General features: G+C 38.0%; 2 protein-coding genes across 13 annotated transcripts; both read left to right on the plus strand.

Annotated features, from left to right (window-relative positions):
* The first annotated feature begins 44,489 nt into the window (after positions 1-44,489).
* TFPI (tissue factor pathway inhibitor) lies at positions 44,490-129,830 on the plus strand. Of its 12 annotated transcripts, none has more exons than XM_075093981.1 (11): positions 44,518-44,623; positions 59,261-59,334; positions 99,328-99,447; positions 106,436-106,636; positions 114,440-114,499; positions 115,500-115,538; positions 118,703-118,879; positions 120,949-121,044; positions 121,522-121,614; positions 128,994-129,176; positions 129,543-129,830. In XM_075093981.1, the coding sequence occupies exons 3-11, from the start codon at positions 99,333-99,335 to the stop codon at positions 129,653-129,655; spliced, it is 1,077 nt and encodes a 358-aa protein (XP_074950082.1). In that variant the 5' UTR covers positions 44,518-44,623; positions 59,261-59,334; positions 99,328-99,332; the 3' UTR covers positions 129,656-129,830. The 12 variants fall into 12 exon arrangements, with proteins under 12 accessions (XP_074950087.1, XP_074950082.1, XP_074950086.1 ...); XM_075093980.1 differs by lacking the exons at positions 44,518-44,623; positions 59,261-59,334 and adding exons at positions 84,582-84,620; positions 87,288-87,340; XM_075093986.1 differs by lacking the exon at positions 114,440-114,499 and having other exon boundaries at positions 44,490-44,623.
* Positions 129,831-137,723: 7,893 nt separating this feature from the next.
* CALCRL (calcitonin receptor like receptor) lies at positions 137,724-205,855 on the plus strand. The gene is made up of 13 exons (XM_075093972.1): positions 137,724-137,994; positions 173,045-173,144; positions 174,187-174,331; positions 175,802-175,912; positions 176,854-176,966; positions 180,709-180,800; positions 186,013-186,139; positions 187,730-187,883; positions 189,135-189,195; positions 189,314-189,380; positions 195,197-195,415; positions 195,779-195,820; positions 202,047-205,855. Exons 2-13 carry the CDS (start codon positions 173,094-173,096, stop codon positions 202,266-202,268), a joined length of 1,404 nt encoding a protein of 467 aa, XP_074950073.1. The 5' UTR covers positions 137,724-137,994; positions 173,045-173,093; the 3' UTR covers positions 202,269-205,855.
* Positions 205,856-239,221: the final 33,366 nt, after the last annotated feature.

Raw genomic sequence — 239,221 nt, forward strand, 5'->3', positions numbered from 1 at the left:
TTCAAGTACATGTTTTTCATTTCTTTAGAAGTTATGATTAATAGAGTTGGCCCATAGAATCTTTTATATTTGTTCCTGGCCTGCAAAAAGCACAAGGCATCAGCATTGTCTGAAGCCATTTGAATTATAAGAACTGAACTTTGCATTTTATAAGGCAAATGAAGTTTACTTTTTAAACTGTTTTCAGTCTGATTTTGTCCCTGTGTTTAGCCACTGAATGCAGTGTCAGGGAAACTGGATATAGCGTTTGCTTCTAGGGCGACACAATCATTTAGTAGAATTAGGTAGAAATTTGATTGGATATTTCAGTATTAATCACAAACTTACAACTCTTGGTGGTTTTCTCCACTTTTTTTTCCCCTTGTTCGGTATGCTTAGCAGTTCCCATTGACACCAGCCAGAAACTTGAGTTTCAGTTGCTTTTTCTTTTCCCTTTAATGATTTGCTATTGATAGTTAAAAAGATGGTTCTTTCATTTTTATCCTTTTTTTAAAAAAATTATTTTAGCTATTCCATAATGGCTCAAGGGATTTGATTTAAACTCTGAAAGTGACACTAAACCAAAAATTTTCATGTTCAACCATGAAGTATAGTTTAGAGAAAGTCAGTCTACAGTATAAGCTTGCCCACAAGCTGAGATGGAATTTATTTTTCTTCATTAAAATCAAGATGCTCTGTTTACAGTCTGGGATTTGGCAACTATTTGCAATTTCTTATCCAGCTCTGTAATATTCAGAGCTGAATCAAAGTAATTAAAAATAAATATGTAGCTGAGGCTTAAGTGCTGGTATGAATACCTCAGTGCATGCACCCATTCAAAGAAGGTGGAGCATTCCACTACCAGAATGTATTAATTGCTTTTTTTATACACAGATGTTTTCCTCATCACTCAAAAGAAAAACAATCCTAATAACTGGTGGCCCTTTATTTTCAGCTGCAGAAAACCTCAAATATTGTAAGCTGGATACTTGATTGATTTCATTCTATAGTTTGTAATATTTTTTAAATAAATATGCCCTTTGGGAAATGTACTGTCTGCTTAATGCATTTGGAAATAATTACGAATTGCAGCTTATTTTCCTACAAGAAATAAACTTCTGTAAGTGTGTTCAGGCTAGAGTGGTCCTATACCCAGCAGTTTCCAGTTTAAAGAGTTTACAGGAATCTTTTCTCAGTTTTAGTTTCCAAGCATTTTCTCTTTATATCATTCCCTCAAAACCCATGGGCGTTATGAATTATGAAAAGCAAACTAATTACTAAAAATGGGTAAAAAACATAAATTCCATTCCAAAGCTCATAAATTCTGTTCTGCCCCATCTTCCTTCAGGATCAACTCTCTCATAAGTTTGATTTTCTGTTTTCATTTTAGCGAATTTTTTTCATTTTGGCTGATTCATTCCTTGTGCTCTAGTTCATGTGGTTTGCTGACCAAACTGATCCCCAGCCTGTTCTGGATGGCATTGCCCAACTCAGACAAAAATGTTGGACCTGATTACCTCAAAGGGGTCAGCATTCCTCCTTAGTTGATAGAGAGCCCACATGGCTGAGCAGGGATGTCCTGTGGCTGTGCAAATACAGACAGGAAAAGCAGCTGTGAAAGTTGGGGGAGTAGGACACTGAGCCTCTGTCCTCTTCTATGTCCTCAGAAAAAACAAAACAGTTACCGTCTTTGGTAGTGCCCTACTGGTCACACCTCTTGTTCCCTCTACACGAGGACTTCCCACAATTTCTGAAGGTCCAAACCTTAGTTTACCCATCTTCCTGCAGTATTTAGAGTCAAGACACCATGTTTTAGCATAGCAGAATCAAAACCAGGTGTAATTTCTGGATACCACAATACATACTTGGTTGCCTGACCTAGAAAAAACATATAGAAAATTACCAGCAGGTAAAAGAAATCAGAAACTCCTGGCTTCAAGAGAAATCCACAACTGAGAAACTGCAACACTCTTCACTCTTCAACCCCTTGCCCTAGTCCAGGGGAGCTAAGCCACTGCTTTCAATTTTTTCTACTTTTTATTTACATTTTTTTTTACTTATATTCTTTCTAATCCTTCACAATGCCATTTCAGTTCTTCTCTACTCCCTAAGGGGGTTTGAGACCCAGTTTGAAAAATACTGCTTACCCCAACTGTTTGGCACTGTGGGAGCAGAGTATCTACCCTAGGGCTATCTATGTTCATCTGTCACAGACCTCCAAGATCATGAAACTGAAAATGTCCTTGAACAGACTCTATGTAGGGGAATACCCACATCAAGAACAGGAAAGAAATCTGGAGAAAAAAAATCAATTTATCCTGATGGTCACTGTTGTTTATGTCAAAGGAAGGGAAAGACCAATATTTGTTAAGGACACAAGCTCACAGATGTTGTTGCATGTGAATGGCAAACCAGTTTCTTCAGTTTCTTGATTCAATTCTTTCTCCACTTAGTAGGCTATATTTAGGGTATTTCTACTTGTCTGGACCTTAACCTTAATTCAGTATTCTTTAAGTTAGGGAAAAAAACTCCTGAAAAAGCTTGTAAGATTCAGAAAGTCATGACCTCTTTTTTTTATTTTTAATAATTCAAGAAGTCTCAGTCTTCCCCCTCCCCCCCCAAAAAAGAGCTTATTTTAAAGAGAAACATCTCCCTTTTCAGTATATTCCTCCTCATGTTGATCATGCATGCAAAACTCTCATAAAAGTTGTATGAATGAATCTCCACTATTGAGTATTCAACATTTCTCTGATTAAATAAAATGCATGAATCTGTGAGCTGTTTAACTGTGTCCACTGTATGCTAAGTGTGTGTTTTAAGAGTTTCCTTTTCACTGTCTTGATCTTTGGAGCAGATAACACTTTCTTTGTTCCCCCTGTAAAATAGTCTTAATTATATGGCATATGTGTAAGTCATCCTGTAACATGTATTTTAGGTTTTTCATTATATAGCATTCTTAATACAAACCAAAGACAGGTAAGACATCAGTAGATTAATTTCCTTTTTTTTTTTTTTCTTAAATAGGGCTTGCTGTGCTTCATAGTCCTTTTGATTTGGAGAATATTAGCATTTGTAACTGGTTTTTTTCCTGATGTATCTGAAGTAAGCATTGATTTTGCAGGAAGCTCTCTTCTAAGCTAGCAGTCCCATATTGCCCCATCTCTTCAAAAAGGCAAAGATGTTCTAGTATGTTCTACTTTGTCATGAGGAAAATTAAATGCAATTGCCCACTTTGAGGCTTAAGAAATGTTACAAGTGAGGTTCGACATATACGGTGGCAGAGGTATCTAGAGGTAGTACTTGGAACAGATGCACTTTCAAAGAAAAGGAAACCTATGATTTTATCAAGAGTTGGATCAAACTCCACTGGACTCAACAAAATATTTTTATGTAACATATTGGGACAGCAGGGTCAGGCTTTCACAGAAGCATTGCAATTTCTTGCATGCCACAAAAAGCTCAGAGGGACCTCCTGCTCAGTTGGACTTAACGGGTAATGACTAGCTCTTTTGTTTTGCAGCTAGATATTTGCAGGGGGCATGTATTGCAGAAATTTAGTGTTGTAGTGAGGTATAAAACTTGCTAATTAGCACATGGTCCATTCCAGGATGATCAGTGCTTTCCACAATAGGCATAGATACAATTGATAGTTTTGTACAGATCTGGTATAAGTGACATGGTAGGTTAGAGATTGAATATGTGTTTACTTCTGGCCTCGCAGAATATGCCACAATAAAGGGAGGGAAACAAGCAGGTCAGAGCCCTGGGGCATCCTACATAGAAGAGTTGCTGAGAAGCTGATTTGTTAGCTAGGAGAGAGAAAGCAATGGAGCAGCAAGCGCTAGAAGCAAAGCAAAAGCACTGGAGATTATAGTATTGAAATCTTTCACTACTGCTTGAAAGCATCTTTACAAACCTAATACTTATGACAGAAAATACTTCCAAGGATAGTTTCATCAGAAAAGAAGATTTGGTATCAGTATGGATAATTTAGACTGAGATCAGTTCGGACGTCAATTGGAGTTGGTTTTCCACTCTCCATACAAGCAGTTTTTCTTTTTTCTGTTGTCGAAAAGCAAAATGCTGGTTTGGGGGAGTCGGTTAATGCTGGCACTAAAAGCTTTCCATATGGCAGATCTGTCCACTGAATCACAGTTTACATTCCCTGCTACAGTACTCTCACAATAGGTATTTTAAAAATTAAGGATTATGCTGTTATTTGTCCTGAACAGCATTTTATCATATTGTCATGGCATTTTAAAAGAAGAGCTGTGCTGTGGATATGTCTTATAATTAATGAAAAGCCTAATTCATTTTTTAGCAGCACAGTAGTAAGAATCCTCCCACAAGCTGCAAAGCAGTCTTGAGCCTTGATCCTTTCAGTACTAGTTAATGGTATTAGTTTTGCAGTACTAAACCTAATGACTAATAAGCAGCAAGGAATTGAGACTTTTATAAATAAGTAGATCTAAGCCATCTGGTTCCTCAGCCTGGAAGAATATGAGCATAGAAGACTCCTGAAAATTACTTCTCCCTGAAGAACAGGTTTCTCACAGGTGGCAGGGAGTTTTCATGCTCTAGAGGCATGAAAGAGAATTTAGAGGTTTTATTATGAAAAGTTTTGCACTAAATAAGGCCATTTTCTCTGATTTTAATGTCTTCAATACCTCCTTGTTTGCAAAAATAAGTACTCATTCTTCAATCAAATTCTGATACTGAAAACAATCTATCTGTAAAGTCTTGGACAGCAGAACTGCATGGTCTATGTAAACTGGCACGGGAGGAAAGAGGGAGGAGTTGGAATTTATTTGCTTAAATTATGTTCAGGTTTGAGTCCTGGGCTGGTGATGTTATGACCTTGCCTTATATCACTGTCTTTGAATACGCTATCAGTTATCAAAGACAAAACATAGCTTTAGAATAAGCTACACTTTACAAATCATTATACTCTACAGGGAGAAGAAAGCCCAAAGCATAATCTGCTGTTATTCAATGGTTTTCAATTAAACTTCCACTTACAGGGTTAATTCATCATTGCAGACTGGATCCCTACATTTGTAATGCACTGGGGAGACAGAACTGGATGATAAACAGAACTGGGGGTTGTTCCTTTCGGTACCTGCCTATTTTCATCTTGTAGTGTTCTTAAGTGAGTGTTAGATTGTTCTGCTTCTGATCTTGAATCTCAATCCAAGTAATACAGTAGTAATACATAACATTTGCAATAGTTGTGTCCAAACATTTTTACAACAAATAACATTCATGTTAATATTGTTAATTTATACATCTGCCATTGAGGCTTCATTATGAGCAGTCTGTATGAATCAATGAAGCAATTCCTGCCAAAACATTTTTCAGATTAATGTTGAAGAGATGTGCATCTTATTTCATAGGTTTCAAACAGCAGAAAAGAAAGGATTACACAGAATAGGTGAAAGGTTCAAAATTTGGTAACGGCTGAAACCCCTTTGTTTCCACAGAAACGTGTTAGTTGTTCAAATACAGCAATCTAGAAAGTAAGGACTGTTAGACTATAAGAAACAAATGAAGAGAAGAAAACCCACAGAATGTAGAACTAATAGTGAAATCATTATGTAGATCTTATGTGAAAATTTAGCATACAAGATTGTCGAACATTTAGCAATGTAATGTGTGCTTAAACAGGAAAAAATACAGACAGCAGCACAATAATAAACCAACACACTGATTCATGTTATGCTTGTAAGCACTAATTAAATTTGTGTGAACAGCCTACTTGGGTATCGTTATGTATGAAATCATGAATTTGTCTTGTTGAGATAACGTGATGATTTCTAGATACAACAGAATCTAAATAAAGGCTGTGATTCTTCTGTTTGGGGAAAATAAAATCCTCAAGGAGCCTTAGATCCAAACGAGCACTCTTAATTGGGTGAGTCTGAAACCAAATAGAAGTGACAGACTATCATTGAACAATTTAAGGTTTGCCTAGAAGTGTAAGGATAGAATTAATGAAAACAAATTGTATTTCTTTGTTTTAGAAGTGACTTGAGCAGGAATGCTATAGAATAAGGGATAGATAAAGGAATGAGATGAGTAGAGGTTATCTGAAATAACCAACAGATTTTAGTACAGCTCTCAGAGGACAGTACCAACCCTTTTCCTTTAGATTAGCAGAAGTTGCCTAAACATTCAATACACCATGCTGGGTTTTAAATTCTCCAGCTGAGAGCATCACCTTTATCCAAGGCCAGGAGGAACTCTGAGGTCTTGGTTCCAACCTCCTAATTTGGGTAATTTAAGATAGGTGTCTAAATTGAATTATGTGATTACCCAGTTTTGTTTCACTTTCTGTTTCCCAGAATCTTCTTCAAATAATAGCTACATACCTAGCAGTGGGTCAGGAATTTTGTAATAATCTCGGTATTTTTTTTTGTGATCTGCTTACGACTTTGTGCAAGGACACATAAGTAGGTAGGGAATTGTTTTTATTTTCCAAGTTGTTTATTTTTTTTAACGAGAGATCTGTTTGGATATTTGAGGACCTCTGCGATGTCAGTAGGATTATGACACTGAGACAAGATCCAAGTTAAATGAAAAGGAAGATAAATAATTTCATTTAAGTAGACTTTTGAAATTGGATAGATCTGATTTCCTTTTTTTAGCTGTTGAAAAGCACCAGTTTGATCAGTGCTTTGCCTATCATATTTGATATGAAAATAGTAAGATACGCTGCCGGAAAAGATGTATGTGGTTAGCACGGCTTCCTCAATTTGAAAGACAGTTATAGGAACCACTTGTATGTGTCTTGGAACATCTCTCCTGATGAACTTCAGGGCAAGCATGACATTATGAGAGTGGCAATGTTGCATGCGAGCTGTTATGTACAACACATATCTGAGAGCTCTACCTTAAAACATTCAGGAGTAAATTTACTCATGTAAAAGCTAATGAAAATCATATGCATGAGGATTGGGTATGACTTGGCAAACTGCTCATGTACCCATCCATCAAGGTTCTTTAATAGAATTTTGATCACTTTCAGTGGAAAATAACAAAGCCAGAGGGTACACTTTCTTGCTTTTCCTGGTTTTTCTCAAGATTTGTAATGTGGCAAGGTAACATATTGTGGAGACAGCCTACGGATGCATAGCTCCTGAACTCTGGCGATGCACCCAGAAAGCAGAAGGTGGAAATATCAGGCATACACAGCTCAAGAGAAATAAAATTTTGCATCTCCCCAGCCTGTAGTGAGAAAAAAAACCAAACCCAAACCAAACAAAAATCTGGAGGTAAACCTCAACATGTACCTCAAAAAATTAAATTATTCAGTCAACCAGTGAGCCAAAATCAAGAAACAGGTAATTAGATATCCTTTTAAATTGGGAATGCTAGAGGAGAAACTCCCCCAAAATAAAATTGTATGCTTTCCCAATAGAATAGACTAACTGGCTGTCATTAATCACTAAAATTCTGTTAGGAAGGGAGTTTTACTGACCAATTTAACACAAAGAAAATAAAACGCCATAGTGGCAGAGTGCACTAATCCCTTATTCAGGCGCTAATTCAAAAACCACAAGACCAGGTCCTTTCAGTACATACCAAAACTTTGAGCTTGAATATCCCTGTATGGTTTATACTTCCTTCCTATAGAAGCAATAAATGCATTCAGTTTTTTCATTATTGTGTTGCTTCTTAGCATAATCCTGCAAGAAAACAGAATTCAAAATTTGCTTTGAATGAAATTTAAGCCTAAATATTTATTGAGTTTTTCTGTCCTGCATTTATTCAGTGTGAATCCTAGAGAAGTTTTAGAGCACAGATATTTAAACTGAAGAGAATTCCAACTTTCAGACATTCTCCTATGGAAAGGTGGTATGTGTTCATGCTGCTGCCCTCTTGATTAGACATGGTTTCAGAAAGATGAAAAAATTACCCAAAATATCCGATAAAAGAGTATTTCAGTAGAACTGTTGCCAAAAGCAGACACTAAGGCTATCAAGTGTGAAATGAAAATTAGTAAGTCATTGGACATTGATTTGAATTAATTCATAATGACCTGGTTTATGTTTCCGGTCTCTGGAAAGATGATTAGAACATAAAACCAACTCTCTGTGAAGGACATAGGACTATTAATGAGCTAGTCATCCGAACCTGAGCAGTAAACGTCTTTAGCTAAGGCCCTTGGAAAACATCCTGCTAAGATGCTGCAGTAGGCAGTGGAATAGGACGAAAAGACCAGAAGCATTTAAGAAGGAAATGCCTCCATTTCAGAAGCAAGCACAGTGGCATAACTAAATCAAAAAGCTTTTGAAGCTTTTAAAAGTGTAACTTAATTATAAACACAAGTGAGAAAGCAGCATATGGTATTGTGGATTATACGGTCTTGGCACCTCTGCGAACTAACTGAAGGTCAGGTTGGAGGAGAAATGCAAGGAAATTCAGTGTTTTTCCGTTTGAAGTGTCTTGGGTGTCCCATATAAACAGTTGTGTCGTTAGTGGAGCTCTAACAGTTAGAATGTACTGAAGATCTGTTATGTGATTCTGGTTGACAGAACATTATTCTTTGAAAATGCATGTAGGAAATTAAATGTAAAACCTGAGAATGGTTCTATGCTCCTGGAAATACCCTCATGATTTAAAAAGGAAACTGATGCTTATTTATGGGCTGCCCCAGTGCATTTCTTTAGTTTCATTATCTCTGCATTTTTTTTAAAGTATGGTGAAGAAGAAAAAAAAACAAAACAACCAAAACAACAAAACTAAATGTAACTCCACAATTTAACTCCAAGGACAAAATGTCTAAACTGGATTCCCCGTTTTCGATACTATCCTTGCTTTGAGATAATGGTCTTATGTAGCTGTATGCTTCTACGGGAGGACTTATCTTGGACTGCATATCTCCGGGACACAGGGCTCTACCCACCCTGGGGACAGTGATGCACAGACATCAATATGATGGATACAAAATGTCCGTTAATTTAGCTGCGTCACACGCTGATATAGCTCTTGCGCTTCCTGTTCCTGCCACTCCTATGGGGAGGAGTCTATCTTTCTGTCACACCCCGTGATCTTCCGGTCGTCGATCCCTGTCTATTCCCCTACAGTCTTAAGAAATGCAAATGCAACAGTAGAGAATTCAAAAGTTCAGATAAATATGTAATACTGATAATTTCGCTATTTTCAGGGTTAGTTGCTTGGAAACGTTATCAGCTGTATTTGTAGCCTCTACATGGGGGATGTTATCCTAATCATTCTTCAAAAGATTTATTAAATCAGATTTTATATAGAGCATATATAAGCATTTTAGAATTCTATAGGACTGCTTCTGGGTTAATTCAGTGGATTTTAACGTATATTTTACAGTTTTTTGATAAAATCTATACATTCCACAAAAAACAAAACAAGCAAACAAAAAAATCCCCAAACAAACAATAAATGTTAAAAAAACTGTTAAAAGGCTTTTTTTTTTTAAAAAAAAACCATAATACTGTGAAGACAAGGTGTTACGGTATCTGAGCTGTAGTATATTGTAAAGACAAAAATAATAGCTTTTAAAAGCAAGGCAAACTTTCTTTTATAGGATTTTTGGATTTAGGTATTTGGTATTGAATGGGCTGTCACTAGGAGGGTCTTTATTTGGTAGAAGAAATGTTTGAAACTGATAGCAAAAAAACTCTCTAATTGACCCTGCTGATTATATTATTGATTTAACACCTTTGGCATTCTACTCTTGTTTTATTCATGAGTTTAATGGCGGAAACAAATCTTCAGTGTAAATCTCTCCTTGACCGACAGCCCTTCATCATCTGTTCTCTGGGTCTGATTATTGGAGCAGAATAAGCCATATGAATAGTAAATGATACAGATTTTACTTTTTCTATGATATGGCCTTGTCTATCCAATAGGCTGTCATCAGGTAGTTTTGTTTGACTTTATATCAACCTCTTATTAAAAGGACGTCTTTTCAGAATGTGGGATCTGATAAAAGCCCTAGCCACAACAACTGGAGATTCAATTCCTGTGCACTGTAACCCTGCCAACCTCCTGAAAAATTGCCTCTAGCTTGCAATTCCCCATCAGAGCCTCTAGTTAAGGAGGTGTGAAAATACAGGAGTATTATTGCAGCTTCATTCTACAGTGATTCATTAAATCACCCCTTCCTGTGATCGTGGTGTCTTTGATGGTCTAATTAATGTTTTGGGGTTTAGTTGTTATAAAAAATACCAGGTTTAAACTCACAGAGAAGTTCTGGTAGTGGGGAAGCTGTAATCTCCAATTTAGTGAGGTCTGTGTACCCAATATGCCTTTAGCACTTGGGGGTAGAAGGGAGTGGAATAGGTAATTTTTAAGTGAAAAGGTCGTATGTAACAAACATTCAAAATCTGGACTTAGAATGTTTCTATTGAGGGGTCATTTCTCACGCTTTTCTCCTCTGCGTTCAGATTATGGCTCAGGATGTTTAGCAGAGGTTGACAAATTCATCTTACAGAAGGTAGACATGACCCTGCTCTATGTAAGGTCACTTAGCTTAACTTAAACTGCTGACATGCATTAAACTAAACCAGAAGGTTTTTTGCATTATTGTGGTGCTCTTGTGTTTTCCACTGCATGCCTCATCTGTGGATGTTGTCAGACTGATGAGCAGGTAAATGATGTGCAAGTAAATTTTGTGTTTTTTTCCCCTAAATAGTGCATAAAGTGTCTAGAGAGGCTAAGATATCTGAGAATGCTTTGGGAATATCTGTTCTAAGAAGCAAGCATCCTTTGAAAGAAGACTTCTGTTTTCAAAGATTTTTTCAGTTGTGTCAACCTCCTGGAAAAGCATGCTCCTCTCCAAATAAATGCAAAAATTATAAATATATATACACATTATAAATATTAGAAAATACATGGAGATATAGACATATACATTTGTACCAACACAATGTGAGGATGATTTTATATGGTGGGGCATGGGATTCTCAGCATGTCATTCTAAAAATAAATTTTATAAAAGTGTTATTGGAAAAAAGAGTTCTCAAAATACAAAAAATTCTTAATGAGACTGTACAAAAATAAAAAGTTTTGAAAGGAAATCTCCCTCTTACCTACTGTGGCTTTTCAGGGCATTTCCCTTCCTACAGGTTTGCTCTCTGTTTAGCAACCTTTTAATTTCTTCCCAGATTACAGCAAAACTTTGAATCCCTAGGAAGAAAATCTCTGCTTCTTATTCTTCTCAGAATCTCTGCAATCAGCCTGTGTTGCTGTAGGGACCTTGAACTTTGCTCTTAGCCCCCCCCCCGGGTAGTTTTCCCTGTTATAGTATTCTCAGGGATGGATGTGACTGAGCAGAGTGCAGTAACTATCGGTTACCCAACCCAGACTGTACTGAAACAAAAAAAAGTAATATATAACACAGGGAGAAAAACTGATATTCTGTAACCAAACCGAATATCTTTATAAAGTCATTATCAGTTTGGGCCATAATCTCTAGTTCAGAAATAGTATGCTATGTATTCTTTAAACAGCCTGCATGAAGTCAGCACTGATGTGCATTGAATGCAGCATCTGGAATCTCGTGGGATATCTCTCATGGACTTTAATGCACAGGAATTTAATGTATCTCCATAGATTTTTGATAAATCCTATGCATTTAATTGTAAGATTCTCTAAAGAATAGAAGCTAAATGAAAATGCAAGGCTATTGTAGAAAGTCTAAGAAGAACAATAAATTCTGGAATTTTTTATCACGGACATCCTGGATGGTATTTCCATATACATGCATTACTGCAAAGTTCTGCAGAGTTTTTCTGTTCTGAGGATTACTGGATCATTTACTGGGTTCTGAGGCTTCTTTAAATTGTGTAAGATTTTTTAAATTAAATCTTGTGTTCAAGACCAGGCAACAGTGCATTTGTTTCTGATAAACAGGAAAAGAACACACTGGAATTTTCTTGCTAAAGCAATTTCTAAATGTGTTCTGGCTGAAACTAGCAAGTCAGTTGCAAAGGTGGGCTGAACAGGTGCAGGGTATTTAATAGCTGGGAGGAGGTAGGCAGGAAGCCTGCCAACGTTGCAAGTATTTTGCCTACTTGATGTCCTTTTCTTAATAATGACCAAAAGCTTAGAGAGATTCTGATTTCTCGAAGTTGAAACTTGAAACAGTTTAAAAATCTGTGCTGTATAATTCCCCACTTCTCTTTTTGTTGATCTTTTTCTCTCTTGAAAGATAATAGAATAATAGCAAGTTTAACTCTGTTTCTAATTAGTTTTGCTTTCAGATGTTCATTTCATAATACAAGATTGCAAAGTATAAGAAAAAAACTCTATCATAGCTGCATCTTTGGTTGTTCATTTACATCTTATTTCCCATGGTATTAACTCCTCAGTAAAGGCATCTCTACTTGCACCTGAAGTTATGAAGTTTTATTATGGCAAAAATCTATATAGGAGACAAAACCGTAACTATGTACCTTGAAGAGAAGTACTTCAGAAAGGAATATTCTCAAAACCAGGTTTCTGTACTAGTACAGTGACAGCGGTGGCAGGGGAGAGGAGGGAGGAGGCAGTATTGCACTTTGGTTTGAGGCCAGTAGGACTGGCAATTCCAAGGGGGTCATTGTGCAACATGATGGACCTTTAAAGAAATTCATAGAATCCTCCTGCATTTACTCATATGAGAGTTATTTATTTGTTTGTTTGCTTACAAAAACCTCTTTGGGTAATCTCCTTAGATGTATTTTTTTAAAAAAAATGTATTGGCAATATTTTCTTTGTTTATTGCAGGAGAATTGTATTTAAGTCACAACCATAATATTAAAAATAACAATAAAAAGAAAAAAACCCAAGCTTTTCCCCTGTCATGCTAGTCAATATTTTTTATTTGGACAAAACTGGAATAAATACTGAAGGCTGTCTTATGAAATGAGATCTAGGACCTAAAGGTCTTTGCAGTAAAGTCTAAATTATGCTCATAAAAACTTCTCTTACTTCCAGAGCTTCTCACAGTGAAATATCTTGTGTATCCTAACTGATTTTGTCTTGGGAATCTAATCAAGCAACAAACCCATTAAAAACACCATCAGTTCAAATTGAAAAATAACCTTCTATGGAGAAGCTAAGGATGGTTTAATTCTAAGAAAAACTGCCTGTTACAGTGAAAGAGCTGCAAGATATTTGGAAGGAGCGAAATACAGGACTTCAGCCAGAAAACTGGTTGGCTGCAGCAGCAGCGAGTGCATGATATTTCAGTGTTATTGGCCCCTCATAGGAAGGGGAGAAGCATTACTTCAATATGAAATAAAGAAGCTGTAGCTACGAAGATGTAGTTTTGGAGAATGATTATGACTGATAATACTCTTGATCTGGTCAGTTGACTATTCCATTATAGAACATGATAAAAAGTAGATTTTTCTCATTTTACATGCAAATAGATGCATTGCCTCAACGTCTTTATTATCTTCAAAGTGTCAGGAGATGCCGTTTTTGTTCCTTAAAGGAGACCTTAGCTACACAGCTCCTGCGCAAGGATTCCTGTTTTGTAAAAGAGAATTTTTCTATTTAGTGTAATAAAAGATAGCAATTCCTTTGGAAGATTAGGAAAAGTTTCTTTCTTCTTAGATTGGTGCAATACGCTGACTTTATTCTGATGCAGGGGGAAAAAGGGAATTTAGTCTGAAGATGTTATTTGAGCATGCACAGTGTGGAAAAAAATGGTATACAAACATTTGTCCTTATGTCTTGCTAAATTCTTGTCCATGCAAGTTGCTATTCTCATAAGTCAGATAACAATGTGTAGAACAAGAGTTGCAAAACTGCTTTATTTTGGAGCAAAATATAAAGTCCTAAATCAAAACTCTGTATTTATTTTTATAAGTATTGTTGTTATTATTTTAATAACTGCCTACTTAGCAATGTTATTTTCTGCTGCCTTATGTCTAAAGGAAATAGAAGCAACAAAGAAAGAAGATATATTACAATGTTGGTTCCTGTAGTGGTTTGGTTTGGGGAGGGGGAGTGTCACTCCAGTTCAGAGAAAATAGTTTCTAAGTGTTTCTTACAGCAACTTTAATATGAGTAGTGTTTTGCTACAAAGTGAAAAAATTGAGAGGAATCATGGCTGTAAATCTGGAAAACAATAATTAATAAAAGCAGCACTTCAACTTAAAATAATTTTCGTTTCTGAACCTGCCAAAGGTAGCCCAGAATCGTTAACTGAGCTTTGGGTGTTTTATACCTCTGTATTCATTTAAAAATATATAATCTGAATGACCATATTTTTTTTGTGATGGACAATATGATGGTATAATTCTTTTATTTTTGTTTTCCTATTATTTCAGGGAGTGCATTTTACATATTTCTATCTCCTCTGTTTTAAATTAATTCAATTGTTTGGTCAAGAAACTTACGTTGGCAACTGTTATGAGTGACACATACCAAATATTGGTGTGGGAGCATAACATTGATAATAACACATTTTGCGTTGTAGTCAAGGAGGGGGTGGGAAGGGACCCTTGGAGGGAAATGCTGCAATGCTAAATGGAAGAATTACCATCCCAGAAAAGATAGTAGGTAAAAAACCAAGCACCTTACAAAGAAAGGTATATCCCAGAAAGCTATCTCCTAAAGGTGTGAGGCTATCAGACTTAAGCAATAACTGTCAAAAGACAAACACAGTTACATTTTAGGAGGGAAATTAAAACTGATAAAAATGGTCTTTTAGTTATACGATAAAATGGTGTGTCCACACTTTGACAATGAGGATGAGATTAGAGCTGATCAAGATATTGCTCCTGAACTAAAGGAATACATTAACTCAGTTTTCAGTAAGGGTGATAACATGGAGCACAAGGATGGAGACAGGATAACTAGTGGAAATGGAAATAACTGTACCTGAAGAAAACGGAAATTAATTCAGTCATAATAAGGATGAAGGGGAGATAGACAATTTCCATGCTAGAATACTGAAATTGCAATGAAACTGCTCTTTGAAAAAAATATATTAATAGATCTATCAAACTGGATGTATTATTAGATAAGAGGTAGCTAGCAAATATACTGAGGTAGGAAGTTATTGGTCTATTGTTTTGACTTAGAAACCTCTAAGACTACAACAAATAGTCCAAGAAAAAAAATTTAAAGGCTTTGAGGCAGGGGATGAAAAGAGGATTACTCAAGGCTGATCATGCAAGGCTATATTTATTGTAGATTGGATAGAAAAATACAAATATGAAACTCATGCCAAGAAAGTTGACCTGCATTTTCCAGCTGAGATTGATTCTTATATCTAATATCAGCATACAAATCTGTAGAAGAAAAATCATTACTTAAGTAATGTATTCTTTCATGCATACATTCTCCTTAAGACAATTACTTCTAGGTCTTTTAAACTATTTTAGACTAAAAAAAGAAGTAGAGAATTAATATAGGTACACTTCTTAAGTCTTGCAACTGCAGAACGTCACTTAGTTCTACTTCCATTACCACTGTAACTGTTTAATTATTAAAATAACTTTAATTGTTGCAGGCCTAACTCATATGTTTTAACTTAATCTCCACAGAGGGAATTGCAGTTCTGACAGCTGTGCTTGGGTAGAACTGTCTGTAATTATTAACTGCTGTAATATGTATACTTTTTTGGACCCCCATGTCAATTCAGAGTATCAAAAAGAGAAATAGTTTGCTGGGGATTTTTAGAGCAACTGTAGTACAAAACATGCAAAAGCTATTCTACTTTTTTGTCAAAAAAGGCAGTTCCACTTCCAAAGGGAACAGTTAACACACTTGTAATACAGAGCCAAGTGCAAGTTAATCACAGTCCTTTAAAACTGCACGTAGCTGACTTTGCTGTATGCAAAAGTTATTATAACAAATATTTTTCCATTTGTCTCCCTCATTTTACAATCAAATGTCACACTTACTCTGTGCAGGAAACTTTGCTTTTCTTCAGAAAGAGGAAAACAAGGGAATGCCTTTTTCCTGACTATATTGCTCTTTGTATACACTCACAGATTACAAATACTGATTTTCCTTTAGTTACACATTACAGATTTCCTGTTTTAAACAGACTTTTGTGCATTTTCTTTTTCTCAGAAATTAAGAATTTTCTAGTTAGAATAAATCAAATGTGTTTTTTGAGCTGTTTTATCCTATGCAATTCTGTGCTTACAGATTTTGGTGCTACCCAAGTTCTCTGACATGTATGGTATTTTGACATCTCTGTTGTCATACTTTGACATATATAGTTCTAAACACATGAAGAGTGCTATGTCTTCCAGCACATTACTACTTCCCTCAGGTTCTGAAGTGGATCTCATTCCGGAGCTGTTCATTAAACCATAATATTTGCTTTGAGCTGTTGCTTATTTATGTAAGAGGCTCAAACATGTGCCACTGCAGTGGAACATTTTCAGTTGACCTTAAACTGCATCCATCTTTATAATGTGGCTCTCTAAAGATGTCATATTTTATTCCTAATTGTGCACGGGGGTAATACAGTTCAAAGACAACCTAAATCTTGAAACCATAAAACTTCTTCTGTGAGCATTCTGCTGCACAATGCAAAACTCAGATTATGCTGGGGACACCACCTGGCCACAGTAGATTAATGATAGTGTGGTATTGCTTTAGAACTGGCAATTTACTAAAAGGTGGGCTCACAAAGGCCCATACCTCAGATTTGGCAGAACTAAATATTTAATTCCGATGAACAGTTTATGCTAGTTGCAGAGCAACTTTTGTTAGGTAGGCTCATTGCAGAAAAGAACTGCCAGACACTTCCAGTATATTCACAGCATTTGTATTCTTTTCAGCTTTCTACACAATTTTTATTACCCTTCAGCACCTGCTGTTTTTCTTATGCAGATTTGTTGTTAAGTAATTCATGCCCCCCTAAGCACTGTCTTTCTCTCTGTTCTGCCCCATCCACAACTGCACAGCTACTCACTTTTTTTTTAATGTAATGTTTTATGTAATTTAAAAGTTATGAATGTGATCTCACATGCATGTTAGGGAGAGTCAAGCTGAAATGGTTACAAAAAATTGTAGTTGCAGCTGTTTGTTTTGTTGTTTTCCGTTGGGTTTTAATCTGGTGAAGCTTAAGTTAAAAAATCCCCAATTAAACTAAAAACTTCTGACAATGAGTGCTGTATCATCACTTTCCAGTTCAGAGAGGTACATGAATATTCAAACATCCATTTGTGTTCCCTTTAAATTACTCTCGTGCATTACTTTTTCATTAATGACTCTGCAGTTACTTAAATTTGAAAAGGCAGGTTCACGATTGTTTGATAGAAGGATGTTAACTTCAAGAAAAAAAATCAATACATAAACAAGATTATAGAATCCCAGTATACCAGCCTCCTGATGAAAACGAAATGGCAGATGGCAGTTGTGTTGATTAGCAGTGTTCACAAACCGTGACTGCAGAATGTGTGTGAAAAGGATGAAGAAAGAGTCCACAGGGCAGATGACCAAATAATTAAAAAATGTTTGTTTTTTCTTTCATTCTGAAAGAAACCCAAATTAACACTGAACTGCTCTCTGTTCAACAGAGGGGAAGCGAGCGAGAAACAGGAGTTTATCTTTTGTTTGTAACATTTATGTACAGAGGACATCTAACCAGCAACACAATGTGTTCACAATATCTCTATGAAAAGTAGTGCTCCTAAGCCATTTTTCACTCAGTCATTTATACAGGATTAGTATTCCCAGTGTCTAAGCAGCAGGAGTGAATAATGGACACTTCCAAATAATATATAGCAGAATATATACCAACTTACAGATAGCCAAGTTGTAGATGGTGTTACTGATTGAAGAGTTCTAGGAAAATTTCTGTTTTGTATTTCCCTATTTCCATTTCTCACCACCTAAGTGTCAGTCTTTTGCTGTTATACGTCAGCGTAGCTCCACAGATCTTAGTGAATCTAAGCATATTACCACCAGCCTCGTATGGAAAGCAGCATCAGATATTCTCCTGAGTTTTCTCACGCCAAAATTACTTTTAGTGGAAACTGTAGCAAAATAGCTCAAATATCAGTACTGGTTTTCTGCAAACTATGAGAATTAGGAAACATTATTAAATTTATAGATGTGAATATATGTAGCATTGGTATTCTTCCTCTATAATATAATATGAAAATTGAACATACCATGAAACTCCAGTTGCCTGTTCAACTACCATGAAAATGTGTATCAGGTGAAGAGACTTCGCTGCCTCACTTGTCAGGAGCTATTAGCCCTCGCAAAGAGAAAATGGCATCTGCTTAAGCTGTTATGCATCTAGTTTAAAAAAAAATATGCTGAACAGATAAAGATTTACCCACATACTATGGAGAAAAATGGCTGGGGTGTTCTTACAGTATTTATTTTGCTTGTTGCATTTATTACATTGAATATGAAAAAGACAATATGATGAGGGGATGGAATGGGATGTCAGTTACTAGTACACAACATTCAAATTCATCTGTGCCATGGAGAACATGTTAGACTATGTGTAGGCTGAATTTTTTTATTTTGTGGTTTTACAGATTTAAATTCGATTCCATTTCCTAATACTATTTAGATATTGCTTTCTGTGTAGCACAGGCACCCTAAAGAGACTGAGTAAATGAGGAATTGGAGTAGGAGAATCCCAGATTGTTTTGTTATGACATATTAATGAAAACCAGCTCACTTAAGGATTTGCATATTGTTATACTAGCTTCTTCCTCTAGGAAATAGTCTGACTTTGTCATGAATCGATAGCACATGAAGTCTTTGCTATCATATGCATGTTGCAAGCGTGACAAGTTGGATGAAACACGCTCATATGTGAAATTATGGATCAGTCCCCAAACGCCTTCAATTTAAAATGCCTAAGTCAACTTCCAATTCAAACAATACACTATAGTTTTACTAGTTAGAATGTTAATAAGGAAATAACATGATTCAGTCCAACAATGTACTGTGCATCCCCAGTGGAAGTGCATAAAATATAAAAATGTGGTTAAAGCCACTGCAATGAACCGTTTGGGTGCCTGTGTTCCATCTCCCCACAGCTGTGTGGGTTAGATGGCAATTTTTTTCTTCTGATTCAGCTGCTGATTCCTGTGGCTTAAAGTGTGAATTTAGTTACAGTTTTTCTCACATGGATCAGCATGAATCACCAGCATAACTAAATTAACACTTACAGCAGAAACGTGAGCTAAATATTTAATAATATTATCTGTCAGTAAAGGAATGGTATATCCTCATTGTGAATTAGCCAAAGAAAAATTCATATACAGAATGTTGAATTAGTGAGTACATTCACAGATATATCATATATATCATCATGGTATATTGCAGATATATCATAGCATCATATCTGAGAACACTGGGAAAACAATTACTTTTTAAGAAAGTACAACTTATTTTTACTTTAACTTACCTAATGAGTACTAAGCTATTATAGGATTTTTTAATCATGTATTGGGGAACTAGAATGTATCTTATAATGAAAGAAAAATAACTCTGACCTAGTTTAATCATAAATTATACAGTTTTGCAGTTTTCTTGCTATAGCTCAGCCATAAGAGCTTTCCATCTACCGTAGGCTATTAAAAAAGCTACTATCTTCCAGGATTGGCAATCACGTTGAGATTTAATGCGACTTTGGGAGGTATCTTATAAGGTAAAGATTCTATAAAAACTCTTTGGTCATCTCCCACCTGGTATTTTCTAGTTCTCCAATTATTCATTATTGCATAATGAGCAGCACAAGCAGAATGGATACATTCAGTCAGGTAGCACAGAAAGTGTCTCCTGGTTACCTTGCAGGGAACAAGTATTTTTGTTTTGTTTTTAGGAAAAGTTGCCAAATGGTTGGTTTTCTTTTCAGAAGGCTGATTTCCCCCACCCCACCCCAGTTTGTCTAGGAATGTACTGGAGGTTTCCTATTTCAGGTGGGACGAAATCCCCCCCAGTGTCCCTTAGCTGTTATGTAGCACTTGACATGAAAGCGTAGTCCAAGGTTTACCTGAGATTCAAACTCTGAACAAACTGGAGCTGTTGTTTTTGCACTGGACTTGTATCTGGCCCTTGCTCTTGCTTGCTGGATTTATCTGATTGTTGTGTCAGAATGTGGCCATATTGTAGTTTGAGAAATTGAAAGATCTGGAAGTTTAGTTCTGTTTATGGCACAGTAATACTGTGCCATAAAAAGCAGAATCTTGCCCTCGCTATTGCGCTGAGTTCCCAGCAAAGAGCAAGATCTATGATTTTGTAGAAAAGTTGACTGTCTAAACAAAAGTGATAGACTGTATCGACAATCTTTCCAAGGAATATCTCTTCTGCAGTCCAAAGTGGACTGGAAGTACAGATTCAGACACTTTTATTCAGAAGAATTATTAGCTTGTGCCTTGAGTATAGCTATTTATTTGGAACGTGACTGCACATATGTTAAACGTGACACCTAGTAACACATGCCAGTTTCAGGTCTCTGCTGATTTTTAACAGCCATCAGAGAGTCAGAGTTATGGGATAGGTGGTAAAGTGAGAGCTCTGTATTATTCCATTGTGAGGCACTTCTGATTCAATGTGATGGCAAGAACATTAAATTAAATTCTCCTCTCATTTTCAGCTTTCTGAACTGCTTGAGAAACCTCAGATATTATTCAGAAAATTGGGATTCAGCAGATAAGGAACTAGTACAACAGAGTACAACATGGTAGCAGTCATTCAAAAAGAAGGTTGGAACAGAGGGTTTTATTATTATTATTATTATAAGGTATTTGCCTTAAAGATTTTTCTTAGTGCTCAAAGTTGCAGAAAAGGGGCTTATGTTTGAGTTCATCTAAGGTCAAAAACATCATTTTGTGTGCTTTATTTGCAAAGAGTCTCATTTTCCAGCTTGAAGTTTGGTGAATAACTCTCTTATTTTTTTATTGTGCCTACGTCATGCTTTCAATTTTATTTCTGTTAAAAATATTAAGTGGAAACGCTGTTATTTTTCTGGAAGACTGCATGGAACACAAACCTGATATTTCAAATTGAAAGGATATCTTTTAAACTAATGAGTATATTTATTTGTGAATGAGTTCAGATTACTTTACAATATTTGGCAGAGTTAACCACAGAATTTCCAGGAAGCATATTGCACCAGTGTGACAAACTATAGCTGTACACAGGCATCTAAAATTTCTAAAACACACACAAGCTTTTCTGTATGCTTATGCTCTACAGCAAAAACCTTTTACCAACATTACATGCATGTGACTATTACGATTTCTGAGAAAGCTACTAACACATACCTGGGAGAAAAATCTGCTCTTTAAAACTGAAGAAAAAAATGTTGCAAAGGATTTTGGAAGCTTAATTGCAGCACTATATCATGCAACTTGCCTGCATGGTCCTATTTGGTGAGAAAAAAATAGACCAATATAAACAGAAAGATTGGAATTCTCATTTATTTCATGCAGAAAGATTGTAAAATCATTTCCAAAAGCAACGTGAGCATAATCCCGTCTGTCTTTTGCTGCCAAATAAACTGAGACACTTACTTCAGTGAGAGATATGCTTGCACAGAACAGAGAGCTGAATCTGCAATCATGCGATTTTATTATATAAAACAGAGGTTTTAATCTTTGTCTATAAATGGTTTATGTTAAATGTTCTTTCAGAATGCTACCCAGATAAAAAAACGGGTCACTTCCCCAATTAACTTTAAGGGTGAATGGTTAAAATAACCATAAAGTTAATGGGATTGAAAAATCAGTACTGTTGCACGGGGCTAGTTTTGGGGCTCAGAGGGTCATACTCACAGGGGTTCTGGCATTTGAACTGGTAGTTATGTTTTGTTGTTATTGAAATACTTTTAAAACCTATGCTTCCTAAGTACAACTATGTTTTCCAGTTTAGGTGCTTGGAGGTGAATAACTAAGTTTTTTGTTATCATAAACTGTTTTTTAAATAATAAATTGTCTTTTTAAAATCATAAACAGCATTATATGCTTCATCTAGTGTGTTTTCTGTGCATAGGTATTTGCATAAGTTATGCAGGTCAAAATTGCAAATTTTTTTTTTTTTGTCACTTTGTTTAGGTTTGAATTCATGTGCAAATCCTAATCTCAGAAACCTGTATATGATTCTGTGTGCTGAGGCTAGACTTGGACACACACTCTCGCTAGTTTCATGGGAAAAGTTCAGCTTGAAAGTGAGAGCTGGCTCACACGTCAAGCCTTGCCCTTCAGACAGACAGTGTGAACACAACCTTTTGTAACCTCCTGAAAAGGCTGTTTTCACAATCACAGGAAAGAATAAAGACAGGACATTGGAGTATTTTTGTTATATTTTTCTTGTCAAACTCCCACATTAGTCAACAGAAATTTTCCCTTGTGAATTGATGGATTTCCCCTCCCCCCCCCCCCCCCCCCCCCCCACTTCTGGATTTATTTTCTTAACTGTGTGAGTACTGCTCTCTGACTCTGGACCTAAGAGATGTTTCATTTCTTGTTTTAACTCTGGTACCATTTTTGCGTAACTGGAATGACTGCTATATTTGCCTATGTACTTATTTAAACAAACACAGTTAAGAATATCACAGACTGACACATTTTCAGAAATAATATGAATCTATTGGGAAAGCAGTTGCTGTATGGATAAACGGGTGAATTTGCTGTTTTCTTACTGTATTTTCATTATATCTACCAATCTGTCTTGTTCTCTGCCGTTTCTGAACATTTCTCAGGAGTCTGACCCATTCCAGTAATAGAAACTTCTCTGTTGTTGAAGAGTTTTTTGTGACCAGGAAAATGTGGGGGGTTTAATATGTTCTGTCAGCAGTTCAAACTAATGTAATATATTTTTGTAGCAGAAAGCATTTAAATTTTAAAAAGTTTTGCAGCTCTTATCGCAGAGGAGAATCAAGTTTTCCCTGAAATGGCACAGACTATAACAAGCTAGACTTACAGAGTAAACCTCTGGCTGCCTTAAAACAAATAAAGCTGCAAAATGGAGAAGAATTGCATGGTTGCGATGATGAGCCAGTTCAGTGCAGTGTTTCAGTACTTGTAGGCATGTGTGTTGCAGATGAAGCCAACTTCTTAAGCCTTTACTCAGGCTCGTAGTTTTTTAATACTATACCACTTTTCCCAGAAGCCCAGTATAAATGCAAACAGTTTGCGCACACCAATCCATAAAATGCTGGTATAAAATACTTCTCTGAGCCGCCAAAATGGCACATACGTATTTTCACTAGAATCTGTACCAGCTATGCTGTTGTTCTGGGCCTCTGCTGAACAGCAGCTCCTGGCCTTGCTGACTGTGCCAGAAAAAAATATGTTACTGAGTGCTTCCTTTGCAGTGCTAGAATTTAATCTTCATTGTCTGTCAGCAATGTTGTTCAGTCTTGCTGTACAGAGTATATGTCCCTTTTACAAAGAGTCTGTAAATACTTGACTACAGATTCTCATCCCCTGTTGTGAAAACTGGTCTTTCAGGTTTTTAATTATGTTACTTCTATGTCTTTCATTAAAACGGAATAATTGCTGCAATCCATTTTCATAATCTTGTGGTTTTCCCTGGAGTCAAACCCCAGAGTTTTCCTATCTGACCTCTTTGTAGATTGTTCTCTGGGTAGTATAACAGTAGTCAATATTTTTTTGCACAGTTTTTAAAAGGGCACACTTTAGCTTGGTACATCCATTCAGGTTCCTATATGCCTTTGTTTACACAAAATCATTTTTTATCCTTGTTCAGCTTTAAAGTAGGCCAAGTCTACCTTGTTAGAGCAACTGCTAAAAGGTGTCTGTATTTATTCACCATATTGTGTCTGTATTCTTGCTTGTTCTAGAGGGCCCTGTGTGGTGTTAGTAAACAACATATTTTCTTTTTTCAATATGTTTTGATGCCAAGCCCACTGCTGGAGTTATGTGCAGTGGATTCACAAGGAGATATTGGTGTCTCAAACTTTTTTCCATCACTTTCGCATCTCTCACCTTAAAGTCCGAACTGGTGTGAGGATCACCCTAACAGAAGTCTGCTCTAGGAGTGCTATTGCATCTCTGCCTCCAAGCCATCAGCCAATGTATTGCTGTAGGCTCCTTCTATGCTAATGTGGTTACCTAGCCTCATCTCAGGTAGCTCATATGCAACTAATTTTGACATACTTGTAATTCAACATATAGCTGTACCTGCTGAGATCGCTACCCTGAGGCTTTGGGCTACAGTATCAGCTTAAGGCTGTAGGTTACATTTTAGGGTCTGGTGAGGCAATAAAAGGATATTACCTTTTAGGTAACAACCTACAGTTATTATAAAATATAAACCTAAAGGTTTATATAAAATCTTATTATCATAATAGAAAAACTGTTTTTAAAAAAATAATTTTGGGCCATCAGTTTACTGCCTTAGCCTCTGACTTTTTGTTAGTAATCAGGGAAATTTTGTGCTACATTTGTACTTTGTCTGGTTTTAGTGCATATAATGCAGTCATGATTCTGGGTATTGGTTCAATAACATTATTCAAAATCAGAGACTTCAGAAGAAGCTAAAGAAATAAAGTGAAATATAATTACTGTACATCTAATCAGTCGTCCAGTTCTGTATATGCTGTACCAAAACACAGAACAGAGTCGGTATCTCTTTATCTATGGAGGACACTCTGCAGACATTTGCAATCATTCCAAGTATTAGCATGTAAAATTAGCAAAACCAGAAAGACTACAAATAGAGTAAAGGTATTACCCTGCAAGTAAAATGAACTATTACTGTAGTTATTTACAAATATAAGCAAGTAATTACCCTGATCATAATCTTTTAATGATATTTAATAAAATATTTTGCTTTTGCCTTCATACTTACTTTTAAATAGCTGTCTGGTTCTTGGCCTGTGCTCTTAGCTGATGGTACTCTGTTTCTGTTTTTATTTTGTTCTGCATATAGTAAGTGTGTTTGGAGCGGGGTGTGTGTGGAAAGCCATTACTGGAGAATTGCCTTCCTTGGCATGAATAAATCACAACTTGACAGGGATGGCTCTCTTGCTTCTCCACAAACTATGGTGTTGATGCAGGAGAAAAGGTTCTTGAATTTCTACAATTTCTAGAGAGTTTTGTAACTCTTCTTAACAGCTCAAAACTAACTACTAAAGTCTGAACTAGTCTGTGGAGAATATAGAGATCTGGAGAATGTAAAAGTGAAGTACAAGTTTACGTTTTCAGTCCTTCCATTCCCTGCCAAGTGCTCTTCATCAGAATCCAAGGAGAAGATGCCTTCCTAAAGTATCCTAGGCCACAATGCAGGTGGTCCTTAGGGATGGCATCTTTAGGCACATCCATTGTAATAAAGTTCTGAACTGTCATGTGGCTATTGTTATTTATGCTTTATTTTTCTTATGACTTTCACACAGATTATTATTGCCTAATTATATTTGCAGTTCAGTGCTCTCAAGAAATGGTGTGGAGGTAAAAATTAATTTATGTACCTTGATGATTTTCTCAACTCTTTTTAAAAATTTCTTTTCTGTTTTCTTGTTTTGTTTTTATAAACAGCTGTGTGAGTTGAAACAAGAGTATGTGAAGAAAAAGAAAGTTGATACATAAAAGACTTACCATGAAGCTTTCAGAGTCCAACTGGCTGAAGTAGGATGGGAGAAACTGAGAGTTAATTCTCAGGGCTATGCTGACTGTAGTTCTGCTTCTTTATGAGCTGGTCCTCATCAGTCACATTTATTGTTAGCAATCCAAGCTGTGCATGTAGTAAATTAACCTCTTTTCAATCCTCTTTCACTAACCTTTTACCACACTATCTAAATGCATAAAATGGGTATTAAGTAATATATATTAAAATTTTCAAGCAGAATCCTTTTATATTCATATATCCAAAATAAAACTAACTTCTTGGTTATGTTCTGAATAAAGATGCTGATGTCTTAAATCATACTTCTGGCATGGTGCCAGAAAATACATTATTTTTGAAAAGAATTAGAAAACAAGCTTGTTTCCATTTCCCACAGCATATCACAGGGAGAGACAGCTAGCATCTCTCTTTTGAGAGCACTGTCTGATAGCATTGGCACCTGAGCACACCAGATGTCCTTTTGGATACCCAGAGGCAATAAAAATAAGATATTCACCTACTTTGAAAGACAAAACATAAGAAATAGTTCTCTCAAGTAGTCAGTTTCAATATATTTGAAGATATTTCTGTAAATCACAGACCTTTGATTTTTTTTTTCTAGGTAAAAGAGACCCCCTAGAGTACATCTTCCACAAGACTCCTACCACCTCTTCTGTCAGTGAAATATGATTTATGATGAAGATGAATGATTACAACAGCATTTGAAGCCAAGTCAGTTCTCTCTTTCATGGAAAGTCTTCCTATTCAACAAGTATGCAACCATGTGCACAATGCTATCAAAAGATTTAGTGGAGTTTTTTATCTGCCTAGAAGTAGATATAACTCTAAGCGATTAAATGAAGTGGATTTAAGACTCGAAAAACATATATAAGCCAGTCATACATTGAAATGGCAAAACTGTACATGGGCCTGAGCTATACAGATCTCCTAATACTTCCTGAAGCTGCCATTTCACATTGGATCTCTAAAAAGAAATGCCACCGGAACCTTAAATTGGAGACTACTTTCAGCTCCCTTGCAAGCCTCTCTCTCACTCTGTGATTCAGATTTTGCTTGTCTCTCTCCCTTACTTGCATAGATTAACCTCTAACAAAAAGACTGAAAAAGATGAGTAACCTTCCCTCTTACTCTAGTAAATGTGACAAAATCTGCCAAGAACAGCTGAGATTACCTGAAACTGTTGAAGGAGCTTTACCTTTTCTCAATACAGCACTACTCTTGGGAGCTGCTGAAGGAAATGGTATTCCCTAGAAATTGTAAGCTTCTTTTCTCATTATCACAGGCAGCAAAGCTTGGCTTACAGAAATGAGCTATGACATGAAGTAACCTTAGCAATTAATTTCTGTAAGTTTTTCTCATCAATGAATTTCTGTAAGTTTTCCTTTACGTATTTCATGGTCAAGGTCATGCCTGTAGGGGGATGAATAAGCAGAAATACTGTGGAACAGCACCCACAGATTGAAATTAAAATTTAAATTAATTTAATCCATCCTACCAAGATGGATTAGTCTGGATAGCATATGCTCTTTTTTTTTTTTTCCAAGCACTAGAAGGATGAGAAGGTGAATAGGAAGCAATTCTTACTTTCCTTTCAGATGCGAAAAATAAGAGGTATAAAATGAAACTAGCTAATGGTAGATCCGAAAAAAATGAAGTCTGGTGTTCCTTTATAAGACAGATCATTACCTGTGGAGGCCCATCTTTTTTTGGAAGTAGTGTTGAGCTAACAGGACTCCTATTCTAGTATGCCTGTTCTTCTCTGCGCCATAGGAAACCAACCTTTAAAGAAAATTCCATTATTAATTATAAGCCCCTTTGCAGCCCAAAACCTAATGTCAAAGGTGCACTTTCTTCCTATTTTTGTTTTCAAAGTTTAATTATGTATGAGGTTGATCAATTCCAGTTTCTAAGTAACTCAAGTTTCTTTTGTATCTTACGCACAGGGATCAACAGAGCATTCAGCTCTCATAAATGTACCTCTTCAGACACAAGATGTTCTGAAATTTTGAGCTATATGAGGTATTTTAGACAGCTTGATTTTTAATAAGCCTATTTTGCACAGGAGATGTGTAGTTGATTTTAAAAGGATCCATTTTAAAGAAAAACATTAAATAGCTGTAAAGAAAGAAACTGTAGAATGTATGGAAGTAATCATAATTTCATTAATTTGATAATGAGTTCTTTGAAGGGAGGATATTCTGTGATTTTTATATTTTGATTAAAATAACAAGGGAGACCAAGGTCCATCCTTCCTCTTGAGTCTTCTGCCAGCCGTTGAGTTTTGTGGGACCAGCCAAGTTAACCCTTTCCCATATAGTCAATGATAGCCTTTTGTGCCTCTGTGCATTCAGTCTTACTGAGTTACCGAAGTGGACAGCTGCAGGCAACGATTCAGAATTTGCTTGAACTGCAGAGTCTGCAGCTCACATAAGAGGTTTTCTGTAAGTGTCCCTGAAGCTAAGGTATTTGAAAAATCTTCAATCAAGAGAGGCATCAATGCTCCCAAAAGACATCTGCCCTAGTAGTACCTAAACATGTAATGATTCCTATTCAGAAACGTACTACCTGACTCCACTCAAATGCGCTGTGTAGTAGCACTGCTGTAGTAGTACTGCTACTGCCAAACATCATAAATGAACACTATGAAAAATGTCTTAGGTGTGCTACACAGCGCATGTAATCAAACCGTGAAGACCCAGATTTATTCATGGAAGAAAAACATGCATCGCAGGGTGTTAACTGCAAAGATACCACCTCTGGCTGAGAATTAGCCTGAGCCAAAGTTTGTTGAAGACAGGAAATGTGTTTTGATGCCTCTTGTATCAAAAATGTCATTGATGATATCACAGATGGCTATCATATCACAGATGAACAGTATTTCAATAAGCACATTAAATACATTACTGTATTAGGATCAGGTTTGGTTTTCATTTTCCTGCTTTTCATCATAAAGAATATTACATGACAAGTTTTTGTATCATATTTTCATGCCTGAGGCAGGTAGTGATCTTCCTTGCACAAGTCACTACACAAGTCACTAGGGACTCCATTCTTCACCAGTGTAATCTGACTTCTAGAATGAATTCATAGTCACTTTCTCTGCTACATACACTTAACCTGAAAGTTTCATCTCCTTGACAGGTGGCTTCATGTCACTCTTCTTCTAAAATCTGCTAAGTTGAAGAGATACAGTTTGATCGCAATTTTATCACTGCTAATGTCAGCAAATAATATTTCAGCTGATAAGTCTGCTTCAAACAGAGTGAGACCTCTAATATTGTTTGCTAATGCAGTGCTTCACACACACAATCAGTTAAACATCTGTTTTTCCAGTTGATTCATTAGCTATCAAATATAGATGCTCTCATTTTCTCCAAAGCTTGAATCACACTTATTAAAAATCTTCAATTTTCCATAAACAGTTAGAAGGGATAAGTGAATTTGCAACAAGTCTTTACAATAATCCTTCACTTTTATTCATTCAGAGTATGATTTTTTTTTCACCAATCTTTGTTTAGTTGTTTTTTCTCTCACCCAAATTATGGGAATATTTCAATAATGCTTGAGCTAAAAGTAAATGAAAACAAAACATAATAAAGCGTGGCAAAAGTTACACATTCAGCAGAGAAATGAAGGCAGGAGATTTTACAACATATCACTGCAGAACCAGGGTACTCATTAACATGTATAGACTAATAGCCAGGAGATGCCACTAAGATTTTGAGACCATAAACTGTATTGTGGTATTTGTATTATAACTTAAAAACCAGAGAGACTTTCTATATAATGTTGTGCAGATAGTACTGCGAATACCAATAAGGGTTTGGAAAACTAAGTAAGTTTAAAGGCAATGTTGATAAAGTATTTAGTGGGTACAGAACAAATAGCTGCTGCTGAAAGGAGTATTTTTAGTCAAAAGTCTAGATCAGTGGTTTCTGTTTCTTAGGTTCTAACAAACACAAGGAGTTAAAATGATCAAATAGAGGAGGAGATTGCATTTAGTTCAATTATAGGAGATTTCATGCCCTTATTTATAGAAGGCCAGTGTAAGTTAGACATAACCAAATTTAAAAGGGATCCATGAAATACAAAGATTATTTTACAGTACAACTGCATGATTTGAAAGTTGAATTTAAGCCTCAGATTCACTTAGTAGTTCTACATGCATTCCCAAAGCAATACAAAAATTTATGCCAAAGTCCAGAGCTAAATGTTCTTTCCAAGAATCACCTAACATTTAAAGTTCCATGCCCCTGATTAAAACAACAAGACAGCTTCCATCCCACAGGAGTAACGTCTTTCACAGGTACCTTCACATTGAAGCCACTGCTGAAGTAAGCAAAAAAAGTTCTACTGTATACAGTTTAAATGCTTTACAAGCAGTGATCTGAAGACGCTTGTCTCTGAGACTTGTGTGATTTCTTCCATGAATTCCCTTCTATTTCAGGATACTTCTGTGTCTGAGTTCATATGCCTTTACAGAGTTTTCATGGGTTTCGTTGTGGTTTAATTCCACTCCCCAGAAAAATGAAGAGATCAGCGTGAGCTTTTTGCCTCGTTCTTTAGTGATTGATTTTGCTTGATCCTTATGCAAAGTAAAGAAAAAGAAAGTGGTAGATCTTAAATTTGATGCCAGTGATGCTGATGTAAAGTTTAAATACTCAGATTCAGACTTCGGCTGCCACACATTTTCTGTGTGATTTTAGGCAAGAAGTTTATATTATAACTCAACTAACAGTCATAGTGCTGTCTCATTGACTTTGATGGATTTTGGATCAGAATCGCATCCTCAGCTGGTATACTTTACAGCACCTTCACTGGAGTAAAAACAGTCTTCATCATGTGAGCATAAGGCTGGTTCTGAGTTAGCAAACCTCCACTAGGGCAATGATAAAAATACATCTCTTGCTTTGAAGAGGCAGTAAATGTTATCTAGAAACACATAAATGCATTTAAAATAAGAGAGTCTACCTGGATTCAACTTTCCTTTTCCTTTTTACTTCTTTCCATACAAATTTGAGAATGTGCCTGTGAGAAATTATCCATTAAAGTTCCTTTCTACTTCTTTACAGTAAAATTCTAATTAAAAAAAAGTCTTGCCTAAATTAAAGTGTTGTTTTCTGATACCTCTGGTGATGCGGAAATTAGAGCTGGTTTATGCTCTCTCTCATCCCTTCAGTGTTCTAGTTATACAAGAGCTAATTTGTGTCAAAATGAGAGAACTGATATTCTAGCCAGCTCATTAGGTGCAATTAAAAGAAAACTATTCCTCAGGGTCAATGAAAATCACTACCAGAGAAATAATTGTTCATGTTAGAGGACTATCTTCCCTTAAGTATAATAATGTTGTATTGGTGTGTATTCTTCCTACACTTCTCACAGTTCTATTAGAAACAACACACAATGAAAGAACATTCACTTCTTTGAAAGGAACTATACAATCTAGCCTTCTGTCCTTTTTTTTAAGTAGAACCTATCTACCAGAGTGGAAACGTACATTTAGGAAGCCAGTTTTAAAAAATCACTTAAGTAGTTTTGTAATTCAAGATTTTTTTAAAGTGATCAAAAACAGACCATTAAAGAATATAGTACAATGGCTGGCTGAAGTTAACAACTGTGTATACTTATACAGAAAGATAAAATTTTGTGGAATAGACAATATTACAAAATATCTAATATAATGATGCTTGAAATCATTAATCTGAAACGATTCCACCAGACAAAATTATGAAAGTTATGCTGAAATTAATTCTTTTGAGACCTGCAACCCTCTTGCTTTTCTTCAAGCACAGAAGTCTTTCGAAGCCTGCAAGTGCAGAGGAAGAGCTTATGTATTTCTGTGTATGCAGATCAATCTACTCCATCCATCCTTGCAGCTCTGACATGTGCCACAAGAGCCTATTTTTTTTCTCCTTTTTCTCAGATATTTAAAAATGGAATGAACAGATTTTCATCATTACGTTCAATATAGACTTGTTTGTTATGATATACTATCAAGTGTTTTGTCCAGTTTCTATTAAATGGGCTGCAGCTATTTCCTCAGGGAGACTATTTAGAATTCAGCAGACCTCAGTCTTAGTAAAACATTCCTAATGTTCATTCTAAATGTTTCATTTGTTTCACTCTACTGCTTCTAAAATTGTCCTCTTAGACCTTTCTCGATGATGTCCAGTGCTCTTTGGAAAAAAACATTTTGTGCCTCCTTTTTTTTTTCCTTAATCATACAGAGCATGCTTAAAATTTAAAGTTCTTCCTTCCTTCATGTTGTAATCCAGTGTTCCACAGAAGAATGACAGGTAACTTTACAGAACTGAAAATAATTGCTGCGATACATTAAATACTAAAGTGTAATTACTGTCTGAAAGCTACAAGAAAACCTATTTGATCAGTTGCTTCTTTGCAATGAAAGACTCACTCTTTCCAGAACAGCAAGATGACTTAATTTGGTGTATAATAAAGGAAAATATTCGTAAGTGACAGGTTGGGGTTTTTTTCTTATTGATCAAAGTTGCAATTACTAGAGAAAATAACTTTTTGATCTCCATTAGGGTACAAGTGAAATCAACAAAAGTTAAAAATGACATGATGTGTTTTTTTTTTGCAATGAAATGGACTAGCAGTAGCTGTCAAGTTTAGCAGTGAATCATGCTCTGTTACACATACAGAAATCACTCTGTCCTTTAGAAATGTATGCATGACAAGTACAAAACCCAGTAACATAATATCTTGAGAGGTGCTGTTTCTGGTGTTCATCTGTTAAAACTTAACCAAGTGCTCTTCAGATTCTGAACTTTTCTTTAGGTATATCAGTTAACAGATTTTTATGCAACTTGTGTATGGTCGTATTTTACCTCAGTTTGCACTAATCAATATCACTGTGCAAAAGCTAAATTAGATGATTAATATTTTATAAGGCCCAATATGTATCGTACACGTGTCCTACATAAATTTACAATAGGTTAATCTAGATATGTAGCTTTAAAGGAGCAGTGTAATTAAAGAGAGAATGCTTTGCCCTATGTTATCCAAGGCAAAGTTTTTGAAATTTAATGTCTACTTTAGCTAGTGAGCATGAGGTTTAGTTTCATTGGCTCAGGCTATCACACATTTTCTCCTAAATCTAAACCTGGGATAGCCTAGAAACACTCAAAATAAAAAATGATTAAAAAACCAAACCCTCCATGCTCAGGATAAATATGAGTTATGCTCACTCCTCTTTTGTTCCTATCAAAAATGGAAATTCCTTTTTTCAATTCATTGAATATATAATGCTCTAGAGTAATACAGCAATATAGTCCACTGTAGGATCTTGTAGGCTCCTAAATTTTCTCATTCTGGCAGCAAATAAAGTTGTACAAAAACTTATCCTGACTCTTTCCTTAAATCTCAACATATTTCCATATTCCTGGTCTTATGGGAAGGCATTTCTAGGTTATTCTTGCTCTTCTCATTAAACATTTCTTCTAATACTAGATTACTATTTAACCATAGATAATTTATATTCATTTGTTCTTGTGCCAGCGATGTCCAACATCGCTCATATGTTTATCACTGTTTGTATGCCTTATGTATAACTCCAGTGAGTCTCATAGTGAAATTAACAAAAGTTTAGCACTTCATTATAAGGTTATATAGAAGTTCAAGACAAGAAATGAGGATTACAATATTCAGATACAACTATAGAGTGTATTTAGATAGGCAAAATAATTACTGATACTAGAATGCATATTATATACTGGATCACTGAACTGAGTTAGCCTTTAAAGTGTTTCTCTAAAATTTCTTTTTTTGTTGTTTATCAAGTTCAGTTCACATCATAGCTACAAAAACAATATTTTGGCCCCATAAGAGATCAATCAGGAGCAAGAACAGGTGACTCAGATAAATGAGAGGGGGAACCAGAACCCATTGATTTTTTCCCTCTGAAGTAAAATTATTACAGCACTAGAATGTAAGTTGGAGGCTTTATAGCTTTGAGAACTCAGACTACACCACATTAAGAGACCTTATAGTCTTAATTAGACAAGAATGAGAAAGAGGGAAAAAGATGGGTAAACAGCAGCAATAAAAGTGAAAGCAATTCAGCCACAATCACTCAATAAATTAGTGGCAAAATGAGGGATACAGATCTCACAACCACTAATGAGCTATTCATTAAACCAGACTGTGTTTCAATTTATTTGTTTTAAATAAAACTCAAACCTAAGATATTTGTTGCTGTCAAACATGTGCCTGTGTTCATTTCCAACATTATTTTGGTTGAATTGCCTCAGCTTTATCTGTAAGTAGTTTGTGATATTAGCACCATGCGTCCCAAATAGAGATACTCAAAGAAACTAAAATACACGTTCCATGAGCTGCTGCTGTTGGCAGGAAAAGGGGTGGGGGTGGATTAAATAACGTGTAAAGTCTTTGAATTGAAATTACTCCATAATTGCTTAAGCCTTTCTTGAGACAGTTACATGGATGAAAGAAATCACTGGAAAACTAAATTCTGGGAAATGGTTTCAGTAGAAGAAAACAAACTTCAAATATATATATATAAACTAGGATGTTAAACTGTAAAATTCCTTACTGTATACCCAGTTAACCACTTTGCCATCTACATAACTGTTCCTGTACTGCTAAGCTTTGTATATTATAATAAAGCAACAATAAACAAACAGTAGAATAATAGTAGTAAGAAGATTATGTACTTATACAGTGTTCTGTATACTTTCTTTCTGTGATACTCTGTGTGTGCCTGCCTACTATTATGTACCATCAGGATTAGCATTATTAACATTTTATCAAGTCTTCAGTTCTCAAGAGATTAATGAGCTGGTATCTAGGGAAAATGCTGAAACAAACCAAGGAAAATTCATCTGGAAAGTAATACTAAAGAGATTTCTTCAGCAAATAGTGTTTTGATTTGGTATGGTATATGTTATTGCTAGTTAAACAAATTTATTGCTCTCATGTAATGACAGGTCAATGGGAGAACAGGTTTATTAATTGAGGCACAAAAAATTAAAGCAAGAAAAAAAAGGTAACATTTTTGTTTTCTTTGTAACTTCCAAGTGAGTATGTTTCAGTAGTAACTGCTTTTTCATCTCATAATATAAAATAGTTTCACAAAGATAAATCAGATTAAGCTTCATCCAACCATTCAGTGCATCCACTTTCAAACCCAATGAAGATTCTTTGATGCACATCACACTCATGCTTAACTAATGTTTTTGCAAAACATTGGATAATACAAAATATTTGGTGACGTGGAGGGACTTGTAGCTGTGGACGAAGCACAGAGCTAGGGCTTTTAGGTCTATTGCCAAAATGTTTCATGTAAAGCTGGCATTTGTCTATCTGTGAAATAACTGTATGTTGGATATATGCAGTTACAGGGCAAATCATGGTCTATAAATGAATGATTTTCCAGACAGTTTCAACATGAAAAGAGTAGAAGGCTTAGTGACTTGAGAGAGGAGCTCTTTGTGTATGCTCACAATTTTCAACAATGTGGTTTTTGACAAGAAGCTAAAATGGTTTTCCTAAAGATACTCTTTAATTTAGAACTCTGTTTTGATCTGATTCTATTAAAATATGGATACTTGAGAGGAAACTCTTTGAAAAGGAGAAAGGTTGTGGTGGGTTTTTTTATCATCTGATAGTATCACTTGTGTCTTGTTGAAAATAGACTTTGCACGGCAACAAATATTTGGTTAATCTGATTTTTTTCCCCACATTGATCTAAAAAAAGTCTAAAATTTTTCTTCTGACTGCCTATTTTTACTTAGTATGAAGTAATTTTGAGTCAGATCACAAGAAGTGAATCTGTTTATTTTCCTCTCTATCCCATAAGAATAACATTCTGAAGTTTTTATCTCTTTTCTATTCATTGCGGATAGCAAATTTAGAAACAACTAGTTATTTATTATTTATAATTACAGTCAATATTATTTTTGTACCAGAGATTCACTGTGTAGCACATAATTTTGTTTGTTTCTTGCCCTTAATTTGGCTATGTTCTTTGTCTTATTATTAAAACAGTTTTATTGTAAGTGGAGAAGAGTCCCAGAAGTTGCAAGCTCTGTTGGAAAAGAACTTGCTGTGGTTTAATATAGTAGTGCTTGACCTTTCTATACGTAGCACAAGTAGGGGAGCAAAGTGGTAGCAAGAGCCACAAATTACTGACATTTCTCCTTTTAAAAATTTTCTTTCTATTAATGCATCGTTCTCCAGAAAGAGAAATGTTCTGTTAGTGCTGTATTGAAGGCAAATTACTTAAAAACTGAGACTCTTTAGTTTGAGTCACTGTTTTGTTTTTGTTTTTAATTAATCCTTGCCAGGAAAGATAGGGAATAGATGGTTATGTCAATGGAAAACACTACAATGTCTTCTGTTCCTCAGTTCCTGAGCCAGGATCAGTGATTGCTGAAACCATCAAGAAGCCTATGAAAATAATTGCCCTGGAAAGAGGTTAAGAGTGAGAAAATATTAATGTGAACTTTAGGCAGTGAAGAAACTACAGAAAAAATCAAGAGTTAGCCTTAATAGAACTGGAGCATTGTCTAATAATTATTCTGTTTCTGTAGCTTACTTCCACAAACCTTAACCTAATAACATGCCTTACTTCTCTTCCCCTTTGCCCCCAATTTTAGTTCCATTATAGAACACAGATGCATGCTGTAATAAACAGACAGAAAAGTCATACCTGGATATATTTCCTTTCTTATATAGCCTGACTGTCATGCAATGTTTTTTATCACTCACTTGGTCTTTTTAACTCTATCCGCTTTTTGTTTTGTATCACTGTGCTCCCTTCTAGATGCATATAGGCTGGATGAAATTTAATACACAATAAAGTATTTTGTCCTTATTGAAAGCATTTCAATCAATACACGAGTAATTGAAATTCTCAAGGTTATGAACAGTAGGGCAAAAAGTCTTTATGCTACTTATAGGGCTAGGAGTAAGAACTGCCCTGTAGAATTTACAATATGATTTCACAGAAGATTAGAAAATGTCTCTCTCTTAGGGTAGCCATGGTATTGTCTATAAATTTAATGCAGGTATATCAGTCTTTATTATTACCACTTTACAAGTCTAGTTGGGGATGTATTTAATACTATATTAAATTTATTTATCCTAACAATAGAGTAGAAAAATAGGAAAGTTATATTGTCTTCATTTTGCCAGTAGCAAACCAAAATGCAGAGTGTATGTCTTATCCCACACAAAATAATTATGATCTCAGTTAGTAAGTCTGTGGTGTCATCCTAACCACAACAATGACTTATTCACTGCATTATCTATTATCTTGAAAGACAAAGAAAAATAGGACTGAATTTTCTTTGCTTTTTAAAAAATTAAATAATAGCAGTTTTCCATTAGGAAAAAAATGACCTTTCCATTGACGATGAAAGAACTTTGGATGAAACTTTAAAAGTTGATTCTTATCTTCTAATATCTCATGGAAAATGAGGTGGCTACTTCTGTTTTCATGCAGCATAAAGAGAGGTTTACTTTAGCTTCCAGTTAAAGTGTGCATAGTTAAGTATAAAAAATACTTGTTAACAAGCAGTGCTATTAAAGACAGCACGTTTGCCTTATAAATGCTACTATAAATCCCTTGACAAAAGGCAGAATTTCAGCAACAGTGATAGTATCTCTTGTAAGTTCAGAGATAAAATAGATAATGTACTGCAGTCTAGGCAGAATTTGGTTTTACGCTAGATAAGCAATTTTGCACAAACTTGAGCTAGCCATTTGTCCTAGTTTCAAATTATTTGCTTCATTTTGAATGCCTATCAGTAACTGATAATCATTTTCAACAATGAAATTTTCACACAGCATTTTTTCCACCAAATAAATCCAAAGCCGTGATAATTTGTACTCATTATAGTACACTTTTCTGCTAATGTCAGAGAGCTAGTTAAGCATTTGAAATTATACCAGCATTATGGTCCATAAAGAGGTGTACTCTAACAGCCTATCATTCAACCTTTAATTAAAACTCCACAGAGGATATGTTTTTCACCAATATACTGATACACAACCAACATTTTAGCCAAATGTTCCCAACCTGCATAATCATCAACTGCTCTTAGTTCCAGATTATTTCAAAGGGTCTTATATGGAACCAAGAACATCTGAAAATCACCAGTTACTAGCCAGCAGAACAAAAGAGATTATTAAATTGGCACGTGCTATGTTGGACAATAAATAGGTTGCTTTTATTGCAGCAACATGGGCTTAATTTTCACTTGCATTTACCTTACACTCACCTTGACTTAGTAGACACCTCAAAAACCAAGATATTTATTTTACTCCATTTAATGAGGCTTTCATTTCTTACAGAGGAGAGTCAGAGTTTCTTTACTGTGTATATACCCTGTGTGTTCACATGGGGTGTGTAGTACTATCTAATCTGGAATAACTGTGGTATTCGCTTGCTCAGCATCCTACATGCCATCTAAATTGGTAGGTGTACTCTGTATCAGAGATTGCACAATCAAAAGCAGAGCCTTCTCTGGGGGAGGGATTTCAGTAAGAACAAATAAGGACAAGTTGGCTGATGGGATGAACCCTTACAGGGTGGCCTCGTTCAATCTGAGCACTAACTAAGTAAAGCAAAACTGAAGGGCAAAAAATTGAGGACTACATTAATGAAGCAAATGTTCATCTCAAGCACTCGTGCTATGAAAAACTAATTTCTGGAGAGACAACTTCACGGATAAAACTGTAACAACTGTAATTTTATCCTTCATATAGCTAGTCTAAATATGACAGAGACTAACAACGACTAAATAGCTATCAATAGCTCCTGTTAAATGACTTGGGCAAGAATGAAGAGTACTGTGAAAACAGTGTGGTCCTTGCCCCCATCAGCTTCAAAGACAGAGGAGTTCTGTTCCTTAAGACTGCCAATCTACCAGTTTTAGAATAAAATTTTCATTGCTGTTTCAAAACATAATATGAAACTAAAGTTCTATCTCTTTCCTCTTTTAGGTTGTATTTACTACAAAATTAGATGGCATTGTTTCTGTAGCACGTACCAAGTAATTTGATAACATTAACTCATGTTTCCCACAGTGAAATATATGGATGCCACAAGCATTCTCTTCTAACAAAGTAAATTCTCAGGGTAAAAGCAGTAATACTTAAACATGCTGAGAAGCAATATGAAAGACATAATTTGTATTTATTATTCTTCGTGTGAAACCAATCAAAACTAGCAGACACAGCAAAAGTGGCCAATGGTGTCAGTGTCATAATCAGGAAATGTTTGGGGAATGAAGAAAGACACAAACATATTTATTCCCCATTATACTCCAATCAAACTGTTGTGATGATGAGCTCTGCACATACAGAAGAGGATTAATACATTAAAAATGTGTTTTATGCTGGGCCTTTTCCATGTGGCATTATAAGTATTTTATTAGTAAATAGCCCTTCCATTTTAATACGTCTGGGTCCCACAGCAGCATTCTTTTACCTTTATTTCCACAAAGGTATTAACATTAAGGCACATTTTATTAGCATGAAGCTACACAGATTTTCAGCTTTGGAATAATGTGTGTGCTGCTTGCGTTTAGTGGGTTTTTTAACAGCTTGTCACTGCGATACGCGTTGTATCTAATGGAACTGGAACAACTCATGCTTCAGCTCAGAATGCTGGAAACTAACATATATAACTTTGCTGCTTCTAACACTGCTCAGGGATTCATTATATAGCCCTCAAAATACCCACCAGTTCTTAAGAAGTGGAAGTGAACATGTTAAGAATATGGGAATCAAACCCGCAGCTGGAGAAATGAAAATGTTGGCAAGTACCTTGCTACTGGAGAGGTCATTATTAGTCTTCCCTACATTCCTTTGTACTCTATTAAATGTGTCAAAAAATGCAAGAAAACTATCCTCAAACTGACGAGGAGGTTTATACTAGATGTACACCCAGGTTGGCAATACAATTTTCAGTAAAGAGTTGGCCACAGTGAAAATATTTACCTTATGCCACTGGCTAATTGAGCTACAGTGGTAGCTGTCATTTATGCTCTTGTGTCTTGAAGTCAGTGATTCTTCAAGGGCTCACAGATACTGTCAGAAAAAGGGAGTGAGCACACACTGAGTAAGATTATCTAACAAAAATAAATTAATAAAGCTTTTAGGGCTCAAATGTGTATTTTGCATGGAGAAGAGTAACATGGATTTTTTATTTATTCATATGTTTATACAGTATTTAATACTGGGACTAACAAGAATTGATTAATTTTGTCATGCTCTTCACAGCTTGAGTTATGGGAGGTGACATGACTGAGAGTTATATTTGTTTTATGTGGCATACAGGCTTTATGAAAAATGGCATAATATATTTTACTCATATCCCTATAATATGATTGTAAACAAATACTAGTTATGAATGTATTCCCTGTGAGGAAAATGTGCATAGAGTCCATGAGGGGGAGGATTATTGATTATTGCTAGAGCTGGCAGAGAGTAGCAAGTATGTTAAATAAATCGGGAATCCATTATACCAATGCATTACTGCCTCAAATACTTGCTTGAATTTTTTTTTCTGAATAGTATGATTGTTGCCATCAAGATATTTGTCTTATTATTTACATGGTGCTTTCCCCTCCTTTACCCTTAGGAACAGTTGCAGAGCCCTCAGGGAAGTACATTGCCTTCCGACCAGGGAGAAGGCTGAGAGCAGAGGTCTAGGACTGAGCACACTTTCTAGGAGTGGGACGTGGTGGTGCAATGATAGGAAGGTGGTTTTTTTGATCCTCACAGTCTTCTTTCTGTCATGCTCACTAAAGAAGCCAAAAATCAAGGCACAAAGAGAGGACCTCTCTTGCCTTGTTTTACAAAGCTGTCTGCATTGCTCTATCCTTCATAGGGCTCCTCTTGTCCCTCCATAGGGAGGGGAGGGTGTTGGGCCCATGGCATCCACCCTCATTACATGGCTGCTGTGCTGGCTTGCTCTTGAGGTCAGACCTGTGCCCAGGCGGCATGAAGGCCAGGCCACTCACAATGTCTACAGGGAGCTCCACAGGATGCACACTGGCTAATGCTGTGAAACATCCCACTTCTTACAGGGTGCTTACCCTGGCCACACGCCAGCAGGCAGGAAGCCATGGGGGTAAGGGTCTACCCTGTTTACAGGGCAGACAATGGGTTCCAGATTGCTCAGTGTCCCCCTCCAGTGAGGACAAAGTGACATTATAGGGTTGTCTCTCTCTCCAGGCAGCACCAGGAGCAACAAAGCAAAGGGCCAAAACCAGACCAATGCCCCAGCCCTGATTACAGGGTGGGTCACCTGGCTCAAGGGCAGGCATCAGTGGGGCCAGTCATGCTCTCACGTGACCTGTGCCCCGATTACGGGCCAGTCCCTGTGCCTGAGTGCCATTCACCTTTCTTCTTTTTGCTCTGCTTTCTTACAAATTTTCTTTCTGTCTTAGCCCCATATTTTCTTCTTGTGCTGCAAGGAGAGAAAATAATACAAATTTTAAGTTGGGAGTTTAAGCCTTACTTTCTCAATTTTGTACAAATTATTGCTTTCATAAGTATAATTCAAAATTCTTGTCCCCAGCTGGTCTGAAAACTCTGATGAGATAAGTTTCTTTCCTTGATGCAGCATTATTTCTTTCTGAACTGTTTCAAACAATGAGGTATGGCTCTTGATTCAGCTCTAATTTATTTTACCTAGCACCTGGAATTAGAACTGTCAGTAGTAAAGAAAACTGCTTTGGCATTTCCTACCGAAATCTTCATCCTGTCTCCTGCTTTAAACACTTATCAGCCTAGACCTGTCCCCTTACACACTAACTTATATTTCTTTTCCCCTTTCCAGCAAAGATTTTCCTCAGCTTTTTGCTCCTATTCTTACTGTTCTTCCTTCACAGGCTACCTGTTCCATGCTACCCCTTCATCCAGAGGATTCATTAGATTTCTCATATAATTCTTCAGATCTTTTTGCCCACTAAATCGGCTGGTATACTCTTTATATCAATTATGTACTAGCTGTAACCATATGTTAACGGTTTGTATGTTGTTTGTTTATAAAACCTACAAAAAAGAATGCCTTTGCAGCCCTCAGATAACTTGGTATTTCCTGCCTAAACACAGTAACACCAGTTACTCCTGCTCAAAACACTCTGCTTGCTGCACAGAAGTACCTCAGGGATTCATATTCAAACTCCACTGCTGTCCCTGCTGAGGAAACTCAGGGCTATCTGCCCAAACCCTTCAGCTCTCCTCACTGACATACCTCTGAGCCTCGCTCAAACTCTTCTGCTGTCCTTGCTGAGACAAACCATAGCTTCCTGCCCAAAACTTTCTGCTGTCTTTCCAGCAGTACCTCAGGGCTTCTCACTCAATCTCTTTCGCTCTCCTCACTGAGGTACCTCAGAGCTTTATGCCAAACCTTTCTGCGGTCCTGCTGGGGTAACTGAATGCTTCTTTCTCAAACTCCTCTGCTACCCCCGCTGAGATACCTCAGCTCTTCCCAACAAAACACTGGAACTGCTTTCATCAAGCCACCATTTCACCATGGTGTTGTACCCACTCAGACATAGCAGTGTTTCTTACCTAGACACAGGAATTTCCTTGCAAAAGTACCTCTGCTCTCCTTGCTGAGATTCCTCAGGAGTTCCCAAACAACCCTTTCTGCTGTCCCTGTTGAGGTACCTCAGTGCTTCCATGCCAAACCCCTCTGCTCACCTTGCTGAGGTACTTCAGGACTTCCTGATCAAACTGCTCTGCTTTCCTTGCTGAAGTAGTTTCCTACCAAAACACAGAGGAATTGTCCCTGTAAATGTATCTTAAGGCTTCCCACCCAAACCTTTCTGGTCTCCTCCCTGAGGTACCTCAGGGCCTCCCGCTCAAAATCCTCTGTGCTCCTCACTCAGGTACCTGCTGAAACTAAGTCCATATGCTGCCATGGAGGATAGTACAAAAATCTTATTTAGTTTCCTTGTTTCTTGTCATTTTCTTCAATTTTTTCATCACAACAAGCATTATGCTTTTACTTTGATTTTCAGGCACACATGCAAAGGTATTCACTTAATTATTTAAGTATGGAGGATCTCTCCAGACTCAACTCTGGCAAGATAATCACTAAACAGCAATTCACTCCAATGCATGCAAACACAAGTGAGTGTAAAGCATTACAATATCATCAGCACAACTGCAATTGTGTCATTATTTGCTGACCAACAACAAAAAAAGTGAGGTTCCAGACATTATTCCCTCCTTAGTGTGACTTAAATCAGGATTGTTGGGTATTACTGAGCCAGTTTTCGTTTTCAGTAATCTGACCCAGTTTTCCTAAGAGTGTAATTTCCACTCGCCTGGCAGTGTATGCTCTCTGGCACATTCAGCCATTTTAAAGACCTATGCAAAAATATATGTTTTGTTTTCCTACATTGAAAATACTTTTATTTGCAAACATGGAAATACTTCTATTTGCAAACATGGAAAGCAAAGCCCTTGTTCAGAACAAAGAACCCATGAATGTTATCTTGTTTGCAGATTGGACAAGAGGAAGAGAATGTGGAGTGAAACCAGGAAAGGGAGCAAGCAAGGCAGTTGTCTCCCTAATGCCATCTCAAATATTTTGGAGGTCATCCTGAATGGGCAGGAGAAAGAATCAAGCCCACAAACAGTGATAAAAATGGAGGAAAAAAGGAGCGCTAAAGGAAGTTTAATTATGTAGTTCAAGAACTGGCTGAAATTAATTTTACTGAATGGCATTTGACTACCTCTGGAATACTCCTCCACTGAATGGCTTCTAAGCAGAGCTGGCCTGTAACAGAGACCAATCACAGAATGTGCTTTGAGCATTATAAACAACCATAACGCATTATGACAATACCACCTAGGTAGTGGAGCCAAACTGACTGCAGCTATTAATGAGATGTTATTAGCGCTCTAAGATATGTATGAAACCTCAGTCATCAGAGTACTTATAACACTTCAGTTATTCATCAGACATTTGAGTGCTGTACTCCCCTGTGCTAAATGGTGTCACCTGAAATGTGTTTGCAGGAACCAGCTTGCCCCAGTGGCATGGTCAGGATCACACTGCTATGTTGATTGCTGTGTTGATATTCATGTCAGGTGAACTAATTATGGCTCACAGAAACTCAAGAGAACTCAGGTGAAAACAATAACAGGACAAGTCAAACTGAGCCACATAAAGTAATGTAACTGCTACTGTATTCTTTGTTCTGTATAAAACACACCATCTTCCCAGAGGTGTCAAAACATCTAACAGTCTTATTCTGCCATTTGAAACCTTGAGTCGTTGAAAAATAACCCTTAATTCTGTGAGAAAAGGATCTCTGGTTTACCTTTTTGCATATTTCATCATTTGGTCCCTTTAATTGGAAGAGTCTTACAGCCTACACCTAAGGCATTGCTTCTGTGACCAGGAAGGTTTTGCCTATTGAGCTTGAGCCATTCTTGGCTAGGTGTTAGCCCCCTTAGAGGGAGATGCTTCCAGCCTCTGTAGGAGGATCTGTATTTTCAGCCTCCCTGCACCAGACTACACAGGTGGATCCAGCCTATAACACTTCACGCTTTCCTCCTCTCTTGCCAGCTTCAAGTCAGTCATGGTGGCTTGCCTGACTCTCCTGTGTTCATGCTTGTCTACGTACAAATTTTTTTTTTTTTGAACTTTATTGCTTCGTTTATATTGCTCAGCAAGCAATTTGGCCGATACCTTTTTGCCTGTATTGTTCCAAACGAACGGGCCGGTTCGCTCAGAGGCGCCCTGAGCCTGAGTGGCGGGCGGAGGCGCGCGGCGGCCTCGGGCGGTGCCGGGAGGGAGCGAGTTGCGCAACGCGCCCGTACTGGCTCGAAAAGAAGGGCAAGTTTCTCAGCACAGGTGGTTCAGTGTCAGCAGTCGGGGAGCCTCCTAAATACAGCACTTCCCGTCCATGAGTAATTACGGTAACGGGGGAGCGACCGTTGGCCGCGCGAGCTGCAGCGCCGCACCCGGGCGGTGGTCCGGCGCTGAGGTGTGCTTATCCCGACTCTCTGTGAAAATCTTTCGGCGGCCTCAAAAGAGGATGCTTTCGGAAATACTGCATTTAACTTATGAAAAGTGGGTTTGTTTTGTGTTTTCTGTGGGGTTTTGTGTTGTGGGTGTTGTTTTTTTTTTAAAAAAAATTTAACTTTTAATCGTGGATTGCTTTAAGTTCAGTAGTCTTCCTTTCAGGTTAATAGTTTTATGGAAGGAGCAGGGCCAAATAACGAGTGACCTACCAATATTGTGATCGGCCTTTTCCTAAACTGGTGTCTTTGCTATTGCATTACACATATGCTGGTGGAGGAGTGTCTGAAATACTGGCACAGTCACAGCTGATGGGCAGATGGAAACCCCAGGGACTTCATGTGTTGTGTTCATATTCAGGTCAGGTTTGCATGGATATGGGGGCTTTCCAAAATATCGGAAATGCTAGGGTCAACTTAGAGTTGTGACAGACTTTGTTAGCTGTGTTCAGTGACTTAACTGATGAGGATAGTAAATACACAAGTTTTTAAATAATTCAAAGTGCGGCGTATGTTTCATCCCGATAGGAGAGAGTGTAGAATTACATATGGTTGGGAATAAGTTATTAATGAAGTGATTACAAAAACAATGTCTTTGTTCTGCTTTGTACCTCCTGAGAACTATTAGCTTCTTTGTGGCAGGTGGAGAAGGAAAGGGATGTTTTCATTAGTGGGTGTAAACAGTAGCTGCCAGCATTACAAAGTGCTCTTTGGGTATTGTAGCTACAACGTATGTATTGCAGAAGAGATAAGGGATTGTAAAGGTCAAACAAGCCTGCTCTGTGCATCTCTGTATATCATCACAGTATGTTATGAATAAATTAGAGTAGCAGCATCTGTTTGCCATACAGGTAAACTGCTAAATAAACAGCTTGAAGACAAGTAAAAATGCTTCTGCTTCTGCTGGGTCTGCTTTGAGTATGAAACCACCTTTTTGTCTAGGTGTTGATATTAAGAAAAAAACCCAAAACAAACAACTAATAACCCACATGAACATTTGAACAATTTTAAATATGCTGTCAGGAATACTTCCAGTATATAGACTACCTTTGTGTGTCTATAAGTCTGACCTCAGTCTGGGTTCATGGGAAATGATAGAATGAATGAAAATTTCATTCGTACCATCAGATGCAACATAAGAGGCAGTTTTATTCCCTACATAGTTCTGAAAGACTAGGTGTGAATGGTAAGTGCGTTTAACAGAACTGTGCATTGGATATGGTTAACTATTGGAACGGAACAGAGGATTGATTAGTTTCCGAGACTGGTAGTAAAACCATTCATAGAACAATGGCCAGGCAGTGTGTTTAAGGCTCAGGATTTTTTTCCTGTGGCACCTTTAGGTCCCAAGGCAGCCCATGAAAGTTCCTTTCCCTCCAGGCTAGCCTGTGAATGTCACTGCTTCTAAACTTTCTCTTGAACTTTGTGGTTACTGAAGATCAAACTGACTGACAGCAACACTCCTAGGAGCTTCCTCCAAATGCTATGATGGGATTAGATAATGATGCTTAGCAGATTTCTGATGGATCCTGTTGGACAGAGTTGTTAAAGGCTAAGTGTTGCACAGTGGTTGTTCCTTTGTTTTTCCCTATCTCTGCAGGAGTAGAGAAGACTGCATAAGCAACATGTATCTCTTCTCCCCCGTAAAAGTATATAAAAATTGATGAACATTGATTTCATTGCTTCTGACCAACCCTGAGTATATGGTCCAATCCATTCTTTTGCCCTCCCTTCGTGGAATCTTATTCAGTTGTGACTCTAAAGCTTTGCAAATTTAGGTATCATGGCTTATTTTCTCCAAAATGTTAGGCATAGCCAGACTGACCAAAACATGGTATTTGTAGAGTAGAAAGGAAAGAAAGCATGATTTTTCAACAGCTGTTATCACGCTACATTTTTCTCTTGCTCAGATTTGGCTTTCTTTTTGTATCAGTGACCTTTTCAAGGCTTTTCAGAGAAAGGGTCCATGAGCAGTGGAAGGAATTACTTATTCACCAATGGTATCAGCAGTACTTTGTTCAAGGGAAACAACTATGTTACAGTTGGAGAGCAGAATTTTACCAAGATACTGCCTTGATAATTAATATGATGATTTCAATTTTAGCCTCTCTTCTGTACTGTACTGCTTTACCATTAACAGACATGATTGTGGTCAGAAAATTGGTTTCAGAAGAGGCATCAAACTTCAGTCTGACATGAACACATTAGATAGAAGTAAAATCCTCCCAAGTTGTATCTGAATGAATAAATTAAATTTTTACATCTGGTAAAATAATTCTGTATTGAACCGTACCACTTTTGCTCTGTAATTAGTTAATAGAATGGTGAAACTTTGTGGTTGGTTCTGTGGTTGGTTGGTTGGTTCTGTGGTTGGTTGGTTGGTTCTGTGGTTGGTTGGTTGGTTCTTTCTTACAGTCACTTTGAGGTTCCCCTGCCTAAGTAATGAGCTTCCAACTCCAAAATATCTGGTCTTTACATATATCCTTTTATGCATGCTATGAATAACACAATAAGCGAAACTGAACTTGAAAAAAAATGGCACATCACTTGTATCTCTGACTTCATATGCTTTGTTAATAAATACACAATGGTTCTGTCATGTTTTGAGAGCTGCTTGCCATTGCTGATACAGATTTCTTGATTCAGCAGTTGATGTCTATTTAGCATAGGTGTAGGTAGGGTAGCAGGAGGATGGAAGAGAGGAGTGTGACTTATGGTTTTTACTGCTGATCATAGTCATATAGGAACTCTTTAGAACAGGGGTATGCAGAAAAGGTATATGGGAGTTTCAGGATATTTCTGAAAACGGTAAGGAAAAAAACCCCACTGACAGTTACTGTCAGGATGGTGAGAAAGGTATGTTTCTGCTCATTTTTCAGCTGTAATTAGATTTAAAACACCAGTGTTTTCTTTGGGGTGTTGTCTCTCTAGAGATTTTGTAATGGCAGATGAGGACTTGCAAGGTTGAGAATTGAGTCTTGACTGAAGGTAAATAGAGAACAAAGACTGTGAAATAAGGAGAAACTGGGAACCAAGCACAATAAGGTAGGCAGGGGCAGTGACCTCACCAGAACCATCCCACAGTATGAAAGTAAGGCAAGCAGGCAGCCCTGGTGCTGGCAGCCAGGGTCAATGAAGATTCCAGATCATCAGAGAAGTCTGTGTTGATGAGGCAGTTGCTAGGTCAGGCTGGGAAGTCTGGTCAGCAAGATGGGGTTGGGATCAGGTCTGGAGAGACTAACCAGGGTCAGATACAGCCCAGTGATTGCCAGGCAAGTTGCATAGTGCTGAGGTGGGTGTGAGGTCAAGAGAGAAGTCAATATCTGGGGTCAGGGGTCTGGATCAATGTCTGGTCACAGGCATGGCTGCAATACTGCTGTAGTGTAGCTCAGGTGGAGACCAAAGGTAAGAGCTTCAGCTTTAAAGCAGCTCCCAAGGGAGAAGGGCAACCCTCACTGAGGCTTCTATCTCCTATATGAAGAATCAAGAATAAAAAATTATTTTCCAGTACCAATGTGTAGTTGGTCCTGAGAAGATTTGAAACCCTGTGTCAACAGAGCTGTGATCTTGACTTGATTTTTGACAATACAAGTTAGGCAAGACTTAAGCTCTAGATTCTGATCTATGAGTAGCAAACACTAGGAATAATAACTCGCTCTGCAGTACCAAGCAGCTTCAGGGAACATTGAAAAAGAAAGTGGTAAATGAAATATCCTCTCTGAGCTGTCTGCAGTGAGAGTTTGACAAATGAGAACACTAGTTCTTTCACGATTGGAAAAACAGTGGGAGGTTAGATAATTTCAACTTCAGTGCTGATGGCTCAAATCTGCTTGTAGTTACTTTCTTGTTTCTTCTCAGATGAATGGCTACATATGTGCCAGATGTTCTTTTCTACCCTGAATATATAGGGAAGTACACAAAAGTAGCACACAGTGTAAGACGAGTAGGACATGCAGAATGGGCCAATCGAGAAGGAAGAGAAGTTATACATGTAAGATGTGATATTTGGAAGGGAAGTCAAGTCAGAAAAAGGATAATTTATAAACAACCAATTAAACGAGGCAATTAAGACATTAACTTAGCCTCCTCTAGGTCTCTCAAGATGAGTTTATGAACCCTCTGAGGTCTATAGCTATGCCAGATTACCACAAACATTTTAATGCGTGGTGGTTGTCTTGGCTATTTATATAATGCATGAAACCAAATTGGCTTTTTTGCAGATATTATGCTTGAGCAGGGCCAATTTTTACATTTGTCTTTATAGGGTGTATTTGGAACACATAGCTGTCAGTTCAGAGTTGGCTTATGTGCTACACTGATAAAACAGGTTATTGAACGAGGTTTCCAACCTGTTGTAGAACTATAGAATGGTTTGGGTTGGAGGCGACCTTAAAGATCATCCAGTTCCAACCTCCCTGCCATGGGCAGGGACACCTTCCACTAGACCAGGTTGCTCAAAGCCCCATCCAGCCTGGCCTTGAACACTTCCAGGGAGGGGGTATCCGCAACTTCTCCGGGCAGCCTGTTCCAGTGCCTCACCACCCTCACAGTGAAGAATTTCTGCCTTATATCTAATCTAAATCTACCCTCTTTCAGCTGGAAGTTATTACCCCATGTCCTATCACTACACTGCCTGATAAAGAGTCCCTCTCCAGCTTTCCTGTTGGCCCCTTCAGGTACTGGAAGGCTGCTATAAGGTCTCCCTGGTGACTTCTCTTCTCCAGGCTAAACAACCCAAAAATTCTCAGCCTGCCATTATATTGAGGTGCTCCAGCCCTAGCCCTTTGTGGGTCTCCTATATAAATTAACATATATTTCATTAACTTCTGCTTATATCAAAGGAGCCAGACTGATTTATTCTAAAGTGGGTCACATTTTTATACAATTGAATTATGCAGATGGCCTTTTTGTCTACACTAGTTGGTAAAAAGTGCTGTTTAAATATATCCAAAATTGCAGGGGAGAGCTAGTGCCATTATGAAAAACATTATGACCCAAATTCAGGTTCATACAAGTAGAGGTAAAGCAACACCACAGTAAATACCACCTAACAGTTGAGGGAATTCACCATTCAATTTCAAACTTGTTATGTTCTATAGCTCTCAAAAAATTATACATCTAGAGTCTTACCCTATGTAGGTGGGGTATGACCAAAACACACAGCTGGGGAAACCTAGAAAGATACCTAATGTAAAATGAACTGTTCAAGATCAGCCATGTCTTTTTGAGTCAGTAGAGCTTGAAATTTACTTTATTTTGGATTTTTTTTAGTTTCTCTGATTTTAATGAAAATATTGAGCTACAGTTTCAATTAATACGTGTAGATCATTACAAATGTCTGCATTTTGACGTATTGCTGTCTGCCTGTGGAATGATCCATACCACAGCGTTCATGAGCACTATACCTGCACAACCTATGTTTTGAAGTCCTTTCCTAACAACTTTAATTAATCTAGATGTTGCCAAATGATGCTCCTCTATCTAATCTAATGACTCATTCATACAGCCTGACACACTCCCTGTGTAATCAAGTATTTAATACAAGTATAAATAAGTATAATTTTTATACATCAACCACAAGGTGTCTGATTTGTGCCATCTACTCTGTGTTGCTGGGAGAGCAATGCACTTAGAACTGGTTTTGTTCTGAGAAAGTTCCATTTTTGCAGCTTCATTAAGCAATCTAAATAAGTTTTAGGCTCACCTCTAGGTTTACAGAAGTTTGTAAAGATCAGACGGTAGTTAGTAGACTTTACTACTTACCCTTCTCTTCTTTTTCATAAGAATTAGTTTTCTCTACTACTACCAATTTGTAATCCTATTTTTGCCACTAAAATATGTGACACCTAGTTCAGGAAGACATTAGGAAGCAAAAGTGAACACTAAAGACACCCTCTAATCCAAAAAAAGATCTCTGAGGAGAGGTGGGTGAATATAGCTGAAGCTCTGTCAAGGGAAATGACTGATTTGAAAACCTGCACAGGATGAACAACTTTTTTTTCAGTGTGGTGGCATTGCCAAATTTAACAGTATTTGTTTATATTTTCTGAAGGCCTGAAGATAATGTCCTTTCACGTTTAGGGAAGGAGTCTGCTTTAGCTCTGAAGCCACAGCATGGTCTCTATGGAATTTGTATTCCCTTTTAAACCTGTCTTTGTATGCTGCCTTACTGCGTTTTAATCATGTTACATTTTTTTAAAACTTCCAAATTAGCTACAAGGAAGAGGTTAACATTTGGAAGATGGTGGGTAAAAAAAGAAAGAAGCCATGCTTTACGTTTTAATCAAAAGAACATGCTGAGTGAAAGGGTGGTGTACCTCTTTGTGAAGAACTCCAGTGTAAAAAGTCTTCCTCTTTGTGTGAATTCTACTTCCCATGCAACCTACTTCTTTCTGAAAGTAGCTTAACCTTGCAATTAAAGGAGAGACAGAATAAATGTCAGTTTCTGTACTGCTTTTACCACACAAACTTCCTGTTCTTTTAGGAACTTAATGTATCAGTCGTATAATTTCTTTCTTGCTGTTTTCTTGTTAATTGATGGGTAAATGTAGCTAGCTGTGTTTCATTCTGTGGGTTTTATGATGCACTGAGGAAAAGCACATCTGTGGCTTGCAGTTTACATTGCAAGAGGAGGGAGAGGCAATTTGATGTTTTGCATGCTTTGGTCTTTGTTCTGTAATGACTTTTCAAATGGATGGAGCTGGGATTCAGGGGCTAAGGGGTCCTTTCCCCTTCATGTTTTATGTTGTTCAGTTGTTTTACAAGGTATGTATAAAACTTTGTTTACAAACATAAGCATTTAATTATTTATACATGTTTTTTCTGACATAATTTTTTTACTGTGCCTCATTTATCTTTAAAAGAAATTTTTAGAACTATTAAAGTTGTTTATTTTCTTACTGTAACTTGTTTTCTTAAGTTTCATAATTTTGAAAGGCTGTATAGAGCTTGGAAATTAAGTGCAAAGTGTTAGCATTACAGGAAATGGCTCAAGCTATGACTTTTACCAAAAAGTATGTTCATAATTGCAAACACTTTAGAGTTTTTTCTATAAATAATCACTAATGTGGAATTATTACGTATTTTTTGAAACCAGAAAGTATGGATTCATCTGGTATTGATTATCGTGTTACCACATGTTAATTATGCCTGGCAAAGATTTTGTTCTGTTCCATTATATGTTTGTGGAGAAGCTAGTTAGTTCTGCTTCATTTCAGCAAACTGGGCTGATGCCCAGAGAGCTATTAGTAGCTGCACTGTCATAATTTATACTGAATAGTGAAATTTGTGATTATCAGGATGAAATGTGCAACCTGGAAGGGGAATTCTTGGGGAAACATGTTTATGTTTCTTTTTCTTTGTAGTTATGCCATATTCATGACAGCTACATTTTCACAATTTACGTTGTAGTTCCAACAATTAAAAAAATACCCTTATATTTTGCAACTTCAGTCTTGGCTATAGAACATGGCTGTATGAGAAAATATATTTTAATAAGTACCTGAGGAAAACACAAATAATGAACTTCAGTCTGATTTCTGATTCAGCTAGATTTCCCTGAAGTGTGCACAACCAGGAAGGCTACCCATCTTCATGGGTAGCTTTGCTACAAAGTTACTTTTTGTTTATCACTTTTTTAAAGAAACAATTGTATTTCAGCACCACCTACAGTTATTGAAAGGAAATACATTTACATCTTTGACCAGGATAAGCAAATGGATTCCATATTTATGGAAAATGATACTCTGACAATTGCATAGTGACTCCTACATAGATTTTGAATTTTCAATCTCCGGTCAAAAATTGTTATAATACACTCTTTTACTGAGGAAATATTTAGTATGAAACTGAATGATCAGAGGGCATGACAGAAACCTTCATGAGATGCAGTTTTCGAAAATAGTGTAAGTTTTGCAAGGTACACTTTTTCTGTGAACTGAGGGCCTGGGAGAAAAATAGAAAGCTTTTCATAGCGAAAATTTTTCTTTATTCGTAGATGAATGTTATATACTTTAGGAAGTGTGGGGTTTTAAAAACACAGAATCGGTGTTTAGCCTTAAACTTACACAAACGTGCCTGAGAGTTCTTAGTACCTGGTACAAATTTGATCCAGTTTCTCATATGGAACGACTCACATGTTGGCATTGGGCAAGAGTGGTGCAGTTACCGGTCTTTCAAATGAGCAAGATATGAGGACTCAAGGTGCCAAGGTTTCCCAGGGAAAGTATCTCAAAAGTAACAAATGCATGAGTTCTTTGAAAAGAAAATGTACTGGTATGCCAGTGCCGACAGAATTTAATTTTAAAATTTTGTGCAGTACCTGGACCTTACGTATAGCTTAAACAAGGTTTTGTGTTTGGTGTTCTGTCTAGTTGGTTGGTTTGGCTTTTTAAGTGTAAGTCAGACGATCTCAGATAAGCCATACAAAATGTATACCAAAACCTGAATCCTTAAAATACATTACTAGGTCTAATGTAAAAATTATTTAACTGGATTAAATTTTGTATTTTCCTGGAAGAGAAAATATCTGATTAGGGGAAAAAGGGACAACATGTTGTGCTTTGCTTCAGTGAATTTTTAGAAACTAAACTGTGCTGTGGTTTAAATATTGCTCCGGAAAGGTCAACAACATAGTATATGTTATACAGGCTGGCTCTTCAGAGTCATTGTCATACTAAGATGACCCTAGCAGTGGATTTACTTGAGGGGAAGAGAACTTTTTAGGGGTTCTTCTATAACTGCCTAGGTTTTCCAGGCTAGTAATGGTACTAGAGGATTTATGTTCATCCAGTAACCATAGCTGCACTACCAGAGTCCAAATACACCCTAGATATGAGAGATACACTGCATGTCTCCTGCACATCATTCAGAAAACCTGTATGCCAGGCCAATTAAGATAGTTTCTTGTCTACCCTATTCTCTACATAAAGGAAGTAGTGCCACACAGGGTAGGGTGGACAGATACTGTCAATCTGTTAGTATACATAAAGCCCAAGAGCGTGGGTTCTTTTGCTTTATTTTGTCAACAGAGCAAGGAAATAATAAATGAAGAGCAAGTAGTTCTGCCTATATGGAGAGAATACTTAATGCATGGGCTGTAACTTTATTTCTTGCTTTACAAAGCAGAAGCATCTTGCTGTGTCTGTACAGTTTCTGTGTACAACTGGCTAATAACAGTTCCAAATGCAATTTAGTTTATAAAGTGGAGACCTGTGGGTTCTGACTTATTGATAAATGCAGCAGGGCTGACCTTTGTACTTTGGGCTTTCTAGCTTGTATTTCTGAATGTGAAATTATTATTGACCAAATTTTTGTACAGATCTGCACAGTGAATAGAGGCTGAGCCATGTCCTTGTCATCCCTTAATGTCTTCTGTGAGAATCAAGTAAATGATTTCCCCCCACCCCCCTGGCCCTTTCTGGACAGATGGTATTAGTAGCACAGGTTACCTTTAACATGAAGGAAAGAAAGGGGGATGGGGGGGAAGAAAGAAAGGAGGAAAAAAAAAAAAAGGCAAACCCAAAACCAACCCTGAAAACAAACTCAGAAAAACAATTCCCAACCTGCATATGATACTTCTTATCAAAGTGCTTTGAAAATAAAATCACTATTTTTATCCTTATAAGATAATGGTATACATGTATTTATTACTGTGTTTAAAAAACAAACTCACACACCCTCCCCAATCCCAAACACCCTAAAAAAAATACTCAGGTGGACCAGTGCTGTTAAGCAGTACATCACTAGGAGTGTGTGTGTGGAAAACAGAAAGAAAAGGTTCCTGACACACTCAAAATTGCAAGTCCTACTGTCTTCATCTGAACTTTTCTATCTCAACTATCTCACTGAAGAACTTCATTATAGTTTGTATTGAGGTCTCATTAGAGAAGCTACAATACAAAGCTGCTGTTTAATAATTCTCCCTTCCATGTAGTGAGGTCAGACTTCATTGTAAGCAGAGCACAGCAGGGACTGGATAAGGGGACAGGAAAGCAATGGGAATATTAATTAATTTGTAACATAATCTTGTGTCACTGCTAAGTGATCACTGCAAATTGATGTACCTCATCTCTTGGCTTTTCAAAGGCTGCGCTCTTGGCATTTTCAGTTGCTGTTCCAGTCTAGGATTGGAGGAATTGAAAAGGTGGCTTGTCATAATCTTTACAGAAGGCATGAGCTGCAGTTGATGAGGCTTAACTGCTCTGAGTCTGTAAACAGTGCAGCTGGGTAGATTTGACTTGACTTTGGTTCATACTGCACAGCTTCTACTTCCCAACACCGTTCCATGCACTACCTCGCTGAAGTTTTTTTCCCTACTAGCACGGTATGTTATTTCCATGCTCCAGGAGCATGCTTCTGTTCCAGTTTCCACATGAACAATAAAATAAATCTTGTACTACCTCACTTCAAAAATGTAAAACATTATAGCTGTGGTTATTTATCTTTTATAACCTTTCGACGTATTGTTATTCCTTGACTGTTTAATATGTCTTGACAAGATTTTATTTTATAGTCTGTAAAAAGTCATTCTAGTTTTGATCAAGAATGGTGCATCTCAAGCAAGAAAATTAAGAGATAAATTAATTTCTCTTCTCCTGTAAGATAATATTCAAATTTTAAACTGAATACAACAATGAGCTCTGTCAAAGGAAATCAAGCCTTTTCTGGTTTGTTTGGGTTTTTTGTTTCAATTTTTTTTTTAAGTTTGCTACTAAAAAAGCTTAAGGTGAAATGACATTCACCTTATGGGAGTTGCTTTTTACCCAGAAAAAGTCACGAGGCTTCCAGATACCAGTAATGTGTCTGGAAACACATTTTTCACCCAGAAAAATTCAGTGTAACAAGCTGTGTGATTTAAATGAGTAAGCCAGCTAAACAGAGACTAGAACTCAAGGTAGTAAGTGATGTAACTCAAGTGAAACAAACCCACTTTATTTCCTGAAGGAATTCAGTCAAACAATCACATGAAAAACTAGTGTTGTGCATGAGGGTAGATGGGGATAAAGGAAGAATGACCAGTATTCTGGGTGATCACAGTTGGTCATGGGTTTTACATCATATGCTAGTTTGTAAGCTGGTTATTTTCTCACTTTGTGGCATTCCAGTCATGGACACCATTTAGCATACAAAAAGCGGTTGTTGGATCACTAGTAGATTTTAATTTTGGTCTTTGGTAGAAGGGTAAAATTTCATTTTATTTAAGTTGGAAAAAACTTTATGGAAAGGCAGCGCAGGTTATTATTTGTCATTGCCAACTGTTACAAATATGAGCCAATTTATACAGGTAAGTAGATGCAGCAGTCTCCAACTCTTCAAAGAAACCAACCTTCCCGATAGTCTATTTCTTCATGCAGCCTGGAACACATTTCTTTATCCAAAAAATAAGCAAAGAGATCATATTTGGCTTTTGTATCAGCAGATATAAATACCTCAGTCAAATTTGACAGAGTCTTGCTATTTTTTTCGTGCCAGGCAAATGACTGATTTGAAATAATCTATTTTCCTGTGGAACAGGTTTCAGTATAAACAAAACAACTTCCAAAATGAGAAGAGGCTTTAAGTAGCTGTTACCCGGTAGCATTTCTTTTATGAGCAGTTGAAAAATTTCATAGTGCTACAAACAAAGCAGTGCCTGACAGCAGTGGTTTGTTTCTGTGGTATATAGTTCCAAGCTCTGTGGAAAAGTTTCTAAATTCAGGCACTTCCTTTGTCTGTCTCAATATTTAATGGGTGCTGGGGAATCCTTGCTTTTTAAGTCTGCCAAGCTTATATAGGAAAGCAGCTTCTCTGGAGTGAAGAGAGCAAATAGAGTGTGCCTACCTTCTGTGAGAATGAACTCCTCAAAGAGAGAAGGCAGCAAAGGAATTTAGAATAGGAAAGGATATTTTTCTGTAGCGTTCTTCAAGGGGGTGGACGCGGAGGTAGGTCTCCTTTATGCCAAGTACTTGGATTGGTTTCTTTTTTCCTGTCTGAATGTTTTAATCCTTCTTCAGCTGCACTAAGTAGAGAAGAAAAAAGTAGCAATAAATTAAATGAGACAATTCTTCTGCTGGAGTAAATTGGCAGAGAGCTTCTATTAGTGCAAGGTTTTTATTTGAATTAACTGTTCAAAAGCTTTTTCTATTCTTAACAGGCATGATCAGTTTTCATGATAAAATTTCAGTATTATGATTTCAGTAAAATTCTGGATTGCTAATCTGCCCTTCAGCTCTAACCCACAGTGAGCTCTGCTCTGACTGACCACTACACTCACACAAAAGCTCATGGGTCTCAGAGCTCTCCAGAGACAGTCAGATGAGACAAGCTGCACAAAAACCCAGGCAGATTACTTGCTAGAGGGTAGGAGAAAGACAGGATTATCTTGTAGTCACTTTCAAGAATCAAGTTGCATTAATAAACTTTTTTGAATGAACAAGTTTTCTTAATGTATTTTGCTGGTACTGCAAGTCTAATAATGTTGCTACTGCATGTTTAATAGTATCTGTTGCTTCCACCTAAGAAAGCTAAGTTTCAATAGGTGGCCGCTTTATCTATGGATTGCAGTATTGTACTACAATTGATTTGGTTTTTTTTTTTAAATGTGCTTTGAAGATACTTAGTATGTAATTGAGGTACCAAAATCTGGTTGAATTTTCTGGCTTTGTTTGTTGCTCTGCTAAAACAAATTTGATGACAAGTCTAAAGTGTTCATTAAAGCCTCCAAGAAATAATAGGTGATAAATATATTTGGGTTTAGATTAAGGTTTAAAACTGTATCAGCCAATCCCATCAGCAGTAGTTCTCCAGAGTTCCTCTGTAAAGCCATGGTCTTAGTGTACAAATAAGGGAGAAGGAAACAGTACTTGAGGCAAAACACTAATGACAAGTTGTTCTATGAAGGTATTATTAAGAAAATAAGACTGAAAGACTCAATTATTTTAGATTGCAATGATGAAAGAATGGGCAATCAATAAGATTAAACAAGGAAATATTTCCCTAAAAGAAGAGAACAGAAAGATATGTTCATTCAATTTAGATAGAAGAGGAATCGCAAAAAGCATAGCAAAAGCATATTGAATGAGAGTGATTTCGAGGAAGTCACTAGAGGATTTCTATTTACTATTTCACATTGGAGAAGAATGTAAATACAACCTCAGAGTTTCCATTTACCATTTCACATTGGAGAAGAATGTAAATACAACCTCAGAGAAGAAAGGATATCAAATTTTATTTGAAAGTAAAAGACATTTATAAAAGTTATCAAGGTTATTAAAAGCAACCAATTTTTTGTGTGTCAAAGAGGCAGAGAAGTATGTTGCCCACAATCCATTCTGTATCATCTGTATTACATACAGCTGTCACACTTCGGGCAGAGACATTTGTGAGAAGGCAGCAATTTTGGTTGTCTTGACCTACATGTATATCAGAAAAGGAAGGTCAATAGCACAGCTGGCTACAAACTGAGCAGATGCAGTAACAGGATTAGCTTTAGAAACATTCCAAACATTGTCTTGTCCAGCAGGAGAAACTCAGACCACATTAAGCATTTTGGGGATTGTGTTAAGAGAAAAGATACAAAAAGTTACTATGCAAATATAGGATGTGGTGATGGAAACTGCCAGCAGAAACTGCCAAGCTTGAGCTGAAGAGTAGGAAATTGGTGCTGTGAGCCCTCAGGCTGCATAAGGCAGCCATTATCTACTCCATTTTTTGTGTCCCCATTCCATGTTTGCCTTAACTCAACTCCATTCCTGATACCAATGGTTGTCTGTCCGTCCCAGACACCTGCCCAAAGGGGACAGCTTTCCTGTCCTGCATTTTCCATGGCAGACCCTGTTCTTTCCCATTCTTAGAATGTCTCTTGGTTTTTTTTCTTTTCTCACCCTAACATTAGTCCAAGGCAGACAGGATGTAAAAGGACACTTTTTTTTGCAAGGTGGTTATTAATTCTTGAGAGACATGCACTGGCGCTCAGTTTCCATTTCAGCTCCCCTAGGAATTCTGATCACTTCTTTACTATTATCCATCTCCTCATCGTTCTGTCATGCATGAGGTACTCTGTGATACAGTTGCCTGTAACCCGTGCCAGTCTTTCACCAAAAGATGTCTCAAGAGAAATAGTCTTTGATAGTTTCTGTTCTTGCCATCTTTATAGTCACACCTGAATTTCTACATTTCCATTCTCCAATCGTAACAGTAAATTCAGGCAGAGGGAGGCAAAAGGCCACCTCATTTTCACTAGCTTCGTTACAACTTCTGATTACTTTTAAACCTGTTCATCACCTAATGCTAGAAATGTGAATATAAAAAAAAAGAACTGAAGTTGTCTCATATAGTATGTGATGATATTGCTAGAACTGAAGAAAAATAAAGCTTTAAGTATTCAATACTCTCCTGTTACAGCTTTATATGATAAGTTTGACATATACCAGAGAGCAATAAGTTTTGCTGCTGTAGACAAATGATTCCTTTGAAATCATGAAGTACTTAGCTGGAGGAACACGCTTCCTCTTCTAGCTTTGGTTAAGTTATACTTTTCTGGAGCTTAAGTACGAGCTCTAAAGAAGCTTTGAAAGCAGGAAAGAATTTTCTGTGTTGTGTAAGGAATAGCAGCTTACAGATGTTTATCTGATAACTGAGATGAGTTTCCTATTTAATTTTTTTATTTTTTTAAAATTTTTTAAATCAGAATTTTGTTCTGCTGTGACAGGTGCAAGCCCAGACCTTTCGTGTTGCTGCTGCTGTTACATTTCTAAGTCACAGGACAAAATGACAAGTAGACTGGTAAGTAGAGTGCTTGCCTGAGACCATTTTCTCTTTTTCAAGCAAGGCCCTAATTACTGAGATATTGGCACTTCTGGTATCTGTCCTCAGTTTCTTGCTTTCCACATAGATTTGATTGTGGGGTTCTATTGGTATGTTCCCCAAAAAAGTTTGTTTTAATGGATTGGCATTTTCTGATTGAAAGTTGTTTCATGGTAAATCATCTCTATTCATACAGCATATTCACATTTAAAGGATGTTTTCCTTCCCAAATCTGTATGTGTCATTTTAGGTGGTTGTTAATCTGTATGTAGATGTGATTTAATAGCCTTGCAGAGAGATTTTATTTTTTTAAAGAACATCATTAATAAGCTTACAGTGCGGAGCAGCTGTACAAAGCTTTCATCCTGATGCACAAAGAATGTGAAAGTTTATCTTTATTTCCTTTTTGTGGTAAGCTCTTTAACTTGTTTGTGTTAAAACATACTGCAATAGCTGAAATCAAAGTAAATGTTTACAAAACATAGCATCAGTATCCTATAGCAGTCTTAACTTCAGATTTGTACTGGGAAATATATAATTATTATGGAGTTTTAAGTATTATAGCTTGCTTCTTTGGTGGTTCTGTGGAATCTGTACCCAAGTGAAAGTTGCAAAAGGCATTGATATATTTCTGTCTTTCCACAATTGCTTAATGACTCCTTAATGTTTTATTCCAACCAACCCAGGTAAAATGCCTGTTGAAAAGTTAGTGAGCCTGTTTTATTGTGTGGTCTGTCAGCTGCATCTTGCCAGTTAATAACAGGGGGCAAATTCACTCTATCACAGAACAGCCATTCAGTGGACATTATTTTTGACTCTACTGAATTGAATTGGTCCAAAATCCCTACTTCAAGCTGTACTGCTATTTGAGCAGTTGAATTCCAAGGGATTTTTACTCTAGCCTGTATAGAAAATGCAGAAAAAATGACCTAGTAACAACTTTATTGTGTAGCTAGCACATTTGTCTGGCTCTTACCAAAAAGAACCTTGTTATTTTTGGTAAGTTGCTTTGAAAAATTATTAGGCTTTTATTTTATTAGGCACTGGAAGTGCCACTCACAGTACTCCTGGTAACTTTAATTATGAGCTGGTCATTGTTTGGGGTGAAATCAGCTAATAAAGATCAGAAATGAAATAATTTGTGTTCTAATAAAAATCAAAATTGTGTTGTTTTTGTCCACCTATAATAGCTTGGGAAAAAAATTGCAGATAGCTGACTTCATAGCAAAGCTATCTTTTTGGGAGCCAAGAGTAGTGTAAGTAGAAGTAAGGTACATGTGGTGAGGATAATGAGCCACCAGATGTATTTATGAAAGTACACTGGATGCTTTTCATGATTTTGTCTTTAAATCAAGATTAGATATATATTTCAAAAATATCGTATGTCCAGTAATTGAATTTAGTAAAAGAATTGACAAAATGACATGGTCAGAATTACACAAAAGGACGAAGTAGATGGTGAAAATGGTGTTTTGGGTTTTTTCCCTGTTTTTATCTGTTAGTCGATAAAGCAACCCTGCAAGTTTCTTCTTGGAGAACGGAAGAGAGAAGCTGTAGTGCATGTTTCAGTTGCAAAGAAGAGGAAATATGCTTTTCAGAATTTAAACATGTGAGGGTTTTTGAGTATACAACAGAATCAAAGAATTTATGAAACTGTTTAACAGTGGGAGGGAATAGTAGACTCCTTGGCTCAAAGCCCCAAACCAGGGCTCAATCTGTGAAAGGTATACTTTACTGGGGTTTTAGAGGTCAATCTTGCTTTCATTTCAGTAGTTGAGTAGAATCTGACTAGCTTTCTTGTTTCAAAGCCAGTTTTTCAGTCCTGTCACTCAGAAACTGATGGGATTGAAGACTAGCTGAGTTGCTTTAGACAGACCTATCTGCTTGTGACTACAGGGGTCGAGCATTTCAGCAAAAATTATTCATGTGCTTCTGTAATGTTTTTTCACCTCTATGTTTTGGTCATGTTCTTATACCAGGATAGCAAAGACAGACAGTATGGTAGTATTACACACCAGGGTACATACATATCTGCCTTTAGCAAATCATTAAGTGACCTCATCAATGACTGCATTGTTCTAGTGAAAGTAGTGACAGTGGAGTTTAAGTATGAGATTATTACACTGTTAAGGTTAGCCATAAAAAGGAACAATAAAACACCAGGGAGGAAATGCCTTTATACCAACTTTTTTCCCCAATACCTCAACTTTTTTAGTGATGACAGTTGGTATTGTTATCTTCCTTCTGTTAATGTCATCTACCTGCTTAGAATAACTCCTGGGCTTCTGCAGCATGTTTTTTTTATACTTGAATAGCGGGTGTGTTTTGTGTTCCGAGTCCTTCACGTTCTCTGCTGATACTGTTGAATTGGTATTGTGGAAAAGGATGATTTGAAGCAAAAGCCAAAGTGTGGTACAGCTGATAATAAACGAGAAGAAAACATAGAGAGTCAGTGTGAAGCTGGTGCTATTATTTGTATTCCTTTTTCCCATTTTTTTTGAGGTTGGAAATCTGTTCTTCCAGGTTTCTTCATTCAGTCTATGCTAGTGGATTTTGCTCAATACTGTAGCGTTCTAAGAAAAGAAATGTGCTAATCTGCTTTAATTTTAAGCCTTCAGTGCTCTTGGTATGCCATGCTTACAGACAGCTTTCTGGGATTAGGATTGCCTTTCCTTTCTTCTGGTCTGTAAGTGGTGGGTGAGGCACAAAACATTTTCTCCAAGTATCTCAGCTGAAGCTACTTGTCGCAGCGGTTAAAATTATGACTTCTATTGACAAAATTTAAGTAATTGTTACTGTTCTTGTGACATTTATGTCAGTTTGCACCATTGCCAAGTTACAAGAGGTATTTGAATAAAGTAGAATCTTCCTGCTAACTTGTCTGAGCAAAGGTGGGAAGAAATAACTCCAAAATAACTTTTAAAGAAATAACTCTAAAGGATTTTTAAATTCTCTTTTTAATGTAAGAAATAGTGTATACATAGAAATAGCATACAGTAAATATATAGCATTTAGATGGTATGTGATATTCCTGTTAAAGCTTACAGTAGCATTGCAATCAAATAAATGTTCAGAACTCAAAGGTATAGTCTGTAACGTTTTCTCAAACATATTTATGAATCATATGAGGAAATCCACATCCTGTGGAAATGATATAAGTAATTACTTGTGTGTTTGTATGTTGGAAGGCAGAAGGCTTGTGTAAATGCACTTTTCAAAATATGCTTATAACACTTGATCTGCATTTTAATCATTGGTTGGTTTTCTAGAATTAATGGACTTCCCCCCACAAAGAGATGCCATTTAAGACTGAGACTGAAATTGAAGTAACTGATTACTGGTTTTCAATTTACTTCAACACTATCTTCAGCACGTACACTGGCTGCTTAAATACTGAAATATAGAAGTATATGGGGACAGGCATTAAGTTTTGCTTTAAAATTCCAGCTTTCATTCTTGACCTTGTAATTTCTTTTGCTATAAATTAGCATTAGTACATAACTTCTAATGTAATTTAGGTAAATCAAATGCTGAGAGTTAGTTGGAAGTAATCAATGATCTGTGGACAAAAAAAAAGGCCATTTAAAAAATTTGGCCCCAATTAACTGATAGTCTATTGCTTCTCCAAGTATCAAGGTGTTTTATAAGTAATTCAAGTTTTGCATTTTGCTCTGGTGTTAATTTCAAAGTCCAGTGACACTGTAGGTAAACCCTGAAATTAGCAGCATGGATTGCATTTTAATAAGAAAATTACATTCCAGCCACACAAACTGTAACACAGGTTAAAACCCTGCAAGCTGGAACTTTTCAGCTGAACTCTATAAAAATAATGATGATAAAAGACAAGCTACCCCAAAAGTTCGTCCCATGGATGTGAGCTAGAAGAAATTTTCTTTTTCTGACATGCTTTGTGTATCCTGAAGAACTACCCTTATTCCAGTTTCAAATATTCCAGGTTTAATTACAGGCTGCTTGTTATCTGTAAGGCTTAAAAACTCCATATTTGCTCAAACTTGTGTGTGTGTTAATTTCAGTGACTTCTTGGGAGTTTAAGGAAAAATTATTGACTCAATGGTTAGAATTATCATGGTCAAATGTAAAAATAACCTAAAACTCACCTCGAAGAGAGTCCAACTACTGTTGCCCAAGCGTTGTCTTATCCCATTGACCTAAATTTTACTCTTAAACTATAGCGAAATGATACTGTTGCTACTATGTTGTCATTGCATCTTACTAAGTATTGGTGTTATTTGCTATTGAGCTATAGTTTAAACCAGTTAAACATACTATATTATCATTCTGAAATTCCTTCTATAACAAGGATTGGATTTCTACTGGCACCATTTCAAGCATGTGACCTGTTTAAGTGTATTAAATTGGGGGAGGATAAACTAACATTAACAGGCTTTTCCGTCTCTACATGTTTAATGGGTGCAAAGAAGAGGAAAGAAGGATTTGTTCTCCCTAGTCAAATGCTGTAGTCAGTAGTAAGGGGAATTGTTCCTTTTTAGTATCATGAATAAGATGGATGCCAGATGATATGAGGAAACATGACTGCAGAATTTCATGGTTTGTAATAAGTGATATTTAGTTATAATAGCTGTTCCTGCAGCATTATATAACTGTGATATCATTTGTTTTACAGATATTTTATGTGCTGCTGTTATTGTATTGTGCTTTATTTTTTTCTTTGGACAAAAGTTTTTGCTGAAAATATCACTCTTTGATTTTCTGTCAGAAGACGACAGGTTTGGAAAGTTATTGAAGAGACAGTGGAGAAAGGAAGAAACATAAAAACATATAAGCAGTCAAATTATGCCATTAAAAACTAAACGAGAAATTAGCAGCCCTTACTTTTCATAGCTTTTTTTTTTTTCCCTAACAGATGAATACAAATGTCTGACACAGCCAAAATGCTGGTTGAGGCCACAGTGGCAATGTGGAGTTAAATGGTCCCTCTAGCACCAAGAATAAAAAAGATAGCCAGCAAGAATCTACGCCACTTTTCTAACTGAAACCAGAAGTACTCCTTTTCCTCAAACTGTCTGATGCCTCGTTAAGAACAGATGTTGCTGTAAGTGGGGTAGAAAGGGTCCTGCTGGGGAGCCTGTGTAGGATCAGACCTATGTAATAAACCTTGTACTGTAGTCCATGACTGAGGAAGAGAAATGTTGGAGCCTTGGCTGGGAAGTAGCCTGTTCTGCTCCTGGTTTGATCTCAGTATTAATGATGCTTGAAAAATGGTAGTTGTGTTGTAGAACTCATCATGGCTTTTGGCCTTCTAGGAGACATAGAAATATTTAAGATACCACACTCCCTGTCTGTAAGCTTGAACCCTCTATGTCAGCAGGATTTGTCAGGATCTTCCCTTTTCTTAGACCATGGCAAGCAATGATGTTTCTTTATTCATTGTTTGATGATCACTGCGACTTCTTATCTATAATTAAATGCCTAGCAATTAAAACGTATTTCTCTCTGATCATAAAAGTGTGTAAGTTGGTTCTCAGCCAACAAAGCTGCTATTACACTGATTCGAGAAATTTGCTGTCATTAGTGGTGACAAGCTACAACCAGTGAGACTTTGCTTCATAAATGTGATGTTTATTGAAGTTCACGGTATCCTCTACTTAAATTGTGTAAAGGATCCAGCAACGAGTTAAAGGTTACGTTTTAGCTTGGTTGTGTGTCAAGAATGTAGTTCTTCATAACCAGCCCGCAATGTGAGCACATTGTTCAAAACATCATTTGTAAAAATAACCAGTTAGGGCATGTGGGCCTAGTTCTCTGCTCTGCATTGCTGAAATAGGTTGTGTATTTGTACAGCCTTGTGGAATTTGTGGAAATGAACATCATCTCATTCCAATGAAATAGAAGCTTTCCTAAAGTTCTGCTGCAGTTGTCCAGGACTGTGCCATTATAAGCCTCCTTTTTACTTGGCTTGAGAGCTGTGGGACACAGAATTTATTTAATTCCTTGGCCATCAGAGTGGTCTTTCTCATTAAGCACGCAGAAAACAGTGCATGGGCTCACCCTCTGCACAGTGACAGAGTTGACTTGCTTTGCTTAAGGGTAGCTCCGTTTACATCACATTTTGTCTATGAATAAAATTGCTTATTATTGACCATATTCCATGCTGACTGAAAGCCTGTGGTGCAATTCTTACTTGCAAATACTGTTCATGCAAAGCAGGTGTATTCTGTACTTTCACAGCATCAGATAATGCTGAAGGGTTAACTTCTTAATTCCTCAGTGGTTATACCTTATACTTACTGTGATATCCATGGTTATTTTCTTTTCCAACTTTCTCTCTAATTTATTTTGTCTTATAAAAGTTTATACTGTATTACCAGCTAGGATAGCTTGTTCTATAGCTTGTTAAAGAATTGTATCTTGCTGAAGTTGATCTTAAGTTGGTCTGGGTATTCAAAAGTCCTGAACTGATACATAGTTTCTGAAACCCCTTGTAGTATCCCTGGAAGCACTGGACACTTAGAGTTCATTTTGGAAAGAAGCAACATGAAAAAATCAAAATAAGTATATCATTAAATTTGGAGGTTTTTGCTTTTTATGATGCAGCAGCCATGGATAAACAGGGCACCTCATATAAAATAAAAAAGATTCCTTCTTTCATGTATTTATTTCCTCTTTTCCTTCAGATTTAAAACTATGGGCAGGAAGTTAGTCATTCTGCTAAGATAGATGTTTCTCTTCTTATTCAGAACAATAAATCCTCCTTGTCAGCCACGAAATATACAGGCAAATACAGTAGTGACCATTGGATGTATCCTGCAAAACACAAATGGGTTATAACCACATTAGCTGCAGTACTCATTTAGTATTTTCTTTCTGTTGTCTGTGATTTAAATGATCTGAATGTCATCTTAGAAGAGGAATTGCCTAAATGTGTACTGCAGACAAACCCTTTTATTCACTACTATTAGACTAATAAATGATTGTTTCTTCTTTGTGAAACAGTTTTAGTGATTGAACAGAATGGGTAATAGAATATAGTAGTGAACTAGAAAAATAGATCTAGATCATACTGGAAGATAAGTAGTGAAATGCCTTTTTTAGCTAGTTCTGCAACTGGTTCCAGGGTAGGAAAATCTGCAAAATCAATTACATGTTTTCTTTCAATATTATGTCAGAAATGTGGAATCATCTTCATTTCTCTTCTGCCTTTGAATTATCTTAAAGTTTTGCTGGTAAGTTCTCAAAATCATAGAAGCTAGGACCTTGTAAGGGGAACCAGTGTTTTCAGGATTTCTTTTATTCTCCAATAATATCTGTTCTCTAAACAGAGGTTTCTTGGATGCATGTTATTCTGGATGGATTACTTTTGGTGACAACTGTTCCTAATAGTGGAAAAAATAGGAAGAAAGAGGAAATAAGGAAACGATATTTCAGCATTCTGACTGAATGTGACCTTTAAACATTATGACCTCCACTAGCATGGGTCACTAAATACTGGGGGTTTATGTTTAGATTTGTACATAAAGCTCATGGAAAATGATCCTGCAAAAAGTGCTTTGCAGAATGGAAATCATATTAATGCAGAAATCCCTTTTTGTTGGAAGAACTGGTGGATGTTCTGTATGTGGCATTTCTGTTTGTGCTTTTAAGAGCCATGAATTATAATGTGGGGTGGGTTTATAGTCAGTCATTACATCATGCATGTTTCCTGTGGCAGATTCCAAAGTATATATAGTCAGAAGCACATGTTAAGATTTGAGACTGCTTTTTGTAGAAAGCATTAACTATGTTGCAAAGAATTTAATAATAATGTAGAAACAAATTTAGGAGATGAATTTTATATAATTTATATTTATATAATTTATATAATTTTCTGGCGATAGTGACCAAATGAGTAACTGCTTTATTTGTAAAAAGATACCAAATTTCCTCTAGAAAGCTTATAAAGCAGTCAAAATATTTTTGAGTGCTCCAGAATAGAGCATTCTGTGAGTGTAGAGCAAACCTGAGAGTTATTTACTGCTGAGGTCGGCTGAGATACCAAGTCATCAGGTTTTATTTTAGTTTTCTTTTAGTTTTGTTTTCAAAGGCTTAAAGCTTATACCAGTGGCAGTAGTTAAAACATAGTTCCTTATCAGGTTATATTATTTGTGTCATTCCAGAAAAAATGATTGTGCTGTAAGTACTGGCTAGAGATTCTGCATACTTTGGGATTAATAGGAACCTCCATATCTATGGAGAAGTTGTACCTTGCAGGTTTCTGTATGGTCCAATTTACTGAAACACCTCTGTAATTTGATTAATAAGTTTCATTCCAGAAAGATATAGGATATGCAGATGAAAAATTTTAAAGTATTGAGCAAATGCTACAGAACTGTGATGTTAATCATTTGCATAAAATACAGACCATGCACTGGCACAGTCCAACCCTTGGGAATACCTCTCCACCCTCTTGTGGATGAGCTGCTTTTCTGAGCAGTGGACTTGAAAATCTGCCAGAGACGAACACCTGCAGAGATTTGCCTGAGGATGTTGGAGTATCTCCATGCCCATGAGGTGGTAAATATTCAGCATTCCACTTTTTTTAAACTCTACTTGTTTTGGAGGAAGAGAGATGCTCTCACAAGTAGCCACTGTAATACCAGAGTACTAGTGTGGTTCTTTCGTATTATGTATACTTCACAAAAATATATTTGGTGAAGTGACTTTTTTTTGACAGCCATTGCTTAGTACCACACATACAGAATATTTGCTGTGTCGCTTATAGGTGGTCAACCTTTTAAAATAAATCTGAAAAAAAAGCAGTTGGGTTTTTTTATATTTTTGAAAATCATAGTACCTAAATAGAAAATCTGCATATATCAGTGAGTAAACAAATCACAAATCCTATTTTCATCCAGTAACATACTCCACTGTTTAACCTTAGATGTGTATATTCTAGTAGAGCAGGTTTTTTTTTTTGTTTGGGGATTTGTGGTTTCTTTTTTTGTGTGTGTGGTTTTTTTAACCTAATGATAAAGCTACACTGAGAAGACTGTCCATTTTAAAGTCCATTTTGAAATAAAAGGAAAATTAATTCTTTCTAGATGCTTTGCAAACATTAGCATAAAGGTCCATCTGCAAGCTAGGAGGATAGCTCTAGGTCATTTTACTCTGTACAGCCATGCTTGTTACAGAGCTGCAATTACTTTCTTTGATTTCAGAGGCACAAAAAGTAGGCTGGTATGCAACAATGAAGGGAGAAGTATCGTTTTCGCTCTTTAATGGTAGTAAAAGCTACCATCTAAGTCACAAATGTTTCTGCAAAATCATTAGCAAGTAATGAAATTGAATATTGTGAAGTTTAATGCATTTTACCAAAGAGCAGTAATCAATCACCAAGAAACTGTTGTGGTTTGATGTTTTAAGCACACGCCCCTTGATATCCCGTATGCATAGGCAAGGTATTTACTCAATAGATCACTTAATTGATTATCCAGTGCCCCTTTAATTCCATAAGCAGGAAGAAGTGGTAGAGTATTATTCACACAGATACTTCGTTTAATCATTTTTCTGCTGTCTATTGTGAACAAAGGATTGGTAGTGGAGGATGAGATTTTGGTAAGAAAAGTAATTTTTTTTCTGCAAAAATCAAAGGACCTTCTTTTTATCATGTGAATCAGCTACATTTAGCAAAAAAGCAGTTTAGTGTCGGGAAAAAATGCTGTTTACAGAGGGGACACCTAATTTAGCATGAATATTTTTATTTCCAAAAATACTTACAAAACCTCCCTAGGGATTCAACTTTAAACAAACATGTCTATTGCTTTGGGCAATTGTGACTTCTTTCTGGGTTAGTTTTTTTCCTTCTGCTTTCCAGCTGGCCTGTCCACCTGCTTAGAGTTTGTATCCAAAAAGCACAGTTCAAAAACCAGAAAGATTGTTCTTTTTTATATAGAACAAAACAGTCATAATAATGCCTGTGTTCTTCATTATTTTTAAAATTTTGTCATAACCTGCAAAAAAAACCACCCCCAAATCACATCCTGATCAACAGAACTGATTGAACTTATGGTCTTTGTGCTAAGAAACAAAATTGTATAGTAGAATCAAGGATTGAAAATGATTAACTAAATTACTGTATGTTCTTGTGCATATGTTATGACGTGTTTTTTTTCTCCTGAACAGCTGATTACTCTGAAGAACACTGATTCACTTTCTTGTTAAATTTGACCTCATCCTCCGTTCCCTGCACTACACTAACAGAAAGGAAGTAAAAACTTGAATTGTAAAAATGGTTTTTGCCTGTATAGACATCATTTTACATCTCTGGAACAAGGCCTGAAAAACTTCAATTTTCTTCTTCTTGCATTTCAGTGTATGAACAATTCTATCCCTATGCTGTGTCTGTAACCTATTCAAGCCTCTTTTATTTAGAAAGCATATTTGTGTCATTTCAGCAGTAAGTGAACAAAATAAGAGGGAAGTTTGACATCTGTCACTGCTGATTAAATGATCAGAGTCATACTTTGTGGAGCTGGTATGAAATGGTAGAGCAGTGCAGTTAAAAGATTTCTGTACTTAGGTGCACTATTGGCACATGGTTCCCTTCTGCAGGTCACAAAAGGAGAGAAGTTATTTCTTGAAAGTATAACTGAAATATTTACACCAATTTAGTCTGGAAAATTAACCTAAAGAGCTTCTGAGAATGATTCACCCTTAAAACCTGAAGGTCTTCTGTCCTGACAAAGGAGGAAATACACTGCATAGTACTATAGCTCAATCCTTACAATGCTTCATATGTGGCAGACCTGTGACATCTTTCTAAGTACAGAATGATACTGCAATCTCCACAGTGTCTGAGGAGTGTGCATTGAATTCATCATGCTCAATATCTTGCAACAGTGCTCTTCCAAGTACTCACCTGGCACTTCTAGTTTATATAAGAACCCAGAAGCACAGAACTGCATGTACAGAAATGGGCATGTAACAAGAAAAGATACTCAACAAAAGTTTTTCAGACTTGAAAGAACACACATTTTGTCTGATGTGTCCTTTTATTTTGAATGAACGTCAACCCAACTATACATATATGCAAACATTAATGTGCATAAAAAGAATCGTGATAAGAAGCACATGTACTAGTCAATGGCTGTATTTCTGCACAGCAGATCAAGGTTGCATCTCAGTTCATAAAGACAGATGTATTAAAATAAAACCAACCTCTCATTGCTGGAGACGGTAACCTTTACTTTGCAGCAAAAAGTGGTGCCAGTTAGCTTCAAATTTTACACTTGATTTATTTTGCTGCTTTTCTCAATTGACTTGCTCAACTATTCATTATACTTCCTTAGCTGATGTTCCCTTTGCTGAACTGGCCTGCTGAGACAAGTGCCACTCCTCCAGACTCAGTGAGTGTGCCCCATTGAGTTTAATTTTACCACCATGAGTCTGGTTGTGTTGCAAATGGTGGCTAAGAAAGATTAACATAAGATACTCTGCTTTGAAGATCACACAGGCTGGCTGGTTATTTTACTAACCCTGTTTAGATTCTGACCCATGTGCACAAGGAACAAGATCTCACTTCACAACTAGCTTTTGTAAAATCGAACTGGAAGAAACAACAGAATGAGCAGAGCTGCCTTAAAGGAAGTTGGTTCTCAGAATCTGTATCTCTGAATATATAGCTTTTCTCTTAATTTTCATTCCTGGCTGAAATCTATCCATGTCAGTGTATTCCAGAATTGCAGGGCAGGGTGAGGGAGGGAAGTATATAACAAACGCGGCTTTCCATCAAAAAGATCTGAAATGGGCAATCTTTAAATCAGTCTAATAGTAACATACTTGCTTTTGTATGTATCTTACAAGTCAGCTGCATATTCTATTTAAATAATTGTAGCATTTTTGGATAAGTAGCTTTGGTTTCTTTTTATTTTTATAAAATTACAAGGTATTTGAAGGAAAAATTGATTTGGTCAAATTTTATTAGAATTTCTTGATACGATGAAAAGCCATCATAAACAGGTACTTTGTATCTATATATCAGCTATTTTTCCAATGAGCAACGAAATTTACAAAAGGGTATTGAATGAAAAAAGTCTGTTGGGGTGAATATTTAAATATCTTTAAATATGGCCCAATAGAGCGCTCTGGTGATGGTAAAATACCTTTGTTCAGCTTACATTTAGTTATTGAGAGGAACCTATTTCAGCGTTTGAATTATTGCAAGTAGTTTGTATTATGAGCTTCCATGAAACATAGGTGTAAGCAACTGCAACTTGTTTGCATGAGAGTTATTCTGTGAAAGAAATTTATATGCTTCTATTAGAATAGTTATCTGATGTATTAGAGCAGGGTGTGTGTATTAGTGTCTTGGCTCTGGGCAGGTTTTGTTACCCTGTAGTGGTGTAAGGAAGCAAGAAGTATCACCCCTGCTATCCTACCTGCTGTAGAGAAATCAAGCAAGCTGTCAGGTTTCTGCCAGAATCTAGAGGAGATTTGTATGGTGCTAGAAGGAGATGGCAGAGGATCAAAGGAAAATACAGAGTAATTCTTAATCTTCTTTTACCAACAGCACATGAGCTTCATAGAAAATCCTCCTTCTCCACATGTTTTCTTACTCAAATGGGCTAATTCAGGGAAGATGGAGAGAGACTTCAACCATTGATCCAGGTTCACAATGATATCTAATGAAAATGATGCATTATTAAAAAGCCTCACAAAATCACTGTCAGAAGGAAAGGTTATCTGCAAAAAACGTACCTCTGGTAGGTTTGGTTCAGAGAAGCATCCAAAAGTGTGATGGGGGTTTTTGCTTTTATATTGTCTTCCATAGGGATTATGAAAAAGCTCTTTATATGATCAGAATATTGTAGTGGTAGATACTTGCCATTTACAAATTTGTCACTGAGAAAACTAGGATTTTACGGAAATTAAATTGGGATTTTTCCATAGAAGCCACACAAATTTCCAGACATTGTAAATACAGCTTTTGTGAATATTCTGAACAGTTGTGTTGAACTGTGCTGTGCTAAGGATGTACTTACTCCCTGTGGAGCACTTATAAATACTGTTTTTTCTGTGTGAAACAGGATGATTGAGTTGCTGTTCGTCTTCCATAGACTACACTCTCAGTTTCCTCTCTGACTTGTCCCTTGGTAGTATCATTAGTAAATCTTTCACATGAGACATCATTAATTTAATTCATTCCTATTAATAACTATTATGGATACAGTTTCAGTTGATTGATTCATCCAGTTGCTGACCAGACCAATATGTCTGAACTTGCTAGATGAGGCAAGAATGCAGCAGTAAGTACAGTTTTATGTAGCAACCTGTTATGTGTTTTTCTCCTTTTAAAAGTACTTCCTTATTCCAGTGTTATTGCTTATGTGTTTAGAGTTAGGCACATGCTTAAGTGATTTTGCTGGTCAATATCCCAGATGTTTACTCTTCATTTTGAAAAGATCAAGCCCAAATGGAAAACTTTTGTGAAAGGCATTACGTTCCATTTCCTATGTCCTGAGACATTCAGTCTTGCAAAGGATCTGTTTTGGGTTTTTGTTGCTTTGTGTGCGTGCCATGAAACTGTTGCACATAAGAGATGTTTTGAATCCTGTGTATTAGTTGAAGTCATTTTGCTACTAAAGAAAGGAACAAATTATATTACCCAGTAAATAATCTGATACGTAGCAGTCATCTAAGGTAGCTCTTACCTAATGAGTTTGAAAGGGGTCTCCCACCTAGAGTAGTCACAGAGGACCGTGACACGCATCTTGTTAGTATCGCATTGTGAGTTTCAGTATTCCAGTGTACAAAATATTCCCTGTTCTACGGTCTTCTTTTGACTGGTAAGCTTTAAAACAGTATGATACTGGACTTTGAACATGCTTTTTTCTTTTTTTTTTTTTTCCCCCAGTTTGAATCCAGTACTTCCCCCTTTCTTGAAGTACAGACTGATATCTAGACTTCCCACCTGTGTCTAATCTGCTCATTATTTATTACTTATTCTCTATGACTGGAAAAAACAGTAATAATACTGGAAGGCAGCATGAGCTTTGCTGAAGACAGATTATGAAATTGCTGGTTGATCCAAACACCGACCCACTGTCAGTGAAGGAAGAGTTAGTACACAAATTACTACAGGAGCTTGACCCCTAAAAATCGATAGGCCCTGACACCATCCACCTGAGGGTGTTGAGAGAGCTGGCTGACATCATTGCAAGGCCACTCTCCATAATCTTTGAGAAGTCGTGGAGAACAGGAGATGTCCCAGAGGACTGGAGGAAGGCAAATGTTACCCCTATCTACAAGAAAGGCTCAAGGGAGGATCCAGGTAACTATAGGCCCATCAGCCTTACCTCAGTCCCTGGTAAAGTTATGGAACGAATCCTCCTGGGGGCCATCACAAGTCAAATGAAGCACGTGATTGGGAAAAGCCAACATGGCTTCACTAAGGGCAGATCATGCTTGACAAACCTGGTGGCCTTCTATGACAAAGTGACTTGCCTGGTTGACATGGGGCGGGCGGTGGACATTGTCTACCTGGACTTCTCCAAGGCTTTGATATGGTTCCCCACAGTCTCCTCTTGGAGAAATTAATGTGTTATGGCCTAGACAAGTGGTCTGTGCAGTGGGTGGGGAATTGGCTGACAGGCTGCACCCAAAGGGTGGTGGTAAATAGCTCCTTTTCAAACTGGCAACCTGTCACTAGTGGCATCCCCCAGGGATCGATATTGGGCCCAATGTTATTCAACATCTTTATAAGTGATCTCGATAACGGCATCAAGTGTAGCCTGATGAAGTTTGCTGATGACACCAAATTGAGTGGGGAAGTAGACGCTCCAGAAGGGAGAGCTGCTCTGCAGGAAGATCTGGATAGGCTGGAAGAGTGGGCCAGCAAGAACCTTATGAAGTTCAACAAGGAGAAGTGTAAGGTCATGCACCTGGGAAAACATAATCCGGGAGTGCAGCACAGGCTGGGATCCACCTGGCTGGAGAGCAGCTCTGTGGAAAGGCACCTGGGGGTCCTGGTGGACAGGAAGCTCAACATGAGCAAACAGTGTGCTGCTGTGGCCAAGAAGGCCAACAGGATGCTGGGTTGCATCAAAAAGGGCATCGCCAGCAGAGATAAAGAAGAAGTCATTATCCCACTCTACTCAGCGCTTGTCAGGCCACACCTGGAGTACTGTGTACAGTTCTGGTCCCCGCTCTACAAAAAGGATGTGGACAGGCTGGAAGGGGTCCAGAGAAGGGCCACCAAGATGATCAAAGGACTGGGAAGCCTGCCAGACGAGGATAGGCTGGGACTGCTGGGTTTGTTCAGCCTTGAGAAAAGGAGGCTTAGAGGGGAACTCATCACCATGTACCAGTACTTAAGGGGCAGCTACAAAGAAGATGGAGACTCCCTTTTTACGCAGAGTCACATGGAGAGGACAAGGGGGAATGGACACAAGTTGCTCTTGCGGAGATTCCGATTGGACACCAGAATAAAATTTTTCACAGTGAGGACAGTCACCCATTGGAATAATCTCCCCAGGGAAGTGGTTGATTGGGCCACAGTGGACACCTTCAAGAGTCGTCTGGACAGGGTGCTGGGCCATCTTGTCTAGGCTGTGCTCTTCCCAGTAAGGTTGGACTAGATGATCCCTGAGGTCCCTTCCAACCTGTGATTCTGTGATTAGCATTCTGTCATGTTGTAAAGAAACATGAATTGTCCCTAGGTTTTTGGAAAGCAGGAACATGGCAAAGGGCAGACAATTGTTCTGTGCCTTCTAGGAGTTATGAACACTGTGTACATCATTGCCCTTCATTCTCTGGTAAGCACATGCACTGCAATAACTGTCACACAGGAACAACTGGCTGGCTTTAGTTGTCTAATGACTTCTCAGGGGAATACTTTAAGAGCTTGCTGAGCTTAGAGATGTCATCTTAGATACTGGAGAGCAGCTGAAGACAGCCAAAGATTATGTAGCATTTCCCAATTTTCACTGCAAGCCAGTGAGTTGGTGAGGAAGCAGCCAGCCCCAGGGAGTGCAGGTCTTTATCACAATAGTTGCTGGTAATGCTTTGTTTTCTTTCTTAGCAGCCCGGTAGGGCTGGGAAACAGGTTTACTGCTTACATGCTTGGATTGCTTTTCTGTGTCTGGTGTAGACATTAGGAGTCAGCAGGTGATAGAACAGAAATGACAACTGGGGCAAGGACACTGAGAGCTACTCTTGGCAAGGGGGTACAGCGCAGTGTTGAGGTGGGGTGAACAGGAGGAAGCAAGTCTGACACTGCAGCAGCAGGGGCTGAGGGGTGCATACAGGTTTGGCACGTCAGCTGGTAAATGCTTCATTGCTAGCTGCTCAGACTTACCAGAACTGGCAGCGGATGGTGATGTCCTCACTTGCCATCTCCTTCATTTACTCACACCCCCAAAATATTTTTCTGAAAGCATATTGTGAAACTCCTGTTGTTGTTCCTTATGGCATGTTTTGAGTATCTCCTGTACCTCCTTTATTTATTCCCCAGCCATACCATAGAGGAAGATTCAACCTGTGAGAAGTTGGTATATTAAAAACACAAAATAGCACAGAAAGTGACCAGGTTTCTGTTCGTAGGAGCATCTGTAACTAGTGTCTCCCAGTCAAATTTACTACAGAGAAAATAACCTTCACTTCTATTCATTGTTTGTGAAGACTCTGACTTTGTAAGCTACTTATGCACATGCTTAAGTTACTAATTTTCAAAGTTATGAACATACAGACTGGTGTTTCTCTTACTGTTCAGCTTTCCCTCAGCTTGTTAAGGCAAATGGTAGGTGTTTTATTTTTGCAGTGATTAATCCTTGAAATGTATTGCCTATATGAACTTACCAAGAAAACTATTTTGGCATGTTTTTAGAAATTTTATGTTTATGTTATATGTGCATACATGTACATAAATAGGCATATAATTCTGGTACTGGTGTGTGTGTGTATATATGTGTGTTTATATATGTAGTACCAGAATTAGGTACACTGTGATATATAAAAATATATTCAGAAATAAAACTCTTCTCAGAGCAGCAGAAACAAAGAACTAAGGACACATTTTAAAATTAAAATAGAAATGGAGTTTTAAAAATAAAATGAAAAGCCACTGGTAGAAGAGTCTTCCCTGAAAGCATAAATTATCCTCAGGCCTGAACAATTCTAAGTACTCCACCTGTAATAAAACTCTTCAGCCTGAGCAGGAATGCAATCCTTTAATAATGTGAAGGAATAAAATACATACAAGTATACTTGCCTCCTGTTTCCAGATAAAATACTGAAGTTTAGTGCTGCAACAGTGACATCCAGTGACTAAGCCAGTTAGTTTTAGCTGTGTTCTGTATTTGGAATGAATGCTAAAGGACATGGATGGTTAAAGGAGGTTTTTTTACTAAGATCTTTAGTGAAGCACTGGACTCATTGAGAGGATAAACAGATACTGCATGAGAATGCAAAACATGATAAACAGCTAATCTAGAAAAATCATATAAGCGTTTAATTAACCCATATCTGTTTCAGAATTAGACATTTGCTGAGCCAAGTCGGGAATAAATTATTTGAAAGCAAGTACTTTGTCCAGTGAGGCAATTTGTTTAACAAGACTACGCAGCATTTCATACCCTCTTTTATTATAACATGATTCAGTAGGTAGTACTTCTATTATATTTTGCTTCAGATCTGCCTCAGTTCTTTCAGTTTTTATCAAATGAATGAAATAAAAGGACCAAAAAGGATTAAGAAACCTTCCTTGTATAGGGAAGGTAACAAAATGTTTACCACCCTCTTATGTGAGAAGTCCCTATTCTGTTTGGTGGAAGTCAGTATGAGGTTTATAATGAATTCAAACCTCATATAGCTTCTGGCTCTAAAAACGAGTGACATCTGGTACTGACCTGATCCCCTACTTCCTCAGTTACCCAAAAGGTTGGAACTGAGTCTTGAAATCTCCACATTATTCAAAATGTTACATGATATATTCTGTATTTTCTGATTATTGTAATTGTACTGTAGAAGTAGCTTATCGCTGCACTTCTCAAAAGCATGCTCCAAGTCACCCTCTTTTTTTACTGTTAAGAATTTGATGAATGAAGTATATGTAAGCTCATAAGCAAAAAGAAACACACATAAAAATTGATTAAAAACTAAAAGCATGGTTTTAATAACGAGTTTACAAGTTCATGAGATAGAAATCATTATGTGTTCACTTGCTCTAGATGCAATATTTGTTCTAGGCCTCTGCCTCAAATTACGAGGAAGTGGAATATTACATCAAACTTACTCTCAATTTGTTTTTAAAGTGGTAAGGACTGAAAGAATGGGAAAATTGAAAAAAATTATTAAAAGGATATATATGGTAATTTCTAGAGTATTGCAGAAGTAAATTTACTGTGATACACCTTTCAGCTCAAATGAATGGGCCACATACTGCACCAGAAGTGTGGTCCACAAGCAGACCCAGCTCACTGAATAGGCTGAGGGACTAACGCTTGTGAGGCACTGCATTGGATAAGTATAGGTAGTTTATCATAAAATGGATTCTAATGAAGTACTAGTTGAACAAGAGCTCTGATTCAGCTCAAGTTTTCTAGGGAAAAGCTTTTTGTTTCAATATTGCCTTTTTGTTTTAAAGTTGATTTTTTTTCTTGAAAAGCAGCTTTATATTAATAATATTTTCAAAAGACTTGGAAAGGAAACAACTACCCAGCTTACAGCAAGAAATGTTAAAGTGTCACTTGTGTCCTTTGGCAAGTGGTTTGACCAAGAAAAGAACAAAAATTTAAGTCTGAGTCACAGTTGCATTGCTTCTCCCTGCTTGTTTTAAGCAGTTTTCAAATTACTAAAAATATTGTGTATTTAAACCCCTTTAATCTGGTATCTACAAAGTAATGTTGTATTCTGCTAGTATGCCAATACTGGATTTCTGTAGGATAGAAGATAGTGTTCAGCTTAAAGAAAAGAATAATTTTCACAACAAAACAATGACCTTTTTGTTTTAGTCCTGGATTTGATGGAAGGATAACTTAAGAATACAAACTTTTTCCAGGAGCAAGCACAGCAGCATCAGCTGACTGCAGAACCAGTGTAGTTTTGCTGGACAAACAGAAGTTTAATTTCAAGAGAACCAGTTGCTCAATGTAAGACAACTGGGCCTCAAAACCAGAAAGGGAGATGCTGAATATATTCCTTGCTTCTTCTCAAAGGGATTTGGTAGTTCAGCTGGGGAAACTTTTCAACCAGTAAGAAATAGATCTGATAATCAGTTTCCTCTCATCCATCACTGCTTCTTTTCCTCTTCTTGCCCATAAAAGAAAAAACAAATTAGGATAACCCAGTTATCCAACTTACCCTTGTTAGCCTTGCTAAATGTTTGACTTTCAAAGCAGAAAACCCTAAGATGTCTGTGATAAAATAAATTTGGTTGTAAAGCCTGAGAAACTTGGAGATTCTCTCTCCTTTAAAATTGTTCCTAAATTTCCATTAGTCAACTTCAGTAATGACTTCTACCTTTGAAGACAGAAACAAAGCCTGTGTTTTTAGAGTTTCCCCGTTGTACTATCTCAATATTCTGCGACCAGCAACAACAGTCACCCTCTCTGTTCATTCTAATTTCAGTCATTAGAAAACACTTGAGATAGCCAAGAAGAACATTTAAGAACAGGAAGTACAGGAAAGGAGGACAATAAGGGGGAAGAGAGGAGGGTATTATACAGACAGGTTTTCAGGGGCCAGCTTCTGGGTTCTGATCTTCCTTTTACTGGAGAAGATCCTTCACTTTCACTTCCTTTCATGTATTCTTAGGTGGGTTTTAAATATTAAATGCTATAAAGATCACAATAAAAATAATACAACAGATATAAAGCAGTAATAGCAAAATATAATATAATATGGTAATAGCAAAAGCATTTGCAAAACACTTATTAAACGGAACTTATGTTCCTCTTTGAGAACCTGGTTGGGGTTTTGGAGTTGTATGTCATCAACATGTAGATGCCCTCAGCTGGAAAAGCAGGCATATACTTCAGTGGCCTCAAAAAAATCAGATAATTTTAAGACAATGTAACACTTAACTACAAAACTGGCTACTAATAGTGCAAATGTGGAGTCTGTGATAAGTAGCTGACTGTCCCCTCCTGTAAGGGTTTGCTGTGGCATGCCATTGTACATAGGAAATAGCAACTTTCAGTGCTTTCAGAAATTCTGCAAGAGCGGCAACCTTGCACTGTGTAAGATGATTAGTGTCTGTGCTGAGGAGAAGGCTATTGGGAGCCTTTGCTCTGTATGGTGGTAGTGACTGCTACATCTTAGCCCTGACTTTAAACTCACTGGGGCAAGCCAGCTACGCTAGCGGTATTTTTCCCATAAGCCTGCTATCTAGTTCTTTGTGAGGACTGAGAAATGTGCATACATTTTCATCCAGTTCAAGTACTAAGTAGAAGTTCTAAGTTATGATGTAGTTTGTTTAAGGCAGAAGACAGAAACCCCTTGGCTCTATGAAAATTTTTATAGAACTAAGCAGTGGAAAAACGGAGTATCATCACTAGGGGGCAACAAAGCATCATAAACATCTATGTTGTTTAAGACCAAGCAATGTCACACCCTCACTGAGAGAGGCATTTGCATTATGACCTGAAGAACAGCTTATGTAAGCAAATCCTTTTGTGTTTTTTCCAACTGTGTTATGTAGTAGATCTTGCTTCGGGAATGATAGAGCTCAAAAAATTAATATATACATTAATATGCACACAAAACTTTTCATATAGTTTTGTGCTGCTTTATCTCTGTTCTGGTACAATAAAACAATAACAAGATCGGACATTTGCACATCATTTTCATTTCTGAACACCATGTATTTAGGATTGTGATTAAGTATAACATATTCTGCTGAAGCCCATCCACTTTGTACAGATGAAGATGCACAGTATAGGAGAATTTGAATTTGAAGTTCATTGTCTTTCCCTCCATCCATTTTAGTCTCGGCCTGACTGCCAGCTCAAACTGATGACAGACGTTCCACAAGACAGTGACGCTGCCCCAGTCCTCTGAAGTTATTGGGTTAGTATTAGCCCTTGTCTTCCATTTTCTTGATGTCTTGCTGGCACTAACAATACTCCCAGTAAATTTACCTTTTCCACACTGTGGTGGAAACGTAGGCTGTGGTAGTACCATAGCAGATGATGGAGGGAGGAGGATGGAGTATCTGACCTAAAGTCACTGGTGTGAATCAAGTCTGTTGTTTTTGACCTGTAGGTTGTAAGCATTGTTCAAATCCTAAGACTTTTACAGTTAGGATTGTTATTCTTGCCTACCTTCTGCAGACCAGTAGTCAAGACAGAGCTCTAAGCTGGGGGGGTGTCCTAGGATACATAGCACATTCTATTCCGTTTTTCCTGTTTGAAAAATTGAGCTGTCACCAGAAAGAGGTCCATAGTGAGAGCCACACATTGAGAACCTGGAGTTGAGGGATTTTTCCTGTGTTTAGATCATAGCAAGTGTGCCTCTTCAAGCAGTGTGTGTTTGTTCATTAAATTTGTAATGATGTTGACTTCTCACACAAAGCTTCCCCCATTTTTTTTTCCATTCCCTGATCTCGCAATTTGTGGGTAGTAATTCTGTGCACTGTCAGAAGGCTAAACTCTTATCATCTCAGCTTTGAAATCTCCAGAGCCAAACTGCCTTTGAGTATTCCAAGAATTTGTACAAGGCATTTTTTTCTATGGCATCTCTGTTTTAGTTTACTTTAGCTGTACTTCTGCATATATCTGGTTACTGATACATAGTAAGGCATAAAGGTCATGCAAAATGGAGGTGTAAGTAAAATTTTTTTTTTTTTTAATTGAAATGGAGTAAAAATTGTGCTTATGTCAAACTTCTTTGTGGAAGTTCTCAGTGATAGAAATTATCTGGAATTAATTCAGTAGCCCCTGTCTCGTCTACTATCCTTCAGACCTTGCTGCTGGACCTTCTCTGCCCCTCTCCAATCTGTGATGTTCTAGCATTGTAATCCCTGAGTAAAGCTATCCTGGCTATAGGAGAAGGGTCATATAAATGCCCTCTGGACTTTCCTTTGACTGTCGAACCCCAGTAAACTCAAAATAGGCCAGCAGAAAGCAGCTTGTAAAGGGGTCTGGAATATTAGGCTTGTACTGGGCCTGCTGGATGCCAGTGTAATTGGTGAAAAACAAGCAGAATTTGGTAGCTAGCCTGCTGGTGTATGTACTGCAAATAGTCTTTTCTTACACTGATTCAATAACATGTACAGCTCCTACTATTCCATAACTGACCAGAGCTTGACTCTGTGGGTTGACGTCAGAAGTTATGTGAAATGGTCATCTTCTGAATTGTAATCTTCATATCGGCAATTGATTCACGTAGCACATGCTGTACATAAACATGAACAGAGAACATAATGATAATGTTACATACTCTAAGGTTAGAAATTCCCTAAGTGAGGATGCCTGAGTTCTTCAGAACAGCAACAAAGCTTAGTAAAAGTAACCACAGTTAAATGATCTCTTAAGGAGAAGCTAGGTTGGTCAGTTCTGTTTTGAGAGATTTCTAGACTCCCCTAGGACCTTAGAAAAGTGCTTTTCAGGGACTAGTTTTAGAGCTCACAGATTCGTCTTGCTGAGCTCAAAAGCTACTTCTAAAAAGGAACAAAAAATTTTTTTTTAGAATTGTAGGGACTTTTTCTGCTGCGGACCTGTTGACAACTGTCTTAAGCTATCAGGAGGTTTCAGGGCAAGCCAGAGGCTAGTGTGATTATCTAGGCCAGGTCTTAGCTCAATGGAATTCTTTGATCCCACTAAAGGTTCAAAACAGTTTTGTTTCCATCTTCAAAGTCTGAAGGTTTTTGTTTTATAATTACAGTGCAAAGGAGTCCAGAGACCCTCCTGACAGCTAAATTAGGAGGACTGCCTATGGGAACTGGAGAGACATTAACAAGATATAAAGCAAAAATATTAATCTTAAAATGAAATACTATTCCCTTTGAATTTTTCTTTTGGATATGTGCTCTTCATACACATGCTGGTATTTTTACTCTCATCCTGTTTTATTACTTTCCAAAGATTTCTTAATCTAATTTTTAATCAAAGTAAGGGGTTTCATTCTCTTACATGTCCCCCCAAATACTTCTCTTATATGTGATTTTCAACTTATTTGACCATAAGAAGACAAAATGTGTTTTAAGACTGTAGCATTTTCTTGGTTTTCATGTATGTGAGGACTATTTCTTTCAGAATTACTTTATTATGTGACAGGACAGGGGCAATGGGCACAACGCAGAACACAGGAAGTTCCACCTAAACATGAGAAAAAAAGGTCTTTCCTGTGAGGGTGCCAGAGCAGTGGCACAGGCTGCCCAGGGAGGCTGGGGAGTCTCCTTCTCTGGAGACATTAAAACCCTGCCTGGACACGTTCCTGTGCCCCCTGCTCTAGGTGTGCCTGCTCAAGCAGGGGGGTTGGACAAGATGAACTCCAGAGGTCCCTTCCAACCCCTACCAGTCTGTGACTCTGATTTTGCACATCAAATCTGAGTGACTTGAGATTTTGCAAGAAAGAAGGAATGATGCTAACATATTATTATATGAACTTTGAAAATTCTTTTTTGAATATTCATTTTTTTAAAAATATAGATTTCTCATTAAAACAAAAAAAAAGCCCTCTTGAAGTTTCAACCAGGTCAAGTCCCTAGATTATTAATATATTTTCATGTACTGATAAATTCAGACCGTTCAGCATCTGGTATGACTCCTCTGTAAACCTCTTGTACAGTGGAGCAAATGTGAAACTCTCTCTGTTCATCCACACAGATGCATTTTAAGAAAAGCAAAAGGAAGAAGTATTTCATTTTTTTGGAAACCTAGTTGGTTTTGTTTCCATTATAAATATACAAAGTGAGAATTCTTTAAATCGTTTTGTCATTGTAATAAATTTGTTTTGGGCTGTCTTACTTGTGACCCTTTAAGAGACATATGGATAGTACTACCAAATACCGGTTCTTAACACATGGGCCCCAAAATATCTTTTTCAGTGGATTGGTGTCTCACAAATGACAGACTGACCATTTCCAGTTAACCAACTTTTCCTGTGCTGAGTTGCTCCTCGCTTTATCTGAGCTAGCAGTTGGTAGTTAGTAACTGCATGGTAGACACCCACCCCCAGCATTTAAACTGCCCTTTTACTTCGTGAGTGCTTCTAGTCCATTTCAGGTCAGTTAATCCATTTGGTTATTGACCCAGTTGATAGTCAGTAGACTCAGCTGACCACTGAGTTTGCCCTGAAAAGTATTACAGACATTCTTACAGTCAGGAACAACAGGCAGGAGATCCACGAAGGTGCCAGGAGCACTTCTGTTTGTGTCAGAGGTAGTTAACCTGTCAACTGACTTTGAAAAACTTCCAATCTGTTTCAAGATGATGATGAACAGATGAATAGAAATCTGCAATGAAAGTGATTTAACTCACCTCTTTGTCTTTGCCCTGAAATAATTACAATTAGTTAGAGCTACTAACGGTGTAAGTCACTGTTCTTCATCTATTACTTCTGCCTCTGTTGCTGTTTAATTCATTATCTGGGAAATCATCCTGTGTGTCCAGGACTGGGATTCTGGTTGTCAGTAACTACATCCACAAGCTACAAGGTCTCAGTCTTACAACTAGAGTCCCTGTCTTCAGCCATGGTACTCCTAATGATGCTTAATTTTAGCTTTAGCACATACTTGCATGATTTGTAAATAGATGGTTTATTCTAGCTAAAGGCAGAATAGCCTTTGTAGTACAGCTCCAGATACTGTCAGGAATGAAGCCCAGATCTAGAGTGAAGAGCATGGCTTTATTTAAAAAACAGACGGACGAACAAAAACAACAGTAAACTAAAACATATCTCTTTTAAATAGGGTATTAATATGGCTTCTTCATGAGCCATATCAAAGCCTGCAAGGTACAATGAATAGAATATCCTACAGACTGTCATCTTTAAAAGTGCATTTTGTTTTAGCTAGGGCTGTTTAGAAAATAGTTGCTCTAAATTGCAGGCAGAACTGAAAACTTTAAGCAGGAAGCTGCTGCTGCAGATCTCTGACTTCTACCCAGAGTGAACCCTTCTGCTCTACAAAAAGCAAGAACAACGAGTAGCTGATTAATCCACAGGCAGGAGCCTGCTCTAGGCAGATCAGGTTGCAATCCTGCCTTTGTAGCTTTACACCCCACCCCTTCAACGTGAATTAGTAGGGGAGGATCATATTCAGCACTGATTCAAGAATTCTTTCTTTCTTCAAGAACTGTTGCTAGGAGTTGGTGAGTACTTTGTAACAGACTTTCAGTTTTACATGAGATCTCTTTTTTTTTAGCTGGTAGAAAGGAGTATCTACTGTTCTTCCCTTTAGAATGTGATAGATGCAGTAGTCAGATATTTAGATTCAAAGTCCAGCGATGAGTGCTGCAAAAGGGAGACTTTTTTTCTCTGTAAATTTGAAACAGTAGGACAATGAATATGCTTTTATGATTACTACTACAACTAATCTTGGGTTGTCAGAACGTCAGGCTAAGGTATTTTGAGCTCCAAGGCAGTTCTTTGAAAGAAAGGCATCCTAAATGTGAACGTGTTAATTTTGATAAATAGCTGGAGTATGAAAAAAGCTCTTGTTTTTTAAAACAATTTCTCCACTACAGTAGCTCTAAGGGAGTCTTGATTCAGGCAGAATGGTCTTCTAGCCTATTTCAAATCCTTCTAAGCCGTGTAACATTTGAAGCAATTAATATTTTGAGAAGTGAAGAATGATTTAGGAGAAACAAATTAAGCTGATGCTACTATAGATCAATTTCACTTACAATATATATCAAAATTCTCAAGAAACTAAAAACACTTGAACAACGAGGAAGGTAGTGAATGAGGCTTACCGTGTTGCCAATGTAACAAAGAAACATCACCACACCCTTCCCAAAACCCCAGAATATTATTGGTGATTTTTGTAATATTTTACTTGGAAAAATTGACATAAACTTCATTTTCAGTAACTGTGTAATGAAAAACAGTTATACTAGCTTGTATTTTAAAAAAAGTTAGCTAAAATTTAAATGACTTTTAGAAAAATCTAAATACGATTTAAATGAAAAGGCATGTAACAGTGGGAGCAGTGGAGTAGGGAGAACAATAACAATTTGGATGGGGGAGAGTATGTGAAAGGTCAATGTGACTCAGTACTCTAGAAATTAGTCATCAAAGTACTTCATGGAAAACATGTAAAGATATAAACCTTCCTTTCTGAATGTCTTATGGACAGATGCAAAGACAGGAAGTCCAGCTGTCAGTACAGATATGAACTGCAAAGGCATGCTGTAGGAACTGCTAGGCGCCTACTCTGAAAAATTGTCAGCCTTTTCCCTCTGTAATCTTCTGCTCATTCTTTAATCTTACTAGGAGAGAGTTTGTGATTGTCTGTGAAGGCAGCAAGTATCTATATCCACAGTAAATTAACTTGGATTGTTGTTCAAGCTGAATTTGAGAATTGTAATCAAGTTTACTTCGTATGTAATGTACACAATTAGAGCAATATTTAGGGGGTAAAGATGATTAAAACACATTGTTCTGTGGCCTTTTCTCCTGTCAAATATGTCCCACATGAAAGGGTTCATTAAAAAGTAGTCATGTAGGCAATTGGTTGATAAATCCATATCTTTAAAATTTTTAGAACTTTTATGCTGGAGAATCTCCAAGTGTGCTTTAAATTGACTTTCAATAATCTTTATGTTTATCCTTATGTTGTGCACTGCACAGTTTATAATCTGGAGATTTAATGCTTTTCAATTGCCTGGTGTAGTTATATGACCTTTTAAGTGCATTTAGCCTTTTAGTGCAGTGCCCACACTTACTAATATTGCTGCTGAAAAATCATCTAGCTCATATTCTAAATGCAGAATAACGGTAAGCTAAAGGTTTATGATCTTCTTGACTCAGGACAGATAGAATAATTAATGGCATTTAATTTATCTATCCTTAATCTCATTGGAGAGTTAATTTTGAGTCTAATGGTAAAAACTCATAAATTGTTGTCAACTATTTTAGAGCTTAGTGTCGGATCTAAAGGGAAATGAGGGAGAGTGTACGAAGAGGAGGCAGAGTTTCTGTCAGAGAGGAAATTTTAAGAGATTGGGGAAAAGTGGCCCAAGAAATGGTGTGTGTAGGAAACAAAGCAAAGGTGTAAAAGAGCAAGCTTCCTAATAGGCTTCCAGAGGACATGTCATGAGCATTTAGTGAGATTGAAATCTCACCTCTAGCTAGGCCAGACCCATGGTCAGAGAAGGAGAGTTACTGGATTCCAGATCTAGCTTCAAAGACTGTTTATATGTTTCTCCAGTGCCCCTTCCAAGTTAAGTGCATAAACAGGAACAGATACCAGCATTCAGATTGTCTGTTCTCCAGTACAAGGGCACTGATACACTTTATGCTATTTGTCTGACTCTGTGGTCTTGAATTACTTTAGGGCAGAGAACACAGATTTCTCTCACAGATATATCAATGGGATTAGGGTAGTTTCTGGAAACATGAATATTAAATCTCATAGGGAAAAAAAGAGACATTGACACAATCTTTAAAATTCCAGGAAGCTGCTTTAGCATCTGCATTTACTTTGAAAAGATTATTCTGACAATAGCTCTCTTCTACATTTTCAAATAAAATGGTAGCTACTTGAAGTGCTTTGTAACTATAATGATTTTGTTGGTGTGCATTCAGTATGTTCTGAGAATGTCTGCCATAGGGAATCAGAGCAATTGTACAGGAACAGGAAAAGAAATTTTTAAATTAAAAAAATAGAACATCAGCAGAGCTTGGGAGCCCCAAGAATTATGTGACTGTCATATCTCACAATTTTGGAGCAAGCTGTTTAAAATCTATTTAATTCCAGTACTTTCTATTGCTCCTTGTTTGGGCTACATTCTGAAGTGTCGTGTTTTCTCTCGAACAACTAGGAGAAGCTGACAGTTCCTAAAGAAACCAGAAGTGGATAGATGTTTCAGTAAGGATTGAAGAGGAGATCTTGAAATCTAAAGCTGTTCTTCACACTGAAACAAGGGAGAAGTGTCTTAAAAAACAGGGAGAAATTACCTACTTCTGTGTTTCTCTTATGAAACTGTTTTTACTTTACAATAGGGACAGAGTGTCCCTGGGGACAGAATGAAGCAAAACCATATGGGGAATTGTATAATTCCTTTCCTCTCATAGCTATTTTACAGCAAAATAGACTTATTTTTAGTACTTTTAATTTTCTCTCATAACTCCTTTGTTCTGTTTCCTTAATTATTTCCTGTTGCTGTTAATACAGCTGTTCGCTTTCCATCTTTAGTATTGTTGCCATCTCCCCCGATGTGTGCAGTTCATAACTGATTATACCTCTTAAGTTAACTGGTTAATGTGACTTACTGTTTAGTGAACACATAAAACTAGGCATTTGAACATGTTGACCCAGGATATGATCTGAACACAAGAAAGTTCAACCTTCTTCCAGAAAATAGAGCATTCCAAAAGAGCTGACTTTAAAACAATTATATTGAAAATAGCAATTGCAGCAAGTAAATTAGAAATACAAGTATTATATGAAGGAGTTACTTAGCGGGTAGCTTTTATGAAGTCACAGAAAGGCTTGTGGCAGAAGTGTATTAGCATTTTCTGTAAACATTTTTTACTTTGGCCGAGAAGCAGTCTTTTTCCTTTATATTCCTACAATCTTTAACATAATGAGGTCCTGGACAATGACTTATTCTTTCATCAGTCAGAGAAAAGGTAGTGTAGAAAGATAAGGCTGAAGTTCTGTGTTCTCTGAGACTCATCTGATGAATGTTCTCAGTCCGCAGAAGCTGGCACCGCCACCAGAATAAGCAGCACTATCTATACTATGGTGGGAGATGAAGGGAATGTGACCCTTTATTTTCTATGGCAGTGTTATTTTATGTGGTTTTAAATATTTGTAAGGTGATAATTTGAAGCAGTCTGAATCTGGGGATGTTCCCACTGAAGACAATTTACAGCATTTCTGACCTGTGTAATGATCCAAAGCTTGTACATGTATTGCAGTAAAAATACGTCTCCAGCTGGCAAGATGGACAGGGTGAGCTAAACTTGCTTGACAAAGCAAGGAGACTTGTATTTTGATTTTTGGTACGTGTGCAAAATGTTATCTATGTGATGATGAGGTTACAAAAGGTTAATAGTAAGATATGGTCAAAATCAGTCACAAGAGGTTTCAGTGTGGCAGGTAGTTTCCTCCTATGCCTGCCTGTTTCAGTAAGGAAGTGACAGCTTCACTCTAGTGAAATGGAGTACTTGTGTTTCTGTAGTGTGTACAATCTGAAATTATACACAACAGAGTTGATAACAAATATACAGCACTGAAATGACTCTCTCCTTTAGAAAAGAAGGTTGTGGTAAGTTAAATGACTTCTAAATACATGACTATTTATTAATAAACACAGCTGAGATTTGAAAACATACACTACATTTTTCCAGTCCAAACTGCTAGAAAAACAGGCTAGGGCTTTATAATGCTAATGTTGGGACTGCCATGCTGTTTTCCTAAAACCAAAACTAATATTGTTGCTTGCCTGTTTTGCTAGTGGCTTTTGTGTTCTGAGAGTAGCTGTTATTAGGATGCTGAAGGCATTCCCTGTTTGAAAATAGGATTATATGACCTATATTTTTGCCACAGACAGGTAGTTTCTGTCCAGGTAGTACAGGTTTGAGTGTGGTGGATTTAGTGTTTTGTTTTTCAAGATTTATGAAATTATGTAAACTAGTAATTTGGTTTAGTCTACATTTTAAAAATATTTTGGTAGGAGCAAAAGAATATATTTCCTTTCCCTGTTGAAAGCTACATCACAACGAATACAGGCTGCTTATTTGGAGTAGAGATTTACTTCAGACTGAGCCAGGTGAGATGGAGAACTCAGTGGAGGAGGAGGTTAGGATCCAGAGTTGTGTCACAAGAGAAGTTGAGTGGAGACAAGATGGCAAAAATACTCGGTGACAGGTGTGAGCTAACTTGGAGAAGGGAATAATAGGAATAAATAGGTCCTGGAGCTAAGCTGGGAAAATGGAAAACAGATTTAAAGCACAAGTGAAAGGAGTTGACAAAGGAAAGTGAAAAGGCAAGAGAGGTCTATAGTTACGTGAAATAAGAAGGGTGTTCTTGTGGTAGGCTTATTAATTTTGGGGGTTTTGTTCAATTTCAAAACATATCAAGGTTTTAATTTCAGTTAGTTTATCACTTGTGCTTGAAAAGCAGCATTTACAACCTTAATGCAAACAGAACCAAAGTGGGTTTGTTTTTCTACATTTTCACTGCCCAGTTTTCACTTGGGGATTTAAGAGGCTGGAACAGTGCAACAGCAAGTCAGCGTTTATGTTAAATGGTGCAAGGTAGGTTCCAAGGAATTGCAATGAATAGGGATTGCATGGCACAGGAGGGAGATAAACTGAGGGCTGTGGGGGGATGGATTTTCATGGATTGTGCTTTTAATCAGTAATGTTTACGTGCTGATGATCCACAGTAGACTGCCTCCCTTTTTACTGAGTTACTGTGACACTGCAAGTCTTTGCTCTGGCAGAAGTCAGTTTGAATGAGGGGCCAGCACTGACTCTGGGAATTTTAAAAGTGGGGTATGTATCATCATCCTTTGTTCAGTTTACATCAGAGCAGAGGTGATAGAATTCATACTTACTTCATTCTCCATACTTACTCCAAAGTAAATGAGAAAACATGGTGCTTTAAACAGTTGCAAGATAGCACATGTAATAAAATACTTTTTAAGGGAACTCACTGACTTTGCCAGTTGGGAGACAATGCTACAGGTATCTCTGTCATACAGTCCTAGTAAGTAGGACAAAATATTATAGGGCAAATATAATGCCTATGAAGCATAGTGAACTGAAAAAGGTCTGCTTTTATATCAGAGGTGCTATAATCCTGTCTAATTAGTCATTTTTGTCTTTAATTTTAGGCTGTGCTAAATTCAACCTCTGACTATGCACATCCTGTCTCCTGTTCATTCCACTATTTACTTATATCCATTGCCTTTTTTTTTTTTTTTTGTGTGTGTGTGCTCCCATTTCCTGGGCTGTCAGTGTGAATGAGTCACTTTTGCTGCCATTACAATGTCACTCTATGCTGTTTTCTAAAGCGGTCTGGTTTTGGCTGCTACTGGAAATGCTAGCTTTTATTTTGCTTTTTCCAGTTAGCTAGTTAAAGATGAATACCATGCTGAAGAAATGTAGAGATGTTTGCTGCTTCTAAACATTCTGGTAGCTATAGAAATTGGTGTTGATGAGACTGCTAAGTAAATATATATATATGTATACACACAGAGAGAGAGAGATATATACACATGCGCACACATTAAGGATCTGACTCCAGAGGCTGCAAACTGCATGGAGAGCACACAGAGTTTTATACTCGTCTGTAGGAAAAAAATCTTGAGAGCTTTCTCATATTTCTGTGTTTAGGTGGCAGGATTAAAAAGGCCTGGTTATAAGACCAGGTAATAAGGATCTATTAGTGAGAACTTCCTGGATTGCTTGTGGTCTGCTTTGTCTATGTATATTCCAGCTTGAGGGAAGCTAATGGCATTATTCACAAAGGAAACATTTAATTAAACCAGTAAATAAATCAGTGTCAATTATTACCCGTAGACCTTTGGTCCCCTTTGTCAAGTAACTTAGGTGTTGTCTGTTACAGATATAAAAATGTCTCATTCAAAGGTAGGTAGTTTGGGAGCACCAGAGTGCCAGTTCCGAAGGGAATGTCTTAGGAATTGATGAAAATTGCATTAACGACATTTTGATGTAGAGAAAAGCTGGTATTAATGTTGGACTGATCCTTGACTGTCCTAAATTAGAACCCTTCTGGAGTAAGGGGCTAGGTATACTCCCAGAGATTTTCAGAATTTGGCCTTAATTAATCTAACTGTTTAACACTAATTATTTAAACTCAAGACATTTCCTGTCTTTCCCATGAGACAGGTTTTCACACGTGCGCATTTGATATTTTACTGGGCCAAATGTCATAGATGAAGTATTTTGAATTGTGCTTTCCCTATAAATACAATAACAAATAAACAGAATGTATTAATAAAGGAAATAACATCAATGTCATAAGAGGCTTACAGTTTTAAAGTTCTGTTTCTGGGCAGCTGAACATTAAATCGGAAAACTTGGACTTTTCTAGAGGGATTGGGTTTTTTAACTGAAAAAGCCGTGCCAAGTTCACTTTGATCTTGGATTTCACTCTTCCTTTGGGAGTTATAAGAAATAATTAAGCTACAGAAGGATTTAAGCATTTCAGTACTAAAACCTTCACCCTCTTTGTCCCACCTCCACCCGTACCTGACACAATGTTCTGGAAATGTGTGACCTTCGGGGAAGGTTAGCAAGAAGATAGAGGAGATTATGTTTGGTCAGTAGACTTTGCAGTAAGGCAGATACGCAGTTATATAGCGTTAATTTTTCCTCTGGGGAAATTGCCCAAGCATCTGGAAGCCCTACTTTTCTTAAGATAGGCTTTTCAGGGAAATGTAGGAGTTCAGTGGAAGACTAGAAATGCTATACCCTGGTAATATTTTTGTTCTCTGTACAAATGCAGTAATTTATCCACACAGTCACACAGTGACAATTATATACGGTAGCTCACAAAGTACAAAATTCTATTTTAAAGAGTCACCTTTAAATGAAAAATAGAAACTTATTGAGGATTTCCATTTCTGGCTGATTGTTTCCCATATTTTTCTTCTATTTGGGAAGAGGCGTTTGGGAATATTGGGTGGTAAAAATGGATTACTAAATTTTGCAGTCTAAATCTACACTCTGTAGATTCCTGGAAGAAGGAACCAAGACCTCAGCTGGAGTGATCCAAAAGCAAATTCAAATAGAATTTTTCTGAACTAGTGAGAGTTTTGACATCATGTTTGGAAAACTCAAATATAGAAAATGAGAACCCAGGGGCAAACATGGAATTAATCCACGGGCAATTGAGATCAGGGATAATTTGCAAGTTCCTTTATGAAGGGTCACAACTGTGCCAATGATTACATATTAAAACTTCTAACAAAAACAATGTACTTCAGAAGTTGCCCTTTCCCATGTAATTTCAAAAACTAAAATTGAAACTGTGTTTTGTGATTTTTCATTCCTATGAACTCAAAGCAGCAAGGGAAAGTGTGAAAGTTTAGGATCCATTATCACTATCTATGTAAGTATCAGATCTGAATATTTGATGATATTTCTGCTTTTATTCAGCATAGATGACATCAAACTATCACCACGTTTATTTATATTAAAATCCTAAGTACTTATTCTTGTGCAGTAGTTTGGAATATTTTACTTAATATTTCTCCCCATACAATTTTTCTTAATTGTGGTTTTATCTTAATTTTATTTCCTGTCAAACTAACATCATAACTCAGACGTGTCTCAAACCGTAAAGAGATTCTTAGATGACTTCAGGTTACCTTGCACAAAGTTTTTGGGTTTTTTTTCCCCCTCTTTTAATGCCTGACTGGACTTTTTATCAGGGGTGAATAAAAAGATTTGCTGTAACTCTTTCTCTAACCTTTGGATAAAAAAGTAAAATTCTTCCAAGGCCACTTACCACACAGCTTTGCATGGAAGAAAAGCTGGTATTAAGCCAAATGCATCGTAAGAGGCAGTCTGTTTCTGGCAATCATAGAACGGACTATGAAAGTTGAAAAGACATGTTGTTACCTCTATTCACTTCATGCAGATCTATAAGCCATAGGACTCCTTTTAAAGATGTTTTCTTGGTTTATTTTGGATTTGTGTTATACTCTTACATGGTATTATTTTGATATGTTAAAAGCTTTGCTTATTACATATGTGATTTATTTCTAGCATCTGAAGTTTAAGACTATTTTTGCCAGATAGTATGTAAAGAGATCTCTTCCTGTGGATCTTTTGGCATTAAACTTCATCCACTTTCACAGAAGCTGATCAAATTCAGGGCAAACTTCCTGACACTGTGACAATAATGTCAAGGTTGGCCATTGCCCTTGGTCTGGAACAGTTACTTTGCTTTCAATTTAAGTTACAGTATGTACTGTATTCAGGAAAAAATGAAGAGGGAATATCTGTCCTTTGATTGGAGAACTTGAAAATTACCTGATAATGACAAGAAATGCTGAGACTATCCCAAAGAGAGAGCATGCTAATGCTAGTGTCGCATGCTGTAACTCAGAAGTATTCGGTGGATAGCAATGAGCATTTCAGTAAGACTCTTCCTTTCCTCTAAGAGTGTAATATTTTAAAAAGTCAGTGATGAGATAACATTGGGACTACATCTAGGAGGAGGATGGCATTAGAAAATGGAAACAATTAACTGGCACATAATTATCACATATATGCAAGAGACTTTCAAACAGTGACAAAAAAGTAAAGCAAATGACAGCAGACAGGGTACACAAGTAAATGTAGACAGTAGCATTAATTAATGTAATTAAGTCTGAATGTCTGGCATGTTAGAGTTAACCGAAAAATACATAGCACAGTGCCATGGTTTTTTTCCTCTGTGTTTTAGTGATATTGTAGGGATATCCTGCAGTCAGCCAAGCAGCCCATAAGTAATTCCTTCAGTAAAGAAGTGGGGGAAAAACTACTTATGGATTATACACTCTGAATGGAGCAAACAGATTACTAGAAATTTGTAATTGGGAAAGGGGAAAAATTATTCCTTATTAGATTAAGTTTTAATATGTAAAATGTATAGGAATGTAAAACTGGAGTTCCAGTTAGAAAGATGAATAAGGACATGCCTTCTGTTTCTTTGAAAAATCAAGGAATCACAGCCTGGTAGGGGTTGGAAGGGACCTCTGGAGATCATCTTGTCCAATCCCCCTGCCTGAGCAGGCACACCTAGAGCAGGGGCACAGGAACGTGTCCAGGTGGGTTTTGAATGTCTCCAGGGAAGGAGACTCCCCAGCCTCCCTGGGCAGCCTGTGCCACTGCTCTGGCACCCTCACAGGAAATAATTTTTTTTTCTCATGTTTAGGTGGAACTTCCTGTGTTCTGCGTTGTGCCCATTGCCCCTTCTCCTGTTGTTGGGCCCCATTGAAAAGAGCCTAGTCCCATCATCCTGACACCCACCCTTTAGATATTTATAGATATTTGTGAAATCCCCCCTCAGTCTTCTCTTCTCCAGGCTAAACAAACCCAAATCTCTCAGCCTTTCCTCATATGGGAGATGCTCCAGTCCCCTGATCATCTTGGTAGCTCTCTGCTGGACTTGCTCAAGCAGTTCCACATCCTTCTTAAGCTGGGGGAATCCAGAACTGGACACAGTACTCCAGATGTGGTCTCACCAGGGCAGAGTAGAGGGGGAGGATAACCTCTCTCGATCTGCTGGCCACACTCCTTTTAATGCAGCCCAGGAAATTATTGGCCTTCTTGGCCACAAGGGCACAGTGCTGGCTTAGGGTCAACTTGTTGTCCACCAGCACTCCCAGGTCCTTCTCAAAAGAACTATTTTCCAGCAGATCAACCCCTAGCCTGTACTGGTGCATGGGGTTGTTCCTCCCCAGGTGCAGGACCTTGCACTTGCTCTTGTTGAATTTCATGAGGTTCCCCTCAGCCCAGCTCTCCAGCCTGTCCAGATCTCATTGGATGGCAGCACAGCCTTCTGGTGTATCAGCCACTCCTCCCAGCTTGGTATCATCAGTGAACTTGCTGAGGTTACGCTCTATCCCATCACCCAGGTCATTGATGAATACGTTGAACAGGACTGGACCCAGCACAGACCCCTGGGGAACACTGCTAGTGACAGACCTCCATCCAGATTCTGCTCCTTTGATCATGACCCTCTGAGTTCTGTTGTTGAGCCAGTTCTCAATCCACCTCACTGTCCACTCATCTAGCCCACACTTCCTTAGGTTGTCTGTGAGGATGCTATGGGAGACAGTGTCAAATGCTTTACTGAAGTCAAGATAGACAGCATCCACTGCTCTCCCTTCATCAACCCAGCCAGTCACGCCATCATAGGAGGCTATCAGGTTGGTCAAGCATGATCTTCCCTTGGTGAATCCATGTTGACTATTTCTGATAACCTTCTTTTCCTCTACATGCCTGGAGATGACGTCCAGGATGAACTGCTCCATCACCTTTCTGGGGATTGAGGCAATGCTGACTGGCCTATAGTTCCCCAGGTCCTCCTTCTTGCCCTTTTTGAAGACTGGAGTGACATTTCCTTTCCTCCAGTCCTCGGGCACCTCTTCTGTCCTCCACAACCTTTCAAAGATGATGGAGAGTGGCTCAGCAAGAACGTGTGCCAGCTCCCTCAGCGCTTGTGGGTGCACCCCATCAGGGCCCATGGATTTGGGAGGGTCCAGTTTGCTTAGGTGATCTCTGACCCAGCCCTTCTCAACCGATGGTAAGACTTCCTTTCTCCAGCTTTGTCCTCTCTTCTGGGGGCTGGGATGCCTGAGGGCCAGACTTAGCAGTAAAGACTGAGGCAAAGGTGGCATTCAGTAACTCTGCCTTCTCTGCATGCTGCGTTACCAGGGCCTCTTCCTTGTTCAGGACTGGGCCCACTGTGTCCCCAGTTTTCCTTTTACTGCTGATGTATTTAAAGAAGCCCTTCTTGTTATCTTTGACATGCCTTGCCAGACTGAGTTCCAAGTGGGCCTTGGCCTTCCTCATCGCATCTCTGCATACCCTGACAATGTTCGTATATCCCTCCCAAGTGGCCAGTCCCTTTTTCCACATACTGTGAACCTCACTCTTCCATTTGAGTTTCTCTAGAAGCTCTTTGCTCATCCGTGCAGGTCTCCTGGCTCCTCTGCCTGACTTCTTCCTCCTGGGGATGAACCGATCTTGAGCTTGGAGGAAGTTGTCCTTGAATACTGTCCAGCTTTCTTGGGCCTCCCTGCCATCCAGAGCCCTAGCCCATGGGATTCCTCCTAACAGGTGTTTGAAGAAGCCAAAGTTGGCCCTTGTGAAGTCCAAGGTTGTAGCCTGACTCACAGCCCTGCCTCTACCTTGCAGTATCCTAAACACGACCATCTCATCGTCACTGCAGCCAAGGGTACCCCCAAATCTCACATCCTCAGCCAGCCCTTCCTTGTTTGTTAGAATAAGGTCAAGCAGGACATCTCGCCTTGCTGGCTCCTCCACCACTTGCATCAAGAAGTTGTCCTCGATGCTCTGCAGGAACCTTCTGGATTGTGCATGGCTCGCCGTGTTGCTTTTCCAGCAAATATCAGGGTGGTTGAAGTCCCCCATGAGGACCAGGGCCTGCAATTGCAAGGCTACTTCCAGCTGTCTGTAGAAGGCTTCATCAACTTCCTTTTCTTGATCAGGCAGACCATAGCAAACACCCACAACAGTGTCACCCATATTTGGCTGTCCCCACAAGCTCTCAACTTGTTCTCCTTCCACTCCTAGGCAGAGCTCGATGCATTCCAGTTGCTCCCTCACATAACGAGCAACTCCCCCACCTCGCCTTGCTGGTCTGTCTTTCCTGAAAAGCCTGTAGCCATCCATGACCACATTCCAGTCATGCGAGCTATCCCACCATGTCTCTGTAATTGCAATCAGATCACGTCCCTGTGACTGCACACAGACCTCAAGTTCCTCCTGTTTATTCCCCATGCTGGGTGCGTTGGTGTACAGGCATTTCAGAAAGGTGCTTGAGCACACAGGTTTCCCCAGAGGGGTGTACGAGGACCCACTATAGCCATGCAAACCCTTGAGGTGGTTGGTCTCCCGGTTGCCATCGCATGAGGCCGCCACGGCACCTTTATCACTGCTCAGGTTGTCCTGTCTTATTCCCCCATTGTGTGTGATGGCATTAGCATTGCCAGTTTGTCCCCCTCTCCCCGAGTTCCTCAGTTTAAAGCCTTCCTTACCAAGTTTGCCAATACCTGAAAATACCTGAAAATGAGCAATTGTAGCTCTTGCATGTTTTCTCAGTTTACGTAATGTTTCAGAATGTGTAACAAGTTGGTTTCTATTCCAAGAGTAGTTATTGCATCTCTGGTGGAAAGCAAAAATTTCTGATTTTGTTCATAGGAGTAAAAAAGAATATTTGAGGAAAGTTTGTTTAAAAATGATGATTAATAGCACAAAAGGAGGTCTGAATAATTTTGCCAAACATTTTGCCAAACCTTATCTGGATAAAGGAATTTATATGTCAATGTAGAAATTAAGCTTAAACATTCAGGTTAAATGAAATGAAATACAAATGCATTGTTTTGTTTATTTTGGCAGGAAAGCATTATGATGAAAAGATTAGTGCTGTCATATTTTCTGGCTAAAATAGAAATTCCTTTGATCCCAAAATTTTGTTCCTTTACAAAAAAAAAAAAAAAAGAATGGAGACATCTCTCAGTGTTTCTCACTAAAATATATACTGAAGCTCTCTAAAGGGATTTGTCAATTAAAAAAATTATCCAAGTAAGTAGTGCTACTCATGGTCTGTAATTTCACCAAGACTTATTTTTAAGAGCATGTTTCTTTTTTACTACACTTGCTGCAAGTTAGAAAAACTCTGAGTATACGGGAAGGAAAAACTGGTAAGTTGTCAAGAGAGAAATGAAGATTCTGGCTCTGATTTAGTGTTGAGGATATAACAGCACTTTCTGGCTCTGGCACAGTTCAGAGTGGCTGTGGCAAACTGGTTAATCTCTGTGCGAATTTCACCTTTCTGAGATGTCATTGCTTGCTAGTGTTTTCCTAAATACCATAGATATGATGATCTCTAACTTCATAGGGAAAGATACATCACTCAGAGAAAAGTTTAGTCTGTTAAAGATGACTTCTGTTAATGTCACCTGCCACTTCAGCATCATCTCTTTAGCCTTCCTACTATAAAGCTGTACCCCAAGCACAGTGACAGGTCGTCTCATCTCCTCCCATAGGCCCTCCTGCCCTCACTGTTTTAGGTCATGCAGACATGCTATCTTCACAGGCATGTAAACAAAAACATTGAAGACAAAACAGTGTCTGAAACCGAGGAACTTCCTAGTCCTTAGATCTTTAATTTCTGTTAAGATTAATGAGACAAAGTTTAGTATCGTACTTTAATTAAAGACAATATCTATGATATCTACAGGGAATCTATCTCTTGGTAGCTAAAGCAGACACTGAGCCTATTCTGTAATTAGAATTCAGAGACCCTTAAGGAACTTTTAGTTAGTTGGAAAACATTTATTTCTAAATTTTATTTCTAAATTGTATTTCTAAATTGTATTTCTAAAGACGTTAAAGCAAAAGTTTTCCAGAGGTGCTCTCTTGTGTGCCTGCATAGTCTCATCTTTGGCAACTTGAATATGCCAGCTGCCATGGAATAGAAGTATTTTCTTTGTGTGAATGACTATGATGGCACTGATCCTATGATAAAAATAATAGCTGTGCACTTAAGTGAGGTATTCCATATTAAAGGGAACTACAAGATACAAAATACTTCTCCAAGCATTGAAGCCCATGTTGCAAAAAGTTCACTGACTCCTGTGAAAAGCAACTTACACCAAAGTCCAGAAACTTGGTAATTAAAAATGAAGAACTATTTGTTAAAAATAAAATCCTGTGTTTATGGCGATGAATCTAGGGTCTGCAGACAGAGTAAAACTTATTTGGAAGGATTGAACATGCCAGCCAGCTGTACATAGTGTAAAACTGATTGGGATATTAAAAGTACGAAGTATTACATTTTATATCATTAGGTATTCTGGGAGGTGATTTCAATTGTGGCTTAAAATAAAAATAATAGCAGTACCTCTAATCTGTAGTGGAGATGGGATAGGAGACTTGCAATCACCTGAGCACAACTATAAATCTTGTCTTGTTTTTCACTGTGCTTACAATATAATTATACCAACATAACTCACATTATTTCCAAAGCTCCCAGTTTGTATATCTACCCCTATGGATATGCACTACCCTGCTAATGACTTTTGCAGAGTACTCAAGGAATTTGATTGAAGTGTATGTTGTCATTTCTATGTTATACAGGAAAGATGAAAGGAAGGAAGAAGGGATGTTACTTACCTTTAACCTTCATCTTGCTGTTCATCTGTATCACTGGGCATGCAACTACTGACTTAGATGATGGTGAAGAGGAGGATGTTCTGGGTAAGAGGTTACAAAAACGACATGTAAAACTGTCTCAAATAACAAAACTCACTATGTTAAAATGCACTGTAGATGTGATTCTGTACTTGAGAATTTTTCTGGGAAACTTCTGAAAGTGGAACCAAGCTGCAAATGCACTGGTTTGTAACTGACAGGGATATGCTCAGAATTTTGCATTAAGCTCCTGCAAAACTGCTTTCTATGAAGGCTTCTGTTTCCCATGCTTTTGGGAACTTCTAATCCTAACCAAACATTGTGTTAGATACCAAGATTATTCCCTTAAAGCTCTGCTTTAGGACTCATGGAAAAGTTCAGTGTTTAGGGAAAAGTTCATACAGCTGGTAAACTTGGCTTTTATCTCCCCATGCAAATGGAGCAGAAACATGATGAATAACATTGTAGACTGATGTTACTCTGCCCTGTGCACGGATCTCTTAAGGTCCTAGTTAAATTGCAAAATTTGGTCTAAAGATGATGCAATTACTGCCCTAATTGTTCTTCTGGGCCTTGAAGAAGCTTTTTGTATAACCCCAAGTGATATGATATTGCTGGATAAATAAAAACTCACCAGTTAGAGATTTTTGTTAAGAAAAATATTGTCAGAAGTGTGAACTTGGGGGGTTCTGGGGTTCTCACCATTGTAAGATCATTGTTTACTTTCACTGCCTTGAAATTAAATAAAGTGGATCGAACTTCTATACCGGATATTTTATTTTCCTCCCAAATAATTTGGAGAAAGCAGATGAGGCAAAAATACACTTTTTGGGCCATACTAAAATATTCTTCTTTCCTTTGAGAAAATGATTTACAGTTGTGATCTCTTTTTTAAGCTGCAGAGAACTAGGCAGTGGATACTTCTCCCGCTTGACAGGTCTGATTTTGAAGCCTAAGTGGGAATGCAGCTATGGGCAACCTTATTTTTCTGTTGGCACACTACTTAATCTGCCCATATTTTGTCTGACTTCCATCCAGATTATTCTCTATCAGTCTTTTGCAGCAGTGTTCAAGACAAAAATATTAATTGTGCATAATCACGGCTATACTACAAATGAAGCTTGTGCTTTAGGACTTTGTCACAATTAGTCACTACAGTTTAAGTGTTTAGCATGGTTGTATAGTCAAGACACTTTCATTCAGAATAAATTTGTTTCTCTTTAATACTGAAGTAAATAAATGCCCTTCTTGTTTGAGGGCAAAGTCACACTATCTTTGGTCTACCCTGCAGACCTTAGTTTTATAAAAATCCTTAGCCTAAGCTTGCAGTTCATGAAAGCCAAATTGTCTTGCTTGTTAAAATAACACACTTCATCACCAAAACAAGGAATCTGCTGGATTCATTTTTTTCCTTTATTTAATTACTTTGTTTATACAAGACAATAAAGATATCTCAAGGAAATGAAATAATCTTTTTATTGCGCATTATTTTATCTCTGATTATTTTACAACCAGTCATTTAAGGTTATACAACCAATAACTGCTTTAGTATGAGGAACAGTTCTGAACTTTTGGGCTTGTATTCCAAAGCATACATATTTTACTATAGAACTCAATAAATTTTAGGTATTACAGGATAAAGTAAATTGTGTGCATCCATTATTCATAATGTCATAATTTTGGATCACATTGGATATAAGGTCTTTGTAAATCTTAGAGGGTTTTTTGTCTATTAGTATTTCATTACAGTAATAATTAAGGTTGCAAGTCAAGTCCAACATGATAAAAAGGGTTCTCAATTTGTTCTCTTCTGGTGAAAACTGTCATTTTTCCACCAATAAATAAAGGTGATAACAAAGTTAAAATATATGAAAATAAATAGTTTGTGTATATTGTTTAGTAATACCTTATGTGGTTGAGAGCACTTTAGTTGATGTTCCAAAGCTGAAGAAGATGACTCACAAGCTGAATGTGCTTTTTATTCTTATGTGAAAGTTTATCAAGAATAAATGTGACTGCTTAAAGAAAGGGTAGGAAACACATGGGTAGGAAGAGCACTGAACAGTGTGCGGGTGGGAAGCTGTCAAAGTGACAAAGATGGAGAGAGAAGAAACATCTATTCATTAGTGACAAGGTGCTTAGCATTGATATCGCTTATCAAAGAGAGACATTTACAAGAAAGCCTGGAAAGATGACAGCATATCTTTATAATTAAGGATAACCACAGAAAGTCATAAGGTTGACAACCCATAACCTAAGCAAACAAAACTAGAAAGTATTTCACATAAAAAGTCAGAAATACTCCTGACCAAGTTTTATTTTCCCAATTTAATTAATATAGTTCTGTTCTGAAAGGCAACTGTGCAATAATACTGTTGTCTTTCATATCTATTGTGCGGTAGGTATAATATAGAAAGCAGTTAACTTTCTAATTAAAAGGATGTATTTTTAACAAACAGCCCTGCAGATTGTCCTTAGGAGTCTGAAGGTCAAGCTAGAGTCTCGTATTACACCTGCAGCCAGGGGAAAAAGTGTTGGTTTTACTTGTACTCATGTAAGAGGATTAGAGACATTATTCACCACTTCTGGTTTTGTAATATATTGCTTGTTAGTGAAGTGGTAACAGTGCTTTGCATCGATCATATAAGATCCACATGCTCAGGGCTACAGCATGATTTACTGCAGATTATTAGAACTCTCTCAATGAAATTTCTGCCTATTAGTTGATAGTAGCTGTTCATGTGTTAAACAGCCATGTCTTGAGTTGCAAAAGTTGCCATGTGAATAACAATAAATGTGAGAATGACTGTGTTGTGTAGGAACAGTCTTGGCCCGTGTCCTGTTTCTGACAGTTGCCGAAAGTAGTAAGACTGAAGGAGTGGAGGAAGAAGGCAGTGACATAAGATATAGGCATTAAACTCGTGCTCATTGTGAGCTGTTTCATCAACATTGCTTTGCACTTACCATAAACTATGGAGTGGAAAGATTGTTAAGACACAGCAGTGGACACTTGGTGTCTTCTGTTATGAAAACCTATGTAGCTGATGTAATAAAGTCATTAAATTAAAAATTCAAGAAGGCAGGGAGAAGGAGAGGAGGGGAGGTTTTTCTCGCTTTATTTTGTTTTTAGTATGTCACTTTTGTGTGATGTTGAGGATCAGCTGTAACCATTACTTAATATATTTCTAGCAAAACAAACTCAGTTTTCTTGGTCTAGGGTAGTACAGTCCTATAATTCTGTAGATGTTCTAAATTTATTTGGACCAGATGCCTAATTGGATGAGTAATAAATATCCAACAGGGCCAGATCCAATGTGGAGTATGAAACTGATTTTCCTTTTAAAACGACAAATGCAACATGCTATATACTTAAGAAGAAGAGTCAATGCATTCATAAATATAAGATGGAAAATAACTGTTGAAGCATTTGTATAACAAGGTTATATTTGCTGGAAAGTAAGTGGAAGTTGCAGAGCATTACAAAAATAATGCAGTGTTGTAAAAAAACGCAAGTAATTCTGTGATGTATCAAGAAAAAACCAAAGTATAATTATTCCACTCTATTTGGCACCAGTGATGCCTCAAGTAGACGGTTATGTTCAGCACACTTTACCAGTAATCCAGACCGATAGGAAAAGATCCAAAGGAAAGTTGTAAGAGGGTTAGAAAGCAAGACCAATAAAAAGCTTGGATGAAGGGACTTTTTTTAGGATAGAGACAATTAGGAGGAGAAAAAAGTCTTCCAAAAGAAAGAAAGACTGGATGGTTTTAAATTATTCTGTCTATGCACTGAAGGAAGTACAAAATTATTTAATATGTAGTAAAGAATATTTAGGCTGTATATAAGAAAAGGGCCTGTCATGCGAGAAGGGTAGTGAAATCCTGGAACTGGCTGCTTCAGGTTGTTGAAAATTTTACTTCACTGGAGTTTTTTAAGAACAATTTGGACATCTGTCAGAAAAGGTGTCAAGGTATTGATACCATTAGAAATGTGCCAAAACTTGAACGAGAAACTCCATTAAAATTCCTTCCAGTTTTAACTTCCCATGTTTCTATTGAAGGATGTTCACTGATCTTCCTGACAGACTTCTTCCCTAAATGTCATACCCTATGCTCTTCACACAGGACCTAAAATGTAGTAGGAACAATTTGTTCCAGTGTTCAAGAGCAGAGGGGGAGGCCTTATACTAAGAATTGATTTTCTCAGGGTATATTCCGTATGTGAAATGAGTACAGGCAGATTTGTATCCATGCAGATCTACTGGCCAAACATTCATACTTGCCTTCTCATCTGCTGCTCTAATCTGAGAAGGAAAGCTCATTCTGTATCACCTGTGTGAGTTAAGTGTTCCCAGGTGAAAAATAATGGGGGAGAATTCTTTCACTTTTCCCAGACACAAGAATGATTCAGTTCCCGCAAATCCCTTTGAGACTTATTTCTTCAGAGTCACTTGGTTATTGTTCAAAGTTGGAGAGTTTGGCCCCTGGGGGTTTCACAGGGTATAGATTTTAGTCAAAGTATGGTAGCTTGCTAGAACTCCTAAGAAAATGAATGTCTGACTCCCAAAAAGTGTGACACAGATAGTCATTATGTTTGCAGCAGATGTCAGTGCATCTGACAGTGGTAACTGTGTCACTGTGACTGCAGAGGAAAAGCCTTAAGAGGTAAGAAAAAACAGTGATTTAGCTCTGTGTGTTTGATGGGAAAAAGGCTAGGAGTCCTTAGGAACCAGAAAGTTCCTAAGAAACTTAGCCATTTGTTGATCATGTTTGTGTAGTTTTGCAACTATTCTTGCACACCATTTCCGTTTTGGTAGCCCACAACATTGGTGTGGCATACTGTAGCAAACAAAATGAGCTGATGTAACCCCATGTCTGAAATTCCAGTAGTTAGGGAACTTAGTATGTTTTCACAACCTCTTCTAGGCTGAACTGGATCACTGACACAGGTCATGTAGGAGATCTCATTTCTTGTGCGCCAGGAAAATAACATGTTTATAAACTAGCTGCCAGCTCTCACCCCAATGAGAGTTGGATCTGCTTCTGTGGAGCTCTGAATGTTCCATTTTACCATTTCAGGAGTTACTCCAAAAGTTACTGAAAACTTTCATGTTTTGAAGGCGCTTTTTCCCTATTACTGAGTGGGGGAATTCCATAGTTTCATTTTACAATGCAATATCCTCTCAACTTTTCAAGTTGAGCCTTCTTAAGTCCCTTCCAGAGGATTCGCAAACCCATTGGAGAACTTCAGACCTTTGAGGTCCAAATTGGAATCTCTTGTGACTTTGAAATCATAATTCTTCGTGGACTCAGGAAGACCCAGAGAAGGAAACTGGCAAGAAACAAAATTCAGAAATCTCTTTGGCAAGCTGAGCTCCGTCGGAAGTTTACTGAATCTAACATCTCTTAAAAATGTTTCTTTTAATTCATCCACATTTCCTATTAGATGGTCAATAATATTTTCAAATCTGTTTTCCTGTAAATATGTGTTCACTAGTGTGGAAAAGAATCACAAACTATCTTATTTTAGAGACAATTTTATGAGAATTTTGAAATTAGTCCTCTTACTCTGTATTTTAACACCAAATTGTCCATTTTCAAAGATCTAATTGTGTGCTACAATTTTTGTGTTGATGGTAATTGTGTAATAAAGGTTATTTTTTAAAGGATTTAAAAGCTGTGAGTTAAAATATTTTAGTGCTGAAAATTGTTTCTTTCCTGTAGGTTTAATAGTTATCAATGGCTCAAATGGAATAAAATTAGTAAATTTCCATTGACCATAGTATTTATGAGGATTTATCTCAGCTGTGCATTTCATTTAAAGATTATATAAGGCCAATTTTATATGTTAAAATTAGATATCCATAGAGCAGGTAGGTAGAAGTTATACCAATTTCGTTTTTACCACATCATAAAGCCTGATTTTTGTGGATTCTTTTAATTAAAACTGGAAATTTATCTGGTTAGTATTAGGATGCCATGCAATGATCATGTAAACTCTTGTCCTCATCTTTTTTTTTCCTCTGTTTCCTGGGCCACTGCAAAGAGCACTAATAGATACTTTTGTATATACATGCAAAGAGGCATCAATGTTCTGGTTAGCTCCAGGAGAATGAGTGAAAAATTTCAAGTCGCCTTCTGGCTGCTATTGCAAGCACACAGCTCTGTAAAGCTTTCAAAATCCCTAGGGTAAAATATTTCCTTGGAAAAGCAAAACAGGAAAAGACATTAAACCATATATTGGTAAGGGAACAGTATCATAAACTGGATCGTCAGTCAGAATTTCCTTATAGACATTGACAGTGTTAAATTTTGCTAGCGTTCTTCTTCACAGTATATAAGACAATATTTACAAAACATTCCCTGACCTAATAATGTATATTGAAAGACATAGAAATGACACAGTTTGAAAAGATAGAGTTTCTTTTCGCCTTAACTTTCTAGTTGGGTACTTCTTAGCTCTAGAAAGCTCTAATGCAAGACCAGTGAGATCAAAGAAAGTAAGACAGTATGATGACCTTTAAGTTGTACCGGATGGGTTTATGTACCAGTAAAGTGTAATTTGATAAGGGAATGGTGCCCTCTGCAGGGCTATCTTGCTTACTTCGTCTCGCACTGTTTGCAGTGTCTTTAGGAGCTATGTTCACAATCACAGGTGCATGGAAGAGAGCATAAGGAACCCTCCTTCTGCCTTTTTTTTAGGCAGGGGTAGTCATTGTGTCTTTGGGAGCTACTAGGATTTTCTCAGTGTGTTTGTTGTTCAGAATTGCTCACCAGCTCCTGTGAATAAGCCACTATCCATAGCTATTTAGAGTTCTATTGTTGAGGAGTTAATGATTATAATATGAGCTGTTTTGGTTGAAAATTGAAACCACGCATTTGGTTTGATTGAATAGCATTTGTGTTCCAATGCAGATAATTATTTTCTTTTTACATCTGTGTTTAGCAAGTTCAGAGCTTTACAGGCAGAAGACACAAGCAACCTCATTCTGAAGTTATCCTGTGCAGTGAAGCAAACTAACTTCAGTTATTCCACTTCTTCTCCGTATTACAGGTGCTGGTTTGCCACCACTGAAACTAGGGCATTCAGTCTGTGCCATGAAAGCAGATGAAGGTCCATGCAAAGCAATCCACATGCGCTACTACTTCAATATTCAAAGCCGCGAGTGTGAAATATTTGAATATGGTGGATGCCATGGCAATGAGAACAACTTTCTAACATTGGAAGAATGTCAGAAGAAGTGTGTGGTAACAGGCCAGTACCCATTCTCTTATCCTATCAGTTCTTCATTTGTATCTGTTTTTTCTCATCCTCAAAGTATGTTAATTTTGGAAGTAGAGGCCCTCTTCAGTTCCTCTTAATACAGTAATGTGATGCCTCTAATTATGTTCCCAAGTATTATAGTGTGTTGTAGTCATCTGAACTATTTTATGTTGTGCAAGCAAAGATTCAGGATTTGGAAAGCTAAGTGTGACTTGTTTTAGTAGACCTGGGAACAGAGAGACCAATGCAAGAAAGCTTATTTTCTAGCTAGAGTTTTTTTTTTGAATGAGTTCTTAAAGTGAAATTGATTTTGAGGCTGGGCTAATCCAGCGGGTGGCACAGATGTTCTTTATTGCTTTCAGAGTATCTAACCCGGTCTTTGATCCCAGATTTCTCCTGCATATGAGAAGCTGGTAGCAGCTGTCCAAAATCTTGGACACCCACTATGATTCAACATAATTAGAACTACAGTAGCAAAGAATTCTCATTAAAAATGTCAGTTATAGCTATTTGTCACAAAAGATCTGTTTTGTTGAAACCTCATCAGTTAATCATTAGAAAGAGGAAAATGAGATCCAGAATATGATACAGAGCAGAATATGCAGAAAGTGCCTAGCAAATGCTGTTTTCCTACTAAAAATGATCCTTGTATTTAACTAAGGCTTTCAGCCTTGTGAAAGTAACCAACTCCTGTTCTTCACAGGGGTGTATGACAGTTAGAAGATTCTTAAAATTGGAAGTTAATTCTAGTGCAGCTAGAAATTCTACAATTTCATGTTTTTAGAGACTGAAGGAATTCAATTCTCATTGAGAGTTTCCTCTGGATACCTACTATGGACCTTGCTTTAATGGGAATGAGATGGAATGTGTCTGGCTGTGCAAACAGGAAGTGATAGTGAGGGAGGTACTGAAGGGGGGCAATAGAAGTAGAAAGAGAATGGCAGAATAGAGATCCTTAAAGCTGTGTGATAACCCTCAGATAGTATACCTACTATGTGGTTTTTTTCCCAAGTGACTTCGTATATTGGATGTTCATTTATTTAGACTTTGAAGAAAAATAGAAGGATTCATTATCAATAGAAGGCACTTTTCAGTCACTAATGCCTTGCCCAGCAGCAAAATATGTCATTAAGCATTACTGAGCTCAAGACAGTGATGCTAGGCAATCCTGCAGTAGAGGACAGTTTACAGGTTATTCTGAGGATGGGCAACACAATCAGATGAAAATTGTTAATCTCTCCTGCCTAGTAGAGATGTAGTCTGGTACCACCCTACTGCTATGCAGATCTTGGTAGGTGTCACTTTGCCCTATTTTCGTAATTTGTTCTAGGCCTGGGCTTTTCCATAAAACTGGAAACCTGTTGATGTGCTATAGGCACTGAGATGGTTTGCAGAATATAAATTTGTACATTCTAGGATTAGCATAGGTCGCTTTCAAGCACAGCAAGTGTGTGTGTGTAAATATATATATATTCTATATATATACACAAAAGTAAGACAAGATGATTTATAGCATTGTGCTTTGTCTGTAATAAATGTAAATGTCTCTGTTAGCTGTATCCCTTCCAGAACTCACATCTATGTAGTAGTTAGATCAGGCCTTAAACCTGTTACATTGTCTGTTTCACAACACATCTCTATTTCCTGATAAAAATTACTGTGAATTGTGTCACTAAATTTATTCTAGACATCAAAGTAATTACCTATCTCCCTTCCCAGTATCAGACTAAAGCTGGGGGTGATGTGCACATTACCTTAGGTAATATTTTAATAATATTTATTAGTTATAATGCTTCTAATCCTCAGAATCTGCAAACATTAACTGATCATACCAATATGCTGGATGCTGAAAATAAGCAATTTGTATCTTTCCTTTTTACTGACAGAAAAAGAAAGGTGGTAAGGTAACAGAAAAATACGTAAAGTCCATAGACTGTATTATATTCAGAGCAGGGTCTGTCTAGCATTTACTTGACTACTAGGTATAAGCAATTCTCTCCTGACTGTATGAACTATATAGTCTTTCTTGATACAATATTATGTAGTCTTAATACCTATTTACACTTCCACAAGGTTAATGAAGTTTTTCAAATAGTTAAAGTTGTTTAAAATGAAAGGAAAAATAACTAAAAAGTTTTTGCAGGTTCTGTTTCCTTATACTACTTTTCAGCCACCCATATAAGTAGTTGATGTTTCCTTGCAGATGTGTTTATGTAATAGAACAATTTGTTTGAATACATAGCAGTGCAATGCAACACATGTCATTGTCCAGCACAGGCTTTGTGAATTTCTCAAGTCTGTAATTCAGTTCTTTGACTTTTCTCCCTCTGTATCCAGTCCAGCCACAGCAAGGGTAAGAATAAGTGAGGATATATGTTTATTATACATTTTGAGTATGATAATTTCCAATGGTATTTACAATTTACAGAGTAAAGCATGGTCACTTTTTTATCTACACAAAGTGAGCCAGAATAATGTGGCTGAATGGAACAAGGCCTCAATGGGTTATATATGTATAAATAATAGCAAAATTTAACCTAAAGTGTTGTATATGAGCATGAAGTCTCAGTGGTTAGAAAATACTGGAAGAACATCTAACAGAGAGAAAAAAAAAAACATCCTTTCTAAAAGGTGTCCCTGATCTTGATCCCTTTAGTCTTTCCAGTGGGGAGACTGCATGCATTTTATTTACTCACTAAATACTAATTCAAGGCATTATTTACCATTCACACCTATTTTCTGATTTGCTGGCACCACCATGCATTTCTGTTATTGTCCCTGGCACTACAGACAATGCATTCAGAAGAAAAAAACCAACAACAACAACAAAAACCCACACAAATGTGAACCTTAAATTCTAGAATGAAAGCAGATTTCAGTTATTTTTCTAATCAGTTAAGTTTTGTTTTCAAGCAATTGTATGCTTATAATAATATCTGATGGAAAAAAAACACTGTGAAATTTCACTAACAGCTTGTCAAAGTGAAAAAGATCAGATCACTCTGTTCTTTAAGTGAATGGCAGTTTTTCAGTGCATTTTACTCTAAGGGTTAATTTGCAACTTATCTTTTGATGGCTTCTGGCAAGATCCACTAATGAGTCTCAGAGACCAGATGTGCTCCAGTGAAGAAGTGGCATGAATCAGTCACAGCCTCACTCTGTTTTCAGGAGTCATATATGGGTAAATGTAATGCTAATGATATTAAAATAAGGTATATCTTGAAATGACATCACATTCAGGAAAAATTATATGGAAATCATAATTCCTTACTTATTAAATAACACAATCTAGCATTTCAAGCCAAAAAAAGAAGATGACGTAGAGAAAAGCACCTTCCTGAATATAAACTCTTGCCCTAAATGCAAGCACACACAAAGTTAATGTAATTCTGTCCTGCTTGGATCTGAAATGGGTCTTAAGCCAGCTCTTACTGAACTGGATGAGAAGGTAAAGGACTTTTACATCAGCGATTCAGTTTCTCTTCATGTTGAAGTCTCAGGTATTACTAGGAGTGCAGATTACTATTTTGGTGCTCACGTATGTGTATTTGTTTCTTTAGAAATTACTTAGGATAAAAGTTGTTTACAATATTGTTCTTTATCCAGACTATACTATTTGTGTCTTGGATTCTTCATACCTGAGTAAAAAAAAAAAAAAAGTTATGAAAGTAAGATAGAATTCAAGTAGTATGTTTTTAAATCTTCATAAGAAACCACTGGATAGGAGCAGATGACAGTTCTTGGCCGAAAATAAAACAAAGCAGAAATTCATTACAGAGGAATGGAGGATCAGGGCTGTGCTTAACCAGTATACAAGACTAACACAAAAATGCCATTTTTCTCCTTTTCTACTTCTGATATTTTGCTCTTACATTCCTGAAAATTGTCCTGTCAAAAGTTCTAGCTGTTCATCCTTTCAGGAACTGAACCCTGTGATATTTAAGGAGAGCAAATAGCCTTGTGCTGGTTATAGCACAGCTTATAATAAGTAACAGATTTCAGATTCTTTGTATGAATGCCTAAGTGATAATTCTGATATCTATGTATCTGGGTCATTTTCTCCAACCAGAACATGCCAGTTTTAGCGCTTGTTAGTAGAGAAGGTAGGGATGTGTTGTATGAGGCTTGAAAGGCAGCAGTTGGTCTTGCTTCCAATTTGGGCTGAAGGTTGCCACCCACCAAACTGGGTGTAAAAGACTTACATTTAGCGCTTCGTAATCATCACCACATAAAACTTTATGGCCAAAGAAACTGATGCTCTTCTTCTACTTAACCCAGCTTGGGCAGATTTTTGAGTGTTAATTAATATTACTTGTTCTGTATGGTTATCCAGAAGTTGCATCTCTGTCAGAATTTAATAATGATATTTTTGTGAGCATTCAAGACAGATTAATATAACTTTAAGAAATTAAAAATTATTAAAATTGTGGCATTAGTATTTTGCATAGTTTATCTGATGACCTGACAAATGGCCCTTCTAAACTTAAAATTCTTCCTTTGTCATATGGCTTCTATAGGTCATAAGTTAGTATCATAGATTTAACTGATAACCCTCGCCTCCCTCTCTCCACCCCAGAGAACCAGCTTAAAAGTTTATTTCCATATTTATTACATTTTCAGCACAGAAATTAATGAAACTTGGGGCTGAACTCCATAGTCAATATATACATGTAAGTTTAAAAAATGAATGCTGGTAATAATATCATTCTAAGAGAACAACCTTCCTTAAAAGACATTTTCTTCTAGTGTTTTGTTTAGAAAATTAGATTAATCTGTTTCTAGTTATGGCTCCACAAAGTTCAATGAATACAAGCTTTCAAGATAGAAAATGGAAAGTTATTTTTCTTGATTATCATTTGGTGTCAGGAAGACCTGGGATCTAGGTTGGGAAGACAGCTTTTTCTGTCACCAGGCTAGCTTTTGGTACTTTACATATGGTATCTGGTTCTGGGTTTCAGCTGGACCCACAACATTTTTGCCATGCTTGGAGCAGGGCTGGTCTGCAGGACTGCAGCTGCCAGTATCTCATCCAAAATGTGTGACTTGCTGGTAATTTGGAGTGTTTGTCCTAAATTTCAGTTTCAAGGCTAAGACAGAGGGCTAAACTGAAAAAGGCAGGATTGATAGATACAGAATTTGGAATGAAAAGTGTTCAAGTCATGATCAGGTGCCGTGAGTGAAGATCTATGAAATTATTTCTTCAGTCTAATGTTGCTATTTTGACTAATACTGTTATTTTGATTCTGTCACATACGCTGGATCAATATCTTGGACTGATCTTCTGGACCAAATCCTGCACTGGCATATAATTGGCACAACCCCATAGAATAAAACTGAAAGCTATTGAAAATCGGAACAGTCTACATCCTGATACTCAGCCCAAGTACAGTATTTGGCATATGCATAACAGCGATCCAAGACTCTGTAAGGGTTGAATCCACTATGAGGAACTGGAACGATAAAGGCTCATTATTTCTGTATTCTCTGAATAACAGCAGATAAAATGGTTTGGCAGCACAAACAGTATGCTGTTGACCACCAGCCATAAAATAAAATAAACTAAAAAATTAACCCTGTTTTGCCAATATAATTCAGTAAAAACAATATAATTCAGTAGGTTCTATTTGTTAAAGCTGGCTTTGTCTGTGCAGTCTTGTAGTATATGGTTATATTCATCTTACTTACTGTTTCCAGTATTTAGTACTGCAGGAAAATCACTATTTAGTAACTGTAGAAATCAGACTGGAAAGACAATATGAGTGATAGGAAAATGCTTAAAAATAAAGAAAAATCTAAGAGATATTGCGACAGTTATCACTGTGAAGAATATGAAGGTCAAGAAAACTAAAAATAAGCTAAAGGGAATCTATGTGATATATATACAAATTCAAACATGGTCAAAGTGTCTGATTTTCCAATATTAAGCACAAATACAAGAATAAATGAGCCAACATGAGTGAATTGCCAGGCTCCTTAAATCAGAAAAACCTCTTAAAGTTTTTGAATGAATAAGCCATTAAAGACAGAAATGAGTAATTCCCAGAGTTCAGAGAGCCCAGCTACAGGTTGGCCACTCCAAGTCTAAGACAGTGTTCAGATTCAAAATGCCTTGTTCTGACTCAAGTCTCCTAGAAATCAGCTGCCTTTATGGTTTCATGTGCCTAATACTCACCACTTCAGAGAAGAAAAAATTACTTTTAAGAGGAGTTTGCCTATACGCTCCAGTGTTTACTGGATATGAGTAGAATCACAAACGTCATCACTAGTGCAAAGGTCCTACTTTTCAAGGCAGTGAATATATATCTTAGTCTACTTATGCTTCTAACATGGGAAAATACCTGCTAATAAAAGGTTCTGGGCATTACAGCAACTCTAATGTCTGTTATATACACAGCAGATCTACTCAGAAATACGGTTTGTTTACAAACAAGGAATTAACTCAGCTGTGGATTTGGCTTTTTGACTAAAACCAGAAGCAAAAAGATACTGTTGACATTGTAGTAAGATTAAAACACTCTAGGCCTATATAAGTTCACAATAACTTCTTCCTGTTCTGTGCCAGAAAAGTAGAGATCTATGCCAAAGTATGATTGCTGATTTTGGCCTGAAGGGAGCAGCTGAGTGAAACTGGTGAAAAGGCCCAATATGAGTGTCCATGGTTTAGGTCATGGGATTAAATGCTGAAGGCACAGCCTCCTCCTACTTCCTATTAAGGAAGCTCTGGAAGATGTTCAAACAAATGATATGTCACTCTAAAGAGCATGTCCTGTCCTTAAATAATTTTTTTTTTAAGGATGCCAGCTGCATTGTCCCAGAGGTGGAAGGAAAAATGTATCATGACAGAATTTATACCCAATAGATTTACCTTGAAAATGTAACACAGGCCATGCTTCCAGAAGAAAAAAAAAAAAAAAAAGCTGTGGTAGGATTATGATGCACAAGGGCAGTACAGGTAATGTTAAAAGCTTATTAGTCATCAGCAGCATCTCTTAAAATAGAAGCCACAGAAGGTATATCACTATATATAGTGATATATATAAGGATGGTCAGAAACACTTGTTCTGGAATATGAGTGGAGAATAAACTGCTAATATTCCTTTCAGTTTTGGACTGTGAAGGGATTGCTATAAATAGTGGAGGGGGAGACCTGGTTAAAATTGCAAATTACAGAAAAGGTGAGGATACAGATGGCTCAGGTATCTTCTGTTACTACTTCCATAACAAGGAAGGGCATAGCAGCAACTCTGCTTTCCAGCTGGAAGTGTTCCTCCATCTGTGGTCTTGCTAGTAGGTACCTCCAAGCTGAGATAGGGCGCAGCGCTCCTTTATTCCCCATCCTTGCCAGCTGGGCAGAGCTTTATGTGTATCCCACACATAAAGTCACAGAGGGGCTGTAGTGAAGTCCTTTAGGTGTATGGCTTAAAGGCCTTCTGGGAAACATAGCATGAGAGACTAAAGCATGTTATTTAAATTCAGATTAAAATCTATGCTTCCCTTTGAATTCCCTTTCATTTCATGTTTCAGAGAAGGCTAGACCATGTTACACTGAGGCTTTATGAGCAGGTCTCTGGAAGACGTGTATCCACTGAAGCAGGAAGATCCATCAGCAGTTAAAAGTAGTTGTAATGTGCTGCTGCTACTCTTAGCATGTACTGTAGGGAATTGTTTCCTTCTTAAGGGGGGCTGTGGTAGCTAAGATAGGTGTCCAGGGTCAGGCAAATATACTGCTTCATTATAGTATGTTTGATTGCCTGAGAGAGCAAAATGCAAAATAAAACTGCGTTTTCTTTCCAGCAGACAACTTCAAGCAGAGCATTAGCTGTACCACTCTACCCCTGCTCTCAGATGCAAGAGGTCAGTAGGCAAAGGAGAGTTTTAGAGAAAAGAGCATTTTATAATGCCATTAATAAAAGTACGAGGCTTATGAAGCAATGTGATTAAGATTATTTAGGGTAAAGACCAGAAGCTACTCTTTCATGTGCCGTGCAAAATAGCTCTGTAATAGAAAATATATAAGCTATCCTTGGCCACTTTTCTATTTCTCAGCCGCTGAAAAATTTTCAGCCTTTATCACACATTGGATGAGCTGGTCTCCCCTTGGACTCCTTTGTAGTTTTATGATTAGACAGTCTCCTAGAGGGAGAAGGTTTGTTTTCAATCACTGAAAAGGAATGTGGGGTTGAATTCAGATATCCAGCTTCTTGAGCAAGTACAATAAAACCCAGGCTGCTCCATTAAAAATGACAATAGCAACTTCATCACTGCTGATCAAGCAATAAAACAACAGTGCAAACAAGTTTGTCATGTATGCTACCCTAAAGATAGTTGGAGATACTGGTCTGAATGGGCTTTAGTATCATGAGCAGCGTAATGAACACTTTACTCAAACAGTACATAGCATAGCAAAGGGAATTAGATAGCATGAGAGAGGTCTTTATTGGCGACTAGACCAGCTCTGAAGCTGTTAGCAGTATCAGTAGATACAACATTTGGGTAAGTAAATCTGCTAATTACTCCCTTTTTGAGGAGTAAGATTATGTAATACATGATTCTGGTTCCAGTAGCACAAAGAGTATTTTCTCTGTTCAATTCAATATTGGCAAAATCTGATTCCAGTACTTTCCATATCCTGAAGTTTCCAGTATAGCAGGTCTTCTCATACAAAGGAGACGATACTTCAGTCTTCCAGAACAAGCTTTTGTACTACTTCTCTAATAAGGAGAAGAAAGAAGGGGAAGAGATGTTGTATTCTTCCTTTTCGGTGCTCTTAGTCACTGCTAAGCACTGTGGTATCACAGGTGAGGCTTAACATGTCTGCTTTTGCTAAATACTTTTCTTTTTATTTATATTGCAGAGTTGCCTCAGAAGATGACATTAGCAAAAATTAAGAAAGGTAATTATGTTTATGTAGTCATCTAAGACTCTTACACAATGGTAAGGGATTTAGCTTCTTTTGATAAATTCTTTATGTATTGTTCCAAGCTATCTCCTAATAAAAACACGAATGTCATACTGAAGTGAGTTCTTACTCCCAGCCTTCTTCTTCTGTATCCATCAAAGACTTTGAGGACAGTTGTGGTCATTGAAGACAGTAGCTGCAATCTCTTGTCCCCAAAATAAACACATCATTACACTTTTCTTCCTCTTTCTTCAGTAAAGAGAAAAGAAGGAGTCTGTGGAGATTCAAGCGTTACATAATTAGCCGTGATGTGGAACTCTTATTGTGTGTTTTGAGAATAATCTAAATGCTTCATCCACTGCTAGCAAAAATAGGAAAAAATCACTCTGAAACAGCAATTTTCAAGCATTGCCTGTGTAGGAGCTAGCAGCAGTTAGGGCAGATCCCCTAATTACTCATTAAGCAAGGGGGCAAGTTTCCCACTCCTGAAGGGGCAGACTGTTTACAGAAATTTAAATGCCTGATACCCAGACTTCCTAAACTACCAGTGCTTAACCACTGAGAATCAATGTCTGTTGTTCTATTGAGGTAACTTACATTCCTAACAAGGATATTTGACACTTAAAATAGAGTTTGTAAGACTTATTCTACCCCACCCGCTCTTTCCAGATTAGAGACTTCCCTGGATTGGGCCCAATGCTGGTAGCCAGAGCTCCCAGCTCAAATACAGACTTGAGAAAATCTCTTCATAAGCTGGCTCCTCTTTGTCTGCTTACCTTCCTTTCCTTACCCTCCTTCCACTTGCTTCCTCTTGAATTGGTGTGCCATTACCTCCTCACAGAAATACCAATATTTGCACATACATTTTGAAATAGACAAATCATTTGTCTTTGCAGAATGGTATTCTGGAATATTTTCATACTGCGATGATGTTTTTCTTTTCCTGTTGTCTGCTGTCTTTTCCATTCTTAATGCATAACCCCGCCTGCCCTGTGATTCTATGCTATGGAAGTTGATTTTCCACAGATGCTGCAGACATTTGGCACTACTTCCTTTAAGGTCTGACCCTAGTTCCCTGCTTTTAATGACAAAACAGAGCATATCCTGTTAAACTGAGCTCGTTGCTATCATCAACATCATTGCATGTTTACTATTGTTTCCAATAATGTAGTCTTGAATATTGAGTCTCTGGAGAAAGACATGGCATTTAGAAGTATAATACTAGTTTGTATAGCTGGGATTATATTGCCTTCATGACCTCTCTCTTCAAAAGTAGCTATAAAAGTTAGTTGTGAGCTCAACTTATTTGGACTTAATTTCCTTTTTCTGCAAGAACCATTTTATTATAAGGATTTTCTAAATGAAAAGCAGCTGTTTTTAAGAATCATTCATAATCGTGTAGTCTACTTTGTATACCCATATTATCTGCCTTCTTTTCTCAGTTAATATATATCTAATAATCTTTTTCTGTTAGTTCACAATGTTGTGCAATGTTTGATGAAGGAATTGATTCTGTAGCTATTGCTGTCTGTGAGCACCTATTAGGTCATATATGGAATAGATACCACTCTGGTAGATTCTTGCCTGCTACCCGTCTACATAACTGTCTCATTTCTGTTCTCAGCTGAAAGCATATCATATGCCTTGCCCATACCTTTCAGAGTTGTTGGTGTATGTGGACTTAGTTTTGTAAAGCTATTAACACCAATAGGTGCTGCATTTGATTGGTAAGAAATGTGAAATAACTGAACTGTAGAAAACATATACTTACCGGCAGAGAATGCAATCTGTAGTGAAAAATCAAAGTTAAGCAATCCAGGAGCGCTTAAAATAGTTGATTTTATTACTTTATGTGAGAATGTTTTAACAGTTTAATTTTACATGTGATCTCTGAAAATGATATTTTGCTGTTCCTGAAGCTTTATAACACTTGGTACAGAAAATACTGAAAATTGTTTCTTGGAAAAACACTAATTATGAGCTATTATGATGTTTTATATATGATGTGCACCAATTGAATTTAATAATATTGTTGTTCTAGCAATGATTTTTAACAGGTACTTGTCTAAAAAAGATCTATTAACTTCTTTACAGCTCCGTAATCTACTCCAAAAATGTTAGGGACTTCAAAGTAATTGTTCTATAGTAATTTTTATTAAAATGGCAGCCCTCTGCGCACTGTTTTAGTCTCAAGATTCTATTAAGTTTCACAGGTAAGGAAAGCCTTTAAATGTCACATCCAATATGATTGTCTTATATGATGGCTAAATACACTTTTCTCTGCAAGTCAGCTCAGTCAAGAATCATATTTCAAAGCATCTAATAGCAAAAATTTAAGAATACCTCCACATACATTTCATTATTGTTTCCATTATCTTCTTTTAAGTATATAATTTTGAGAAACAATTGAATAGGATGAGAAAGTGACATTTGGAGACTATTGTATGTCTCTGTGTTTTTCTTCTCTGCCAGAATCCATGGTATCATGCCTTGATATTCAGTCAAATTACACAGTATTCATTTGTTATCTACTTCTTGGTTGATATTGTAGTTACTGATTGCAAACAAGGAACTGAGACTGAAAAATGATAGTTAGAATAGCTGCTCTGTCTCTCAGTTTCCTGTACCCTTTTATAGCAGTAGACTGTCCCAGACAAAATCCATTGTTAGATTTTTTCCTGTTCTTTTTAAAAAACTATTTCCTTTTTCCTTCTGTTTTAACGTTGCTTTCTGCATAATTCACGCTAACATTGACTAAAACAACTGCATAACTGACAAGAATGTGTACTTAGATTCAAATGATCCAGCTGAGATTCAAGTCGTGTTTGAATTCAGAGTAAAAACTGATTTTCTTCTTAGAGCTTCAATGTAGGAGGACGCTTAAAGGAATCACTAGTCCTCATTTTCCAAGATATAATTTACTGGCTATTTGAAAAGAGGAAAAAAAGCAGTAAAAATGTCCCTATAATGCTCCAACATAATATTGCAGTGTTACATGTAGAACAAAACCAGTACAATAAAGCAGCAGTTATTTTACAGTTGGTCTTTAGACCAAAGTTACAGGTTTATTTTATAAATGTCCTCCGGTTCTATTGTTGGCTTGGAATGTGTGTGTTTTTTCTTCCTCCACCCTGTTCATCATTTACCATTGTTCGTAGAAAAGCCCAGCTTCTGCTTTCATGAGAAAGACCCTGGAATCTGCCGAGGCTATTTTTCCAGGTATTTCTATAACAAAGAGACAAAGATATGTGAAGTATTCAAGTATGGTGGGTGTCTAGGAAACCAGAACAACTTCAAGAGTTTGGAAGAATGCCAGACTACCTGCCAAGGCAACTGTAAGTTGTTTTCCTCATTATTTTTAGTTTTATTCTTGTGTAAACAATGCCGTGTTTTAAAGGTATCTTGCATGGAAAAAAGGCAGCTTAAGGTACCCTGTGGTGGCAATAACTTATATCTGAAATTAACATTAGTAATACGTATTTGTACGTAGAAATACAAAAATGAAAAATATAAACTAAAAAAACTTGTAGATACTGTTAATTTTAATGAATATTACAGGACTCCTACTTTTTTACTTTTCTCATGAGAGTTAGTTGCCTGCATATATGTTAATTCTACAATCCCTTGCAAAATATATATTAAACCATTAAACCTGTGTGTGTAGAAAGAACACAATATTACTTTTCAGAAATATGCATCTTATTTAATTTATCTAAGTTGAAACAAACAGTGAGTGATCTGTAATTTGAAACAGAATGTTAGAAGCAATACAGACACATGAAGTAATTGAAGTAACATCAATTTCAACTGAAGAGGGGATTTAGTCCACAATGAGTAGTTTCCTGGCTGTACCTTGACGTTAGAGTATCATATTTCTCCATTAAACTTGCCATTAGGGGAAAAATTTATAAAAACACTTTCTAGGACAGAAATTTGGGGAAATCTGGTTTGAAATATATTGTAAAAATATTGGTACCTACATTGAAGAAGGCAGAGAGTTTACAGTAATAGTGATTATAATGGCAGACACCAAAGAAATGGACCTATTCTGGTTACAGTCTTTTTCTGTAATCTAAAATCTGCCAGCTGCTTGGCTTTAAAATATCATAAAATGTTCATATAGATTTTTTTAACCCATACATCTGAATATACTCTTTTCAAACGAAGTCTTGTAAGGAAAAGAGGTGCCAATATAGGAATTTCTGGTTTTGCTGTTTCCTTATTGTGTGTTGTTATCTTCCCACCAAAGAATTATAGGAAGCCTGTCTTACTTCTGAATGATTTGGCTGTGAAGCTTAGGCTACAAAACAGCCATTCAGATTGACGATAGATCATTCATCCACTCCCTCATCCTACCAGTTCATATTAATTGTTCTATATCAGAGTATAGTAACTCCTCTCCCCTTCTCAGAGTACATCATTTTGTTCATAGGATGAATACATTTTCCCACCCAGAGCCTCCAGACCCTTTTATCTTGCTTGTCTCTAGGGGACCTTTGTCCAGGACTGTTTCATAATCTGTCCTTTTGGCAAGGGGAGCTTGATCTTATTCATAGTTAGAAAAGGAAAGACCCATTATGGTTCTTTTTTAAAGATTTTTTTAAAGTTATAGGTCTAGAACCATGTGCTTTTCCCCTACCTTTGCTGAAGCATTTCTTCCTGGGCTCTGATATGACTTTTAGCTTCTGGACTAGAAGTTGCAGAATGCCTGCCTTCCTTCCTTCCTTCCTTCCTTCCTTCCTTCATTCCTTCCTTCCTTCCTCCCTCCCTCCCTCCCTCCCTCCCTCCCTCCCTCCCCTCCCTTTCCTTCCTTCCTTCCTTCCTTCCTTCCTTCCTTCCTTCCTTCCTTCCTTCCTTCCTTCCTTCCTTCCTTCCTTCCTTCCTTCCTTCCTTCCTTCCTTCCTTCCTTCCTTCCTTCCTTCCTTCCTTCCTTCCTTCCTTCCTTCCTTCCTTCCTTCCTTCCTTCCTTCCTTCCTTCCTTCCCTCCCTTTCCTTCCTTCCTTCCCTCCCTTTCCTTCCTTCCTTCCCTCCCTTTCCTTCCTTCCTTCCTTCCCTCCCTTTCCTTCCTCCCTTCCTCCCTTCCCTTCCCTTCCCTTCCCTTCCCTTCCCTTCCCTTCCCTTCCCTTCCCTTCCCTTCCCTTCCCTTCCCTTCCCTTCCCTTCCCTTCCCTTCCCTTCCCTTCCCTTCCCTTCCCTTCCCTTCCCTTCCCTTCCCTTCCCTTCCCTTCCCTTCCCTTCTTTAACCTGAAATAACACCTCCATGTAAATTTATATGAATACCCAAGAAGAAAGAGTGAGTTAGGGGCCTTTGCCGTGGTTTAAAGAGATCAAAGTTTTTACCTTAGTGATATTGAATATTTTTTGATGTTTTTTCCTAATTTTTTTTCCTTTCGTTTTTCTTTTAGCAAATTTATTGCCAATTGTTCCAGCTGAAGAACATCCTAACACTGTGAACAGTAGTTCCCCAGAGGAAGAACACAACCAGTTTCCTGGGATTTTTGGTAAGAATTTTTTTTTTCTGTTTATAGTTATCCTTTTTTAATGCAGACACTCCTTGTCTTGTCCATTAATTTTCCTGTTTACTTGAAGATATGTATATTAGTTGAAATGCATAAGCACGGTAAATTCAGAGTCATTAAATCATTAAAACTAGCTTCATAGCCATTTTGTTGCAGTAATACATACTTTGAAAAAGGTTTACAATTGCAAATGTTAGAGTGTCTGCTAGTAATATAAAAATAACCTTACCAAACCGAGTTTGATTTAAATCTTACATCAGTAAAATAAAAGAAGAAAAAGAAATCCATCCCCAAGCTGCCTCAGCACATCAGTGGGACTTAAAGAAATGCTGCCTTTTACTGGTATTAATATTGGCATGGAGCAAGGCAAATAGGTGCCAATCACAGCTTATTTTCAGAGCTTTGCTGTGTGTAGATAACCCATCACTTACTGTTTCAGACCTTTTTTTTTCCTTTTAGTCAATTTGTTGCCAACTGCTCCAAATGACAAGTCCAACACTCCGAACAGTAGTTCACCAAAGGAAGAGCGCAACCAGTTTCCCTTTTTTTTTGGTAAGAATTCACTTCTACAGTTCTTAGCTCTTGGTCTTTTATTTGTGCTCTGAATTACTTTTCCATTTCTACCCATTTTCCAACATATCTAAGACTAAAGAATGGGCTTCCATCTGTGTCAAATGTTTTGATAAGCAGAGAACGTCAAAGCAAAGAAATATATTGCTACTTACAAATCTTCCTTAAATATCAGCAAGTGGAAGACTGACCGTATCTTGTCCTTTTCTGAAAGTGTGTGCTTCCTGAAGGTCTGATAAATACAAAAATTTAAAGACCAAAAGCAGTGATGCAGAGTTCTTTTAGTCAAAATTAATGTTTTTGTGGGGATCTAAATTGCAGCTGATTTAAAGCTCCTTTTACCCTTTAAGAAAGGACCATAGTAGGATTTTGGAATATGGCACAGTATGTTTATCATAATAAATTTTTATTTTCACTAAGGCCATATTAAACTCAGTTCTTGGTGTGAGTATAATCAAAGTGAGTGTGAACTAATTTTGTGTCTGCTTCAAGGTATTTTTGCACTGTGTATTATAATGCAGATGAGAATCTGGACCTTTACCATAGAGGGCTAGGTTTTAACAGTTTCTACAGATGGAGGCTGTCCACTATAGATTGCTGGTACTTGCTCACTCTGTAAAGGGTGATTGAATTTGAGGCATGTCATTTTTATGATCCACAGTTATGCAAGAGGAAACAAGAAACAGTTGGGAAAAGCCTGAGCGTTCTTACCAAGTATTTCTTTTGGTTTTTTTTGCATTTACACTTACTTGTACTTTTGGGGTTTGAGTGATGGCTTACAAATTCATTAAGGCTTTTGTGTTTAATATGATCTGCAAGATAATGGGCATGTAGGATAACATTCCTGTGCTCTTCGCTGAGAACGATATGTCTAATAAATCTTGAATGTGTGTTGGCTCTATTCTATTTTTTTTTTTTTTTTGCCTGCACTGTGATCCACATGCACTGTTGGGTTGAGGTAAGTTTCTGTGAGAGTCGGATTGTTTGTTTACCACATACAAAGCATCAATGCACTCTGTTATATAAAATAACTGAATATAAAACAGTAAAGCTTTTGGCAACTTATGTCACTGAAAAACATTTGAATGATTTAAGGCCTGGTAATAAGTCTAGGGACATAAGAGTGTACACATTACCTGAAGGTTTTACTCATAGTATGAATCCCCTAATCCCCAAAATAACTAATCTGTACAAGCAAAGGGGCATGTTTCACTATATTTTCTCAGAGGAAACTGAAGGGTTCTTGGTTGTGTCAGCAATAGCAAATTTTCTGGTAGAGCTGATTTTCGGAGAGAGAGGTGATGGTAAGAGAAAAAGAAGACTCAAAAGTTGGTGGAAGAAAGGGTTGGAGAACAAGGATGGGTGGAATCAGTGTAGCTGGATGGCTCAGGTAAGAAATGTGACCTTGGAAGTACCGATGTGTTCAGTGGCAAGTCTGAAGACCCCACCAGTTCTTCCCTACTATATAACCTCTGTCTTGCACTAGGCTGCCCTGTGCAGCCACCTGCTGCCATTCTGTTGATCAGCCTGTACCTTTCAGGCTGCTGGGATGGGCTAGAATCCTGTGCTTTGTGCAATCCCACTACCGGGGGAGGAAAGAGTAGGGCCAAAGCTGACATCTGATTTCTCCACAGAGATGTGGAGAACATAGCTTCCATTCCTGCTATTACTAGAGGTCAAGGTGTAAACTGAAATGACAAGGTAGAGCCATCTCACACAAACATGTGCTGTGACTCCCCATGGCCCACTGTAAGGGACAAAAATGTGTCTGTGCACATATGAGGTCAAGATGGACTGTTTGGGATGGGGTGGCTGATGCCCGGCTTTCAAGCACAGGCAAAGTAGCTGTTTTGCCACTCTAATGCTAATTTTGCAAGTATATTGGCCTGGCTATGTAACTTTTTTTATTATTATTTTTGAATACGAGACCACCATTAAAAAAAAAAAAAAAGCAAGGGGTTGTGTCTTATAGAATACCTTACCTCACAATTGAAATGCTATTTCATCTTGATTTCAAGAAAAAATGCATGTTATTGGTGGTATGTGTAGCTCTTTAATGATATCAGTTTAATAGATTTCCAACAAAGTTCTTGACCTTCAGAAAATTAAACTCTTTTACGGCCAAACAAAACAAACTCTTTTTTTCTGCATATAAACATGAAACTTCTAGTGCTGTCTCAACAATGAACTTTCTGCAGAGCGTGAAGGTTGTTCTGGTCTTACTCTGCTGCAAGATGCAAAATAACTTTTATTCTGCAAAAGTTAAGAGAAAGTGAAGCCAAGAATCAAACTTTCATTTTTAGGTTATACAAAGTGATCTATGGTAGGAAATAATGAGTGCTATACTCTACATTTGATTTGTGAGATCTAAGTGGGGTGCAGGATCAAAAGTCAATTTTCAACTCAGCAAATATGGAAAGGTGCACAGAGACAGTTCCTGTTATTATTTCTTAAAGTCAGGGCTGTATCTTTTGCTGATAGAAATCGACACAGTTCTATTCACTATAATGGATCTGCACCATTTTATACTGACAGAGTACTGTCAAGTGCAGATGACTCATTATTTTTGTAATAGCTTGTCTACTTGAAGACTCTCTTCTTTTCTCTTTGCTGCAACCAGAAATGAGATACTGAAGTCTGCATATATCAAAAACCTGGCAATAAATCTGAAGCTTCATGAATGTCACACACCTGCGTCTAGTGAAAGAATGCAGTAAGCATTCTGTCATCCAGCTCACCAAAATCATTTCAAGCTTCGTTTGTACTGTCATTAATTAACAGTTCATTATCACACCACCCCAGCTAAAGCTGAGGGATAATTATTATTGTTGCAATGCAAGGTTGGGATTATTTTTTATAAATATGATTCTATACCTGAATATGCTTGTGTCGGAGATTCTGAAGCATGATCATGTCATCTGTTCACACCACAGAGGGGGGTGACTGGAATTCAAGAAAATACCGTATTATAAGAATTAAATCTTAAACCATACACATTCAAAGATTGTTTAGGTAGCAGCGAAGGCTAAGAACAGCCACCTTTTTTATCTACTGCATATTTCATATAATTAGTTTACCTAATTTTTCAGAAACAAATTATCAAATATTGCAGTTTTAGGTCTTATTCTCTTACCAGAACAAAACCAGACCAAATGCCTGCATCATCAAGAAAAAGAAGTAACAGAAAGAGAACAGAAAGATCAATGCTGTAGTCTGCTGTAGTTAAGCCTGAAACCCATTTGAGAAGCTCCTGCAGAGCTAGTGGTGGGAGTTCCCCTTCTCAAGCTCCACTTGAGATGAGTTTCAAGGTCTGATTTCCTTCAAAAGTTTTTGATGGAATTAGCATATTTCTGAGGACTGGAACTTTGTATTTTCATTGTATCAGCATTTTCCAGAAGAAAACTTTACAACTGGAAATGTGTAACTCAGCTTGGAAGCCTTCATTTGTCCTTTGCCTGGATGAGCTGTAAATTCTTTTTTCCCATACCTGTTCATGACCTGACTTATGTTGCATATTTTTGGCAAATAATACAGCAAATCCAAGTCTATGAGCTTGCTATTAGATATTTAAAACCTGTTTAAATCAGATATTTTGGATAAACAAGATAGCATGAACACATTAATTTTTTGGTTCATGTGATCCACTTGATGTTAACATGTAATGAGTTATGTAATGTAATGAGTAATGCTACTTGCACTGTGGAAAAAAATGCTAAAATGTAATCTAAATTGAGAAAAAAATAGAGTGAAAAACAGCATTTCTATCTCAAGTAGTCTCTCAATAATTTGATCTGTAATTAATAGACCTGTAATGACTAGATTAGGGGAAAATAGTTCTGATAGTGGGATATGTATTGCTATTTTTTTTCCTGTTGCTTTCAGTGCGTACTCCTTCCTCTCTGTGCAGTTTTGTGGATTGTGGGATTTTTTTCTTTCCTTTTTCCATCACAGAAAAAGCAGGAGATAAAACATTTCAACGACTCAGAAAAATGGGGTTGTAAAACCAAAACATTTGAGAAAGAAACTCAAGAACAGGCATAATATCTAAACTTACTGTCACATCATATACATAAGTGCAGTATTAGAAGCTGGGGCTGAACAGAGAAAACTTAGGTGGACCATTTAATGCTCCTAGTGACTCTGTTAACGTACTGGCTCACAGGCTTACAGGTTGTCCTGCCAGTAAAGATGTTGGGCTGGGCATGACACAGAACATATTTTATGTTTACAGTAACTTGAAGTTAAAAAGCCTTTTAGTGGTCAGTATATTGAAATTAATTCATAATTTTTATGATCCTCAGCAGATGGGAAATAATGATAAGTCATTTTATTTTCATTTTAATATACTGTCTTGTTTTAAAAATGGCTCTTACGTAGCAAAATTAAGAGGGTTTCTTCATGGGCTGGTTCCTTCTGTGAGTGTAAAGAATATGCAAATGTTTTGAAGATGAACAGGAATAGTGTTTGGTATCTGGGGTATTTATCTATCAATGATCTAGGCAAAGAACAATATAATTTTTATAAAAAGTACAAGAGGGATTCTGAATAGCATTTGGATGCCACTCTGCCAGTTGCATTATATGTACATAGGTAGTCCTTATTCACCAGTAACCACATCACAGGCTCCATGGCTCCTCTAAAGCTTATGGTCATTGTGAGAACTCCTTCATGAGGGGACTCTGGAATGTCTCTGGAAAATTCTACATACCAGATAAGTAATTTACATTACAAAGTACATGTTTAAATGCTGTTATATAATTAACAAGCCTATGCTGTTTGGCCCTTTCGTCACTGGCAAGCCTCTCTGCTTTGTTCTTTTTAGGTTCAGAAATTATTAGGTTAAAGTAGGTAAGCATATTTTTTTAATGTTGGTGAAGACTTGCTTTCAAAGCTAACATCCTCTACAGCTTGGGAGAGATGGAATTAGTTCCAAGCACAAGAGTTTTAAGTTAGAGGGGTACCAAAAGCATTGCATTAATTAATTTAACTACCATCCTCATTATAAATAAAAAAGTAGATTTAATATAAATTGTATCACATTGTGGGCTCTTACTCTGGATCCAGAGTGAACCTTACTCTTACAATAATGTCACAGTTATAAAAAGAAATTAAGTAGTGCTCATTTTCTAACCTGAAACTAACTTAATCTATCTTGATAAACCAACTCATCACTCAAGGTTTTGCATTTCGGGATTCTTTTGAAGAGTATGATGTTGCTAACACGGCTTCAAATATATTAATTTCATTTTGCTGTCTTAGCTTTCCATAAATCACCATTCTATTTCTTTTCCAGCAATTTTTTCATACTTTTTCACCCTGCCAGTTCAGCTGTTATACTTGGCAGATGAAGCTTTTTCAGCAGGCGTAATATGTGTAAGACAAGTAAGATGTAGTGTGTTCTTTTTGGATATTTTCTTGTCAGCCTCTTGAATTGCCCAAGTTAATTCATAACTTCTTGCTTTCAGCAACTCATCTGCTTCCCACTTTTGTGACAACAGGCTGTCTTCAGCTCTGTTGTAACCCAAATTGTTCCCTAAAATTTTTACTTGCTTTTCCCTCTGAACCACTTCTACCTGACTTTGTAACTTCAAGAAGGCCATCTGACTACCCTCACATTTCCTTTTAATGCATTCAGATCTCAGCTATCTCAATTCTGCTACCTCTTGAAGGAGAAGGGTGCTCCTTTGGGTTCTCATAACTGATGATGTAATGGCTCCCATTCAGTTTCTTACATCCTGTGCAGCAATTGTGTCAGTTCTGTTTTTGTGTGAGAGTCACTCCAGGGTGATAGATGATGAAGTTTCTCCAGGTTTGGGAATTCTGGTACGGATTTGCTTCTTGAACTTGTTCCAGTGCCCAGATACTTCGGATACCTCAGGTTCATCTTCCAGTGTTTCAGTTCTCATACTCTCACTTGCAGCGACACTGAAGAAAAAAACTATCAGCCTACTCCTTGGAATGGTAATAACCTAACAGCAGCGCTAAAGCACCAGCATCTCAGTCACTTTGTGCACTTACTCTTCACGTTCGATCCTTTGTTATTCTGCAAGTTACAAGCTATTTGTCAGTAATTGCTCAGTGTTTTCCAATAGACCAATTTCTATTACTGTGCTGGTTTTGGCTGAGATAGAGTTAATTTTCTTCATAGTAGCTGGTATGGGGCTAGGTTTTGGATTTGCTCTGGTAACAGTGTTGCTTTCTGCTTTTCTGCTTCTCACACCACACCACCCCACCAGTGAGTGGGCTGGGGGCACACAAGAAGTTGGGAGGGGACACAGCTGGGACAGATGACCCCAGCTGGCCCAAGGGATATTCCACATCATATGGCATCATGCTCAGCATATAAACCTGGGGGAAGAAGAAAGAAGGGGGGTACATTTGGAGTGATGGGATTTTGTCTTCCCAAGTGACTGTTACGCATAATGGAGCCCTGCTTTCCTGGGGATGGCTGAACAGCCGCTTGTCAATAGGAAATGGTGCACAAATTCCTTGTTTTGTTTTGCTTGTGCACACAGCTTTTGCTTTACCTATTAAACTGTCTTTACCTCAACCCATGAGCTTTCTCACCTCTACTCTTTGATGCTCTCTGCCATCCCACCACGGGGGGAGTGAGTGAGTGGCTGCGTGGTGCTTAGCTGCCAGCTGGGGTTAAACCACAACAATTACTTAGGTCAAACTTTCTGTATTCATATGATAAAACCAATGTTAAGGTATTGAACCTTATGTTAGAAATGCTGGGTACTTTTACCTTTACCTTTATCTTTGATTTCAGAATGTCTAGCAGTAATTAGGAAAATTCACTTAATTATCATATATATTTACCATGTTTTTTAAAGCTGTCCAAGTTTAATTTATTTCATTTTCTACAAACACTTCACTTGAAACTTCTCGAATTGTATTTGAATACTATCCCCTATTACAGATGTGTCAATTTTCTCACTAAATGTATAGGAACTTGTTCGGTGTTACAAAAAATGTGTAGGCGTGGCACTTCAGGGCATGGTTTAGGAGACATGATAGTGTTGGGTTGACAGTTAGGCTTGATGATCCTAGAGGTCTTTTCCAACCTTAATGATTCCTCTATGATTCTGTGAAACAAACTTTGCTTTCAGGTAAGCTTTTGCTTGCTTTTGGAATTCAAAGAGAGAATAACATTCGCTGTAGCATTTTTTGTAATCATAAAAAGGCAGATGTTTATGTAAAGTATCCTGGATTTTCAGGAGGGCAGAATTAAATTTGCCAGTAAATTTCATATAAATTTTGAAGTTCTGTGAGCTTCAAATCTCATCTACAATATCAAGGTGACAGAAAACTGGTAACTGCAGTGTTGTCTCTAACCCTCTTTTTCTTGGTATTTCTAGAACCACCCCCTATCCCTTCTTTGTGCATGACCCCTATGGACAGAGGACTTTGTAGAGCCAAAGAGTTAAGATTTTTCTACAACTACTCAACTGGAAGATGTCACCCATTTAGCTACAGTGGTTGTGGTGGGAATGAAAATAATTTCACCTCCAGAAAGTCATGTTTGAGGAACTGCAAGAAAGGTATGGGAAGTGATACTGCGACAAACTGTCGTAAGAGGCAAATATTATGCAGGCTGAAGTATCCTTGCAACTTTTGGTAGTCAGTATTGGCCTGTTAAAATGTAATAGTTGAAAGTCTTAGAAAAGTGAAAATGGAACTCAAAAGAGAGACAGAGCTAGAGAGAGAAAGATGGACAGTAAAATATGGTGTACAAGGAGAGAAATAAGACAACTTGGCATTGGTCAGGCATATGAAGACTTTAGGTAAGAGAGTGTTCTGTTTTTTTAAGAATGTTTCTTGAAAACAAGACTTGTCTCTTATTTCTGATAATCTTGGATATGTTAATCATACAGCATCTAATCTTACTTTCTTCATTTTACCTTTAGGATTCAATAAAAAAAAAAGCGAAAGAAAATTAATAAAAATCAAGAAGAAAAGAAAGAAACAGTCAGTAAAAGCTCTGGGTGAGGAAATCATCCCTGAAAGAATACAACTTTGATTTTTATGGAAATGTGAAGTAAACTACTATTCACCTGTGAATGAAATCCTTTAGTGTACACCCTTCAAATATATTTACTCTACTGATTATTTTGATTACATATTATTAAGCTGCTTATATTTTTATTATGTATTCCTCATTCATGTTAATAAACATTACCTTTGACTTTGATAAAGGCTCTTAAATTGTAGTTTCATTGTACATAATTGTCAGAGCTGACACAGGATAGAACAGACTGTGTAGGTGTATAACCCATAATGATTAAAAATTAGACAGGATTCAAATTTAGTTTATTACCCCATTATTCTTTTCTGAAATCTATTTTTGTGCTAAAGAAACCATAATGCTTGTCAAAGAGTAATCACTTGTCAATCATAGATTAAAAGATAGGTCTATTGTTATAAAGAGGAAATAGACACTGGGTTTGTTTTAATCAGATTTACTTCAGGTTATGCAAGCTAGATTTAACTCTATCAAAGTGCATATAATTACACTACTGTAAAACAAATGTGAGATCAGAGTTAACCCACCAAAAACTGTAGAGAGAGTGTCAAAATTGTAGAAGTGTGAAGCAATGTGACATATATTTGCTAAGATTTAAAAATATATTTCCTGGGATCATTTATTTTTATCCCTGTTACTGAACTGGATTTATGGCTAGCAAGTTAATAATTCCCAGAAATATATATTAAATTAAAAAAAAATCCTTTCTTAGAAATAAATACAGTTGCTTTAGATATAACACTATGCTTACTCTCCAGTTGACTTTGAGAGGGTTTTTTGGTTGGGTTTTCATGGGTTTTTTAAGATTGACGTGAAACAGTACTATAGTTCCTGCCCTTCTCCAAGGCACCTATCCGATCTTGGGTAAATCTTTTATAATGAGAATTGTTTTAAAAGAAAGAAGAAATAATTAAAAAAAAAAGTTGGTTTCCTATAAAGTTTTTTTAGAAGCACCTTGCTGCCTATGAAACAAAAGGATATTTTTGAAACTGTTGCCTGTCTTCTTTGATGTTGTAAATATTTTATGTATCACAGGTTTCCTCTTTATGCTTAAAACTACTGAGGATAGTTACACTGCTGTTTGTGAGAGGTCGTGTGGAAATAAGTAGCTGAAATAGATGTGAGGGGTTGGACACTGCAGCAAGGAGCAAGGACAGAAATGACAGAATAATAAATGATCTGTTGGACTCAGCTGCCTTTGCCTGTGCACTATGAATCACGTGTGTGATTTCAGAAAACCTGTGTGTTAAATGCCTGATGAACTTTGGACTAACTCCACAAAGAGTCTAAGTTTTACTGCTGAAAATGAAAGCATTTATACTTTCTAAATGTCTGAGTGAGGGGGTAAGTAAAAGTCACAGGTTTTTATACAGAAATACTATCCAAATCTCTTTTCTGGTGCCTAAGTCCTTTCATGACTCTTTTATTCCAGGATCTAGTAAGTCTGATTTGAAAAATGCTCATGAAACTGAAATGTATGCCAGAAAACATTTATGCAGAGTCTTGTCATATAAAATCTAAGAACCACAGACTTATAACGCAATAACTATATAAATCAGACAAGGGCGTTTCTGACAGGAAAACTATAAATTCCATAGACTGCTGAAAACTAGTAACGTCAGTTCTCTACACAGAATTAATTTGGTACGTAGTTACCTGCCAGTTTCTCTTCCAGTTTGATATCTTTCCATTCTAGTTCATCACTTCTATTGACCTTACTCTCCAGGTATTGCCTGGACTCCATGCACTAGGAGCTGAGTCTGTAGATGTGAGTTGCACTGCACAGGAGCAGAGCAGTAGATTAAACACTTGGAACAGCTGGAATTTGTCACTGCAGACAAGTGGAGAGCCCATGGTTTAAACTGCTCCCAGGCCTTCCCACTTGCAGCATAGCAACTGCCTTAGCAGAGTAGTGAACATGGCCTCTGAAAGCAGGAGTTACCAGCGGGCCAAACACCCCACTAATGCCACAGTTACCCTGCTTCTACACTGACACTGCCTTGTGTCTGCCTGGTAAGGAATGCAGGTGAGTGCACAGGTGTCTGCACCTTTTCTTGTATAAATTTTATGATGAAGACAGTAAAAATATCTCATCTTCCATTCTTATTCTTAATGATTTCCCGTGGACTGCCAGTATTAAAACTTAAGTAACAGCTAGATTGTGTGATGTACCTTGGAGTGGAGACAAGGCTGAGGTATGTGCAACTTGGCTTCTCCAGCAGCTCAGTGACTCAGGAAAGACATGCTGAGTCTATGGTTCCAGATTACAGGGGGCAGGGGGAAGGTGTCAAGTGCTAACACATCTGCAACAGCCGCCTTCTGTCACTGATGTCTGGCAAATAGGCAGTACTCTCCTATATACCATGTTAAAATCCTTTTACAAAGAAATGTGGTATTCCCTAGCATGATTTTGAGGTATTTGACCATGACTCCCATTAAACCAAAACATCTAGAGCTTTCATGTAGAAGAGAACGAAACTCACTCTTTAACAGCAGGAGTACAACTTTCAGGTAACCCCAGTGTTTATATGACTCGGCGTTATTGGTGGCAGTGTTTCTTTAAGGAGAGTTTTTTCTCAGCATCAAGCCCAACTGAAGGTGGTGGGGACAGAGCTGTTCCTGAGGCAGTGTCCTCTGCCCAGCTGTGGCTGCAGCTCTAAACCTGGTGGTGTTTTCAGTTATGACAGGACTCTGGTCTGAGCCTTGCAGCAGCTGGGAGGAAGGGGAAGGGGTTTGCCCATGGTGTTTCTTAAAGCAGTCCCACCAAGAACACTAACAAGGATTTGTAAATTCTGTAAGTTTTATGAGATCATAAACTAGAACGATGAACTTTCTAAAACAGAATACTCTGAATGAGACGATAGACATAGAAGATAGAGAGGAAAGAATAGATGAATTTATTTACACGCAGATTGGCTTGTGATGACTGTATCATGTCATGGCAGTCTCTCTCCTTCAGGCTCACTCCTTGGTCCAGTGACTTCTCCCTGGCTGCCAGGGTTCAACACCTGCAAAATCTACCCTGGAAGTCTAGGAAAGATCATCCTTTCTGCCCCTGCAGAAACCTGGCTGTGTGGCTGCTGCCCGTTCTCCCAAGTGTCCTGCTTGCTGAGCTCTCCTGAAAGCTAACAGGGCCTCCTCACTGAGTGTACTCAGTTGCTCCCCAGGACTGTGCAGTGTTTTCTTCCAGAACTGCTGTGGCTAGGACAGGACTAACAGGTACTCCCCCATGCTGTCCCACCCCCTACTTATACTGTACTAGCAAAACTTCTCATGCATTCGTTTTATAGTAACAGTGATGAATCAAGTGATCCGTTGAGGGATCTCATATGTCATTGTTGAGACAGAAAAAGGCTTTAAAGTTATGGTATCTCAACAGTATCTCTATTTCAATTGACTAAGAAAACATTACAAAGTGATTCATCTTTTATGTTCGTGACTTAGTGCAATGAGAATGAAGGCTGGAATGTTGTAGACTGCATAAAAACTGATCTAATTATAATCAGAGATTTGGTATGAGAGAGCACGCTTTTGGTATGTGTACTAGGTTTGGCCACCATACCAGTTATCCAGCTGTCTTCCTTTCTTGTTTTTGTACAGCTCTACGGTGCATTGAATTAGTTTTTCCTGCAAAAAGTCCAGACTACAGTGTGGTCTGATCTGATCTTCATCAACTCCACAAGAAGTTTCTTTTGTGCCCTTCTCCTTCATTCAGTTCTTTTCATTCCTGTGTCTTCAATATCTGCAGAACAACCAAATGCAAGAATAGGGAAAACGATCTATTAATTTCTCAAAGATAATTAAAGGGTGAATGTAGAAGGGGGAATGATTGAGCCATAACACAGGGAAAAGGTAGGGATTCATATGGCAGAATGGTGAAAAGGTCAGACAAGGAAGCTATGCTGAGGCATTCCAGTGTCTGTACATTCCCAGTTAACTACAGTTCCATTCATCCAGTCGTTTAATTCCAGAATCTGCCCCGGTTGCTTTGGAGGAAAAATGCAGGGTGCTGTGAAAGGTCTCCTGTGCTATATGATGGAAGCCAACGAGCCAAAGCAATTTCACAGAAATTTGAGGAGTTTCCATGTATCACCTGAGATGTAATAACTTGGTACGTGCCCTTAGTCCATAAAGAAGATGAAGCAAAATGTCTTTGAGAAATATTATAAAGTCTTTTTATTTATTCTCTTTTCCTCACAGTTTTACTGATATATATCATGCTATAATATAACATTATAAATAATATATATACTCCTCTTCTAGTGATTGTAATATGTGATTTCACATATATACATACATATACATATATTTTATATATATATGCTTTTTATATATACTGATGCTCCCTTTTCTCCTTTTTGCTTTGTCCCCTGCTCTTCTCTTTCCAAGTTGATTTGAGGCAGCATTCCTCCCTGCATCTCCAATCCATCTACTATTTCAAACCCAATAGATTTATTTACATTTTGAGAAAGTCTTCATCTTTCTAGATTCTACCTTTCAAACATATTAAAGTGGATATAGGGAGTATGTTTCATAACTGATTGCTTTTGGGGGTATCGTCTCTTGAGAAAGACCCAGGTTTGAGTAAAGTGGAATATATATTTATGGCTATTAAGTGTTCAAACATGAGCTGTTAATATTTTATTCATAGGCAATACCTTGCCAAGCAGGAGGATTTTCCTTGGTTTTGTTTATGCCGTCATCGCTTTCGAACCTGTAGCAAGGCCGCACCGCAAGTCACCCGTCAAGGGTTATTTTCACGGGACCCTTTTGTCACCGACCGTGCGTGAGCTCGGCAGCCCCTCCCGAGGGGAGCGCGGCGGGCGGGCAAGGTATTCTCCTTATTCCCGATTCCTCGGCCCGGCGAGGTGCAGGCGCTGGTGGGGGTCGGGCCGGGGGCGCGGGTGGGCGCAGCCCGGCCACCGCGCGCCAGGTGGCAGCGCCGCGCCGCGCACCGCGGCCCGCCACGCACCGCCCGTTCCCCCCCACGGCCCGCCCGCCCCCCCGCCCCTCCCCGGCCCGGCCCGCCGCCCTCGGCAGGCCACCCCCGCGGGACAGGGCCGCCGCGGGACCTGCTGCTGCGAGGCGCCGCGAGGAAGGGCCTTACCGGCAATGGGGCCTCTGCGGCGAAGCCGGCGGGACCGGCGGCGCCGAGCGCCTCGGCTGCCCCGGGCACGGCCCAGCGCGGGCACTGCTGTGCTCGACCGCCTCTCCGGAAGGGACATTTGGGAAAAGCAGCCTACCACCACAGTCCCTTTGTTGTAAGGGGAGAGGCATCTGTCACAACGGCAGCGCTAGAGAGAGGGATTTTCGTAGCCCGTCATGAGTAGTCTCGTTATTTGCAAAACCGTATTTCTCCTTGACCTTTTCAGATCAGATCAAAGTTTGTGGTAAGAGATAGAACTAGACATTTTCTTTTGCATGGTTTTAAGCTTTCTTTGATTAAAGTACAGTCAGTTGTGCTCACTTAGATGCCTTTTGAACGGCTCACGCCCATGCTCTTGATAACCAAGGCAGCCTCTATTGGTGTGATTTAGGTGCCTTTCAGCCAGAAGAAGGGGTAGTTGACACAGCGTGAGGGCCTTCTGCATCTTTGAAGTGTAAATTACACCAGCTGAGATGTCTCAAATACCTGTAGAGTAGGAGTAAGAAAGTTCAAATGATAGCTAAATAAGTAGGATGTAAGACTTCTGAACTAAAACTTAAAAAACCCCAAACCCCACACAACTCCATGGGATTTGACATGCCAAATCAAACATGGCCTATGTAATAAATCCCTCCAGCTAATTCAGATGCCTGTCTTGAACACGTGTGCTTGGCTGGAATGCATGGATTATTTTCTAGGTTACAGTGTGTAGCATACAACATGTTGTAGTCCATAGCCTAGACATAATTGGTCTAAAATAATGCAGCCAGGCTCACTTCTGATGAAATTCCACTGCCTGTGGTGCCACCATTTATTTCAGAGAAGTTAATTTCATATTATAGAATCATATCATAGAATGGTTTGGGTTGGAAGGCACCTTTAGAGTTCATCTAGTCCAACCCCCCTGCAGTGAGCAGGGGCATCTCCAACTAGATCAGGTTGCTCGGAGCCCTGTCCAACCTGGCCTTGGATGTTTCCAGGGATGGGGCATCCACCACCTCTCTGGGCAACCCATGCCAGTGTTTCACCACCCTCACAGTAAAAAATTTTTTCCTTATATCCAGTGTAAATCTATCCTCCTTTAGTTTAAAACCATTACCCCTTGTCCTGTCACAACAGGCCTTGCTAAAAATATTGCCCCCATCTTTCCTATAGTCCCCCTTTAAGTACTGGAAAGCTGCAATAAGCTCTCCCTGCAGCTTTCTCTTCTCCAGACTAAACAACCCCAGCTCTCTCAGCCTGTCCTCGTAGGAGAGGTGCTCCGGCACTCCATTTCCACCACTGTCCAGAATCAGAGCTAATCCCCAGCTTGTATCTGTTTACATTGCCTGGAAGTTTAGAGTGCCAGTTCTTAGTTCTTCACTGATTATAAAACTCAAACATTCTCCTGTTGATGTAAGATCATAGAGGCACCAACACTTGCATATGCCAAGTAAGTATTAAAGTCATACGCCTGCTCTTTTAGTGACCATAGAATGCGATTTCACAATTTGTATTATCCAGTGGCCATATGGATATAAAGCATTCCTGTCCCTCTTTTCTTCCCTCTTCCGATTTTTCCTGACCCTGGCTTGGGGTTGGTTTGGTTTTTTGTTGGGTTTTCGGGGTTTTTTGTTTGGTTGGTTTTGGTGGTTTTATTTGTGGGTTTTTGGTTGGGGTTTTTTTTTTTTTTAGTTTTGGTTGTTTTCATTTCTGAGGAAAAGATTTTCAATGGCCAGATGAATTCCCTCATCCAGTTCACAACTTATTCCACAAAAGTTTTTGCTGATAAAAAGAGTGGATGAACAAGAGGTAGTGAGAAGCAAGCAGAATACTTACCATGTTCCATGAGCAAATTAAATGGTTATAATTTGCTGACCACTTACGCAACCACAACCTTTGGGAGGTCCTTATGGCCTTCCATAAGTAGTATTGGTGTTACCGGTGTTAGTAGTATTCGAGCTTAACGCACCATGAACTCCCACTTGTTCAGCACGGTATTGTCTTGTGCATACAGCAATTATCTCTTGATTTGGAGAGCACAGATTCCACCTGTAGCACAGGTATCAGTTGTACAAAGAACAAGTAATAAATGCTCTCAGAGAAACATTTTTAGGTCCTGATATAAAATTCTTTGAAGTTAGTAAAAGGATTGCAGTTAATTTTGTTTTGTCTTTGATTATGGCAGTTTTCAAACCAGGCAGCTCGTATTTGTGCTTTCAAATTGCTGGCATTTAAAAAACCAGAGCCTGGAGTTCTGTACAGCAATTGTCACACCCCTGCTGCCTTTTTTCTACCCTTGGCGTTTCAAAGACTGACTGACTTAAATACAGGGAGTTCTTAGTCGGTCTACCCCAATAAAGTGGCCCTTTAAATTATGCACTTGCTTGAATTTGAAAATTTGATTCTGCATTTTACATTTGAGGAATAAAAGTATTTCTCTGTGGAGCTTTTCAGCACTTGCAGTGCGGGACGCAATGCAGCCCCTGCGGTGTCTGGCAGAGGTGGGTCGGGTCAGCCGTGTGAAGGAGGAATGCAGCCATGGCGTGCTGGTTGTCTCTGAAAAAAGGGCCAAACTGGTTTCTTTCTCTGGGTCAAGTTCGAGGAGGAGGAACCTCGCTGGCTCGGTGCGTGAAAAGACAGGTCCCGTGGTCCCCTCCTTTCCAGCCGAGCGGGTGGGTACGTCCCGGCTGGCTGCAGAGCGGGGCTCTGCCCCGGGCGGAGGAGCCGCCGCCGGCCCCGGGCAAGGTGCGGGGACAGGCGCGCCGCGGGGCTGGCGGGCGGCCACCGCCGAGGCTCGGGCAGCTCCCCGCTCCCGCCGGCGGACACCGGAGGAGCCCGGCTTCCCTGGGACATGCCATTTGAGAAAGAAAAGTAACTTAACGCTGGCTGCAGGCGGGGTCAGGGTGATGTAACAGGAAGCTCTGATGTTTCGCTGCTGCCGCCGCTCCTCACTTACAATCTGACACGCTCCCGGCGCTGCCCGCAGCAGCGCTTCTCCGCCGAGCCCGGCGCGGCGCGGCGGGGCCACCTCTCCCCGCGGGCTCCTCTCCCGGGGCCACCGCTCCCCGCGGGCTCGGGAACCGGATTACAGCCGGCGGGAGGATCGGGCTCTCGTAGGTCTCCTGGCCGGGGAGCAGGGAACGAAACATCTCCCGACTCCCTCACTGAACTGATTTACCCGAAACCGTTCTCGTAAAAACTCAGTGCGGTGAGTACTGATCAGAACAGTTGCATCGCTTTACCTAAGAACAGTATTTTTGTGCCATCTGAATGCATTTATATTTACGCGTGTGTGCGTGCTTTTACATTAACCTCGGCGTGTGATACGTAATCTGCAGGGAGAAGGGGGTACGAGGAAAAGCTTCGTTTATTTTTAGTGAGCTGAGCTGATTTTATGACTGGCGGTGTTATAATATCTCCTTGAGGAAGTAATCAACGATAAATAGGTAGAAAGGGAGATAAAAATACCCTGATTAACACTTAAGGGATTCTGTCTAAAACATCTAGTATTAGCTAACCAAATTTCTGTCTTTGCATCTGGAGAGAATTAGAGGCTCATTGGTTTGAAAAGGGTCCTTAGGACTAATTCAATACAACTGGAGTTCTTTCAAGAGAAGCCTGTATTAGGTGATGAAGTGGTGTAGATTTCCTTACTGAATATTCCTTTAATCTTATTGACGTTATTGTACCGGAAAGAGGTCATACTTGAGTTATTTTATAATTAGGTTTTGTGTTGTAATTACAAAACTAAAAAGATAAAGCTTCTGTTTTGTTTGGGCTTTCTGTTCACTTGAGAAAAAGTTAGCTCGAGTTGGAAGTTTGTACGCCTGCCGGGGCATTACTCGTGGAGATTTTTCCTGCAAACACCGAACTGATTTATTGAAAGGTAGTTGTCCACTACTCCCTTTCCTTGAGAAACTATTGAACGGTGGGAAGTGGTGATTCAGTGCCTTCCAGTATCAGCTGAAAGGCAGTTAAGAGCCTTGCCACTTCTTCAGCTTTCCAAAACAGATGCGATGTCCTCTGTTCTTACAAATGCGGTTGCATTACTGAGATTGCTACAACTAGTCAGTTGCTTGTGTGTAAGTAATGGATCTGTAGAATCAGGAAAATAAATCTTGTTTCTGAAGAATAGTTAAGAAATAGTATTGGCTATAAATCACACTTGGATTTGATCTACAATGATTCATTTAGTCATCTATATATTTTATAGGGGCTGAGATTGAAATAATTTAAAAAATAGCTGAGGTTTGTTGCTCTCTACCTTAATAAACTTATGCCAGAAACCTCGGGGCCAGATTTTGCTGCTCTTAAAATTGTGCCAATGCAGAGTCTTTCCAGTCATATTGTGCATATTGGGGATCTTGTCATTCATTTGCGGTAATAATGCATGTAACAGTTTAAACCCATTCAGATCAGTGATGTGCTAAAAGCCTGACTGTTGTGCTCTGAATCTGAGGTTCTTTCAACAGATTGAAAGCAGACACACTAGATCTGGATAAATATGAATAAGACCAGATCCAAATCCACGTGTTTTCCTTCAAAGTACATATGTTGCAATGCTGTCTGAAATTCTCAGTTAAAAATAACAATGTATATTTTCACAGTATTTACTTCTGTAGTCTGCTTAAACTCTCATTGACCTCACTGCTTGTAGAAGCAATCCCAAAGTCTTCATCTGACTTCGAAACCTTTAGCACAAAAGGCACTTGGTGATGCTGAATCAAGCAAGATGACACTTGAGTTGAAAGTGTTCATGTTGCATTAATGGTCAGTGCAGTAGGAACAACTGTCTTCAGAAGCACTTCAGCTAACTGATTTAGATTCTTATTTTATGCTTTTCTCAAGTAACTGGTTTAGGCTGTGATGGGACTGCCCACGTAGGGAGTGTCAGGTGTATACCTGTTTGCAGGTTTGATGCCACACTCTACGTTATTTGCAGATTAAACAAAGATAGTGTCAGGATAGCGATGTAGAACAGTGTGACTATGCTTTTTAGTGGACAAAACTAAGTACCTGAGTATATAACATACATTGCAAGTTCAAGAATTGCATGATGTTTGTCCTGTCAACTTAAAATCTTACCGTACTCTGAATTCCTGATCAGCTAATGCAGAGTCTTGCTCTGCATTAAGAAATGTAGTGTTTGACCCTTCAAATAGGCTTTTCCTGATACAACACAACTGTTGAAATCCTGGCCCACTGAGAGCCAGTGGGAATTTTTCCGCTGACTCTCAAAGGGTGGGATATTCCTAAATGTGTTTCTATTGAAGGAATTATATGTACATCACCCATCCGGTGGCTTATGTTCTGTAGTCTGTTGGCAGCTGTTTTTTTGGTAACTTCTATAATTTTTGAATGCTCAAGTTGGAAACTACAGATCTGTCTCATTCTGGGTGACTCATGTCTTACCTTGCTAAATAAAAGGTCCTGCTCTGGGAATGCAGTGTTGTTCTGTGGACTGTCTGGGTATTGCAATCCAGAGTCAGACTAGGATACGCTTCAGAACAAAACTGAGGGTAGAAAGCACACTAATACATTTCCTCTGCTACCAATAGAATTACTAACTCAGTTCTATATTCTGTGCATTCAAGTTAATCAGCTGCTTCCAACGTCATTCCTAGCATGTGCAAGAGCTGGGTAGCATTGGGCCCACAAGAGCCCACGAAATCATGCAGCTAAAAGATTCAAACCAGTCCACAGTCATTTGGAAGACACTATTGCTATCAGTATGTTTTCAATAATAATGTGTACACAGGGATATTTAAAAATCATATATCTAGTCACTTCTATAGTAAATACTGAACATAAGCTGTTTATGAAAGCAGTCAAAGGAATTTCTCCAATGAGAAGTCCAAGTCTACAGTCAGGAAAACAAAATAGAGTTTCTCTTTACGAAGTTGTTCCCATCTGTTCCCAATGTGTTTACAGTGTTCTTGATCTGCTAGCAAAATTCCTTCTGTACTTCTGATTAGCCATCATTCCTACAGAGTGTACACAGAGTATTGGCATTACCTCAGTGTTACAGTCACCTCTGTTCTAAAAGCATGTGTAGCTATGTCATTGAGTAGTTTCCTCAGTTAAGCTTTACACTTACTGAAAACAGTCTCTTGGTTGTTCATGTAACTGTTCTGTTACTGGGAAATATTTTAAGTCTTTGGTGTAGCAAATTTGTCAGAGTTCTGGAATTAACTATATCCTTGATACCACTGTGTCAAGGGAGGAATAAACACTTATATTACCAAAACAGATGTGAGCTGACAAGCAACATTTAAGCATTAAAATAAACCTGGAAGTGTGTTTGTATATGTGTTTATGTGTATTAGACATGCAAGAATATATGTAATATATAATTTCTATGCGCATATCTACAATACATGCGAGTCTATATCATGCTGACTTGTATTATTCCTAATGTATTAACTGAAGAGAGAACATGTACGTTTATAGACTTGAAAAGTAAATTAGTCCTAAACCTCATCCTGTGTTGAGAAAACTGTGTCACAAGTGTTAATATTTTAAATTGAATACAGTTGAATATTGTTTCCTTGTAATATTTAAAAGAAAAAGGAGAAAACTTTCCATGGGTGCTCACAACCAATTTTTTTTTCCTTTTTTTTGTACTCACATTGGCAATTCCGATGTTTTCAGTGTAACACGCTTGCACAAAGAGCAGCAGAAATTAGCCTATTACTTACCTGTCATTTTAATGGAGAATTCCACAGCCAGTGCAGTACAATGTAAGATCTTCTTATTAAATTTGTTTCCATTAGAGCATTTGTTTTTAGCAATACTTTTTCTTTTTGTCCTATGTTAGAATCTGGGCAAAACTGGAAGGCTAAACTTTCACACTCTCAAAGTCCTGTTTTCACAGTTGTCTCTCCTGCATGTCTGCCTTAGTCTCCCAAGCTTGTTTATACTGTTTACATTTTCCCAGCAAAGTCATTCTTCTTCTGCCCTAACTCTGTGCAAACACTTTCACAGAACAGCTCTGTCCAAAAGAAGTGATTTAGAGTTGCTTTTCCTTGAAAAGATGCATTTGAAATGCACTTTACTGAATGTAATGCATTAAAAAAAGACTTTCCATGAGGGAACTGATGTTCTCACTTCCAGAAAAAAAAAAAGAGATTTTCAACTGGTGTGAATTAGCATGTGTCTCTGAAGCTGTTACCTTTCAATATAGCATAGATGTCACCCAAGACTTTTCTCACAGTTTTGGCCACTGTTAAGCTCTAGCTGACCATTAAGACATTGAATATTAGAAATTGAATTTTAGAAAACAAAACAATGTTGTATTTCTGGACTTATGCCTGGATCATGCAGACCTTATTTGAAAAATATCTGAAACTAATTTAGTGACAGAGTTTTGTTTAATGCAGCCCATACCAGCCTGACATCCCACATAAATACAAAGGACAAGGAGCGAAACAGTCATTAGTGATTTTTTTTTTTTAAATCATTATGTTCAAAGCAGCTACCTCGTATACTGAGGCATACTGTCAGCTGTGTTTAGGCTGAGTATCTTTTTAGTTCCTAAAACTATCATCATTTCAACATATTCTTCAATAAATCTGAGCTTGTATATTTCAGAACCTTGATGCTCGTATGGGCGTAAAGTGTCACTCTTTGTATTACCCTCTAGATTTTCCCCTCACTGTTTTTTCTCCCCCATTACAATGGTAAAATCTTGGAAATTAATTTTAGTAAATGTTCTATTATTTTAATACTGGCAATGCTTTAGAGTTTCATAAAGTAAAGCAAAAGAGGTACTGAGAATATATTTGTTATACCAAAACTAAACTAATTTGTTTTAGGCTTCAAAATTATTTATAGTATTAATGTTATCAGAATGAATACAGTTTGTCTCCCAATGTTGAGCTCTACAACCCTTCCTAGGTAGAAATTTAAAAATATTTATTCAGAAATGAGTAAAAGCTTTAAACATCGTACTTCTTTCCTCTATGGTTGCACCTATGTATTTATTTACCTCCCTAAATGGAGAAAAAATATGATATTGTACAAACTTTTACTACTAAAAGGACACGTTTTTGCAATGATTATCCTGAAATGTTCTGTATAATGGGGGTATCTTCCCTTTTGTTTCTGTTAGTGAAATCCAGCAGGTGTCACTCTGGGGATTAAATAAGGAATATTTCACAAATAGAGATTAATTTTGTGGGGGAGATGAGAGGTAGAATGTAGAAGTATTTGTTCTAATACGTTTTTCCAGGATAATTTTTTGACCATGATGCCTTTTTATTTTTCAATTTCTTTTTTTAATTATGTGATTTACAGGTTTATTCATCTTTCTGTGTACCCCCTTGAACAAGAAAAATTACACTAGTTAGTATTGGACTGTAAAATGAGACTTTACTCACAGGTGTCAATTTTGAAACATAAAGAGCTGAGAATCAGTTGAATATTGCCGTTATGATATTAAAAATAGTTTTGTCATCTTCTCTGGGAACCAAAATTATTCTTTCTGTCAATGGAAATTCTAGTTGCACGAGGAATGTGTTTTCAGTCATGGTGAATCCAAGGAAGTACTCTGCAGTAGGCTGCTGCAAGTGAATTTATCAAAAGAGTCTACATACTGTTTTCTGTTTGAATTAGCTAAAATTGACATGATAGATGGCTAATTATCCAAAGATTGACAGTAAAAATATTTGGAGAAGATAATTTTTTCTTGTTGTACTGAGTTGCTACTACAAGAAAGTCAATGCTGTATTTTTTGGGAAAAGACAACAAAAGCCTTGTTTATTGCACAGTGTGTTGCTTTAGGGAATGGTACAACCATGTGTTTGCTGCATTTGGGTGGATTTTTACGTGAGCGTATAACTTCATATTCTGTGGATCCCATATTGTGTGGAAAAGGAGCATGATTGTTAAAAACTTGTGGGTTTCTAGAGGGGATTCTTGTTTATTTCCCATACTGTGTTAACGCCACCTTGTACTGAAACAAATACCTCAACAGGCAGCTCTGGAAGACAATCCACAAATACAAGTCTCTTTTCAAATAGAAACAAGTTGGTTTTTTGTAAATATGTGCATGCATACATATGTGTTTATATATGCAAAAATGTATATGTATGTTTTTTTACATGTGTATATTTTACATATATATTTTTTAAAAAATAATCTCATTATAGAACTTCTAACCTCAGGCCACTTTAAACAATTCAGTTTCCTTTCTCTCACTTCTTTCTCCTGTTTAAGCCCCCATCCTGTTCCTTTTTTTATTCTATTCAACTTCCTTTCCTGTGATGACTCTGAATGAGTCACTTTGCCAGGCATTAAGAATGTGGCTTGACAATATTTCCAAAAACTTATCCTACACTGTTTCATGCAGATGAAATTAACCTCTGCCTTATCCTTCCTCTCAAAGAGAAACGTCTGTCTTCACACGTCTAGTTTCTTGGAAGGGGGTGGTGGGGATGAGAGCCCTTTCCATAAATGATTATGTTGAAATTTGTAGTCATCTTCCTTGAAGAGGAACCTAAGACAGAGTATCAAGATCAGTCACCTTTTTAAAAATGATTTAGTATTTAGTCGGGAAAAAGTTAGTTTAAACAAGTTCAGGAAAGCCAAAATTAAGGCTCTTTCCTGAGTGCTATTCAAGTACTCTTTGCATGACCACCATTCTGTGTTCTTCATTTTTTTATTAAATGTGTTGTTTATTGCATCATAATACATTGAAGGCCACCAGGATTGTGCTTTTTTTCTACGTAGCTAGCAGCAATCGGAAAAAGCACATGCTTAACTCTAAGTGGGCTCTTAAACACTGAACTAAATAGTAGCCTTTCTCACAGTTATGTGCCTGGCAGTGTAATGTGGGGGTTTGGGGGTTTTTGGTTTGGTTTGGGGTTTTCTTCCTTTTTTTTTTTTTTTTCTTCTGTTTTGGAAGAAGTGGGTAAAGAAGGATTTCTTAAAAAATGTTTCTAATCTGTTAATCGTGTATGTGTGTCAGGAAATAAAACCCTTTCTGCTGAAAACAAACAGGAAAAATTATACTCCTAGAGAAGAATAACTTTGGTAACCAATATGCAAATGAGAGTAAGAACTCCCATCAAGTTAAGCTCTGCTATTGCAGTGTTTTCCTTGCTCTGAGGAATCTCGTACTCCATCAGTTTTCACTAAGGGAGATCTGAAAGGTTATATCCTTTCTACCATTTTCTGTGTGTTATGTCATAAGTGTAGTTGATGTTGACACAAATTACACACCAGTGAGCAAAGCAGAAATAGAAAGTTTGTTCATTTCTATTTGCTGTCACAATGTAGGTTTTCTATAAACCAAGTAGCAGTTGTAATTGGAACATCAAACAGTTCTCTCTGGAGTGTTATCATTGGGTATTCATTTATATTGATTTAAAGTTATGTTTAGTTTCTCATACTGGAAATGCTTGATTTCTGACTAAAGGAGGAGATTTGAACAGTCTTCAAATCTTGACAATGTAATTCTTAGGTTAATTATGGAGGTCACAGCACGGTCTTAGAAGGGCCTTATGTCCCCCCACCCTGCATGCTGGATGCAGTGTGTCAGCATTTTCAGAGTTCCTAGGAAACTGGATAGAAGAACATCATTCAAACGTTCTTAACATTTTAGCAAGAATGACTGGGGAGGCTGCTGGGCCTAGGGGTTTGTTGGTTTGTTTGTTTTTGTTTTGTTTAGTGTGTTTTTTTTTCCCCTCCCCCATTATTTCAGAAGAGATTGTACAAGTAGAGTTTCTTCTCTAGAGAAGATCTCTTTTCTAAAAACTATGTGTACAATCTAAGGGTAGAATTCAGCCAATGTAGTTTAACTGGACACTTTATTTAGAGCTACAGACATAAAATAGTCTGCTGACATGCTAAGCTTTTCCTAGAGTCACATTACAGCCCAGTGAAGGACATGGCAGTAATTCAGGGTTTGTTGGAAGGATGGCAAAATACTTGCGCTGTCTCTGTGGGGGCACTGGGGCACCAGAGCATGTCAGTGTATACTGCCGTCTGTGCAATTAGGTGTATACAGTTAGGGTGAAGTCAGCACCAAAAGAGCCCAGATTTAGGGACTGATTGCAATTAGCTTTCTAAGTCAGATTCGGCAAGGGGGGGAAAGATACTATAGAGATACATTTTGTCCAATGAAGACAGACTGGCATGATAGGCAGTTATCTGTGATAAGTCAGCTTCCTCAGGGAATGTGCATTTGCCAGACCAAAGTGCTCAAAAATAGCATTATACCATGCAGGAATGTGGGGCTTCTTAAGCCAGAGGTCTGTTTTATTTTATTTTATTTTTTACAGTTTCTGTTTCCTAGATTTCCAAGCTTTTATATTTTTTTATATTTTTAAACATTTACAGCTTTTAAACAAGACACTTGTCCAACTCTTCCTTGCTTGAGCACTAAGTAACGGTAAAATGCTGAAGTCTGGTAGCAAGGAAGCAAGGAAAATAAAACGATGGAAGGAACAACAAATGCGCAAAGCAAAAAATCAGGACCTCAAAATATAGTTCCCATAGGAAAGTAAACTGTGAAAAATCAGTAAACAGAATGATGCTGCCTTTAGCATGACCTTCTAATTGCAGAGGCAAAGCTGAGTCAGGTATCCTGTGGTCAGCCAAAAGCCATTTCTTTACACTTGGATAAACTGAAAGATTCCTTTAGGTGGCAAGTAATCGGTATTTGGAGTTATGTGTATGACATGAATTCACAGTAGGGTTACTAATTAATTCTCTATTCAGTATTTTAATTTGGGAACAAAAGCAGATGCTGGGTTTCAGTCCATGATCTTGTTAAGATGCCAGTTACGGTGGTGATGTTAGCTCATCATTTCTTATACAGAGTGAAGGTGAAACATCCAGTTGTCACACATGGAAGATGCTTATTACCACATCTCTTCTTCGTCTGTGCAAGGGGATGATTCTTCCGATTTCTGCTACTGTGCTAACATGAATGTACTGACTGTAAGACTCCATGATCTCTCGGAATTTAAACTTAGGAGTTTCCTTTTTCATTCCCATTCTTGTCATTTGTTGCCCTTCATAGGTAAAATGATTCTCCTATCTTCTCAGTGTTTACAAATCCCTCAGGCACTTACAGGTCGATATTTTTGTCTTATTCAAGATATGCAAAGGTGTGGGGTTGTTTTGTAAGGCTCCACATCCAGTTAATAGCCCACTCAAAATTTGTCTCAGTGTGCCAGGGTCTTTTTCTCACCTCTGCTATGTGCCATGATTTGTGCACGTGCAGTCCCACATTACATTGGTTCCTTTGCTGCCATGCATCCGCTATTAAAAAAAAAATTGCTGAATGAGAGTAATGGAGAGGAACAATGGGTTATTACAGGATGTTCAAGACAGGGTCATTACAGTATATTTTCTTGTGCAATCTTGTTATGAGCAAGCTTTGTATTTACTAGCTTGTTTCATTTGTCAGCACCCTATTATTGATTTTGTAAGGCTACTAACTGCCCGTTTTCTAATAAAGTTCAATTTGATTAAATACAAATTTTATCTAATAGCTGTGTGGAAAGCTGCTTTTAATATTTAAATTAAATTTATATCTTTTGTGAGTATTCAGTATTTATTTATGATCATTGGTAATGAGAAAAAGAGCCAGGAAATTTTACCCTATCAAACTGCAAATAAGCTCTAGTGTACTTGGCAAAATGAAATCACAGAAGCTTATGACAGGCTGTTGAATTTGAAAGCCTAGATAGATTTAAAAAAAAAAAAAATGCCTTTGAAGTTTGAGAATAAAACAGCTTATTTTCAGTGCTGCTTTTTGACATACAGCATATTTTTTGCCATAATTTCCAACGCTTGGAATCCAAAGGGTCATTTTGATGTAAAAGGTGAAGATAAGAAGTAGCACCTGGTGGGCCCTTGAAGCAACTGTGGCTGTTTCTGTGCTGTGTGATTAAATTAACAGTTCTCTAGCTGAAGGACACCCACTAATGGGCACGGTTGCAAACATGTAAGGAGGTCTCTAGCTAATGTGAAATAAGGAGTTCAAGCAAGAGGATTCAGTCAACTTTGGGATGACAAGAATTTGGGATTGGGATCCAGGGATTGGTAGAATAGACTAGAACCCAGTCCACAGGGATTTGGGATGCTGATGAACGCTGCATAAGTTTTCAGCACTGTATGAAAATGTCTCAATCTTTAATCAAGGCACGTCATTTTCTTACATGTGAAAAAGGTCTTGTTTGTGTTGTTGGAATAAACACAGCCTAATTTGGAATACTGGGCTATATTTGTGTAATAGAGTCTAACGAATGGAAAACTAAGGGTACTGTAGGTCAATATTGAGGTTAGCAGAACTGTGAGGGGGAAGTCTGGCAGCTGAATATCCTACAGCGTGTCTCAGTGCTGCCTTCTTTAGCGTGCAAGGACAAGGGGGGTGGGGGAATCGGCCACTGCAGGAATATATGTGTGAGTCTGGTTCTTGCAGAATAAGAAACACATTAACTGACATGAAGTGTCAGTGGATGAGATTTGAATTAATGCTACTCATCAAAAGCTTTTCCAAACTGTACAGTTTTTATCCAGTTTGACAAATGGCTTTTTGGAAGTGTTAGAGACCAACTGTTTTTGTTCATCTCTCTGACTCTGCTTGGCTTTTGAGTCTTCAATCCCGCAAAATCCTTGAAGTCACAAGTAGCATACTTGCACAGTTCCACATACTTAGTGAAACTATATGGATGATATGCAGAGCACAAAACAAAGCCAAGGGTTTGCAAAACCAACAATTTGAAGGGAGTTATAAATGGGGGGAAAAAAGCTAGTGCCAGCAAGAAAATATTGAAGAGAAGGTATGTGTTGGAGAAAGTGGTTTTTGTCCACTGGGTCCATGCTACCACTGCTTTTGAAAGGTAAGATGTAGAGGGTGCTCAGTAATTATTTACCACGAATAATGTTATTTGTATCCATTTAACAAAGAATATTAATATATTGCTTGGTATAGGTAGGGGAGTGTGCACTGCTTAATGTAAAAATAAAGCAACTACTTAATGCTAATTGGCAAATATTTCTGTCACATTAACTACAGCACAGCAGTTAACGTGTTCCTCCTAAAACACCACATGATCTTATTTGTATGGTTATAAGTATTTTTTTGAATGGAAAAAGCTCCAAGAAATACAACTGGATTTCCAGAACCCATTTGAAACTTTTTAAAGCTAACACGTAAATGCTTAGAGCACTGAACATGTCAAAAGGATTACACGTGATGATTTTTTTAAATCACCTGGGTTTTCTTAGAGGGTGACCATTTGAAAGAGCACTGGGTTTCTTGGATGTATGTCATGCCAGGAAAGGCACCACAAGTGTGTGGTTAAAAATTATTTCTGTTGGGTTTCCAATGGGGTAACCTGCAACCGATTGCTGAAAATCTTTCTGTTGACTCTCTCAAGGGAGAGGTTACAAGCATATTCTATTAGAAAATAAATTAGTTCCAGGCCCATAGGGGGGGATGAACTCAGCTTGTCACAGACAGACAGTTGTTTCCTGACATTGGGCACTTGGTTAATAACTTCCAGTATTTGAAGATGTCATGGGTCGTATGGATTCTGTGTGTTTGTGGCCCTTTGGGCTTAACAGGAAGGTCACCAAGTTATTGAGCAACTGCTGTCTGTTTGAAAAGATTCAACTGCTTTTCCTGCCCCACTGTTGGAGAACCTTAGGTTTCAAAGAGAAAACAGCGCTACTCCTGTGAATTTGTCAGTATCTAGACCTAGTTTTCTAGCTAAAAACAGCAAAAAAAAAAAAAAAAGATGGAAGTGTGATTCTTTTGTCTCATTTCCTTTGTGTTCCATCTGATCCTTTTGACTCTCTTTTCATCTAGTATAATCTCTGTAGAGCAACCAAATATATCTTCACTCCAGTTCTTTTTCTGTGCTCTGAGAGGAGAAGGATTCTCACTTCTCTGCAACCCTGTGGAAGAACTTACTGTGATTTCCACTTATAACCTGAGAGTATAGGTTGTAATAAAACAAAGCATAGAATAATCCTTGCTCAACAAACCTATATGGATAACAAAAAGGGTGGTTGAGCCAGAAACCCTCTTCCCCCAGTAGACCTTTTGACTTACATTATCCTGATTGCATGAGAGCATGGTTATCAGACCTGTTTCTAAGCTGCAACTTTTGCAAAGAAATGCAGCATATACATGTGGATATTGTAGTTATGTGATCATTTCCAGAAAAGTAATTACCTCTATTTTTGTAGCCAGCGTTAATGGGATAACTAAGACAAAATCAGAGCTGTTGCAGGTTTTTTTTCCTTCCAAAATGTAGAAAGCATGTTATCATTGCTATTGATAGAAGACCCCTTTTCACAGTCTTTCAATGAATTAACTATTTTCCTTGTTTTGTGTAAGGAAGGTAACCTTTGCAACATCCTGTTTTATTTACCAGCCATATCTGTAAGCTGCAGGAATCCTGTGTGTGAAGTCACAACACAGTGCTCAAGAAATACAGAAATCCTTGACCTTTTATTAGAAAACTCTTTGGTAACGAACTGAATAAAGCTGTGACTCCAGTCACGTGTTTGTTTTAAATAGCATCAACTAATACCTTTTTTCAAAACTAAGAAAGGGTGAAGTGATTCAAACAAAATCAGAGCCGTCTTGTGTCTTCCCCAAATTTCAGGCTGTACCATATCGCGCATTGGTGAGGAATGGGGAAAGAGAGTTTTGTTACTGATCAGCCTCTCTCTAACTTTCACACGCCTCTGCAGTTCCTACTCTTTTGCTGGAGTTGGAATCAAAGTACCAAAATCCTATGGAAAAAGGCTGCTCTTGCATTATTTCTGGCAGGCTTATAACCTGGGAGTATCTAAAATATCATCAGAAAGCCTGTTCTCATGAGATTCCTGTCCAAATTTCCAGACCAACAAATGTGGAATATTATCCAAAAAAGTATAGATACTTATATAATAGCACAATTACAGACAAGCTTGTGGTTGAGTTTTTTGGTGTGCAATTGGTTTTGGTTTTGTGGTTTGTTTTTTTTTTTGGGCTGGGGTTTTTTTTTTTGGTTGCAGTTTTTGCCACTTTTTATATGAAGATTTTTGCATAATTTTATCTTTTTTCTATTCTTTCACTCTTGTCTTGTCAGCTGTGTAAGAACTTCCTTTGTCCCCTTCCCTTGTTAACGTTTTTTTTATTCAGATTAATCATTCTCCATTCTCTTAGAAAGACGTGTCATTTTTTTGTGAACACTTTGTTAGAGTGGAGGGTGATGAGAATTTTGCATAATTAATTATAGAACCTGTTCATACTTATTTTCTAATTATGACTGTATCGCTTCTGAAGATTAACCCAACTTAATGGGTGGATACTATTTAAGAAAATGTTTTTTTCTGTGCTTAGTTTCAGGTAGATGTAATAATGAGTTTGCATGCTATTGCTATTTCAAATTCTCCTTACTAATAAATCTTTGCTAGATGTGTTTCATAGTTTTATACACAGTCAACTACTTTGTTCAAGTATTACTGTAGAAGTACAATACATGCACAAATTATTCTGGAAAAGCTCTCTATTAAAGCAGTGGCCACCATGAGCAAACAGCTTGTTTGCTAAACAGTATAGGTGATGCATGTGTCAGTGCTATTGCTGTGTTAGTATTCATCAGTAATTAATTCCACTGCTTGAACAAGAGTGCTCAGAGACCACGTTAACATTCTAGCAGAGTCCTGCCAAGCAGCTGGTGCTGTTTCTTGTTTTTGGTTTTTTTTTTTCTCAGGGAAGTAGGATTGAGCTCACTGGAAATGTTTTTCATCTTTGACTGATATAAATCAGTAAACATAATCATTCAAAGACAACCACATTTGACATACATCACCTATATGGACAAATAGATATTATGCAGTGGTGACTCCTGTTTATGGTTCCTTGATTCTATAATAGGTAAACTAGTAAGATATGGGTGGTTTAAGTTTTATTTATCACATAAGTTAAATTAATTTGCCTTTTGGGGGAAAACCTCTTTATCTATGTGGTGAATGTGAGGAAAAAACGTTGGTTGGCACAACTTGTGACTACAGAACGTATTAGGGTTCTCTTTTAGAATTTATCATTATTTAGTTACATGTATTTTCCTGGGAAAAATGTAATTCTCTAGCACCTATGTACTAACAACTGCTCTGAGGAGTTATTTGCATGTAGGAATAATGTTCATAAGATTCCTCTATTAGGTGAGAGACTTATGAACATATAGTCACTGTGAATAAGGAGGGAAAATTCTAGCTCTTGGTAGACTGTTAATGGTTTTTACACTGAGTAGACCTGTGCTAGCTTCTTTGTATTGCCTTCAGTTCAGCAAACATTGATGAGTTTTATTGTACTTATTAGATAAATTATTGTGCCTGTCTGCACTCTCTTAATAACATGGAGGAACTTGCTTGTGCTTGGAAGAATATTAAGTGTACAGGAGGCTACATGGCTTATCCAGCTATGCTGCTACTTATTCCATGAACTGTTTTTGTTCATCAGTTCCCAATCCTTGGGCTTCAGCCGCAGCACCCTCCCATCCCAGCTAGTATAAATTTGTACAGAATATTTCTGTCCACTTAATGTACAGATCTGCTGCAGTAAAAACAGCATAATGGAAACAACGTGCCTCCAAAATAAGTCGGGTCAGAGAGGACTTGCTACTAATAGCCTGTTCTCAAGTCTGAGATGGATTCGGTATATGCTTATATTTGCTGATAAATGTGAGTTTGTTTTATTTTGCTCTTATTTTGTCAATTGGCTCCCGGCTCTTGCACGTGAGTAATTAGCTTAGTTTTTACAAATTTTAAGTGGCTATCAGATAACTTTTATAACACAAGACCAGAATTTTTCTGGCTTAAACAGTTTCAAGGTGTTGATGATTGATATATAATCATACCATATATTCATGCCATATTCTGTTCATATTTGTACCTTGCAACTGTAGCTGTAGCTTGAGAAATGTAAAACTGACAAACATGCCAAGTCTTCAGTAAACTAAAGAAAACGGGCAAGTTTGTTTACACGTACTGGGTCTGAGCTCTGTTTCCTACCATCACCTTCTCTCCAAGCCTCATGATTTTTTTTCCTTAAGTGTTTAAAAGTTTGGCTCCACAACAAATTGCTCGTAAGACCAATTAATGTTGTGGAAACAGATGTTTTTGATTTGTTAGCAGTGACATGTTGTTTTCAGGGATCGGAATGTCACAGGGATATTATATTTTTGTAATGCAACTCATGCTTGTAATTTATTTTAGAATACTTAATGCTGTTTCACAGGTTAAATTGAACTAGAACCTTTACACTCAAAATGGAGGATTTCCCATCTTGAATCAGATCTAGGCCAGTGAGCTTTAGTATCTTCTTTTGACTCCTGTCTGTACCCTGTGCAGGGTGCTTTCTGAAATGAAAAAAAAAAATCTATGCATCACCTTAAGAAACTATTTTTGCAATGATTTGCATAAAGAAAAAATAATTTCTCCTTGATGCTCTTGGGAACTTACTTCCTACTCTGAAGCTCACATCTTTATCTACCTACAAATTTAGTTAACAAAGATAGTGTCATATTATCCAGACTTTTAAAAAAGCCAGCGACTGAAAGCAGTTGAATGAAAGATCTTCAGTGTTTATGCAAGCTATATAGCTGGTCTATATAAAGTAACACAGTATTTTTATAATTATCAGCTATTAATTGCGTTGACTTCCTTCTCCTCCTAGAATTAGCACAGAAAGGAAGGCATGCTTGTGATGTGTTTAGAGCCTTGATCAACAACAGCTCCTTAACTTTCTTTTTTACTTTTCTAAAGTTTACTTGCTCATAAATGATGTCTGTCATAGTGACAAAATTCATGTTTGCCAGCTAGGCAGTAGGCTTGTTCAGGCTACAACTTCAGTTCTCCAAGAATGGTAATGAAACCGTTTGAGCATCTAGCATTACTGAGGATAGGATCAGTAGTCACCAGCTACTCTAGTCTTGTTCCTTCGTACATCAACATGATAATTGGATTTATAATGTGAGCATGAAGCATTCTGCCTTTTAGTAATTTCTGACACCCTCAACATGGTAGTTAAATTTCATGTCTGTTTTCTCTCACAATGTTGTGAGGGCCAATGGAGCATGGAGAAGAGTGAAAGAAATGTAATCAAAGTTCCTGTAATGAAGCTTTTCAGGGAAGAGTCATGATCACACCCAGGCTTCTCTTGGGCCAAGAGAGCTGACAAGCCACAGAAGCACTTAAGTGGAGTAACACTGAAGAAATAACACTGAGCGGTTGATTCGCAATGTCTAATCAAGCTGTGAGGCAAGAATTAGCACAAGGAGAATGGTAAATGTGTGAAGGCTCGCATTTGTAGTTGTCTCAACAAGTCTGTCTCTGCAGTTAAATCAGAAGGCCCTAACCCACATTAACTGTGGGGTGTACAAAAAAATGACAGGACTTACAAACAGATTTTCAGAGTTTCACAGTGTGTTAAGAGTGTTAAGACTTGCCTTTGGAAATTGTAGATTTTTATAACTTAAGCAGTTCTGCTTTCTTCCATGGTTTTTACTACAAACAAGAAATAATGTGCAAATAACACTAGAAGTTATTGCATCCCTTGGACGTAAATGCAGCTGATGCCGCAAAAGTGTGGCTCTGAAGAACAAAATTCTGAAATCCGTAGCTCAGATAACAGCTTGCTGCAATAATTCCTTAGTTATCCCTGTGGGATGTGGTAGATACAGCTAGGACGAGGAACGCTAACAAACCTTAGGATGTAGCAGCAAGTACGTCATAACAATTTTTTGCCAAGAAACTAATAATCCAGTCCCACAGTGATCAGCTCCACCTATGTCACAGTGCTGTAGGAGGGAAAGGATGCTGCTTAGAGAAATGCTTGATTTTTTTAATTTTTTTTTTTTTTTTCCTTGAAGCCTGAAACAGGTTATCATAAAGAAAATTCCATATTATACTGGTCAGATGTGAAATGCAAATAGTATGAAAGTGAAGTATGGAGTAGACTTTTCACAGCCTAATTTTTTGTTCCCAAGAAAAACATTAGAATTACATGGTGTAGCTTTCAAAGCTGACTACCTGAGTATACTGAGAAATAAAAAGTAATTCAAAATCATAGCTTGATTTTTATAGAGTAGGAACCTATTACTTAAAGTGTAGCATCTTTCATAAATAAAACACTTTTAAGAGTTAAAATACAATTATATGAAGGTTCCATAAGCACACAGTGCAGTAATGAGCGGTGCTTGTAACACAATTCACACAGTTCTGGCTGTTGCAAGCTGTATTGTTAGGCTGCTGGCTGGAACTCAGGATATCCCTTACTGCTTTCAGAAAAATCTCTTGGGCCCTTAATTTCCAGCTGAATAGTCACCAAAGGTCCATGGAAGAGACCTTGAGCAAAACTTAGACCTAATAGAGCAATGTGGATGTATTCTTTTTAAATTTTATCCTCCCCCCCGTGCCCTCCAGTGCTTGATCTGTTTGGTCCTTTCAGCTCTTACTTACATGGTGAAAATACTTTATTTGAGAGTACTTACATATTGTTCAAGGGTCTTATTTCAGCAAAGTACGGCACTTCTCCTTGAATATGTATTTATTGGTCAAATATTGTCTCTACGAAGATATAGTTCTTTTGTATTTTGAACTTTTTGGGGAAGTAGAGAAGGGCACTGGTGCACTGCTTTTGTAAGATTATACTTTCAGAGCTGCCTTTTTTAGGACTGTTTGGCAAAGCCCAGAAGTGTCAATTACAATCACAGAAGCAAACGTCTAAGCTCCACAGATAATGATACTTAAGTAAAAATAGTCTTTGTTGTGAAAGGATACCACCCGTATCTCTGTACTTCAAGATCATTTGAATCTTTTGGTCACTTACACCAAACTTCGGAGGAGCTGTTTCCTGTTAAAATTACTTCATCTTTCTGCATTTGTCCATGTTTCTGGTATACATGGTTTTAAAAAAAGCCTATGTAAACCGGACAGATTAAACACAGCCTACAGGACTCATTTGCCCTAGTGGCTGTCATAGATTACAGTCTATAGCACAAGCTGCGTTTGCAACGTTCCTCCAGCTGTCTTCCGGATTCTGCCAACCCTGCTGCGACAATGTTTCAGCTCTTTGTTGGAATCTCACCCAAAACTGCTCTTCTGGCTCTTGCTGGGGTTTCTCTTAAAATTATCCTTACCAATTTGTCCTTTCTTTGCAGTCCAGTCTTTAAGTGCGACCCCTTTTTCACAAGACCTTTGTTTTTGAGTTGTTTGATTCTGCTCTGGGCATGTCATGGCTTAGTGACTTTAGTGAAACTGCTATGAAACACAAAATTATTCTTAATCAAATCTTCATTTTGTTTTTCGGTGTGGTGTTTTTTTTTTTTTGTTTGGATTGGGTTGTTTGGTTTTTTCCCCTCCTTTTTTATTCCTCCTTCAGCTAAGCTGTTTATAGGGAAGCTGTTAGTAAGGAAAAGATTTGTAAGGTTACATGTTTGGGGTGGGACGTGATTACCCAGTACACAGGCATCTGCTACTGCCTGGGAAGCTTACCAGGCCTGACTGCCTCCATACAAGAAGCCCCAGAGATGTTGGGGCCAGGTTCGGCAAATGTCTCTTATACCCTCACGGCATCTCAAAGGGCACTAGGAGCCTACGGGTGAGCAAGTGAGCTTAGCCTTTCATCCTGATCCCTCTCATTCCCTATACATGTGAGGAGTAGCATTGGCAAGATGCAGGATGTATGTTGTTACATCTGTGTGTTTGCAGATTGCAACTGTGATATAAATGGAGTTGATACTAGGGACTGATTATGCTACTAGCAGTTTGCAGAAAAATCAAAATGAGAGACAGTTTATTTCTGACGTTTTTGCACTTTCTGCAATATTCACGTGTTGTTCATCTTTTCCCATTGTAAAAGATCAATTAAAAATGAAACGATGATTGTGATTAGCTAGGCAGGTCTGTTTCCACTGCGCTAGCACGTGTTGTGACTGTCCCCAGGGTGTTTTTTGGACAGTAAAATCGTTAATGATGCTGGTGCTTAAAAAGCTATAATTAGCTTCTGAAGTTAACACCCTTTCAGCCCTATTGTTTTCTGAGTACAGAGATTTGAGAAATCCTTGGTGTATTGCGACCACTATGAATAAGTTTCCCCAACTGAAAGGACTGTAGAGTTCTTCAAAATAATTTTTAGTCTGAGAGTGTGCTTCAAAATCTAAAGACTTGAGTCTTTTGTCTGCAGCTTTTAAAAATTGATATTCAGTAATGATACTTATCAGATACTAGTTTTTGAATCTCTTGTGGTGTAACATGGATATCTAGCTCTTACATATATTATGCATACTATTTTAATAGTGGTATTCTGTTTTACATTGTAGTATTTTTCACATTTTTAATATAGGAATAAGTTATTTTTCAAGTAATAGTAATTTTCTTATAATTCCTGTCCTTTCTTAATATTCTTGTCCTCTGGCACACGTTTAACAGGTCAGACTACTTTTTCACCATAGTTCATTCTGGAACAATAGTTGTGTAATTTGTAATAATAATGAGACAATGAGTTTGGCTGCTATCACCAGGCGATCGCTTTAAAAATCAAGAAGTATTTAAAACTTCATGTATTTCGGGTGCTTTGATTTTGTCCCAGGTGCTATAGAGGTGCACTCAGGATTCTCATCAGTCACAACGGCTTGATTAAAAGCTGTGATTCCTTTGTGATTATGTGTCTAGGAATAGATTTCTAATTCCTCTTAGGGCTTTATGGGAGAAATGAAGGAATTGTGAAAATCAGTGTGACTTGACTGATTGCCAGATTGTTAAAATCAGACATTTAAGTTACCTTTATTAATGCCTGTGTATTGCAGGTGACTTCTTTAGTGGAATGTAGCACTAGTATTTCATTACCCTTTACTACATAGTAGGTAGTCTTGAGTTATCAGTAGAAAACTGCAAGTTGTACACAATGTGAAGGTATATTTGTTTGGTTATTGGGGCACATCGTGTAAGTCATTATTAAGATGGCTGACAAAACTGACAGCCGCAATGCTACTATATGCAATTCACTCTGTGGGGTGAGTGCTTGGAATGGGTAGCAGGAGATTAGAAAAGGATAGAGCTGGGCACAGGAAGTCACTTTAGGTAATGATTACACCTTCGTTTCACTGTACAAGAAGAGCCTACTTTGTGTTTCTTAGGTGCAAAGAGAATATTAAGGTAGATTGTCTCACTCAAGTAACTCTTAACACTGGGAGTTTCTTGTGGGAGATGTTCCTTTAAACCCAGCAGCTGAGCTGTCCCTAGCAGTACCACAGATATTAACGTCCGAGCCGTAGGCTGAGAACAGACTTTTGGTCTGAGACTATTGTACATGTAAGTATGGTTACAGATGAAAGACCGGTGTAGAAAATAATGACTGATAATTTATTAGCAGAAATATTGGGTTTTATTTTCCTGACTTGTCATTTGTCAGGGTTTTCTCTTACTTAGTCCAAGGACTTTGACTCTCTTTTTGGAGTCCCTTTGATGGCAATCCCTACATAAATGGATTGTTAAATCCCTTGCTAATTACTGAGTGGATATTTAAACCACAGATGTGATACAACATGCAATGTGGTGATGGGCAAATCACTTAAATTCTGTCTAATTTTTTTCTTAGACACATCAGGGGTTTTATTCCTTATATCCTTCAAAATTTATCTGCAGGTTTTTGTAGACATCTCAAAAACTGTAAATCAAAGTAGACTGATTCTAAACACTACACTTCTCACTGGTATTCTCTCCTACAGGGAATGAGAATTATATCTGTATTAGCAGCTGAAAGACATTTAGATTCTTGTGACTGTCTGTCGACAGTAAGGTAATGGGTATGTCTTTAAGAGCCAGACTTTGCTTAAGAATTCTTTCACAAAACCCTTACCGAAGACAGCAACTGACTCTCAACTCTTTGGTTCAGGATCAGTATTTTTAATTATCTTACTCTCATCTTCCCTTTGTGCTCTTTGTGCTTCTCTGTGACCTTAAAGGAAAAATGACATTGAAGGGGTTTTTAGATTTGTTTATTGATTTTAGAACTGAACCCATTTTCTTCATAGTATCATCATTTTACATTTGGTAGTGCTGTATATTTTCAGTAGCTGATTTGGCTTCCATATTTGGTTTGGGCTGAATTTCCCATCAGTTTGGTAGTCTGATTTTCAACAGATGTTTTAGGGTCATCCTTCTTGTGATATCTGACCCTCAGCCATGACCAGCCAAGTGGGGTTCAGAGTTCAGATCTCTGGGTGATGGCCACTTCAGATTTATTAAAAACACTCATCAAAGGTTTATTTCTTTTCTCCATAGCCTTGTAAAATGGTGTAATGAGACAGCCTGAGGCTTGATAATGACTTCAAAGAAGTTGTCTGATAGTAATGACATGGGAATGAATTTACTTAGTCTGATGGTTGCGAATGATGTTTACTGATATCTCAACATCTTACTGAGTTTGTATCTGGTAGATGATGTCTTTTAGAATAAGACAAACCAAATAAAGCTAAAGTTGTTGGTGTCCCTCTTGATCAGGGTCTTTATCTAATCCATTTTATGCTTTGCTTAGAAAAAGAAAAAAGTACTTTGCTTCCTAGTCTATAAAATGTTTATATGATATCCAGAATAATTAATGCCATCATTAAAATGCCACTAATTCTGGAGTGATGTTCAACAACTGTTTAGCAGTGCACAGTCAGTAAAGATTTGGGATGTTGCAAAAGAAAGTGAAGAATAAAGATAATTTTGTAATTTTATTTTTTTCTTTTATGCTATCGGCACCATTGAGCAATTATAAAATACGCTAGTCCAGTAGGTTTTTTTTCTAATACTATCCTGAGAAAGGGAAGTGTATTTACTGGGTGGGGAGGAAACCAACCAGGTTTTATTCCTGCAAATTTTTATTTATTTTGAGAAACCTGGAGCTGTTAGGGCAATGAGAAGTTAGCTCATGAAATTTCACCTCTTCTTTGTGTGGTGTAGACCTGTAGCAACAGCCAAGCATTTTTATTTCTATAAAATTACTTACAGGGTCAGTAAGACACATACCTGTTGTGGAATCAATTTGCCAGCAAGACTTTCATCCTATTAAGAATTACTACAGAAATTTTGTGTCTACTCTTGGCCTAGTTATGTATCTCACCAATAAAGCACTTCAGTGTTCCTTTGGAATAAAGGATGTCGGCTGTTCTTACAGCTTCAGAAGAGAACAGAGTTCTTCCTCCACCATATATGCTGATTAATTCAGAATATCACATTCATTACCTGCTGTGTTTCAGCAAATATCCTGCTCTATCAACAGTAGGAGAAATCTGGATTTCACCAAAGGAAGCTTGGCATAAGCTACCTCGATAGAAATGAATGCAGAAGATTTTTTTGTTTGTTTGTTTCTGAATGGTTCCCTCACATGGAGTCAGTTGGGTGATGTTGTTTCCGTTGGCTCCAGCAATGTCAAGGCCATTGATGATGAAAGTTTTGTACTGTTTTTCCCCATTGCTTGGAAAATTCTCTCCCCTCCCCCCACAATCAAATCCCTGCCAAGCAGGCAGCTGTGAACGAAATTTCTCAGCAAGATGAATTTGAAGTTTTGCATGCTCTGTGGAACAGGACACACAAATGGAGCTTTGAGAGGGTAACGGTTAGGGGTGCAAGTCCAGACTCTGAATAAAATGTGGGTGCATGAAATGGATGAGCCTTTTAAGGTGTCCTACAAAGTTAAAAGGTGCAAGAAAGAATAAAAAAATGCATGCAAAGGTTATTTTTTCATAGTGACTTTTGATACCTCAGTTTGAGGTACGTAATGCCTGAAAGTTTGATGTCCAAGCTTTGCTATTAAAACTAGCTAGCAAAACTTGTGAAAAATAGTGAATTTCACTAGAACTAGTAAAAACTAGTACTACAGTTACATCTGAGACACTAGTAGACCAATAACAGGAACTGGTCTGTAGAATTACAAACTCAATTGAATATGTTTTGACTTGATTTTGGTAGACATTGTCCTTATCAAAGCTTCCCATCAAATTCCATGCATTTTGTTTCTGCCAGGGATTTTTTTTAAGGGAGTGTGAAATCTGTATGACAATTCTGTGTGTTTTTTTTTCTCCAGGAAAATAAATGCAGGATGCGAGTGTGCAGAAAATATGGACACCTATATTAAAGCCACCTAATTTTTTCCATACTTGCAGTGGAAATTTTTAGTTGCTTGCAATTTTGACAAGCTTTAACAGAGATTTTTCCATTACATGTTTCTGCCTTTGTATTATTTCTTTTTTTTTACATTTGGAGGGGGAAATAATGTGCTTATATGTGTAAATTACATATAAATAACATTTATACATAATTTATGACCAGAATAGCTGTGCTAGATTCTCATTCCTCTGCTGTAGCAATAGTGTTTTTAATGTTTTATTGCATTTGGTACGTAATATTTCATCTTCATGAAGTACCTTGTCCAAGCGAGGCTCAAGTTTATCAAGGCTGTGATTTTTATGTCCAACTTATGTAATATTTTTAATGGTCATAGTTAATATTTTGTTTTGGTTTGCATTCAGGTAAGTCAGGGTGAAATACTGCAAAAGGATATGGAAAAGTCTGTTTGTAATTAAAGGAACGCTAATAGGACTTTAGGGACTGTGTGTAAGATACACTAGTCTTTCCCACGGCCACACCCTGAGCATATGAGCTTTAACTGAATTCATGGAAACATTCGCACTGCTTCCTACAGATTGCAGCTGGCACTGTCTATAAAATCGCTTCTTCACAAAGAGCAGAGGTTTTTATGTGATAATGTGCAATGATACATTTCATTCTGCTGCAGTGTTACTATACAGCTATGTGAAACAGATGGAAAGCATTGAAGAAAGTCTGTAATATGCAATGCCATTATGCAATAATATTGAAATCATAGTAATGGTCATCCTTGCAGCTCTTGTTCAGAGGATGTGAAATAGTGCAGTGTTTGACCATCAAATATGTGTGTGGCTGACAGATTGCATGCCAGCTAAATTGTTAGATGATCCACCAACTGCTTTTGCTATTTCAAACTTTTACCATCTTTCCCAGCAGCATAAGCTCTGCAAGTAGAATTTTTCAATGGCACAGAATCACTTTTCTATTAACAATATGAAAATGTAATAGGATGTCAACTGAAATATAAGGCTACTTAGACCTGGGCCCGTCCAGTTTTCAGCAGTTGTTAATCTCTGATATTTCAAAAAAATAATTAAGACTTGGCAAAAGACAATTGGTGGACATATCTGAAATTTAGAAAAGGGTTAGCTTCTCACTTTCAGGTAAGGACAGATCTATAGAATTTTAGGTGGAAGAAATTTTACCTAAGTGGAATTTCAGAAAAGATATACAAACGTATTATTTCGGCTAGCACTAAAGATTTCTACTTAGCTCCTGTCCACATTCACACTAAAAGACTGTCCTCATGTAAAAGAAATCATTCTTTTAAAAGTAAGAGCACTTTGTCAAAGATAATTGATAAAGATCACCACGTAAATGTGTTATAGTTGATTGGATTTGACTTTAGCTGTCCAAACAGTTATCAGTGCCTTTTGGGGTAGTGTATGTAACACAGAAAAAGTTCAAAACTCTCACATTTATACTGGTGCCAGTTGCTCTGTGTTCTCTATGTACACTTTCAAATCAGAACGAGGAATGCATAGGGCAAATACCATAAGCGAGGTTAGTGTAGTCATTTGGTAGCAGTTTGCTTCCTGTTCGAAGGATCTCACTTCTCATTTTGTTAAGCTGGTTAGTTAATTGCTATGATTCTGTAATTAATTTTTAAACTGGCAGCAACTCTAGCAAAACAAGTGTTTCTTCACTCCTGGATGCTTCAGTCTGTGTCAGACTTGTGTGTATGTCAATATTCCTGTGGGTGTGGTAGGGTGTGGATGAAGCTGAAGGGAATTCCCATTTAGAAGACTTTGAAACATTGATGGATGTTATTTTCCTCAATTTGTCAACAACAATGTTAACTCAGGTTGGCAGAAAATGATGTCAATGTAAAATATAATTGGCTGTAGCAATACCTTGGTATATGTCTTCAATTGAAGGAGATATAGGTAGGGGATAGAAAAACCTTTTATCACTCTGCTTATTTTATGGCTACCTTAAGATGATTTCTGCAGCTAGCTTGTGAGGAGAAGAAGTGTCATGTATAAAAATAAAAGCTCTGGTTATAAATGTGACGACAAAAGCTTTGACATTGTTGTGCTCTTAATCTGCCTTTTGAGTATGTGCATCCATTCTTTTCCATCACTGGAAGTCAATCACAAGCCTTTGCTCTTCGCTGTACTGAGTATAGGCCCCTGGAAGTCTTGGAAGTCAAGACCTGTGTCCCTGTGGTCTCAAGAAGATGTGCATATACCGGTATGCAGCTATAGACTTGAAAAAAATATATAGAAGGTAAATTCTTTCTGTACTGTTGAGATTAACTACTTCTGGTTTTTAACTTTATTGAGTCTCACAAACTTCTTTATGTCTAAGCATACTCTGTGTGAGCCCAATTTAAAACATTTGCCACTAAAATGCCATTTTAGGAATACAACAGTTGAAAAAACATAGGCAAGATGGGAAATATCTGTAGCTAATTAAAAGCAAAAGAGACAAGCTTCAGACCACTAGAATTCAGAAGACTGGTTTTGGCTGCTGCTTGTTCTTGGCTTTTGCTACAGGATGGATTGGATTAGTGGTTTTGATAATTTAACATAGTATAACATGTATTGTATAATATTCAAAGGGTGAAATATTCCAGATCTTGCACTTTTGACCTCTGGCATGTGAAATTTTAAATTTAAGAGGAAATGTTCTGAACTGTGGTGACTTAGGTTGATCTGGTAAAGGCTTTGAAGTAGCTGGTGATTCATTTTGTTTTGAATAAGTATACCAAGCTGTATTTTTTCCTAAAGCTGCCTTAAATTTACCTGAACTTTTTGGAATAGTAAATGCATCGGGAATAGTCCATGAGAGAAAATGTTGATATTTGGCATGAACTTTCCATCTGAAATTGCCGGTGAAAAGAGAACTGCTTTGGGGATATTTTACTACTTTGTATTATGTTTAAAAACAAAAAAAAGTAAAGGAAGGAAATCCAACACAAAATCAGTGCATCTGACGTTTCCATGGAGAATTTGTCTATATTTGGTTCGTCAGTTCTGTTCAAGTCATTGACCAATGGTGAACCCAAACTTAGGACACCGGTTCTGATGCAGTGGCTGTAGCAGCACTGTGTTTATGCTGGCATAAGCAGTTCCCTTTCCTGGCCACCTTCTCCCTCCCCATCCTGCTCTGAGTTGCTGGTGTAGCATGGTCCACCTAAAAATTATTAATTTAATAAAAGAAATTAATTATTCATTTCCTAAAATTGGATTTATAACTGAATGAGAGCACATTTGTGTGTAAATATTGACATTTCTACATGTGAATCTAGAAGAAACTCATGTAAAACCTGTGAGTTTCATAGAATATGCTTAACTGCCAGACTGGGTTGGGGCCAGTGAGAAAAAGCGTGAGTGGTAAACTCTGAAAAAAACAGAAGTCCTGGTGCATTTTGGTTACCCCATTTTCCCATTCCCATTGCTGTATCCTGACCTTGAGAAAAGTCTTTGAACTGTGGAAATACTTTTGTAAAATTAGCATGTGTCAATGAAGAAATAACAAAAAACTTTGAAAACTCAGCCAGCTGAGAAAATTACTTCATGCTGTAAACATTTTCACGAAGAAACCTTTGGATCTCTTTTGTGTCATTACTTGGTAAACAGCATCAGAGTGAAAACACTGACTGAAAGAGATACACAGAGCAGCAGTTCACTCTTTGCAGCCTTTAAGCAGCAGTGTCTGGGAAAGACTTCAGACATCTGAGCAAGGGTTTTTATACAAGTGTTAAAGTCTATCTGATGAATTAATAAATTCCTGCTGCCATTGCTTTAATTCAGGACTACCTAAAAATAAATCATCTGACTAAGAGCATCATCCATAGATAACTGTATCTAGCTGACTATACTCCTTTTTTTTTTTTTTTCCTGTTTTCAGGTTATGCTTTTGTTGTTACTATCAGCAGGTACATGCTGAGGAAAGCAAGACTGAAAACATTTTTTTTTTTTTTCTGAACTGGGGCATACAGTTAGGGTTCTCTGTTCTCTCCCTTAGAGCATAGCAAAGAAAGTCAATCTCTGCTCTCAGTTAAGGGCTGCCCCTACACGCTTCAGTATTTCCTGAAGGCCTCTCCTAAAATCTTTGAGACATTCACTGTTTTTGATACGCATCTGGAATGCAGCAATAGAATTTGGGCTCAGGCAGGAAGATTCAGTAGCTCCAGTGGCATACTTGTGATGCTTTGCTATACTGAGTAACTGGGTTTGAGGTCACATCTCTAACACATCCCTGTGAATTTTGGGGTTTAGCCCCTGAAGTTTTGCTGTGTATGTCTGTGGATATCTTGCTCCAGTTTCAGTTATGGGGATTTTTTTGTTGAACGCATGAGGAATACAGATTGGCAAAGGGTAATGAGGCATTAAAATATACCTAATAAGAATATGGGAGCTCTCCAACTTTTTCATAGCATGAAATAGCATGAAAGAGAGAATGTCATGAGCAATCCCCTTGTATTTAAAATAACATGTTAATTGGAACAGCCTTGCCACAGCATAGCAGTTGCTTTGGAGGAAAAGAAATTTCAGTAAAGTTTACTGAATACGTTTTTAACAACATTTTTAAATTACTATAGCAGGTAATCAATATGGTAAAAAAATGATAAGTACTAGCAGTAAATCATTGTAATCAATTGGTTGTTGGAATTTATTCATTCATTATTCTGCTGTCATCTTCATTTCCATTAACAACCTTTCCTAGAGTGTTTGGTCCTGGCCACTCTAGCATTTTTACAGAGAACTTTGTTCAGCAGAGCAGAGCACTCTTCCTTCTAAGTTTCTTTGTACTTGAATGAACGCTACAGAGTTGAAATGCCATGGCTTACAGAACACTGAACTGAACTTGGCGAGTTATGCCTAATAACATGTGTGGCTATGTTGATGGATTTTAGCCCTCAAGGTACAGTTTGGCTTAGGGCTACGAGGTGAAAAGGATTAAGCTTTAAAGTAAGTGTAAAGGTACTTATAGAATGATATTCGAGTAGCACCCATTGAAGAATCTGGAGGCATTAATAACTACAAACTGTTGGAAATCACAAGAATAAGCTGCCATTCTGTCTGTAAAGATTTGCTTTGCTAGAATCTCAGTTGCCTTCATTTAACAACTAGTTCCTCAAGAGGGAAGTATTTTGGGTGTTAGTATCACTGTATAAGACAGTGTAAAAAATACTATCATTTTCAAAATGTGAGTAATTGAGGAAATATTATCTGGAGGTTTTTTTGTATTTTGATAAAATATGTCAAGACACCTGTTGCTGGGGAACTGGTTTCTGCAGTAAAGGTAGTTTTATGTTAGCTGCCAGCTCTTTCTCTCTCATTTCAGTTTAGAAATAAGTAAGTTATACCATATTGCACTACCAGAGTCTGATAGAAGTTTCTTTTTAGAAGATAAAATAATCCATACTTTAGGCAGAAAATACTATAACCAAGAAAACACTGTGAAATTATTTTGGAAGTGTGGGGTATTTGTCTCTTACTTATCCTAAATAATTTTACTTTGATATTTTTAACATTCATATGATGCATTTGTTTGGCACAGTTAAGCATTCTGCCAAATTGTAACTATAACCCTAATCGAGTGCTTGCCTATCTTCCCCATGCAATTGCAGCGTTCGCTACTGCTGGCTTTATATGTTCTTAAGTCAATACCAAGTTCATCATATTTGAGAATGAGGGGTAGAGACTTCATATTTATAGGAAAAGCATTGAAAGCAGAGGCCAAGAGAAAACCTGTCTATGTAAGAGCAAGGAGGAAATACTCTTACCATTTTTTATCAGTGGAAATCCTGTTTTAAAGAGCCAAAATTGGTATGACAGACAAAGACACAAAAATGTCTTAGCTCTGCAGTCTGCTGAGCGGAGAGGAGTAATGTTGCCCAAGAGCAGAAATTGCAGAATATTCCAGGGGAAGAACCTTGTGGGCATTTCCTCCTCCAAACCCTCATTCGGAGGGCTTTGTTATGGTGGGTTTTCTTCTGGTTTTTGGTTGGTTGGTTGGGTTGGTTTAGTCTTTAACTGGACCTCCATAGCCCATGTTTCTTCTCAGGATTATTTACAATGTCATCCAAACCTGTGAACTGAAGAATAATAACAAAATAGCGAGGGTTCCCTCCTCCCTGGGAGAAATTAGCACCACCATTGCTCTATGGTAAGTTCTTGTGATTTTAGGTATTATTAGAACTGGCCAAGAGTGTTGTCAATTACTGCTAGTAATTTCTGTTGGGTTAAGGAGACAAAACTTAGCTAATGGTAGCCAAAAGCTATTAATGGGAAAAAGTACACAGGAGTAATTTAATCTCTGTAATCTTATCTACAGATGGTTCTGCAATCTCTGCAAGGCCTCTGGCAAGCTGCTAGAGTGATGCAAAAACAAAACCAAAAAAATCTGCATGCTAACAGAGAGAATAAACAATGTGAAACATCTTTGTGAACTAGACCTAATTTTCTACTTGCAATAAGCCTGACACCTTGAGACATGCATGGCATGTGGCCGAAGAAACAAAGAGCAAGTACTTTCCCACACTGAGCTGAACTACCCCCTAATGCATGATGAAATTCTTATAGAATCATAGAATTGTTAAGGTTGGAAAAGACCCTTAAGATCATCGAGTCCAACCGCTAACCTATCACTGCCAAGTCTACCACTAAACCATATCCTCAAGCACCACATCTACCCTTCTTTTAAGTACCCAGGGATGGAGATGCAACTACTTCCCTGGGCAGCCTGTTCCAATGCCTGACAACCCTTTTGGTGAAGACGTTTTTCCTAATATCCAACCTAAACTTCCCCTGGCGCAGCTTGAGGCCATTTCCTCTCATCCTATCGCTTGTTACTACGGGGAAGAGACCGACCCCCGCCTCGCTACAACCTCCTTTCAGGTAGCTGTAGAGAGCGATAAGGTCTCCCCTCAGCCTCCTCTTCTCCAGGCTAAACAACCCCAGCTCCCTGAGCCGCTCCTCATAAGACAATAATAATACTAATAGAACAGTAAAATACTAATAGAACAGTAAAATAGAGATATGCTGCTCTGCTTCTTCTTCATTTGATTTAATCCTCAAGAAGAGAGTAAATGCCATTGTGCCACAACTCTTCCCCAGGAAGAACTCCTGGGACGAAAGGTGGAAGGAGGAATGTTTCAGAGTGGCATTTTTTTTTATAATGTCTCTATGCATGTGAGCAATGCTGTGGGTTCAGAGAATAAGCTGTCTAAAGAAACTCGGCTTGTTTATAAACTTGGGGTTTATTTCCTATAGTACTTTTAGTAGGCATTATATGAATATTGCAAATATTTACCTACTTACTGATTCACTTGTGGAGGTCTTCATGTGCTGTATAAGCCTCTTCGTTCTGCAGTGCAAGATGGGAACTCAGTTTATCCCTTTGTAAGCCGCTGTATTTCTCTGATGAGCTCTTTGCAGTGTTCTGTCTTTATGATGCTACTTGGTGACGGTTGGTTGTACACACAACGATCTGTTGTAGTACTCCTAATGAGTTCAAAATAGTATTAGGAGCATTTTTTAAAATTTTGATCCATTTTTCCTGACACATACTCCATCTGACTTGAAGAGAGGAGGTCACACGGGGGGTTTGAAAGAATAACTGCAGGGAGGATAGGAATGCCTTCTTATAGCAGTTCTGTTAGCATCACAACTGAGTTGTACCAACATTTTAAACCAGTATAGTAAGTTAAACTTTGTTTATTGTAAAATCCAGCAACATACAGGTCTGTCATATTTGGGTAATATGCCGGTTCTTCAAGTGAAGGAGAATATATTTGAAAAAAAATCAAGCTCTGTCACTGACAGAATGAAGAGAATAGTGCAGTGAAATCTGTTGGAAGGTGTGAAGAGCTTATGTTTCTGTACTGTGAAAATTGTCCCAGGGAGGATCAATCTCTCTTGATCTCCTGTCTCACATGTTTTCTGCATCTGTAACTGCTGATGCCTGGGTCTTAATTCAGAGTGATGGTGAGTAGGGAATGCTAGTGTCATGCAACTGTGCTACCCAGAGTTCATTGGATTTGTTCCATAGCTATTATTTTTGAGCCTTCTTAACTCCGTACTTCTTAGGAGGATGGAGTAATTCCCACACGTACAGCTGTGAGCTGTTATGTGGTACTATCAGAGCAGTGTGGTCTAAATCCTGGCAGAAGTGGTTCCCTCAGAAATGAGGGCATTTCACCTGATTAGGAAGATTTCCAAACTGCCCTGCATTGATCTCTAAGGTGAGTGTGGAGATTTTGTAGTCCGCTTTCAGGTCTAAATGAATCTGGTGTGTGTTAATGTTTAGCTGGCACAGGCCACTTGAAAGCCCTTTCAGTCAGAAGAGAATCTGCCCCTCTGTGGGCAAAGTGTTTCTCAGGAAGTTTATGTGAGCGGAGGTGTAAGTGAAGGCTCTATCTGTAATGCCTTTTGAGACTACTGTTTTTTCTCTAACAGTGTACTACAGCAATTCAAATTAGGGATGCTTGGAAAGGGTTGGGGAGTTGAGGATTTTCCAATTTTGCCTGTATCTTGGGCTGAAACAACCAAGCATTGCCTAGGGTTTTAAGTACTTTGAGTTGTATGCCTCCCTCTAAAAGGAACCAGAAATAATAAAATAGCATGTGTAGCATGTTCCTGAGAGACGCTGCAACAAACCAAAATCAGGGAGGCAGGCTATCCATCTATATCAGGACACATTCAACTCTAGTGTTGCAAGGTTATAGCACACCACAAGATATGTAATTTATACTGAAAATGTTTTGGGCTTCGGTGCTTTTTTTTTCTTTCCCTCAACACACCAAAGATTACCAATTAGTGAAAAATATTTGTGCGTGTGTATGAATGCACATGCAATGACAGAAGTAGGCTCTCCCTCCTATCCCACTCCTTCAGAGTTACATTCTGACTTAATCAGACCTAAGGGCAGCTGCTTAAGGTAGAAGAAGCTGCCTGTTTTTTTTCTTTTGTACTAAATGTGGTCAGGTGATTGAAGTTCAAAGAATGGTTTTTATTGCTGACTGCTTCTTTTTTTTTTTTTAAACCTTTTGCTGTATCATTGAAATGGGAAGTGTCTGGAGCTCAGCAAGGATGACATGTATTCTTGGGAGGATGGGAAAAAGTTAAAAGTAGAAACAGCTGATGAGGCAGGATGGCTCTGTAGAGAAAGCAGGAGGAAGAGAAATGTGAACATCTGTTAAAGCCATACCAGTGACTATTTTGGCTAAGTTCAGCTTGCACTTCCTTCTGCAGTAGATGTCACTGGTATCAGCGAGAAACTTGATACAGGCCTTTGTAGTATCATTAATTTGGGTAACAGAGAATGTAATAAAGAGAAAAAACAGGCAGTTCCTTCTTTTTTTTTTTTTTTTTTTTAAGTTATCCCAGTGTCAGTACCACATGCACTAAAAATAAAAATGAGATTTTGAAGATCTGGTTTGCTATTGCAATTCTCCATTCTCTTCGCACTGATGTTCCCTTTTACTGGGAAAACTCTTAAGCCAGAGGACTGCTAGTAGTTGTAGTGTTGTGTCTACTCACTTAGTTTCACTCAGTAACTATCGTGTAAATCACAGTCCTGCTGGCTTTTTCTCAGATCCCCACTGTAACAGAGTGGAGTCGGGATTCTGTCTAAGCTTCCACCATCTTTTCCCTCAAGCTAACATTCAATACACTCAAATTAATCTCAGTCAAATACAGTTGTCCTCTCTCCCCCACAGTAGAACTGTCAAAGATGTTTAATAGCAGAACAACAACTCGGCAAGCATCATTATTGAAAGAAACCTAAGAATGGGTCTCTTTTATTATTTGTTAATTTTCCTAATTAACATTTTCCTATTTTCTAATTTTCTAAAATTTTCCTAATTTTCTAATACCTCCCAGCTCTGAGAGACAGAGAACTTTCTGAGAATTATATTTCTTTTACATCTCTTCAGAACAGATCATTAGTAAAAGTAGCCTGATTTTCTCAGCTGTACTGGCTTGCTACCTCAGTCAAAGGACTACGTTGCTGTCCATCCTTAAGAAAGTTTTTAATCTTCCTGTGGAAGTTCTTGTCCAAACTAACTGGAATAAATGTTGAGTGAATTAATTCATGTAGTGATGCAAGAAATGCTCTCCTGAAGTCCAACCAGGCGTCTGAAAGACCTTCATCCTGCCTTTTGTAATTAAGTCCAAGAGTAGTGATGTTTAGAAAAAGGATTTTTTTTCTCTATATATAAATTTTTTGCAGGTAGCAACTGTAAGAAATGAGTGGAAAGCATAGGGTGAATTATAGACTTGACTTAATTTTTATCTCCTGGGAAGAATTAATAATTTAGCGGTGGATACTGGAATAGTTGATAGAAAATGTCTACAAAACCACTAGATATTAAAAGATTTGGACCATTAAAGGAATTGAGCTAAGGGATGACTTCTGGTATTGTGAAGCAGTAATAATCAGGGACTGTGAATTAAAGCAGATAAATTCTGGCTTTTTAATATGATATTGTATCTTTTAGATAAAAAAAAATAAGCAAGCCTAAGAGAGGGCAATATTTGAATATGCATTTTAAATTTGCCATCCAACATTTGTTTTAGTAGAAGTATTTTTGGAACTATTACAGAGAAAATTATTTTGAACACTTGTATACATATGTAGAAAAACATGCACTACATTATGGTGCGATCTCATATTTTGTAGTCAGTATATCCTACAAAATGCTGTTTGTTGTTGTGTTAAGAGGACCCGGTCTCAGTTTAAAAGCAGGAAAGAAGTAAATACAGAATGCTTGCTTTTTGTGCTGACAGTTTTTTTTTTAAAAGGATGGGCTTTTTGTAAAATTGCCTCTGATGGCCAAAGTACTATCAGTTGTTTGTCATCCACCAGCCTCTCATAGGATGTGACTGCTGGATATGAAAAAGTATGATCCAAGGACGAATGTGGCTTGGGGCACGAGGCAGGTTTGTGTGTAGGTACTCTGCTCCCAACATCCCTCTTGATTCGGTAACGGTGGGATCTTTGAGATAGGTATATGAGGGACTTTTGGGGTACCTGAGTTTTATATCTTAAGTAGCAGTGTATTATTTGTAGTGAATTAATCTGTACAAGGGAGATAAACTCACTCAGATGTGGTCCCCTTTATTTTGGCTGATAAGAGCATCATTAATGCTAGTACTACAAGATACTTAGATTTTGAAAGATGGTGTAGTTGTACTAACTTAATCGAAACGTGAAGAGTTCTTTTGCTACCATGCAAGCAGGAGAGATGCTCTTATTTCGATTCCAGGCTCAACTTTGTGATATTCTCAGGATACGTCAGGACACAGTGAAATATTGCATGAGAAATCTCTTACACATTTCCCTTCCTTCTCAGGGGAGTTGTCACAGCAGGGTTATGCTTAATAGATGGTCTAGGTGCTTAATAAAAATTTTTATGTGTTTTATGTTTTAGGTGCATTTTACACTTCCAGAATAAATTCCAATAGTAGTCTGCACTGTAAGATGATTATAGCTGGTTGGGGGAGTTGTTTTCTTCAAACTACAGATAAAGAAGCTAGTTTACAGTGACTGCAGATACAGAAACTATTTTACAGCTCACAATTAATTCTTGCATTGCCATTGTCATCCTTGTAAATTTGTAACTTCAAGATAAATTGGCTACTTAACAGATCAGTTCTTCCAGAAATGGTAAAATCACAAATCAGCTGGTTTGAAGAGAACAGGAAATAATTGTGTGTGTGTATGTTTGTGAAAGCCTAAGTCTACTTTAGAGGAAACTGAACCACAGTTTGCTATGGTTGCCGAAAGGCACAAATGTCAAGGATTCAACTCATATTTCAGGTCTAATTGCTACATATCTGTTAGAGTTGATACCAGTGACCTGACTGAGGCAAACCCTCTGGAGAACTTGTGTTGGTTGGGGCAATGGAGGCAGCAGTGAAGCAAAAACCCTACTGCTGGAATTCACTGCTAAATGACTGCATTTTTTTTCACATCATATTGTACATCTCCATGTATATCACACGGCATCACAATGCGTGATTACAAATTGAGAGGACCTCCACTGTTTTAGTTGAGAAAGAAAATATGAAGTCTTTTATCAGTTTTGGCTTTCAAGAATTACTGAATTTCTTCCTACTTTTTTTCCATTGCAGTTTGAGTTCATTCAACTACAATATAAAATTCACTGTGCCGGATATAAAAATGACAAAAAACTGGATCACACTTTTGCTGTTCTTCTTATCAGCTACTATGGTGAGTCTTAGGAATTTTTTCAAATCACTTCCAGTTTTAACAAGTGTGTACAGAATATAATAGAAATTATTAATATGGAAATGCAGAAACAACTAATCTTGTGTTCAAATGTAGTTTCTGCACAGCAGGATCTTTCTCTACCTTCTGTTCTTTTAATTCTTGTGGTAAAGGAACAGAAATAGTATTTACCTCTGAACACAGCATATCCTTTGCTAGCAGAGAACTTTGCAGTAAGAGTTGACAAGTGACATATAAGCAGTACTATGCAGACCCCAGGAAGCGTGGAGGAGACGTCTATCGCAATTCAGAGGACATCCTCAGAACTTTTAATTTCATCCCTTGTAAGACAGTGGTGCAGTATTTCAGTCTGCAGCTTTGTTTTCCCATGAAGTTTAGTAGCTTCCCATAAAGTATGCAACTTCGTTTAAAAATGCACTTAAAACGTTCAGGTTTAGATCAAGAACCACTTTCCTGAGGGTTTTTATTATTATTTTTAATAACTATAAAAGTGATTGTCGTGTCTTTTGAATACCTTTTTGTATTCTGAGGATTGGCTTTATGGTTCAGAAGACTATACAGAAACCAAATAGCTCTAAAAAAGCCAAAAGCTTCAGTGCATACAGTATATGGAAAGTCTCTTTCATAAAGGATCATTTTGGGTCTGATTCAAATGCCTTTTAGACTAATATAGACCCCATAGACTAATTTAGGCTTCAGTATATTTTACTGGATTTTGCAAAAGCTGTTTATATGCTTCTGACTGTCTCAGTGCTTTCTATGCATTTTTCCATTATTGTTTACAGATCTTGCAGATTGTTACTCCCCCGTGCTTATTCAGGAGATATTTGTCAAGATTCAGTAGTAAGAAGAATTGCTAAACTAACCAGAAAAACACAAAATCATATTGTCAGTAATATGATCTGAAGATCATTTTCCTTCAGTAAAATAATATTTAAAATATAGTATTTTAAAATATTAAAGTTTCAGAAGTTTATATTGGAGTTTATACATGACTTGCTTAAAAAAGTCTTTTTCCTCTTAGTTTTTTGCCACTGCTATACCATCTGAAGGGCATCAGAATATGACGGAGGACTTCACTCAACTGAGTGTTACACGGAATAAAATTATGACAGCACAGTATGAATGCTACCAGAAAATTATGCAAGATCCTATTCATAAGAAAGAAGGTAGAGGTTATTTTCTTATAAGGTTTTACAAAGACAAATGGTCAACAGGTATAATTACAGTAATTCAGGATCCTTCAGTTATATTTGTTTCTTGTCTTGGTAGCAATCATTTTTCAGGCTGTAACTGTATTTGTATAATTTTTTACAAACATCACTTTGGGATTCATGAAGATAAAGTAATACGTTATACTACCTGCCCATAGCACCACTTCTTATTGTAACACAAAGCTCTTACTTCTGGTGAGATAAGAAAATGTTAATTTAAATAGATATCCAGATTTAAAAATGATGACTGATCTTACCACTTTATTTCATTTCATGCTCTTATAATGTCTCTGTCTCCCTGGTCACATCTGCCTTTAAAGATTGAAAGTATCGTGATAAACATAATTTTCCTGCTCTGAGGGTTGTGTTGGTGTCATCAATGCTTTTTCTGATAACTCATTCAGAGCTAACCTCAGTAACTCTACCTGTCCCTGTATTCACTCTTTCTGACTTCTGGAAACACTGAATGGCTTTTGAAGCATGCTTTTACAATGAGTTTTTTTCTCTACTGAAATGATTCTTTGGAGGAGCTGAATGTCTGGAGGTCAGAAATGGTTGGGAGTATGACAGTGTAAGCGTATGTCCAGCCTGGGGCATCACAGCTTCAGAAGGATCTAGACAAATTTAGAAAATTCTCAGATGAGAAGAGGAGGAAATATATGATGTCTGAAAAATGCAGCCCTTGAGATGGGGGTGCCTTTTTTAAATCTTAGAAAAAAAAACTTAAGGAAGATACTGAAAACCTCTTCAAATTTGCAGTCAGTCAGTCATTCAGCAAGCCTTTTGGGAAAGGATTTGTTTATAAAACCCCAGCTCATTCTCAAGGGGCATTTATTTTAGATGTTAAAATTTGTGTGAGTGCAATGAGGCATTGAAACCAGCTCTTGAGGGATGCTGTCCCTGGAGCAGTTCGAGAAGCGTCTGTCCACAAAGACTGCTCTGCCTGAGACAGAGGTGCTGTGGCTGCTTCCCAGCCAGGCCTTCTGATGGCTTCTAGGACACCACTGTGTTTTCAATGAACTAGTAAGCATATGTATAGGCTTGGTATACATCCAAAATGTAAACAAATTCAGTAGAATGGTCTTTGCAAGCTTAAGGTTCTTTGATGTGCATTATTTGGTCAGAACTGATTTCGGATTTTTTGCCTGCCCTACTCTAGATCTGAGGCTTGTAAATTGTAGATGTAGACCATTTCAAGATGAATGATGGTGGATTTTAAAATGTGTTCAAAGAAATGTACATATAGGGAACTGTTTCTATTAAGTGGAGTTTTAATTAACTGCTGCTAACTCTTACATTTCTGTTTTCTTTTTTCTCCTTGCTGCAAGTGACAAACTTACCTTTCGTAGCCTTACATCTTTCTTTTGAAAGGCTATTATGAAAGAAAGGTTGTTATTTTATTATCAGGTTTCTACTTGTTTGCAGGTCCTTACTGTAACAGGACGTGGGATGGCTGGTTGTGCTGGAGTGATGTTGCTGCTGGAACTGTGTCAGTACAGCGTTGTCCTGACTACTTTCAGGATTTCAACCCATCAGGTAAGTGTGCATGGGCTTTTACATCAACATATTTCTTAATAAAATGAGGCTTTGCATGCTTGATGCTTCCTGTTTGCCCCACTCAAGTCACTAATGCTCCAGAATTTCAGTATGTCCAAAACCATTATTGCATTTTCCCTTTATCGCATCGAAAACTGATAAGTTACTTATTTTCTTTTCTGAAACGTGTCCTGGAGGGATTCTGAAGATTCGGAAATAGAAATCGAAGTTAGATCACGGTTTTTTTCTTCCAAGAGATGAGCGCTTCTCTCTGACAGACAAGAAGAAATATGACTTAGTCTTTTACCTCAGTTCAGAGGCTGAAGTTGACAAGAGTTTCTCCCATGAGTGAATCTTTTCCTGTTTCTGTAGGCTAAACTTTGCATCTGTGAGCATGTGGAAAATGTCATAGAATTCCACTCTTGTCTCTTTCTGCTGCATTTCCCAGGGTCCTTTCATGCCTCTTTCTGTCTGATGATAGAAATCATTATGTGGTCCCAGAAACTTTCCAGTTTGATTTTTGAGCAGTTTCTCTATTGATGTTTTCCTGCCTGTCCAATCCTAATTTACAGTGGTAGGAAGTCAGACTTCAGATTAGATCTTGGATGTTAAACATGCCATTTAAATATTCTTGTCACTTCATCTGGTAGTTCTCTAACAATTAGTGTGATATATTCTGATACTTACTGGTTTGGAGGAGGGAAATCTATTTGTTTTCTTAAGGAAAAACACATCATCAGTTGCCTTTGCCAAGCAAAAACAATGGCCTCTAGTTTCTCAGAATTCATAGTAACAAGCAATGTCTCTCTAGTCACATTAATAAAACTGTCATTTGTTTGCCAATCTTTCTTCATTAAATACTAGGCATCAGGAAGTAGAACTTTAGTGCTGACTGTTGTGTTTTTCTTTTTTGTTTTTCTTTCCCTCTACTTTGACTGTAGAAAAAGTTACGAAGATCTGTGATCCAAGTGGGAATTGGTTTAGACACCCAGAAAGCAACAGGACATGGACAAACTATACCCAGTGTAATATCTATACGCATGAAAAAGTGAAGGTAGGAAAGGAATGAATCTATGTTACCAGTTTCAAGAAACAGATGTGAAAATTTTCACAAACTCAAAGGGCAGCAGATTTGAAGCAACATCAAAATGCAAAAAGAAGAAAGTATGTTGAATAAAAAGGATGAATTGTGCAAAACCCCCAACCCGCCTGTTTGTCTTCTACAGCTGACGTCAACTGCTTGAATAATATGATCATATTTATGAGTATTTTAAACCACAGAATCACAGAATGGCAGGGGTTGGAAGGGACCTCTGGAGATCATCTTGTCCAACCCCCCTGCTTGAGCAGGCACACCTAGAGCAGGGGGCACAGGGACGAGTCCAGGTGGGTTTTGAGTGTCTCCAGGGAAGGAGACTCCCCAGCCTCCCTGGGCAGCCTGTGCCACTGCTCTGGCACCCTCACAGGAAAGACGTTTTTTCTCATGTTTAGGTGGAACTTCCTGTGTTCCAGCTTGTGCCCACTGCCCCTTCTCCTGCTGTTGGGCCCCATTGAAAAGAGCCTAGTCCCATCATCCTGACACCCATCCTTTAGATATTCATAAGCACTGATGAGATCCCCCCTCAGTCTTCTCTTCTCCAGGCTAAACAAACCCAAGTCTTACAGCCTTTCTTCATAAGGGAGACGCTACAGCCCCCTGATCATCTTGGTAGCTCTCCGCTGGACTTGCTCAAGCAGTTTCAGGTCCTTCTTAAACTGGGGGGCCCAAAACTGGACACAGTACTCCAAATGAGGTCTCACCAGGGCACAGTAGAGGGGCAGGATAACCTCCCTTGACCTGCTGGCCACACTCCTTTTAATGCACCCCAGGATATTGTTGTCCTTCTTGGCCACAAGGGCACAGTGCTGGCTCATGATCAGCCTGCTGTCCAGGTGTAGACAGGACAGATAAATGTCTAGGTACTAGACTTCACTGAAAAACTAGGTTATTCAGAGTCATCTGCTGATAAGCAAAGTGTATGCCTTATAAAAGTAGACCTTTATGTTTTGCTCTGTAATTTTGAAGTAGGATCCAATTCAGCAGAACTGAAGGAGGTTTTCACATCTCAGAAGATGTGCTGAGTGCATGGGTTTATCCAATTAACTCAGAGTGGCCGATTTTCAGCAGGTGCACAACCGGAGTTTTACTTGGGATAAATACACCTTCAAGGCAGCTTTGAGTTCTGATGGTTTGGTTTAGTTCCCCCCCCCCCCCAGTGTGAAAAACAGAGTTAATATTTTCTTTTTTACTAAAGTGTAGGCAAGCAGTAGTTGAGTGGATTCACCACAGGATCTTTGGAGTCCAAAGAGAAGTAAATGGTGAGAAGTGTTAGATAGGGTTTGTTTTTTCTTCATGATTCTTTTCCTGTTTATGTCTTGTGTCCTGGCTCCCAAGTGCCATTTTTTTCAGTTTCTGAGATATTAAGCTGCTCACATGAATGGAAAAACTACAAGTTTATTTAAGTGAAATTTTGCAAGCATCCAAAATTATCTCACGCCAGGCAGCAAAATGCTTTGAGAGAGTTATTTTCTAGATATCAGAGGTAGACTCTATGCACACACATACCCATGTGAGTATCTGTATGGATGGTATTTTTATAGACTTCAGTTTATCTTGAAGATGCCCATCCAGTGACAGATTTAGAAAAATAAAAATAATTTTAAAAGTCTGGTAAACCTCCAAATGCTCTCTTTCTGAGATACTCTGTGATATGTGAGGATATAATGGGCAAAACTGCATATTTTGCTCCTCCCTCTCCCCAACTCTATGTCCACTAATATTCTTTATGTTTATGAAACATTCAGTCATGGGAAGAAGCAGTAAACTGAAACTGTAAACGCCCAAGAACTATGAATATAAAATGCAGGTCAGGATAGACTGTAAATTAATTTGGACCTTACGGAAGAGAGCTCAGTAATAAATTGTGTCAAGAATACTGACATCTAGTAGAAATCCTGCCTGCCTGCATCATTTTTGTCAAGAGTGCTTTAAGGTATTTACCTTGAAACCATATTGAGAAAAGGTGGTAATAGATGATAATAAGGCACTTTTGTATTGCTTTTTCTTAAACTATGAGGCATTGAATATGCTAATGGTAGTTTAATTCTGCTAGCAGAGATGCTATAATTAATTTATTCTTGCTAATATTTGGCTGGAAACCGAGAGAAGAGTATTCAGGCAGGAGTAGATCCATGCAGGTCCTTCTTTATGAATAATGAGCTAGTTTCCCTGAGGCTGTTTTGCCAGCATATTTCAACGCTGACATGCATCAGAAGCTATTGTTAAAATGGAATAATAGCTCTGAAGAAAGCCTTACTGTTTGCTACAGTTCTATTTGTTGTTATATTAAACAACATTATCTTTTCACGCTGCTTGGAAGGCGGGTCAGATAACGCACAATAAATGTGACTGTTGTCTTTTGTTCAATTCTTATTGTTATTGCCCTCATTGGCAGTCCCTGCTGTAACACTGTTTCATGCCAGTTCTAAATTGTGCAGAAATCTTCCAAATCCTTAACGTGTACCTTTGCCTAAACTGGATGAAGTGCCATTATGTATATGTAGTCAAGCTTTAGGGCTTCAGGGGTAACCCTTGTTTTTTCTCACTTCCAAATTTTTTTGAAAGTTTCACTTAAACCTAGCACATTACTTTTTTAAAATAAAGAAGTTATTGCATTTCTTTAAATAATAATTTGAAACATTCTAGCCTGTACAAAGAGGTATCCTTGTCTCACCTTACAATGTTCTTAGAGATTTACTTGGAATCTTTTTATATTAGTTCAAAATTCAATATAGGCAGCCAGCTGCAATTAGTCTATCTTAAATTGGAGTAAATTCAGAGGACACATACAGTTTGGAGTGCATGAGCATTTGTATGCACGCTCTAATTCTTCCTATAGAATCCAGATAGTTATGCTTTATTGTGACAGTACAAGGTTCAACCTGAAAATCTTCATTTCCTTATGTGCAAAATTATAATCTTAGATTTAATGCAACTGGAGAAATTTGTGAAGCAGATTCCATGACTGAAAGCAGGCGTTTGTTACTAGTGGACTTTTATATATTTATTAATACAAAGAATTAATGATAACATGTTGTAGATATTCCAAATATTAGTTTAGTAGTTCCTCATTTTTACCTTTTGTATCTACCCAGATTTTCATAATTCTATAATTTGGCTGTAGGCTTATTTAACAAGACTGTTTAGCCTTCACTATTTTTGAGTCATTGTTAATTTTTTTCACACCTTTCTTTAAATGCTGAATGAAAGCTAAATTTCCAATACCATAATCATAGCCTGCTTTGAAGGAAGTATCTTTAAATGATGATAAAAAAAAACTTCTATGAGGAAAAAATATATAAATTGATATAGTAAGCACATCTTTTACTTAAGAGTTGTGTTAATAGATTATTCAAGTCTCGGGCAGAAATGCACCCAATGTAGTAGCATAAATAGCCAGATTTATGTAAATACTCAGAAAAAACAAAGCAGTATATATTGAAACTTAATGTTTTAACCGATAAGAGGTAAGTTCTAGTGATAGTTTCAAAGAATCTGTTGTGCATCTAACAGAACTAGATTCTAGTAAGACGTTGATTTGCAGGACTGTAGACTTGACTCATCATTATCTGTAATGTTTTTATTTTCTTAATCCTATTATAGTCATTTTATGTGCAGAAGAGGTGTATAAGTGTGTGCTTTATCAGCAATAGTTCTGTATGCATCACAAGCGCTTGGTTTTGTTCTTGAATTGCAGACTGCTCTGAATTTGTATTACTTGGCCATCATCGGACATGGTCTTTCAATTGCATCACTTCTGATTTCTCTTGGCATATTCTTTTATTTTAAGTAAGTATATTTAAAAACCTTTACTAAATATCAGTGGTTGCAACAATCCTAGTTTCAATACTTTGAAACACCAGCCATCCCAATGAAATTAGATGGAGCAAGAAGGTGAAGAAAGTCAGTATATTGGTTTGTTTGTTCTTCTTGAAGAACATTTGAGCAGTGTATCACCACTGTCACAACAACTTGCAATATAATGTACAGGTCTTTTAAAATTACTCTTCTTATTACTTCACATGTTGTGAACTTTTCTTTCCCATGGAAGACAACTGTCTCTCTGTTTTTTCAAGAAGTTGATGAGGCCTAGTATAAAGGTTGAAACCAGGAGTGTTGCCACACGAGCAGAGCTGAGGGAGACTAGTTGTTCTCTGTGCCAAATGCTGCACTGCACAATGTACGCTTTTCTTGTTAACCTGCACTAGTTTATCCAATGAAAAATTATGCAGAAATTATTAATGTAGATCTGCTCTACAGGCTTACCTATTTCTTACTGCTATGCCCTCCACCTTTTATTTTTTCCTAACATTTAAATATGAATAGCAAATACACCAGCAACTGTGGGGCTAGCTCTGATTGTGTTTTTCTCATGCTCTGGACTTTGATTAGGTAGGGGTAGCAGATATCTGATAAAAAATTATCATTTTTAGTCACATTTGGCTGAATATAGTGTTTCCAACTTAGATATGCATTATTTCCCCAGGTTCTAGGACAACATTTCCACAAATCCCAAACAAACCACAGTGTTGCAACTTTGTAGCCTGTATTTATGAAATTCAATATTCAAGATGACTTTTCAGCTTTTTTTCTGGCTTCTTTTCACGAGAAGAAATGGAAATATTTGTTTCTTAATCAATTTATTTGCATATGACCTATAAAAACAATACTTAAAATTTCCAAATGCAGTTTTCCTTCACAAAATCAACATGTGAAAAGGCACTGAGTCCTTATAAGAAGCTTGATTTTGCATAAAAAATGGCTATACTGTTGCTGTAAATGTCACAGGAAGTTTAACAGACTACAGTGACAGGAAAAATACTTTCACATAGACTTCTCAGGACAAAACAAAAAGATCTGGAATACAATATGATTTTAAACGTTCAGAGACAGCAAAGCATGATTTGACTGTACTATAATATAAAAACCAAGCCCATTGTATCTTGGCTTCTGGCACTTACTGCAAAAGCAGGTGATCTGTTTGGCTACTGCTGTAACTGTCATGTTTGTCCAACCCTCCAGGGATTTTTTTTCTCCCTCTGGTAGAAGGATCATCTCTCCTCAGAGAACCACATGGAATTAATCCATACCCACAAACCACATTTTCTAGACTGTGGCTATGTTGGGATATAAAAGGAAATCACAAAATTTAAAGCAAGCTAAAGAAAGTCTTCCAGAAGCTGTTCTCTTGGGATGTACAGTTCCTCCAAAGTATTTTTAGTACCAGAAGGGTATTTAAGGATCTAGATTAATACCAGGATGTATTATGTATCGGCTGAAGCTTGTATAATTATTCATAGATTTAACAGGTGGGCTTTTTTCTTTGCTATTGTGTGTAGGTGCCTTTGAATTTGTCATGTTTCCAAAAAATTTATTCTGTTGGTCGATTGATAGTTTCCAGATGATACTTGCCAAACTGCTGACCATTACAATATCTTTAGGTTTGACTAGAAATGGGTGCTTTTCTCCATAGGAAGAATGGCAGGTTTTTTTTCAAATCTTTCCAGCTCTTCAAGTATCGTCTATTTGGGGTCTGAATGTTGGGGGGGGGGGGGTGGGGGGGGGTGAGATAAAAATGTTTTTGTGCATTTTATTATTTTATTTGAAATTCTGTTTTTCTTCAGAAAATTGTCTCATTGGAAATACTTGTCCATTCTGTGACTTGTGTTCCCCAAATGGATTGGAGTTCTTGGTTTAATAGCATAAAATGGGCTATAAGGTTGGAACTCTGATCTTCCTCTCTGAAAATTCACCTATGACACATAAAAGTAACTTCTTGCAGTGGCTCTGCTTTCTTGTTCTTTACATACTCCAGATCATACATGGGTTTATCACAAATCTTCTGTTAAAATAGTTGTATGGTTTTCATAATGAAAAAACAAGGCAAGAGAAAAGTTAAAAAAACCCAGTGAATGCAGAGAAAGGGGAGCTATTATTTGAAAGATGTCCCCCCAACCCAAACAAAAACCAAATGAACCAAACAAAAAAAGCCCACCTGAAATAGAGTTGTTGTTGACCAAGAATCATGTCAAATTATATGACAGCACTCAGAGAGAATAGCAACACTGAGCTTAAAGCATGGGCAAACAACTGAATGATAGATTGATAGAGAGCTAGGAGGTTCCTAAGTCACTTCAGGTTAATTTCAGCCAAATGGATAATTCCCCTTAGGTGCATATGTGGATCTCACTGGTTGAATTTTGCAGTATTTAAATACCTTAAAAAATTAGATCTCAAATACATCCCGGAGCTTTTGGAAAAAGTTACCTTTTTTTTCTTTTGGAGAAGTATTGGAGAAATTAATTTTCCCTAATGCCCAAGGCATACAGGAGTCAAAATAGGAAGGAAAGTAGGTAATTTAGCAGGAGGTCTGTTTTTTATTTTACTGCACATGGTAGGTCACTGAAATCTTCTTAGATTATCATTATGATAATTAAGTGATTAAAGGATATTATGTCATTGAGGAAAACAGTCAGAAAAAGGAATATAGGAAGGGTAACAGAAGAGGGAGGGTGGGGAGGCTGAAGAAAAAATCCTTTTACTACCAAAAACAGTCTTCGTTTTTAAATGTCATCAGTCTTGCTTTCTTGTTTCTTGTCCGGTGATGCTTTCAGTCCTTTTATGCATGGGTGGAGGTGGGTGTGGATGGGTGTGTCTGAATATTCAACAGGAACAGCTGCTGGATGACCCTGAGAGATGGCCCCATTAGCTGTACGTGCTTTTCCTTGCCTGTGCATTGAATCTTAACAATAAGCAGACAGAATTCCAGAGTTCTTCGGGACTTGTTTACACAAAGCCCTTAGCTGTAATCTAATATTGCCTCTCTTTTCATATATAAACACATAGGGGAAAAAAAAAAACCATATAAAAGTATGTTTTCAAAGAACAGGAAAAACTGCATATTATAGTAATAAAAAGATCCTTTGTTGGCCATTAAATCAAAAGACAAAAATAAAATTTAAAAAAGCTGAATGGAATAATCTTTACCACTTAATTCATATGCAAATCTGTTCTGTATTTTGGACACTTTCTCTTTTCTATTTTCTTCAAGCAAATAACACCTGGCAACCAGAGGTTCATGTAGGGTAGTTCCTTGTGCTGCATGGCGGCGCTGGTTTCTAGAGTGGTTTCCTTCCCCCACATTTAGTGACATGAGTCTCAGGGCTCCAAGGCTTGACTTGCAGAAACTCTGCCTGATCCATGGTATTGCACTGTGCATATCGGAACCTGTTAACTTATTCCACGTATCTGTGGCATGCTTCGTACGCTCATCTTGTGGTAGCTGCAAAGAATGCAATCAAGAAGTGCAATCTCCTCTATAGCCAGTGTTTTTTGACTGTCTTCTGTTCAGCGGGGGTCATTTTGCTTCTTGTTTCATCTGTCACATTCTCAACAGTTTTCAATATACTCCTCCAGCTTTTGTGACTATTACGTATCTGTATTTCTCTGTTAAAATATAAAGTTCTTCTCCCTCCTGCCATCCCAAGGTAAAAATGAGTCGCCAATGTCCACCCTTTATCTTTTCTTCCAGGCATGCTATTTTAAAAGGCTAGAAAATTTGATTTTTCCACCCACCCCACCCCGTATGACAATTTAGACTTGTCCCTTGGTGACCTTGTCAATATATTTCTGAATTCTCTAACAGTGAAGAGCAGTTGCACATGTAAGTGATAGATTTTCCTCATCCAGTTAGTAACTTCATTTCGTCAAGCAACTGCACTCTACATTGCTGACTCTAAAAGGGAGGGAGGTAGGTAGGTGCAGTTACAAAGCACAGGCTCTCTACAGCACAGGCTTCAGTAGGTGCTTCCTCCAAATTAACCAAAGAGTGTTTCCTGAGAGTGACCACAGTGCCACAGTCTTCATCACTTCTTTTTGCATGTGGGGTGTGTTTCTCTGAGCGATGCTCGCCCTTCGAAACTGGGCTCTGCTCCTGACTGCCGGAACTGACGGGCTGTATGGCTCTGATCGAGTCGGTTTGCTCAGATGTGCTGCGCGCCCCCTAAATTAAAGCCAAAAGAGTAACTTTTACCCAACTTTGTAAAGTGATCATCTGCTTTCATAACAAAATGGATGATACTTGCTCTTTTGGGAATTCTGAGCAGTAAACCTTAATATCACAATGATCTGAATTGTTTATATATCCATATAGGCTTTCTACCTTCTTTTGTGTTTGCCTTTAAAGCTGGATTTCTTTGGAAAAACTTGAATGAGAAGCACTCCTGTCTCTTGGAATGGCACTAAGTTAGACCTGCTTCCTCTAGACAGAAATTTGCTGTGACGATGTTCAACTTCTAGTATTATTTAATATTATTGAACCTCTGTTTAAAAAAAAAAGCAAGCCCTGGCAAAGATATCTTTTCTTTAATTTTATTGCAAGATTAAAATCAAACCTTGAAAATTAACACAGTTAAATGCAGTTATGTATTTCTTTTTGTAATTCTCTTCTATATACTGTTTATAACTTAGTTATATACAAAGTCAAGGTAAGATTTGAGTTATTTTACTTATTTGGGTATTTCTTTAGCCATAGGATTAAGGAAGAAAAATTGCAAGAATACTGGTAAAAGATAATTATCCTCAAAAAAATCTTAACAGCTTTGGGTAAATGGAAGCATAGGGTAAGACAGCTTCTTCGAGCTCAGTTATGATAGTTAATTGGGAAATTCTTCAAGCACTAACAAAAAAAAAAGAGGTCTAAATCTTCTGAAACATGTTGTGTTATTGCTTTTCAGATCTTTTTTAGATAGCCACTACAAAGCAGGTCCTTCACTGTAAACATATTGGAACTGAATGTACTTGCTTTGCCTCCTGTTGGTCTTTAAGGGAAGGTGTTACCTTTCACATCATTCTATTAAACTTGGACTGGAGCTGAAGAAAGGGTTGATGTAAGACTTCTTAATACAATAAAGAGCTCTAGTATTTCAAAATTTCACAGTTGTCCCCAAGTACTCACAGTTGTTCCCCTGTGTATTCATTTGTTCTTGTTTCTCTTTTCTAGGAGCTTGAGTTGCCAAAGGATTACCCTGCATAAAAATCTGTTTTTCTCTTTTGTTTGCAACTCTGTTGTAACAATAATTTCCCTGACTGCAGTTGCCAACAATCAGGAGTTAGTTGCAAGTAATCCAGTAAGTGAAAGTATATTTGGCAGTCTTGTTGATTTGTATGTGAAAAACTTCAGCAATGCAGAAGAGAGAATGAGACACGAATACCTGATGAAACATTGTATGTAATGAGGTTAAAATGTGCAGTAACGACGTATCCGTGTTATGTATTACAACAGATGTCTAACAATGACTTGGGCATTTCACATTTGAGGTTTCGAAATAGTAAAAACTGCTTTTCTGAATTTGTACAAATCACTTTCGCACTGAAACAACTGCAAGAAAGTAGCCTATTCTTGATGATGTCAGTGAGGTTATGACAGTTGAATTCACCAAGGAAAGGCAGTAAAAAAAAAAAAGCTTTGGAGTGTATCTTGGATGTCAGCTACATTCCTATGGCTTTGACTTTCCCATTTTAAGTTGAAATGAGAAGGATTTTTTTTTTTTTTTTTTTTTGTGAAGGGAGATAAAGCTGATCCTTATATTCCAAAAGTAAAAAGCAAAGTAAGAAAGCCATCCATTTGGGTCCGGTTTTTCTCTCTCTCATTTCCTGATAATACTGGGGTAAGTGTGAACCAGTAGCCTCTCCTAAAAGGCTAGGAGTTATATCAACAGAAGAGCCTGAAAATGAAATACATAAACAAATCCCTAACAATGGTTTTATTTTTATTTAGACCTGGAAGATAAATTTAAATTCTGTGAAAGTTAGGGCAAAACTCCAGAAGCTGAATCAAGTAAAAAGATAAATTCTCTTTTTCCTGTAAAAGCTCATCAAAGCACTGGAAAATAGGCTTGAGGTAGCTGCTAATGATCGTCATTGAATGAGTTACGTAGCAGAACATGGTAAAACGATATTGATTTTTGGTTTGTTTTAAGCTAAGTGCCAGAAATAGATCAATCAAACACACAGCAACTTCAGAAGAGAGAGAGAAAAAAAAGAACTACTCTGTCTGAATATGCAAGTTAGCTATTGCTCCTGTTTCACAACCTCGCGTTTTCGTCTGCACAATAAGTTACATTATCACGTTTCAATCAAAAATATCTTTTGAATGAAGCTAAATATAAACATATGCCAACAAGAGAGCTTCCTTTCAGAACCTGCTATGCAAGTTCTCAGCTGGCCCTAAGTGCAGTTACGACTAGGTTAAAATTGGAAATATTGTAAGCATTTTAAAAACATAAATTGTTCTCTGTAGTAGTTATATGTTGTGTTTGGTAAAACTGAGAGGGAATCACCCACACCAAAGTACATTTCTTCGTGCACTTACCATCAGATAATTTGAGGATTCCCTATTGATTGGAATGGTCAAATGTGGCAATACTTGCAATAAGGGAAAACATCATTACGGCTTTCTGCCATCATGCGTGAGGATCTTTAGGTCCTCATGTTTGCATAATAAAAATGCGGACTCAGTTACCATTTTTTTTTGTCACCATAAAGTATGGAATTTTAATTCCATGAAAATTCTCTTTTTAAAAAAAAAAAGTAATTGTAGTGAAAACCAGAATAAATACGAACATTTGACTCTAGCAGTATTTTTTTCTGTTTTGCAAATAAAGCTCTGAGATTTTTGCAACTTAAACATTCATATTGTACTCTGCTTTTTTCTACAGGTTAGTTGCAAAGTGTCACAGTTCATCTACCTGTACCTAATGGGTTGCAACTACTTCTGGATGCTGTGTGAAGGCATTTACCTGCATACCCTCATTGTGGTGGCTGTTTTTGCTGAGAAACAACACTTGATGTGGTATTACCTTCTTGGCTGGGGTATGCGATTTCACCTTCTGTATTTTCAGGGCAATGCAATCTCTTACTCCTTTTCATGAGAATTTGAACATCTGTCGCTTTGCTTCTCCAAGCTGGTAGCTTTGAACAGCGATGACACACTGCTCTTCTTTGTCTGTAGTGTTTTAACAGGCTTACAAATGTTAACGTAGGAAGTTGTATGTACCTCTATCTTTGCTGAAAGAGAGATTATGCTTCTCTGGAGTCAGGAAGCGGACTCCTCCTTTGTACAGAGAAAATAGTCTCCTATTATAAAAAAGACATTAAGAAGTAATTATTCATTGTTCCTCATCTCGGAGATGTTTATTCAGGAATGAATGTTTGTTTTCAGAGGAGTCTCGCCACGTCTAGGGTGGAGGGTCAGAACTGAGTTAGAGGTGTCCAAGGATTTATTTTTCCAGCAGTTCCATTTGACCTGTATTGTTCACTAAGCAAATACAGAATAGCTGTGGCTGAAGATCTCAAGTAATATCAGTATCAAAACTAACAAGCCAAACCTGGTCATTTCAGATAATGCACACAGCACGTTCACAAAGCACAAGGGAGGACTTTCTCCTCAGCTCCAGTCGATTGGCACATTCAGCTATAACAAGACTTGGTAGATGGGTCGCTAGCTGTCCCACTACAGACACAACTGAGACGTGGTTGAAAAGATTATAGGTGCTCGGCAGTTCCTGAAAATTAGGTACCACCCAGGGCATCAAGGACCCCAGATAACTAATTTGTTTGTTTTTTTTAGATTTTGAATTCAACTTGATTTCCAGAGTCTGTTTTCAAAAATTTTTTTGCAGGTGACCTTGTTTTCTGAATACCCAGCAAGTATCAGTGAGGACTTAATCAACATTGATAACCATAATGCCAAAGCTACGGTCATATATAGAATTACCTTTTTCATATTACTTCCCTATTTAGCTTTATTGCAGACTGCAGTCTGAAGAACATCTGTGTTAATGAAAATTGATTGTTGCATTCTAAAAATTTGTAATTTGATCTGCCTTTTCTTTCTGTGTGTTAGTCTGGATTTCCTAGTAAAACAATGGGAAATAAGGTTTCATATGCTCCTCTGAAAGGTATCTGAGAAAACAGAAACAGAATTGGTCCCTGTTACTTTATTTGCTCTGCAGGTACATGGCTTGAATTAGGTGAAAATAGAGAAGATTCTTGCAAGAGATGCAAGTTTACTTAGTTATTAGCCAGGTTTATACATAAGAAAACATTGTTTCTTCTTCACAGGTTTCCCACTGATCCCTGCCTGCATCCATGCTGTTGCTAGAAGTCTGTATTATAATGACAAGTAAGTAGCATCTCAACTTGCTGTGCAAAAGTGTTGTATTTTCTTTAAGAGGAAAAAGAGGAATACAACAGATGATAAAATGCCAAACTTTTTTACCTTCCCTGTTTGTGTTCTCTAGTTGTTGGATCAGCTCTGATACTCATCTGCTGTACATCATCCATGGCCCTATCTGTGCTGCTCTGCTGGTAGGCATTTTTCAGATAATAATTTGTTTTTCTTATTTTTCTGGCTGTTCTGCGGGGAATTATAATGTTGATAAGAGCCTAAAGCTAACATTTAGAGGTCACTGTCATTCGCAGGACTCTTACTTAATCCAGTAGGTGCCTTAGACACACCAGATACACAAGTCTTGGCCTTATTAAGGAGCTGTACCCCTGGTCTTTGGACAAACCAAGGACAACAATTAACACATCAGGTTTTGCAATGTTGATTATCATTCCACTTAAACGCTAGTAACAAGGAAGGACTAAATATTACCTGGAGTACTGGAGGGACACGTTCAAACCCTTCCTTTAGCTGAGAATGCTTTCTCACTGCCCAGGCTATTTGCTAGGATGACTCTACTACGAGCATCGTAGTGTCACTGTGCTAAAGTGGCCAAACAGGCACCGCACTGGGCCTCACTGAGGTTCAGAAAGATGGCTCTTGAATGTCAGGGCTGGCTGGTGGGAATATGGGATGGAGAGAAACTAGAGCAGGCCCTTGGGAAAGAACCAGTGAAAACAGTTCTGCAAGTATCTGTGACTGCCCCTGTTGTGACACTAATCTAGCAGCGTGTGCTTTGGCCACCAGCGTACTGCAACTCCTCTGCTTCATTAGTCCGCATGAACTCTTGGAGTGCAGTGTTGTCTTACCCTCCAAGTTAATATCAGCTCTATTACACTAATGTTTCCTACTGAAGACGTTAAATTCTGGGTAGGTAACTGAAGACTCCACTGTATAAAAATCAATGTTGTACTTCAGTTATTCTAGGACTTCATATAACATAAGAAAATCAGTCAATAGATTATTGCTAAATAGAAATAGGTGCACAATAAAAAAAAATACTAGTATGTACCTACTTACACAACTATCTCCATAAGTAATGTCTATGAATGTGTAATGCAGAGAATGCTGCAGAGGCATTCTATATGTGACCAGAATTAGCTGCTGACTATATATTACAGTCATCTCTTTTATTATAACAGAAACTTCAAACTGAGCTGGCAAAGGTATTGTATATATGTCTGCTGACTTCTTTTTATGGCTTTTAGTTCATGCAAGGAAATTCATAATGAATGAAAACATTAAGGAATTTTTTTGAAATCATTTCAGTTTCTGATCGACGTGAACTTCCTCTTCTGTTAAATTGTTAATGAATATTTGCGGAGGGCATTCTGTGCATAGAGGATTCTCTCTGAAGACCACTGTGTAAATCCTATGGTTCTTGGGCCTCCCATTTTCATCCACAGTGAAATTAGGTGGTGAACTTATATTTTTGAAGATTGTGTTGATACCGTGACGCATCAGCAGCAGTCCCCATGAAAGTAGTGAGATTCATGGTCCTTGGGGTGTGAATTATTACTGATAATCTCTTGTCCTGTTCTGCCATATATATTCATGTTAAGACACTTCAACTGGTGCTCTAATCTGTAAAGTTAAAACTAATTCTAAATCCTTTCAATTTTTTCTTCTCTATGATTTACACAGAACGTTTTCACAGAAAGGGATAGGAAGTTTTTGCTCACTTCAGTAGCGCTGTATTTCACCCAGAAAATGTATGCTATTCTGCATTGCCTTGTGGGTTGCTACTTCTTTTATCCAGGTGTCTCTTCACAGATATATCACTAAAGTAAAGCTCTTTAAAGCCGAAATACCATTTGTTTTAGTCAGAGCTTGCTTACATAACGACAGAGGAATTTGTGTAAAAGTTATGAGACTATACCGTCTTCCATGAAGTGACCTCATTTTAGGACGCAAGATCATTTTCTCCTTCCCAGCAGTGGCCTCCACAAAGTCACACTGAAAACAGTGCCAGGACTCATACTGGTTTCAAATGTATTGGATCAGGCCCAAACTGTCAAGTCTTCTTTCCATTCAAGGCAACGCTAAGAATGTCCTTTGCTTTTACTGGAGGCATAAAGATCGCCTCTGTGGGATTGGTCTGGGCAGAATCTTTGTCCATTCGGTTTGCATTTTATAAATATGTATACCTTTTGATATTCCTGTATTTTTCATGAACTCACTGAAGGTGTTTCTCTTGCATTTTTCTTGCCTCGGTACAATCAGTAAATTTATTTGAAAACCATGTAGGAAAAACAAAGATTAAACGCAACTAGATGTCTTGCCTGTGATGTGAAAGTAAATTAAAGGCGTTGCTTTCCTTTCTGCTAACAAAAAAAAGGTAATATGTCAATTCAGAAAAGACAAGCCAGGGATAAAGACATTAGATGAAATGCATGTGTTTAGGCTTTGTGAACAGAGCCCTCATTTGCCTAAGCAGCTTGCTTGCCAGTTACAATTTTCACACTTCACTAAGCATGACCTGCTTTAGTAGACTTTTAAGCAACAATATTATACTGCAAATTCGGTAACAAGGGAGAAGACACTGTTTCTACTTGGAGGAGCAAGATCTCAAAGAACACGAAGAGGACTGCCAAGTGGGCGCGAGGGAGAATTGGCAGAAGCCAATGGGAATTTAACTATGGTACATCACTGAAAATCCTACAATTACATAAAGTTAACAATAATGCTGCTTTTACAGCCCATTTTACATAACTCTGGTTAGATCCCTGCCAAAGAAACTGGAAATGGGAGCAGACATAGGTTGCATTTTGATTGGCGTTGCCTTCAGTTGACCATTTAATTACAACTGTTTGCCTCAGCAACCACAACTAAAGAAATAGTGTGGGAATGAAGCAGTGGAGAGTGATGTTAGTTTTTACACTAAGCAAATGCTGATCAAAATGGAGGGGGTAAGAAAAAGCAATGGGTTTGAACTTTAGTGAAGGCAGTAGTGATTTCAGTGTAGATTTCAGAAGTGCCAGTGCACTGGTGCCTTAGTTTGCATTGGTGCCACTGAAAAAGTAGATTTTGATTTAGGTGTGCCATTATTTATATGAATAATACTACGGGGATATTTATTTTGCCCTATAATAATGTTACCTATTGCTCTCTTAGACCGACAGCCTTTTATAGATGCAAATTCTTTTAGCAGAAGAAGTAAATGGACTCGGTGAACGTGTAATAGAAGGACGTTCAGGCTTTGTCACTGACCTGTTTAATGACTTTAAGCTGGACTCAGTGAAAGACTTAGGAATTTAGAGGTTGAATGCTCAGCATTCATATTCCCAGCCTTGGAAATGTCCACAGGCCAGGTATAAAACTTGTCTTCATGAGCACATACAGGTGTTCTGCCCAAGCAAGCCAGGCTCAAGCAGGCTATCTGAAGCTGCATAACTGTATTAAAAGCCAAGCAATGGCTACCAGCTAGTATCTAAGCACATCTGTGTCTCTTGAGGTGAGAATGGTCTGTTTATATCATACTGAGGAGGAGTTTGAACATAATTTAAACCCACATGCTAACAAGGATTACCATACTGCTTAGCACAAACTCAGTTTGGAGACAAGTAGAAATATCAGGGACCTCAGGAGAGTTTAATTCAAGAACTGCAGCACCTATTGACTTATAAGCTCAGATAAGTTCACAGCCCCTCTTACGGCAGAACCTAAATTCTACTAAGTTCCCGGTATAGGCGGCAACATTTCTTTTTACCTAGGATCGCCTTCTCTGCCTTCGTTTCTATTTTTGTTCATTTGCCTGGTTCAATTTTCAGGTCACTGTGGAGCCAGTATTTTACTCTATGTTCATGCTGCAGCTAGCACAACAGGACTCCTCTGGGGCTTTCCAAACCATCACAGTCGATTTGATGATAATATATATGCGACTAGTTCCACTGGCCTACTTTTGCTTAAATGTAAAAATCTACTCAATCCCTTGCTAAAATCAAGACCTGTTTTCATCACTTCAGTTAAGAATTCAGTTCATCCTGACCTCACTGTTATTTTCTGACAGGAGAGATACTCATCAAAAATCGGTGCTGTGTACTTTTACTGGCACTCATACTGCTCTCCTCAATTCTGTCCTCTGCTTCGCCTCACTCATCTTTTCTGTATGCCCTAATATCTATGTGTAAACTCCTGGCATGCATATTTTTATGTGCGTTTTGGTGGGCAAGTGGAACAAATAGAAAAATTTTGTGTGTTTCAGCACGTTGTAAATGAAATAGTTTGCTGGGTGGTATTTTCCTCCTGGCTGCTGCAACTTCCATCTTCAGGTAGCATTCAAGGACAGTATTGTAGGAATTGGCCATGCTACCAAAACACGAGAGGGCTGAAAACCCTGTGTTTGAGACGTGTTGATAGCATATTTGAGAAGGATTAAATTTAGAAATGGAGGAAGGACTTATTGTCTATGTGTACTATAGGAAGTTGGATGAGGATCGTGGGCTGCATAAAATCTAAATAAATCCCTTCAGAAAGAATCAGAAGACCTTGGCTGCTTAAACAAAGCTTAAAGGTAGCTGGAGACTTCCAGGAGAAATTAATGCAGTAGTTTCCTATGTAAAACAATTTCCTGTTAAAATGATTTAAATAGCATGTAAGTGTAATATAAATAACATCACATATCTGTCAAGGGCCATGTTGCTATAACAATACGCAGCTGTTTATCACAAAAACTTTATCTGACATGAAAGAATTCTGCCAGGGTTGTGGAGGACATGGTGACACACGTGGTCTGAAATGGATTCCCTGTTTGCACTTGTCCTACAGCAAGACAGAGGCCTCCCCCCAGACCAGGAGCTCCTGGTCATTTTAGAAGGGAGTTTGCCGTCCGTCTGCTGGCTTCTTTCCCCACCCCCTGCCTTTCGTTGGCAGGGTCAGACAGTTATCTGGAAGAGATAAGTAGGCCAGGCTCTAGGTCTTTCCCTTCCACAGTGGGTCCCCTAAGCAGCAGTGTCTTGCCTCTGTGCCCTTGGGCGAGCGGTGGGACTGGCTGAGCTCTCAAGGTCTCTTCTAGCTGTGCTTTCCCTAAGGGGCTGCCACTATCGCGTGATAGGTGAAAATGCGGCGTAATCAGCCCTGATGTTGCTGTTGCTCTGGTTATTCGCATCCTGAGGCTGGTCAGGGGGGGTGTTTATATACATGCACGTGTAGGTACGTGTATGTGTATTAGCTTTGTGGTTGCTTACGAGTGGTCGCATGTTGAAAGATACAGCCTGCCTAGCTGCGATTTCAGTTTGGGATTTTCTTTTTGTTGAACTGAAGGAACAGATATACACCATTGTTGACAAGGAAAGCCTTAACAGCTATGGAAGTAATCAAGTTCAGTAGTGCATGACAATGATGTAGAGCATCATCTCAGTGCTTGCCCCATTTGCAGTTCTGCTGAATGATTAAAAAAGCCAACCACTGGCAACTGTGAGAATGTTAAATCTGCTGTTTGTCTACAGGAGTGTACGGTTCCTTGTTAGCAGCATTTTGCCTGCGATTTTTATTTCTTTTTATTTTTTTTTAATTTTTTAAAAATCTGGTTTTTTCTTCTCTGTAAAATTGTCAAATTAATATTTGAAAAATAAAAAAAGTAGCTTTTTGAAGAATGAAGATTGTCATCCTCTTTCTTGACCAACCTAAAAAGACATAGTCGTTTGTAAACGACCTGTGTGCTGTTATGGTGACGGCAGAGGGAAAGGTGTGTGAAGCGGTAACTCTGGAAGACGGACGGTTATCTGGATGGACACTTGCTTAATAAGTTAGAAGAATGGATGTGGATATGAGATGTCAGAGCCACATCTCAGTTACTTAAAGGTGTTTTCAAAGAGTTTTAACCCCTGTTTATTGTGCAATCACATTGCTATTCCATGGAGTATGATTTTTCTTGAGTTTCTCAGTTTTGGTATCACAAAACAGTGTCTGGGATTACTTTTCAGACTCTCTTCAGTGTCATTTTCTTTTCCGACAGGTGAATCTTTTCTTCCTGCTAAATATCGTTCGTGTTCTCATAACCAAGCTGAAAGACACCCACAAGGCAGAATCCAACCTGTACATGAAAGCAGTGAGAGCTACCCTGATTCTTGTTCCACTGCTTGGCATTGAATTTGTGCTGTTTCCATGGCGACCAGAGGGCCGCATCGCTGAGGAGGTGTATGATTATGTGATGCACATCCTCATGCATTACCAGGTAGGAAGCATTAAACAGTTTTTGCTCACTTGAGCTAGACAGCAGTTGGCATGTGACGCAAATAAAGGAGAAATTGTCGTGTTCTTTTAATTTTTAAAGACCAGTATGCAATGTTCTTATAAATAACTTGAACTTTTTCATGCTGAATTTACATTCTTAAGGGAAAGAACCCTCATGGTAGGTAGCTGGCCCAATACTTTTTAGTAACGTATTTTTAGAAATAAATCACCAAGATTAGATCTGTACTACGTCTGCTTTGCTATCTATGTCCGGATTTTATGAGGAACCTTTCATAATCTCAAACCTAGAAAAAAAGCATACGCATGTGAAATAAAGCAGAATCTTTTTATTTTTATTTTACAGGGTTTACTGGTGGCTACGATTTTCTGCTTCTTTAATGGAGAGGTAGAGTAACAGTTTTTAATATATTTATAATACTTTGCCTATTTTATGTACTTTTGGTTTGTTTCAGCAATTAACGAGATGGTCATTTTTAAAGAATTGAAAAACATTTTCTGAATCGAGATTTGTCAGGTAAAAAATAATTTAAAAAAAAACCCTGGCTGCCAAGAGCCGAGCTTGAGAAAGGCTGTGCCATCATTCGCTACATCATTAAATTCTTTAGGACTGATTCTTGTGCTGCGCAATATACATGTCTCTTGATTATAAAAGGAATTGAAGACACTTGTCACTTCGATACAAATTCTCAATAAATATCATTTAAAGTAAAATGTAATTCAATAGCCTGAAGGTATATTTATCTACGTTAGAAGCTGTAGAGTATCTGTTATGCTGGAGGATGATTGTACTGGGCTTTCTGCAGCAGGAATAGAGCATGTTGCACACGTGGTGCTGTGCTGGTCTTGTTGTGTTATGACAGGCCTTTGGGAAAATTTTAAGCTAAAGTTTGGATTTTTGGAACTGCTGAAATATATCAGAAAATCAGAACTTAATAGCTTATTGGGCTTGGGATAGAAATTTGTGTTGAATATAAGAAGTGCATTTTTAAGAAACCATTGTCAGTCTATTCCAAGAACAAACAACTTTATTCTTAAGTTAGAAGATTTCAGTACTTCAGTAACATAGCCCTGGTTCTGTTGAAGCAAACAAGCTTTGCTGTTATCTTGAGCAGATCAAGGTCCAGTACCTCTGAGTGCACACAGTGACTTTCATCTAGAAACTCCGGCCCCTGAGCTGCGCATTGAGAGGACACTTACAGGGCCTTACAGTGCCAGAGGTCAAAGTGGTAGAAAGGCTAAAAAAAATATATGCACAAAATTGTTAATATTGCTCTTGCTTGCACACACCTCGCCCTCCCACCGCCTCCCCAAAAACCCAACAAATGAACAAATCCACCCCAGCAAAAAACTAACTGGTACTTTTCCAACACTTTTGGCAGAGGAACAATTACAGTCCTACACTTGTTCCTACACATCCGTTTGTTCGGTCGTTGTACGTTCAGTGCAGTTGCAGTATGTGGCTGTTTATGGCTGTGTACGGCTGTGAGCAGCTGTGTGGGAGTAACGAGATGTTTTCATGTGACCGGACCCTTAGTTTCTTTTATCAAATCTTATAAAATTGTATCAGTGGGCTTATATAATGTTATTAGTCAGTAATATTTACTTACAGGTAAATATTTGGCTAATACTAGAATCGATTCAAGCAGGGTGCTCTTCCTCCTCTTCCTAAGTCCGAAGGTGACTGAACTGCAATGAAACTCCCATGGGGCATCCTCCCTCACCCCCCACCCTCCAAAATGTATGAGTCTCAAACGATTATTTTTTTTAATTGCCAAGGAGGCAGAAAAGGTGAAGAAGGGCTTTCTCGCAGTTTAGTGGGCACGGGGCAGTATTTTTGATCTGATTTTAACAGAGTAGGTCCAGGTTCAAGTCCCTGCTTATATATTTGATTCAAAGCAAAACACATCGTTAAGCATTCTGTATCTGATTTGATCACTTGCGTACATTCAGCATTGATATTTCATGCACTCTTTCCCTTCTAAATTTTATAGTTCAGAATGCCTTCTAAAAACAGATATTTGGAAAAAATCCAACTGAGAATTTTTTCTGCTCCAGTTGCAAAATGGGGGGGGAGGGAACGTCTTGAAATCTCTGCAGTTTCTACAAAACAACATTGTCCACTGCTCAGTTCTCTCTTTTAATCCTTGTGGATCTTCTGAGGCTATTTTGATACTTAATCAAGTCAAAACCCTAACTTTAGGATATAATCAGTAAGAATTATATCTGTTAATATTCCATTGTTACAAACTCAAATTTTTTACATTCTCTTCTGCTGTGTAAGAAAAGCAAACCTGAGTCATCCCACTAATTCAGTACCCTACATTCACTATGGGCTGACCAGTGGTAGAAGAAGTGCTCTTCCACAGCTCGTACAAATGGTAACAGATGAATCACTTCTTGAGCATCCGCCAGCAGCATCATGTTAAAAGGAGGATTTAGCCATTTTAACATTTATTAATGTCATCATTTAATTTTTAGACCCTGTGGCTTGTGTTTGTCGGTTAAATGTACACATCTGTACTTGCTTTCTGCAGAGTGGAAAATTATGCTTTTTAAACTAGTTTTGGATTCAGTGCTTCAATGACCACTGTTCACCTTATGTTTGGGGGTTTTTTATTACACCTTTTTCAAGAAGGGACTTCTTGCTTTATAAACAACTGTATCAGTAAGGAGATCCACGGGGAGAACGGCAGTGTAGTTAGGAAGAAATGTCTGCACAGGAAAAAAAAATGTGTTTCCTTTGTCTACTAAAAAATTCTGCTCCTGGCGTGGCAGCCTGCAGGCACACGTGTATTCCGTTGCCGTTGTAGTCTCTTGCTGTCATAACAATGCCTGAACAAAGGCTGCAACTGCAGCTTAGCTGTTGTGCACGAGATGCCGCTTTATCGTCCCATGTCGTAGCAGCACCTTGTCAGAGACTGTACAAAATTAGAGGCATCAAAGCGTGGTGTTACCGCCAGCAAGGCTGTGGTTTAAAGGTGAATACTGACATTGGAACTGACGCTTTGAGTGACAGCGGGCGGGGCAAAGATTTTACAGTGGGGCAGGAGCAATTAGAAATGCTAAAAGCACTAATTTCTTTCTGTCTAAATCTTAGCATTTCCCAACTGCTAGTGGGAATGTTTTCTATACCAAACATCAGGAGCCAAACCCTGTTCCAAGTGGTGGCTTGCAGGCCACTTCTGGCGAAAAAGTGAATAAAAGTGGTCTGCTAGCAGACAGCTCTAGTGAAAAGAAACTAAGAAACATAAGAAAAAATAGCTGGTATGTCCTGCTGACTGTAGCCAAGGAACATCTCCAAACTTCTTGAGCAGCGCAGCCAGGGCCGGTCTGTTAAATCCAGCTCCAACATGCACTGCAGCTGTTTGTCACAAACCTCCTACAGACAAGGGCGTAGATGCAAACCCTTCACCTTTATCTTCTGTGGCAGGGCTTCCCGAAGGGCACTCACACTCTGCTGCTGTCCTGGCATCCCACAGAGCAAGATGCTTCTCAACTGCAGTTTGAGTTGGCCTAGAGCGGCCTTTGGGGTGACACAGGCTGCAGTCAGAGGAGAAGCTTCTTCCAGATCTCTGATAAATCAGCAGAAAGATTCCTATTGAGCCCTTAATAACAGGTGATAATGATGACCTATGTGGTCCTTGTGGGGTGTGTTTCTTTTCCTTTCCTTCCACTGGTCTATAGAAATATTGCATTAAAGATTATAGTCTCATGTCTGCAGGATCACACAATCCCTTTATCAATAGGTGGGGTTGTGTTGTGGTTTTTTTTCTCTCCTCGTTGGCTGCCGAGCTGTTTGATTTGTGCTGTCCTGAACATCAAGCTACTAGTATGTTAAGGGGCTGATTGGAAGGAGGTCTTCATGAAAACTCATCAAGGAGAGCCGTTACTAACTAATACGGTGAGAAAATAAGAATCTTCCAGCTGGAACTAGCATCTCTGTTAATGACTGAGAATTATATTACCTTACATTCTTTCATTAAATGCATTGCTTAATATCCTTTGTTGTAACAAAGTAACACAGTGCTACCCCTCCTGAGCTGAATTTACAGCTCTGTGCAACTGCTCAAAGCTGAGGAAAATGTGATAAATTCTGGTTTTGTTTCACGGGTAGACACGCATATTGTTAAACAGAGACTAATTAGTGGTGAAAATTAGTTGTGTCATTGATTTTTCCCATCTTCTTCTATAAATGATTGATTGGACAGTTTAGAGATGACTGAAAGACAATAATATGAAATGGAAGGATGTAACACCCAACAAAATAGCCATGTAGTAGGACAGGCGTGAAATACTGATTCGGCAGCAACAGAGGGGCTTTGGGAAGAATGCCAGAAATACATGGCTTAGTTAGCAATGCACTGTGAGAGCATGATGGGCGCAGGGGCGGGCAGAGGGGAAACGGGGTTTGCCCACACAGGAAACACTATTTATAGCAGTCTGTCACTGGCCAGAGAGCAAGCTAAACAGGCTCTTTTCTCCCTAGAAGAAGCCCGAAGGCACTTGACTTGCAGCGATAGCGATGGCTTGCTTAAGCTATAGGGATGGATATCTTTTAGGACCGGTTTGCAAATATTATTAACAATTGCAAATATGATGAACAACATAGTGTCACTGAAGCAGCCAGGAGGAAGTGTGGGAGAGGACCTGAGCGTAAGGCTTGTCTGCAACTTGGCAGTTCTAGTTTATTTCCCAGCTGTGCCGATAGGCTTCTTTGACCTTGGTTAAGCCGTTTAGTTGCAGGTGCTGATGTTTTCCCATCTCAAGCCCGTCTTGTCTAAAGTGAAGATTGCTCAATATGTAAATTTTTGTGTGTGTCTCTACAATAAAACACTAACATTATTGAGGTAATAGACTCTGGAGAGGAGGACAAATGGAAGATAGCTTGGTGATGTGCACAGGCTGATCGGTACGATTCAAAAGTAAGTTCCAAGCTTCCCCCTTGGAAAGGACGGAATTTTAAATATGCCTCTTCTCTTGGCTTTGTGAGGGATTACTAGAAATGGGTTCAACCCGCGCGAAGATTTAAGGCTATACATTGCTATGTAATGCAAATTAATTAACCAAAAACTTCCTGTGGTGAAACAAGAGCTCTCCATTTAGACTCAGAAGAACTACAGAATTGTGATACGAAGAGCGATAAGATCAGATACTCCGACGTATTAAGACTTCTGAGTATTAAGACTCAGTGTTTGTAGATTTGTTTTTAGATGTTTTGAGTGGGTTGGAAAGACGTTATGAACAGTAAAAGAGCACCTCCTTTGCCCTAAAATACTAATTTCTTGTGTTACTCAGTTGATACTTCTTCCCTTAGCCTTTTACATTTTCTTTGTAAGGATTTTGAGAAATATGATGTTCTCCTTTAAACAGAGGATTCTGATACCGGCCTGCAGGAAGTCTGAAAATCACATCCCTTTTCTTCCATGTATTTTTATTTTTCATAATTAAAGCCGGAGTAAAATTAGACAAAAGGCAACATTGTTTTTAGGGAAATATAAAGCAAACACAAAAGAAACCCTGAAGACTTATGGAAAATCCTAAAAATATTTACCTACAGTATCAACATGTAACTGGGGGAATCGCTGTTCACTGTTTAGTTCTTTTGTCTGTAACAAAGTGAAATGAAGGTCATGCTTGTGCATGAGGCCTGTGATTTGGGGTGCACTGCTGGAGAAATGTGAGGGTCAGCGTCCCCCCAGCATTTCTTGAAAGCGAGTGCCTTGCCCATCACTGCAGGAATACTTTGTGTGCAGAGTTTGGCTGAAGAGGAAGTTAAATACTCATGACCTGGGGGCAGGTTTTTTTAACATTAAAAAAAAAAAAATCTCTTGAAAAAGCACCACCAATAGCTATTACCGTTCTTTGCATTCCTCACTTGGCACCTTCACCAAAAGACTAATTCCATGTGAATTTCATGAATGTGACACTTCATCAATCCGATATGCACAGGTGTTTAACTGTATTGTAGCAGAGGAAGGCTATGACAAACATAACATCCTTTCAGTGGAGACATGTGAACTAGCTGGGGCCTGCAGCCATTTTCTCAGCTTTATTTTTAACCCTGGCAGAAATACAGAGTTTGGGATATTGTCCTTCTATTCCTTTGATTAAGCTATGGCCAGAAATTAAGAAAGGCTTTTCTGTGCCAGAACCATAGCAAACGTAAATTATGGTTTCTTGAGAGTATACAATTTTACAGCTGCTGAGGATGCAGCCTTTGGAATATAAAGGTGAATAGAAATGACCTTTTTCACCTGCAGATCTGATCTGTCAACACTGGACTTTGGTCCACAGGGGAGAAAGCAGAAAATTGTGTTGCTTCTGCTCTTTCTGTATCATGTGCTTCTCCTGAGCAACTAGTACACCACAATTGTAAAATGTAATTATTTCACGCCAAATTGGCCAAAGAATAATGCCTACTTAAACTGTAAATCTTTCAGAACATCTCGTGTGGCAGCTCACATAGACATACCCCCATTTTCCAGGGTTACTGAGCCTTGCTACCTAATTTGCCTAGACACATTTATTATGGCACTCATGCATCAAAGAATGAAGTCCAATGACACCTTTCCAAGTGGTTTACGTGCCTTTCTTTTTCTTTTCTGGCATAGGTCCAAGCTGTTTTGAGAAGACACTGGAATCAGTACAAAATCCAATTTGAGCACAGCTTCAGCCACTCGGATGCTATGCGCACCGCTTCCTACACCGTATCGTCAATCAGCGACGTTCAAGGCTACAGCTACAACCACGACTGCACCAGTGAACATTTAAATGGGAAGGGCTACCATGACATGGAGAGCGTGGTTTTAAAAACTGAAAAGCTGTACGGTTGACTGCCAAAGGCTCAGCCTATGGCAGAGCACTTACCCTCCTGAACGCCTGCTTCGTTTAACGACTCCACGGCCAGAAGATTTTACCTAACTTGGGATATGTTATTCTCCTGAATGATGCAAACTAAACCAACACGTTTTTCATATGTATGTATATATATGCATATATACATATGTTTGTGTTTCTGTGTACCTATATAGTATGGACATCTGTACATATATGTCTATATATGTATGTGCATTTATATAAGGATACAAACTTTGCCTCTTCAGTTTCTACTGTGTAGACAAAGTTGGCAATTTTTTGTACAAAGGGAATCAATGAAGGATTTCTTATTTCCTTGGAAGTTTCTATAAGACTGTGTTGTGTTGGAGCCACTTCATTTGCCTATAGAATCTTAGAGTGTAAATACCATACTGTATTGTCTTAATTCAACCTAAAACTGAACAAAGGAAAATGGTTACAGTAGGTGCAATAATAACAATAGATTGTCCCCGTTAATTTTGTGTCCAGCATTTGACTGTCAAAAAAGCCCATCAGGTGGTCTGAGATAAGACTCAAAGATATCGATGGTTTGGTTTGGTTTTCCCACTATTATTTTAAATCAAACATAGAGACACCAGTGCAAGTCTGAGACTCTCCTTACTTTTGTACTGCAATGTAATATTTTACAGCAAGCTTTGACCAATTTTATTTAGACTATTTTTGCATATACAGGAGTGTCTCCTTCTCCTCACGTTCATGGAAGTTTCTTACTGGCTTTAACACAGACAAGCTGAATGAGGCCTTACTGCCAGAAAGAAAAGTAGTAACCTGAAGAACTGTAAATCCTTCCAGACACCAACTCATAATTGAAGCGGATGGAACGTCGCTGTGTGCTTAAGGAATTCACTCAACTGGGAAAAGATCATGTACAGAATTTGTTGTAGTCATGCTCTTGTTTTATTTTTAAGTGTTTCCCTGACCACATGCTTGATAAATTATCTCCTTCATTCTTGGGGCAAAGTGTTGATAATTTCGTGGCTTTTATTGCCTGCAAAAAGCAAGCAGGACTGACTGCAGTGCAAATGACACACTGCCTTTAAAGCCAGTGTATGAGATTCAAACTAGTCAAGCAAACTACTGTTACTAATTGTCATTAGCTGGAAAATCCAATCTAAAGTTCATCTTATAAAGGTTCACAACATTATAGATTGAAAATTTCGGTACTGTTTTGGAATGCTTGATTCTGAATCTCAGTTACTTAGCATAGAACAGTACCTTATAAGTTGTTTCTTTGGTTCTACTGGTGAATAACGTCTCGCTGAAAATGAGGAGGTTGTAAGGAAGGTCTTGAGAAAAATGTGTCTTTATAGTAATCTATGTTTTTTAAAATCTTTATGCTTTACAAAAAGAGTGGTTTTCTTAAGTGAGATGACAAAAAAGCTCAAGAATGAGGGTATGATACGAGGTAAGTTTAGAAAAGTCTTACTAAAAATCACAAAAGCAGAAAAAGCTTTTATTAGTTTATTATGCAGATAAGTCTACTTCAGGTGGGGAAAAACCAAAACAAAATAGAAGAAAAGTAGATGCTGGAGTTGATAGACTATTACGCTGATTAATGTATAGCTGATGCATGTGAGCCAGTCAAAAAAAAAAACCAATGACAGTTCTTTCTGAGACCACTTCCATTTAAAATACTTAATTTTTTGTATTAACAACTTGATTTTAACATTTAAACATTTATGTCAGTAGCCTGTCTGTAAGCTTCATTAGCTCTAGTTAATTCGCTGTCACAGTGTTTATTGGTTTGTGACTTCATAAGGCTTTAAATGCTTTGTATTTAGAAGGAAAACATTAGGAGGATGCGGTAAGTTCACGCCACTTGCACCTTTCTGTAGCTTTTTACAGTTCTTATGTCTGGAGTTTGCATTTAGAAAGTGTTTTATTAATGATTTAGTTTCATAATACAGAACCTCAGCTAGGATGCACAAATCAAGACTTCTGCTCTTCTGCAAGGCTATCTGTTTGATTGGTGGGAATTGGATTCCCTACTTTAGAATAGTGTGAAATCTGGCAATCAGATGTCATAATCTCTTAAATTGTAAGAATACAGTAACGGTATCTGCTACAACATGATTAGAGGTTACCTACAACTCTGCTTGCTGACCTATGTAGTGTTACTTAAAATCTGTGCAATGTTCAAAAAATATTAGCGGTGCAGAAAATCCCTGCCGTGGTATAGCAGCTTTACACTTGGAGGACCAGATCATCAACAGGTATAAATCTGTCTTGAGTTCCCTTTTCAGAATCAAGGGGTCCCAGCTGAGAACCAAAGCCCAGGCAGATATCTGTCCATTTAAAAGGGCTTTGCAGTCCTTTATGGCATATTATCAGGCAATTATTTCAGTGGTAGCTGGTGGGTGGTTGTAATATTGTGATGATTTAGAGCGTGATACAATATTAGATTTTGAATTAAGCTTCCTTCTCGGGCCGTTCAAATTTAACACCTTAATAAAAATTTTATCACTTAATGCTAAGTACTAGTTGCTAATTGCTCCCTGTACTCTGCTAGAGAAACTTGTAATGGTAATTTAGGAGGGAAAATCGTTTTTTGCACAGAAATTGTCCTACTTCCAGGCAGACAATCACAGCATGCTTCTAGGCACACATCCGTCTTTGCTTTGGGAAAGAAACACACATCCAGCTGGGTGTGCAAGAAAGCATTTGTGGCCATAGAGGGTTACATGGCATAGGAGAACTACATTTCCCCCCTCCTCATGAGGTTAACTAACCTATTTCCTATTTTTCATTGGAAAATATAAATCCTTTATGTTGTCTTCCTACCTCACCTTTTTCAGTTCCTACACAACCAAGAGAAGGGTCTGCTTCTTAAAATGTTTTCCTGTCACAATAGATAAAAATCAAATCCTTTTTGCTGGTTGCTTATGGCTCATTTTCTGCTTTACAGAAGGTTGTATTCCTTATCTGCATTCTCTGGGATGGAAGTAAACTCGGTTTTGGTGGGGCTGTGAGATTCCTTTGAACATGCAAACAGTTATCTGTTGTTATTTGCTCTTTATTTTTTTGTTATTTAGTGAGGATTTACTGTATCGATCTACAGGGGCTACAGCAATACTTGTCTTCTGTGTGGTATCTGTAATACCAGCATGTCAGTATTCTATGAGAGGGAATGTCTATTTTTAATGCTACTGTCTTCAGTTAATAAAAAGCTCCATTGCAGGGGCCTCTCAGTTGTTTGTTTGGTTGTTTTGTTTAATGTTAGCATTTATGCTATGTATTTTTTCATTGTGATGATCTACTAGAGTATTTGACTGTAGAAATGCTTGAACACATACTCCTTTTCATGTCATGAAACATTTGGGCTGGAAACCAGGAAACAGTCAAGTATTGTCCTATGTAAATAAGATTAATAGAAGCTATAAGCATTGTATTTATTGCTTACACTAAGAATGAAATGGAAAAAATGTGAACTTATTTTTTGGTTGTGCTTTGTTTTCACTTTGTTCATATGAATTATCATGTATTTTAATTGCTGAAAGGAAGTGTTATGTTTGTGATCAATAAAATATTACTACATTTATTCAGATCTCTTGTGCTGTAGTATGGAAAAAACAAAGCTGATCTAAACCGGGCTTTCACAGATGTCTTAACTGTGTGTTAATTAAATATTAACCCAGGGAGAAAGTCATTACATAGAGTTACTAACAATTATTCAGTTTTTAAGTATTTGCTTATTTAATACTTACATTTTTAATGCATAGTAGAGTGTTAAATTTCTGGAGGAAGCTTGCATAGGTGACTTATTATAAGATGGCTGCACTTACAATTATTTAATGAAAAGCTTCATATTCCTATTTCTTGTCTCATGAATCTGCCTTCTAATAAAACATTATTAGTACTTGCTTATGTTAAGAAGCCAAATTTTTTGTTCCATCACAAGCTGGCAGCAGAGTGGAGACTAAGGTAAACGTATCTGTTGTCTTCATTCCACCAGTCTAGGTGGAGTTCCTCTCAACACGGTGTTCTGCCAAATCTCCACCGAAGAGATTTATCTGTGCAGAGGCTGGTTTGTTCTGTAACACCTGCAAGAAGCAAAGCAATAGAAAAAATGAGTGAGATTTCCCCTGCTCCCCTGCTGTTAGACTTGCTGGTGCCTGCACAAAAGCTATGAATAACAGGTATGTTTTAAAATCTGTAGATTTGAGTCTGTTCTTTGAATACTGAAGCCTAGTGGGCTCCAGAGAGATGTCTACAGCATGGAGTTGCTAACTGGTAATTTATTTGCTATTGCTATTAAAGGCCTTGCCATAGTCAAGGTTGCCGTGGCCCTACACCCTTACCTTATTTACAAATGGGAGGTAATATACCCCAGAACAACAGAAATACAGCTGGAAATCTTACCGTAATTGATAATTAAAGTTCAGTTCCATTGAGCTCTGATACAATGATTGTAATTGGAATAAGCAACGACTGACTAGTTCAATTATTTTTATATACTTCTAAGTTGCATAAATCACTTTGGTATATGTTATATACCAAAACAGCAAATAACTGCCGGTAAGTATGCTGCGCTTTTTTTTTTTTTTTAAGATCTACGGCTTTTCAAATTCTTTACACATAGTAGTAAGCACTCACACCTCATTGTCCATGTGAAAAAGCTGAAAGATGGATTGAATTAACCAGCGGTAATGTTGGGATGTAGCCTGTGTGGATGGATTAGAGTTGTGCTTAGGACATGGAGTGATGGAGGACATCAGCTGTTTGGCAGCTCGGGGTGGGGGTGGGGGATAAAAAAGCTGCTTTGTCCTTATATTTACTGTTTTGGAAATATGAAAGTATGAGAGGGAGTAAGTACTCAAACAGAAGAACTAAAAGGGATATTACCTACCCTTTTTTAAAAAACAGTTAAAGATGACTGAGCTTAAGGGATTGATGGGGTGGTGGTTTTAGGAGACAAAATAATAGAAAGGAGGATATATTTTCATTGCACAGAGAGCTGTAACCACTCTAGAAGACAGCAGAGCTAGCGTCACTTCACAATTTAAAAGGGAAGATATGTACAAACCGGAGAATGGTGACTGACTTTAAAAAAATGCTCAGAATAATGCGGAAACTGAATTAGGGAAGGTTGTATTGGACTCAGTTGTTTAGGCTTCTTGGCAAGGTAAAGAACAGGTCTTGGTTTTAAACCTTTTAAAAAAAAAAAAACGGAATAAAAACTGTGCCTCTGTTTGCTTCAAGTGAGACAGACTCCTCCTGAGGTTGGATGTCAGGAAAGGCTGTGTGGTAGTGGTTGAGGGTGGAGAAGGAAGACGAAGAAATAATTGTCCTGGGGCTTTAAAACAACTTCACTCTGAAATCTCATTCAGGTAAAGCATATAAGCAATCCTGAGCTAAAGAAATGTCCTTAAGGAAAAAAAGAAAAGACGACTGCCTAATTAAGCCAAGCAGTACCTGAACACACCGGGATCTTAATAGTGGGCCTTAATGCTGCTGTGTGTATGATAACCATATTCAAAGTGTGCTAATGTCCGATCAGCAAATGCACAATCTCCCAACTCCCATTCCTGACTTTTGAGCAGGGGCCTGTAATTGCAGGCTATTTTGTCAATCTGTAGTGCCTAGGACCAAATGTCACTTAGCAGAAATTGTTACAGACTCTACTAATAGTAATTTCTGTCTGTTACTCCAGTTAAGCATAGGGCTTACTGGTTTCTGCCGATACCTACTAATACTACTTACTGCTTCTCAGCGATACAGAGTCTCTGGATCTTCATATACAGAGGTCAAACTGTTACAGTTGACAATTATTTTATACTTTTATATAAGTAACTATAGAGAAAAAGAAGTAAAGCCCATCCCCCAAATCCAAACGTTACTGCCTGCAACACGTCCTTATGCTAAGCAGTAGAAAAGTGACACAGATTATATCCACAGTAGCATTTGCAATTGGAGTGTATGTGCCTAAAGCATGTAAATACAGTATTTTGCTCCTGAAAGAAGAATAAGACATAGCCTCCTAGCCCCCATAGGTAAGAATGAACAGCAATTCTTACATTTTATACACAATTTTAAAAGGGGAGACGCTCCTACAGCACAAGTAGCCTTGTAATGTTTAGGCATGCCAACAAATACACTAGAAAATAATACAACAGAAAACCCCCAACCAATTTCTTATCACCTATTGCCACAGAATACCATTCCACTCTCTGCAAGAGACAAAGATTACGTCATTTGAAAATATTCCAAGCTAGTATATCTTGCAGGGTCTTGTCATGGCAGTCGCCACTGAAGTAAAAGTTCTAATCCAAAGCTCTAGCTCTTTATAGGGATCTGATTCTAAAAAAAAATATGTGCAAAGAAAATACAAAATTCACTTTGAACTAGTGGACCAAACAGATGCCAAAGTGAATAATTCCCATTGTTAACACTAAGCCTGCAAACTGATCTACTGCACACTGGCAGTAAATTAGCAGACTTAAAACCTAGTGGACAGGGTAAGCTGCTTTGTAGCTGGTGTTGGACCGCAGTGTGGGCTCTCTAGTCATTGAGAGCCATTATTAACCTTTTGAGAAAGGTCAAGCTGAAACAAAATGAAATGCAAAACTCTGCATCATATCATGTTTTGTTTGGGCAACAATTTGTGTTCAAACCCATACTTGAAACTAGAATAGGCGAGCGGAGGACGGGGGCAAGCAGGTGGCTATGCCGACACACGCATTCCACGGTCTGCAGGCATGTGGCTGCTGAAGGCTGCTACGAAGATTATGTAGAGCTACAAAGCCAGCTATTATAGCAGGCCAGAGTGGTGAGCCTAGTGTTTAGGAACAACAAGATAATTCTGACTTCTATTGAAAGAGCAGTAACACACAAAATGCATTTAATACAGACGCAAACACAGGCCTGGACACAAAAACCAATTAACCTTTTTCAAACTGCACAGAAAATCCTGAGTAAGGGCTATTTTTACATATGCTACTCCAAATAATAATCACTGACCAAAGCAAAAGGCTTTGTGGTTTTTTTGTTTTGTTTTGTTTTTCTCTCCCATCACCTCATCCTTACACACTGCAAACATTTGGTTTTTCACGAGCCTGCCTCTACACTGTAACAAGAGCCTGACCGGAAGGTCAGAGCTGACAGCCCCCTGTTTATAACTAGGCTTATTATCTAGCATCCCATAGCGGTATATTTTTAATAAATTTTAAAACATACCTGCCCAAATGAAGAATTTTGATTCATCCACATAGAGGTCATCCTCAGACAAATGCTATACAGGATTGCATTTTAAATTAAACGCTGTTTTATCACTACCCAAAATACAAATGTGCACGCTGAATTGTAAAGCCATTTGCAACTACAGTTCCTAGTGACTATTTCAAAGTTTTGTTCACAAAGCTCACCACTTTCTAAATGAAAACAGTTACGAAGGGAAAATATCTTCTGATTAGTGCTAACTCACATAGAGAGAAGAGCATACTCTTTTACGTAGCTAAATGGTTTGACGTTGCCAGTGAGCCTACGGGCAGAGTTTACAAATGAACCCTAAGGTTCTACAGCAAATATATACACATAAGGACTGCAGAAATTATGAGAGTAGAAAATAAGGTTGAACACAAGCATGTATTTGCTTAGGTCCTTACCTGGATATTTGCAAATAAAACCTGACAAATGTGTGCCTGTAGCAGAGAAAGTGCTTCTGAAGGGCCTCCCTGCACTGGACAGGGATTGCTGTTAAACTGGCAGTGTCTTTGGCACCGTGCGGTGAAGTCCATCATCAGCAGGTCTATGCCATCTGAAGAAGGGTAGTCACAGACTGTTGCTGCATGTTGTGACAGTCCGTTGCACACGCAATAGCTTTGCATACAAATATATGAAAAAACTAAATACAACAATCTTTTGAAGTTACTAAAAGTATATTGCACTGAACAGAAATAGCTATCAAAGAGTTCTGTTATTTTAAAAAGTATAAACATGATGATAAAAACATTGCTGGGTATACTGGATTTAAAGTTTAAAAAAAAAAATTTGAATGAACTATTTTGTGTCTATTTTTATAAATGTGCTACAGAAAGGTTTAAAATCAGAGTATTTTTACCTTTCACACCACATACTTGTAGACTTAGACAAATGATAATGACTTTGTCCTCTAAGTTCCACTGGATGTAAGAGCTAGGAACACAAATACTTAATCACATTTTACTTAGCTAACCTTGAACATGAGCCAAATACGTGCATTTAACAGAGAGCTCAAAAGCACATTTGGCTAGGTTTCCCGGAAGGCTCTGTGGCCGTATATTCCCCAGAATAGTGTCCACAGCCCAGTTCGTTTCTGTTACTCACAAGGGAGTCCCACCTTGTGATTCCTAAGGGACCCCCGGAGCTGTCTTCAAGCACTGGCTCCTTCCGTCACATTTCAGGCAGATGATGACAGTAGGAGTTTCCTTGTTGAAGGGTCTGTTTCAAATATTCAGATAGTCACCAGGGATACTTCAGAATATGTGACAAGTAGTTGTACTACTATTCTGTGGTTTGTAATGCAGTACGGTGATACCGGCTTGTTTTTCATATTCGTACCTCTCTTACATAATTGTGACACACTTCATCCAGATGATGCAACGGACTAACTACAAGAATTTAGAAAGTTAGACTATCAATGCCATCAAAATCTTCATAGCAAATACCTGTGGTAAAACTAATTCAATTTCAGATAATTTCAAGGTTTGGACTCTGACCCCCAATGGTCCTTTCCAGTCCGAGTCTATATTTGCTATGAGGTATAGAAAATGTTTCCCTTTCTGTCTGACAATGAAAAATGACAGTAGCTAATCACCTCCTTTTTTTTGTTGTTTTTTTTTTTTTTTTCCCTGCAGCGAGTTGCTTATAACAGTCAGGAGTGCTGTAAATAGCCTGCTATAGCTGTAATCAGCTGTGAAGCTGATTAGAATGATCTGTAATTGAAATATAAGAAATGCTTAATGAAGAAAGTTAAGTAAGGACGCTTTCACAGAAATAAGAAAAATATTGAGAGCAAAACTGGAAACACGTTAGTGCCAGAATTCTGGAACTGTGTTTTTGTTGCAGACAATAACAGCACTACATACAGTTATGTTATTTCGTTGTATAATGGAAACAATTTCTGTATAGGTCACGTAATGTATTTTTTTTAATATAAATAAGACAACGTAAAGTGGTAAAATATACTTTTTATGTAAATACTTGCAAAATATTTTGAGTTTTACACCTTACTCTCTTTCCCACTACCTCAGATCTGGCACTAGCAAGACTTTTTTTGTTGTTCTTCCAAAGGAAATCGTCCCATCATGTCTTAGTCTTCACTGAAGACCAGCACCCAGCAGGTATCCACACCCCTGCAAGGCACCTTCCCTTCCACCAGCTATCTCCAAAGGTCTTGGGAACTGGAGGTAATACTGCTCCAGCCTAGCATCTTCTTCCCAACCGCGCCAGCTGCATCGGGACCACAGGAGGAGCGCAGTAGGTCAGTCACTAGCACTCACCGACTTCCTGATTCAGTTGAGGTACACCTGGCACAGGAATGAAGGAAGCAAAGCCTCAGAGAGTCTTTAACTCACACCCATTTCCTCAGTAAAGTTGTTCTGGCACTGGGGAGCAACTGGCATTGCGCCTTCCTGCAAGGAAGAATGCACTGAGCCGGTTTTTCTGGCTGCATGCTCCTTGCCGTGCTGTGGAATCGCTGACCTTCACCTCAGTCACTCCCCATTTATGCCTTTTTAATGCTGTTGAAAGAACTGAAGGGAGAAGGAATCCCCGTCAGTTTCCCACATGCAGAGGCCACTGCAAGCTGAAATCCAGACAGCTCTAAGAATTCAGCATACTTCTAATTCAGCAGAAGCATAAAATAAATAAAACATAAAATTACTAAACGTACCTAGGTGGTAAGACCACTCTGCGAGCCAGTGGCAATACTGCAAGTACATGAAGATCATACTAGCATGCAAAGCCTATGGAGCAGTGCTATAAAAAACCCCAAACAAGCGGAACCCAAACCAAAAAACTTGTACAGATACGGACTGTCAGTGATTTAAGGACTCTAAAAAGAGTCTTTCTCTCTCTCTCTCCTCTATCATTGCAAAAGAATAGTGTAGTAGAATATAGAAAAATTGCCTATCCCTCTGTTTGCAGACATTCTCCAACTGCTTTCCAGGCACACACATGCTGCTGAGAGGAAAAGTTAAAAGGGAGCCTGAGGCTTCTGCCATTGGCAGCAGTAGGCACAGCTCCTGTGCTTAAGAGAAAGGCTAGAGTAGCAACTTTACACATTCTTCTCTTTTTCCTTTTCCTGCCTTGAACTCCCCTGGCCCCTTCTTTTATTCACAACAGAATACCATCTGGCTTGAACTACAGGGATTCTACATGATGAACTCCTCAGCCATCCAGCCCAGTTCCCTACAATGGACGCCAAGATAAAGAAATCATTCCTGTTTCTGTTAAAGCAATATTTACTGTTGAAGGTACTTACTGCAGAGTTTAAATACTGTCTCCTATTTCTAGACCAGGTAAGAAAGTTCCCATAGACTTAAGTAAAAGAGTTTAAATAAGATGTCTAGACCAACCTAGAAAGGAGCACAATCTTTTTGAAGGTTGAAAATACTTTCTTTTTTAATAATGTCTCCCTTGGTTGCAGCTGAAAACAGCAATATATGAATATAATGAGAACAACTAGTCTAGCAATGGTTTACTCCAAACTGTAACTAACTAAATTGTACAGACAGAACTAGCACAGGTTTGGATTAAATATATGTGGATGTGCATCATTAAATAAATAAATTTTAAAAAAAATTGCCCTGCTTGCTTCCACCTAACCCTCTAATTAGTACTGCCATCACATTCAAAATCAGTGGTCTACCCATGGAACACCTTTTTGGCATGTTCCATTCACCGACTTCTTAACCACTACTATGAGACCAGAGATTTCAACTAATGTGCTCCCTTGCACTTGACCAGCTGACCCCACAGCCTCTGTGTTCGTTGTAACTTTCCTATAGGGTCTGCACTATCGCTGTTTGAAGTCCCATACCTTTTTTTTCAGAGCATTTCTTTGAAGTAGCCTCTGAAAGCTTATTACCACCCACATGCGGGAAAAAACATTAAAACTGACAATAAGAAGCGTGTCCTCTAATCAAGGGTGTGATAGTTTGTGCATACTGATGGCCAGGCCGTGTGTTTAGCAAGATACACTTAAAGAATCATAGCTTTCTTCAAGTCAGAAAAAATTGACATTTACTTGAGAAGGTGAGTTACCACAAAGGCAGAGAATATGCTCTGAAGTACATTAAAATACACAAGGAAAAACAACTTAACAGTGCTTTCAAAAAACTCTAACACCCAAATTGTTACCTTTTCCAGGACTACTGTATTGTTTCCAGGCCCGCAATGAACTGAAAGATGTGACGTGTTGAAATCACTATATACACATCTGGCTTCAGGGTGCAACTGGAAAAGACAGAGGGGTACCTGGCAAAAATGTGTCCCACTGCTGATAAAATTAGAGGGTTTTTATTACTGCTGACTTACTGCAATCATCTTCAGGATACAGTAGTGAATCTCCTTTTCTGGACCCAGTGTGACTTCAAACAGTCCAGATAATGCACTGCTGCTTGATAATTACAGGTCCAAGTTTACACATCACTGTGTAAGAGTGATGCTTAATTTAAAGGATGACCCTGGCAGCTATTACTGTATCATCATTTTCATACTCTATTTTTCAAACAATGCGCCTCAAGGGATATACTAAAGATACACAAAATACGATCTGGTATGTTCTTCTGAATGCAGAAAAAGGCCAGACTTTTTCTGATGTATAGTATTGCCTTTCAGTATAAATAGCTGTTTAAAAATTGAGAACACGAGATCCCCTCAGTAACAACTAGACGGTGTGAGCAGCATGTTCTCATCTCAGTGATGACAGAAAGCACAATTCAGCAAAAAAGATCTTGCTTCTCTCCCGTTGCTTTGAACTTGTCATTTTATTTTTGCAAGCTGTCTTCATCATCTGTAAATACTTAGCATGGCCATGTGACAGGGAATTACAATATTACATCCCCTCCAACTATATGTCATTAAAATTATTCCGCTTTGCTTTGAAATTCAAAGTCAATTCCTCTGCAGATTAGTTTAACTGCCTCTGAAGTCTGCAATCACAAGAAGATGTGAGTCTCAGACCTACTGAAGCCTGCAATGGGAGTGCTACAGAGGAGCACCTGTCCTGCCAACGCTCCTGAAAGCCATAGGCAGGACCTGAACTCCCAGAGCTCAATACTTATGACAAGATCCATTTTTACCTTTCAGTTCAGTGAGGGTCTGTGACCACCCAGCCATCATGACAGTAAACTAGTTCAGGCATCCTTTTTAGTTGACGCTGTCTCATCCGGGATTATTCTCTTATTCTTTCCTGTAAGCCATGTAGGAACATCTGCAGGAGAAAAGCTCCTTGAGACTTCCACCTCTCATGTGAATTTGAACAGGGCCAAACATATTCTTGCCCTCTTCTATTTAAATATTTAGTTTATTTAGTTTTCTTGCCTCCTTTACGTCATAGAATGGCCTGAGTTGGAAGGAAACCACAAGGATCATCGAGTCCAACTCCTGTCCATGCACAGAACAACCCCAAAATTCACACCATGTCTCTGAGGGCATTGACCAAGTGCTTCTTGAATATCGTCAGGCTTGGTGCTGTGACTGCCCCCTGGGGAGTCTGTTCCACTGCTCCACCACCCTCTGGGTGAAGAACCTTTTCCTAATATCCAACCTAAACCTCGCCTGGCACATCTTCCTGCCATTCCCTCGGGTCCTGTCATCGGTCACCAGAGAGAAGAGATCAGCGCCTGCCCGTCTTCTTCCCCTTGTGAGGAAGCTGTAGACCGCAGTGAGGTCTCCCCTTAGTCTCCTCCAGGCTGAACAAACCAAGTGACTTTAGCTACTCCTCATATGCTTTCTCCTCTAAACCCTTCACCAACTTCGTGGCCCTTCCCTGGACACTCTCCAGTAGCTTTGTATCCTTAATGTACTGTGGCATCCAACATTGCACACAACACTCAAGGTGAGGCCACACCAGCGCAGAACAGAGCAGGACAATCCCCTCCCTCGATGGGCTGCAATGCAGGGCTTGATGCCCTCCAGGACTCGGTTGGCCCTCTTGGCTGCCAGGGCACACTGCTGGCTCATGTTCAATCTGCTGTCAGCCAGAACCCCCGGGTCCCTCTCTGCAGAGCTGCTCTCCAGCCTCTCGTTCCCCAGTCTGTGTGTACAGCCAGGGTTGCCGTGCCCCAGGTGCAAAATTCAGCACTTGTCCTTGTTAAACTTCATAGGGTTAGTGATTGTCCAGCTCTCTAATTTGGCTAGATGTCTCGGCAGGGCCTCTCTGCCCTCGAGAGTGTCAACAGCTCCTCCCAATTTTGTGTCATCAGCACAATGAGTCTGTCTTGGCTCTGTTCTAAGAGCTAAGATGTTCTTTTTAACATCTAATGTCTTTTTTTAAAAAGTGTTTTTTAAAAAGCTGCTACAGTACCCATCAGCAAGTGCTTCATACACTGGCATTTTACCCCAACACCTATTGCAGAATAGTTATTCCAGAACTTCCCTTGTGGACACTGCTTCTCCAGAATAAGAGAGGGTTGTGTGTCTTTATTCTCAATTTTCTTTATTCACAGTGGAGCAAAACATTTTAACCATAAATAATTTTTCTGGAATATCTTCTCTGGCAAATTTTCAAGCACAGCCGTCCCTTCAGTAGCTAATGGGGAAGCAAAACAAGGCTTTCCAAGGCTCCAGGGCATATTTTGGATCTGTAAATCAGCACCCCCTATATTAGTCCTTGACAAATCTTTGTTTAATAATTTTGTGCTAAAAGTTATTGTTCTTGTACATCTGCCACATGATCCCATATCTGGTATGGCCAACCATTCAGCAAGTAGTCATGATAGTAAAAATGTCCTGTACTAGCTTATCATTTTCCTAGACAAAAAAAAAAAAGTGAAGATATCTGCGTTTGCTGGAAGACACAATGAACAAAATGTTGCAGAAAGCTTATGCTTAAGCCTTCAAAAACTGTGTCACTGAAAATCTGTGTGGGGGTGTATGTATATTTCACAAATGCAGAAGAGCACAGCAATTGCAACCAGTGTTTGCAAGAGCATTAAAGGAGGTTATATACGGAAGCCAATTCCCCAGTAACTTTGGCTTTATTCCTGTGTAACTCTTCTGAACTCAATATACTTCAGCACATCGGACATGAGAATCTTCACCCAAGAGGCAGCCTACTTGGAGACAAAGAAACAAACCCATTCTTTTCTCAATTTTGGTCATACTTATGCAACGTGATTTTTTATAACAGCAACTGAATGCGTTAATCAACAAGCTTTCAATCACCAAAAAGCTCCAAGCAATCAAATCTGTTGAAATTTTCAAGACTGCCTTACCTGTGCAAGCTTCTGGTACGCAATGCTTTGTTGCCTGCCAGGCTACATCCAAATGAGTGCAATTTGTCAAATAAGAACTCTGACAGAAACATTCCAGACCTGCACTCTTTGGTGGAAATCAGTGTTCCCATGGAACAGGATGCAGAATTGCTGCTGTTTGTTCATTTTGCTGTTGGGGTCTCCATCAGAGATGGTTTATTAGTACATGAAAGATTAGGTTCTAACTCAAACAGCAATAAAACAAAGGTTACAGATTAAACTCAATTTCCATTGGTCCGGAAGAAACACAGTAACAAAACTCCCCTCTAAGAAATTAATCCTTTTAATTTTTTTAAAGTTATTTACTGCATGACAATTTCCAAATATTGAGAAAATAGTGAAGGAAATAATTGTTTACTTTTAGAACAAGTTGAAGTTATTCACTAAAAAATTATTTTGCGTGGAGAGAATGTCATTATTTTGAAGAGGCTGTGATAAAATATGGAACACAAAATCAAAGTACATAACACTTGTCAGAACACGGGGAACACAAAAAGCAAAATTCTGAAATGCTAAGATTTCCCTTCCCTTGCCTTTTGCCATTATAGCCAACATACCTTGGGTTTATTTTTCCCTGATATTTTCCTTTTGTCAATGTGTCATATAATTTCAAACTCAGTAGATTAAAGCTATTCTCATCACAGATGCTTTAATTGCTGGTGCAGATCCCTGGTTTTAAACCCCTGATTTCAGTGTAGGTCTATCTTATGTATAACACAGTCCTATCAGCCATTCAGATCTGCTCTAAATGCAAACTCCTACTTTCCTACCAGCTGTTTTCTTCAGGTTCTAGAGCCATCTTTCAAAGACTCTAGACAGATTTGTTTTTCTTAACTCCCTTCAAACACACTATTTGAGCTTTATGATGAGTCTAACTGCGGTGTTGAATGAACTCTAAAGAATTATGCCTCAGTAGTTTATGTTGCTACCCACAGCTCCAGCCCCAGCTGTCCTCACAAAGTTGACTGGCCTCCCACAATGCCGGCCTCTCAGCAGTGAAACCATACTATCTGTGGTTCTGTACTATTCCATTTACACACCGGATACAACAAGGCAGATCTATGTGTCAGTTAACCCCTTCTAGTGGGTCGCCTGGCCCCTTTCAGCTGAAAAACAGCTGATACCTATTTCATAATTTTCCTCATGTATTTTAGCATAATGCAGTAGACAGACTTGCAATGAAGTAGGTTATTTAAATGTATCTAATTACTGGTATTAAGATAGATACATACCTCCTCAATGGCTTTAAACAAACACCTCCGATTTATATAGTAGTCTTAATCCAATAACAGTTAACATATATAATGATATGCACATAATGCCCTTCAAGAGGTAACAGCAAACTGTCTTAACATCTTTAATAACATTTTGGAGTGTCTAACCGTGAGCAACAGTTTGAGATTTTAATTAAAAAAATCTTGAATATAGCGTTCATATTTTAGGCAAAACAAGACAACTGTGGGTTTGTTTTGTGTTTTCTGATGTCACTGGAAGCAAACAGGTGCTGTGGGCTTTGTCCTTTTAGCCAGTGCACTCAAATCCTTCAACCATTTCAGGTTCTTATTCAATTTGCAAATCATTCTTTTATATCTAAAACACTCATCTGTCTACTCTTGAAAAGGAGAAGAATTTGCCAGGATAATTTTTGCAATAAAAATTTTTTCATTTCAGACTGTTTCAAACACTGTGGCCCCTCCATGACTCCAGACTTTTTTTCCCCAGCCCAACCCAATTAGATTAACAAATATTTTTCTTTATCTGATCACAATAGCACAAAGATTTGTTTGCGGCTGTGATGCACAAGCTGCAAAACTCCAGTTTTGATTACAGCAGGACTGTGCCAGTATTATTCTTGGAATGGTCTCCAAACAGCTGAAGTTTAGACTTGTTGTCCCAGTAACATAACTACTCGGACTAGTCACTCAGACCCTGGTCCAGCTCTCATCCCATGGCAAAGCAGCAGTGTCAGATTGCTGATTCATGCAGCTAGGTTAGGCAAAAAGTCTCCATAAAGGCACCCTTCCAAAGGAATTGATACACTCTCTCAGCTGAGGCAGGCAGGACCCTTACTCTGACCTACTTATAAATCTTTGCGCATTCACCTCTTTCCCAAGATTATTATGTCCAGTGTCATAAATCACAATATCATTTAGCTGTAGGCTGACATTTCTGTTTCGTTCCAATGTTGTTCTGAGCCTCTGTGATGATCTCCTGTTTCCTCCTTTAGGTTTCTATCTAAATCCCTCTACTATTACATTGGCCTCGCGTTCAGCAACGTATCTGAAGTGTTGAGAAGTAGAATTGCAGCCTGCTGCAACAGAGTCCAAAAGGCCACGAGTTTGTATTCTGCCTGTTTCTTTAAATTAGTACAGAAAAGTACCAACTGTTGGAAAAATATCTGACCCAGCTATCTTTCAAATGTTATTTTATTAAAGAAGTGAAAATATTCCCTTATTTATTTATTTATTTTCAGTCTGTTCATACAACACGGCTCTTTGGACGTTTTTGTTCTCCCTATGACAAAGTGCCTATTATTATTTCTCTGTATTTCTCCCCAGAATGATAAATATCCAACTATGGACACAGGCGTGCTAGGCTCTGCTTACAGCTTTCTCCATGTTACCTGCAGAATGGGTACTTAAGAAATCTTGCCAGCACATTGCCTGCCACGCATGGAAAGCATATTGGAGAGGCGATGTACTCTTAGTCACAAAACCTCCAGATGGTCCCTATTCTTTAAATTGATGTTGAAATAAAAATAGGGAGCTCTTTCCAACTTAGTTGATATATGATGAGCTCATCTGTCACACTGTTCATAGAGGTCAGGTAGTTGTATGTTGAAGCCATGCATAATACCAAAAGAGGAGTGAAGAAGACTTGCCTACCAAAAAGAAAATACAGATGAATTTGACACTGGTTCTTTTCAACCCATAGTATGATTAATTATTTTATGTGAAATTATGTGTGTGAAGTAAAGAAAGTAAAACCTGGGAAAAAAAATTGCCAGTGGACAACAGAACCTTTCTCCAGAGCTAGATTTCCTCTTAAGAAAGGTACTTCTGCTGCCTGTCATATATTTTTGTGATTTTACTTTTATGTTGCTGTTTTCCTTCTCACTGACAGCAAGAGAGTGTGAACTTTGAACAGAGACTGTGAATTCCTCTGAATGTTCTCCAATTCTTATGATTATTTCAGTTTCTTAAAGTGCATTAAGAACAATCTTTAGAGGACCCATTGCAATTTCAGCAATACAAATTCAGTATTTGACAAAAAGCAACAGCAGCCCTGCGGGGGGCAATATGGTCCCCAAGCTAGAGATCTTCTGATTCCTTGTCTCAAGGCGATCAGGAACAAAAGGTACAAAGCCTGGGGGCTGGAGGAATTTCTTCCAAACAGATGACTGAGCTACTTCACCTGGGAACAGTATCACTGCCTACAATGAAATGATATATTTTAGGTGCTCTTAGAATTTTTCATTCTTCCCTCTGCCTCCCCCCCCATGACTGATAAACCTTCTAGGGTGGATCATGCTGCATGTAACATAATGAGTTACTGAAGAGAAGAAGCTGCAAATAAATGTTTTTCTTACATTGAGTTCATATGCATTTTGTTGGAAGAATTAGAAAAAGGAATATTTGCTAATTGAATTACTGTGCTTCCTTACTGAAGTCACTTCCTGATAAGCAGCCAATCTAATTTTCTAAAATAAATAAGTGAGAGAGCTTGAATAACCCAGTCATCCTGGCTGGTCACAACTGGTGCAGTATTATTCTGGCTAAGACATGTTATTACTTTCCTCCTAAACAATATGTACAAGCCAAATAAAGACACTACGAATTTATTCTACATTCTAAGATTTCTACATTCAAAGAGGTAAAACCATTTACAGCAAACTACTGTCAAAGATATTAATACTACCTTTGACCTTAACCTTTGTTTTTATTTTCCTCCTGAAAGTGAAGTCCTGCTCAGGTTTAGCAGGTAATAAATTGTATTTCCATAAAATATGTTCAAATCCATTTACATATAAGAAACCCCAAGAAACCTCAACTTCCATCTGAAACTCACAATGAAATAAACATCAGACTATTCCCACAGAATTTAATAAACAGGTTAAATGATGGTATCTATAGAATATAAGGCTAAGTAGTACTGAGTATGTTTGTACCACTCTTTAATACACCTGAAATGAAAGGGAATGTGCAAATTCCAAACATCTCAAAAAGCTTTTTGGAAGTTCTATTAAAGCCATTCCTGATGTTCTATTGAAAGTAGTTCCCATACTCAGTGAACTTCTTTCATGTTCTGCCATCATGTCAATGAGCCTTTGCAGTCATGCTTTGTTTTCAATAAGAAATGAAGCCAGAGAAAGTAGCTTTCTGGTTTTTTCACTTTTATAGTAACTACTTTTTCAATGTTATTACCTTAATTCAGAACATTTGGTTGCATTTTTAAAATGCTTACTGAATTTAGAGCAATAAGCTTGAAAACCTTCTCAAATGTTCTGCTGACTAGAAAGCACTCTGTTTCTGCATATTAGAGTGCTTAGCTACACAAAGAGGATTGATAATCAATCTGATGCCTAAAAGCTATCAATCCTTTATGGGAACATTCTTAAATTAGTTTAAAAACTTCTGTGTAACTGGAGATGATAGACTTTCAAGTGGAAATAATAAGATTTACAAATGTTCTTTACCAAATCTGCCACCCACTTGGCCCTTTCCTACTGAAGAAAGGCATAATGGCCTTTCTCGGTGTACCTCAGTCACTTTGGCACAAAGTCTGAGCCTGGTTACACAGCTGAAACTACTTTAAACACACCTTTGCTGAGCAAGTGACCCGACTTTGTAATGAAGTGCCTAAAGAGAGCATCCACATGAGCAGAACGCTCCACAGAGGGGCTGCAACGACAGCAAAAGCTTTCAGAGCAAATGTGTGTTTGAGATAGTGCATTATCATATTATTGCTCAGCGTATTTCATTACTGCATTCTAAAATGTTGGAAATCCTCGCTGTGTAAGTGCAGGGCTTTATTAGTGAGAATGGAAACATTACAGGAGCCTGTCCACAGCATCAAGCACAGCGATCAGACTGCAGTGAAGACAACTAGAGGCTGTTGGTCACCAAAGCCCCCAACTGATTTTGACTCAAGCAAATAGTAAAATAACAGGTTTTATAAAATTTATTCCCTAGAAACAAGTGTTTCCCTGAACTAATAAAGTGATACTCCGTGAAGGAGCTGGTTCACTATCATCAAACTTTTTAGGCAGAAAACTTTTTAAACCTAAAATATTCATGCTGTGGACCTGATATCAAACTGTGCACAGACACGTACGTGCAGTTTGGCACTGGAAACTAAACTATGAAAGAGGCAGCATTATTCAGAGTCAAATTTATTAAGCCTATCCTAAAATAGCACTTACTTTTGATGATTACTTTAAACTGGCAAAAGGCTGTGTTTCCAGCTTCATCATGGGCTGTATACTGAACCCAACAGGTTCTGTACTGGAAGCAGGAAGCGTTGGGTATAGAGGCATCCCCACCGTTAGCGTTCATTTCAGGTTGTTCCCAACTGACTTGTACTGGATGTGTCTTGGTCATTATGGTGACAGCCTGTGGACAGTTTGTAATGGTTGGAGGAATACTGTTCAGTGGAGTTTGAGAGAGATATGATGAGCATGCTAGGATGCTGCAAAATAATAAAGCATGTTTCAGAAAGCACAAGGTATTAAACAAAACCACTGATAGATTTCATTCATGAATCTCTGTGGAAAATATTTTCTACCTAACCAGATTCAAAAGTGGTAACGATTTCACTGTGTATGAAAGAGGATGTAAAAAACCTAACAGTGAATACCAACAACCTGCATTAATGGTACCCAAGATACATGGGGAATTCTAGAACTTCAAAAATGAAAATACTCTGCAACTAAGTTCACTCTTTAAAGTAGAGGAGCACTTAACATTACTGCACAGCAAAGTGATCATTCTTAGGTACATTACCTTCTCACCTAAATTTTGGACCACGCTAAGACACCTTCATGAACGCTGTGAATTTAATGAATTTAGTCTTCAAAGTAGAAGATTTAAAGAGACAAAAAGTGCAGACTTGTTATTTCAAATTTTAAAATATTTTTCAGTTCAGTTGAAAGTGCAGCGTGTAAATTTCTGTTTATAGATTGTAATCTAATCTATGACATCATTAATAGTCTAGCACACCCCTCTGTCACTCTGTTTACTGTGGCTAAGAAAAAGGAAACAACCCAACAACTATACAAACATCCAATGGCAAATTTCAAAATTATACTTACCTGCTGTATCTGAATTACTCTGCCACTGTTTCTAGAGATTTATTATACAAGTGCCTGAATGAAACAATAATTACAAAGTAATACTGTGCCATAAGTTATAACTACTGAGCATTGCTTCTATTTTCTCCTCCCTCCTTTCCTTTACCCTCTTGCTTCCCTAGGGCAAAAGTTCACAAATACAGGCCTGTCCCATCTGTTTGCAAGACGACTGTTACCACTTAGGCTCTCAGCAACTTCACTTTACAAATATTTGGCTGCAGTAAGAGATGATGTGCTTTCTATTGTAAGACTTTTTTTTCACTCAGAATGAACTTTAACCCAAGATTGTTATTAACTCCACCTTAATAGTGATAATCGCTGCTGAAATTAGTAGATTGCTATTTATTACTACCCCACACCCCTACACACCACCCCCCCCCCCAAAAACAAAACAAAACAAAACAAAACAAAAAACAACAAAACTGGGAAAAAAATATCAGGAAAACCAGAAAATTCTAGCCAATAATAAGGCAACTAATTTTTGTTACCACATTGAATTCAATAGCAATTAGTTGATAACTTGCCTTAGGGGAAAAGCCTGTAGGTATGTTAGTGAAACATATGGATAAACAGTGTCATTCAAGAGGTTAGAAAGAAAGAAGCGAGAAGGAGGATACTGTGTGACTGACAGGTATAGGAAATCATCTTACTGGCAATATTCTGCACAAATGGAACTAAGGTGGCTAGAGTGGCCAGAGTAATCTGTCCATAGGTTTGTGTAGCCAGTGCCTCGCAAAGCCTATGAAACCGACAGAGCAGCACAAAGCAACAGCACTGTATGATGGTGAGTTACTTTAGCTGCAGAGTCATAAAAGGCTGATCTCAGTTAGAATGATAAACACTCAACTATTGAATTTCAACCTGGAACACATTAACATGAGGGTATTTAAGAACATATATTGTTCATTTCTTCCACATTTGATGGAAACATCATTTGGTGCAGAAATTATCACAGCATATATAAACACCAGAATATGAATCACACTAAAACAGCTTCTTTGGTATACAATGTCAGTGAAAAATTAGAAAAACAGGTTGCTTTGAAATGTTCAGGCAAGTGTCTTGAAAAGCCTTGGATCAAATTTACTGATCAGCTGATCTTACCAACTGACATGTTGTGGAAGGCCAGAGTTTGCACCTTTACATCAGCCCTGTTTATTCATATATTGATTCCAAAAGATTGGATTCTAAATATATGTAGTGCTCAATATGTCATAAAAGATCCAAAATAAGCATGGAATATTTCTGTCAAAGATGACAAAGAACTGTACACATAATTCTGAGCATTGGTTTCAAAACTGTGTCCCTTGTTTTGGATAGAACTACTGAACGTGCACAGGCTCTTGGTGACTTTATGGGAAACTCACAAAGTTATCCAATGTAAATATAGAGATTTACATGCCATATTAAAATCTCAGGCCATTTTTTGACAAAAAGCAGTAGAGTTTGCTAAATGGACTTTTTAGCAACTGAATTCCAGGTTTTTAAGGGACAAGTACTTTAGGTGAATTTTTCCCAAGACATATGTCTAATTGAACAAAAGTCAAAGTGAATTTTCATTTGCTATCCTACTTAAACAGGAAAATATAATTTCATGCAATATCATTTATGTCTTTGAAAATTTAACCTGGAACATTTTGATAGGGTAATGGAATTATGCTCTATCAGCCAATGTCTATGTTTCAGAAAGCATCAAACCCAGGCTTTTTTGACATTTATTCAGGACATCTGAGACTGATCTTCCATCATCTGACAATTCCCAAGTCATCCTTCAGAATTCATTTAGAAATGCACTTGATGTCAAATACCAAAGCAACTGGAAGCTATCTGCAGAGAAAAAGAGAAGCCTGGATGGCTGTGAAAAAACAGATTTCTAAACTGTCATTTCACTGTTTGCTTTAAAAGCAGAGCTCTTATATTAATAACATGTACTCCTCAAAATTTAACTTTGGGACTAATTTCTCTTTGTCAAAAGCATTTTTATTCTGTTCAAACCTTTCCTGTTTGCTGAAGAAGTTTGCTACGCCTTAAGATTTTTTTCCAGGAACCCAATGATACTTATGTTTTTGAAAATTCACGATTGTTCAACATATCACTCTCAGGAAAAAGGGGTTCTTTACACTGATTCTCCTGAGTATTCTCCTGCCTTTATTAAGCAACAAATTCCCCAGATCAAATAACTTTTTTCTGAAAGCATTCAAAGAAGAATTTATAATCTTAGTTGGTATCCAAAGAATAACAAGAACAAGTACAGAGATTCAAAAAAGAATTACAGGACCTCATGCACTGTTACCAAGGCAAGTCGCGTATTAATACATGTGTTAATTTACTGTTTAACTAGTTACCATAGATGAAGGGAGAATAGGACTCAAAGGAGTAATCTGACTATCAGGGTATCCGCTGAAAATGGCTTCAAATGCTGGAAGGAAGGAAAGATTGGGTTTGTTTGGAGCAACACTCAGTGGTAAACAAGAGATTGCAGTTAAAGATGATCTCTTGCCTTGATAGTGGGGACAGGAATTGTGCTCTGAAACACACCAAAATAAGGTACAATGGGTTATTTCGTTTGTGTTACCCATTGTTAGACAAGTTGATACACCATAATGAGAAAATTGCTAACAAGGTCATCTCCAAAAATCAGAGAATTAATATTTATTATGGTTTTAAATGATAAGCACAACAATTTCCTTTGAATCATTCATCAGAAAGATTGGGAATTCTATCAGGAAGAAAAATCATACCAGTTTGACTTCTGACGTTTTTCACCTTTTACTAAATAAGTAATTTATATTCCTTTTTACTTTTCCATATTATGAGATAATTTCCAAAGCTTAAAATAACTTGGCAGTTCTACAAACATTTTTCTGTTTTCTTAACATTTCCTTGTTTACTTATTACATTAGGTTTTTGAACAGTGATTTCCCGGCAAATTAATAAAAGCTTGCAATGTTCTTTAAAGGGAAGAAACAGTGCACACAGTGCAAGCCAAAGGTCTCAATTTTGGAACTCTTTATTGAGCACATCCTTAAAATGATTAATCCTACTGACTCCAGCAACAAAACTATTTGCTAACGTGATTGCTCACTACTGTGGAAAAGATTATAAAATTGGGTCCAAAATATTGAAGATCAAAAAATGTGGACTACTACCAGGGTAACAGTGAAAGATGAAATTCAGTCAAATTAAGACTTATCCATCCTATTATTTATATAGTTATTGAACATGCATATTTATGAAATATTGCCAATATATGCATAAAAAAGTGCCATTGTTTTTTTAAAAAATACAAATGTACTCGGTTTCTTCAATTATTTTTTCTTACTCATTAATTTACAATTCATTTATGTTTTTAAACATTTTCTTCACAATCCTGATGTTTATAGCAACTCTTATAAAAGATTCATAATAGAACTTTGGTAAACAACTCAGATACATAAACGTTTCTCTCTAATGAAATCTCTGACTATCTCTGATCACAAATGACCCAACTCTTTAACAACAAAACCCTGCTTCTTTCTGCTATAGTATATCATACCTTGATTAAATCTCAAGGTATTTTCCACTTGTAAGAAATGCACAGAGCTCTCAAAATATTGTCCCTTGATTAGATGTAAATTTTGCCTCTTGAATGTGTTGCACTTTGTAATAATAACGAAAAGAGTTTCCATAAAGGTATGAATACTTCCATTTCATAATGGAAGAGAGAGCAGATCCTAGATCTCCAATAACTGAGTTGTAAGCTGCTCTATGTACTTCAGTCAATACACTTCGCCTCTCTGCTCAGTGCAAGATGTTTTGTGAGTCACAAGAGTTTAGGATGCCACCTCTCAGAACAGCTAAAACTCACTGGTTGGGCTTTGATTTATAAAACTAAAACCAGGAGAGCTTGGAAGCCAGGGAGTAATTTACAGAAATCATCAAAAGCGTTACAGCTGCTGTGGGTCAATGTAGCTCCACTGCAGTTATCTGATTTACATCAAATTAAGAACTTAATCATAAAACTTGTGGATAAAAAACACCAACGTATTGCAATTTGGTCTTTGTCAATATAAGATAGCATTTACCTGGCTGTTTTGATTTCTTCAGTTCTTTAACTTTTACAGCAGCAGCTCAATGTCCCATTGCATAAGTTGTGTATATCCCAGGAGACTTCTTCACATCATCTTTAAGAAAAGTTAAAATTTTAAAACTATTGCAAAACTCACAGGAATTCATACGCTGCTGCTGAAAACAAGAGAATTGTTTAAAAATAAAAGAAAAAGAAAAAAAGAGAGAAGTAAAAAAAGTCAAAGGTGACTCCTGCTCGTGTTAGGTAGTGATATATACCTAAAAACTGCATTTAACTTGGAACAACAGATATGAACCCTGAAGTTTTGATCACCACTGCCATAAATACAGTACTTGAAGAAACGAATACAGAGTCCATGAATTCTCTTACTACCACTCCAAAAACCTGAAAGAACAACAGGAATAGTTGAACTACTCTGATTTTTCTAATGGCATTGGAAGTAATTTTAAGTATCATAACTTAGAGGATCTCTCTCTGAGGTGCTGTGAAAAGGCCTGGTTTTTTAAGAGGGCTTAGGACATACTTTTGGAATTTCATGATTCTTTGTGGCAGAAACTGATTATTGGTGCGTGTACTAGGCTCAGCACAGCATGATCACAAATTGGCTGAGGATTAAGTGTGCAACCATAACGGAAATGTAAAATAATAATAGGTTTCATGTTGGACACGCTACAAAGAAGGCACGCAGGGTAATTAGTCAATCGTTAAAATACCAACTTCAGCAAAAACACAGCTTTGGCAACTACCGAGTGGACTATGTTTAAAACCTCATTGAATTGTGAAAAGGAAAAAAAAAAACCACCTACCGTTTCATCAATATTAGCAATCATCTCTGGAGACATTTCAAACTCAGTGGGAACCTTTTAAATTCTTCTGGAATTCAGCACATCCTTCCAGCTCCTTAGAAACATCTAAAACATTTTGACTGTATTTTAAAAATGAAATCTCAGACTGAGACAGACATCTAAAAAATAAAATATATCCCCCAAATCAGAGTTTTAAAGAAGTCATAAGCAGCAGAAAATGCAACCATATAAGAATAATTATCAGGAAACTTTAATATGATGAGTGCCTCTACCCTTCCTATGCTGCAAATTTCTCTGTGTTTCTGTCTTTCAGTGACACCACATATGTACTGTTTGTAACAAATTAATTTTTATAAGACTTAACTAGAACCAAAAAAAGCTACAGTAGTGTCCTGGTTTCAGCTGGGATAGGGTTAGTTTTCTTCCTCGTAGCTGGCACAGTGCTGTGGTTTGGCTTTAGTATGAGAACAATGTTGATCACACACTGATCTTTTAGTTGTTGCTAGGTAGTGCTTACACTAGCCACGGACTTTTCAGCTTCTTATGCTCTACCGACTGAGAAGGCTGGAGATGCACAAGAAGCTGGGAGGCAGCACAGCTGGGACAGCTGACCCAAACTGGCCAAAGGCATATTCCATACCATATGCTGTCATGCTCAGTATATAAACTAGAGGAAAGCTGTCTGGGGGGCCACTGCTCAGGAACTGGCTGGGCATCGGTCGGCGGGTGGTGAGCCATTGCATTGTGCATCACCTATTTTGTATATTCTTTTATCTTATTATTGTTTTCTCTTCCTTTTCTGTCCTATTAAACTGTCTTTATCTCAACCCATGAATCTTACTTTTTGTTTTTCCCACTGATTCTCTCCCCCATCCCATTGAATTAGGGAGTGAGCAAATGGTTGTGTGGTGTTTAGCTGCCTGCCGGCTTAAACCACAGCATGTGAAAAGTCTATTTTTAATAAAGGAAACAAATAAAGCAGCTAGACTAGAGCCATAGGTTGAGTGAAAAAGAAAAAAAAAATGCATAGGACATATAAACATTTTCAGAGTAATCTAGTCTACTCAAAAGAGTAATATTCAATGAATAACTGGGGAAAAAAAGGTGCACCTGCAAAGGTCTTCACTCCTTTTTACCGTTTTCAGGTCATATAAATAAACAAGCTTTTAGCGAATAATCCTAAACAATGAAAATACCTATTATTGAACAATAAAGAAATCCTCCTAAAGAGAGAGGTGGTGGAACAGGGGAGAAAGTAGACTTACACAGCAACTTCATCAAAATTCAACTACTGCAAATAGATTCCTAATATGGTCTAGTTTCTATATAGGCTGCATGCATGAGGGAGGATTCCCAACTAGTAGCTCTCTGGCTAATGCCATTAAGAAGATCCCAGAGAGCGGTTTGCCAAACACCCTTTACACCTGTGATTCAAAGAAGTATCCCACATCTTCCCTCTCCAGTGCTGGAGGACTAACTAGCCAGCACATCAAGGACTCAGCTTTAACAACCTGATAGTCTTCTCTTTCCTGTTAGCTGTTTGGGAACCTTGTTCCACATCTTACTGGTTTTTGCTGGTTTCACAAGCAAGTATTCAACTAAACACTGAGTGAAACTTCTGCTCTTATGGGATGTCCCCTCCTCCCTCAGGGCCAGCCAACATCACAAGGGATGACCAGAAGCATGCTTTATGTAAGTAGATTGTTTCATTGCAATAACATCAAATAACACACAAAAATATCTCTCCTCTTCATTATCATCATGGTGTAAGTAAAACATTTGCAGTCGTATTTAAAATCCATTTATAATGTTCAAAGCTGTACCCACCTGCATACGCACGTACAATGTTCAGTCAGTGGTGTTTGGCTCAGAACAGTTGATGAACCAGATTCCTAAGAAAAAACAGAACATTGAAAAATGGTTTTAGGTTTTGACGGCAGTGATAAGAGCTTCCTTACATATCCTCGTATGTTGAAAAATCAGTTTACTACCCATAGTCTTGGTACATTTAGACATTAAGCTAATGCCTGACTTGTTCAGTGTTATTTATTTTAATTTGGGATTTTTTTCTTAAAGATACAAACAGCTATGCAATTAAGAATGCAGTTCCAATACAATATTAAACACTGAGTTATTTGTATTAGACAAATACAATCATACAAAGCCTGGCTAGAAGCCAGGTTTGCTGAAATTAAGTTATTTTACACTCTACACAACCAAACTATGGTTGGTTGGTTGGTTTGGTTTACAAAACCAAACTATAGATGTTTGGGGTTTTTTTTTTGTTTTTAAAGCAAAGAAATTCCAGATTTCTTCCCATTTTAAACATTCTGAAAGAGGTCACTACACTACTGATTTTGACACACAGAGGCAGAAATCCATTATCAGATTTTACCTGTTCACATCACTTATTATAAGGGCTCCTTCAGCTAAAATATTTCAAAATGACGAATTTAATACTTTCTCTACAAGATTGACATAAAATGCCACAAAACCAAAACCAGGTAAATTGGTGTACCATAATGGTAGGAATTCTAATCTTAGATTCATAACACTTCAGAGCAAATCTAGTAAGGGAGAAGACAGGTTTTGTGTTTTCATATTGAAGCCTGAGAACTTCTCTACATCTAAAAGTTTTTACGTGATAACGTAAACAACAGAAGTTGCATGGCAATTCTGGGCTGTTCAGACATAATATTTAAATGGGAATTAGAGGCAATTGAAAGCAAACTCAGGAATGAACCCAGGGAAAACTGTCCAAATGAATGAGAAGACAGGTAACCCTTTGCCTTTGCACAAAGCTAATTTTTGGATGGCAGGTGTCCTGACAACAAATGTGGCAAGTTCCTGAACTCTGCAGAAGCAGAAAGAGGGATTTTTCTCTTTTGTTATAATGTCCTTGAAAAGATACATTAGGTTCATACATCTTCTAGCCTGCCCAATGTTCTTCCCAGTGAATTACTATTTTCCCACATTTTTATTGCTACAGGACTGTTGTGCTTTAGCCGGTGACTCAGCCCCACCCAGCTGCTCGCTCACTCCTCCACTGGTGGGACGGGGGAGAGAATCAGAAGGGTAATGCTCACGGATTGAGATAAGAACAGTTTAGCAAGAACACTGTTAGCCTCCACTCTCCATTAGACTTCTGCACTGGCCATATGGGACTGCTAAAGGGTGAGTGGGTCTTACTGATGACTCCTTGGCTCTCCAGTCAACGAATAAGGTCATGGATGGGGATCAGAGAGTCTCTGTTGGTGTGATATTGCCGCTGGTGCACTGCTGTGGTGGCAATCAGACCTGTTGTTCTTTGACCTTCAGCAACCCCACCACAGAAGGGTCCTTCGAGAGGCCAGGCAAGGTAGACAGCTCCGTCTCCAAGGCAGCTACACCAAAAGCCCACCTGTACCCTTTTGGGTCCTTGAAATACCCTCTCCTGAGGTATTCTATGCCAAGGATGCACGGAGCCTCTGGGCCAGTCACAATGGGGTGCTTCTGCCACTCATTCCCAGTTAGGCTCACTTTGGCCTCCAATACAGTTAGCTCTTGGGATCCCCCTGTCACTCCAGCAATGCTGATGGGTTCTGCCCCTATATAGTTTGATGGCATTAGGGTGCACTGTGTGCCGGTGTCCACTAAAGCTTTATACTCCTGTGGGTCGGACATGCCAGGCCATCGGATCCACACAGTCCAGTAAGCCCGGTTATCCCTTTCCTCCACCCGGCTGGAGGCAGGGCCCCCCTAGTCCCAGTCACGGCATTCACAACTCACTTCCTGTAAATGTAAATCAAGAGTCTCTCTATTAAGCTCAGAAATAAAATCAGCATTTCTACTCCTCTGTCTGGGGAGCTGTTCACTGGAAACTGGAGCAGCAGCTTTCCTGGAAGGACCTCCCTGAGTGATTGTTCTTCCTTGCAGCTCACGTACCTGTGCCTGTAGGGTCGAGGTAGGCTTGCCATCCCACCTCATCATGTCCTCTCCGTGGTCACGCAGGTAGAACCATAGGGTGGCCTGCGGTGTGTATCCTCTCCTTTGAGCCAAAGGATGCTTATTCCTAACAGCTGAGACACCACTCAGTAGAGGTGAGGAGGAGGACATATCTTCTTTGAGCTGCTGGACCTCTCGGGATAGTTTCTCCACAGCAGAGATGAGCAAGGAAGAGATATTTGCTTCATAATCCCAGTGTCTATTAATCACCTCCACCACTGTTGGTGCCTCATCCTGTCTCCAGGACATCACTGCCAATGAGTTTGCATACGAGGATGGTGCGCTCCATACAAACTTCCATCACATGGGTCGTGTGCACTCGGCTTCATCTGGATCTTTGGATGACCGTTGATTGTCCAGGTCACCATAAATCACCTCAAGCACAGCTAATTCTCTTAGATAATGGATGTCTTTCTCCATGATTGTCCATTTTCCTAGGCGATATGTAACATCTTCTTTGAAGGGGTACCTTTCCCTCACACCTGACAGGAGTTGCCTCCAGAGGCTGAGGGCTTGTGTTATTTTTCCAATTGCTTTGTCAACAACCCCTTCCCCAGAAAAGGAACCAAGTTGTTTGGCTTTTCCCTCTAATTCCAGGCTACTGGCCCCATTATCCCAGCATCAGAGCAGCCAGGTGACAATGTGCTCACCTGAACGACGGCTGAAATCTTTTAGCATATCTTGCGACTCACTCAAGGACAGGGATCGGGTGGTCTCTATTTCATTTATGACTTCTTCCTCCTCTCCTCGTGATGGCCCTGGTTCTTCATCATCCCATTCTAAACCAGTTAACGTCCACTTCTAATATTTCTTCTTGTGTATTGGGGCAACTGATACTGGCACCGGTTGATCCTCTGAGGCAGCTCCAGTACTTGTCGTGGGGGTTTGAGTAGCCACAGTGCTTGTCCTGGGGGTTTGAGTGGCCGCAGTGCCAGTCACTTTGCCTTTCAATCCAGAGACCTCTTCCCCTTGGGAGCACTGAATACTTTTGAGGAGGGCTCGGTACGCATGGGCCAGGCCCCAGCACATTGCAGTTATCTGTGTCTCTCTGGAGTTCCCAGCGTAACAACATACCTTCTCCAAATATTCTACTAGTTTTTCAGGATTCTGCACTTGTTCAGGGGTGAAACTCCAAAACACTGGGGGTGCCCACTGCCCTAGGTATTTGCCCATGCTATCCCACATGCCCTGCCACTCATAACTATCAAGCCTTGGGGCAGATTTCTGGGCGATATTCTTAAGTTGCTTAGTCAAAACCAAAACAACATGCCCAAAAACTAACAATAAGTGTATCTTATCTACCCAAGGATGTTCAAGATACAAAAAGGTTGTTGTAGTAAAGGTAGAGACATCATAGAAGAAAGTTGCAATGATACCATTCTGTACTTCCTCTATATAAAATCTCTGCGAGGAGGAGGTATAATTGCTAATTGCCTCAACAAGGTGGTATCCAAAGTACAGTAACGGTTTCAGCAAAAACCCCAAATACCAGTTGAAGCTGAAAACCAGTGTTTGCATAACAAATCTCTTAGGTAAAGCATTACTAATCACAGCAGAACACAGAAGGCTAAACAAACCAACATCAATCTTTAACATGAACCGCAAAAGTGAGAACATGGTGCTGTGACCAGCAGCTGTTATTGTCTCCAACCCTTGAGCCCCATGTTGGGCACCAAAAAAGACTGTTGTGGTTTAGCCGGCAACTCAGCCCCACACAGCCACTCGCTCACTCCCCCACCGGTAGGATGGGGGAGAGAATCAGAAGGGTAACTCTCATGGATTGAGATAAGAACAGTTTAATAATTAAAATAAAACAACAACAACAAAAATGCAATGGAAAGGAAAACAATGAGAGGTGCAAATCCCGGGGCAGGGAGGGGTGGAAGTGGAATGAACCACCAAAACAAACCACACAGGCACTCACTGCCCGCCGACCCAACACCACCAGCCCCCGAGCCACAACTGCCCCCTCCCCCACGTCAGCTGCCCCCATTAATGCACTGGTCATGGTGTCACATGGTAGGGAATGAATGTCCCATTGGCCAGTCGGGGTCAGCTGCCCTGGCTGTGGCCCCGCCCCTCCCAGCCCCCTGCCCATGTGGCAGAGCGTGGGAAGCTGGAAGGGTCCCTGACCACCACAGGCACTACAGTGAAAAGAATTAACCCCTTCTCATCCAAAACCAGAACTTTGCTATGCTTAGTGCTGTGCAAGGACAAAGCAAAAGCAGAGCTCCTGCCCGAAAAGCTTTAGTTACCCTGCAGATGGAGTCTCTGCTGGAAGTCACTAGGCCTTAGGAAAATAAATTAATAAGCCCTCTAACCAAGGTCACTTTTCTCCTTTAAAGAACAGTGGGGATTTCTCCTCCCACCCCCACTGATCCTCTCAGAATTAAAACAATGACTCAACACTGGAGGTTAGCAGTTATTGCTGTTAATATCTCTGAAAATTCATATCTCTCCCAATTTTAACAATTCATAGCTCTGCTACTTCATGTGGAATAACCATATAAACTGCTTCTAAATTAAGTACTTCTTCAGTTATCTTATTGTTATCTGCATGTAAGCCATGTTTTAATTAATGAGAATGGCATTCATTAAAGACAGCTTAAGGACATGTCTGGGAATATCTAGTGTGCAAACTCCAACTTTTATCATAGTTATTGCACTAAGTGAAGAAGGTACCACTTAAATCCCCTTCTCTACATGTCTTACAGCTCACCTTTCTATACACTTTATATTGAATTAGGTAAAAAATCTCTTCTGGGAGTTCCAGTGTGTTCTAAACATTGCTTAGTTTAATTTTTAACTTTAGGTACATTTTTTGTTTCTACCTTGGACATTCCTTCCTTAAGGTCAGTTGAAAGAGACAGTATACCAGGTAGGTTTTTCAAAGTTTTTTATTTCCCACGCTAAAGTCTACCCAATTCAGCCTCCAGCAGGGCCAGAATTCTAATTCTAACTCTAATTCTTATTCATAATTGGGTAATTTATCTTATAGAGGTAAGTTGTAAGAACATTTCCTTAGGACATATATTGCTTTATCAACATGGCTGGTTTTAAGGGCGAGTTCTCTGCAGTACACGCTAGACAATACTAACTCCAAAAATGTGGACTTTTTGCATCTGTTCTAAACCATATTAGAGGTGACAGATTTATTTTCACTCCTTCAGACTCAGACCATGTGTTTCAGGGGTAAATCTTAATAAGGGTTGCATAGGGAAGAACATCCTGTGCAGCGTTTTCTGGTACGTGTTCCCTGAAAAATAAATACCAGTGTCTTCTGACATGATACAGTCACTTTGATTAGGAACAAGTATCATTCCAGTGGTGACACATTGAGCCCATAATTTATCATTAATGACTTATAATATTAATTCTTTAAAAAAAGACCCTCATTATGGTAAAAACCAATTCATCAAGCAAAATACACATGTGTATTTCATGAAATCCAGGCTGTAAACCAGGTATCCCTTGCTTATTGCTCACAGAGGAGAGAAGGGCAATCTGTTTTAAAGCCCAGTCTGGATTAAATTCCTAGCTTAGACCTAAGCCATTAGGCAAGTCACTCATTGCTCTGTTCTTCATCCCACATTCTTAAATGAGATAATAACATTTCTTTTATTATTTGGCCCCTTCAAAATACAAATTCTTCATGGCAGAAGCACTTTCTTACTATACATGTCTAGCTCCCCTGTAGCTTGGATTTTGTTGGGGTTTTCTAAATGATTGCTTGTTTTATTAATAACAGTGGAAATATTCATCGCAGTACCAATTTTTAAGGCTTTTCTGTAAAGCTCTTAAATCCTTATTGAACTCCCTAATTAAGGAAGAATTCAAGAACCATGTAAGAGGTAAGCATAGTAAAAGAAGACAATTCAAAATTAGAGGAAAATTACCCTCTCATCATCAAAATGAATCACTGCCAGCTGCAACTTGGCAATTAGAAGCATCAGAGAGGAGGGGAGTAAACCAGTGTCAACTATATTCTGGTTCTTCAGAACAATAAGGGAACAGAGATTTACTTCAAATCTCTGTTTTAAGATTTTAAAATGTTTAAATAAACTTCTTTTTTTCTTGTTCCAAGTTCTGCACCTGCTTACCCTTTGTTTCTTAGTTTGTTTTAGTTCTTTAGTTGTTTTTTCCTATTCTGCAGTGTTTTGCTTTTACTGACAATAGTTCTCATTCAGGCACTCCCTTTTATCCCTTCATGTTTATACATATTGCAAACATATATACAGTCACATTCACTCAAGAACACATTCTCAGAATTATCTTCAGTATTTGGTCTTCAGAGCATGCCTACTTTTGCTTCATGTGAACCCTAGACAAGACCGTCCTGCCTACCCTGAGAATCTGTAAAGGATTGTGGACCCCTCAGACTTGTTATGGATACATGGGAATCCTACTTGCTGTTAATGTATTTCCATTATGAATCCTGTCAGTAGCCTTAAGGAACATTAGAATGAGAGCATTAAAAATATTAGTGTCTTCTGGGGCTAACACCCCCAATGGGAAATCTCATTAAAGTTAATGGAAGTTCCAATTAACATCTTTCATTAAATCCTTGCTAATGGAATTAACAGAGGCATGAACAACACCTTTTCTTACCATTGACATACTATTCAAAACAAAAGCCACAGCAGTGAAGTATTACCTGGTATTTTCTCTGGACCAGATATTCCCATTAAGGACTAGCCTTGCAGGGGTTCAGCACAAAGCCACTTCTACCTTGGAAGTGCTGCGGCTTTCAGGCAGGAAACATGGCTCATGTTCGTCCCTCTGTGTTGACAGAATATTCTGTAAGTTTTCTTAGACTGAAGGCGTGTAGGCAAAAGTTTTTCTTATGTGCTGACACAGAGCCAAAGAAAATAGGGTCGATCCTCATTCACAACAGGGATTCTCAGGTTGCAGTTAGACTGACCTTTGCCTACATCTTATTGCTTGCTCTGCTCTCCTACTCTCTCCAGCTGCTTTCCTACCCGCACCTCCTTGACTGTACAAGGTTCCTGCATCCCAGAGCACAAGCTTCCTGTCCTTAGAAACTACAGCTTGAAGTGGGGAGAATTGACTTATGCCCTCCCCTGCAAATTTGAGTACTGCCAAGGCGACTTCATCACCATGCATAAAAAATTGCATAGAAATCGATGTGAGATCACCATGTAAAATGACAAGATACAGCCCAACACAGGAACAAGTGAACTGCTGCTCGCAACCAATGTTAAACATATGCACAACAAATTCTCTTTGTCAAATATTGATCTAGGAGAACTTTTTTTTTTCCTACAAAGCAGTGTTTCCTACCAGGATACTCTGTTTACCCTTTACTACCCCTGCCTTCCCATAGGGTTTGTAATTATAGCTTACTGTATAGTCCCCCCTTCCACTGTGGAAACTCAATGACAAAGGAAGAAATTACAAAAGCTGAAAACAGCCACATCAACCGAACATGATTGTTGCATAAAGGTTGTTGCAGTTTGTTTTCTGTAGCAATAAAATCATTAGTTCCTCTTCCAAAACTTAGAAAAGAAATATACAACCACAAAAATATAAAGAGAGTAAAATAAACACTGCAGAAGGAAGATATCTCTCTGGAAAAAAAAGGTATTAATTCTACCTAAAGCAATGAAGAAGTTGAAATTAGCACATTTTCTAATGAAAGAATATATCTCAGGGTAGCTTGAGTGAACTCTAGTAAAGATGCCAAATTTAATGTAATTTTTAGTCATGGCTGGTCTGGTCTAGTACACCTTCAGAGTGAGGAAATGGAGGCGTAGAAAGGTGGAACTGTTCCCCTAATACATTAAATTCTGTGCCTGCAGTTAGTCCAACTTTTGGACTGCCATTTGACCTGTTCCACAATTAGGTAAAAATAAATACAGAAACAAAATTTGGCATATCTGCAAAAATGCATAATATATTTAAAAAACAAAAGAAATAAAAGTGAAGTTATTCAAGACAATATGGAAAGATGTGTGCAGCATCGCTCAGACACTTCAGGCAATTAGCATCACTGACATTTCATTGCAATTCCAATTTAAACTGAAAAGCATAAATTCATGGCCATCATAGGAAAGTGCAGGGTTTTTTTCCTTTTTCTTCTTTTTGGCAATATTATTTGAATTTAAACCTAAATTATAAGTTCTAATTAATTTTCACAGCTTTTATAATGAAGAGAAAGGTGCTAATTTTCAATATATATGATGTTTTAACGGAAAATTACAGTATCTTAATATGAAACTTTACATTATTTTTAAGGAGGTAGTGCATGTTAAACATTTAATTCACTGACAGTAAAAAATGTAATACAAAATTCTGAATGTAACAGATTTTCCTTTGTTTTAATCATGTTGGTCTAAAACGGCTTCTTCTGAAAGTTGTATTTATTTTGAGTGAGTTCAACAATATCAGGAAATTTCACTCAAATAGTACTATTTTCAAAATAGCAAAAACAAGTGTTAAATCCTGATCTAATTTCACATACTTTTGTGCCATAAATATATTTGGTTAGGCATGTTTTTTCATAATCTTTAACATCCACAATGCCTTTAACATTGAAATGACACAAAGACTCAAATTCTAATAAACCTATAAAAAATTTACATTGCTAGTATGTAACTTATAACAACGGAAAAAAAGATTTTCTGAAACAAGAGTTTAAAGTAATTCTCTGAAGATCAATGGAGTTTCATGGGGGAAATATTTCTTCCCTTGTTTTTAGCACAAGCTCTATGCCTACTTTGGGCAATCTCAGAAATGATTCTTTGACAGTAATTTTTGCTGAAAGTAAAGTACTAGTGGTATGGAAAACCATGCTTTTTTTATGCATGAATTAAAAACATTTTGTGAATGGACAAGTCATATACAGGAGCGGAGAAAGAGAGAGAGCATGGAACAGGGTGGAGAAGAACCTTGCTTGAGAAATTAATTGAAAAATAAGTTTTGATTAGAGGACCCCAATATATTCACATCTCCCGCACATTCCGAATCAAATGCAGTTGAGCTTAATATGAATTTAAATCCAGATGTAATAACAAATGCTAGAAACAGAGGAAAACAAAATCCCAGAAAGTGACTATGAAAAATCCTAATGGTGTGCATTCCAGTAAGTACAGGGAATTGTTAGTACCACTGAAAGAGCACTGTACAGCTGGAATTGCAGGAAAGGAACTGGCACAAGAGGAAAATAAATCAAAGGCTAAAGAAAACCTTTACATAAAAGAAGCAAAGAAATGAATCTAGAAGCTGT

The sequence above is a fragment of the Phalacrocorax aristotelis genome, chromosome 5 (genome assembly GCF_949628215.1).
Source record: "Phalacrocorax aristotelis chromosome 5, bGulAri2.1, whole genome shotgun sequence".
Lineage (NCBI taxonomy): Eukaryota > Metazoa > Chordata > Aves > Suliformes > Phalacrocoracidae > Phalacrocorax > Phalacrocorax aristotelis.

Excerpts from the sequence above, each read along its gene's own strand:
- TFPI (XM_075093977.1), top strand. Across the intron at positions 121,045-121,521 it reads CCAGTTTCCTGGGATTTTTG|TCAATTTGTTGCCAACTGCT; the intron begins GTAAGAATTTTT and ends TTTTCCTTTTAG. Across the intron at positions 129,177-129,542 it reads TTTGAGGAACTGCAAGAAAG|GATTCAATAAAAAAAAAAGC; the intron begins GTATGGGAAGTG and ends TTTTACCTTTAG.
- CALCRL (XM_075093972.1), top strand. The coding sequence starts at position 173,094 with ATGACAAAAAACTGGATCACACTTTTGCTGTTCTTCTTATCAGCTACT. Across the intron at positions 175,913-176,853 it reads TCAGGATTTCAACCCATCAG|AAAAAGTTACGAAGATCTGT; the intron begins GTAAGTGTGCAT and ends CTTTGACTGTAG. Across the intron at positions 176,967-180,708 it reads ATACGCATGAAAAAGTGAAG|ACTGCTCTGAATTTGTATTA; the intron begins GTAGGAAAGGAA and ends CTTGAATTGCAG.